At 37.9% G+C, this 288,358-nt stretch overlaps 4 protein-coding genes, 2 long non-coding RNA genes and 1 pseudogene across 20 annotated transcripts in view; 5 read left to right on the top strand and 2 right to left on the bottom strand.

Moving 5' to 3' along the window:
* The first annotated feature begins 13,233 nt into the window (after positions 1–13,233).
* On the top strand, positions 13,234–14,568 carry LOC131682635 (uncharacterized). 2 transcript variants are annotated; one of them, XR_009304115.1, is made up of 3 exons: positions 13,234–13,385; positions 13,450–13,857; positions 13,918–14,568. It is a non-coding gene; the product is annotated as an uncharacterized LOC131682635 (long non-coding RNA). The 2 variants fall into 2 exon arrangements; XR_009304114.1 differs by having other exon boundaries at positions 13,450–13,918.
* A 13,328-nt stretch (positions 14,569–27,896) lies between these two features.
* LOC131682624 (uncharacterized) lies at positions 27,897–98,431 on the top strand. 3 transcript variants are annotated; one of them, XM_058964263.1, is made up of 3 exons: positions 27,897–28,665; positions 73,092–73,673; positions 97,196–98,431. In XM_058964263.1, the coding sequence occupies exons 1-3, from the start codon at positions 28,572–28,574 to the stop codon at positions 98,185–98,187; spliced, it is 1,668 nt and encodes a 555-aa protein (XP_058820246.1). In that variant the 5' UTR covers positions 27,897–28,571; the 3' UTR covers positions 98,188–98,431. The 3 variants fall into 3 exon arrangements, with proteins under 3 accessions (XP_058820246.1, XP_058820247.1, XP_058820248.1); XM_058964264.1 differs by lacking the exon at positions 27,897–28,665 and adding an exon at positions 72,226–72,638; XM_058964265.1 differs by lacking the exon at positions 27,897–28,665 and adding an exon at positions 72,850–73,000.
* On the bottom strand, positions 34,197–46,609 carry LOC131682632 (F-box/WD repeat-containing protein 7-like; annotated as a pseudogene).
* LOC131682634 (uncharacterized) lies at positions 56,373–57,548 on the top strand. The gene is made up of 3 exons (XR_009304113.1): positions 56,373–56,629; positions 56,782–57,282; positions 57,347–57,548. It is a non-coding gene; the product is annotated as an uncharacterized LOC131682634 (long non-coding RNA).
* An 11,840-nt stretch (positions 98,432–110,271) lies between the features above and the next one.
* Positions 110,272–131,089, top strand: LOC131682626 (eukaryotic initiation factor 4A). 3 transcript variants are annotated; one of them, XM_058964274.1, is made up of 5 exons: positions 110,272–110,418; positions 112,195–112,426; positions 121,095–121,932; positions 122,272–122,670; positions 130,391–131,089. In XM_058964274.1, exons 2-4 carry the CDS (start codon positions 112,195–112,197, stop codon positions 122,414–122,416), a joined length of 1,215 nt encoding a protein of 404 aa, XP_058820257.1. In that variant the 5' UTR covers positions 110,272–110,418; the 3' UTR covers positions 122,417–122,670; positions 130,391–131,089. The 3 variants fall into 3 exon arrangements, with proteins under 3 accessions (XP_058820257.1, XP_058820258.1, XP_058820256.1); XM_058964275.1 differs by having other exon boundaries at positions 122,272–122,533; positions 130,358–131,089; XM_058964273.1 differs by having other exon boundaries at positions 122,272–122,533.
* A 29,207-nt stretch (positions 131,090–160,296) lies between these two features.
* On the top strand, positions 160,297–205,433 carry LOC131682631 (profilin). Of its 3 annotated transcripts, XM_058964284.1 has the most exons (5): positions 160,297–160,451; positions 160,889–161,067; positions 192,487–192,658; positions 204,125–204,227; positions 204,712–205,433. In XM_058964284.1, exons 2-4 carry the CDS (start codon positions 160,957–160,959, stop codon positions 204,220–204,222), a joined length of 381 nt encoding a protein of 126 aa, XP_058820267.1. In that variant the 5' UTR covers positions 160,297–160,451; positions 160,889–160,956; the 3' UTR covers positions 204,223–204,227; positions 204,712–205,433. The 3 variants fall into 3 exon arrangements, with proteins under 3 accessions (XP_058820267.1, XP_058820265.1, XP_058820266.1); XM_058964282.1 differs by having other exon boundaries at positions 204,125–205,433; XM_058964283.1 differs by lacking the exon at positions 160,297–160,451 and having other exon boundaries at positions 160,467–161,067; positions 204,125–205,433.
* A 26,747-nt stretch (positions 205,434–232,180) lies between these two features.
* Positions 232,181–288,358, bottom strand: part of LOC131682614 (probable serine/threonine-protein kinase nek3) — a 293,923-nt gene continuing 237,745 nt past the window's right edge. For 3 of the 8 annotated variants that reach the window (XM_058964235.1, XM_058964242.1, XM_058964240.1), the window contains 8 exons: positions 285,569–285,724; positions 285,356–285,495; positions 285,099–285,289; positions 284,819–285,037; positions 284,623–284,753; positions 284,096–284,389; positions 268,306–268,413; positions 232,181–233,656 (listed from right to left, as the gene is read on the bottom strand). In XM_058964235.1, the coding sequence (XP_058820218.1) occupies positions 233,514–233,656; positions 268,306–268,413; positions 284,096–284,389; positions 284,623–284,753; positions 284,819–285,037; positions 285,099–285,289; positions 285,356–285,495; positions 285,569–285,724 (1,382 nt within the window). In that variant the 3' untranslated portion in view covers positions 232,181–233,513. The remainder of the gene's footprint in view (positions 233,657–268,305; positions 268,414–284,095; positions 284,390–284,622; positions 284,754–284,818; positions 285,038–285,098; positions 285,290–285,355; positions 285,496–285,568; positions 285,725–288,358) is intronic. The other 5 variants (XM_058964238.1, XM_058964241.1, XM_058964236.1 and 2 more) reach the window with 5 other exon arrangements.

The raw sequence follows: 288,358 nt of genomic DNA on the forward strand, positions 1-288,358 counted from the left end.
CATCAGGTTAACGATCCTTTGTATTTCCCTTCAATGTTCGATATAATCGTTCGTATACATGTATTTCACAAACAATCCGATATTAGAAATAGGAAACACTTTCGCTGATTTATAACATCTAGAGCTATCATAACTCTTTGTCTGTATAACGTGTTATCACTCGATAGTTTGCAACCCAAAAAATATATCGTAGAGATACTCCCACGATCGGTTGTGTGGAGTTGAAATTGCTTTTGTTTAGAAAACATAGGATACTCTCGGTAGCCGGCTACCCAGATTTTAAAAGAACAAAAAAGTAAACAAGATCTTTTTCGAGCGATCGTGTTTTCGAAAACTAACTGAACTACAAACTAAGGGATCATCCATAAATGACGTAGCATTATATGGGAGAGGGGAGAGTTTTGCATTTTGTGATGATGTGTGACGACGGGAGGGTAGGGGGTCATGTCAGGCTATGTAGCTTTTTCAAAGGGGAATGACTAACATCGGTTTTTATTTTAAAAAAATCACGAAGACAGGGGGGGGAGAGTTACCGTCAAGCTACGTAATTACCAGGGAGTATTTAGAGGTTTGTGACGAAATGCTACGATGGTGGAGGGGGCTGGTAAAAATTGCTCAAAAAATGCTACGTCATTTATGGATGATCCCTAATAAACTATGCTTTACAGGTCGCATCGCTTGCTTGGAGCGAATCCTAGACCTTATTTCCTTCCAAACTACCAACTCCGCGACATCTATGGAAGAGTCTGATGAACCTTCGGTATAAGATTCCTCATTTTATTCAAACGATCGCCGGGTAAAATCAGCACCGACACGATAGAAACCACGAATAAATTCGTCGCGTGATTGAATATTATTAAAAAATATAAGCAGTGCTTCTTATAGCCGGCTATCCGGAGTTCAAGTTGCTTATTTTGCTAATCGTATTAATACAACAAATGATAAATTTCCCAAATTCTCGGCAGCCGGCTGCCCAGAGCAATTATTACATGATAACGCTATTGGCACACTCACTAACAACTCTCCCCTTCCCGTGATACATGTGGAGATGCAGAGGATTCCTCGGTCTCTAGTAGCAACATGTATCGAACTAACATTCCTTCCTTTCCCAGAAGATCTGCATTCGGACGTAGCCGGCGTTGGTATTGATCAGCATGCAGGGATCGGAATAGATTGTACAATGTGGCTCATCATGTTATTCCCAAGCATGTTGTTCCAATCAACATTTTGCAACCTAATTTGGTTCTGGTCAATAACGGAGTAGCAACTACGGGCGATCTCTTATGCTTATGCTTATGCTTATGCTTAATAGGGATCTTTAGGGGTGTGCGGGTTAAGGCATATTCTGATGCAGATTAGTACCGCGAGTTAATATCTCAGTCCTTTTTAAATTTTTATTGAATTTTTTTGTTTGTTTCCTTTTACACGCAGAAGAATCAGGCCTGTTTGAATCAACAAAACATTTAGTTAAATCAAAAACGTGGCGAATGACTGTTTCAAACTGAAATTGGCGTTTTTCGGAAGCATGTATTTGGTTTAGTTCAACAAATGCTTCTGTTTACATTTTAAATAGAAACATTGTTGAATCAAAATAAAATTTGTTAGATCTAACTGATCCCTTAGTTAAAGACCAACAGAATCTTTATATAATTTCAACTAAATTTGAGTTGTTCTCTCCTTTGGTTAATACAAACGATTTGTTTTTGTTTCTTCAAACTTGTTTATTCGGTTAAACTTATCATGATTTTGTTGTTTCAAACGAAATATTTGTTGAAACTACTGAAAAGCCAATAAATGAATTAATTGGTAATTTCAATCAACAGTATTGATTGAAGCAAACCTGAATCTTGTTTGTCACTATATCAAACGGAAAAATTATTATTTAAAACAGTAGATACAGAACACTAGATTAGGATTGTCGCTGGTGTTCCCATGTTTGTTTTGCTTTCGCTATATATCTGTCAAGGTATCGAAAGTCTCTCATAGTAAAAGTCTTTGGTCCGCATTTTTGGTACACGCAGAAAAATATGGCCTGCTTGTAACCACAAACCGTTTAGTTGAACTTCAAATTAGTAAAATGCAGAGTTTACCTTTTTCATTTCAGTCTCGTTTATTCTGCTGTGATTTTTATGCATTCAAAACCGAAAATGTCCAATGCATAAAATTTACGGCAGAATAAACAATAGGCAAACAGCAAAATGATGTGATATCTGCTATGAAACAAATTTCTATGTGGCATACTATTATAATTTCATTAGTTTTCACATGGTATCTATGCGTGACAGATGATTTTTATGTTCTACTACAAATTGCAAAAAATTATGTGTGAAATCAATATATTCAATATAACGAATTTTCTCGGTGTAAATTTTCGACTGTTATTGTTATGAAATGAAAGAGTTTGTATATACCGCACAAGGAAATGAAAATTCATCAAAATTCAGTACAGGTTTAGATAATTTGTGCATTCTAATTAGTGAAAATACATCAGCCAAGAATGGCCAATGTGTTGCTGGCTAAAAGGAACAAAAATGACTCGTCGCCAGAGCTTAAAAAAATTGACAACGCTGCATGAACTTGAAAGAAAACGAAATTCAATTCATGCCCGCTGCGATGAATGAAATTTTTGGTTCGTTTCCATCATTCGTTCTCCCGACGCAGCGCTTTCAGGTACGGACGTGTTCGGTTTCAGAAGCAAAGTGAATTTTATTTCTATGCTGGCTCTGGGAGGGATTATCGATCAAAAGTGCACCAGATATAGATTACGCAGTTCACTTATGCTCGAAAAAGTAGAAGATTCTAACTTCTGCCTTCAAACTGTCGACATAATAACAAATGAATGCTTTGGTTGGTGAATAAATGTATATTTCCTATGCACTCAAGCATTCGATTCTGCATGAAATTTCAGTCAGTTGGAAAGTGAATGAATGAGAGAGGCGTTGAATATGATTTTGAAATTTCGTAACACTGCTCGTCGCTATGAAACGACGATAGAGGATTATTTTTTTGCTTTTTTTATTTGGCCTATTTGACAGGTATATCCCGGAATCAAAACAATGATGTTTCTACCACTGATGACAGCGACAATCCTAATCTAGTGTTCTGTATCTACTTTTAAAACCAAAATTTGTTCATTTTTACTAAATTTTTTTCTGCGTGTAGGACAATAACACATCCAAACAAAAGAGATTATAACTACTAGAGGGAGCAAAGCGCTACTGTCTCCATGTATTCACGGACTGAAACATGAGGTCTCACTCTAGCATATTGTATCCCATTACTTTGACAGGTGTATACCCGGGGCAATACGTGTCAAACTAATGGGCCTAGCATATGTAAGAGCGAGATGATAAATTTTCAGTGTTAACAGCGACATGCGACCGCTAGTAGTTATAATTAGAGCACTCTAGTTAGAGTGTGGCCAAGAGGCCATGACGTATCCAAACGAACATGGAATTTGACGTATACACAATAGAAATACGTCAAATTTCATGTTCGTTTGGATACGTCATGGCTTCTTGGCCACACTCTAACTAGAGTGCTCTAGTTATAATCTCTTTTATCCAAACCCAAGACGGATACAGGTGTGCACATTTTTTTCTGTGTGTGAGTGCGGTTGTCATTTTTCTTTGATGAAGCCGAAACAACAAGAGGATATGAAGAAGAAAAGCACAAACAAATGACGTAGTGGCCCTTTCTGTTGCCATAAGTTTTCTTTCGGTTCGGTCATAGTTAATTTAATCGGTTTTTTGGAAGTAAAAAGTGTCCCTAAGTGTTCTAATAGTTAGATCCGAGGTGAAGCTCGGCCTTTTCTCACTTTTCATCGTGCGCCAAAGAATCAGGATGCTCGTTCGTTCACTTCAAGGGCCCCGGCCGCCATGCTTAATTTTGCAAGTATTAAACTAATACACTCAAAAGTGTCAAATGTTCCCACCTTTCTCCCATCTTGATCCAAACCCTAGGATAGGATCCGCCAGCTCTGTCTCTCATAACAATACACGTAGTTATATCGTCATTCAGGGTATTTATTCAATTTGCATGAAATGTTCATGTGCATGAAAAGTAGCCAAAATAAATTCAGCAGCACTGTTTTTCATCCCGTTTAAAAATATTATGAACGCTCTTGACTGGCAAAACGACCAATCAGACGCTGGTTCAATACTAGGATAGGATCCGCCAGCTCTGTCCCCTGTTTTTGAACCAATTCTGAACCAGCTCGTGATTGGATGAAAGTGACATAGGCAAACCTTCGGCTTGGAAACTAAAAGTACTAAAGCGCTGTCATATTGTGATATCAAACATAAAACGACGATTGTTAACTGTGTTGATTTTTTTGTTTTCTCGAGATACCGCTTTATGAAGTGCAGGCATTATTTGGCAGACGAAATCAAACATATTATCCAGAACTGAAGTTCCCGAGAGATCCGGTAGCGCGGTTATCGTGGATTCTGTTCTGTGTGCGGAATAATGCAAAAATGCCGCTTTTCGAAATCAACAGGCTGTGTAGCGTAAGTATGACAATATTTTGAACTTCATGTAAAAATTGTCTTTGTTCCAGTACCGAGTAAATTGGAAGTACTGAGCAACCAGGGAGAAAGTTATCCCGGAAGTCGCTTCTTGTTCTTCCTTTGCTATTATCGATACAGTTGAATTTTACAGTTTTCAACTGAATCGATCATCGGTGTAAATAGGAGCTTGTATTTTCTACTGCTGTTTTCTCCGAAACGATCACATGTAGTACTGGAACAAACCTATACATTGCTCCAAAACAAAAATTAAACCTTGCAGAAAAGTAGTTTTAGAATACTTAAAATAAATCCGAACAGAGAAGATTATTCTTGTGACAGAGGTTGCTTGACTCAGAAAGCAACTTACAAAAATGAAGAGGCATGAAGATATTTTTCGTAATGTCCAACAACGAATATATATATTATTTTGTTTTTCTGTATTCCGATGGAAAAAACGTTATGATCGTTTAAATGCGGATATAAAGACTAAATCTTTGATTTTTCCAGAAGCATGAAATTGGTACATAATATAGAATATTTTAATCAGAACAAATATACGACCGAAACAAAACAAATATTTTGGCAACATTGGTCGAGTGGGGTCCCACTGAGACGTCCAAAAATTTGTTTCAAAATCATTCAACACGGGTCCAACGATGGACGTTTGTTGAACGGTTATTTGGACGTTGTCCAAATTGGTCCAACGAACGTCCTTCATTGGAAGATTTTGAAACCAACCGTTCTTAGAGGGGTATGTCGTTTTCAACAGGGATTAGTAAAATATAAGAAGACGCCAGCTGGTGGATCCTATCCTAGTCCAAACCCATGCGACTTGCACTACTCTATTGAATATATACAGTTTGTTTTCCTCCACCTGTCATAGATGGAGGAAAACAAATCGAAAATAACTTTTCGGTCAGATTATTTTCATGGTGGAATCTTACCAACCGGAATTGTACGTCTCCCGAATAGGTTTTACAGCGACATAGAGCATTTCAACACCATTATACTTTCCGAGAGCTAATTCAAATGTTTAAATTGGCTGACAGTTTTATATATGACAGCTGGAGGAAAACAAACCCCCAAGTAGTGTGAGTGAAATCATTTGCATAGAACTCTATAGCCTTATCAGATCTAGTTTGGAGATGAAACTTGGGATGGCAGGCTTCTAGCGGATTTCAAAAGTACCAGATCATGCTGTGTGGGGTGCTGTCCCGGTTAACAATGAGGCGAAGGAGATATTTGCACATACGTCATTTAGTAGGACAACTGTAAGTTTGTTGGTTGACTTTAATTTGTTTTTTTTTTTAAATTTAAAAATCAGTAAAGAAGGTTTAAGAATGATATGAGTGTACTCATAAGGACACCCGCTATCAATATATATGAAAAACTGACACAATTTTTCCAAATTAAAGATCCCTATCGTGATCACGGAAAAACCATTTTTAGTAAAACGATATTTCGAGATAATCGAGTTTAAAATTTCAAATTACCACTGCTCTTGGTAGACGAAGCGCGGTTGGAAGCGCTGTAACTTTCGATCTATTTCTCGGCTCTTTATAAAAATTTGGGAAAACATTCTCAAGGAGTTGTACTTTCAGATAAAGTAATAAAAAAAATTCGATTTTATGAAAAAAGAAGAAGTAGTTAACCCCTAATAAAAATATGCTTAGTTGCTAAATTACACAATATCTTCTCACAAACTAAGTTTTATTGGATTCTGAGATGATTATGACTTTCATTGGTTTAGTTTTCGATAGAAATACACTGAAGAAAAAAAATTCTGTTTTGACAAGGAAAAGTTTATTTCAAATAACTTTTTTCCCTTAAAAGTGCCCAATTTGAATTTTTGACGGTAGGTAGGGAACCTAATTATCTATCTTGAAACCAAATTTCATCCAAATCAAAAATGGTTTTTTTTTGTAAATCGACTTTAAATTTTTAAAATCGATTTTTTTTTCTATGTAGGAGTCAATGAAGAATTTTTTCAATATTTTTATTCGAAAATTTGGCTAATTTTGTGAAAACTACGCCTACAACATATTTTTGTAGGATTTGTCATTTTTAGACTATAGCCATTTCAAAAAAATTGGCAAAAAAGTTTGACCCTTTTCAAAAGACAGTCTAGATTATTTTTGGAAAAAACAAAATATGCAAAGTGGCTTTTTGTGACAGTCTTCATGTACAGAAAGTTTCATTAGAATCTGAGAGGGAGCTGCCAACTCTGAATACGATTTGGCACGAAATTCGTCAAATGAAACGTTCCCCATGTTGATTATAGTTATTATATTCATAGTTAGTCGCTGTTGTGCTATCTTATGACAAACGCCATTTTGGGGTAAACTGAGTTAGATATGCCACATACCTTGTCTAAAAAATCTCTACAAAGTGGCGCTTTCACAATTTTGATATTCTGCTTGGTTACTGAGATATAGCGAGAAACGCGCTGAGATTTTTTTAATTTTTGCTTCAAATGACTGAGGATTGACTTAAGTTATCTTGATGCATAAGATGTTTTTATGTGTAAAACTATCTGAGAAACACAATGGCATAATCATTTTCAAAACAAAAATACACGAATTGTGAGAAAAATTCAGTTTTAGTTTTAAACTGGAAATATAGCATATTTGGCAACACTGTAACCAAAAATAACTATTTTTTTTTGATTCCCTGACTCATTTCCTTCAAAATGCATCTCACCGATTATTTATAACCAAATGAAGCCAAAGATATGAATAAAAGTTAATAATTGATGATTTTTTTCTATGGAAAATTTTCCATGCACGGTTATGACACGCCATACAAATTTTGTCATCAATACACACCTATGCCACGTGTGAGTGCGACTTTTGTTCACATTTATAGTAAAAACTCGCAACATATTCAAACGGACCAACGTAATATTTGAGATAATAATACAGAAGAGATAGACGCATCAATTGTCTTCTTTGTATTGTTTATGCCATTTATAAGTTTCAAGATATTCAATCTCAAACTTTAAAAATCGTTTTTCTCGAAATGTGCTAAATGGCGCTTGTCATAAGATAGCACAACAGCGACGAGTTAGGCAGAGATAGGGAGCGGAGCCAATTGAACATGTCAAATGCCGGAGCCATCCGAGCATGACGTTATATAATATGTTCTCTTTGGATGTATATGGAAAAGGTATTGTGAATATGGTGATAATTATTTTACTCCTTCCATGTGTTATCGAGCGTGAAGAAACAAAAACAAATAATTTTTTTTCTGTAACACCAAGAGATATTCGCCCATGTATGAAACAACATCATATCTTCGAATTCGTTTTGTAATTCGTACATGTAAAGTTCTTACTCACGACGTCAACAATGAACCTAGAGCTTGAACATTTGCATGGATGCCAATATTTTTCATGAAATAAGAGCTTCCAGTTTCCCGTCTTTTGTGTCCGCCTAACTATGAATATAGTAACTTTAATCGGTGATTTCTAGAGCTTTTTTCATTACATCCTAAGAGAAGAGACGACAACAGGCTTCTTGCTCTTTTTAATTTTATCTACCAGGCCCTGTCGTAATTCTAAAGACAACAAGCATCCATCGTTGCCAGATTCCATTTGCATGATTTTCACAATTGGGTCATTAAATGAGAAAAAAAAATGTCGTTTTTTATTACTTACATCGATAAAGCTGATTTTCGTGATTGCAACAATATTTTTTTCCAACTCAGGAAACGTGAAAATAATATTAAAATTTAAAATAAAGGAATATGTTGACAGTCTGGATTTGACACTATAGGAAGGGTTTGACATATCGAATTTCACGACAAATGATGCCCTGTCAGAAAAAAATAAGGCATGTTTTCTCGGTTTTTCCACAGGGTTATTTTTATTTGACATAAACACCATACATTGCATACAGTTTTTTTTTATTTTGGGTGTTGTCCTGATAGGCCAGATGTAAACAACCGCTGTTTTCCTATGTATGGTTGCCAAGTTTACATTAGATTTATTTTAAAAAACAAAAAAATCGTTTTTACGTATTACAACGAAATTTTTTTTGAAATCATGTTATATTATGTATATTGGACCTAAAATTTATCGAATGGAACGGAAAACTATATATAGCTTAATGACCCAATTGCTGTACCTCAAATATCGACCCTCAGTCAAGAATTCACAATACTAGCTGCATTTAAAAATTGAATTTTAAGTTTATTTGTGTCTCTCTTAACAATACACGTAAGTATATCGTCATTCAGGGTATTTATTCAATTTGCATGAAATGTTCATGTATATGAAATGTAGCCAAAATAAACTCAGCAGCACTGTTTTTCATCCCGTTTGAAAATATTATGAACGCTCTTGACTGGCAAAACGACCAATCAGAAGCTGGTTCAATATTGAGGTTAGGACTGGATCAAATTGGCTACGCGATTGTCTTCTCTTCTCTTAGATTACATATTATCTAACAGACACGTCAAACGGAGAAAATCGCGTGCAAAAATTTCCTTGTAACTTTAAAATTTATTTAACAACACAGAACACACAGAATAGTAGGGGAACTGTGCGAAAGACGGACAGGTGGGGTGTGACGGACACATGGCTATTTTAGGCATATAACTATTAAAGTTAAAACGCTTTATATGTGGACCTAATTATTATGAATAACTTTAAATTATGAAACACTCAGTATGGTTTGACAACTATCAAACGTGTATAATTTAAGCAAACATTGATTATCAGTAGTGCATCTTCCTGCGGATGTAATATTCAAGTCTTTGGTTTTAAGGTCTATTGTACAAAAATCAATCTTTTCACGGTTTTTTTCTATGAGGTACGAATCAAAGCATCGAGAATCAAAACAATATGGTAGAGCCAATAACAACAAAACAAACATGTGCTATTCGTTGGCAATCAAATCCAGTTTCAAATTTGCTTTTAATGTAATTAACAACTGTTTCTTTCAATTTAACCGTAGAAAAGACTCTTGTGTCATTCAAAAAGTTACCTAAGATCTATGACTGTTTAACTGAAAAAATATTCGGATCTGTTAATATTGATTGCGTTGCGTTTATTCCCTCTTTTTCAAAAGAAGGTTCTTTGTACACACAGGGGGATTGTTTCTTAGTTCAATTTCAACACATTTTGAACGTTTATAAACTGAAAGACATTGCATTAACGGTTGACGATAAGATACTGATTTTTGCCCAAAGATACAGTTCAGAAAAAATTGATAATCATTTACAGTCGTATAACTTAAAATTAAACGAAAATCCAATTGCTGTTTACGATATAGAACAACTGAAATCTCAAGTAATAGATCTCCACAACATCAATATATATTTAAGAATGTGCAATTACTATGATTGTAATGGTACTATTCCAAATTGAAAAATGTATCGCAACGGAAATATGTATCGCAACGGAACAAAAAAAATAAATAAAACTTTATTACTACATAGGTACAACTTTATTTCTGTTTTCAAATTGATCCTTTTATTAAATGTAATTATAGCGAACAATATCAATCATTTCCAATAATCAAATTGATTACGGCAGCCAAAATTTTGTTTGAAATAGCATTTTTATATTGAGATCAACACGATTTTTCGAATAACAGTATTCCATTTTAGAAATAACATTTTAGAATGTTCAATTTAGCTAGAAATATTTTAGTTGCAATACCAGATAACATTGTTTCATAAAAATCGTAAGATTAAATCAATCGAAATTCTGTTAAAAATAGCGTGCGAATATAACCAGCTCAAACAAAATCAATATTATTATTGAAAAATGTTCAATTGAAACAATGTGTGCCTCACATTTATATTAAGATTTTTCCAATTGAATTCAATATACATAAATGCTATTTCAAACAAAAATTTGGTTGCTCCAATCAATCTGATATTTGTTTTAACCCTTTCATGCCCAACTTTTTTCTAGTGTATTTAGAGTTTCAAAACTATTTTTCCTTGACAATGGTGGGGTCAAGAAATACGAAAAGCCTTTTTTCATGAAGATATGTGCTTCCCTCGCAGTGCTAGAAGCTGCTCATTTTTTACCTTCCAATGCTCAATACAACTTTCTTAGAATAATTACAATAGTCCACTTGCGTGGAAAACGTAGCCAAAGACAGTCTAAATTGATAGGTTTTATCAGTTAGCAATAATATTGCAACATAACGAAGATATATGAAAAATTCATTTTCCGTCGTCAAGGTAAACTGTCCCTGGCAGCACTGCTCCATCGGAATCAAATCAGACTAATTACAATAACTTCAGTTCTAGAACTGATCTTTAAAGGTGTTAATGATCAAATGAAAGGCAATAGACCTTTCTCGTCAAAAAAATTTATATGCAGAACAGCTTCTGTTTTCATCGCTGGATCGATTCTGAATACTGTCACGTTAATTTGGTGTCGCTAACTATTGAAAAAATCAAAAATTCCTCGAACTGCCCATTTTACTATGTATTCCCCTGTCCTATTTTACCTTGATTCTCCATACTTTTACACCATTTGGATGAACTTCGAGTGGGGAATATGAAATAAAGTTACGGCGGGTAGCCTGTAACAAAGTTCCAGTAGCCTACCGCTCGCCGGCATCTATTTTAATCAGGCTATTCGCCGTTTCGTGTACTGGGTATGAACTCCAAGAGTTCATTCCAATTTGCTAAAAACATTGTTTTGACGTTGATGAACCCCAAAACAGTGTTGCAGAATATACCGATTTATCGATATTTAAACCGATTTTTAATTTCAATGCCAATAAAGCTACTAAAAATACCGATTTCTTTTCTCTTACCAAAAAATAACGATTTTCATATAAGATCAATTAATATGGGCCTTTTTAGAAAATGTATTCACCTTTCCACATCAAATCATCCGGAAATTGATTCAGCAATCTGCCAGGTTACTATAAAAACTTCAAATGAAATTCAACAACCGATTCTGAAATTGATTGAGCTCAGTAGGTTTCATTACATAACATTAGAATGATCTATAAATTAAAAACCAATAATTTGCAGTTGCAGGTAACTTTTGGTTAGCATACATCTTCACACCGATAAATACCTTATTTTTATTTAGAACTATACCGATATTAGATTTGTCCCAGTACCAGTAGAAAGTGGAAGCACTCCGGAGCAAACAAAGAGAAAATCGTTCCTATGTTCTCTTCTCTTTTTTCTTCTTCCGTTAGCAAACTGCACACAGAAAAAAGATTTGTAGGTTCAATAAAATTATGCATTAAATTCAATAAATTAAATTATTAGTCGGGAGACAATAAAATTATTTATTGAATTCAATAAAATTTATTTATTGTTTCAATAAAACAAAATTATCGTTCCGTTTTTCAATAATTATTTTATTGAAATTAAAAGAAAATTATTGATACTAAAATGTATTTATTGAAAGCAAAAATTTGTTGTTGTTCTAATAAAAAAATATTTTCAACCCAATAAGTTTGTTTGTTAAAGTGATAAACAATAAATGATTGGATTCAATAACACATATTTTTGGTTTAAATATGCTAATTTTTTCTGCGTGTGGAGTAAAAAGCAAGTATTTTTTGCTTCTGTTTGCTCCGGAGCAACTTCTGTGTACTAGAACAAACCTATTATACAAAACCATCTGACAACGCTGCTCTAAAGTGAAAAGTGCTCTTCAAACATCGATGACATCTTTTTTTTCCTGTTTTCTCTACCTACCTAAACATCAGCTGTCTCCCGTTTCCCGAGAGTTCGCCGACCAGTTTTGCTTTCAAACTGAAAAAAACTACAGTTTAACTTCACCAGGCACAATCATCAGAATGAGATGCAGGAAAATATTAACCCAGAATGGTTTTACCGTCCAGTGTGAGAGACATTTTACAAATGATAAAAAAGGTATTTGTGCGGATCTGCGAATTCGGGTTTTGTGGAATAATTCGACCAAGGGCTATGATGTATACTATAGCATCGGTGGAGAGTAAGTCCAATCATACAGCTTCATCCCACCCCGGGAGCAGATGAGCGCTAGCGAATGTTCTCAGCCACCTGGAGGAGGAGGTTCAGCGCGGAAGAAATGTTACCAGACTTCGCCGATCTGGTGTCTGAACTTTTTTTTTGATAATCTCAGAGATTGGGTGTGCAGACGGACGGTTGGAGTTCTGGGAGGGAACGACTGGTAACTTTAAGGTAAATTGTTTGGAGTCATTTGTTTTTTATTACAACTATTGACGGACGTTTCATTGCAGGGTATATATGAAGCCGAAAACACCCACAACAATGGGGTAACTAACACATAGCTCGCCGGTGACAAAGTGATAGTCGCACGGTTGAGTGGAGGAATCGATTTTCTGAAACTGGAAACGTACACGCAAGGTTGTCAGATCGATTGGGGATTTACGTCTGCATAAGGGCGAAGTAAGTTCTATGTTTCAAGCAATTTTTTAAGCTCACCTAGGGCGCAGAACGGACAGATTTTACTTGTTCTTTTAAAACACTGTTCATTCTAAGTCATTTTATTTTCAGTCTGTAATGAGTATGTAATCAAGTGCCTTAATTCTTATTCTTTTTTAGCCCACGCACGTACCGGTTCGGCAGGAAGCATTAGTTAATTTCAGCAATCCGTCCACAGCGTTGCCAGCTCAACATCATGCATCCGAGAAGGAGCTTCGATGTGTCCTGGAGTTTCACCAGCAGCGTCACCGGTGACATGTTTGGAAGTGGCGAGCGGTACAGTCATGACTGGCAGCCAGGGCCACACTTTTAAAGTATTCCGGCTAGATAGCCACCTATTGCAGTTCCCCCTAAACGGCTATTGCGGTCCTATCACATGTATTTTCATAGACCAGTGGCAGGCCGAGATGGGCGCATCTGGTTACCAGGATGGTGTGCTATGTGTGTGGGACTTGATACGGGGTATGTCAGTCAAAATTACGGTATGGCCTAAATCTACATAATTAAATTGATTGGTTATTTTTAGGTGCCTGTATGTGCAAAATTGAAGCGACAAAATTGACGACTCAATCGTCGCACTTGCCTGTTCCCCGAGTTACGCAATATCGCTTGGACTGGACGAACGAATACGGATCTGGGATAGATTTCAGGGTCGTATGGGACGACAATACTGGAGATGTAGCTCGGGAAGTCAGGCTTGACTGTTCCAATTCACAGCTAAATCCGAAGATTATGCTACCTGCCAATGGTTAGGTAATTTGTGACTACGGAAATCGAATGAGAATCGTTCGTTTCCCACTTGTGGCGGCGGAAAAGTGGTTCGGTCCGGGGAATCGTAATCGGCCAGCTGTACAGCTGCAGCCTCCGAACGAAGCCATTGCTAGCACGAGTCTTTGATTTGGAAGGATAGTTGCTGAGGACCATTCTCACAATAGTATAAAAGTTCTAAGTTCTAACCTCAAAAACAGACAACAATAAAATGTATTTCTTTCAGAGTTGATAATATCCATTACATGATCAAATGCGCTGATGGGTATGAATATGCATGTGTACGGTTTGGTAACCAGTACAATTTACACCTTTCTATGCAGTGCACGGCCACCAATGATTCTTCCATAAATTTAGACATTGTGCCGAACAAGAGTAAATTCGCGTATATAAAATATATAGGAGGCCCTATTTTCACAGTCACGTCACTTAGTGACTAGAAGGAAATTTTCTTCTAGTCACTAGGTGACGTGACTGTGAGAATAGGGGCTTGGAGCATATCGCTGTCTGTGCACGGAACTGAACATGATTAAATTTTTGGCTCACGCGCATTTAAACGATCACTTAGCCTATGTGTCCGCATGTGACCGGTGGGGTAGCGTTGAGGGATTTTGTCGCCGCTCACGGTACATTTCTATTTCTTCTCACTAATGTGTAAGTACATTTGCTGCACCCGCTTCTAGTGAATACATTTGAGCAGATATCACAAATAGATCCGAAAAAGTTATTTCTTCGGGAGAAACGCTTCTCACATATCTCGAATTCCCGAAGTCCTGGTGAAATTATGGTTGATATAACAAATTCTGCCTGTTTCCCAGCATTCTGCTTGATATATTCCTGTCTATGATAGGCTACTAGTATATTCCGTCTGAAAATATCTAAATCGTTAGCCTTTGCTTGACACTTGACATTAGTGACGATAGTCACCCGTATGAACGTTTGCAGATAGGCTAAAATGTTGTAGATAAAAGCTTTGTCGCATACGGTGCATTTGCATGGAGCAATTTAAAAAAAAAGTTCTTGAAAAATGCTTTACCCTCTACATCACATCCCTATCTTTGAATTGAACAGTCTGATTCCGTCAGCAGCGCCGCGTTGATGAATTAGTGGATTTTTTATAATTCCATGGATGAAATATACAGACTAGCAAAATTAGATTATAAGCTATACGGTTACGTTACAATGTCTTAGTTAATATCTTCCGCTACCCGACATTGTGAGGATTTGGTGTGATTATTTGTTGAAAGGAAGATTCCTTCACCGGATTAATAGTCAAACCAACAGATTTCTGTGGGATTATTATGAAATTAATAAAAAATTACATAAAATTTAAAACTTTTTCTTGGTTTCATCTTGTTTCATTAATTTGCGCCGTTGAAGCAGTTTGGTAAAACGTTCCTTATCAAACTCGTGCTTATCGCATAGCGCGAATTTCAAAATGTCGAATCTTTAACACTATAGCCAGAGCATGTAGTTCAGCATGTTAAGTTTGTCGCCGTGTGACGTAAGCTAAACCTCGAGTGTTAAGTTATTTTTCAAAGATTTACAATCTGGTACCAAATTCGATTATGATACCGGTGGGAATACCGTGTTGGAATCGTAATTCGGTACTAGGGCGCAACTACCAAACCGTGGAATCTCAATCAGAATGCGATCCAACACTTTCCGGAACGGATCCGTTGGATAATTTTTGCTGGATCTCAGGGTGTGCTTCCTCGATGTAATCGGCTCAACTGATTCGTAAAGTGTTACATTATCCTTACTGGGCACCTGCAATGATGGCACCTAACCCATTAGGTTTACGTCGAAATATGTATAACTCGAATTTTCCACTCGCGTAAATATAGATGGTGCGATGGAATGTTTTCTTGGGGGGCATTACCGCATCGAGTTAGTTTTACAGATTTAAATAATTTTTTCAAGACCTTATAACAGTAATGGGACAATGCAAGATTGACAGTTTAGCGAGCTTGTTTACATGGTCTTAGAATATAAAAGCAATTCGAACCAAGCTTCGTTCTGGGTGAAATCAAAAATTTTCTAAGTCCATGTAAACAAACTCTCTGAACTGTCAGAAATGTGAGGTTATACATTTTCATGCAATGTTCTATAGCAAACTGTCAAAGATACGGCTGGATGTTGTTGGCTCGAATCAAAACTTGTCGAAAGTAAACAAAGTTCATTTCATATCGTCAACCTGGCGCCCAGGTGGTGAAATCAACGGGGTACTGGAGCGTTGCCAAAAAAAAATTATTTCCAGATTAAATTTTACTAAACTTCCCAGTTTAACTCAGCCGAAATGCTGGCTGGATCTAATTCGTATTCCGGCTCCTGTGACACAACCGATTCAAGTTAGAATGTTTAAGGGGTACCATTTCGATGCGGCTTAGCCGCATAACCGAGGCCCGGGCGAGGTGGCCACCGACCCGCCGTCGGAAGCAAGCGAACCTGTGATCCACTCGTTTGCCCGGCTTACTCAAACATAGGGGCTATCCCTAGTTTAAGTCCGACTGAGCGGTAGCGAAGTCGGACAGCACGCGCAAAAGCGATGTGGCGTAGCCACATTGGGTGCTGGACACAAAATAAAATTGGCAACGCTAGCAAAAGGTAAACACAAATGAACACTCCGGATGAACCTAGGGCCCATATTATTGGCTCGAATCAAAACTCGTCGAAATGTCAATTGACGATAGGTTCATCCGGAGTGTTCATTTGTGTTTACATTTTGCTAGCGTTGCCAATTTTATTTTGTGTCCAGCACCCAATGTGGCTACGCCACATCGCTTTTGCGCGTGCTGTCCGACTTCGCTACCGCTCAGTCGGACTTAAACTAGGGATAGCCCCTATGTTTGAGTAAGCCGGGCAAACGAGTGGATCACAGGTTCGCCTGCTTCCGACGGCGGGTCGGTGGCCACCTCGCCCGGCGGATCCCCAGCGGCTTTGCGCCGCTTCGGCTCCTAGGCCTCGGTTATGCGGCTAAGCCGCATCGAAATGGTACCCCTTAAACATTCTAACTTGAATCGGTTGTGTCATCGGAGCCGGAATACGAATTAGAACCAGCCAGCATTCCGGCTGAGTTAAACTGGGAAGTTTAGTAAAATTTAATCTGAAAATAAAATTTTTTTGGCAACGCTCCAGCACCCCGTTGATTTCACCACCTGGGCGCCAGGTTGACGATATAAAATGAACTTTGTTTACTTTCGACAAGTTTTGATTCGAGCCAACAACATCCAGCCATGAACCTATCGTCAATTGACATTTCGACGAGTTTTGATTCGAGCCAATAATATGGGCCCCAAAGATACACTCTCGAGTTCATTTGTGACGTCACAGTAAAGTAATGAACTTAGTATCGTGATTCACCACTTCATTTGCAGTGTTGCCGATAAAGCAAACTGAAATATGCAAAACAGTGCTGCCGAAACAAGTATTTCGAGTCTCACCATTCTTGATTTGGTGAAAATATTACTCAACATTCTTGCAATTTTCAATTTTCAAAAAATCATTAAAAAATCAGGGAATGTCACAAAAATTTCATTTTACCGTGAATGGTCTTAAAAATGTGATATCTTTGGATCAAAAATAAGAAAAACTGGGGTTAGGTCGGACAAGAAAGGTCTATAGTCATATTTATTAGCCTTACTTGTTTTTGAGAGCAAATCTTACCTCAATCAAAAGTTATAGCTGTTCAAAAACGTTGTTGTCCTCAAACAACATGGGCATGAATGGGTTAAACTGGTTATTTACCTGAATCAAAGCATGTATTGATTTGAGAGTAACAAAATTCAGATTAAACTGAGGATATATTTATGCGGTTTTAAACAAAAATATGGTTGACATAATCAATCGGATAGGTTGGGTTTATTAATAATATTGATTATAATTATAAAACCACACGTCAATCTAACGGTAGATGAAGGTTATTTTAATTAAAAGAAACTGTTGACACAATAAAAAGTGATGCTTGTTTCAAATATTTCTAAGAGTTTGTTCTGATTAATGAAATTGTTGTAATTAAATCCAAATTTGGTTAGCCCATAATTAACCTCAAAGTTTATTTACAATAATATAAAAAATGGTTGGATTCACAATATGTTTTTCTGCGTGTTATAGGAAAATGTCGAGTACGGAAACGAAAACGTTAAACGTGGAGAACTGTTCAGCTAGTTGAAGTGTGACATTCAGTAGACTGCAGGATGTACGCGAATGCGACAAACGCTATACAGTGATATAATCTCATATTCGTACACCTCTAGTGTATATGTTTAATATTGTTTCATAAATGTTTGCGCTTTTTAATATAGGTATTGTTTTGTAAATGTGGTAGTAGAATCATCATCTGTCATTGGAACTACAAAATAGGGTATTATATGTTGATAAAAACAAGCTTTTTCTATGTTATATTTGAGTATATCCTTAACATGCCCGTCTTACCCCCAGTTCCCCTATTTATTCAACCATCACCTCTGCATTTACTCATATCAGGATCGTATAAGCATATTACATGTTTTTCGCGAAGTTAATAGGGAGATAATTGATAACTATCATTTTATTACATTTTACCGATCACTTTTGCTATTATGCTCTTTTGCATATGTGGTTTTGGCAACACCGTTTGTAGATGGCACATTTTACTGTGACGTTTTGAGAGACGGGTTTGTAGTTGTGATATATTTCATGTGATGTATTGCAACCGAGAGTGTAGATATGAAGTTTGGTATTGGAAAAAGATGCTAACTACAGTCAACTTGGAAAAACATCACATCTACAAAATATTAGCAAAACAAACTTTGGTACACTATTCTGTTGGTCCATAGAATCTAATAGCAACACGGTGCGTGCTTCAGGTGGTGGATAGAAGCGAAGGGATACCCTGTCGACTGGCAGATTGAATTCTTTTTGCTATCAATTCAACTAGATCCAGTCCGATGCAGTATCCTATGGTTGTTGGTTCATTACATATAATCTAAATCAAATATCATTCAATTTAAACAATACTTTAAAACTTAAGTGAATTATCCAAAGTATTGGGATCATACCAATTCAAACCTAAATCTAAAGAAAACATCATTCAATTTCACAATGTATTAAATTTAAAATTTAAGTGAACTATCCAAAGTATTGGGACCATATCAATTCAAATGTTCAAAATCTGCCTAGTAATCTTGAAGAACCATCATCCACGCGAACCAAACCGTCAAATAAAGTGGCTATGTTCCCAAATATAAGCAACTTTAAATACGTCCCTCCCGTTCTTTTCCTCTACTTCATTGGTCTGTTTTTGTTTTATCTCTATTAGTTTGCTTTTCCACTACTCATATATACCAAAAAATATCAGTCAATTTATACGCTTGTACTTAATCTCTTTTCATAATTATTCTTGTAATTTGGCATGTTATTTTTCCTTCTACTACTATATTTTAAGTTAGATTCTAATGTTCGATGTGCTAATGTCTATTTGTCATGTGATGTATTTTACAGCACATAAAATCTTGTCTAACGTAAAATCTTGTCTAACCTAAACTCTTTTCATTTCTTAACACATGAGCCATCAACCCCCGACCAGCGGAGGATGACTAAATTCTATTAAAATGCAATTTGCATTAGTGATAAAATATATAATACCTCGATCAAGTTTTGTTGTGCTCTTCTGATCATGCCTTTACATCTAGACGAGCTCATGCAGTTGCATGTTACACGTGTTTCTTTATTGTACTCCATGGATTAGTTTAGTCCCGGTTTGGTCTCTTTCCATCTTTATTTTTATTTTGTGTGACGACAATTAATACTCAATAACTACTAACTCTTCTCTTTATTTCATTTTTTTTAACTTTCGGTCTCATGCATCCCATTCTTCTGATGACCCCTTCGAGCTGATACAACCAAGGAGGGTAACATTACTGCCAACAATGATTATTCACTGCCATCAGATATCGCCAGGTTTTAGAGAAATTGAGATGTATTTTCATACTCGATTGAATCAGATAAGTAGGAACGACCAAAAAAATGCATGTAGCATATAACACATTTCTTATCTTCACATATCATTTGTATTAACATATTATTTACAGGCACCACACATATCTCAACACCCAACACTTCCCATACACACTTAACACACACACAAATACACAAATGCTTGACAGGTGACTGGGCCAAGTGCATTCACTCGTAGGATCTATCATTTTGATGATCGCCTCGATTCTACGAAACCAGATAACATAAGCCAGTCTTGTCTGGTGAATGCATGTAATCTGGCGGACGAGACGAGACGGACAGATGACGGACTACATTCTTCAATGCACGGCTAGTGACCTCAAAAAAACCTTATGGAAAAACATATTATATTTATTTGTGAACAGCCAACAGTAGTACTGTTCAATGCACCTTTTCATCACATTCTGCAGCGAGAAGAAGGGTAGGGTCAAAAGTTGTGCGCCAAATTTCGAGGAGAAGGGTAGGGTCAAAAGTTGTGCGACATAGCATTAACATTTATGTGTCCAACAAAAACACCTTCAACAGGTCAACGAGGATACCCAGGTACCCACAAATTAAAATGCACATAACTATGGCTTCCTACAACCGATTTGGACACTTTAAGATGTTTTGGATTCAGGAACTCGTCCACTTTTTGATTTTGTAAAATTTAACCGGATGAATGGATCTGGTTCATGGTAATCCGAATTTTCCAGAGTAATGTTCCAGTACTAGGGCATGATTGGAAATTTTAATAATGGCATTTTGAAAAATGGAATTGGAATGCAATGGCCACTCACGGCCCCACGGGAGCCTGTTCCGGAATATTTCCAAAACCACGAGATATAGGCTACTGATGCAATTCCAAGAATTTTGATACCCATATTGCTAGTATTCCATTGAAATTCACAAATAGTATCCCAGCACTGTAACATGCTTCCGGAAATCCGGATTCCCGGAAATCGAATGAAGTAACCCGATTCATTTTTACTAAGTCCAAAAGTGGATGAGCTCCCGAATCCAAAACACCAAAAAGTATCAAAATCGGTTGGAAATTAGCTTAGTTCTTGGTATTTCAGTTGTGTGGATATCCGGGAACCCACGTCGGCCTGTTACGTCGTAAAAAAAATCAGGAGCCCCTCCTCACTCCCCCTTACTATATCAACAATATTATTAACCCAAAAAACCCTTGACTTAGTGAAGTTTTAAGATGTCACAAAGTTTCAATTTTCAGCTATGGATAAAACATGGGATTTTCATTGAAAGCTGAAAAGGTACCCGGGTACCGCGTCGGACACATAACGGTTAAGCTTAATTTATTTGGCTGGCATCATGGTTAGTTTTTTGATTTGGTATGCGGATTTAGCTTACTACATTAGCTAGCTAATCTTGCTCATTAGTAGACTTAGTTTGGTACCTGAATTAAACTTTCTCTTCGGATTCAACCAAACAAAATTTAGTAAATCAGTTGAACGTATGCTTCTTAGAACCATTGGCAGATGCAGAATTGTGAACTGAGAGAACTTATTTTCTGCTTCATGATAAATAAAATTCAAAACAAAACTATCAACACTGTATTTGTCATGAAATAGACATATTTGGTACGCAATTTGCTATTATATAGAAAATGTTGATAAAAGCCGTCAAACATTTTGTAGGGACATGTATTTAAAATAATTGTAAAACATATTTAATTGTTTTCATACCGGCCGCGTTGTGGGCTACATGCTACGAAGGAGGAGGGAAGGGACGAAAATCGCCGAAAAAATCCTACGTGGTTTATGTACGGCCCCCATAAAAAAACAATTATTTCGGGTAATTATTTCCTTTTTAAAAGTTATTCGCGTTTCCCCATAAGAACAACATTGTCAATAACCTAATATAGTACTTGACAATATCTGTAACAGTATTAGTGTGTTCAATGATTTGTTTTCCTCCACCTGTCATAATTTTTGATAGGTGGAGGAAAACAAATCGAAAAAAAGCTTTGCGGCCGGATTATTTGCATGGTGGATCCGACCCAACCGGTATTGTAGTCTCCAGAATAAGTTTCACAGTGACACAGAGCATTAAAACACCATTATAAATACTTTAGGAAAGCGATTTCAAACGTTTAAATTGACTGACAGTTTAACATATGACAGCTGGAGGAAAACAAATCCCCAAGTAATGTGAGTGAAATCATTTGCATAGAACTCTATGTTTATCGTAAAAGAAACTACTTTTTCAGTGTATGTGGATTATGGAGAAGCCTTGCATAAACAAGTTTTCCTTACAACAACCTTTGAAATATTTTTATAATTCATACTATTTGCAATATAAAATACAATTTTCTTTTTGAATATGTTTGTTAACGCCATTTCAAATCAAAATGTTCATATCAAGAAATTTCTGAAATGTAGTAACTCTCAAGATATTTTAATTTTTGTGTCAACTACAAAATCATTTGGTTTTACGACCTTTTTATAAGTTATTCGCGTTTCTCCATCAACAACAATAGATTTTTTCAAAGGGTCATTAAATTTCATGTAACTTTCCGTTTGACATCAAGGTGAGATAGTAAATCGTTTTAAAGCTACACGAAAACAACCAAATTAAGATTCAACCATAGAGTCTGATCATTAAACTATACAGAACATCTCAAAAGGTGATTGGCTGTCATATTTGGACAAATAAATCGTTCTACGCCTATCAAATCTCAACCGTTACAGTTATTGAACTTTTTGTGCAAAAAACTTATTTATCTCAAAATACCTCTAACTCGAAAAGTATGTTTCAATATCAATTCTTCAAAAGGGATAATAAGATTTCGGTAAACAAACTCATTTCGCTCATTAATCAGCTGTTGAGTTGAATTTCATGAAAGATACACATGAATCAACACCTTCACCCTTGGTAGAAACAAATTTCAAATGTCTTCTGTGTTGAAATTATAACAAATTAAGAGAAATCAGCAAAACAAAAGTTTGTTTACAAATCTTATATTGGTTATTTAGTTTAAATTATTTTTTCGTTTTAAAGTAGTTTTTGAGGTTTTTGATAATTTTCTCAAAATTATGAATAATGATTATAGCAATACCTATTATCCAAAAGTTGGGTTTTAGGTGAATCGTCGTTGTTCTTCAACATCATATTCGTATCTCTTCTCGTTTCTTTGTAATTCCATTACTGAACTTTTCCTGTAATCGACTTGCAGGTGCTTAAATGACTCTAATCTACAAAATATGCTAAGAGAAGAGACGACAACAGGCTTCTTGCTCTTCTTAATTTTATCTACCAGGCCCTGTCGTAATTCCAAAGACAACAAGCATCCATCGTTGCCAGATTCCATTTGCATGATTTTCACAATTGCTGTACCTCAAATATCGACCCTCAGTCAAGAATTCACAATACTAGCTGCATTTAAAAATTGAATTTTAAGTTTATTTGTGTCCCTCTTAACAATACACGTAGTTATATCGTCATTCAGGGTATTTATTCAATTTGCATGAAATGTTCATGTATATGAAATGTAGCCAAAATAAACTCAGCAGCACTGTTTTTCATCCCGTTTGAAAATATTATGAACGCTCTTGACTGGCAAAACGACCAATCAGAAGCTGGTTCAATATTGAGGTTAGGACTGGATCAAATTGGCTACGCGATTGTCTTCTCTTCTCTTAGAAAATATGCTTTATATCGTTATTTCCAATATTTCATTCGAAATCTGAGAAAAATTTCTTTCGATGTGTGTATATCTTTTAGTTAAATGTACTAAATGACATTTTACTAATAAAATAACTCAAAATTAGCGTTTTTGGAGAGTTTTGTAATTATTCTAATTATTATTCAACTAAATTTATCGTTACTATTGTTCATTTGGTGCCCCTTAACATTCTCTATAACTTGTTATTTCACACTTCATCCCTATCCATATAGTTAACACAGCATGACCTCACCACAAATGTAGTGGGTTCGAAATCGTTGTTTTTGCATATGGAATGAGTTGATGAAAATGATTTTGCGTCGAAACAGGAAGAAATAATTGAATGGAGTCAAAGAAAGAATGCTAGAATTTGCATTAATTCCATGATAATAATGATGATTTTTATTATTTACTATTTTAAGAAAATAACGAAAATGCTTATAACACTAACTTTAAAATAATTGACTTCTAAAAGAATACTAAATTCACTTAATTGATAGATATTAATAATTTTTCTCTGGCTTTCGAATGAAAAGAAAAGGTACAATAAGTGCCATACTTTATTAGAGCTAGTATTAGTGAAAATTAGATTGAAATATCCAAGTTTAATAACCCAAACACATGAAAACAAGAAAAGAAAGGTGGATCATGTCAAAGAACAAATCATGCAGCTCTGCAAGACTAACAATCTGAATTTAAAACGATGATGTTAACTATTAAGATTTTCGAGAAATGAACGAAAAATCGATCAAAATTGTTAAGTTTTAAATAAATTATTTTGAAAAGGTTACTTAACCTCATTAGCTGAAACATGTAAGGACATCACACAATGGTACATTTTCTTACCTATCCAATCTAAAAGATTTGAAATACAAAGTATACTTTTTGAGTTAAAGTTATTTTAAGATAACTAAGTTTTTAACACAAAAACTTCAATAACTTAGTAACGGTTGAAATTTGATGATATGTGAACGATTTTTTCTCCAGATAAGACAGTCAATCACACCTTGAGGTGTTCTTAACCATGAACCAAACATCCTGAAAATCATATTTTGGTTGTTTTCATGTAACTTTCGAATGGTTTACAATATCTCGGCAACTGTCGAATTTTCGAAAATTTTTGTTAAATGCATTTTGATTTGAAATAATACTTAGAATAATGTTCTGTAATGAAATTATAGTTTTGTATGTCAATTAGTATAAAATTTAAAAATGTGCATAGTTATCGTTAGAAACACTTTTTTTACCGATAAGTTATCTATCATGTAATCACATTCAGAATGTTTCTATGCCTTGGTAGACAATACTATATTTGACTATATCTCGACAAACATATGATTACGGCCTAAAAGCCAACTGTCACAATCCACTTTGAATGGAAATTCCGGACAAACCGTTACACGCCAATCACAGATGTTGGTAGTAAACGAAAGAGAAAAGTTTTCTCTTTCATAAACTGTTGTGAACTGTGTTCGACTAGTAACGGTTTGTCTGGAATTTCCATTCAAAGTGGATTTTGACAGTTGGCTTTTAGGCCGTAATCATATGTTTGTCGAGATATAGTCAAATATAGTATTGTCTACCAAGGCATACCTTTCAATCTTTTCCCTTCCTACTAACACTAATTCCTTTCCCGTGATACCCGTGGAGATGCAGAGGTAGTCTCGGTCTGTATCAACAGCGAGTGTCGAACTAACATTCCTTCCCGTTCTCGGTAGAACAGCATTGACCATTGGCCGGCGTCATTATTGACCCATTTTTATGAAAGTTTTGATTCAGTGAAACATGCACAGTGAGAATGATTCGCTCCTCCCATGCATCAATTTTTAGCTCATTGTGCATTTTCACTCATTCGGTCAATCACGAAGAGCAACCACGGGCAGTCTACCTAAGCTAAGCTAAGCTGTGAAAAATGCCAGAGAGGTGACACTCCCACTGTTTGTACTGGATATCGACCCATCAACTCATGGACCGGGGACCAACGGCTGTACTTCCCTTCCGAAGCAAGGCGTGACCTCAGATTTTTCTCACCTCAGAAAAATGTCATCGACCTCGACTGGGAGTGAACCTAGACCAACTGGGGTGGGTGGCATCGGCGCCGTCTTGCTAGACTCAGAAAGCAACTTACAAAAATGAAGAGGCTTGGAAATATTTATCGTAATGTCCAACATATATATATTATTTTGTTTTGGTGTAGGGCTGTATTCCGATGGAAGAAAACGTTACATCGGATATAAAGACTAAATCTTTGATTTTGCAAGAAACGTGAAAATGGTACATATAGATTGTTTACTATTTTGGCAACATTGGTCGCGAGGGGTGTGTCGTTTTCAACAGGGATTAGCAAAATATAAGAAGAAGCCGTAGCTGGCGGATCCTATCCTAGATTTTGCTGTTTACAGTAATCCAGCAAAAAAATTTGAAAGTAATGCAGGCCGAAAGGTCGGCTCTTTTGAAAAATTGCTCTTGAATCAAAATATTGCAATTGCCAGAGAAAATCATAGATATTCATAAACCGAACATAACTGCAAAGTTTCGTTCGAATCGACGATGCTCATATATTGCGGTCGACCGATTTCTTATGGAATCCCTCAGGTGGTTATCCCTCAGGCTTCGTCGGAACATTTTTTCATCTGCTGTAAACTTTATGCAGTAAGGACATGCTGAATAGTGTCACAAGGTGGCAGCTAAAATGGCTGCCGTCGTTTCTGCTTCTTCTTTTTATTTCATCGTTAAAATCAAAAAATTGCATTGACGCGCAAGACAAAATCTTTTGTAACTGGAATGTCTTATCTCAGATTACTTAGAAATTGTATCACTGTATGTAGGTATGTTCATTTGGGAAATTAGAACCTTTTTATTTTTCAAAACAAATGAAACACGTGGTGCAAAAATCAGTAAGCGGATTGCTGAACGATACGCTTGGGTGCGTGCCATCTCCTATTGACGATTCTACGTTGAAACCGCTCGCAGATAGCGCTGGAAGGAAAGTGTTGCTGATTTTATTCTGTTCTGTCATAGTGCATATATTTTATGTAAACATTGGTAAAAAATGGCTTTTAAACACCAAATTACCGATCAATTTGTTGATAATTGTTTATGAAAATGAAGGAAAACCATCATTTTATAAGATGATGAGTAAACATCTTGCGAAAAGAGTGTAAAACATAGTGGTTTCTAACATTATTCGCAGAGCTATATGCGCGCTGTTTCGAAATGTAATTTGTTGAGCACCGTAGCCGCCGCAACAGCATTTCCCGTTCGTCCTAAGTTAAGCTAAACCTTCATGAGATGGTGTAAATTCATGAAACTCTCCAGACCAGGCGAGGAAAGAATATATCCGGCTAATAGGAAAGTGTCAGCTTTGTATCATGCACAGCCGATCCTTCTCTCCGATAGTCTTCACTGAATCTCCTACATGGTTCAAAATATGAAGGAGTTCGACATTGGTACTGATTGGGTCTCGGTTTCGAGTTGGAACTTTATTTATGGAACGATTTTTCATAACCACAATAATACCCCGATTACATTTCGAAGAAATATATGAGTGAAATAGTTGCAAATGGCTGTAATTTCAGAATAATTGCAAATAAAACTAAATTTCTTACTCGTTTCATTCATATTTTGGCAGTGGTAAGCTTTTTCCGAGAAGATAATGAAGATTTTGTTATAAGCTACGACTCACTTACGGGTGAAAAAAAGCAAACTGTATCACTTTGCCAGTTCATGAGCTGAATCATAGGTGTCGCATGACTAATTTTGGCTTTGCCGCAAATCGCCAATCGGTATAATACGTTCTAGCCGCACACAGATGCTGAACGTAACCCGAACATAGCCGAAAATAACCGAACCTTCGTTGTGATTTTGGCCTTAAACATTTTCGGTTCGGTACTCATTGACACTGATTCCATACACCATTTGTCTAATGTTCATACCTTGACCGTGGTGCAGAAAGAGAATCGGTAGAATCTGCAAATCTCTAGAAATAGAAGTCCAAGTTCAGAAATAGAGTATAAAATGAATTCTTTCTTTTGAAAAAATTGTAGATAAACTTTCTACGAATTCCACTTAAACTTTTATTTTCTTGGTTGGTTTTGTGTTTCATGGTAACTAACTGAGCATCTTGTAGAACACATCAAAAAGATTAATCTGATTCAGCAATTACGGGTTTATTGTAAACACTTTTCTACTGAAAACCCTTTTGAAATACTCATTTCCTTCCCCTGTTTTTGTCTCCCGAGTTGTGATTATGTCTATTATACAACATTTAATATCTACCATCTAATCTATCAGATGTCCGAATATCTCTGAGCTATCGAATAATGGATTATATTGGAAAATCGTATATACATAAAGGAGTCAAAGATTATAACTTTGAAATCTAATACAAATCGCTCTATTGTTTTTCTTGTTATACCTCTTTTATTACGTTTGACGCTCTCGTGAGACAGTTACAGAGCAACAAGTGCTTTCAAAACAGGCTCCCTGTCACTCGTGATCGAACCACGTTTTGGACATGTAAATGAAGCAAACCGCAATTCAAAGACAATGTACATCGTAAGGTCTTATTTATCAATGGTGAACTGTGTGATTGAAGCAAGAGATTTCAAAAAAAAATTGCCAGGCAACTGCCTACTCGCGATTACGAGCATGGTTGTTGTAAAATCATTATCAGCTTTACTGAGTCGGGAAGCGTGTGTTTAGCCTAATCACTGTTTGATGTGTATAACTAATAAAATTCGTTTCTATCAAAAACAAATGCCACAATTGTTCGGTGTGTGATATGATACTTCTCTTTGTATGGGGAGATATTCTGATCTCGGATAGAAGAGCGTCTCGCTGCCCAACCAGACTAGAGCCAATTGGCACTTGGAAGAAGCAACGTCGTTGATTCATTCGTGGTGTCAAGCCTTCATCCACTTTGCTTTGGCGCAATATCTGTGCATCGTTATCACTATCACTAGAGTGATTTATATTGGCAAATGCTAGACAACAAGATGCACCCTTTCTTCGATTCGTGTTTATGGTGTTTGAAAAGTTAATATTTGTGTACTTCAGAATACTACGGCGAAACACCCAGTTTTCTTGCATGTTTTGCATATTACGACTAGGTGCTGTAAGTTTTTAAATAAGACGACCAAAATAACCACTGGACTAAATCGGCGAAGCACATGATCTAAAAGTGATAAAGTGTAAAACCAGGATTAACCATCAGCAACATGGGGAAAAATACGAGATCTAAGAATGCAGTACACGTAGACCATGTTGCATATTATCATACGTATAAGTACAACTCGCTTCAGAGGCTTAACAGTGAGTACGCACATTCATAGCATTCTAATTTAGAATTGAATTAAAGCAAATATTGTCGTTTGCGAAATTGCTCAATATACTATTGCAGAATACTTATTGTAATGTATTAGCTATTCTCATATAGCATATATTAGACAGGCAAAGTGTAAACCGACATTGTATCCGAGATCCGGAGGCCTTATAGACCGTTCGATGCAGTTTAACAAGTTTGGGAAACATATATGTAAATGTGCTTGTGTATGTATGTATGTATGTATGTATGTTCAAGTTATGTAATCATTTCATCAGTGTTATTCCAAATTGTATAAATTAGGTGTTAAAAATAAATAATGCCATAAAATTGCCTTTGAGAAGTAAAATTACTTAGAAAATGTGAGAATAAAGTTAATTTTGTTAGTTACCATCTGTAAATATTTGGAGATAGTAAACAATAAAAAATCGGAGATAGGAGCGATTGCCTAACGACTTTCTAGGATATTATGCCTATTATAGTAGTAGAGCCTGCTGTTATCATAACTATTTCGCTCCATTTGGTTTCGAATCAACCATTTGAGATAATAGCAATATCAATTTGTCCAAGAAAAGGTGTGAAATGATAAGAACAAGTTATTTTCTTCATTAAATTGAAAACATATTTGTTCAGAACTATCGGCTAACTCCGACTTATAGTTAAGATAAAGTTACCTTCTTCACATCATTCATACAGTGAACCGAAACTGGATGAAAGTGCATACGAGTGGTAAATTTTGCGTAATATTTCATTCAACTGCTGAAAATAGTAGAGGAATTATGGGTAAAACCGACACTGTGGGTAAAACGGACACCCCACAACTTTCTCTAGAAATCAAATTTTTGATCATTTCATGATGACACTTTATGATTAGGACGATTATGTAGAGCATTTGATTTACGTTAGTACGCCGATTGTCATAAAAATAAACAAAACATATGACAGCAGCGTTCGAAGGGCAAGCACTAAATCTTCAATACCATCACGCAGTGCCAAAAGTCTTACATAATTAATTACTTTAAGTACCATCAAATACCATAAAGTACATTAAGTACTGCAAAGATTTAAAAAAGTGCGCACCAAATACATTGTACTTTAATTACTGAAACGATTTTAAGTACAGCGCCTTCGTACTTTAAATACGCAAAATATTTTTATTACCGTCAAGATGTACTTTAAATACTTCAAGTGCGTACACATCGACATTAATTACATTAAGTACCTTAGATTTTTTCGGTTAGATTTTGTCGATTGATTTTAAGGTTTTTACGGAACAAAAGCTTTTTAAATCACCAGTTTTTTCAGTACCTATTATTATCGGCCTTTCCTATGATCAACTGGGAATTGAAGACGAGTTTGAGAAAATTCAATATTTTTTATTGCTTTTTAAAAAAAAATTCGCTGTTGGGGTAAAATCGAGACCCTTTGGTTAGGGTAAAACCGACACAGAAATACTTGTGTTTATTTCTTATAAGTCTGTTTAAAAATCAAAAATTGGAATTTTTACTTATCAGATTCTATCAAAGCTTTTGCTATTTCTGCAAAAAGCTCATCAAACTGATTTTCTAGTGTTCTTTTGGTTTGTCATAGAAGTACTTAATCACAGTGAGACAATGATCTTTTGTATACCCCGGTAGATCGTTGATGATCAGAGTCCCGAAAAATCTAAGTCTGAGGATGAAAAAAATCGTTGGGTCTAGTAATCATCTAGTATATAATACCGTCCACCTCATTGTTTGATATTTTCTTCTGTCACTATCGATGCGCTTGCTTAGCGATAGCAACGAATAAAAATCACAAGTAGGGTGAAGTGCCTATTTCAACCATACTAAGGAGGGCGCCTCACTGATTCATTAACAAGGAATGCGTACAAATTGGCATCAATAGCTTTGCTTCGTTGTTAAGTACCAAGATAATAACATACATGCGCTGAAAACAGTGAAATTCTCGTGTTAGAGCGCAACGAAAACACGAATCGAGTGCCCCTATTGTTGCGCTACCATTTGACTCAATGCGTTAAACAAAGATGGCAGACACTGCTCTAACCAACGGCTTCAAATGGATAGCGTGATAATAGAAACATATCGATAATGGGCTCATCACCCTATTTCGTAAAAGATGGGAAGCGAAAATTTCTCTTCGCGAAAAGTGATTATGTTTATAGAATGTAATGATTTTGTTCTTTATACCTTCGAAATTCGTACCATTGTCGATATGTATCAAATATGGTGGTACTTTTCAGGATGTAGCACAACGGGTTTCGGTATATCGTGACCTTATAGTCGTCTACCTTGAGGCTGGTTGTGTGGGCAGGGTTTTGTCGTGGCAATCATGGAAAACACGACAAACCACATCAGTAACTACAACTCTTTCCCCACAAGTCAAACTTCCTGTAATCAATCCCAGAAAAAAGCTATTCTCTTAGCTCTATCGGATGAACTGCTCTTGCCAATATTTCCTTAGTTTCGTGAGCTTCCTCCCACAAAAGACAGGTGCGATAGCGTTAACCAGCAGCCAATAGCACGGTAAATGTTCAATAATAGATTCCAATGTTGCGATGATTTGTAGAATCGTTACCTGTACTCTATGGTCCAGTATGTCATATGGTGGGGTGGCTAAAGTAACATCAAAGCCAACATTCCAAAATTCATGGCCATGAATCCCACCAATATTGCACGACACCACTGAAATTTAAGATCTTATGACACGCTTCTAGCTGTGACTAAGAGTGATTTGGGTAGTTTAAACTCTGCTGTACGATTTCCGATAAATTTTTACAGTGGCGGATCCAGGGGGAGGGTCTTGGGGGTCCGGACCCCCCCCAAAAATTTTAACTTCTCGAGAAATTTTAAAATAGTTTCTATTTTAAATTCATTCTAAGTTCAAAATCATTCCAAACCAGATTCGATTACCAAAACTTATTTTAATTAAATGAGGGTATTACATATTACGTATTGTACAATGAAAATTTTTAAAGTCAAAATTTTGGACCCCATCCGAAATTTTTTTCTGGATCCGCTCCTGAATTTTTACCATATGTAGAGCACCAGATGTGTTCCTCTATTCTCAGTGCTGAGAAGGAATTGCCTCTAAAAACAGCACCAAAAAGATTCCCTACAGTGAGTATACCCCAGAAGAGAGTTGTCCATGCCAAAATACGTCGATTTATTAGGTACTTAGCCTCGATCACAGTTGTGAACTGCTTTAGTAACATAGCGAGAAAAATCGAGAAATAACGACAGAGCTAATTGATAAGCTAATTCTGTTAACTTTAACGAATGCTCTGCTATGGAACCACCAAAATATGTTACCAATGAAAATGTCCTTGAGAATGTCCTTCGGAAATCCAACCTTTAACGAAAATAGTTTAGAAAAACCTTAGAGGAAGAGAACAGCGTAGTGGAAAATAGTACATTGGGTAGTGGTCCGAAAGTACGTCCAATTTCATCCCAATAGACAGCTGTTGTTTTGGCTTCGTTTTTTCTGGATCTAAATTATAAAAAATTAAGTCTCCTGTATTCTCCTTCTATGATTTTTATTTCAGTTTTAGCAGTGTCTGATACCGATCGGTGATAGTGAAAATGAACAATCTTTCTAGGCTTTCTTTCTGGCATCAGATCATAGTAACCGATTTTCTATCACTGTGTATTTATTGAAGTATCATTGGGGATGCAATATCAGTAAAGAGCTTCGATCGATTTTCAATTGAACGATTTTTTGCATCCTTGCTTATAAGTGAATGAATACTATTAGCACAGCTTGCAAATCTTCTCTTACGAAATAAAATGACACTTTAAGGGTGCCTATAAGAAGTCACTTTGTTTTCCGAGTTTTGCAACCAATCATTTTTAATTAAATCAATTTTTTGAAGCGCTGACAAAATTAAGCCTTGGTAAGAATTTTCTGAAGGAGAATTCTGCGTAGAAACATTAATTTTATTGGTTTTGTGGTAACCCAGAAAAATTGTTAAACTTAATGTGTCGGTGTTAACCATAATATTAAACTGAGATATACATTTATTTTGGCTGGAGAATCAAATTATGATTGATTCCCATTAAAATTATTTTTTCAACGTAATGAGATTGAATATTCGTATTGGCAAACTAAAACAAAACTTATGGTACAACAGTTTTATGTTGTTTTCGATTGAGAACCTAAACACTAACCCATGTTAGTTACTTCAAACAAACGTTTTTAATTGAACTGAGTTGGGTTCTCGCAAAACAGCGGTGGTGTGAGCAAACCCGAAATATTTTCCAGGTTGGAACCCAACTCGGTTTTCAGTTCAGTGGCGCGAAACTGGCTTCAAACAAACGGCTTGACAGCAGTTAGGTTCAAAACTGAGTTAGTTTTGCCTCAAGCAAAAACGACATTCGAAATAATGTGAATGCAGGGATTTTATTTTCGTCAGCCATAAAATTCAGATCGTGACAATTCAATGCTGGATGTGAAACTGGTAATCACCAGTAGTTAGCTCTTGACAAGATAATTTTCTACGAGCGAAATTCTGTGAGCTTATTTTCTAATAGCTTATGCGGCCCTTCCATGTGTGTGATGCTTCTTTGTTTTGATCGTTTTGATGGCGAAAGCAGAATGATTGGTTTAACAAATCACGCGAATGCGTCCATGCTCGATATAGTAAGACATTTTGGAACGAATAGGAACAAATAGATGGAAATGGAGATGTACTCTAGGCACAGAAATTATCCGTAAGCTTTGCTAAAGCCTTTTGGATATTATTTTGTTATTATTTCCTGCTTACCATCAGTTCTATACACAAGAACATTAATTTTCATTTCGCTGAATAGTACGCCGAAAAACTCACTGCTTGTGAAATCCACAAATAGTCAGTTCTTAAGTATTTGGAATTTGTTGACGGGTAAACATCATCGTTGATCATCAATCTCGAAACTTAATTTGGTATTCGCTGAAAAAAGGATGCAGCCAACAGGCGCTGTCTGGTAAATAGAACATGGAAGAGTACCTTATCTATAGTATTGTTGATCATTATTCCTCGATGGTTATTACACTCAAGTTGGCGGTCCTTCATGAGTTGAGGATAGGGTTTATGAGACCATTCAATTAATCCAAATGCATCTATTGTGACTTGCAGGATTATCGCTCGATATGCTATTATACGAAAGCTCGTGACAGCCGCCTATATCAATTCAAAAGGCAGTTTTTTCTTTGAAGCTTTTGAAAAGCACAAACCCAGTAAATTTTGTAGAGCTCAATCGGCCCGATTATCAGGCCGATGATCGGGCCGACTAAGCCCGATAACGGGCCGATCAGAGCAGGATATCGGGTTTATATCCTGCAATTTTGCACCCTTTGCATAAACCGCGTCAACCTTCGAATATGTCAAACGCATCGACGTAATCGGACCGACGTGAGCCCGATGTCGAACTATAGAAAATCGGGCGATCGTCGAGCTCCTTATTTTGGTCTTCTTCTTGTTTTATTCGTTTGGATTTTCTTTTTTTAAAATAAAAACAATAAGAGCAGTATTTTTTTGCTTCAAAACTTTTATTAGCGTCAGATTTTTTAAAGTACTAGTCCTTATCAATAAACAATTATATAAATTTTTGATGTATGCATGTAGGGTTAGTGTACGTGCAATGGCACCAGTCGTTTGTTCCTCAGAAAAGTACTAAGAATATACTTGTTCAAAATTATGAGCATTTCAAGCAGGCACTTTGCTTTGATATGTCGAGTACCATTAGTTTGGTTATTCTGTAACGTTGCGTGACCCTACGGCGTAAATTAGTTTAGTGTCGTTGGCTCTAATTCACCACACAACACCACCAGAACCGCCCGATTCTAGTGCAACCAGGTTACGAATGAACTCTCCAATTTTTACGTCGCACAGCTTGACGGTACCGTCGTCCGAGCTGGTGATTACGAAGCGGGAATTGAGCTGCAAACAGGTGACAGCCGATTGATGCTTGTTGGGGCTAGATAGCGTTTGCAAGTACTGACCAGTGATGATGTCACAAACCGTGACGGTCGAGGCAGCACTCCTCGATACCAGAAAATTTTGCCGAAGCTGCATCCAGATGTTAAACTCTGGTGATAACTTCCCGTTTCCGCGTTCCATACGCGAATCGACGTGTCCAGTGAGTACACATGATTAGTGTGGCCTTGAAGCGTATGGAGAAACTCTTATCGTTCAGGATTCCACACCCTAACTATGTAGTTGTAAGCTCCCGAAACTACTAGCCTACCATCGCACTGAACACAGCGAACAGCAGTCAAATGACCATAGCATATGTAGGCAAGTGCCCTCGGTAAAGTCCCAGACTCGTAGAGTTGCATCGCGGGAATCACTGCCGACTTTATTCCGTGTAAATACATACAACGAACATCCGAAGTGTGGCCATAGAGCGTATGTAACAGTTGGCCAGTTTCAGCGTTCCACACCTTCAACTTCCCATAAGTAATACCGAGAGGTAGTTCCTGGGAGGAATGATGGCGGAGCCCAATGGAGTTTAGTCGGTATTAATGGCTGGTCACCATTCGAGCCCGACACGCCCCCAGTGCACCCCGTGTGGTAGATTGGACCCTACCAATAGCACGTGTACTGGGCTAGGACGTAAAGGTCTTCTCCATTGTAAAAAAAACACCTTCAACGTGCGGTCAGTACTGCCGGAGTGATTATGTTGCTGGCCATTTGTGACGGCCAGACACTACCTGTGTGGCCAACCAATGTTCAAAGGCACTTTCCGGCGATGGCAGACCACACTTTGAGCGCATTGTTGTCGGAACCGGATACAATTCGGTTGCCGCAGAACTGAAGGCACGTGATAACGTGGTCGCCGTGACCTTTTAGTACCATAGCCGTACGAATCGGTCTCGAGCGCCACTTCATATTCATGATGTGTTGTCGCATGTACGCCGCTTTCCATTGAGACGAAATAGAAGGCATATTGCCGGCACGGCCCCGTTTCGGACGGTTACCTCCCATCCCTTTCATCATTTTGACAGCTTCCTTGCACTTTTCGGCTAGGAAACGCCTACTGCGACATGTTTGAGCCGCACGGAGATCTTTTGGTTCTAGGTAAGACAGCACTTGAAGTGCGACCTCCTTCGATAGAAGCGAAAAATCTCGCTAGAATTGGGGTTCGATAACCTTCATCATGTGCCGCACCTGGATCGGGTCGCAATGTTCAATCAGCAGATCTACTGCAACCAGCCGTTCGACGGGAGTCCATCGCTGGAATTTTTGCAACCAATCGTTTACCTCGGGAGGAGGATTATCTTTGGGATCTTTCGCTCTCCGATCGTTAAGGATGTTTGCGTTGTAGTAAGATTAGACGGACTGAGTAAAGTTCTCGGCGAACTGGTACTATCTAAAACTAACCGTTTACGACTACTAAAGTTGAGGGACTCCGAGCTTGTGTTGTCACAGTGATTCCCCAAACCTACGTGTTCCGCTTCCGAACAACGCCCGATTTTCAGTCAATTTGCGCTTCCGATGCAGTCTTGGCGTTTGTGCGTTATTCGCGGTAGTCGCCGTGCTTCCGGAGCCGGGTTCATGAGCAAGAATATCTTCCGCAGCATCCATGTGAGCAACGTCTCGTGAAGGCAGTTCGTCCTCGCTGCTTGCAAGGCCACTGAGGCCAGTGCCACCAGGTCCTGCATCATCAGTGTAATCTCGGAATGTGCAAATTTCCTCATTCGATCCTTCCTCACAATCGGCCCAGTTTTCTTCATCGCAGTCGTGCTCTTCTACAGCAGCAGCCAGCTCTAGCGATATGGACATAAGGTACTTCTGTGAAATTGATAAATAGAATCACATTAATTTCCTATAAAATGATATCGGTGATAAACGTAGTCCAATTTTGTACGTACCGAAATCTAAACTAGTCCACAGGAAAACCATACGTGAAGCAATGGGACTCGTCCAACTCGGACGAGTTTGCAATAGTAATTTTGCAGTAGCATGATGGCCGGATGATGGCAGCTTCTGGGAAGGTTAGTGTGTCTGGATTAGTATCCAGCGTGGACTATCGTGTAGATTTAAACAATTTTACCCAAGAAAGTCCTTCACAATTGTCAAGAAACCGAATAAACTACCAAATGACTCCGCTCAACACCTGAAAAAACGAAAAAACGTGATTAAATTTTAATACATTATATATTGGCTGGTTACGTCAGTTGGATTGACCTAGATTTTTCTTAGTGGTTGTCGTAGAACGAAGTACAACGATAGTAGGCAGGCACATGAAATATTCAGTCGAAAGCACATTTAGTAAGCCAAGTCGGCTAGGAGAGTAATGTCGGTTTCCGCATTGCTTTTTGTTATTCGGGTGCTGCGTGGTTGTAACCAGTCGGCTCCAGCTCATGCTCAACATATGCTGAAACCTCGGAAACGCCATCGTGGTATCGAAAGATTCGGTATGTTTTGAAAACTAGCGAATTTTTGTAGAACATGATCAGCAGCTTCGTAACGATGAGCATCCGGATGATTTTCCGTAGAAACGTAGCATGGCGGAGACATCCGTCAATCCGATCTCAGAAGTAATCGAAGAATGCTTGTTGTCGTCAGCCAATAGATTGTTTGTTTAGGCCCAATATTATGGCCGGTTCGTAGAAGAGGTACCTAGCAAATAGTGTTTTAGTTATGCAATCACCAGGAATAGTTTCTTGTGATCGTTTAATTTTGGTATGATTAATGGCACGAGCATTGGTTTGCTTCTCGATATAATACTGTCAGCCCACAAGAAACTTCAGCGGCGATGAGGTATGTTTGCGCCTTTTGATTGTCCGGAGACAGAGCATGTTTTGGGCTTCTTCTTTGTAAGGAAATTTCAATATCTGAGTTTTTCAGTTGCTGTGATTGATACTTCCCAAATATAGTACTGCGTGATTTTTATGCCAAGCTTTTTGATTGTATAACGACCGGATTCAGTACTCTGTACATCTGTCAGTGTGTACCATCGACTCAATTCAATGATTTATCGGATGATCTTTGCTGAGCTAAGCCACTGTACGTCGTAATTTACTGTACCATTTCGAGCGCAATGCAAATGGTACCTGGAACGTTTTCTTCTACAGTGGACGTTGCCGATCTAAGCTGGTCTTACATTTTTTTCAATCGCTTGAGTACTCCTTCGTTGCCAGGAATCAGATGTATTCTTCACAAAATCTCTTAATAAACTACTATCATCAGCGTACCTTGTATCAACGATGAGAGCTGTCTAAAGTAAAAAGCATAAATTGAATTCATGCAAAAAGTACACATCATGGGACTCACAATTAACAAATAATGGCAACCTTGGATACTAAAGGATTTCGTTTACAGTATTAGAAAGCTTAACGCAGTGTCCACTTTAGACCGGTGTCGATCCATCATTGACAAGATGGATAGCAAATTATATATATTTGGTATTTATGATTTCATAGCCTCCTTTGGTTTGGTAACGAATGGTGAGCAAGATGGTGGGTAATCGAGGCAGAATGCTAGGAATATTTGGAAGGGGAGTGTGCTGTATTGCCTATTATCGCAAATAAGTCCCATGTACATAGGGAATTCCGTAGAATATGGGACTGACTTGCGATTATGGGCAGTGTAGGGGTACTTGATTCAAATATGGGACTGACTTGCGATTATGGGCAGTGTAGGGGTACCACTATCTCAATCGAAAATTTGTTGGACGATGTCTGCGACCGATATGATAAATAACTAGCAATAAATAGGGCGAAGCGGCCCAGTTCGGGCCGCTGGCCAATTTGGACCCCCAGCTGTTTCTCAGTTATGGTAATATTATGAAAAGCGTTCATATCATTTTTCTGGCTATCATCATCACCTCTGTTCTATCTCACAAAATTTTGCGGTTCTCAGTTTACGTGTGCGTGCGCTAGAGGCGAATGTTGTTTTGGAGCGCTTGTTTTGAAAAATGTGTAAGCCGAAAAACAAGATTTTTTTTGGCAACAACAGTTAATTAAATCAAGTGCATTATCGTAATTTTGTATCTGCCGGATAATATCTTTTATTTAACATATTGTTTTGGGCGAAACTATCAATGTTTTTGTTTTTCGGTGTGTGAATAACAGAATATGGCTTGGTCCAATTCGGACCATTTTCCGGATATACAATCTGATACGGGACCGCGAAAAATCGTTTGAGATGAAAGTGTGCGCAGTCGGTCGAGCTTTCAGGAAATCATAAGTTTTTGCAAATCGGTTGATAGGTTTCAACTTTATAGCTCATAACCTGTTTGTGGGTAATTTGGCCTGAGCTCTAGAGGTGTGCGCCTGCATTTTTAATCGGCGACATATTTGGCCGGCGTAGGCGGCGTCACGCCGTTGGACCCCATTGGCGGCGGCGCGCCGGCGTGGCGAATATTGACGCCTATGTAACTAAAAACAATTCTTGGCAGTACAATTCCTTTCCCAAATTTTCGGTTTCTCTTGTAACAGACTTCGCAACACATACAAACAGATGTTACAGCTTGAAGAAAATTCTAAAAAAAATCATCGCTCACGATGTACTACCGACATCTGTTGAACACATTGCACAAAATGTAATTCTTGCAACCAGATCATTTTTTTTTTCAACTGAAGCTTGCTTGCCAAATGCAAGATAATAAACGAAAAGTGGAACTATTTTTACAGTTGTAAAATTTGAAGAACGAAATAGAATAATTGGGTCATTAAGCTATATATAGTTTTCCGTTCCATTCGATAAATTTTAGGTCCAATATACATAATATAACATGATTTCAAAAAAAATTTCGTTGTAATACGTAAAAACGATTTTTTTGTTTTTTAAAATAAATCTAATGTAAACTTGGCAACCATACATAGGAAAACAGCGGTTGTTTACATCTGGCCTATCAGGACAACACCCAAAATGAAAAAAAACTATATGCAATGTATGGTGTTTATGACAAATAAAAATAACCCTGTGGAAAAACCGAGAAAACATGCCTTATTTTTTCTGACAGGGCATCATTTGTCGTGAAATTCGATATGTCAAACCCTTCCTATAGTGTCAAATCCAGACTGTCAACATATTTCTTTATTTTAAATTTTAATATTATTTTCACGTTTCCTGAGTTGGAAAAAAAAAATATTGTTGCAATCACGAAAATCAGCTTTATCGATGTAAGTAATAAAAAACGACTTTTTTTTCTCATTTAATGACCCAATTGTCGATGTCGCATACTACGTCTTCGCATGAAATAATGATTGCAATGGACAAATTTAAAGAATGCAGAGTAACGACTGTATTTCAATGACCCACAATAATTATTTATTGTTCTATATTTGAAAAATTAAGCAACGGTAAAACTGTTTTTGTTTTGCTTGAGGAAATTAATTCTTGTTGTCGATTCATTGTTTTTTTTTGTTTCTATTTAGTCTTCTTTACCGTCTCTCTTTTAGAATCCCGCAGATATCAGGTACCCTAACACGAGGCGTTATAAATGGCATTACTGCGCAGTAATGATTGTGTACCTTTCAAGGTAGACACATTACTTTATTTCCAGGCTGACGTTTACTTTTACTTCTTGTAAGTACAAAATCGCCGCGATGGTAAGGTATGCGATTCCGTAGCACTACATTTTCTTTCAACGTATGATTTGCTTCTATCTTGAGTGCAAAGTATGCTCGAGGTATTGGAATCATACAGATCTACACCCTGACCAAACCTAAATATACAGTTACTATCATTCATAATAATTCCACGACTTGATGTTTTAGCTCCTGTTGGGTTGAAACTGATCACTAAACAAGCCTGATTGAAAATGGTCTGAGCGTATCTCTAGTTTTCGTAGCACCTGCACCCCACCAATTTCTCCAGCAGTTCCGGGGACCAACAAATTCTAATCCATTGCATACATCTAGTTAGATTCGATACACCGAATCAATTAAATTACTAGCATCCTATTATGTGCGTACTCACCGATCGGCATCGTGTTGTAACATAAGAAATGATTGTGAGCAACTCCCGCCTTGGGCATTTCGACAAGAATGAATTTCACATTTCCGGTAACGTTTTCGGGTGGGTGCGAAAACTAAGTAACGCGTTTAGCTCTGTGTCAAATTCTCTTCACTAACGCCACGCTCGCTGATATGGCGCATTTTTTGTAATTTAAATCGACCGTTTTTTCTACGAGTGATGAAAATTCATCTCGTGTTACTTCTTATTTGTCTGTGATACCGGACTGATGCAACTGACACTGAAAATCTTTCCTGAGTGGGGCTAGATCGCACGATGAATAATTTATTGCCCGTTTCATCTGTAGATTTTTTTAAGCAGCAAAATAATTCTCACGTTTAACTGCATGGGGACAGCAAATAAACAAACTGAACATCTTGTGCACAATTCTAGAGAGGGCGTTAAATGTTGTTTTTGTTAGCCACCGCAACAACCAGGCTATGGTAGATACGGTGTGAGCATATTTTCGTGTGACAAAATTATATTTCTGGGAGTATTTGGGGGTGAAATTCGCAATATGAGACCAGAAATCTTACCCTCTGCATCGCCACTTCAGTACACCAGTATCGCCAAAAGTCAAGATCACTCTGCCCAACTATTTCAAAATAGGTCACTAGTCAATCAATGATAAATAAACCTCGTATTGAAAATAATTTTTGTGTTTTCACAATACTAGTTCACGCAAAAAAAAGATGGCATTATACTCAAATGTTTAGTGGATGGTTGTGTCTGAATATGTTTAATATTTTTATGATTCTAGTTCATAACTTGATGATACATTGAATTGTATTAACTTTATTGACTAAAAAGTCAAGAATTGAACTATGCAACGATTTTCGTAAATTCTCGTCGTGTTATCGTGATATTTTAGTCTTGAGCTTCCTGTCGGATTTTTTACACAAAGTAACGTGTCTAATAATTTTCTTAATTATTTCACGGACATGAATTGTGGCTAGGTAAAGTATTTTTGGTGCTCAGCGCAGTTTCATTTAATTCCGAACATGACACTAAATCTTATCAAAAGAATAACAGAGTTACAGGTCCTAGTAGTTTCCTTGTATCTAATGCTCGCGCATATGAGACTTGTTGCTAGCAGTTGTATACAATAACTTTCAAAACCAAAGAGCAGAGCGAATAATCCATGAATAATAGTCTGCGTTCCTTGTAATTGTTTGCGTAAGTATATTAAGACTATGTGGAAAATTAATTACTTCATAAACTATAACATGAACAGTTTCACGAGCTCGACTGTCATGAATCGGTTAAAAAATCAATGAATAATAAACTACGTTCCAGTGAAATTGATTACGTGCAAAGATTAAAATCAGGCACATAATCGTAAATTTCATTAACTATATCTTGAAAGTGGAAGTGTTTTTTTTTAATTTGTAAACCATTCCACGCGCACGAATGGTGAATTGTAACTTATATGCTCGCAACTATAATCAGTTGACGAAGCAAGAATGGATCCATGAATTATATTCCGAGTGTCGTGTAATGATTTTCGAGAAAATATCAAGACTTTGTTAATTTTGTGATCTAATTCACAATCAGTAATGAATCAGTTAATGTCGTATATTTGGACCATAGACAATGTTCCTAGATTTGAGGATAAAATATGAGTCAACGATTTTCGAGTTCGCGAATTGTCGGCGTGAGAAAAAGGCGTCTGAGGCGCGCCGCCGGGCTAACTTTCGGCGTCGGCTTTTGTTAAAATTTTCCGGCGGCGGCTGCGTGTCGCGACGGCGCACAGGTCTACTGCTAAATGGCCCCTCCTTGCAGCGATCGTATCCTTTGGTGACTAAGTAATCAAACAAGGTCACTGATTCGATCACTGACTACACTGGAATTGCAGAAGTATCCTCCCGAAAATCGTTTCCTTCAAATTTTCAGTTTAACAGTTTAAAATGTGATGTTTTCGCATTATGTAAAACTTGGTTAATTTTCGATATAAATCTCAACTTCCACGACTTTAATATAATCCGTCTGGATCGAGAAAACCCTTATGGAGGAGTACTTTTGGGGATTAAAAAGGGCTATTCTTTCCACCGAACTAATTGCTTCCATCTGCATTCCTCCTTGAGACTCGGTAGGGCACCGAACGCTTCTTAATATTACGGAATCCTTACCGGAACCGCTCTAGTTCTAGGAGACTTTAACTCGCACGGTACGGTATAGGGGTTGTCTTGATGATGATAATAGATCAACATTAATCCAAGATCTTTGAAACAATCTTAACCACGGGAGAAATGACGCGGATTCCTACACCACCAGCACGCGCAGGCGCGTTGGATTTATCGCTGGACATCGCTCCAGTTAGATTGCATGTGGAAGGTGATCCCTGATCCCCACGGTAGCGATCATTTGCCTATCATAATTTCAATTGCTGACGGTTCAAAAACATCGGAAACAATCAATGTCTCGTATGACCTCACACGGAACATTGATTGGAAGAGTTACGCGACAGCGATATCCGCTAAAATGGAATCCACTCAAGAACTCTCCGGAGGTAGAGTACAGGTTTTTGGCTGGCTTGATCCTCGACAGCGCGAATCAAGACTTAACCAATACCCGGTGCGAACACCCACGGCCGGTCTCCTATCCCGTGGTGGGACAAAGAGTGCTCAGAGCTGTACGCGGAGAAGTCCACTGCATATAAGGCCTTCCGAGAAGACGAGTAACCCGTTAACTATCAACAGTACGCGTCGTTAGAAAGACGAATGAAGAGTCTAATGAAAGCCAAAAAACGCAGTTATTGGCGACGGTTCGTCGACGGGTTAACGAAAGAAACAGCGATGAGCACTCTTTGGAGTACGGCTTGACGTATGCGTAACCGAAACTGTACCAGCGAGAACGTAGAATATTCAAACAGCTGGATGTTCGCTTTCACCAAGAAGATTTGTCCGGACTCTGTCCCGGTACAGAAAACGTACCGCGCCGCGTCTCTTCGTGATACCGCGAACGAAACACCGTTTTCGATGGTGGTGTACTCACTTGCTCTCTTGTCATGCAACAATAACACCCCAGGGTTACACAGAATTAAATTCCACTTGCTGAAGAATCTGCCTGACACTGCAAAAAGGCGCTTGTTGATCTTATTTAGCAAGTTTTTAGAGGGCAACATTGTCCCTCATGACTTTAGGGAAGTGAAGATCATCGCCATCCAAAAACCAGATAAACCAGCCTCCGACCACAACTCGTATCGACCGATTGCGATGCTGTCCTGTATTCGGAAGTTGTTGGAGAAAATGATCTTGTTCCGCCTCGACAATTGGGTCGAAGTAAATGGGTTGCTGTCAGATGCACAATTTGGTTTTCGCAAAGGCAAATGGACGAACGATTGCCTTGAGTTTCTTTCTACAGAAATCCAAATGGCCTATGCTAACAAAAAGCAGATGGCATCAGTCTTCTTGGATATTAGGGGGGCTTTTGACTCAGTGTCCATCTATGTTCTTTCAGAAAAGCTGCATCAGCATGGTTTTTCGCCGATTTTAAATAACTTTTTGCTAAACCTGTTGTCTGAGAAGCACATGCATTTTTCGCATGGTGACTTAACAACGTCTTCCCCAGGGCTCATGTCTAAGTCCCCTATTTGACAATTTTTATGTTAATGATATTGACGATTGTTTTGCCAATTCATGCAAGGCAACTTGCAGATGACGGGATAGTCTCTGTTACAGCCCCCAAAACTGCCGATTTGCAAGGATCATTACAAGATACTTTGGGCAATTTGTCTGTTTGGGCTCTTCAGCTGGGTATCGAGTTCTCCACGGAGTAAACTGAATTGGTTGTCTTTTCTAGGAAGCGTGAGCTGGTGTAACTCCAGCTTCTATTAATGGGTGTAACGATCAATTAGGTCTTTACATTTAAATATCTCGGGGTCTGGTTCGACTTTAAAGGTAGGGGAAACCGAGGTGATTTGAAACAGAGGAGAGTTGAAACAGTTATTAGTGAAACAGTACCGTTAGGGATAAAACAATAATGCATTTGTTTTATTTATATCGTGCCCACAAATCCTCCAATACACGCCAACTACGTTATATAAGTGGTTGTGTATTTAGGGTAAACACTGTACAAAAAATGAGCAAAAGTAAGTTTTCGTTATTTTCTTAAAATTGGTATAAATAGGATATTAAGTGATTTTCGATCAAGAAAATATCACTATTATGTAGTCTAAGCGTTAACATTTATGAATTGTATGCGTTTCTTTCTATCTTTGCGATGTATAAATTGTAAATTCCAAAAATTCTAAAAATTTCAAAAATTCCAAAAATCCCAAAAATTTCAAAAATCCCAAAAATTCTAAAAATACCAAAAATTTCAAAAATCCCAAAAATTCTAAGATTCTAAAATCCTAAAATCCTAAATTTCTAACATTCTAAAATTCCAAAATTCCAAGATTCCAAAATTCTACAAGTCTACAATTCTACAATTCTACAATTCTACAATTTTAAAATTTTAAAATTCTAAAATTCTAAAATTCTAAAATTCTAAAATTCTTAAATTCTAAAATTCTAAAATTCTAAAATTCTAAAATTCTAAAATTCTAAAATTCTAAAATTCTAAAATTCTAAAATTCTAAAATTCTAAAATTCTAAAATTCTAAAATTCTAAAATTCTAAAATTCTAAAATTCTAAAATTCTAAAATTCTAAAATTCTAAAATTCTAAAATTCTAAAATTCTAAAATTCTAAAATTCTAAAATTCTAAAATTCTAAAATTCTAAAATTCTAAAATTCTAAAATTCTAAAATTCTAAAATTCTAAAATTCTAAAATTCTAAAATTCTAAAATTCTAAAATTCTAAAATTCTAAAATTCTAAAATTCTAAAATTCTAAAATTCTAAAATTCTAAAATTCTAAAATTCTAAAATTCTAAAATTCTAAAATTCTAAAATTCTAAAATTCTAAAATTCTAAAATTCTAAAATTTTAAAATTCTAAATTCTGAAATTCCAAAAATTCTAATATTCAAATTATCTAATATTCTAGTAATCTAAAATTCTAAGATTTAAAATACTCAACTTCCAAGATTTTAAAATTTTTATATTCTGGTATTCTAATATAAAATTCTAGAAATCTAAATTCTGAAATTCTTAAATTCCAAAAATTCTAATATTCCAATAATCCAAAATTATAAAATTTTTAAGTTCTAAAGTTCTAATATTATACAATTCTGAAATTCTATCATTCTCAAATACCAAAATTCTATAATTGCAATATTCTAAAATTCTGGAATTGTAAAATTCAAAGATTCAAAAGGTCAAAAATTCTGAGATTCTTAAATTCAAAATCCGAAATTTCAAAAATTTTGGAATTCTAAAAATTCTGCTGAAATTGGAGAATCTAGTATCCTAGAAATTTGGAATTCTATAATTTGGCAATTCTTAAAACCATAAAATTTCAAATGCTAAAATTTTAAAAAGTTCATTTTTTTTTGTTTTAGATTTTTAATATTCAAAAATTCTTTTGTTCTCGTGTGCGCTTTGAAATAGACGTATCTAACAATGAGAGACCCTTTGCTTACTTTCGCTTCTGTTAGTAACTCGGCCGATTTTACGTAGACCACTTTACCATTCTTGTCATTGAATAATGTTCTTGTAAAAACCGCTGTCTTTCGTACTGTACTGTAAATAGAGTGGAAAGTTTAATAGAGACCCCGTAATGATCGCAAGTGTAAGTAATCAAAGTCCCTCATTGTTAGATAGGTCTATTTGAAAAAGTGCTAGCGAATTCTAGTAATCTAAATTTGAATTTTTTTGCAATTTTATTATTTGCACTTACACTTGACCTGCACGACCGTAACGTGCACCGCGGTTGGATGAATAACATCAAGGGTGCAGACGTGGAAGCAGCTCTGGGAATGATCAATCGAAGGATGATATGCTCCTGTAACTGCCACATATCGGCAGCAGCTTCTGGTCCTGGATAATGCGTCACAGCTATTCCGTGTTGTCGGACAACGAAATTGATGCTTCTTGTTCTCCATGTCGGTGCTAATCGACGAAAAAATCTATCATATCGCATGTTGTATCCTTTAATGTCTGTTGCTTTGGTCGAATGGCAAGTTTTCTATCAGCCTCAATTTTTTACGAGTCATAGGATGTTTTTTCGTTCAAAATCTGGGACCGCTTCTGTTAAATGAAGACGAAAAATATTTGAGAAAAATGTATCCCAAATAAAAGAGCAACATCAACTAACTTTGGATCCGCCAACATTAACTACACCGGATCTCCTAGATCAGAGCCATTTCCTGGATCGCAACGAAAATAATGTACACTATTGTATTCCTGAGCGCTTCCACCAAGGCACCGGGCGGCACTATCGTACGCATAAACCATGGGCGGTTCGTTGACCTGCCATTGCAATCGGCAGGAAATGTTAAAAATGAACGAGCTTGGTAGAAAAACTTCCTTTTGATGGTATTCATGAACCGGCGCGGCTGTTTTTTTGTTTTGATTCACAGATATCCGCTTAAATCTGTATCAGTCACAGTGCTTCTGGTGAATTCTTTTTTTATAATTAAGCATTGACGTCGCATAAAATTTTCAATGATCGCCTGACCGAAATTATTAAAAAAAAAACAGAGGCCGCGACAAATGTACCACCAACTTGAAACAAATTATTTGATCCGCTCTCTGCACAATAAATTATTACCGAACTACCACCGGTAATCTGTTCCGGCATACCGAACTACTAAAAAAATGCACCCGCGTCGATCCAAGTTGAATTAAATCATGACACGACAGGAACGTTTTGTTAAAACGTCAATATTTCGCGATGGCGCGGATCCGCCATAATTATAGGTTTGTTCCAGTACCAGGAGAAACTGGAAGTACTCCGGAGCAAACAGGGAGAAAATCGTTCCTGTACTATCTTCTTCTCTTTTTTCTTCTTCTGGTGGCAAACCGGAGTGAAAAGGAGCAAGAATTTTTTGCTCCGGAGCAACAGGGAGTAACTTCCATGTACTGGAACAAACCTTATGTAGAAACAAAACGCACATTCGAAAGATTCATGAACGAGACGGAAAAGAAACTCATCGTGCTATCTTTTTCGTTCTCATGGAGTAGATAGAACCGTCAAAATTTTCGAGACCGATTCGCACGACAAAAATGGCACTGGGAAGCTGGCAGAAAAATAAACAAACATTGCAAGAGAAGATCATCTACATTCATTTGCAATAGAGACTGATTATCACTCCTATAGTTCGCTTATGTGCGACTGTCTCTCCCGCAGTGTTGGCAAAGAAAATGATTTTTGGTAATTTATTCGAACTATCGAACTTTGAACAGCTATAACTTGTTTTAAAGACATTATAACACCATGCATCCTTCGGCAAAGCTGTTCAGCATATACTGGACTACCCTTCTATCTAATTGTTGACATGCTGCAGAAAGAATTTTAGTCTGTAATATTGAAAATGCAAAAAAGTCGGTTTTCCCATACTAATTTACATACAAATTTCAAACGCAATGCGCTACACCGGGTCAAAACCAATCGACCCCAAATTTTGTACAGTTGTCTGGGCCCCAAAATGGAACCAAAAAATGCTGTGCTGAAAAAACGATCATTTTGCCCCACCCTAACCGGCACGTCTATTAACATTGAAACTATAGAAACTATATGATTGTATTGGCCACAAATCAATATTACAATGGTAGCCCTAAGTTTGCGCCGCTAAAACAACAAAAATGATCCATAAAAAATTGAAAAAGGATCCATAAAAAAGTTGTTCATGTTCCATAAAACAAAACTAAAAATCCCTAAAACAGTGTGAATGATCCATGAAAAAGGGTGATTTGCTCCATAGATTATGTAAAATTGAACCATTAAATGGTCGCAAAAGAGCACTAAAATAGTAATAAAAATATTGAAAATGTTCCATAAAATGATCATTTTGCGACATAAATTAATTGACATTGATCCATAAAATATTAACAATGTACATTAAAACACGTCGATATGTTCCATAATATCGACAAAAATGTTCCACGGTATTACAAAATGGAGCAACAAAATGTTAGAAACAGTTCCATAAATTTGATGAAAATGTATGCTAAATAATTTTTCTAGGTCCATAGAAGATGTAAAAATGAACATTAGAAATGCTATGTATTGATTCATATATCGAACGTTAAATTATGGTTCTTGGATATTTACAAAACGATCCATAAGAAAAGAAAATGTAAAACGATCCATTAATATGTGCTTATGCACCAGAAAAATTAAATTTAATCAATTCATGTGTAATTTTTGCTATTCGAACTAATAATAAAGTTTATTACATTTGGTTGTAATGTCAAACTACAACAAATAATGCAATGTGTGAAGGCTATTGACTTTTTTGACGTCTAGGACACCAACACAGTTGCAATGTGTATAGACAACATACATATAACGCGATGTTTTCATTTCGCCATCTGATTTAACCTCATTTGGCAAAAATTATACCCGATTTAACCTCAATCTCGCACTAACACAACTGCACATGGATTAGTCAATTGAGTTTTTGTCGCCCGGTCTCACGAACACTTCTGCAGCTTCCTGGTTGAAAACAAACCTATTTGATTTTGCCGTCTTTGTTTATTATTTTCCACCAGCTAGTGATGTAGTGTTTGTGTCATGTGACGTGTACGTACATGAGCCTCAAGAAAGTCTATGACGTCGACCCGTTGCTGCCAGATTATTTTTTGAAAATCTGAATCCTCGTTACAAAACATCTGTTTTTGTCTGTATTGAATGAAGAAAAGAATTTTGATAATTGATTCCCATTTATAATCCTGAAGTATTGTCTGTGTTAGCACCACTGTGCATATCGATGGCCCCTGGCGGAAAGTGAACCTACGGCAAAAACTGATGGTACACATGGTCGGTGTTAAGTCAGACCGGACTAAGTGACAAAATATTGATTTCGAGAAAAACGAGTTTAAAGTTTTAATCTGTAAGTTGGGGTTTGCCCACTACTCGGGTTCTTAATTGCCCGGCGGACCCTTCCTTTCAGGGCGGCCTAGGTGCTCCTACCAGAATTTCGGATTTTCGTATAATAACAAACAAAAAAGAGAAAAAAACAAATAAACTAAATTTACCGACTTTTATTCTCCTCTCCTCTGTGCTGCACTCTGCCAGTGAAACAAATCAGCTACTTTTGGCGATGGCGGAAGGCGAAGGTTTATCCGACCGGCCGGGACTCCGACGGCCGTGTTCTCCCGCAGGTACCGTTGGCTGCTATCGTAGCGGTCCTTTACAATTAGCCAGGGAGGTGAGCAAGGCTCTTTTGTTGGAACCTCCCTAGCGACGGGGCGGTTAATCGCCGGGTCCACTCACTCCCCGTGAATGGCCCAGGTAGATACCGCAGTAAACTACCTCAGGTGGATCCGTTGTCCTACCTGCTTCGCCCTCCTTTGCGATTAACTGTGGAGGAGAGCTATGCTCGTTCGGCTGATCCTCCACAGTGAGGGCGGCGTGGTGTCACTGGGTCCTTGGTAATTAGCCGGGGAAGCGAGTGGCTCCTTTGCGTTTAGCTTCTGATATCCGGCGACCCAACACCACAAAACACTATGGTAACCGAACCACGACCGACACTTTTCGACGGGATTACTTGCCGTCGCACGCGCGCACTTAACTCTCGGTCCAGTGGCGGGAAACTGTCCAGGGAAAACACTAGTTACGGACGTCTGTTCTACGCCGTGGTTCGTCACTTTCTCTAAAAAAAACTCGATGGCCGCCTTCCTCACTCGACCCAAAACAAGCACCAAAAAAACGCACCGCCGCATAGCTGTCATCGCTATAGCACAGCATAGTCAGACCACTTTTGCAGCGAAAGGAGAGCGGTAACCTAACTAAACCCTATGCTATTAATTTACAAATACACAACAAAAATTACTACACCTATCTGGACTAATAACAACGTTCATGGACTATTATTTAAACGAAATTTACATCAAAAACATGAACGAGCATAATGAGCAGCGGTGAGTTATGTTGCAATAACAATACACTCTACGGAGAGAGTACGCACAAATAGGTATATTTCCACCCAGTGCTAAATTGTTACCCTGACGGGTTACAAATCGTAGCATCCTTTACATTATAATTGAAAATTATTTTTTGTCATAATTCTTGATTATTGTTACATATTCCAAATCTGGCAAAAGTCGAATGTAGCTGACGAAATTTCCTATCCAGTGACATCATTATCTCATTTTTATATGTTTTGCGACTTAGTCCGGTCTGACTTAACACCGACCACATCTGGGACGGGACATGCGGATAGATGTTTTCTTATCCCTTTTCATTCTTCGTTTCTGAAGTATTGTCTGTGTTAGCACCACTGGGCATATCGATGGTCCCTGGCGGAAAGTGAACCTACGGCAAAAACTGATGGTACACATCTGGGACGGGACATGCGGATAGATGTTTTCTTTCCCTTTTCATTCTTCGTTTCTAACTTTGCTCACATACGCTCTCATTCTGGTTCACATATTGCTCACAAGCTTTCTCATTCTAGCTCACACTGGTTCAAAGTGACGTTTGATAGCTGGATCAATTTGACACTCGTTTTTTTCCTATCTGCATGTCCCATCCCAGGTACACATGAATGGCAACACGGTATACTAAGTGTCAGTGAAGAAGAGGGAAAAACAAAATAATATAAAAACGAAGTGGATCGAGCTCTAGATCGAGCTACATGTGCCGCATGAAAAAGTTTAATTAAAACTAATTAGATCATTTCGGATTATTGATTGTATTAACGAGTCATGAGTAGTAATTAACTAAAGTAAAAATTTAATTATAAACATTTGATGATGTGGTACTTTTAGGTGAAGGATACTTGGGAAATTTATTGTTCGGATCGGACATCGGAAAGGAAGAAAATTATTGAATGTAGGAGAGGTAAATCATACATTAATTGAACTAAATCTAATAAAAATAAATAAATTACAGTTTTGAGCTGTGCGTAAAATATCTGCTTCAAGAATATTTCTTCAATTTCGATCAGAACAAAACTCAAAAATTTCATAATGCGTGCCGGTGATGAAGAACATAACCTTGTGTCGCGATGGCGAGGGAATGGTGTTCTGCGAGATGTGTAAGCCCTAGTACCACTTTAAGTGTGTAGGAGTAACCGAGGAGATAAAAGACCGGTCCTGGAGTTGTGGAGACTGTACTCAGTCGGAATCCAGGGACAACGAACCTACGCCAATTATTTCGGAATCGGATCAGGCGAAATTGTCCCATAAGCAGGAACTAGAGAAGTTCCGGGAAGAACAACGACGGATTCTCCGGTCCCAGTTGGACATGGCACGTAAAAGCGCATGATACAGCTGGAGTTGGAACGAGAAATGTTGGAAATGAGGAAAGTGGTTGAAGAGGAATTTCGAGAGAAGCGAAGTCTAATGTTGAAGGAATATAAAAATGATTCAGAGGAAGGTGCAGTTTGTGGAACAAGTATCGATAAGGGCCAAATGCAAAGCGAGGTACGCATAGACAAGTGGAAGGGCCAAGCTCAAATCACCAGTGACCAAAAGCAGGACAGAAGGGATTCAGCGGATCGCCGGGGTGTTTCCCAGAAGCTCCACACCCAAAGCTACTGAGCAGCAGGGCACCACAGAAAAGGTACACCAACGACAAGTTGACGAGATAAATCGTAATCAAAACCATTCAGTAGGAAAATCAATTATTCGTACTTCGGGAAGCCACCAAAATTCATCTCGACACGAGGAGTCCGAGCAGTCTGGTGATTCAGACTACGACGAATACCGGATGCACATGCAGCAACCAGGACGAGACTTGTCAAAGGCACAATTAACTGCACGGGAAGGGCCTTTTCAAAAACTTTCTGTATTCACGGGGAAACCTGAAGAGTGGCCTTTGTTTTTGAGCAGCTTTCACAACGGCAATAGGGCCTGTAACTACTTGAACCTCGACAATCTCGGCAGATTACAAGAATGCTTGAAGGGCCCAGCGCTAGAGGCTGTTAGAAGTCGACTGTTACTTCCCGAAACGCCAACGAATGTGCCGGAAGAACTGAAAGCTATCCATTTATTCCACGAAATTATTTTCCAGGAACCGCTAATTGACACAAGTCGGTTTTCTCGATGGAACATACTGGTGCGATGTATAGCATGCGTCTATCGCTTCCTGTCGAACTGCCGAAGAAAGATCAAAGGACTTCCAATAGAAACGGTTCCCGCATCAGCCAAATTAGAGAAGCTATCGAAAATTCGTGTATCATATATTGTAATACCACTGAAACTCGAAGAGTATCGTCGAGTGGAAAATTACTTGAGGCGAGTTGCACAACGTGAAGGGTTCAGAGATCAAGTTAAAATTTTACTCAAAAATCGTGAACTTCCACGTGAAAAATGGCATCCTATCGACCACGGCAGTTCCCACTACAAGAGATCACCACTACTGGATGAAGATGGGGTGATACGGATGGAAGGAAGAGCGGCTTATGCTGATTTCGTACCCTTTGAGCTACGTTTTCCAGTCGTGCTGCCGAAGGCATATAACATTACTACAAAATTGCTACAACATTACCATCAGAAATTTGGTCATGCGAACCGAGACTGTTGTGAATGAAGTTCGTCAGCGGTTTTTCATTCCGAAGCTAAGGGCTGCCGTGTGGCATGCAGAGAAGGAGTGCTATTGGTGCAATGTTCGGAAGTGTCGCCTTTCTATCCCTAGAATGGCACCTTTACCCGAGCAGCGTCTAACGCCACACCGGAGACCATTCAGCCATGTTGGTCTGGACTACTTTGGACCGCTTGTCGTTACAGTAGGACGTAGATCGGAAAAACATTGGGTAGCTTTGTTTACTTGCCTGTCGAAGAGGGCTATACACTTGGAAGTCGCGCACAGCCTCACCAGCCAAGCGTGTATGATGGCAATATGACGATTCATCTGTCGCCGAGGTGCGCCTAATTTTCTAGCTGCTAATAAAGAGCTCAAAATGGAAGCTAAGCGTATCGACGTGTAATGTGCAAACGCCTTTACGGATGCTAGAACACGCTGGAATTTTAATCCACCAGCGGCACCACACATGGGTGGCAGTTGGGAGCGCATGGTTAGATCTGCAAAGAATGCTCTCAAGGTAATTCACGATAGACGGAAATTAAACGACGAGATGTTGCTGATTGTACTGGCGGAAACGAAGGACATGCTGAACTCCCGCCCGTTGACGTATCTTCCCCAGGAATCGGCCGAGAACGAATCTTTGACGCCAAACTACTTCCTGCGAGGCTATCCATCGGGCGAGCATGAGGAAGCTAACATCCTGACGGATTCGGCGGAAGCGTTAAGGGATGATTACAAGAGATCACAAAGGTTAGCTGATATACTATGGCAGAGGTGGCTAAAGGAGTATGTTCCGCTGATTAATCATCGTACTAAGTGGTTCGAGGATAAGGAACCCATTAACGAAGGGGAGCTTGTGTTCATCGTTGTTGGCGACAACAGACGGACCTGGGTTCGAGGTATTGTGGAGCGTATCATCCGTGGCCAAGATGGAAGAGTGTGTCAAACGATGGTCAGAACTTCTAGGGGCATCTTTGGACGACCTGTTGCCAAGCTGGCTGTAATGGAGATTTAAGGTAAATCTGGTGAAGGCTATGGCCGTGGATCAGAGTTACGGTCGGGGGAATTGTTAGCACCACTGGGCATATCGATGGCCCCTGGCGGAAAGTGAACCTACGAAAAAAACTGATGGTACACATGAATGGCAACACGGTATACTAAGTTTCAATGAAGAAGAGGGAAAAACAAAATAAAATAAAAACGAAGTGGATCGAGCTATATGTGCCATATGAAAAAGTTTAATTAAAACTAATTAGATCATTTCGGATTATTGATTGTATTAACGAGTCGTGAGTAGTAATCAACTAAAGTAAAACTTTAATTATAAACATTTGATGATGTGGTACATTTAGGTGAAGGATACTTGGTAAATTTATTGTTCGGATCGGACATCGGAAGGGAAGAAAATTATTAAATGTAGGAGAGGTAAATTATATATTAATAATTGAACTAAACCTAATTAAAAAATAAATTACAGTTTTGAGCTGTGCGTAAAACGTCTACTTCAAGAATATTTCTTCAATTTCGATCAGAACAGTCTGCTATAAATTCAAGTATTAAACAGGAATTTAAATTGCGTATTTTAAAATAATCTGTACATGTCTCGACTCAAGTTTTTAATTTTATTGAATATAAAAAGTGTTCTGGTTCATTTGACAATTATTGAAGAAATAGGTTTAGTACTTTATCATCTTTGGAAATAGCCATAGTTCCTGAAAATGGTTTCAGAAAGGGTCCGCCAAAAACGTTGTCAATAGACCTTTCTCGTCAAAAAATTTTATATGCAGAACAGCTTCCGTTTTCATCGCTGGATCGATTCTGAATACTGTCACGTTAATTTGGTGTCTCTAACTATTGAAAAAATCAAAAATTCTTCGAACTGCCCATTTTACACCATTTGGATGAACTTCCAGTGGGGAATATGAAATAAAGTTACGGCGGGTAGCCTATAACAAAGTTCCAATAGCCTACCGCTCGCCGGCATCTATTTTAATGTGGCTATTCGCCGTTTCGTTTACTGGGTATGAACTCCAAGAGTTCATTCGAATTTGTCAAAAACTTTGTTTTGACGTAGATGAACCCCAAAACAGTGTTGAAGAATATACCGATTTATCGATATTTAAACCGATTTTTAATTTCAATGCCAATAAAGTTACTAAAAATACCGATTTTTTTTTCTTACCATAAAATAACGATTTTCATATAATAAGATCAATTAATATTACGTATGGGCCTTTTTAGAAAATGTATTCACCTTTCCACATCAAATCATCCGGAAATTGATTCAGCAATCTGCCAGGTTACTATCAAAACTTCAAATGAAGCTCAACAACCGATTCTGAAATCGATTGAGCTCAGTAGATTTGATTACATAACATTAGAATGATTTATAATTTAAAACCAATAATTTGCAGTTGCAGGTAACTTTTGGTTAGCATACATCTTCACACCGATGTATACCTTATTTTTATTTAGAACTATTCCGATATTAGATTTGTTCCAGTACCAGTAGAAAGTGGAAGTACTCCGAAGCAAACAGAGAGAAAATCGTTCCTATGTTCGCTTTTTTCTTCTTCCGTTAGCAAACTGGAGTAAAAAGCAAGTTTTTTTTTGCTTCTGTTTGCTCCGGAGCAGCTTCTGTGTACTAGAACAAACCTATTATACAAAACCATCTGACAACGCTGCTTTAAAGTGAAAAGTGCTCTTCAAACATCGATGACATCTTTTTTGTTTTTTCCTGTTTTCTCTACCTATCTGATAATGTATTTCCACGGCTTACATATACTTTCTGTGAGCCGTGATGTATTTCATCCTGCCAAGGAATCCAAAAACATCAGCTGTCTCCCGTTTCCTGAGAGTTCGCCGACCAGTTTTGCTTTCAAGCTGAAGAAAAAACTACAGTTTAACTTCACCAGGCACAATCATCAGAATGAGATGCAGGAAAATATTAACCCAGAATGGTTTCGTGTTACCGTCCAGTGTGAGAAACATTTCACAAATGATAATCGTGTATGCCTAAAAGGTTTGTATTTGTGCGGATCTGCAAATTCGGTTTTTGTGGAATAATTCGACCAAGGGCTATGATGTAGCAGCGGTGGAGAGTAAGTCCAATCATACGGCTTCATCCCACCCCGGGAGCAGATGAGCGCTAGCGAATGTTCTCAGGCGGTTGGAGTTCTGGAAGGGAACGACTGGTAACTTTATAGTAAATTGTTTGGAGTCATTTGTTTTTTATTACAACTATTGACGGACGTTTCATTGCAGGGTATATATGAAGCCGAAAACACCCACAACAATGGGGTAACTAACATAAAGCTCGCCGGTGACAAAGTGATAGTCGCACGGTTGAGTGGAAGAATCGATTTTCTGAGACTGGAAACGTACACGCAAGGTTGTCAGATCGATTGGGGATTTACGTCTGCATATGGGCGAAGTAAGTTCTATGTTTCAAGCAATTTTTTTAGCTCACCTAGGGCGCAGAACAGAAAGATTTTACTTCTTTTAAATACTGCATATTCTAAGTCATTTAATTTTCAGTCTGTAATGAGTATTTCATCAAGTGCCTTAATTCTTATTCTTTTTTAGCCCACGAACGCACCGGTTCGGCAGGAAGCATTAGTTTATTTCCGCTATCCGCCGGCTCAAATCCGTCCACAGCGTTGCCAGCTCAACATCACGTATCCGAGGAGTATCATGGAGTTTCACAGCAGGGTCACCGTCGACATGTTTGGAAGTGGCGGGCGGTACAGTCATGACTGGCAGCCAGGGCCACACTGTTAAAGTGTTCCGGCTCGATAGCGATAGGTTTACGTCGAAATATGTATAATTCGAATTTTCCACTCACGTAAATATAGATGGTGCGATGGAATGTTTTCTTGGGGGCATTACCGCATCGAGTTAGTTTTACAGATTTAAATATTTTTTTCAAGACCTTATAATAGTTCCGGCTCGATAGCCACCTATTGCAGTTCACCCTAAACGGCCATTGCGGTCCTATCACATGTATTTTCATAGGCCAGTGGCAGGCCGATATGGGCGCATCTGGTTACCAGGATGGTGTGCTATGTGTGTGGGACTTGATACGGGGTATGTCAGCCAAATTTACGGTATGGCCTAAATCTACATAATTAAATTAATTGGTTATCTATAGGTGCCTGTATGTACAAAATTGAAGCCCATGACGACTCAATCGTCGCACTTGCCTGTTCCCCGAGTTACGCAATATCGGTCGGACTGGACGAACGAATACGGGTCTGGGATAGATTTCAGGGTCAGCCGCTCAACACCATGACCGTCAGTTATGCATATTCATCGCATGTGATGCTGACGCGGTCCCTTCTCGTGACTGGAAAGCCTGGTTAGTCGAAGATAACTTTCGTAGAAAAATATTCAATCTAATCTCATCACATTTAGGTTCACTTGTCGTATATATAGGAGCATATCGCTGTCTGTGCAAATTTTTGGCCCACGCGCATTTAAACGATCGCTTATCCTATTTATCCGCATGTGATCGGTGGGGTAGCGTTGAGGGATTTTGTCGCCGCTCACGGTACATTTCTATTTCTAAATACATTTGCTGCACCCGCTTCTAGTGAATACATTTGAGCAGATATCACAAATAGATCCGAAAAAGTTATTTCTTCGGGAGAAACGCTGCTCACATATCTCGAATTCCCGAAGTCCTGGTGAAATTATGGTTGATATAACAAATTCTGCCTGTTTCCCATCATTCTGCTTGATATATTCCTGTCTATGATAGGCTACTAGTATATTCCGTCTGAAAATATCTAAATCGTTAGCAAAGAAACACTTGACACTAGTGACGACAGTCACCCGTATGAACGTTTGCAGATAGGCTAAAATGTTGTGGATAAAATCTTTGTCGCATACGGTGCATTTGCATGGAGCAATTTAAAAAAAAAGTTCTTGAAAAATGCTGTACCCTCTACATCACATCCCTATCTTTGAATTAAACAGTCTGATTCCGTCAGCAGCGCCGCGTTGATGAATTAGTCGATTTTTTATAGTTCCATGGATGAATTATACAGACTAATGTTAATACTGAGCAAAATTAGATTAGAAGCTATACGGTTACGTTTCAATGTCTTAGTTAATATCTTCCTTGGGAATTTGGTGTGATTCTTTGTTGAAAGGAAGATTCCTTTACCGGATTAATATTCAAACCAATAGATTTCATTGGGATTATGAAATTATTCAATTACATAAAATTAAAAACTTTTTCTTGGTTTCATCTTGTTTCACTAATTTGAGCCGTTGAAGCAGTTTGTTAAAACGTCCCTTATCAAACTCGTGCTTATCGCATAGCACGAATTTCAAAATGTCGAACACTATAGCCAGAGCAAGTAGTTCAGCATGTTAAGTTGGTCGCCGTGTCACGTAAGCAAAACCTCGAGTCCTAAGTTATTTTTCAAAGATTTACAATCTGGTACCAAATTCGATTATGATACCGGTGGGAATACCGTGTTGGAATCGTAATTCGGTACTAGGGTGCAACTACCAAAACGTGGAATCTTTCAATCAGAACGCGATCCAACGCTTTCCGGAACGAATCCGTTGGATAGTTTTTGCTGGATGAGTGCTTCCTCGATGTAATCGGCTACTACTGATTCGTAGTGTTACATTACCCTTACTGGGCACCTGCAATGATGGCACCTAACCCATTAGGTTTACGTCGAAATATGTATAACACGAATTTTCCACTCACGTAAATATAGATGGTGCGATGGAATATTTTCTTGGGGGGCATTACCGCATCGAGTTAGTTTTACAGATTTAAATAATTTTTTCAAGACCTTATAATAGTAATGGGACATTGCAAGATTGACAGTTTAGCGAGCTTGTTTACATGGTCTTAGAATATAAAAGCAATTCGAACCAAGCTTTGTTCTGGGTGAAATCAAAAATTTTCTGAGTCCATGTATTGTTTACTCTCTGAACTGTCAGAAATGTGAGGTTATACATTTTCATGCAATGTTCTATAGCAAACTGTCAAAGATACACTCTTGAGTTCATTTGTGACGTCACCGTAAAGTAATGAACTTAGTATCGCGATTCGCCACTTCATTTGCAGTGTTGCCGATAAAGCAAACTGAAATTGCAAAACAGTGCTGCCGAAACAGGTATTTCGAGTCTCACCATTCTTGATTTGGTGAAAATATTACTCAACATTCTTGCAATTTTCAATTTTCAAAAAATCATTAAAAAATCAGGGAAGGTCCCAAAAATCTCATTTTACCGTGAATGGTCTTAAAAATATGATATCTTTCGATCAAAAATAAGAAAAATAGGGGTTAGGTCGGACAAGAAAGGTCTATTGAAAATTCTTAAAATCTGTTAATCTGTATTGTGTGTGGTAACTAACCTCGGATGCTACTGAGCGACACGCACAACGCACTATGCACGATGACGAACCGAGTAAGACTGACTGTCGCCTCTCTTAAGAGTATAGGGTGAACCCTCTCGAGCTTCACGCATACATTCATAGACGCTCTATAAGCACAGTATCACATCCCCTTTTCCTTCGAATCATTTATTTTATGGTATGAACGATAACATTCTTTTCATATGTTAGTACATTAGTATAATAGAAAATTAGCAAAGATACTTAGCTTCATGGGCTGTATATTTCCTTGAGTTTGGGTGTCCGCTTTGAACGTCGTAGTTTTGACGTCTGTAGTAACAGTTTGCTGCTATCTGGAGCTACATCTGGTACCGCAGTACTCTCCACTGGATCGCCATCCCCAATTGAATCGCCAGATGCTGGTGTTGAACGGATATCTAAATCTACAGTATGGTCACCAAGGTCAGCGGGTGTAGGATCAACAATAGTTTTCAGATGCGATGTGTTGCGATCGTATGTTTTTCCGGTTTCCTGAGATTGAACGGTTATGTTCGAACCTTGCCTGTCCACAACTGTGAACTTCTCCTTATGGAAGTTGGTGGAAAGCTTGTTCGTCGGACAGAGATTCTTCATGAGGACTGTGTCGCCAACCGAGATAGTACTCGGTTTCGATCTACGCTTCACATCCTCCGATTGTTTCCCAACATACTTTTTTTCTTGGTCCTGATCTCTAAAATCGGTACTAGGAGGAATTGTCTGAAGATCTTCAACACAAGGTAATTTGGTACGTAGCTTCCGGTTTTGCAAAAGCTCACTAGGGGCCTTACCAGTGACTGTATGGGGAGTGTTGTTGTACAGATCTAAATAACTATTAAGCTCAACTTTCCAGTCATCATACAAAGCGTTCGCAATTTTCATTCAGTAACGATCTGTTCTGGCGTTCAACCTCCCCATTCGCCTGAGGCCAGTAGGGTGTCGTGTGATTTAGGTAAATGCCATTCTTTTTGCAAAACTCTTCAAATTCGCAAGATACGAACTGCTTAGCATTGTCTAGCGTGATCGTTTTAGGTGGCCCCCAGTGGCGGAAAATGCGTTTTAATCGTTTTATTGTCCCTGCTGCGGTAATTTTACTCATCACTTCTAATTCCATGTACCGACTGTAATAGTCGATAACCACCAAAACATATTCAGTAGATGGCATCGGTCCGAGTAAATCTATCGCTATATCAACCCATGGGCGATCGGGTAGTTGTCGTCGAATCATTGGCTCGGACGGATCGGGGAGCTGAACCAAACGACATCCTTCGCAGGCCTCACACGTGTCTACTGCTGCTTGATCGATACCGGGCCACCAGCACCTTTCACGCAGACGTCGTTTCATTAAGGACTGTCCCGGGTGTCCTTCGTGAGCTAAATAGAGCATCCTTAAACGCAAGCTTTTTGGTATGACGAGTTTGGATCCTCGAAGGATGAGCGAGTTCACATATGTATACTGATGACGGAATGGAATGTATTGCTTCAAAGATTCATTATTCCAGTTGTCGGCTACGATGCATTCTCTCAACTGCTGCATCTCTCGATCAGAAGCGGTAGCCTGGATAACTTCCTCGATATCAATGGCGGCGCATTCTTGGATGGTCCGAATGACAATTTCGGTTTCGGGATCAAAATCTTTTTGATTCGCATCAGTTACCAGCGTCGACAACGATTCTACTGAAACACGTCGAATAAATACTTCACATTCCTCCGTCCACTGAGTATCTTGAATGTGTGCTCCGAGTCTAGATAAAGTGTCAGCTAAGTTAGCTGAACCTTTACGATAAACAACTCTAAACTTGAATACTTGAATCCTTAGCATCCACCGTTCGATTCTTGCAGTAGGTCGCGATGTTGCCGTGAACAATGTTTCTAAAGGCCTATGATCTGTCTCTAGTTCAAAATGTATTCCTAACAGATAGATTCTGAAACGCTCTACCCCCAAACAATTCCAAGAGCTTCCTTCTCGATAGGAGGGTACTTTTTCTCAGTTTCAGAGAGACTTTTTGAGGCGTATCCGATAACTCTGGGATGATTATTTTTAAACTGTGCTAAAACAGCGCCCAAGCCGACTCCAGACGCATCTGTAATTAGTAGAGTGCGATCTTTGGGATCATAATACCCCAGGTGATCAATGGATCCTATCATATGTTTGAGTCTATCAAATGATTCCTGGTGCTCCGGTTTCCAATCAAACGGAGCTGCCATTTTAAGCAATTCTCGCAGAGGATAATTCACAGTTGCGAGATTCGGGATAAATCGTGACACATTGGTTACTAAACCGAGAAAGCTTCTTAACTCCTCTTCCGATTGCGGTGCTCTGAACTGTCTAATCGATCTGACTTTTTTTTTTCAGCTGGTGCCACTCCGTCTGGGGAAAGCATGTGACCCAAGAACGATATCTCTGATTGCCTGAATTTACATTTGTGAATGTTCAATAAAACGCCACAACGATTCAAAACACCCAACGTATGTTTTACTGCCATGTCGTGTTCTTCCTCAGTGGATCCGAAAATCATTATGTCGTCGATAAAAACAGCTGTGTTTTTACATTCCGCGAGAATGCTTTCCATAAGATTTTGGAAAAGTTCCGGAGCGCGATTCACCCCAAAGAGAAGTCGTTTATAACGGCACAATCCCCAATTCGTAATGAATGTAGTCACATCGCGGCATTCTTCCGACAGTTCGACCTGGTGAAACGCTTGTTTTATGTCCAACGTCGTGAACAATTTGGCATTTCGAAACCTTGGTAGCATGTCGTCAAATACTGGTAAGGGGTGATTGAGTCTTTGGATGGCCTGATTTGCTCTTCGCATATCTATACACAGTCGTAGTTCGCCGTTGTCCTTCAAAATTGGAACCAGCGGGGAGACCCAAGACGTAGGTTGTGTGACTCTTTCGATTATATCTAACTGCAATAGTTCGTTCAGTTTGGCCTCAACTTGTTTCAGGAGTGGGATAGGGCATCGGCGAAGTGGTTGGATGACTGGGGCAACCGATCTGTCAATTGGCAAACTTAGTGTTATCCCCTTCATTTTGGGAAAAGGATCTTTTATTGTTTCGACTCTACAGACCAAGGCCTTTTTCGAACTAGGTAAACCAAGCTGTGCGGTTATTTTTCCCAACAAGGGTTGCTGACCTTTCTCAATCACATAGAAGGAGGCACTGGTTTTCAGTAGTATTCCTCCGTCGTTTATTTCCAGTTCTGCGTCAAAAACCGTAACTAGTTTTAGGGGAACCCGACCATATGCCAAAAACTGTTTACCATGATCGAATCTTTGGTTCCGTATTTGTACATCTTGCAGCTTCATGATCTCCCATGTCGTGTCATCGATTATACAACACGTTATCAAATCATCAGACTCTCCCACATTATATACCGAAAATTCTTCATAATTTGGTTCTTCATCATCATCGATTCTATAAACCGGTCGAAACGAGGGACGGGAATATTTTGTGGGACGAGAAGGACCTTGATTGTTGACGATAAGCGCTTTCCGTTTTCGATCAAATGTTCCCTAATAAATGTTCAAGAATATGAAAACATATATAACCTCAACCAATTAAACAAAATTGCTTACCGTGCTGGACGAGTTCTTAGTTTTGCAAACAGATTGGAAATGACCAACATTTCTGCAGCGAAGACACATCTTGTTTAAAGCCGGACAATGGTCTGCTTCACGATGTCTACTATACCCGCAACGCAAGCACCGTGTTTTCGTAAAGTCGATTGACACTGCTATTGATTTGCTCGTAAGGGCGATTGCTTGAACCTCCATTTGGTTTTGGGTTCATCTTCGATGACTGATATCTTGCCGATTGATATGCATTAATTATTTTTATTGCTTCATCGAGGGTTAGATGTTCTTTTTCAAGTAGTTTTTGGCGTAGGTCTTCGGATGCATATTGAATTATTTGATCAATCACCGCTATATGACTGCTTTCGGTTTCCGTTCTAATGAAAGAACATTTTTCGGCCCTCTGTTGTACCCTGAGAGTAAATTTTTCGATGGATTCACTTTCACTGGGTGTCATTGACCAAAAAAGAAATCGTTCGAAGCTATCGTGGTGCTTCGGTGAGAAATATTCTGACAATTTATTTTTCGTAGAAAGATATGGATCGATCATCGGATCCTCTTCTTCATCGCAACCAGTGATCCCATAAAAAGCACTTTGTAATTCTAGGCCACCCATAGCAAGCAATTGCATTTTGCGAGTAGAGCCATCCATAATATTCGAAGCTGCCATGACGGTTTCAAACCATCGAATCCACGAACCCCACGCATTACGTATTTCTGATTGTGGCAGATGTTTATATTTGAAATGGGGAAGGTTGTACGAAGCCGGGCTGAATAATGATAAATGCTGTTGGATTATAGACGCGTTAGTACCATTCGCGGTATCTCTCTCTCTGTTTGGTTGAGGTCGTCCATGTTGACGGTAACTGTTAACATTTGTATAAACATACTTCATTATCTTGCATTTTTGTTTCAAGAAATAAATCGTGTCACATGGCAGAATCTTACAAAACAAATTGATCACAGAATTTCATTCCAACAATCTATTTCTGTCCGCAACATCCAAGAGCGGTAAAACATGTATATTGCCTCACGAGATTCCATATTAGAATCACACATGAATCTCGGTAATGTTTACTTCAATTAGATCTTTCGAAAATGCACGCTGTTTTTCGCATCATCCAAGAGCACACTCTTCATCAATTACCATAGACTTATCCAGCTGCATTGGTATTGTGCCGTTTTGACGTTTAAGTTGGGAGGAAAACAAATCATTTGCATTGCGAATTGGGAGGAAAACAAACCGCTTGCTGGCTTAAGGGGAGGGCGGTAGTATAAAAATGCGAGATCTCAGTGTGCGTATTTTAAACGTCAGATATCTCAATACACATCATCCAAGAGCGCTAAACATTTTCAATTCGATTTACGCAACGTCAAAATATTCTTATAAGAATTTCCCAAACGTAACTTCAACTCACTTGAGTTGCAACTACCTCTTTTTTTGTATAGCACATTTCATCTCGTTTTTATTTCACACGGTTCGGGTGGTTTCAGTATCATTTGACACGAATACAAACTTGATCACCGTTATGCGATAATGAACTTTTGGCACAACATACCCATGGCTTTTCTTCTCACTCTCCCAGTTGAAGTTGGATCAGCCCACAAACACATACGTAGTCTGTTTTGTCCCTACATAGTGCTCATTTTCTTATATCAGTTTATTTTTCTTAATTCTACATACCTTGGACGTGCGGGCTGATATTTTCTAACATTACTCTCTCGCTGGTGAAATATCCATATCCAGCATAACAGATCCCCCACCACCAACTGGCGGCGCTTTCGCTTCAACACACTGTCCACTATTTGTCTTCACTCGCACCATGTACATTGGCTAATGTTAGAAATATTCCGCAACACAGGAGGCACACCACAGCCACTAAGACAGAGTTGCTCCATTTCATACACGACCATCATCACGTAGTCGGCGTCCTATACATTCATCGAAGCACCAGAAGAGCGGATCTCTGTTTGAATATCACACCATTTCTCCGACTCAATACATCTGCACTACGATCACTGCTAAAACGAAGGCCATTCGCTTCTATTTCAACATGGCCGACACGGCGTCATTTGATTTTCGAATCAATTCAATAATTGCATTCACTTTGTGAACAATTCTGCCAACTATGCGCACCTCTCTTTTCCTTTTTTTATAAGCTATGCATTATTATTATTCTACGGCACAAATTTTTTTTTATTTTAAATCACGTCAACTTTCATGTCCAATCCATGCTTTATCCAGATTCTGCCTTGATAACACTTATCCACTCTTTATATTATTACCTGATTATTCTCCGCCTTATGAGATGAGGTAAATCACGCAATAAAATTTGATACCTTCTATAGAAAAAAATATTTTCGACACTGCACTATATCGGATTGATCATCCTCGTCGCCATCTTGTGGTAACTAACCTCGGATGCTACTGAGTGACACAGTAGCATACGCACAACGCACTATGCACGATGACGAACCGAGTAAGACTGACTGTCGCCTCTCTTACAGGGTTGCCACATTGAAATCTGTATTTTTTTCGAGAAAAAATCTGGAAATCTGCATCACGGGAGAAAAATTCTTTATCGAAAATCTGTATTCGAAAATTAACTAGAAGCTTCCCAAAAAATAATATTTTGACAATGAAAAATTAGTTAATCTTTATCTGAAGAACAAATGATATCAAAATTTGGCACTTTTGTTCCACGGCTTAGTAGTTTCTTAAGATCTGAACTATATGGGGTGCCTTTTAAGTGTTATCCGAACTTCTGATAGGCTGGGTACTACATATCTACACTGAAAATCTGTAAAATCTGTATTTTAGCCAAAAATCTGTAATCTGTACATACAGAATCTTGGTCGTAAATTATCGAGAAAAATCTGTAAAATACAGAATAATCTGTATATGTGGTAACCCTGCTCTCTTAAGAGTATAGGGTGAACCTTCTCGAGCTTCACGCATACATTCATAGACGCTCTATAAGCACAGTATCACATTGTGTATTGAAAATCTGTATTAAATCTGTATTCTGAATCAAGTCTGTACCTGTGCTTAAAAATCTGTATAATACAGATAAATCTGTATAAATGGCAAATAAATACTTATTTTTGGATTCATTATCTACTCACATAAACTTATCACTACACTAGGTAATCATAACCAAACTATCCAGCTTTTTACGTACCATAATGGCGGCCTAATTTGTTCAGTTCGTAATACGTTTAAATCCTTTTTTTGACAATAATCGTTTACGCCAGCTTGACAGCAACGCCCAGTTGAAGATGTCGGGCGTTCATTGAATAAACATCCAACGCATTGGACTAACGTAGGATGACTTAATCTCACTGGGCGGTTTGACGTAAACGATTATTGTCAAAAAGGGCCATTAAACGTATTACGAACTGAACAATTTGGACCGCCATTATGGCACGTGAAAAGCTGGATAGAAAGAATCAATGGTGAAGGGGGATGGGCGTAGCGTAGTTGGTAAATCGATTGCCTTGTACGCAGCGCACCTGAGTTCGAGTCCCGACCCCGCACATAGGGTTAGAAATTTTTCATAAGAGATTTTTCTAACCCGAAGAGGCGAATGACCTTAAGGTTAAAACCTCTATAATCGAAATAAAAAAAATCAATGGTGAAATTGGTATTGCACACCAAAATTTACCACAATCTGACTTTTATTAAGATTTTAGGTCAGAGATCTTGTTCCACTATATTTACACACGATTCCACAATTTCCCACATTAGTTGGCTAAATGAAGTGCACTAGACAAACAAAATACTATTTCCCACATTAGTTGGGTAAATGAAATGCACTAGACAAACAAAATACTAGCGCAAGAACAACCAAGTCCTTTTCAGCCGCCAGAAAATTTGTTTAAGTGTTGAAATTGCCTTTAAATCGCATTCTCAAATAGCATTTGTTCCCAGGGGCAATTTGCACAGACAAGTTCAGTGAAACGTCAAACTGTTACAATCGCCTGACCCAAAGAGAATAGGGAAAGAGACGAAGAGTGAAAATCAGTCAAAACGGCAACACGCCCTTTATGATGATTTCAACACTAGAATTTTGGCAACCGCTTCTATAGGCAGCACTTTAAATGACTCCTATTATATTTTGAAAACAAACCGTATGTCGATCGATGGATTTGTTTATCAAATGATGTGCATTTCGAAACAAAGAGATGAAATAATTCTAAAGCTTATTTTTACTCATACATATACTCTAGAATGCACCTTACAATCACGATTGAACTAAATTCTGATGAAAATTCAAATTTCTTTTTTGATAGAAGTACAATACTTATCTCCTCCAACTCAGGCATGAGTAATGTTTATTTACATTGCACGATTGGTCTGCTCAATAAGGTATTTTTGGCTTCACACTATTCGTCTCTTTCCCTATTCTCTTTGGCCTGACCATGTTCGTCCGCATTTTTTTTGATCGGGTGTTTTTGATACACCTACACTGAGCAAAAAGCATCTGAGAATTTCATAAGTCTCGGCATATGAACCAACCTTATGACGATGTCATTGAACACTTTAGAATGTCATAGGCAGGCTTATGAATTCATTGATCTTTATTCATGCACTCCATAGACGTACAAATAATGTATTTCATAAAACAGTCTTATGACTTCGCTCCAATATATGCCTTTAAGAATTTCATAAGTTTTTCTCATGAAACCCATATGAGATCTATTATTGATTCTATAAAATTGTATTTTGTTTTTCATAAACGTCACTTTTGTGAAAAGTTCATAATTGTTTCTTATGAATTCAGTACTGGCCTGGACGGCAAACCAGGAGTTAATAGTTTCAGCACTTTTTGATTAACGCTGTTTGGAACAAAAGAAGTGAGATTTTCAGTCAAATTGCAACAATTTTAAATTGTTTTTATGTTATTGAATAAATTACTGTGAGCATTAAATCTGTTTACATGGTTATGATTTTTACAGAAGATATCCGATTATTTGAAATGAAATAAGTTGAGCATATAATTAGTGTCTGACGTGTATTTTATAATTATCAAAATCATTGGAGAAGTAACAATCATTATCATTCAGTTGTCAAGTCCAGTTTCCCAGTTGTCTAAGCCCAGTTTCCCAAGAAATATTGACGAAGCGTTGCTCATTATGTACAAATTTTAATATTTAATGAGAGTTTTCTCTTCAATCTTCCTAAGGGATCTATACTTGGCGGTTAACTTGTCCCGAATTGAGTTCTACAAGATGACCACACGAATGAACTCATGAGGAATGACGTTCATATTTGACAATTCTCAGTGATTTGTTTACTTTGTCAGTTGCGTGAGTTGGAGTGCAACGGGTGCCCATCTGCTACATTCAAACTCACGTAACTCCCATGTAAAAAAACCACCGAGAATTGTTAAACGAAGTTCATCCGGCTCATTTTGTGGGGTTATGTCGGTTGGTGTAAAACCTAATATCCTCTCAAGGTTGATTTTTACTTTTGTTTTTTTGTCTACTAAAAATGCTCGAGAAATGTTAGCCATGTTCTTTTTTATATAAATGCACAATAATATCCATAAATAAAAAAAAAACTTATGGCATTCATTCGAACATTGTAATGAATTTCATAAGACTGTTCTATGGAAATCATTATTTCTACTATGTTTTCTACTTATAAATGTCAGCAATTTTCATAAATGGGCACCTATGGCGTTCATTCGGACATTTTCATAAATTTCATAAGACTGTCTTATGAAAATAATAAGTGATGGATTTGGAAAATTTCCCCTCCAAATCATAAGACAGATTTATAAAATCCATTAAAAATCCTTATGTCTGAAAGTCATAAGACGTTTTTATGGAAATTCAATGTAAATTTTGCTGGGTGTACACCGAGCAAAATTTACATTGAATTTCCATAAAAACGTCTTATGACTTTCAGACATAAGGATTTTAAATGGATTTTATAAATCTGTCTTATGATTTGGAGGGGAAATTTTCCAAATCTATCTCTTATTATTTTCAAAAGACAGTCTTATGAAATTTATGAAAATGTCCGAATGAATGCCATAGGTGCCCATTTATGAAAATTGCTGACATCTATAGGTAGAAAACATAGTAGAAATAACGATTTCCATAGAACAGTCTTATGAAATTCATTACAATGTTCGAATGAATGCCATAATTTTTTTATTTATGGATATTATTGTGCATTTATATAAGGAAAAGAACATGGCTGACATTTCTCGAGCATTTTTAGTAGACAAAAAATCAACAGTAAAAATCAACCTTAAGAGGTTTTACTCCAACCGACATAACCCCACAAAATGAGCCGGATGAACTTCGTTTAACAATTCTCGGTGGTTGGTTTACATGGGAGTTATGTGAGTTTGAATGTAACATATGGGCACCCGTTGCACTCCAACTCACGCAACTGCCAAAGTAAACAAATCACTGAGAATTGTCAAACATGAACGTCATTCCTCATGAGTTCATTTGTGTGGTCATCTTGTAGAACTCAATTCGGGACAAATTAACCGCCAAGTATAGATCCAGAGACTAATTGAGACGGCGGACTCGCGAGTTTTTCATGGCTCAAGAGGTACTAGTTCATGTAGTACTAGAAGTCCCTCGAAATGTCAAACAGAAAACGCCTCGATAATCAAGCATGCCTTGCTTTTCTGGCTTTTAATCATTGAGTGTTTATTTGCTGACGACGATTCTAAAGAGAAAATTTTTTATGACAATCAATTATTTTAGCAGACGGATAGAGCTGAGGAATGTGTATTTTCCAGATTTCGACCTTTGATAGAGTGTAAATCTTAAAAAGGATTAAATCTAAATATTTGGAGCCCCCGAACTTTATTTCATCGATGACCCTAAAGGTGCCGTGGCATTTTCTATCCTAGAGGCACCAGGGCGAAAAGTAGTACTTTAATCAGTGCGGGTTAGACAACTATTTGTACTCCATACAATAGTGACATTTTTAACTAAATTTGTCAGATATTTCTATGTAGCGAACAGTTGATAAAACCGACAGGCACGTGAGAAGTTCCATTAGCATGGTTCTTTAAATATAGAACAACAATGTCACATTGTGCACTCTTACAATTACGAATATTAATTACATTGTGATATATATATATACCACTCTAGGTCCCATAGTAGATAACTGTGCTGTAAACAACAAGTGGAAGACGAAATTTCAAACTGAACCTTGCTCGAAATTATGAGACAACCTTGTGATAATATATTAGGAAGCTAGAAGGAAGTTGTTTTGTTTTATGTGTTACGCCAGCAACATACGATTCTAGGCTCATCATTGCTAATCCTCGATGTTTGATGGAGAAATATGTATATTAGAATTTATTCCAGAGCGTGAAAGCACGGGTGCACATTTTTCTACAAATACATGACATTTATTTTGTTTGACATACATCTTCTTTTTATTCATTACACCAATAACAATACTGCAATTAAATATTTGTATAACGGGATATATCTCATTAAAAAGCATTGCTTTTGTCTCGAGTTGTTCAACTCAGTTTCAAATTTTATTATTCTTGAAGCCTTGAATATTTGATTGAACTGGCTAACATTATCAACATTGATATCATCTATAGTTCCATAATTCATTGTTTTATGAGTGACAATCATTCAAATTTTAAATTTACTTCCGATTCGTTTGATAATTTTCCAATTCCATCATAAAGATCATATGGCATTTTTTTCAACCTGGATTATATTATTATATTGTCAGAATATAATAAAATTTTATAAATTTACCCTCTGGATGGATCAAAAGCGTCCTGAAAACAAGATTCCTCATAATTAATTGAACATATTCGTCGATGAGCTCGCCTCGCAAGGTTGTGACTTCAAGCTCACCGGAGTAGCATTCGATCAATCTGGAAAAGAAAATGCGTTACAGACGTGATTTTTTTTCAGACCTATTCCAATGAAATTGGGACTTACAGTTCCCTGGGAACTTGTAAAGTAACATTTTATTTGTATTTCCCCAACCCGAACAATTCCTCACCTGGTTGTTTTTGCTAAAATTGCACTGATGGGTAAACAACATTCAAAAAAGGTTGCTAAGCAATTCAAATGCATGTAGCAACGACCATATATAATAAGTACTACTACCCACTTGAACAAACAAAAAAAGAGCAGATAACTTGATTATTTCTTCAATGTTGGCAAAACTGAAGGGACCGTACCCCCTCTGCTACTTCAAAAAATCTAGTACACAACGTGCCATAGAATGTTGAGTGTTTCTTCGTGAGTCGGTAGTCTCGATTAGTCTCTGATAGATCCCTTCAGAAGATTGAAGAGAAAACTCATTAAATATTAAAATTTGTACATAATGAGCAACGCTTCGTCAATATTTCTTGGGAAACTGGGCTAAGACAACTAGGAAACTGGACTTGACAACTGAATGCTAATGATTGTTACTTCTCAAATGATTTTGATAATTATAAAATACGCGTCAGACACTAATTATATGCACAACTTATTTCATTTCAAATAATCGGATATCTTCTGTAAAAATCATAACCATGTAAACAGATTTAATGCTCACAGTAATTTATTCAATAACATAAAAACAATGTAAAATTGTTGCAATTTGACTGAAAATCTCACTTCTTTTGTTTCAAACAGCGGTAATCAAAAAGTGCTGAAACTATTAACTCCTGGTTGGCCGTCCAGGCCAGTACTGAATTCATAAGAAACAATTATGAACTTTTCACAAAAGTGACGTTTATGAAAAACAAAATACAATTTTATAGAATCAATAACAGATCTCATATGGGTTTCATGAGAAAAACTTATGAAATTCTTAAAGGCATATATTGGAGCGAAGTCATAAGACGGTTTTATGAAATACATTATTTGTACGTCTATGGAGTGCATGAATAAAGATCAATGAATTCATAAGCCTGCCTATGACATTCTAAAGCGTTCAATGACATCGTCAGAAGGTTGGTTCATATGCCGAGACTTATGAAATTCTCAGATGCTTTTTGCTCAGTGTATATATATATGGCATTGAGACCCAGGCACATCGATGCATAAAAGTGCATTATGCAAGGCATGGTTTTGTTTCTGTGTTTACCAATACCCGCAAACTGCCTAAGAAAGAGGCATTTTGTATTACAATTTTGTTTATTTCTTTTAAATGCCTACCTACCGTTCACGTTTTACTATATTTATATTGTGAAGTTTAATGCAAGAGAAGAGTCAATCATCGTGTGAAAATAAAATTAGATGAGTGACCAGATCGACGGCAACGACTTCTGTTCTCTCATGTTCATTAAGCTTTCAGAGTAGTATAGATCACGTTGGAACGCAGATCTGGCATTGTTGCGATAGAGAAAAAAACCTCGCATATAAGCGAAAGAATTTAATATTATGATAAGGCAATCGTCAATAATTGTTTCATCGTCGCTGTTGATATCGCCGTGGTTAGAAGTGAATTCTCATTCAAAAAACAGGTAAGATTGCAGCTTTAGTTCAGTGGCGGTGATCCCATGTCTAAAAGCCATACGACAGGCGGTGATCAGCTGATGGGTAAAATTGCACCATGCGAGAAATGCAACCAGGCGCTTAAATTGTGTTGTGGTTTTCACTCTGTGCAACTTTGTATCTTAAATCTCGAGTCAAGTTCAAAGCAAATGTTGCGCAATTACATGTTATTCTATAACTTGCGTTGTTCGCTGAATAAAAGGAATCAGTCTAGTTTTTATACAAAGTCATTTTCTAAAAATAATCATTTTTATATCATTCCAATCTGGAACATGTGCGACAAAACTGAAATAAACCGGATAATCTGGTCTTGCCACTTTGACAATTTGCTGTAAGGGAATATTAAATATCCGCTTATGTAAATTGAGCGTTTATTGATGTATCAAGTTGAATTAACGAATGTACGTTTTATTTTATTGCAGAATCCAAAAGCATGCATGGTGTCAAACGCGTCGTAGCATTTTGTATACTCACAGCGGTTCTACCTGCTTCTCTAATAATACTTCCACTGTATCTTCGACATACGGTCTTCGCTGACGTCGTATATCCTATTGCCGAATCTGATATCATTGAAATTAGAGATGGCATTTCTTCTGTTTTTTGCCAAAGACACATACTCCAGATGAACACGAGTTTTAATGCGTTCCAACTGAAGCAGAAACCAGAGATCTCTCAGAACCGCAAACACATTCGCTTAAAGAAATCTATGTCACTACCAGACGACACTTTAGAATACTGGGGATTCTATTTGCTCAAAGGCGCAACTGTAGCACTGAAAGTTTGCTCACGATACGACGGGTCACGCATCCTGGTAGTAAAAGGGGAACGCAATTTAAGAACATGTGGGTTACTAGACCACAACAAGAACAAAATTGGCACCCACTTCAATAAGGAACATGGCCAAGTGCTGGTAACTTTTGAATCCGCTGCTGAAATTGTTGATTCATCGGGACCTTACGATAATAATTCCAATCGATACGTTCCGCCGGATGCTGGTAATCACGGTAAATGAAACAATTAGTTCGTACACTGTCATAGGATTATTAATTTGCATGTACATATCTTACATTTCATACTAAGAACAAAGCATGATGTTGATATAGAATTCGTATATACACATTTTCTTGAAAAGCGTAATACTCGCAGTGACACCATCCTATATATAAGAATTAACATCAACTGTGACTATATCCGGATTTGGTCTTAATATGGCTACTATTATACGCACATTCACCCAATGTTCAATAAGTTAAGTGTTATGCACAGATTGGTAGTACATGAGGAACAAACAGTTCCATTTTCTTCGATGGTTTAAAAATTTATAAAACGGAAACTACTTTGAGAAATTAAACTTGTATAAAGCGATTTGGATTTGCTTCAAATCGTTCCATTCAGTACAACGGAAGTTTGGATATTAACAGGTTTGATGTAGATGACATCAAACCTTTTCTTATAAGAGCTCCTACCAGTAGACACTAGAGTATCTCTAAATTGGTTGGAATATACGGACTGACAAAATTTCTCTAATCCAGTACAGCATATCACGTTCCTCACCCCTCCTCCTCACCTTACACCACACCCTTACTGTTTACTATGGTCCTATGGTAGATCTGCATAGGAATTACGTATGTAATCAGAGACATCTATTGGCCTTCTACAAACTTGATTGCCTGAATATGCGCTAATGATCCTAGCTAGGACATGATCCGCCAGCTGGTTTATTTTTTTCCAATCAATAAAACCTCTTATTATTTTGACCCCTGTTATAAGTAACACAACACTGTTGCCGGTATGTTGGTTTTATACTGCACTTAATTTGTTTAGATTAACCACTTCATGCTAATGTTTATAAACAACAAATTTTTAAATAGCTATAACTTTTAGGTCACAAGTAAGGCTAGTAATTGGGACGATTACCTTTCATCTGAGTGCTTGCAGTTATAAGTATTATCCTTAGAACTGAAGTTATTGCAATTAGTCTGGTTAGTGGTCTTCGATTATCTTTTCTATACATTTGGAATATTGTAATTTATTTTGGGGAAATTGTATTGAGCATCAGAAGGTAAAAAGCTTCTGCAAGGGAAGCATCTATTTTGATCAAAACAGGATTTTCGTATTTCCTGACCCTAACAGGTTTTTTAGTGGGCTGATGGGACTGCAGCTTTTAGCTTAGGGGATCTCGGTCCGTCTCGCGAGGCAAAATTTTCAAAATCGGACGAATTAGCAACTGTCTAGTCCAATGTATCAAGCTCCTAACAACGCGTGTTAAATCGTCAGTGATGCAATTAAAACTTTGCATTGATTCCGCTTCTATCTTGTTATTATTCCTGTTCTAGTGAGCATTGATGATTGTTTTGTTTGATAATCAGAAATAATTTAAGATTTTAATTATTACAACTAAGTCACAGAGAACCAGGAGGGTGTCACTCCTGTCATCCGCTATGGAGATATACGGACTTTGACAGTAGTCAACATATGATGGGCCTAGCTGCATCTAGGCCCACGTCGCCCGTGCAATAGCATTGGGTTGTTTTGATTTTAACAAAGGCAGATGTTGGCTAGGACAAAATGGCTGCCTAGCAGGGGGCTGCAGAGAACAGACATCCAATTTCGAACAAACAAGTTCAAAATACTTGTTTTGTCATTTGAACAAATATTTGCTAGACCATTTCGACCATCATACTGATGGCATATCCCATAATTATAACGATCACTTGGATATTAATTCATCAAAACTCACGCACTAATCGGAATGACGACAGAACCACCTTTGGTGGCAACATCTCAATTACCTTTGGATGTACCTTTTACTCAACTTTTACGCTTGAGATGGAAGTCTTCTCTGTGCAAAAATTGATGTTGCTTCTCAGTTTTGCACGACCCAGGGGGAACTTGACCTTGATCCTAATGCTCTGTCATCGATGTTACGTGATATTCGTTATGGAAAATTGTTTGTTTGGGGTCCATTCATAAACAATATCTCGCAGAAAAAAAATTCTAGAAATTATTGATTTTATTAACCCCGCACCACTAGTACTAGTATGGCTTTTCGCCAACTGTCAATACGCGACATCATGAAAGGCCCTTGGTAATATCTTTAGAGCAGACAATCCAATGAAAAACAGAATTCACAGGATTTTTGTGCGTTTATGTTTGTTATACATACTAAGAATACCAAATCATGTGATGTGATGGCCGGAAGATTAGAGAAGCAATCCTCCCTCCACTTTTGTGAAGTTCAAAATTTTAAGCAAAAATTTATTTCAAAGAATTGAAAATTTTTGGATGAAAAAGAAACCACTCAAGTACACAAGAGGGCAAATAAAAATAATTAAATATATATATATATATATATATATATATATATATATATATATATATATATATATATATATATATATATATATATATATATATATATATATATATATATATATATATATATATATATATATATATATATATATATATATATATATATATATATATATATATATATATATATATATATATATATATATATATATATATATATATATATATATATATATATATATATATATATATATATATATATATATATATATATATCCATCTAGTAATATCGGAGTTATAAGCGTGCAAACCTTACATAGTTTCGTTACATGGGAGATAGTTTAGATTTTAGAATGACACCTAGCCCCAGATAGTGGAGTAAGACATTTTTAATGTCAAAATAAGTCTGTCGTACTTCTTTGTCGCTTTCCTTTGAAATTAAGTTTATATTATGACACTTTCATTGATTTCTACGAAATTAAAATATTATCACCTTCTCCGGTGAGAAGGAAAAAATCAAATACACTTTATCCGGAAAATTTATTCTCACGCTATTTGTGGAGACGGAGAATATTGCGACTCATCTTATCTCGGAGAAGTTGGACATCGGATAAGCCTCTTCTCGCGTGAGTGAGAGAGAATTACAATGCCTGGTGTTAATTCAAATGGCTAACAAGTATTTTAAAATTGCTTGTGTGAACTTGGATGTCTGTTCTCTGCGATTTAGTTGTACCATATTAAAATTTTAAAATTGAATAAGCAGGTAGTATAGCCGAGGGGAGACACAGCCACGATATTCCCAGATTTCTCAAGATAGGCGATGAAATCGATCAACATCCTTATGGCAGTTACGGACGACCAAGCACGTATTTCACTCACCGTGGATTGCTCCTATGAGATCTGCTATAGAGATATCTATACAAGCCTAGCAGGCAGTGATATCAGAGGAACGACAGCGCTGAGGGGGCACGATGTCAATCAGTTCTTTCTTTTTCCTCTTTTCTCTTTGCTTTCTTCAATAAACAGGAAACACAGGAAATATTGATACGAGTTGAATGAGACATTAATAGAAGATATGAAATAAGGTAGAAAACTGAAAGTAATGTTAAAATCCAATTGATAGCAACATTAAATTGAGGCGGGCTGGTTGATGGAACGATGACCTCGGAACATGTCTGGCGCTGTATACAAAATGGGTAATCGGAAAATCAATTGAGCTAACGCCTACCCATGAACAAAGTTATTTGCAACCAAACTTTCGTTGACAACATTGACCACCATAAACGATTCCGGAAGTGCCCGGGAAAAACCGCCATCTTTCAAAATTAACGAACTCACATCAGTTTTCCGGGAATGGTTGGGCTGATTTCCACAAACACCCAAATGATAGCTATAATATCCCCACAGATGTCTATAAAATTTTGTACGGATCGCTTATATGGTTCCGGAAATATAGACTAAACCGTCCGGTCACATATGAAAGCCGGATCTCAAATTTTTTTCAAGGGGGGACCCCATGAAATTTCAGAAATCGAATTCGTATTTTTGATGCCAAACATCTTTAAACTGCATGAAACGTCGAGATTTTATGTTAACTCGAAATTTTTTTTTACAAAAATCAACGGAGCGATCCTTTTTTCAATTCAATATTACCGTGGCTGGTTTTTCTTTTGCAAAATTTTAGAACTCGAATAATGATTCCTTTTCTTGTGTACAGTTATCAAGTCACGTATAATAAAATTGTAATGTATACATTTGAAAGCTTTTAATAAATATAAGCAACTAATAAATTCTCGTGCACATGATTGAGAAAGGCACAATTGCACCGCTAGGTGGATTAAAACAGGTTTTGCCTATTTGGAAATACTGTGCGCCGTGAATTTATTTGAGAACGCCACACATAATTGAAAAAGCAAGAGAGCACGGTCTCTCGCACCCAACTACCCCACCGCTAGCGAACACTTGAAATTCGTTTATTTAGCTCCGAAAGAAAAAGCATTCTGTTTTTTCTGTGATCATTGTATGCATAAAACAGGCGTGCCTGGACATCATTGAAATGATACCTGACGGCAGTCATGGAATATATTGCTTCGAGCTGACGGAACGTAGACACTACTACGAGGTCAGAAAGCAAACTGACGATTTTTTTCTTATGTGCTGCTTTTATACGTGAGTCGTGGTTCATTCGACGCAAAAAGGCGGTCCTAGCAACGCCAGCTGCTTGGTTGAATTGTTCGAACCAATCAGCGCTGATAATTACCACTTTCATAAAATACATTATTTTGTTATTTATAATCGTTTATAATAATAGTACATTTTACGGAATCAAATACAATATACGTGCAATGCAAAAATGTAGCGATTTCGATCAGTACAATAGAAGTTATTCGCATTTGAAAACTGGGAACATATCTCAGCAGAAACTTTGAAATTATATTGAAACGTTAGAAGTATTCTACTTCAAAAATAAAAATCTAAGAAATGTAAAAATGGATATTCTCCAAGTACATACTTTTGAAAATATCTGCGCAAAATTTCATCCAGATCGGACCACTAAGTTTTAAATTAAAGCCGTTGGCAACGTGCTGATTCCTCCAAGAATGAAGTTAACATAAAACTTTAAACGCAATTATCTCGGAATGAATTTTTTTCAAAAGTACCGTTGCGTTGAACTCTCATATATATATATATATATATATATATATATATATATATATATATATATATATATATATATATATATATATATATATATATATATATATATATATATATATATATATATATATATATATATATATATATATATATATATATATATATATATATATATATATATATATATATATATATATATATATATATATATATATATATATATATATATATATATATATATATATATATATATATATATATATATATATATATATATATATATATATATATATATATATATATATATATATATATATATATATATATATATATATATATATATATATATATATATATATATATGTATATATATATATATATATATATATATATATATATATATATATATATATATATATATATATATATATATATATATATATATATATATATATATATATATATATATATATATATATATATATATATATATATATATATATATATATTTAATTATTTTTATTTGGAATCAAGCGTGTAGAGAGAAGGAAAGAACGAGGAAATAAAAAAAATGCGGGTAGATAAACACGGTAAAAAAACTTTACACATTTTATGAGCTGTCAAAAAATGGGTATTTTATTGCTTATAACCATTGGTGCTTTTTATTCATTTCACAACTACTCGATGAGATAATGTCAATGGATATACTGATCTTAATAATGAGTTAAAAGTCATTAAGAATTATTTTAAGCGAGTTAACCTGCAAACTAAGGTTCGTAGCGGAAGCTGCAAATTACCGGCCTGCATGTTTAAACTACTGAGGATGTTGCAAATATGCGTTTGGCATTTTTAGAGCAGCCAAAGGATCCAGCCATTAAAAATATATCCAGTTGGCGGTTTTATTTTGTTAAGTAGTTAAGGAGACAATAATGTGAAATGAATGTTATTTTATGTTTTGACGTAGGACTACGTCTTTGTTTTCGATATGGGGGTGCACTCTGCAAATTCTACAAAAATGGTATGTAACGAAAAGTGGTCCAATTTTAAACGCATATAATTCAGCCATCTCACGATGAATTTTCAAATTTTTTGCGCAAATCGCCCCGAAATACTTCTAAGAATAGATTCCAATAGATAAACCCAAAGATTTTTGATATCATAGCATTAAAAAATTAAATAATATACAACCTTGTCAAAATATCGCGCATTAACTCACAGAAGATAGCGCTTCCCAAGCCCTGTACGACGGTTTGGTGTACCTAGCGCGCAACGCTTCTATGAATGACGTCATCATCGACTATTTAAAGAACGGACTTGGTCAGACACGCTCAGTTCCCCGTTGAACGGCTGGCGAAGCAGATCACTGCGCTGTGTTTTTTACAGCCAGTGTAGCTGAGTTAGAAGTCCGTTACACTGGCTGTGGAGGGACGTTACCCTGTGTCGTCCAACAGGCGACCGCTCCAACTGCTTAATTGCGCTTGAAATGAAGTAATGTAGTGGTAGTAATAAGCTTCCCATTTTGGTTTAAACGCAAGGACAGTTTTTAAAACAGGATTTGATTAATTAGTTTAGCTCATCTAAGCAATTTTATCAATTCTGCAATTTAAAAGGAATTTTACGGAACTTGGTGAATTTGGCCCCACTTGCAACTGCTATAATCAACCTGCACAAAGTGTTGCATAACGCAGGGCTGTTTTTGGAACAAAATCATTCAGCCCTTCGCTATGCAAAATCACGACATTATAACAGATGGGCTAAGCGCGGCCGTTTCTTTCAATCGGGAAAGGCCGCGTGGAATTTTGGTGAAACGCGCTAATAGTGTCGTGGTGGTACTAGTTGTCTCTTTCGCTCTACCCATCATCATCAGCGTTGACTCATTTTGCATTGTGCGCTTGGGTTCAATGTTTGGAGCGAATGTGCAAAGCAATGTCATTATTTTCTAACTAATAAGTGAATGAGATATTACAATCACCTTATATGTTTCTTGTTAGACATGTTTTGTACATATCTGGTAAAAATAATTCGTCATAAACACATTTTTTCAAACATGATTCTTGATTTCTAAACATGTCCAAAAATAAGACATGTTTATAGCAAGTGGGTAAAATGAACAGCTTCTGGTGACCTGCAAAATTCCAATGCGCAGCGTTGGAAAGCATTTTCCGATCAATGCTAATACCCAATAAATCATGAGCTTTGCATACACACAGGGCATTTTGCAGGCAAAAAAAATGGTCACGGAAGAATTGAATTTTCATGACGTAATATTTACCATTTTACAATCCTGTGGCATCGAAAACACATCTACAAACTTGGGGTTATCCATGGGTGTTTGAACTTTTAGGATCTGTTTGAGAGCAACTAGAAAGCTTGTCCTATACATGAGATGTGATTATATTGTCTAAAATTTGATTTTTCTTCACCGGTCCGGGTGTTTTTTCCCACACACTAAATATTTTACATTAAGTAGTATAGTCCTACGTCTACAGTTCGTGCAACCCCATAAGGCTGCCCCTTGTAGTTTTTTTTTTTTAATTCAGAAATAATTCTATTGAAAGAATTTTTCATTCTGGCGCGATTTTCATGAATGGATATTTTTCACGCGATTTGTTGTAACAGGTCTGCGAAAAATAAAGGGTAAAACATACCCAGGTTGACGTACAAAAGCTGTATTCATTTATTGCGTTGCGTTGCGTTGCGTTGTGACGATGATTTTGGCGGATTGCACACTGACTTCATCATGTTTGACTGCTGATTATCTAATAAGAGTTGCTTAGGAAGTGGTAAGTAGGAATTCATACCAATCCGACCCATATTAAAACCTCAACAGCATGATAGCCATCATTGCCGGCCGCCCCCATCTCCATCGTTCACGGGGAAGGATAAAGGATAAGGTAGACAGGAAGTGTTGATGCTCCACCTACTTAACGGAAGGACGACGATTCATCAGACTCTTCCATAGGTGTCGCGGAGTTGGTGGTTTGGAAGGGTATCAGGTCTAGGATTCGCTCCAAGCAAACGATGCGACCTGTAAAGCATATTTTATTAGGTAGTTGTTTAGTTAGTCTTCGAGTGCACGATCACTCGAAAAAGAGATGATCTTGTTTAGTTTTTGGTTATTTTTAAACTCTGGGCAGCCGGCTACCGAGAGTATACTATGTTCCCTAAACAAAAACAATTTGAACTCCACACAGCCGATCGTGGGAGTATTGCCTGGAAAAGCCAATCTTATCTGCGTAATGGGCCGGATCACTATTTATTGCAACAGTATTTGGACAGAACTCGCTACTTCTTCTCTACGATATATTTATTGGCTTGAAAACTACCAAGTGACAGCATATTATACTGGCAAAAATAGCGCGAGATGTTATAAATCAAGGAAAGTATTTCTTATTTTCCATATCGGATTGTTTGTGGAATACAAGTATACGAGCGATAATACCGAACACTGAAGGGAAATATAAAGGATTGTTAATCTGATGCACGGGCTTGTTAGCAATAACGGAGCTTTAAATTAGGTTCATAAAAACAGACGCGGCGAATTTTCAATACGTATTGAGCCGTGTTCATAGATACTAGTCAGATTAGTCGTATTGGGGCTAATTTCCGATCAACTATTCATTTTTACGGCAATGTTTTCTCGACTAGATCTGTTCGCACTCTCTCAATCTGTTCGCACCCTCTCATTCTGCGGTCTAAGGACCAAATGTCATCAATAGACTTAGAATCGCGTGGAGGTATGAGATAGGAAACTTGTAAGAATTTTGCTATCCCACCGTTTGACTACCAGAATGGATGGGAGAACAGTAATACTAGCAAATACCGACTACCATAAGAGCGGTGCAAATTTGAACGAGTGACGTAGAGTACTGCACTGAAAAAAGGACCAGGAGTGCGATTTTACGAAGTTTTAGCTTCCGATGGCCCTACATTTTCTGACAAAGTGAAGTTCTTGAATGTTGAGATTTTTATTACTGTTTAGAAAAGCAAAAGTATCATAAAGCTAGTGTCAGGCCTTCATGAGACCTCAAGAAGTCACTTTTGGAGGTATTCGTAAATGTAGATTTGTCGGTAGACGGTTCCAAATATAATAGAAAAATACCTAATTTAACACAACTACAGATCACTTGCAACATAAAAAGCTTTTTGTGAAATTCGACAGCTCCATCTTAGGCCAATTCAATAAATTTCCTGCATGAAAGTTTCCATTTTTTAAAAACGGTTTTTAAGCCAAAGCTTTGGAAGTTAAACCTTGGCGTGGAAGTGCCGGTATATTAATATATTCTGTTACTTAGTGTAGAATTAGATTTCGTCATTTACGGCTAATATACAACCGCCAGAAGAAACTTAAAACGTTGGTACACAATCAAGAAAGGCGAATCAGAAAAGGTATATGTCAGTGATTCACTAAATACAGACTGGAAAGAGGGTAATATGGAAAACCTTAAGGTCCGCCCAGATTAAGTCTTCGGTACGGAACAAAACCTCGGCCTAGGAACTCCTAGCATGTTGTTAGTCGCCTCTTACGACATGGGAGCAGTTCCCAGAGGTTCTATTCTTGGTTGAAATAGTGCAAAAAGATTTCAGCCCGCCGGACACCACACGGCTTGACGTACAAAAGCTGTATTCATTTATGGATACGAACTCTTTACCCACTAAATGGGTTATTCCACTTTTATTGAAAATGCGTAGTTTTCTACGCATTAATTGGTATTTTATTTTATTAGTGTAGTTCGACAGTGCTTGTCTTTCCTACCTGATAAACTGGCTTATTTATTGTCATCTTTATTGCGAGCAAAGAAAGCCATATTTATCCAGAAGAAAGCCGAAGAGAGGATTGAAAATAACGAAATGTATGCAAGAGAAGCATGACAATTTTTTGCATATTTTTGTCTTCTTCCGGTAACATGATGCTGCGTTCTGATTAGCAATACACGGCTATGTTAAAAAACTGTACAATAAAGTTAATTTAAAATTCACTGTTTATGCTATTTAATAGTCTGATTATTTCGAGAATTTTTGACATTAAAAATGTCTTACTCCACTATCTGGGGCTAGGTGTCATTCTAAAATCTAAACTATCTCCCATGTAACGAAACTATGTAAGGTTTGCACGCTTATAACTCCGATATTACTAGATGGATTTTAATCATTCATACACCAACCGATTCAGAAACACCTAACTTAACTATTGGTAATAATTTAATATCTCCCCAATAAAAGTAGACTTTTGGAAATTGGTAAAATTAAAAAGTTCACGAAAAACGGGAAAATTTCCATTCGTGAGGCAGATTTCTCAGACACAGCCGTCAAGAGAGGGCAGCTTAGTTGCTCAATGAAACACGAAAAGTCATAAATAGAAGCAACGCATGTCCGTTTAAATCAGTTGTTGCTCTTATCCCATATGAGCAACATCGTCTCCGGGGGATGCAATAAGCGCTATCGATTTTCGGTAACGTTGGCATTTGCACACTCGCACCTAAGTGACTAAACCATATACGGTTAGTTTATAAATAGAGGTGACGCGTACCCGTTTGAATCAGTTTTTGTTCTTATGTCGAACGGGTAAGATCATGGCTGCAGCGTCTGGGCACTACAATAAGCGGTAGACGCAATGCATTTTCGGCAGCGGTGGCCGTGTGCGGATTTTTCGGGTACCAGCACGGTGTCACAGAATGATTTGCAAAGTGGGTGGGTGGGGTCGTTTGGATTTAATTCAATACTGTGTGTGCTGCTTAAAGGTCTATCCGCACTAGACCGATCCGATCCGATCCGACCCGACTTTTTCATCTTCGGATTCGCTCGGGTTGTTGATGTGATGGTGTTGGTAGCATGTCGGGCGTCCGACGCAAAAAAGAATCGTTGCCAACGATATTCCTCGAACAGACTCTCCGACTTTTTTCTGCTTCTCCACCGACCGTCTCGAACAGAGAGAGAGAGAGAACGTGTGAGCCAACCAAAGCAGGTAAAATGATTCTTCTGCTGGTGTGGGACAGCATGTTCGTCCACTCAGAAGGCAATAATATTAAATTTTCGTCAATCACTTTTGCTTCTACCCATGCTTGAACGGCTTGACCAGAGGCGCATATGAGATAGCGGACAGATTTGTTTTCCAACCGGTGCGGAATTGATTCTATGCCGGGATAGCTAGGATTTCTTCCGATTTTACTTTCAGGTTGTTTTTGTTGCCGAGCTGGATGTTCAAATTTGTTTATGAACACCGTAACGTAGGATATTTGTGCTATTTGCGGGTCCCGGTTGTATTTTGTACATCGGTAGGAAGAATGTTCTCGATTTGTTGACAAATATATCATTTTTGCTTGAAGCGAAACTGAGGCATGTTCTAACCCCGACTGCTGTTAAAATGCATGAAATGATAGCGTTTGGGTTTACAACCAGACTCAGTTTCGCGGTCAAGCAAAAACGGTCGAGAAAGGAGGCTGACAAAATCGGGTCAAAAAGCTGATAAAATCGGGGGCTGATCAAATCGGGTCTCCACCGTACCAACTTTTGAACAAAGTTTTCCTATTTAAGATTTGAAGATTGCGAAGTTTGTAGATGGCGCAAGATAATAATTGACTCTTCTTTGAAATCCAAGAGGGCGACTTCCTGTTACCTCAAAACGCTGGAGACAGTCATCAAAATTTAAAAACCCAAGATTAGAAAAATTTAAAAATTTTGAAGCCAAGAAATTTATAATTTCAACGATTCCAAGCATTTTCAAATCAGAAAGACTGAGAATTCGAAAATCTAAAAATCAGAAATAAAAAATTCAAAATATTCAAATTTAATAATTTAGAAATCCAAAAAATTTAATATCTTAAGATTAAAAATTTAAATACAGTGAAGACCCGTTTTTATCAGACCCTTGGTCAATTTTAGGCTGATAAAATGGGGACATTGATGGAATCGGGACATATATTTTTCTTTCTTTTTAAGACACCGAAGCTCTTAAAATATTCTTCTTTGGTCCCCAAATATAGCCTCATAACCTTTCCTGATTATTTAGCCTAAACTTCGCTTCGACGGTCTGACAGAGCAAAAGTTAAAAAAAATATTTTTTTTTGCATATTTCGGATCTTTAAGATGAGAAAATATGCTCAAGAAAGGATTTACTCGAATTCAACTTGGCTCGTCTGCTAGAACCCATCAAACTACCAAGTATCATTTTTCATATGAAGCTGATAAAATCGGGCAAAAAAAGCTGATAAAATCGTGTGCTGATAAAATCGGGTCTTCACTGTATTTAAAAATTTAAGACTTACAGATTTTTAAACATAAAAATTTTAAAATTCAAGAATATAAAATTTTCAAAAATTGAAATATATGAAAATTCATTAATTTAAATTTTGGATTTTAAGAAATTTAAAAATTTGGATCTTTACATTTTTAAGAAATTAAAAATAAACTGATCCTTTCGTTGGAATAAAACGGAATCAAAAATACTCATACTCGTCATTCTCTCATTAGATTGCCAAAATTTCGCGGTCTGTGTAGGTGAGTGGTTTTTTAGGAAAATCACGATGTTGCTATTGAAGAATTGCAGATGGGGATGTTCAAAGATGACGGAAGTTAATAATTTGCCTTAGCTGGAATTTAGTGCTTCTAGAAAACAGCAATGTTAAAACTTTATCCGTATGAATTTAAATCAAATAAAATTTGGAATTTTTAATTTATTATCCAATTCATGAACTTCAAAATTTAAGCATTTAAAAACTAAACAATTAAAAAATAGGATGTAACATTTTTAGAAACGTTAAGATTTTAAAAGTTCAAATCCAAAATAAAAATTTGGAAATAAAACAATTCGAAAATTTAAAAAGTTAGAGCGCTTAAAATTTTAAAATTAAAGATTTAAAATATTAAAAAATTAAAAAGTTAAAACTTTAAATATAAAAAATATGAAAATTTAGAAATAGGGAAATTCAAAAATTTAAGAATTTAAAAGACCAAAAATTAAAAAATAAAAGAATTAGAAATTTATAAATTGCAATATTTGCAAATATAACAATTTTAAAATTTAATATTTAAGAATTCAAAAATATTAAAATTTAAAGATTCAAAAATTTGAAAATTTATGAATCTAAAGATCCAAAAATTTAAAAATCCAAATATTTAAAAACTTAAAGATACAAAAATTTAAGAATTTAAAAATCTAAGAATTTAAAAATTTAAGAATATGAGAATTTAAAAATTCGATGATCCAAGAATTAAAAAATTTTGAAAGATTAAAAATTTAAAGATCTAAATATTAAAAATTCAAGATTGAAAAATTTAAGAATTCAGTTATTAAAGAACATTTAAAAATCAAAAATTTGAAAATTAAGGAATTCAAAAGTTGAAGAATTGAAAATCTAAAAAATTGTAAATTTGAAGATTTAAAAATGTGTAAATTTAAAAATGCAAAGATCGTAGAATTTGAAAATTTTATGATTTAGAAATATTAAAATTGAAAAGTTCAAAAATTTGGAAATTTAAGAATCTAAAGATCTAAAAATTTAAATATTCAAAAATTCTAAAATTTAAAGATTTAAAAACTTAAGAATTTAAAAATTCAGGAATTTGAAAATTTAAGAATTTGAAAATCTGGTGATTTAAAAATTCTAAAAGTTTAAAAATTTTAAGAAATATAAATTTAAAAATTCAAGATTCCAAAATTTTAAAATTTAAGAATTTGAAAATCCAAAAAATTAAAAATGTGCAGATTTAAAAATCTAAGAATCTAAACGCTTTAAATTTTAATATTTTAGGATATGAAAATTCAAAAATTTTAATATTTAAGCATCTAAAAATTTAAAAATTGTGAAATTTAAAGATCTAAAAATTCAAAAATTTTAAAACTTAATTTTTTAAAAATTTTAAAATCTAAGAATTTAAAAATCTAAAAATTTATGAATTAAAAAATATAATGATTTAAAAATATAAAAAAAATTCAAAGATATTTAAAAATTCAAAGATTTTAAATTTTTAAATTGTTTGAATTTTCGGATTTTAAATTTTTTTATACTTTGAAATTTTTAAATTCTTAAATATTTAAATTTTAGTATTTTTAAATATTTAAATTCCCAAATTTTTAAAAATTTAGAAATTTCAAAATTCAAGAATTTAAAAATTTAAGAATTTAAAAATTCAAAAATTTAAGAGCTTAAAAATTTGAAAATTTAAGGATTTAAAAATTTAAAGATTTAACAGTTTAAAAATGTAAAAATTCAAAGAAATTAAAAAATTTAGAATTTAAAGATTCAAAAATTTAAAAATTCGGTTATTAAAGAACATTTAAAAATTTAGGAATTCAAAAATTTATGAATTTAAAGATTTAAAAATTTGTAAATTTAAAAAATCAAAGATCTTGGAATTTGAAAATTTTATAATTTAAGAATTCAGAAATTCAAAAAGTTTAAAAATTTAAGAAGTTAAGAGTTTAAAAATTTAAAGATCTAAAATCCAAGAATTAAAAATTCAGAAATTTAGAAAGTTTAAAAATCAAAAAAATTAAATTGCTTATATATTAAAAAATCCAAAAAAAATATGAATCTAAAAGTTTAGAATTCTTAAAATTTGAAAATTCAAGGATTCAAAAATTTGAATATTTTGAAATTTGGACTTTTAAATCAAGAAATAAAAAAATTTGCATATAAAATTTAATAAACCAAAAAATTGTACATTCAAGTGCATCAATGTCCAATTTTTTTAAATGTTGTGCTTTTGATTGTTTAACCTTCCACATGTAAAGCCTCTTGCGTTCGTATGTTGAATGGCAACCTAAAAGGTTCCCTGTTCCTAATTAAATTTATTTCCATCTAACCGCAATTAAAGGAACAACATGCAAAGCAAGGAGGAAAAGTGGATTAACCCAAAGCGGTCCAGGGGCCAAGCGCACAAAGCCGTACATTCCTAAACTTTTACTGTCGCCAACTTGTTTCTCAAACCATCCGACTATTTACTAACGTTCAAAATCTCACTCCTAATTTTCCGATCTCCAAGCTTTGTGAACCCATTTTTTCTTTATGACGGAGGCTTCTTCATCTTCAAGTGCTACTGCCATTATCAATAGTTCTTCTTCTGTAAACTTTTCCTTTTTCTGTTTACTAGCTATAGTATTATAGGTTATTCTTTCAATTTATCACTAAGCTTTTCTCCAAAATGATTTGTTTCTTTGTTTTTACAACACTACTTTATGACTAAACGATCGACAACGGCCAACGCGAAAACGCCATCCGATTCAGTTTAACTACCATTTCTTCGACTCGAGCTTTCCAAGACACTCTCACATCAAGGATCTCGTAGTCATCATGGATTCGGCACTAACACGCAAACCACACACCACGTACACTGGTTAAAATCACTATTGCGCACAGGCTCGCTCAACGCTAGAATATTGTTCTGTTGTTTGGAATCCGTACTATATACCAGAACGGCGTTGTCACAATCGAGGCCGGCCTACGCCGGTTCATACGCTTTGCACTCCGACATCTTCCTTGGCAAGACAGATTTCAGGGTGGATTATCCTATAATCCTCGGACGCCTGGATCTTCAAGCCCGCGTTTGAGCTGTACGCAATAACTCTCTTTTGCGATTACCGTTCAGGAGAACCAACTATGATCGCCAGAGCGCTGTTACCGAAGTACAGTGTATTGTCAACAGTGCAGTGTGGCGACGGCTTTTGAATCCAACCTGACGAGGAATTCGATAAAAGCTAAAATAGGGGTGGGCGTAGTGTAGATGGTAAATCGATTGCCTTGTACGCAGCGCACCAGGGTTCGAGTCCCGACCCCGGAAATAGGGTTTGAAAATTTTTCATAAGAGATTTTTCTAGCCCGAAGAGGCGAATGACCTTAAGGTTAAAACCTCTATAATCGAAAAAAGCTAAAATATTTGCTATCCTGAAATGTAATTAGTTTAAGCAACCACCATTGAGGCCAAAGGGTCTGTTAGTGAAGATACAACAAATAAGGGACCATCAATATACCACGTCGACAATTAAGGGGAGGGTAGGGGTAACGAGAAAGCTCACGCTTGTCCATGGGGAACGGGTGGGGGTATTGAAAATGCCCACGTGGACTTATCATTATAATTTTGTCTTTTAAAAGAAAATGAAATAAATTTGCAATGTCATTCATGTGTGCGCTTACCTTCAAAGTTTTTCATGATTTTGAAATAGTCAAAGTGCCTATAACAGCATAGTATGTAATAGCAAATCATTAAAAAAATCAGAGGAAATCGTGCGAAACAAAATCAGATTTTTTTCTGTCTGAATCATTTGATTCAATCTTCTGTAACTCGGTCAAATACCTCTAGTTTTGGATTTGAAAGCGTGTGGTTGAAATTACGAGGCCAATTCAAGAATCCATACGTTACTTCAATTTTATGTTATTATGATGAATCTTTAATACATAAATATAAAAGATTATAATTTCGTTCAGAAATGAGATATTTCCATGAAAATTTTGCAAAAGACGGAAGCAGTGGAGGATATTCTGTGGTTGAAGTTTGAACGATTTTCATTGACCTTCTTCGTCATAGTAGTCTAACACAAACGAAAACTTTTTGAAAACTCCTTTTTTATTAAATTGCCCAAAATATGGGAAACTCCACGTAGACATAGTATGGCGGGCGGGGGGCAGATAGGGGTAAAGAATCGTCCACGGAGGGGAGGAGGAGGGTAGAATGACGGTTTTTTTGTCCACGTGGTATATGAACGGTCCCTAACAAATGAATGGCTGGCGTCCAAAAGGGGCCAACCCACATTTTTCCGAAATCGACATTTTTTGGTAGTTCTAAGTAATCCATGTGCTGCTATTTAAGAATTTTGAAAATAATTTTTAAATTTTTTGCTATTAGCAGTCAAAGTTGACCATGAAGGTAACCCCAGTACTAGGTACCCCCGGGGTTAGCCCCCCGAATTACGAAAATGCTCGTGAATTGAAAAGTAGTGCATGTAATGATCTTATTTTTTTAGGCAACATGGGTCAATAAACTACTAATAAACTAATGTATTTTTACAATAAAATCAATGTTAATTTGGAAATGCGGAAGTTTTTTTCATTTCCTGTAAAAAATTCAAAATGTGGGGTAGCCCCTTTCGGACGCCAACCATTCAAATAACAAAATTCATTGTAAGGTGCACGCTCCACAACGCCTTGATATACAATATATATATATATATATATATATATATATATATATATATATATATATATATATATATATATATATATATATATATATATATATATATATATATATATATATATATATATATATATATATATATATATATATATATATATATATATATATATATATATATATATATATATATATATATATATATATATATATATATATATATATATATATATATATATATATATATATATATATATATATATATATATATATATATATATATATATATATATATATATATATATATATATATATATATATATATATATATATATATATATATATATATATATATATATATATATATATATATATATATATATATATATATATATATATATATATATATATATATATATATATATATATATATATATATATATATATAATATAATATGTATCAATATATTATACATATCGAAAACATATGACGGCTTAAAATGTTAAATGCGCCGCCCACACCTCTGCACGAATGGTGACATATCACCCTATTTCGTCGTGTTTTCTTCTACAAACAATTTATTTTACGTTATTAAAACATCTAGAAGTTTGTAATTTAAAATTATATAGGATCACATAGGTTTCTACGACGTACCGATTTTGCTGTACTGGTTCACGAAACTTCTATAGTAAAATATATTGCGTAAGAGGCCTAAATGAAATTGCAAAATAAATACTAAAATAAGTCTTGTCTACAAACTTCGCAATCTGCAAATCTTAAATAGGAAACATTGTTCGAATGTTGGTATTTCCAACTTAAGTTTTCTAATATCCGCTCCGCATTCGGCGACTTTTCCTGAAAATTCCACATTATTCATTTTAAAAAAGATTCTGTTATATTTCAAGAAAAGGATTAGTTAACAAATTTTGTTTTGTTGGATTGGAAGAATTCTTTAACACACATCATTTTCGTGTTTTGTTTTATTGCTTTGAACTGGTCTATTTTTTTTACATAAATATTGTTGATACGATCAATGCAAACAAAGAAGTTCGTTGTTTCAATAATAAAATAAGACCATTATTAGAATCAATAAAACGCTCGGTCGAATTAAGAAATATTAGGGTTCGACCATCATAGTATGCCCCGATAAAAACAATTAATGTTTAGTTGAATTGAAATATGCGCTGTTTGACCGCGAAACTGAGTCTGGTTGTAAACCCAAACGCTATCATTTCATGCATTTTAACAGCAGTCGGGGTTAGAACATGCCTCAGTTTCGCTTCAAGCAAAAATGATATATTTGTCAACAAATCGAGAACATTCTTCCTACCGATGTACAAAATACAACCGGGACCCGCAAATAGCACAAATATCCTACGTTACGGTGTTCATAAACAAATTTGAACATCCAGCTCGGCAACAAAAACAACCTGAAAGTAAAATCGGAAGAAATCCTAGCTATCCCGGCATAGAATCAATTCCGCACCGGTTGGAAAACAAATCTGTCCGCTATCTCATATGCGCCTCTGGTCAAGCCGTTCAAGCATGGGTAGAAGCAAAAGTGATTGACGAAAATTTAATATTATTGCCTTCTGAGTGGACGAACATGCTGTCCCACACCAGCAGAAGAATCATTTTACCTGCTTTGGTTGGCTCACACGTTCTCTCTCTCTCTCTGTTCGAGACGGTCGGTGGAGAAGCAGAAAAAAGTCGGAGAGTCTGTTCGAGGAATATCGTTGGCAACGATTCTTTTTTGCGTCGGACGCCCGACATGCTACCAACACCATCACATCAACAACCCGAGCGAATCCGAAGATGAAAAAGTCGGGTCGGATCGGATCGGATCGGTCTAGTGCGGATAGACCTTAAGAGTGTTGCGTTTGAAAAAAAATATATTTATTTTTATGCATGCGTGTGCGTTGTAACTTGTTAATCCATGTTTACGGCGCTTTGTAGCTGCGTAGGGTAAAGAGCCTATTGGTTTTCATGTTTCATATTTCGGTTATATGTTTTTTATCAGTAAGGCATCTGACAACGTTCTTCTGTAGTTATTGCACTGTTCAGCAGCGTAGTATTTTATATAGAAGAGTACACTCAGGTTTTTTTTACGCGGATTTTGAAATTTACGCGGTTTTCATTAACGCGTTTTTTTAAATTTGCGCGGTTTTCATTTACACGGCCTGTATCCCCTGCGTGAAAAATCTGAGTGTGATTGCATCAGTAACAATCACATTCCCAGCAGAACTTTTTGTTTTCTAATTTCAAACACTTTTGTTTCGTACTGCGCACAACGGAAAATTTTAAAACAGAACGTACCGTCTCAGCAGCAGTTGAAGCGGGTGTTCTTTTTCGATTCAAATTCAAGCCATGTCTTAAGCGTTACTGGACTTAAAATTGTTTTCCCAGTTTATCCAGTCAGAATATCTGTCCTACCCTATGTATTTAAAACACAGTTCTAATTGCGTTTTAAAGTATACAACAAATAGAACGGTTGGGTATACTAATTTAAATTTTAAGATAAATCTGTTTTAAATTATGAAACAAACCGCTGTACTGAAGATATAATTATGTCAGTCCTATTACCACATAAAACACCTATATAACATAAAACGCTGCAGAATTGGTTTAATAATACAATGTTTACACTACAGAGTTATAACACGTTTTAATAATTAGCAACAAGAAAAATGTCACCAAGATAGCATAAAAACCCGTTTTAACTGGTAGTGCGAACGTTGCATAACAATGTAATTTATCAAATAATTTCATTTTTTCCACCACTAATCGATCAAGAAATACTTAAACTTAAGATTGTTTACTTAAGTTCATTAGTACATTATTGAAAATTTAAATGGAAAATGAAATTTCATATTTCATGGAGAATCTGTATATTTCCGTTGGCGGGCGTGGGCTTCCTCATCACAGCTCTCAATATGGAACTTTTCTTTTGAATATATTTTCTGGACAGACCAGCCTATTTTTACTAGATGGATCAGCCAAATAATGCCAATCACCTAGTGAGATACTTGATTAATTATTAGATTACCGTTAAAAGACCTTCAATAAATTATGTTTTGATGGGGAGGGTATATAGCAAATTGTAACATATGAAAACAGGCGAGTGAACAAGAACGTGAGTCGATATGTGTGATAGATAAAATTCATTTGCACGCTCTTGAAAAAAGCTACATTTTTAATGTCACCGTGGTCGTGTCCTGTACACAACCCTTTAATTTTTCGTGTTTCGGAATTGCGGCAGCAAGACAGCGAGCTTAAAAAGGATACTATGATAAACTCATTCTCCGGCGGTTTTCTTCATCCGGAGAAATAACACGTTGCATTTATCCGGAGAAGTTGTGTGAGTGTCGACTTTTCGTGTGAAAATGTGAGTTTTTATTGTCGCAGTTACAAATTATCCGGACTCATTTACTCATATGAGCGATAAATGCAATGCCCGATTAACACTATAGCCGCTAGAACACTACGGCCACCATACTGGCATATCCCAATATAAGTATGACGGTCACATGAACATCAATTGTGTGGTCCACTGCAAATTCAGTAAAACTCGCGCACTAAACGGAATGACGACAGAACCACCTCTGGGGGTAACATCAAAATTATCTTTGGATGTGCCGTAACTTTTTACTCAACTTGTACGCTTGAGATGGACGTCTGTACTCTGTGCCTAAATTGGTGTTGCTATTCAGTTTTGCACGATCCTTGGCGGGAACTTGGCCTTAATCCCACTTCTCTGTCATCGATGTTACGTAATATTCGTTATGGAATACTTTTTGTTTGGGGCCATTCATAAACCATGTCTCGCATAAATGAAAAAAAGTCCAAAATAGTGACGCAGAATGTCCAACATAAATTAGAAACACTAGTTACAAAATAAATCCATAATCGTAAATAGTGACATTTTCTTTTTCTTTTTGTGAAACTCAGAAAATGACAACCAAAATAAACGAAAAATGAAAACAAAGAAGAGGAAGAGTAAAGCGGTTCTTTAGCGGTTGTGGTCTCTCTGGCTGCTAGAAGTATAGCAGACGGCTGCCAGCCATGCCTCCCTCAAAACCGAATGTCTGCCAGCCATTTTTCGCCCGCTGGCAGCCGGCAGGCAGCCGTCTGGCAGCCAGCGCTGAGCGGGTAGTACTTCTCAAATACATTCCGCACTGATCCACTCGTTTTTCACTCTACATCATCCCTTTTCATGCACTGCAAGTAGCTTTCTCGCATCGTAATGTCAGTCTCAGCTCCAGCGCAGATTCTCGCGACCACTCTGTTTGCGGCCTAAGGGACCATTAATAAATTACGTAACGCAAAAATTGCCCAAAATTGACTCCCCCCTGCCCCTATGTAACAAATTGTCACAAATTTTTCCATCCCCCCTCCCCTGTTACGTAACAAATTCCAAGAAATTTTTTTTTTCTTCGATGAAAACATGTTACGTAACGATCTGGTTAACACCCCATCCCCCCTATGTCACAACTTGTCGTACCCCCTCCCCCCCCTAAAAGCGTTACGTAATTTATGAATGGTCCCTAAGTTTATAACTGATTCGTTCTAGAATATCTTTCCGTCTAAATTTTCACTTCGTTTCTCTTACTAAAAATAAGAAGAAAAAAAGAATTTGCTAAAAATAACCAACCTAATTCATACAGTAGAACCAAATACAAATATGTAATTTGTATTTGGTAGAACTGTGCGGCAATTAAAACATAGTAACATACAAAATTTATAATTAAGCCGTACTGCTAGCGGCAAAATATTCATGTACAATCCCGGAAATCTCTGAAACGACGACATATTAAAAGCTTGCTGTTCTGCATAGAATCTTTGAATGCACGAGGTTGTGGAGTACTAAAAACCTTTCGCGTATCATTTGAAATAAATCAGAATTAGGTCGCATAGCGGTATGAGTGAGAAAAATAATCCAAGATAAAAACTAACTTTGAGATGGAAATAGATGAAGTATTTTGATCTTACTCGGGGTAATTTAGTACGTGAAGAATGTTCGCACCCGCTTCAAAAATTGTGAATTGAAACACAAGGTAGCCCCAATGGTACAACATTCATGTATTATGTAACCATTTATATGTACGGTAGACTGTTCTTTCAAAAAGGTTTACATATCCAATAAAATTGCAGTGACTTTCAGCATTGTCACACAAATTGGCTATTTCTCAGTTGATTTTAGCATAAGAAAATGAACAATGAAAATATGACCCCTTAAAATCTCTATTTTTCATTTGTCATACATTGATTAGTCGTAAATACTTTGTTTGCAGTAGGTACTGTTAGAGTTTTGTAAGGCACATATTTTTGCTGAAGTAACGAAGTTATTAGCTCGCCTATTTCAAAAGTTATGAACGATTTTTGTTGAAAAATGCACCATTTTTAAAAATTAATTTTTTTACAGAAATAACGCTCTTGCAAAAAAAAAATCCGATCTTTCAAATGAAATTAACAGATTGAAACCATTTGTCTTGAAAATCGCCTGTAACTATTCTAATAAAAGAAATAAAAACTTCATTCCTTCGGCAAAAATGCACAATAACAAAAGTTCTAAAAACTTCTAAAACAAAGTATTTGTGAGAAATTAACACATAAAAAGATATTAACCTTCCTTAGGTGTTGGGGTCAATATAACTCCAAATGAACTTTCAAAATGCGATAACTTTTTAAGTTTTGCACCTAGAAGTTTAGAATTTCTTGACTTTTCCTCTTTTAAGGAGAGCAACGATTTCCAATAGAGTTCAAAATTTTCGCTCATTCCTCAAGGGCTGCACCAAAAAAGTTACGAATAAGGTGTTAGCGGGTCATATTTACCCCGATTTCGAACTCATGTGTCTTAAAACTGGGTTCCAAATCGGGGTCAATATGACCCGCAAACACCTTATTCGTTACAATAAGTTAACACCTAAAGAAGGTTAATAAACAATCACTTTTTCAAGAACCACCCTATCTTAAATATTTCAAAAATGACAACACATGAACCATTAGAGATAGCCATATAGTTTCTTCAGAAAAGTTGCTTCAATTTGTTTAATTTATAATTTTGTGGAACATTATGTAGCTGATTTTTACATACCCAAAAAGTTGATACTTTGTACACCCTAACCACAAGGACCACCCCAATTAAACTAATATTAAAAAAGGCAAGAAAATTCTAAGAAAGTTTGCCGGAGATACACTATATATCTAAAACCAACGATTTAGGCGCAAACAGTTTTGTCTACCTAAATACAGCTTTGGGACCATAGTGCAATGACAGTGATACCTGGTCTCGTAATTTAATTTAAAAATTTAGTCTAAGATTTGTTTTCAAAATGGATCTAGAATGTATATAAATACACCAATCGCATCTTTATTAATATTGCTAAAATTATGTTTAATGCGAAAATTTTTGCTTGTTTTTAGGAGGAGAAGATCTTACCGATGAAGACATGACTGTAGAAGAAAGCGCCAACCAAATAGAAAAATTGAAGCACTTTGCACACCACAACAAAACCAAATATGCGGAAGAGTCGAATGATACAGTTACTATAAGCAGTGTGAATGATAAAAATGTATCTGTTCGATCAGAAAACCTCCCACCCGTTGAACGAGGTTCCTCAGTGGTACCATACTCTATACAACCCAAAGAGACTGAGGCTAGTCGTAAACGTTATCACAGTTTTAAACGCGAACCGGAAAGCAATAGCGCAAAAAGTCTGGAAAGCAATGGAAACCAGCTGCAGGAAAGTCAACGTAAAAGACGTCATCACGGCAGACACGGACATCGTGATAAGCTAGGTAAAGACACAGTTCATGCAGACAATACGCTAGGAAAAAAATTACCGTCAGAAACAGCTGACACGAGAGCCAAACGTGATACTGTTTATGATCGCCGAATAAACCATGGTGGCAATGCATTCAACTTTTCCAACAATACTTCAGATTCGGTTTCAAGCTTTGAGAACAGTTTGCTCACGTGTTACGATGGTGATATCCTGTTGGCACAAAGCTTTCCACCTAGTCATCTATGCAAAGACGTCCAATATCTTGAAAATGGAATTCACATGGTGACAAAGCACGAGGTAGCTTCTGATGGTTACTACTATTATATTTTCTACAGCGATAACGATTACGTACAGAACGACATTCATGCCGTTTTTGACATTTATAAACCAACCTTTCAATATTCCAACATCTCGGAGTCGAAAGGATGCGTCAACAGTACAAATTGCTCATTTCCAATTCTCTTCTGGTCTGACGAGCGTGTGATAGTCGAGGTACCCACCAGGGATGGCATCGAACACGAAGAAGACGATATTACTTTCTTGATATCGACGTGTCAGCCTCGAATGGCCATATACGTTGTATTTCCCATATCCGTCCTATTTCTTGTTTTAACTTGTGCTTTTTTATAGCTTTTAACCCTATGGAGAAAGACTTGACGCATTTGTTACAATTTTATTTAAAGCACGTATTTAATTTGTAAGCGATTCAACCGATATGTTAAAATGTAATGACTCCAATTGTAGCTATATTTAAGTGTAATATTACTAGCACAATGTGAAATAGTGTAATCAATATAAAGAGATAATTAAAGTAGACAATTCATTTTATTGTGATAAAAAACTAGAATAATGCATCACACTAGAATTTTACAAATCTTGTTTTATTTTCTTAAACCTCCCCTCCGATTGACCCCTTTAAACTTGAATGTCAATAATTTAACAAAAAGTTTTGCACGGCCAAAGTTCTACATAGGGATTGTGGTACCTGTTGTACCCAAGATTTGTTGTTAGATAAACATTAGCTCGGGTGCTGCAAATCAAGGAATACAAAATCTAATAAATATAAATGCCCCCATTTTCATTTTGCAGCGTTTGGTGGGACAATGAGAGCCCAAGTCAGTCCAAGGTCAATGATAGGAGAGGTAATGGCAGAATGGTCCATGCAGACCACAAAAACGCCATGGGAGAGGACCAGGGTGTCGGTTAGGGTACGCGGTTAATGAATTTATGTGGTGGTTGAGTGGTAAGCGTGACCGCCACTCATTCCAGTTCAATTCCAGCCGAGGTCGTTGAGATTTTTCTGAGGTGAACAATCTATGGTCATGTCTTCCTTCGGAAGGGAAGTAAAGCCGTTGGTCCCTGGTCCATGAGTTGTGATGGATCGATAATCTAGTCCAGATAGTCTGGCGTCGGTAAAGAAGAAGTAGAATCCAACTTCTATACTGGCCTGGCCGACGCCGGTATTGATCAATAAACACTTTAGGATTACCAGGAGTTGCACATTGAAAGATATTTCGCTACTCCCAGGCATAATTATCTACTGATTCCCTGTGCAACTTCAGCTAGTCCAGATCGATAACGGAGTAGCAGCTAGGGGTGGTCGCACAAGCTCAAAGCTCAAGCTTGATGAATAATAATAGCACTGCAGAATGTGATGAAAACGTGCGTGGAACAGTATTTACTATTGGCTGCTCAGAAATAAATATATGTTTCTGCAATCTAAGGTTTGATATCAAATGTATGTATTTTGTGATTATGTGATGCTGCCAATTTAAAAAGTTCCCTTTATCCCAAGGTTTTATCAAGTTTGCGAGATCGCGAGCGTAGGTGTGCGCGGAAGATCACGAAGGGATCAAGCGTTTGTATGTTCACGTGAATGTTACGTATAAATTCGATTTTGTAACAGTGTGGCCATTTGCATATTCGCGTGTGTTGTTGAATGGGCGCGCGGACCGTGCATCTGATGCATATTGTGCCTTGCAGGATAATCGCTCGATATGCGTTTATATGAAAGCTCAATTGAGATAGGCGCGAGACAGCCGCCTATATAAAGTTATAGGCAGCTTTTTCCTTGAAGCTTTCGAAAAGCACACAGCTGGCAGAAAAATGAAGCTCCACTGAAATCTGCTTGCGGAGCAACTGCGGCTATATTTGATGCGCCTTTCAAACGCCCGCAATGTGAGATTTTATTATAAGCGCGACAATAGTTTTAGTGTGCGGTTCAGGCACTAAAAGAGCTTCTTCATAACACTAGAGTTCCCGGTCACGTTTCCATGGAACGTGTTGTCTTGTGGATATGAGCATCATTTTTATTGGTCCAACTGAAGGCACGAATCTAGGTTGTAAAGAACGAGAGCAGGGACTGCCGGACGTGACCGATTCATGATCGCGCGAGCGGTGGGTTAATGCTTGAGATCGCGTTTGTAAAATTATAAGTGCTAAAACATTCATTTAATTACCGGGGTGTTTTAATGTTGGCGAGATCGCGGGTGTATGTGTGGATGATTACAATTGCTTGTTTGCATTTGTGACCCGGGTTGTGTTATCGCGAAGATGTTTGTACATTCTGAATGAGAGATATTGTGAGTGTATATGAGAGAATATGGTTGTGTTAGTGAGCGTTATTGTGAATTAACTATATAGTAATAAAAGTAGTAATAAAGTAATAGTAATAAAAGGAAAAATAACATGGCGAATTAAAAGAAAAAATATGAAAAGAGATTTACTAGAAACGTATAAATTGGCTGATATTATTTGGTATACAGGAGTAGTGGAAAAGCAAACTAATAGAAGTAAAACAAAAACAGACAAATGAAGTATAAGAAAAGAATGGGAGGGACGTATTCAAAGTTGCTTATATTTGGGAACATAGCCACTTTATTTGACAATTTGGTTCGCGTGGATGATGGTTCTTCAAGATTATTGTGGTGGGTAGAACCCACTGGTTGGAAAAAAACGAAACAAAAACAGGGAATAAAGTTTTTTTTCTCGTTTTTTCTTTCAAGGTCTTCCTGTCGCATGCGCCGTTTGATTTTTTTTTTGCAGTATAGCGTACGTTCCAGGCTCGGAACTTCTGCCTTTAGAAGATTTGGAAGTTACTTTGCTCCAGCGCGCTTGACGTTTGATCCATTTGGGAGTTGGCTAATCTTACTGATATTTGGAGTTCTTAAATTAAGAGATTTCTGTTGTGATTATACTTATAATTGGGTGCAAGGTTTTGATCATATTTTTTAAACTATCATCAGATGTATACTAAATTGAAACAAATCATCGCAATGTACCATATCATTTTATGGCTCGAAGGTTTTGTGCCCTTTAATTTGTTTACGACGACATGCCCAAACGTCGGAAGCTGATAAGGTTTTCTATGCTTACAATGTGGCTCATATAATATTTGTCTTGATTTGGAATTTATTATTTAGAGTAATGGAAATGTCAACTATAACAGGCATTAAAATGGCATCGGTGACAACCGTATCTGGCTTATAGCTATAAGGTTTATAAGCTTTACAATAGAGCCTCATATACCCACCCAAGTAACCACTAAGCACTAAAGCAAGCATTATATTCTCCTTATAACAGCTTTTCGATGCTCATAGGTTCTATACAAGCTTTGCAAATGTCTATAAGCTTTATACAAGCTTTGCTAATGCCTATAAGCACTACGAATTTTAAGCATTAAAACAGGTCGTATATGGGTATATGAGGCTCTATTGTAAAGCTTATAAACCTTATAGCTATAAGCCAGATACGGATGTCACCGATGCCATTTTAATGCCTGTTATAGTTGACATTTCCATTACTCTAAATAATAAATTCCAAATCAAAACAAATATGATATGAGACACATTGTAAGCATAGAAAACCTTATCAGCTTCCGACGTTTGGGCATGTCGTCGTAAACAAATTAAAGGGCACAAAACCTTCGAGCCATAAAATGATATGGTACATTGCGATGATTTGTTTCAATTTAGTATACATCTGATGATAGTTTAAAAAATATGATCAAAACCTTGCACCCAATTATAACCCAAGTAACCACTAAGCCATGAAAATGGCATCAATTCGGTTCTATAGTCGCTTATAGATCAATGGTAGCAGAGCTTATAGGTTCAATATCGTACTTTAGTGCTGCTTAAAGGCCACTTTTGGCGAAATATTCGGCTGATATACTGCCTACTCCTACTTTTCCACCGCGCCTATGGAGATATGTCAAAACAATTTGTGGTGGGTAGAACCCACTGGTTGGAAAAAAACGAAACAAAAACAGGGAATATAGTTTTTTTCTCGTTTTTTCTTTCAAGGTTTTACTGTCGCATGCGCCGTTTGATTTTTTTTGCAGTATAGCGTACGTTCCAGGCTCGAACTTCTGCCTTTAGAAGATTTGGAAGTTACTTTGCTCCAGCGCGCTTGACGTTTGATCCATTTGGGAGTTGGCTAATCTTACTGATATTTGGCGTTCTTAAATTGAGAGATTTCTGTTGTGATTATACTTATAATTGGGTGCAAGGTTTTGAACATCCCAAGTAACCACTAAGCACTAAAGCAAGCATTATATTCTCCTTATAACAGCTTTTCGATGCTCATAGGTTCTATACAAGCTTTGCAAATGTCTATAAGCTTTATACAAGCTTTGCTAATGCTTATAAGCACTACGAATTTTAAGCATTAAAACAGGTCGTATATGGGTATATGAGGCTCTATTGTAAAGCTTATAAACCTTATAGCTATAAGCCAGATACGGATGTCACCGATGCCATTTTAATGCCTGTTATAGTTGACATTTCCATTACTCTAAATAATAAATTCCAAATCAAAACAAATATGATATGAGACACATTGTAGGCATAGAAAACCTTATCAGCTTCCGACGTTTGGGCATGTCGTCGTAAACAAATTAAAGGGCACAAAACCTTCGAGCCATAAAATGATATGGTACATTGCGATGATTTGTTTCAATTTAGTATACATCTGATGATAGTTTAAAAAATATGTTCAAAACCTTGCACCCAATTATAAGTATAATCACAACAGAAATCTCTCAATTTAAGAACGCCAAATATCAGTAAGATTAGCCAACTCCCAAATGGATCAAACGTCAAGCGCGCTGGAGCAAAGTAACTTCCAAATCTTCTAAAGGCAGAAGTTCGAGCCTGGAACGTACGCTATACTGCAAAAAAAATCAAACGGCGCATGCGACAGAAAAACCTTGAAAGAAAAAACGAGAAAAAAACTATATTCCCTGTTTTTGTTTCGTTTTTTTCCAACCAGTGGGTTCTACCCACCACAAATTGTTTTGACATATCTCCATAGGCGCGGTGGAAAAGTAGGAGTAGGCAGTATATCAGCCGAATATTTCGCCAAAAGTGGCCTTTAAGCAGCACTAAAGTACGATATTGAACCTATAAGCTCTGCTACCATTGATCTATAAGCGACTATAGAACCGAATTGATGCCATTTTCATGGCTTAGTGGTTACTTGGGATATTTTTTAAACTATCATCAGATGTATACTAAATTGAAACAAATCATCGCAATGTACCATATCATTTTATGGCTCGAAGGTTTTGTGCCCTTTAATTTGTTTACGACGACATGCCCAAACGTCGGAAGCTGATAAGGTTTTCTATGCTTACAATGTGTCTCATATCATATTTGTTTTGATTTGGAATTTATTATTTAGAGTAATGGAAATGTCAACTATAACAGGCATTAAAATGGCATCGGTGACATCCGTATCTGGCTTATAGCTATAAGGTTTATAAGCTTTACAATAGAGCCTCATATACCCATATACGACCTGTTTTAATGCTTAAAATTCGTAGTGCTTATAAGCATTAGCAAAGCTTGTATAAAGCTTATAGCCATTGGCAAAGCTTGTATAGAACCTATGAGCATCGAAAAGCTGTTATAAGGAGAATATAATGCTTGCTTTAGTGCTTAGTGGTTACTTGGGTGGGTATATGAGGCTCTATTGCAAAGCTTATAAACCTTATAGCTATAAGCCAGATACGGTTGTCACCGATGCCATTTTAATGCCTGTTATAGTTGACATTTCCATTACTCTAAATAATAAATTCCAAATCAAGACAAATATTATATGAGCCACATTGTAAGCATAGAAAACCTAATCAGCTTCCGACGTTTGGGCATGTCGTCGTAAACAAATTAAAGGGCACAAAACCTTCGAGCCATAAAATGATATGGTACATTGCGATGATTTGTTTCAATTTAGTATACATCTGATGATAGTTTAAAAAATATGATCAAAACCTTGCACCCAATTATAAGTATAATCACAACAGAAATCTCTCAATTTAAGAACTCCAAATATCAGTAAGATTAGCCAACTCCCAAATGGATCAAACGTCAAGCGCGCTGGAGCAAAGTAACTTCCAAATCTTCTAAAGGCAGAAGTTCGAGCCTGGAACGTACGCTATACTGCAAAAAAAAATCAAACGGCGCATGCGACAGAAAGACCTTGAAAGAAAAAACGAGAAAAAAAACTTTATTCCCTGTTTTTGTTTCGTTTTTTTTTCCAACCAGTGGGTTCTACCCACCACAAATTGTTTTGACATATCTCCATAGGCGCGGTGGAAAAGTAGGAGTAGGCAGTATATCAGCCGAATATTTCGCCAAAAGTGGCCTTTAAGCAGCACTAAAGTACGATATTGAACCTATAAGCTCTGCTACCATTGATCTATAAGCGACTATAGAACCGAATTGATGCCATTTTCATGGCTTAGTGGTTACTTGGGCATATACGACCTGTTTTAATGCTTAAAATTCGTAGTGCTTATAAGCATTAGCAAAGCTTGTATAAAGCTTATAGATATTTGCAAAGCTTGTATAGAACCTATGAGCATCGAAAAGCTGTTATAAGGTGAATATAATGCTTGCTTTAGTGCTTAGTGGTTACTTGGGTATATTTTCTAAGTGTTTCGGTATATTTCAATCAAGATGTTTTCGTATATTATGGTTTAGAAGCAATAACAACAGCAAATTTATTTTGTTGTTTTATATCTACTGAGTTTTCAGCATGTGAAACCAACGATTTACAGTTTTCAATGTAAAAGCTTGCCAAATCATACGCGCCCTTGTTTACGTAAATTTACCTTTTAATTCAAAATGGTATGTTTAATTATTGAACACAAGAGAATATTTTTGTTCGAACGATGCTGTAAATTTTTGACACCCCAGAATTGTTTCCATGGACCATTTGCCAAATAGTATGGCAAATAAATCAAGGAGATTGCCACCTTAAAATTACAAATGGCTTCAATCCATCATTCAGTTACCACCACTTTCATATGACACTCATGTTTACTTGTCTAAAAGTTGTGATATCCGTAAGTCCTCATCTTGGATACAAAAACGTCTACAATCATTAGTTTTTGAAATTAGTAAATTTAAAATTTCCGAATGTTCTAAAAATTATCGCATAAAAAAATTATCGTAGGTTGGGATTCGAACCCAAGCCAACTAGATTCACTCAAATCTATAAAAGGCTAGTGTAGTCTTTGTACAGACTCTATTCAGCAGCCTAGACTTTTCGGTACATCGGTGAAATCTTAAGCATTCGATGTATGCAAGATTGTTGCAGACAGTAAGGTAAGTGCTTAGTATTCAACAGGTTGCTGGTTCTCGGATCCAGGTACGTGATATGACCTTACCAACAAGGTAATACAATTTTTCTCTAATTGTAACTTAACACTAATAAAAGTATATGAATTCCAAAGAGATTATTGATAGCGTGTGTAACTTGAAATAAATGTCTTTTTCAATAATTTTTCTATGATAATTTTCTCAGCTGAATAGCGGTAACGAAAAGGTTTATTGATGAAGCTGAACTGTGGCTTTCTTCAGGCTGTAATTCATGCTGAAGAATTGTGCTTTAATGTGTCTTAATCAGACAAGCTGAATAAATTCTCCTAATCCCGGATGTTTAAGGGTTAAAACGTTTAAAAAACCACGAAATGCTTGTTGGGGTGCCCATCTTTACCGTGACAACTTATTACTTATGCTAATATCATTTTTAAACCAGAGCCACTCTAGGTTTGCTTTAAATTGTCTTTTTATATGAATTTTGTATACTTCTAGTGAAGTGACCAGACGTTTTAGCACGAATGTGAGACGGCCTCAAGAAATTCCTTAAAGACAGGCATTGCATTTATCGCTCATATGAGTAAATGCGCCCGGATAGCTTGCTACTGCGACAATAAAAACTCACATTTTCACACGAAAAGTTATTGGCACTCACACAACTTCTCCGGATAAATTCAACGTGTTATTTCTCCGGATAAATAAAACAGCCGGAGAATGAGTGAATGAGTTTATCACGGTATCCTTTTGGCGTTCCCTGCTTTGCTGTCGCTATTCCAAAACACGATAAAACAAGTCCATCATACGTCTTTGCCGCTTTTCTTTGTAATTAAGTGTATTTTTTGAAGTTTTTTATTGATTTCCACGAAATTAAAATTTTATCACCTTCTCCGGTGAGAAGGAAAAAGTCAAATAAATTTTATCCGGAAAATCATTCTCACGCTATTTGTGGAGACGGAGAATTTTGCGACTCATCTTATCTCGGAAAAGTTGGACATCGGATAAGCTACTTCTCGCGTGAGTGAGAGAGAATTACAATCCCTGCTTAAAGATGTTTTTCAAATATTTGCACAACTTGTGTAAGACGTGGCTCATATAAGAAGCCGAAAAGGGACCAGTGAGAATCAGAATAAATCGGCGACATTTTTCACATTCCCCACGTAGTTCGGAAATTAGGCAGCTCGATCCAAAACTTTTATAAGTTTTGAATAATATGAATGTTTCCTACTTCTGAAAAATATCTAGATGATACATTTCTTGTTACACCACTAAGAATTCGTTCTTCCGGTTTCAGTTTATTCTGATTGCAGTTGAAAACTGAAAAATCCAACCAGCGACAATCGTACTTTTTCTTGTTTTAAGCAATAGAATCACTTCGGAAGCAGTGCGCTGTTTTCGCAAAATGATGCGGTATCCAGCGCACTACTTGCGACATCATGGATTAGCACTAAACAGGAGTAAAACCGATTGTCGCTAGATGGATTTTCCAGCTTTCAACTGCAAACAGACCATACTAAAATGAAATTCAGATATTGAAATCTCGATAAAAACACGATAGTGGGTGAAAATCACTGGATTAAAGAATGCAGTTAGCGGATAACCTCGACTCCACTGATAAATCCAATTTCTAGGTAACCATTTTCCGTATTTAAAACAATCAACCTAACCTCAACAACACAAAAATAATTCCGAGTTCCAAAGCCTCTCAATAAAATATCGAGGTCGAGTGAATTATTTGATGTCAAACAAAAGAACGAGTGTTTTCTTATCACCTGTAATTGAACTTTTTGTGAAACTATGTAATGTTTATCTTAAAACAATTAAAATATAACAACCATCCTATATCATCAATGTAAGAAAATACCAACGTTGTTGCCGTTGAAAATACATTCGTCCAAAGTCCTTATTCTGGTTGCAGTTGAAAACTGGAAAATCCATCCAGTGACAATCGGTTTTTCTCCTGTTTAGTGTTAATCCATGATTTCGGAAGTAGTTCGCTGGATAGCGCATCATTGTACGAAAACAGCGCACCACTTCCGACGTGATTCTATTGTTTAGAACCAGAGAAAATACGATTTTCGCTGGTTGGATTTTCCAGCTTTTAACTGCAACCAGAATATATAGGATGGTCCTAGCATGCGAAAACTACCCCGGTGCTCGAATGTGTGACAGTTTCTAAGAGCGAATGGTAGTGTCTACGTCATCAATACAACGTTTTATAGGCTGTCTCTGTTCACTACCACTAACAGTTTTGACGCATGCTAAGACCAAATACAAATATGTATTTACTAAGAACTTATTTAGAGAAACTTTTACTTTCGTCATCATTTGACTGGTAGCAATAATGAAGTCTAGTTGGCGCGTCGAGCGAATAAGTGTCACATTTGAGATGATTCTGGGATTTTTGTACCGAATCTATTGTTTTTTTTACATTACCGTTTTTTATATATTTTCACATACAATTTAAAAATTCTTGTAAGTAAACAAGAAGCGAACGCTCAAGCTCATATTTGGTATCCGACGTATGGACACCTTTTGATTGAGCGGTGTCCCGAAAAGTCAATCATTGTGCCGGTCTAATAATCACATTTGGCGAAATATATTGAGAGATTCGCTGAAACGTACACTGAGAAACAAAAATCTGCACGCAGAATTTTATTTATGCATCGATAGCATACTTTTCTATCTGCCTCTCGTTTCTTCTGCTGTAAATTTTATGCATTGGACATATTCGGTCTATCCACTCATTGAATGCTTACTAGAAGTATATGCATGAAAATGCATAAAAATCCCCAAGTAACCACTAAGCCATGAAAATGGCATCAATTCGGTTCTATAGTCGCTTATAGATCAATGGTAGCAGAGCTTATAGGTTCAATATCGTACTTTAGTGCTGCTTAAAGGCCACTTTTGGCGAAATATTCGGCTGATATACTGCCTACTCCTACTTTTCCACCGCGCCTATGGAGATATGTCAAAACAATTTGTGGTGGGTAGAACCCACTGGTTGGAAAAAAACGAAACAAAAACAGGGAATATAGTTTTTTTCTCGTTTTTTCTTTCAAGGTTTTTCTGTCGCATGCGCCGTTTGATTTTTTTTGCAGTATAGCGTACGTTCCAGGCTCGAACTTCTGCCTTTAGAAGATTTGGAAGTTACTTTGCTCCAGCGCGCTTGACGTTTGATCCATTTGGGAGTTGGCTAATCTTACTGATATTTGGCGTTCTTAAATTGAGAGATTTCTGTTGTGATTATACTTATAATTGGGTGCAAGGTTTTGAACATATTTTTTAAACTATCATCAGATGTATACTAAATTGAAACAAATCATCGCAATGTACCATATCATTTTATGGCTCGAAGGTTTTGTGCCCTTTAATTTGTTTACGACGACATGCCCAAACGTCGGAAGCTGATAAGGTTTTCTATGCCTACAATGTGTCTCATATCATATTTGTTTTGATTTGGAATTTATTATTTAGAGTAATGGAAATGTCAACTATAACAGGCATTAAAATGGCATCGGTGACATCCGTATCTGGCTTATAGCTATAAGGTTTATAAGCTTTACAATAGAGCCTCATATACCCATATACGACCTGTTTTAATGCTTAAAATTCGTAGTGCTTATAAGCATTAGCAAAGCTTGTATAAAGCTTATAGACATTTGCAAAGCTTGTATAGAACCTATGAGCATCGAAAAGCTGTTATAAGGAGAATATAATGCTTGCTTTAGTGCTTAGTGGTTACTTGGGTCACAGCAGAAGAAAAGAGGCGGGAATAGAGCTAACTATGCATATTTTTGTTTCTCAGTGTGCATGGTTAGCATACTTTCTATTTCCGTCTCTTTTCTTCTACTGTGATTTTTATGCATTTTCATGCATATACCCCTCAATGAGTGGATAGACCGAATATGTCCAATGCATAAAATTTACAGCAGAAGAAACGAGAGGCGGATAGAAAAGTATGCTGTCGATGCATAAATAAAATTCTGCGTGTACACGCCGCACCAACTGCTGCCTAAATGCCGCAGTAAGGTTGCCAGTAAGTTTTTGGTGTAACTTGCACTTGTATTTGCTGTTCGCGCTTGAAATTAAATATGTAGCAGTAGTAATAAGCCTCCCATTTTGGTTTAAACGCAAGGACAGTTTTTAAAACAGAATTTGATTTAACCAATTTGATCAATTCTGTAATCTAAAAAGAACTTTGAATTATACTGAACGTGGTGAATTGGCACCACTTGCACCTGGTATAATCGTATAATCAACCTGCACAACACGTTGCATAACACAGGGCTGTTTTTTGCAACAGCATGTGCCCAGTAAAGCTCAGCCGGAATTGAACTGGAATTCTGGCATGTACACGGGCTCCAGTGACAACCGATTCTAACTAGAATCGGTTGTGTCACTGAGCCGGAATACGAACTGGAACCAGCCAGAATTCCGGTTCATTTCCGGCTGAGCTTAACTGGGTGTTTTAATTCAGCCCTTCGTTATGCAAAACCGCGATATTATGACAAATGGGCTAAGCGCGGTGTTTCATGGAGCGCGGCCGTTCCTTTCAATCGGGAAAGGCCGCGTAGAATTTCGGGGAAATGCGCTAATATTTTTTTCTCTTAGGCAATCCATTAGACGTTTGACAATCCAGCGGTGGGTTCTGTCAACAAGTCTACTCCTGCGAACAGAAAAACTCGTCGGACAAACATCTTTTGTTAATCCGATTCGTTTGATGTTGGATCGAATCAACGATATTGTCAGACGTCGCACTCCTCGGAGTAACGTCAGAAGAAGTAAAAAAGAAATAATCAGAAACGTCTCATGGCTTGCCTAATTATAGGAACGAGAACATTGTTACGTTAAGCATATTAGTTTTATTTCTGAAAACTGGTATTGTTTTAAAGTGTTTTAATGTATTGTTGAATCCGATATGTAAACATCGGTAAAATTGGATTTAATTTCCTGAATTGAACTTTCAATTATGTTTTTGTCGATTCGATGTTAGTGCGGTGGAGCCCTTTAGTCGGTTCACGATCGATCAATACTTTCCGTCACGTTGGCTCTTCCGAGTGTCAAAATTCGGCATTGAAAGTAATCTAAAAACTCAGCTGCGCTCGCTCTGCTGTTCCGCGGAATGCCTCTCAGCCCTATCAATTGAACGTCGAAACTTCTTGCTCTGAAACTGACAATATGGCGACCTTTCGCTTGGTTTACAAAAATCAAATTCAGCACGTGTGTAAAGGTGCCAAACTACAATCGTGAAAATGTACGTGAAAAAGTTATCAAATCGCTGTTAATGTGCAGTAAAAGCAAGTTTATTGAATGAACAATTCGGTGGTGCTGAAATTGGGAGACGATATTCTGTATTTTCGTGTATTTTTGCAGAAAATAGTACCGTACAAAGTGGTAGTTGAAAATCGCTCGGTCTAGAGGTTGTGTCCATCTTTTTCCTCTTATTTTGCCAGCGAGTCGAGTACATACTCAGTGTGAACTATTAGATTGCTGTTTATTTCGTTTAATTTAAATAATGGTGTTTCAATTTGCATCATCTTTGAGAATAAATGGCTATTTCCAATTTCCAAACGTCAATCCAGCTACCTAGTCAAGTCCTGGTTTACGTATTGAGAGTACTATTCGTGCAAAATGTGTCAATGTTATCGCTCAAGGCAGACCGGTGGTCATTTTCATCGCAAATATAGCATGATTCACATTCTCATGATTGATACTATTTTCAATGAGTTTTGTATCCTGAAGTAATTGTCTGAAGTGCATAAAATGTGTAATCTGGAAAATATTTCGCTCGTCGAATTTTAATTTAGTAAGGTGTGAGACTAGATTTGGAATGAGAAGTGTACGTTCATGACGTCTACATAGGGATGAGAAAGAAAACTTCAATCATAAAAGATGGGTAGTGCTTACTAGTATTGGTTAGAACAATCGTATAGTGTTGCCAAAGAATGCTAGCAGTATAGTGTTCTAGGTCCATCCTACCGAATCCCGCATTCTCGAAATTTAAATACCCGTTTATTACGTGGCTTAAAATGCAAGGTTTATTTCTCTAGTTTTACTTTAGCGAGGTTCGTTGTCAAATTTATTAGAAAATTCCAAACTAAATGTTGCTTATCCAATACAGATCACATAAATAGAAGTACACGACGTCAACATGTTTGAAAAAAAGTTTGTCTGATATTTGATCAATGGGAGCTTTCAATGTGGATTAAAAAACGTAAAATTGTGTTGCATTGACCAGGCTTCTTAATGCTACGCCACATTCCACACAAAAGCTATTATTAATTTGAAATGTTTTGGTTCTTTTTTTAAATCAACACACTTTCTATCATGAATCCTTTTCGAAGAGTTGTTTGTGCATAATTTATGCGCTTGAACCATTTTGTAACAGTAAAGCGGTAATAGACTATAAACTGTTAATGTTTAAATGAATCTGAAAGGTAAATTAAGTAATTTTGCTTATACGACTTCAAAAATCTCGTCGATTTTTAATGCGTTGCAGATGTATTTGCAAGTAACGGTTTGTCTAAAATTTCCTCATTGTAGAAATGTAGAAAGAAACAGTCTAAAACAAATAAAATAAATTTACAGGTGGAATGATCAATTTTTGCTATGATTATGATAACATTCATCATAATAAAAATTGTGCTTTAAAGCAATGCAAACCTGGCAACTGGCATGCGTAACTGTTTCGCCGTAAAGTTTCTTTCACTGTAGTGGTGTGTATTCATTGACTAAAAATTCGCACAGAAGTACGGTACAGTTCTAATGCAATGAGAAATATTGAGCACAGGGAGCTGTCGATTTTGAGAGAACACCTAACAGGACAATATGTGCACCACCGACGATCACAAATAAACAGCTCACTCAGTACCGATTGAGACTCTTTAAACTTGCTTTACGCTGCATGATTAATCGCCATTTCCAATCGCACGACGTAGAAAAGTGCGGATAGGATTTTCAGTTCCCATCAAGCAAAATAGCAGACGTCTTCTAATAGATATATCTTTTTTCCGAATATTGACGCGTACAGATGGGTGACAACAGACAGGAGCAGACTTACGATGGCCCCGCCGGTATGCAGCCGGATGGAGTGATCGAGTCTAACTGGAACGAGACCGTCGACAACTTCGACGACATGGGTCTGAAGGAGCAACTGCTTCGCGGTATCTATGCGTACGGTTTTGAGAAACCGTCTGCCATCCAGCAGCGTGCTATTATGCCGTGCATCAAGGGCCACGATGTCATCGCCCAGGCCCAATCTGGTGAGTGGTAAAATATTGTAGACGTTGCTTTTTTTTTCTTTCTGTTTTGGTGGTGTACAATAGTAATCTTCCTCCTGTCCAAATGGACAATCAGTATTTGTAATACCAGCAAGATATAGTTATTGATTTTTTTCTGCCAGTGGATGACTGGTTTGAGTGGCTTCCCGAGCAGGGTCTGACAACAAATAGAAAAATAAAGTTGATGTTGTGATGTTCGGCAAATGAAGTAATCATGTTGTTGTTCTTTTTTTTATAGATTTAAGATGTCGTTTTGGTCGTTTTAACGGTTAAAAGATCAAAATGGAGAGCAGCAAAATTGTCTTATGGCATCAAACAGAAAACTAATTCTGCTATCAGTGAGAGTAAATTGAAAGCTCATTGGGATGTTGAATTTTTTTTGATAACGAAATATGTATTCACTTTGATGTTTCATTAAAGAAATATAAACATAGAAAATTCTTCTAAGAAACAAGGATAGCAAAATGCGATCAAAATTTGATGTCATGTGTAAAAAATCTAAAACTGATAACAGAATTAGATTTCAATTTGATGCTATTATCAAAATATGATTTCTATCAGTTGTAATTTTGATGTTCGACTTTGCTCGGGTAATGGGTTGTACCTCAACATAAAATTGGTTAATTGTGAATTGATTTAATCACTCAAAAAGGAGAAAGAATGTAAGATATTATTGAGGTAGAACTTAATAAACGCCATTGTATTTTATCGGACATAATATCGGTAAATTTTTATCTCCGTAATCTTAAAGCAGTCCACATTTTCACGATAGCTATATATCTTTTATTTGAAATATAAAGATAAACAAAGATATCAAAATCAAACTTAATTTAAGTTGCATGCAGCGCACCGCCGAATGCGGCAATGTTAAATATAGCATTCCTATAGCTGTAGAAGTTCGTGTCCATGATTTGGCTACGCGTACCCCTGACAGCGTGATTAAAAAATGCTTGCAAAAATACGGAGAAGTAGACTTCGTTACACATGATACATGGAGGAATTTTTTTGCCGGGCATCCCTAACTACCGAACATAGCTCCTCTAGGTGTGAATAGCTGAAACTGGTGGTCGATTATTTGTAGTGCGATTTAATATCAAAAAAGAATGCTGATTCAAATGAGACCTTTAAAATTGAAAGGACATATGCGTGAAATATTTCAAAACCTCTGCAACTGTTCATAGGCGCCACGCAAAAACGACGCAAGATTCATTTTATTCTATGTTTTTCCCACTGCACGTAGGTACCTAGTAAAAACGTTCTAAGCATCAAAATAAAAGAAATTATTTTCTTCTGATCATGCGACTTATTTTCGAAGTTGAATCTAGAAAGTATAATAAATGATAATTGGAAAGCTTAGTTATTCTAAGGTAACAAAAAAGACCTATGTAAAAGGTCCTATAATTTCCAAAAGGACGCATCATTCCATAGCGCTTAAAACTACATTAGCACTAAACATTTAATGTTTTTAATGTTTGTACGTCATTTCCCGGAATACCATTCCCCGGAAAACTATTTCCCGGAATGTACCATATCCCGGAATATCGTTTCCCGGAATGTACCATTTCCCGGAAAACCATTTTCCGAAATGTATCATTTTCCGGAAAACTATTTCCCGGAATGTATCATTTCCCGGAAAAACCATTTCGCGGAATACCATTTCCCGAAAAATAAAAAAAAAACTCGTACCTCACCGACCAAACTTATTTTTAGAAGAACTGCTATGCAGCTAATTGTGTTCTAGGAGATTTTACCTACTTTAGAACATGAAAAGTTGTTTGAAAATATTTTTAATTTTTTTTTTTGATCGAGTGGTTATTGCGGTAAAAAAATAAGATAGCGATAAGCTTGCAAAACTGTCATTTTAAAGATTTAATCTTTTCGATTCCGCGATGTTAAGAAAAATTATTTTAATTAATCATTATATGAACAGCTTACGGACGGCTTTTGGTTTTGAACCAAGAAGAAACTTGGGAGGATTTAAAAAAAATCATGTGGAGAATAAAAAGCACCCCAATGGATGGGATATCAATGAGTTAAATGGGTACCACAATAGTTATAAATACTTTCCAATTTTCCCACCGCTGGTGGTGAAGGGGTGAATAAATTCATTACCGTCTAATTCCTGACTAACAGGCCCTATATTTTGCCTGATATCAGGGGTGCCAACCTTCCAGATTTATCTGGATTCTTCCAGATTTTCAAGCCTCGTCCAGACATACAGATTTATGTTTGTCCTACCCAGATTTCAGGGAATTTGTCCAGATTTATCCAGACAATTTAAAAAATAACAAAATAAGTTTCAAGAACTCTTCCTTGATTCATAAATCAAAGCTGGAAACACAACATACTACAGTTTTTTCGCTGAAAGTCAACAAAATTGTTGCCGAATTATATCAGCTAGAAGTTCCAGCAGTCCAAGATTCTGAAAACTCTGAGATTAAAATTTAATCAGTGTGCTCTATGCTGAAAATCGAGCATTTGACATTTCCAGATTAGCAGCCCAATCATCGAATTTTTAGTAAGCCGATATATTTATTAATATACAAACAAGTTTAATTAGTAAAATGTAACAAATATAGCGCACCGGTGAGGAATGCACTTTTTCCAAAAGAATTTGGGTCATCCAGACAATTTCAGACCTTTTAAAAAAATATTACAGATTTTTTGGAAAAACACTTGGCATCCCTGCCTGATATTTGTTCCAAATTTTGCGGATTTAGTTAAAATGGTATATTTTCAATTCTTTTACTATTTTGAATCGATTCCGTCGCGTGGTAATCTTCGGTGAAAAGCATAATACACCACTGTAGAATTTTTAAGATTTGAAAATTTTGTTATTGAAATAAAATGATATAACAGAAAATGGAAGGCGAACAGAATATCTAATTGTATATATTATCAATTCTGTCCTATCGTTTTTAGGTAAACTCCAAGCGGACTAAAAACTTCAAACGCGTTTTTTTTTAAATCCACATCAAACCACGAGCTTTGAAATATTCACAGCATATTCTAAATTAATTTCTCCAGCAACGTACGAAGGATTTTAGTTAATAAATTATGTCTGTATCGATTTTTTTGGCTATTTTCGGTAAATTTAAGACTAATAGAAACGAAAGCAATGACATTGATTGTTGATTTTAATGATATTTTTAGCGTTTCGCGTAAAATTAAAATAGCGAAAAAATCCTACGTAAGTCACTTTCTATCGTTCTAAGGAATCGAAAAAAAATTTAGTTTTTGACACTAGGTCAAACATTACAGAAGATTGATTTCGGGCTCGGATTAAAAAAACGTGCTGGCGGGAAAATGCTGAACAAATTACTGAAAATTAATATTTTTGTGCGGCATAAGTTGTATTATGAATCCCATTTTGGGATCTTGATTCATCTCCTTATTACGCAAAGAAAAATATGCTTATACCGTACTCTATAATGGTTTAAATTCGTAACGATCAATTTAGAACGCCTTGAAATGCAGCCATCTTTGAAATTGAAAAAAAACAGTGTTTTCCACAACGTTGGCAACATTTTTATGATAACTAATCATTAGTACTCTAAAAATGCCCTGAATATGTTGATTGATTTTCATGAAGATTAGGTAAAAGGTAACGAAAAAATATAAATATTTCCTAAAATTCAGTTATAATTTTTTTTTGGAACCTTTGAAATTTTATAGATTGTGAATGTATCTGTCTGAGATGCTGCCTTCTTAAAAATATGCAATCTTTGAATTTTTATGTAGAATGTTATTTTTATCTATATAAAAGTTTCTCTGAAAATACAATTGGACTTTTATTGATTTTTATTCGCACTAATATTTGTTTACAGTAACAGTGCATTGAAAACGCCTTCAGTTATTTTAATTTTCACTTCGTATTAAAAATTTCTATGTGAATTAGCCTTTTTTGGAACAATAGCAAATCAATGAAAATAATTTTAGAATTTTATTGATTTCAATACAATAAATACATTAGCTTTCTTTACAATTTTCGTAATATATTTTTGAAATGCTATTCATTTTAAATTAAATTACGACTTTGATATCGCCTTCTTTTAGCATAAGCTATTTTCTGGACCTTCGATTGATTGATAATAATTTCAAATGAAATTACATATGCATGAGAATTAGTTTTTTTTTTAAAATTCCCTAACATGATCAGCGAGCAAAGACAAGGGAACCAAACAAATATTTGAGTAGCAACATAGTTCTAAATGCAAATGTTTTCAAAGTACTTCAGATTTCAATAGTATAACAAATTGCCGAGAAAAAGTACGTTCCGGGAAGTGGTATTCCGGGAATTGGTACATTCCGGAAAATAGTATTCCGGGAAATGGTACATTCCGGGAAACGATATTCCGGGAAATGGGACACTCCGGGAAATGATATTCCGCGAAATAGTACATTCCGGGAAATAGTTTTCCGGGAAATGGCATTCCGGAAAATGGTTTTCCGGGAAATGGTATTCCGGGAAACGACATACAATCGCTTTTAATATTATTTACCTAAAGAGCATAGTCCTTAGACTATATTGGCATTATTGTTCCATCAAAACCAGCCCGGGGACAACTTGACAGATAGTGCTTGTTTCATATATGTACCACCGATTTGATGGTGGCGCTAGTATGCCTTTTCTGTACGACTACCACGAACAACGACACGAAAAAGTTTCAAGAGAAAAGCGTGTTTCGTTACGTGTGTTATGAACGCCGTCAATGCGGCTAGAACAACATTTAGAAAAAGCGTATTCCAAAATGTGGATAAAGAAAAATATTATTAGAGAATAAATTTATCCCTGATTGGAAACCGTCAGCAAAGTTACATAAATCTTATTATAGATTTAGCTGGAAGGTGTTGTTTTTAGCAACCGGCTCTCTTCCTTCCTAAAAATGTTTTGGTTTTCTTGTTGTGTGAAGTTTGTAATCGGTAAATCATTGGTGTTATAAATGAAACATAAATGAAAAACTTTTTGGCCAATGAAAGTAAATCACCAAGCTTAACAATTCGTGAACCTGCGACATCTTGTTTCAAGTTCATTAAGAACGTCAAGAATTCTAGCATTTTGATTGGGAGAATAAACAATATATGTAGGATTTTCTACACATTTAGCAAAATTGGTTTTGAATAAAATTTGTGTGTTTTTATCAGAATTCTGGCATCAAACCAGTAGTGCTCGGTTTCAGCAAGAATGCTGCCAGGGATGTACAATTTTGTTCGACTTCGGCCAGAGTTTTGTTCGACTTTTGCAATAATACTGCCCGGAAGATGTTGCGATGGTTTTGGTATGGATCCCTTCAGAATTATTCTGGCATTTTCCTCGGCTCTACCGGAGGATTTCATGCCTTAGGAGATGTTGATTAGTTTCGGAAGATTTTCGGAAATTCCAATATAAGTGGTAGTGGCTTGATTTTGAAAGTCATCTTCTTGTATTTCCGAAAATCCATTTATTTTCTTTCGGATTTTTAAAATTCCAAATGGAATCTATGTTTCTGTTTAAGTATGGGGGAATGAGGACAGTTTCTAATGTGAACAGCGAAATAAATTTGATGAAAGAAATGCTTAAATTGATTATTTTTTAGATATGGAAAATAGTAAATGGGATGCGCCTTTTTCAAATTTTGCTCCATTCGAGCCGCCATGACATCACCAAATCGCCACAAAATTTGCTTATGAGTTCAATATATGGGAGCTGTCAAGTTGTCCCCGGGCTGATCAAAACACATATTTGTTCTCTAATAGGGATTTGTTTTAGGTCTCTGAAACTTCAGCCTCGTTTTTCTCAGTTCGAGCTCAATGCCACTTAGGACCTTTTGAATAAGTACTCTTGAATTATACCTTATTTAAAATCTAATTCTTGACATTTTCCGTAGCATTTTCAATCTATTTAAATGGAAATGTACAATTTTCGAGCGTTTTATCATAAGCAAGCTTATTCAACAAAGCTCACTCAAGACGACATAATGTATCAGAAAAAGAAGTAGGGGAGAGAGGGTAACAGTGGATCAGCAGGAACTATGAAACACTCGCAATAAAATAATAATGCATGGTCAGAATCGTCTCATTCCCTCATATTTTACAATTTCTAATTCTTTACACGTGTTGCTGAATTTTGAGAGAGATCTGATAACTGCATCTCATTTAATGAATATTTGTTTGTTTTGTTATAGCCAGAGTAAATTTGCATTGAAAAACATTATTCCATCTTTATGAGTTACCATCCATTGAATAAATATTTAGTCCATTGTTATTTATATCAAATTTTATGATCAACATTTGCCGCGATCGAAGTTTTTTGGTAACTTGTCATGGTTCTGTGTAATTTCACAATTTTCGTGAATAGACCCATTGGGTAACTGTGAAACGATGACGTATGGGGAGCAGTGGAATTTTCTTGCTTTTGTGGTCTGGCTCAAAATGTGAATGGGTTCCGATTTTCCACAGTCAATACTACTCATATAGTGCAAAATTGGTAAAGTTGGACAAATTTTGTAGAAATTGTCGCTACTTTCAGGATTGCAGCTAATATGCATATATGGTAGTCCTATGTTACGCGATGATATAGTGATTTCTTTCGTAAGCAAGTGATTTTCGCCTCAATATAACTTTAATGCGAAGTGTAAGGATAATTTTTCGTCAAAACAAAAGAACAGAAATTACAAATAGAATATTTCACTATAGACGTCATGTTTCATAGTTCCTACCTATGGGGCACAATGATACATTTTACCACCGACTGTTTATTACCCGCAAAAAGTTATTTTCCGTGAGTTTAACCAGTTGGAAAAAATATATGTATTACTTAATAACACAGTGGTACTATGTACCACTTTTGGCTACCCAAATATCATGTATTATCATCAAATTTAAATCGTACAAAAAATGTGTTTCACTGTTACCCCCTCTCCCCTAATTTTGCTTCGGAAAATTTGATGCGTTATAAATATTTCTAGCTATATGTAAACATGAAAGATTGATCAAAATATGTTAAATTTTGCAGCATATGATGATTTTGGCGCATTACTTCATTTTAATATATCGTGTCGCATATTTTTCAAATAGTCCCAATCTTGATCAGTTTTTCTATAGTCCCACTTAACATCATTTAACCTATGTGAAATTAATAAACAATTGAAATATTATTGTCCATTCTATATATTCCAACATTCAAAGTTGATTTTTTTGTTATTAGCATGTCATCAGTGTCCTGCCAATCATCTTCGTCATTGGATGAACAAGGTATTAATACAACCGAGTATTCTAAGCAACGAAATACCTTGTTCATCCTATGACAAATAAGATGATTGGCAGGACACTGATGAATTATGAGCATGTTAATAACATAAAAAAAACTTTGATTGTTGGAATATATGGAACGGACTATAATATTTCAAATTTTTATTAATTTTGCATAATGGTTTATTTTTTATGCTTCATAATACAACTAATTTATTGAAACGCTAATCTATTTACCTCACATTATTCCAAGGGTCCTTTTAGATCGCCCTATGATTAATATTAATAAGAAATACCTTATTGATACATAATAAGGTATTTCTTGCTGAACTATTTTTTTCTGTGTAAATACACCCTTAAATCAAAATTTTACAACATTATATTAAACTATTTAAAAAATAAAGAAACCTTCCCGAAGACATAAAAGTGCCTTAACCGATAGTTTCGTTGTAAATATTAATGTCCGGTTTTCATTGATTCCGTCACACTGTGTGCCATTTCAAATCAAAATGCCTTATCAAAAATTATCTGAAATGTAGTATACAGTGAAGACCCGCTTTTATCAGCACCCGATTTTATCAGTCCCCGATTTTATCAGCTTTTTGACCTGATTTTATCAGCTTCATATGAAAATTGATAGTTGGTAGTTTGATGGGGTCTAGAAGATGAGCCAAGTTGAATTCGAGTAAATCCTTTCTTAAGCTTATTTTTCTTATCCTAGAAATCCGAAACATGATTTTTTTTAAATTTTGCGCTGTCAGACCCCTTTAAGGGAAATTTAAGCTAAATAATCAGGAAATGTTATGGTGCTATATCTAGGCACTAAAGAAGAATTTCTAAAAGTTTATTAAAAAGAATGAAAAATATATGTTCCGATTTTGTCATTGTCCCCGTTTTGTCAGCGAAAAATTCACCAAGGGATTGATAAAAACTGGTCTTCACCGTATTTTAAATTTTGTTGTAGCCAAAAACAAGAGGTAGTCGTCATTGCATGCTGTATTGCGCATTCCTCTATACGGGATTCGATAATACACAGACTCTAGCAAGCGGCAACTTGAACTCTAGTCTTTACTTGGTGGACTGCGGCTACTTGGTCCGATTTGGTTCGCAACACGCATTGACGGATATTTTTCTCAATCCGTTCATAGTATTGACCTTTTTGGTTCTAAAAGCTTCGTGAGAATGTGAAAATGAGTTGTGCAAATCAAACGGGATATTTTTATCGTCGCGCTCAGAAAGCAAACCAAATTCATTTTCTTTTTCCAACGCATCGATAAAATATCTCATTCGACGAAAACAAAACTAAGTAGAAACATTGAAAGTCAGCTAATGGTTTTCAATGTCAGTCTCGTTTTGTGTTCTTCTTGATGGCTTTGTTTTATGTTTTGTTAATTATTAACCATTTTTGTTTTACTTACAGGTACTGGTAAAACTGCTACGTTTTCCATCGCAATCTTGCAAAAGATTGACACCACCATTCCAGAATGCCAAGCGCTGATTCTGGCTCCCACTCGAGAGCTGGCGACCCAAATCCAGAAGGTCGTAATCGCCCTCGGTGATTACCTTAGCGCTCAATGTCATGCCTGTATTGGCGGTACGAACGTGCGTGACGATATGCGTAAGCTGGAGATGGGATGCCACATTGTGGTGGGAACACCGGGACGTGTGCATGACATGATTAATCGTAAATTCTTGCGCACTAGTCACATCAAACTGTTCGTTCTGGACGAAGCTGATGAGATGTTGTCCCGTGGTTTTAAAGATCAGATTCAGGATGTTTTCCAGTTGCTACCAACTGATGTCCAGGTCATTCTGCTGTCAGCTACCATGCCGTCTGAGGTGTTAGAGGTCTCGACTCACTTCATGCGTGACCCAATTAAGATTTTGGTCAAGAAGGAGGAATTGACATTGGAAGGTATTAAGCAGTTCTACATTGATGTGAAACAGGAAGGATGGAAACTCGGTACGCTGTGCGACCTGTACGATACGCTGTCCATCACTCAGGCTGTAATATTCTGCAACACCCGCCGCAAGGTCGATCAGTTGACTGCTGACATGGCCGCTGAAAGTTTTACCGTTTCGTCTATGCATGGTGATATGGACCAGCGTGACCGTGATTTAATTATGAAGCAGTTCCGTACTGGATCATCGCGTGTTCTCATCACCACTGATCTTCTCGCTCGTGGTATTGACGTACAGCAAGTTTCGCTAGTTATTAATTATGATCTACCAACGCTACGGGAAAACTACATCCACAGGTGAGGCGTTCTAGGTATTTTTTCAGCTTGCAAAGCATGAATAATTCAGTATTGGTGCATAAAAGAGGTTTTGTGACTGGTAAAAATCTGAGCTATTCTGAAACAGCAAGCAATATATGTATAAATCATTAATTCACTTGCAGTGTTATTAACAATTATACTAAGTAAATGAAGGAAATCGATAATACATAATTGAAAATACATAGATGCAAACAAGTTGCAGTGTGACTATAGCTTGATTTAAAATTGTAGGATGAACCATTTGTTTATGATGCACCATTTGTTTATGACTTGACCGGCGATTGCTAAAATTTCCTTTACGCTTCGTTTTTCTTCCAGAATTGGTCGAGGTGGACGTTTCGGTCGAAAGGGAGTTGCTATTAACTTTGTTACTGACGCTGACAAACGAGTGCTGACTGACATTGAAAAACATTACAACACAACAATTGAGGAAATGCCAGCAAATCTGGCTGATATGCTGTAATTCCTACCAAGCGCTCAGCAATCAACAACAACTACTCCAGCAACAGCAGCATAAACAGTATCAAAGTCAACATCAGCAACAACAAAGTTACAAACAACAACGACCGAATACGACCAGGCAAGTACCAGACATCCCCAGCAAGGACGAACGACAGCGACCGATTAACAAGCACTACTTACAAACTATATTTCACTATCAGACGTGTGTCGTAATTAAGATCAAGTTCCGAAGCAAAATTCTTCATCGAAAACCAGGTGAAAAGTTTGAAATTATTTAATTTATTTTAATAATTTAGCGAGCCTACCATTTGATTAAATTGTATAAATAAAATCTTTGTTACCTCCCCTAGCTTGTTGGGATTGACGGTATAGCAAACATTATCAAGCCCCAGTTGGTAGTTCCAATAATTCGAGTTAACTAAATCCACCGATTCCCTGCATATTTCCCTAATTATTTTTTATTCCATTTTCATTAGCCACAGCGATTATTAAGCTGAGAGCAGAGAATAAAATGCCGAAAAATGAATAGGTAGTTAATTATTTAGACTAGTTACATTTAAGAATCTTTTTGATTGTACATATTCCTCGTCCAGTGGAAGTCGAATGCGGCAGAAACTCGGGTAAAACTCGCTCAAGTCCGGTAACAGCGATGTGGCGACCGAATTTGGCTCTCCTTAAAAGTTGTACGAGAGGAGAGTTATAACGCAGAGCTCCAATGCAAGCTTGATCATCTAGGCGTTCGAGAATTCTAGAGCAATCCACTTTGCAGACAGTAAGTCCCAGACGAATATAGCTCGAGAGCAGTCCCTTCGGATGCGGAGAGCATCGAGGTCTATCAACTGACAACGATTTTCATAACTTAGCAGTTGGAATCTGTTTTACCATGGGAGATGTCGAAACAAATAGGATCTAAAAAAGCCAGCTCGAAGTGTTTTAATACAGCTCTTAATGTTTCAGTGTGAAAAAAACATTTTTTGCGATTTTTTTAGAACTTTGCGTGAAACGAATTGATCGAAACTTTTGTACATTATAGTATACCATTTCAACAACATGCTGTAATTTTTCTATGCAAAAAAATCGACAAATGACTCGGTGACGCAGCTTTTCGTACAGCGTCTCTGAAAAAAAAACATGATTTGCGATGTTACCTGTCATTCAAAAACTACTTAACCAATTTCTTTCAAACTTTGCATACACATTCTATATTAAAAATACCTGACCCCTACGTCACCGAGTCGTTTGTCAATATTTTTGCATAAAAAATTACAGCATGTTTGTAAAGACTATACCCGTTGGTGTCATCAACTCACAACTCAATACGCACGGTTAGGCTGTCAGAAACATTCTGACTTCGAGTCCGCTGCAAGCGGTATTTATTATATCTATCTCATGGTATCTCACACGAACGATCTCTCTCGGTTTCTCTCAATATCCCAACACATCGATAATGTGCGGTTTATTTAAGCTTGGCCTTTTCTGATACACCACATTGTTGAAATGATACACTACAATGTACAAAAGTTTTGAAAAACTTGAATTCGCAAAAAAAGTATTTTTTTTCACGCTGAAACCTTTATTCCCCCCCCCCCCCCCCTTAAACACGAGATTTCTTGATAATTATTATCGATGTTTGATTTGTTTGCCTTTTTTGTGAATTAGAAATTTTCCAACGCAAAGGAAATATTCCAGCGCAAGAAATAGTTTGACGTGGCTCAAGAAATCAATTGATGCACAGTTTGACAACTAGTCCCAGGGAATTACGATAAAGTACCTGATTTGGCCCTATTAGGGGAGGTGCATCACAATTTCATTATTTATTTAACCTACAATAGATGGAATGCGTATAAATTGGCATCAACAGCTTTGCTTTGTCATTAAAAACCAGTATAACAACATAGATAGTCTGAAAACTGTTAAATGCTCGTGTTTGAACACAACGACAACTCGAATCCAGTGCCCCAATTATCGCTCTACTATTTGAGCCAATGCGTACAAAGTTGGCAGACGCTGATTTAACCAACGGATTCAAATGGGCAGGGTGATAAGAGCATCATCAAAAGAACAAAAGATTCAAATGGGCAGGGTGATAATACAAACAGGGCGAAAATAGGCTCATTACTCCATATGCCATCAGCTTGGGTTTTGATGCGTGAATAGCGGTATTTTCGATGCAAATTCGGATGATTGAGTGAGATGCACAGTAGCAGCGTTTTGGTGTGATGTAAGGCGCGCTTGAAAATTAGTCGGAGAACAGTTGGCAAATTTCCTTAGTGTCGTTGCTTCAAACTCAAATTAATAGGGGAGTGGGCGTAGCGTATTGGTAAATCGATTGCCTTGTACGCAGCGCACCTGGGTTCGAGTCCCGACCGCGCACATAGGGTTAGAAATTTTTCCTAAGAGATTTTTCTAACCCGAAGAGGCGAATGACCTTAAGGTTAAAACCTCTATAATCGAAATAAAAAAAACGCAAATTGATGATGTATATAAAGATGATGGACCCGGATTTTTCAGCTGCTCAAGATTTAGGCTTAGATTTCAGTTGACGTTCGACGCTTCGAAGTGTCTGAAGAAAACCCGTCTTCTTTGCTTTTTGTTTTTTGATTGCGTTAAAAGTACTGTTTTCGTGATGCTGGCGACTAGAGAATTTTTTATGTGCAACTCGTTTGGCATTTTTTAATCGTCTTAGAACAGTTGAGTATATCACTTGGTTCTGAGTACTATTAATTTATGTGTTTCAGTCATTTAGTATTTCTTCAGGGTTCACTGGGGTCATTTGATGTAAACAAAACTACAACATACACAAAAAAGAATTTATTCCCAGCTCGGTGCCCGGAATATGGGAATATATTTTAAAAGAAATTATAGGGGGACGGGCACAGCGAAGTTGGTAAATCGATTGCCTTGTACGCAGCTCATCTGGGTTTGATTCCCAACCTCGCACATAGGGTTAGAGATTTTCCCAAAACAGATTTCTTTAGCCTGAAAAGAGGCGAATGACTCCGGTTAAAACCTCTATAACCAAAAAAAAAGAAATTCTATCGTCTTTATTATTTGTAACAACTTCAGGCGCATTTTTCCTTGTTTTGAACAGCTTCTTTTGATTCTTAACAGTCTTGCTAATCAATCTCTTATTCGCCAGACTGTTCGGCATTCTCAAACATCTGGTTTAGTTCGACTGAGCTGAGTTTGGGAAAAGTTCGAACAGCACACGAATAATAGTAATATTACACAGTTGCATTTGGTCTACAGACAGTTTGTTTATGTATTTATAGTGCCAATAGCTACTAAGCTCGGTAGCAACATTAATCGATTGGTCTGTTAAAATGGTTAAAGTAGCAGATCTTCCCATCCCATAAAGTCGCTGCGATTTTCACGAAGTTTTGAGCAGTAAATATAAAAATCACTCGTCGATCCACATAGAAAAGTCGAAATGCGACACAGCAGTAGGAGTTGGGATCATCTATAACAACGAGGAAATTTTCTACAAACTACGAAATTTTCTTTATCTAGTACCTGCACTGTCTTTTCAGCTGAAGCAATAGCCATCCACACAGCTATTGCACGACGAACGACAAACCCAAACAAATCGATAGTGGTCTTTACAAACTCAGCTAGCGTTCTCAGTGGCTAAACTCAGCTAGCGTTCTCAGTGGCTAAACCGAGTACACTTTTCCATACAGCAGTAAAATACATTTTTGTTCGCTCCGCAATCTACCACCTAAATCCTTGAATACATTGCAGTATATGTAGAGAAACGCAAACAAGCTTCAATTCATCAAATTTGTTGTATGTAGTACACATAACGGTTGCGTGATTTTTTGTAATGTTTTTACTGGTTGTATACCATTCCCCCGAAAGCCATTTCCCAGAAAGCCATTCCCCAGAATTCCCTTCCCCAGAATGTACCATTCCCCAGAAAGACATTTCCCAGAATGTACCAATCCCTAGAAAACCATTATCCAGAATGCTCCATTCCCCAGAAAGTCATTCCCCAGAATGCCCCATTCCCCAGAATGGCCCATTCCCCAGAAAAGTTAATGTTTCTATTCTTGTGGTTAAGCCAAAGGTTTGCGCATACCTAATTCAAGGAACTTATGCGGTGTTAAACTGCTGAGGATGTGCCGTCGAAAGCAGCGGCCTCTCGCAAGCAAACTTGTTATCCTCCCGTATAACCGGTTTACTCGAACATAGGACTTGGTTCCTTCTTTCAAACATGAGCAGTTCTTTGAATTTGTACGCCAAGTAACTTGCACGCAAACTTGTGATCTTTTCGTCTGCCTGGTTTATTCAAACATATATCTTGATTCCTTCCTTGGAGCTTTGGTTGAATCCATATTAAAATCGAAATGAATGCATATTTTGACAAATGGTTTCGTGAGTTTTTAGAGCATTTATCTTTCTTTTGTATTGGGAATGTTTCGTACGCAAATGTACGATCCACCCGATTGCTCGGTTTACTCAAACAGCACTAAATACATTCGAAAGTATTTTCATACCTTACACCAAATGGTACTTATACCACAGAGTTACAGACATAATACTCGACAACAATTATTCGTCAATGTTAGCGATCATTTTGAATTGAATATATTTTTAGATGGGACTGTTATCGTATTTGCGATTATGGCGCCACTGACATATGCGCAAGTATACGGGGGATATACTAATTGTTCCTGGGCCTGAGGGTTAACTGCGCCTTTCGTTTTTCCCTATTTGCAGAGTGGGCATCTTGTGTACATGACAGAGAATCAACTTGCGCATCATATATACCAGTTGCGCTTTAGTTCCGCATGCTGAAAATAGGAGAAAAATCGAAAGGCGCAAGTTTCCTATTTCGATTTTCAAATGCAACTACAATAATTTGTAAATGAGTGGTTGGAACCGGCCGAATTGGTACAACGATATTTTTGCAAGGAGCCTCCGCTTTCGACGGCTTATCCTTATCAGCTTAACATCATGCATCAGTTCCTTGACTTAGGTAATGTACAAAGTTTTAGTTTCGCCCCATAACCTTACTGCCCATAAACGCATAAGAGTCCCATGTGGATTTTTGTCGAAAATGAGTTATCCGTTGGATTGTATTCTGTATCACCACTAAATCACACTGCACAAATAAGATTACCGGGTTTGTTCAGAAAATATAAAAAAAATACCAAAACATGGTTGTCCCATCCATTTGGCTCAATGGATGGGACAATCTTGAACAGCGTTTTTCTCGGATTGCTGTTTTTCAACATGGGACTCTTATGCTGTTATGGGCAGCTTACTTACATAACACTGTTTCATTCTTTTGGATCCTAAGAAGGGGGCTACCGCTTTCTATGGTTGTTACCAAATGGCACTGCAAAACACACCTGTGCTGAATTTTGCAATTGTCGTATATGTATGTTTATATTATCAAAAGAAAAGTAAAAATATTGCTAATGTATAATGCTGCTACCAGTGCACTCTTCGAGGGGAGCAATATGGCCAAGGCCAACATACTAAAAAAATGTTTTGATTTTCATCAAAAAAATTTCTCACTTCAAAAAAATGTGTGGGAAATGGTTATAACTATGGAATGAACTTATGAGCCAATGCTCATTCTGGATATGGTTTTCTGGAGAATAGTTCTTTCTGGGGAAAACACTTCGATATTTTAGTTTCTGTGGAATGGGTTTTGGGGGAAAGTCAGGCATTCTTTATTTTAATTCGGAATAAATAATCTGATCCTAACTTCCGGTTTCAACACAATGCAAACCATTTCAAATGTGACCGAATCGAAGAATGCCTTACGTTTGACAAGATCAAATCAATTAAAAAAAGGTTAACTTTTCTGGGGAATGATTTTCTGGGAGATAGTGCATTCTGGGGTATGGAATTCTGGGGAATGGTACATTCTGGGAAATGACTTTCTGGGGAATAGTATATTCTGGGGGATGATATTCTGGGGAGTGAAATTCTGGGGAATGGCTTTCTGGGAAATGATTTTCGGGGGAATAGTATACAATCGTTTTTACTTGGTAATTTAATAGTACAGGAACTTGATTTTTAATCGTAGGGAGCTACGCGAATTTTCTCAGTGAAACCATTACATTCATTTCGTGCAGCATTTTTTAGTCCGGATAGTTTGTATTTAACCAGGAGCATTGTCTAGCATTTGTTGGGAAGGATTTAGTACCAAACGTTGTTTGCATTTCAGAGCAGAAGGGGCTTGGGGCGGTGCTGACATTAAACAATGATAGTACCGCTTGACTGTTGATGGCAGTGCATCGAGGAGGCCGGGAGGGTCCATTGAGCCTTTTTATGTTGCATACTTTTTCCTACTTTCCCCAGCCCAAACCAAAATTCGACCATTAGTTAGTGTGTGTACTACTTCATGGTGTTCCAACTACTAATATTCTTTTTTCATGTGCTGTATGTTTTTGCCTTTTTTATCTTTTATTTCAATTATTTTTTGTTCTATTGTCACGTATGTGTTGTAATTACATATTGTATTGTTTCTCCCTTTGATGTTTCTCGGCTGGCGACCACACGGCACATACTAAATTACAAACGTTCTAGCATACGCGGCGATAAACTCGCCTTTTGCGATAACCGGTCTTAAACGCGATCAATCGCGCATACCTATGCCCATTAGAGTGGCTCGCGGATGTATGTGAAAGCTTCGAAATGATGTAAACTAGCGGGCACAGCACTTTTTTAGTTCCTTTTGTGGTCCCAAATGCCTGTGCAAATTTTGCGAGCGGTCGGTTGCTTCCTGGGTTTGCGCATTGCGTTCAAAGTTTGTATGGGATTTTATATGGGGAAATCAATTATGTTGCATTTACGTTAATAAAGATCGTTATCTCACTCAATATGAAAAACCAGCTTTATAAAACTATAGTTCAAACATTGTTTAACAACTTTGTCGTACTGCCGAAGAAATAATGAATTTCTGTATTTGCATTGAACTATAAGTTTTAAAATCGTTATAACTATTTTTTGAAAACTCGTAGCTAGTTACCATCTTCGATAAAGTTGTTAACCAAGGTTTGAAGTATAGTTTTATATAGCTGGTTTTTTCATATTGAATGAAATTGCGATCTTTATTACAGCAAATGTAAAATAATTGATTTCCCCATATAAAATCCCGTACAAGCTTTGAACGCAATGCGCAAACCCGGGAAGCAACCGATCGCTCCCAAACTTTGCACAGGCATTTGGGACCACGAAAGGAACTTAAAAATTGCTGTGCTGAAAAATGTCTTTCGAGCCACTCTAATACCCATGATCTCGCAATCATGAAATCCTCCCGTTGATTAAGTCAACGTGGTAGTATTTGCGAACTTATAAACGGGATCTCAAGAGCCAATATAAATCGAAAGCGAAATCAAAAATCGGACTCGTCTGGGAGCTCTCACTCTAAAATACGGAATTTATATACTGCTACGCCCGTGCTCGTGCGATCATCAATCGGTCGCGTCCGGAAGTCTATCCTCGGTCCTAGCAGCCATACCTTCAGTTGGAGCAATAAAAAAGGACGCTTATATCCACTAGATAAACACGTTCAAAAAAGATACCTTCACCGAAGCTTCCTCCCCAGAACGAACCATTTCCTCGAAAGAACGAGTTACTTGAAAATAATTTCCCGGAATTTGCCAATATTCCAAAAATCAATTCTCAGAAATAACCAGTATCTAAAAATTAAGACATGTTAGAAAATAATGCAGATAAATCATTTGGTTATATTTGTTAGGGTTGTCGAGATGAGATGGAACTAATTTTATCGAAATAACATTTAAGAAATTATTGTATTTAAAATAAATAAGACATCCCACGATTTATTTGTTGATCTATTCAAATTAAACAAAAGGGTCAAATCGATGAAAAACCTTTACATTCTTACATACACGTCACATCAACTTGACTATTACAAACTTAAATCAACGAAAATAAACTGATGGTATTTATTTCGTTCCAGTTATACATATTCTTAATTTTTTTTTCTTTCCAGGTGTGCAAACAAATCTGTTGTCAATCCCCACAAAATCTGTTTGAGAAGATAAAACAATTACATGTGTACTAAAAAGCAAATCAACAATCATCATCAAGTTGAATAAAAAACGAAACGGCTACAAAACTATTTAGACACAAAGTAAAACAACCAACACCTTTATCAACTCTAAAGAAACATCCTATTTTTCTATTCTTTTTTCATATTCCTAATCCTTACATAAATGTAAAACTCGTTTAGTGCTAGTTAGTGTCAGTTAACGCAGGTACAATTATTGAGAATATCGGCGGTCGTGAACACTGTTGCGGGGCCTCATCTCGGGAAATTACACATTGGCGTGCACCTCAACGGTGGAGGTCAGGGTGTTCTCCGAGATGAGGGCCCGAAACAGTGTAACCAAGTGCGTATGCGATCTAGGGAGCCACGAAGTGAACTAGCATTAGTGAAACTACTTTTAAGATTAAACTCCCAAACGCTAGCAGTCAAAACATTAGTAAAAGAATGAGCAAGGTTAGCGGAGCGGATAAATGGATAACATTGTCAAAGTTGCTTGGTAATTCTTGGATAAAGCATCGCGTTTTGTCCGCTGTGCCGCTCTAACAAGTCTTTTTTTGAATTTAAGCTATTTCGGTTGTATATTTTTGTTCATAAACATGCGAAATATGAAAACATCTGCTTAAAATAAATCAATACAGCCTATTCGTTCGTTTTGCTAGTCTGTTTAATACATTTTGTAGGTACTTCGGATTGAGAGTAAAGAGAAAATACCTCCGTATACTTTTGTGACTACGTTTATTTTGCTCATCTTATATTTCATATTTCGCAAAACTCGCTTGTTTACATCTATCATCAATCTCTTTATGTTTCGTTTTTATATAATCACTTATAACTAAATCTTCTGTGCCCGAGAGAATAGGGAGAGAGACGAAGAGTGAAAATCAGTCCAAACGGCAACACTCCCTTTAAGATGATTTGAACATTAGGTTTTTGGCAACCGCTTCCACAGGCTGCACTTTAAATGACTTATTATGTTTTGGTAACAAACCGTATGGTGATCGTTGGATTTATTTAGCAAATGATGTGCATTTCGAAACAAAGAGATGAAATAATTTTAAAGCTTGTTTTTATTAATACATATACTCTAGAATGCACTTTACAATCACGATTCAACTGAATTCTGACGATAATTTAAATTTCGCTTTTGATGGATGGACAATACTTATGTCCTTTAACTCAACCATGAGTAATGTTTATTTACACACGATTGCTCTACTCGATAAGGTATTTTCGGCTTCACACTATTCGTTTCTTTCCCTATTCTCTCTAGTCTGTGCCATAAAGGGAGTATCGTTATCCTGATTACGCTTCTGGCTATTAATTCAAATCTAATGATAATTGACGGAATTATGTTTGGATAGTTATTTTACAAATTATTCTTTATGACAATTATGGTGGTTCTGGAAAGAACCTTTGTTGACGGCAGTGGTGTTGGGGGATAATTCACTGCATTCGAAAATCAGTAGACACTGCTGACATCTGTCTTCTATGTTCAAACTCATGTGTTGTTCATGAATTCTGAAATTGGTGTAGGTCAACATGATATGGTCGGTGTTAAGTCAGACCGGACTAAGTCGCAAAACATAAAAAAATGAGATAATTATAGCACTGGATACAGAATTTCGTCAGCTACATTCGACTCTTGCCAGATTTGAAATATGTAACAATAAACATGAATTACGGCAAAAATTAATTTCCAATCATAATGTAAAGGATGCTGTGATTCAAACTTTAAACTCGTTTTTCTCGAAATCAATATTTTGTCACTTAGTCCGGTCTGTCTTAACACCGACCATATGATTTTAACATATGTTGTACCATGCAGAGCCCAACCACCGACCGGGTTCCATTCACCGATCATTTTGACGCAACAATCGTCCTCCCGAAATTTTTCAAAAATTAATTTTGAAAAACGTTTTTAATCCAACTTGGGGAACGTTCCGGTTGGTAGATAGCTTAATCACTTGAAAATTGGCTGGGTCTCTAATTGTCAAGTGGATGCTTCATTCTGGATCGTAATGAGCAATCGCCGTAGAGAAATATAATTTAGTTCTTGTGGTCCTGAAAAGGATCCTTTTCGCGATGCTCGCATCTGGCAGGTTGGTGGTGTAATAAAGACTAGAATGCTTATACTGCTAACGGTTTATTTTCTGAGGATGCTTAAAGGTGGAAATTAGCCTGAACTTAAGCTTGCTAGGGGTTTTCCTTTTATAGCGTTGGAAGTGATAAGTGGTACCAGTTTTTTTGTTTGTGGAATTACCTTTCGGTGATACCGAACATCCTCCCCCCAGTTGAGCTCAATCAGCAGACGATACAGATTTCGGTTCATTATCTTCAATAGGAAGAATGGAGATTTTGTTGATAGGGCAGCGATAGGTTGAACCATCGACGAACACATCGACCGATCTCACTAGCCCGTCTTCGCTTGGATAAACAGCTGTTATTTTCCCCAACTTTCAATGGAGTGGAGGCTCGATGCGATCATGAAGCAGAACTATTATGCCGTTGTAGATATTTGGCATGGTTCGTAAGTTATTTTTCCGAGGCTGTAGCGTGTTAAGGTAATCTCGGCTCCAGGTACGCCAGAAGTGCTCACACATGAGCTGCAGATGTTGCCATCGGTCCAAACGATTAACATTCAGGTTTTCCAATGATGGTTCGGCCAAGGCTGTGAGAGAACGTTCAATCAAGTAGTGCGTCGGTGTAATCACCAACGGGTCAGCAGGATCGTTAGACACGGCGAACTGGGGCCGCGAATTTAGCACAGCTTCAATTTCGACGAGAACAGCTGAAAACTCCTCGAAATTGAGCTTGACGTTCCTTACGATACGTTTCAGGTGTGTTTTGGCGGACTTGACTGCCGCTTCCCAAAGTCCGCCAAACTCGGGGGCGTCCAGCGGGATAAAGTGCCACTCGATTTCTCATGTGTGACAAAACTACGCGATGCGTTCACGAAACTGGTTGTAGAGCTCGCGCATCTCGTCGTTTCCTCCTTTAAAATTCGTGGCGTTGTCGGAATGCAATACTTGAATACATCCTCTGCGACTGATGAAGCTTCTCAAGGATGCCAGAAAAGCGTCAGCGCTGATAGTGCTTCCAAATGGACGGTCTTGGTAGCCATACGGACATATATGGCTATATATGCCTTTACGAGAGTGGTACGGTGACTGCGAAGGGCGGTGACGGAACAACTCTCGCGGAGGGCAGGATGCTCATCAATTGGTTCGTGTCGGTTGGATTGCATTGAAAGCATCTCAAGCAACGCCGCGTGATTTCCCTGATAGTGGATCAAGCCTTTAGCAGCCAGTATCGTTGCCGCATGGCGTCCATCAACCCACTTTGACCGATGTGAAGTAGCTCAACGTGCATTTCACGGATCACCATACGCACCATAGGGTCCTTGTCCGGCAGTATGATAGGATGTCGGTTTTCGAAAGGGAGTTGTGAGCGGTCTAAGCGACCACCTATTCGAAGCAGTCCGTCATGGAAGATAGGTCGGAGGCTGCCAATCATTTTGCAGGGTTGTTTGTGTATAACTTGTAGAATTTCATCCCTCAGGTGGACGATCTGGATCACTTTGACTATAGCCTCCTTCGATTTGCGCAGTTCACGGACAGTCAAATTTCGACGAGTTTCGCGTTCGACAGATTTCTTACGACAGTTCTTGACGAACAGGATGGAACCGATGACTTGTTGCAGTTTGCGAAAGCTACTGTATCGAGAAAAAATTGGAAGTGGTTAGATTTTCACGGTGGGTGCGGCTAGGACTTCTTTCATTTCTGGCAAATCTATCTGGAACGGCTGCAGGCTGTTGAATCTGATAGACTACGTAGGCGAGGAATTTAGGACCGTGCCACTAAAGGTTGTTTCTACTGAGGATCTCGGGGCGCAAAACGGCGTGATGTAACAGGTAAATTGCCATGAAGTGATCGAATCAGATGGCCCGGCAGGTCAATGACATTGCATGACAATGACCGAGAGTCTCGTTTTCTTGTATGAACTCAATATACTGGGTCTGGAGCTCGGTGTTACGTAACAGCATCAGAAATCGCTTCAATCGGCAATCGTCCAGCTTGGCAATGGTTTCTTTGAATGGTTGTTGTACCACAAACCTCCCTGTCGGATCTCGTTTATATGTGGACAGGAAGTGGGATTCGCAGGCTACTTCTTCTCTGGAGAACTTGAGGATGTCCGGCAATTGCTTGACTTGCCAGAACCGCCGCATCATGGTTTCGACCTCATCGATAAAGACCAGATTGGACTGCTGTACTGGAACATCTGCGACCTACGACTCTATAGACACCGGCCACGACCCTAGGTGAGTTTCTCGCAGCTGTGGCAGCTTGTCTGACAGGCTTCTATTCCTAGTAATTTATTATAGGAAACGAATCGCGCGCGGAAGGATACCCGAGCAAAGTCGAACATTTAAATTACATAAGGTAGAAATCATATTTTGATAATAGGATCAAATTTTTTAATATGACGTCAAATTTTGATCTCATTTTGCTATCCTTGTTTCTTAGAAGAATTTTGTATGTTTATATTTCTTTTGTGAAACATCAAAGTGAATACGTATTTTGTTATAAAAAAAATCAACATCCCAATGAGCTTTCAATTTACTCTCACTCCAAGGTTACTCTTGACCCCAGGAGGGAACTTCAGTCTCAGAACCCCGTCATACATGAGGTTCCATAGCACCGGGCCTAGGATCGAGCCCTGCGGGACTCCGGCGGTAATCGGAACCCTTTTCTGATCGGCATCGGTCTCGTATAGCAGTACGCGGTTCTGGAAGTAGCTTTCCAGGATCCGGTACAGACCCACCGGTAGGCTAAGCCGGTGTAACGAGAGCGCGATGGCATCCCAGCTTGCGCTGTTGAATGCGTTCTTCACGTCAAGTGTCACTAACGCACAGTATCGAATGCCTCGCCTCTTTCGTTGGATCGCTATCTCGGCAGTCTTTATCACTGAGTTGATAGCGTCCACTGTGGACTTACCCTTTCGAAAGCCAAACTGGTTGCTTGACAGGCCGTCCGTACCTTCTGCGTACGGGGTTAGCCTGTTGAGGATGATCCTCTCAAGCAATTTGCCATCCGTGTCGATCAGACAGATTGGTCTGAACGCCGATGGGTCGCCTGGCGGCTTCCCGGGCTTTGGCAACAACACCAATTTCTGCCTTTTCCATCTATCGGGGAAACGGCACTCGTCAAGGCATCTCTGCATAGCTAGCCTGAACATGTTCGGGTTCGCTATGATCGCTGCCTTGAGAGCGCTGTTTGGAAGTTCATTGCTAGGGATTTAGCCACTGCGAGTAGTTCTTCATTCGTCATCGGAGCCACCATTTCGGCCGTGCCCGCACTGTCTCGTAGTGCAGGTGGCAAAGGCTTGTGGCTCGAGACGAGAAGAGTACTTCGATAATCGTCGCCAACCGGTCCGGAGACCGTTCTGGGGGTGAAGAGCCCCCTTTGGTCTTGGTCATCACGATCCTGTAGGCGTCACCCCACGGATTCGCGTTGGCACTCACACAGGTTGTCGAAACACGCTCTCTTACTGCTTTTAATGGCCTTATTAAGGGCCAATTTCGCAGCTCGAAACACTTCACGCCGGTTCTCTCTTGCATCCTCGGTGCGGGCTCTTTGCATCCTACGTCTAGCTCTGAGGCAGGCTGATCGTAGAGCTGCAATCTCGGCACTCCACCACTATACCGGGCATCTGCCGTTTCTTGGCAGGGTTTTTCTCGGCATAGTGGCGTCGCACGCGCGTGATAGAACAGCTACCAGCGCATCCCCGCTTAGACTGTCGGTGTTGGCCTCCAATCTCAGGGCCGCGGTGAAAGCTTCGCTGTGATTGGACTTCCACCCGCGTACCTGACAGGGATCCCCCGCCCTCGGATGCTGCACACCATAGTTGATCCTAAAGCGGATTGCTAAATGATCGCTATGGGTGTAGCCTTCGTCTACCCTCCGTTCCATGCCTGGAGCCAGACTCGGGCTGGCAAATGTTACGTCAATCCATGCCTCCACCCCGTTTCTACGGAATGTGCTAGCGGAGCCATTGTTAGCTAGCGCAGTATCGAGTTTCGCAAGCGCCTCCATTAGCGCTCGGCCGCTGCTATTTGTACAGCGGCTGCCCCACTACTGCCCAAGCGTTAAAGTCTCCCGCTATAATTACCGGTTTCCGGCCCACTAGGTCTGATGAGAGCCTGTCGATCAGCTGGTTGAACTGTTCTATGGGCCACCTTGGTGGAGCGTAGCAGCTACAATAGAACACACCATTGATCTTGGCAATCGCAACACCCTCGGCGGAGGAGTGTATTACCTCTTGAACCGGGAACCGTCCCGTTGTACAGATTGCCACCATCCCAGGCCCGTCCGACACCGAGTTGCCGTTGCTGGCAGGGATGTTGTACGGGTCTGATAGGAGGGGGACATCTGTCCTCGACTCCGAGACCGACTGCCACAGCAGCTGTTGGGCTGCTGCAAAATGGTTAAGATTTAGCTGTGTAACGTTCACGGCTTCTTATTTGCCTCACCGAAGGGACACGAAGGTCCACCCATAACATGATTACGGGCTTGCTTCTTAGCGGTGCAGATAAGGCATTTATGCGTCTTAGTGCAGCCCCGCTCCTTATGCCCCTCCTCGCCGCAGCGACGACATAGTTTGCTCCTGTCTGTGCCCTTACATTCGTAAGATTTATGGCCGGACTCGAGGCACCGATAGCACCTATCCACTGAAGGCGGCGGGGATTTGCTTATTGGGCATAGCGACCAGCCGATCTTCAGTTTACCTTTCACGGTAACCTTTTTGGCCTTCAGTAGCCTGAGGTAGGCTACTTGGGGGCCGGAGGGTTCCCCTCTCAAACGCACAGAGGCCCGCTCGATTGTTACGTCGCATTGCTCCTTGACGGCTGCGACGACATCGTCTGCGGTCGTGAACTCGTCCAGATGCTTGCACCGGAGAGTCATTTCCGCCCCTAACGACCTGACCTGGGCGCCTTCACCCAGGACCTCTTGGGCCAAGGCCTTACACACTGCACTAGATTGTGCGCCTCGCTTCAGCACCAGAAGCATTTCGCCTGTGTTGGTGCGTCTCACGCTGCGCATGTCTTGCCCGAGGGCCGAGAGGCTTTCGGCCGCCCTCATCGACTTTAGGACGTCGGCATATTTGTCCTTGTCGGTTTTTAACCACAAGGCCTCGCCTCTGTCCTTGGCCTTCTTCGCGGGCCGCGGTACATCCGGTGTCGGTGCCGGCTTCTTCTTGGTAACCAGCATCCAGGGGTTTACGCCCCCAGCCCCGGTTGCACCGAGTTGCTGGTACCTTCTCTCTGCCCAGCGGGGTCATTCTCGCCCCGGTTTACCTCGACCAAACGGCGTTTGGCCGTGACGGTTACACGCCGTGTGGTGTTGGTTTTTTCACCCTCGCCTGGTGACCTCCTAGGGCGCTTCGCGTTCGACGCCGTCTTACGCTTGCCCTTGCCCTTCGAGGGGAACTCAGCCGCCGCTTCGAGCGACATGGCTGCTCCATAGAAGGGGAAGGGGAGGGCCCCTGTGTGGGTACCTATGTCGGCTTTCACTCTTCCCTCCCTCTTGGAGACCACTGTCTGGGTTCCTCTGTCGGACTTCTCCCGACATTCCACCCTCTTTGCGTAAGCCTGCTGTTCCTGTCTTGCGACACGAACAGCCTTCCGGAGCATCAGCAGGCTCTGTTTCAGCTCCTTGCTGATATTTTGTTTCGCGCTAGTGAACTCGATTATTGCATCGAGCTGCTCCACCACTTTGCGCATCGCGGATAGTGGCCCGTCCAGCGCGTAGGGCTATTTTCTACCACTGCTGGGGGGTCACTGTGCTGTCAAATACAGCACTCGTCGCTCCACTACTCTCCCCACTGGGGGGAGACCTCGTCAAACCACCTCTAGCAAAGGGGTTCGGCACCTCCGTTTTTTGGGTTTTGTATACTTCACTCATATTGATTCCCACGAGTTGCGCGAGAAAGAAAGGTCCGCCACGCCAGAGCTCCGCAGTAACGTGGTAAGGGACGCCCAGGTACCCCACAGGCTCCGTTAGCGATCGAGCATCTTTTTCACCCCCTCGATCACTCATCCCTCGGCACGGGTCGCTTCACGCCTTGGAATTGTGGTTATGACCTATTTTGCTTTACGTGGTGATCGCGGCCCAGATCATCACAACCATCCTCCTTTACCAGGGCTTTGGACCTGTAACTCTGGTTCTCAATAGTTCCAGGTACGTATGTTATTACAGACATGCTACTATTGAGATCCGTCATTCGCTAGCAAAGTTAGTTGTCGGGAGTGTGGAAGGCTGGATCAGCTAGGACTATTCCTTCCGGAAGGCGCAATCCACTGACATCAATCTTGGTGGTGGGGATTTTTCCAGTCACTTTGGCTGTGACCACACTCGAGATTGCAGAAGAACTCACTCACTCTGGATCGGAATTTGACCATCACCTTGTCACAAGCGTGCCTTCGCAGCTCGTTGATTCCGCTAAAGGGAACGTTGGCTCGCTGCTTTTTGACACCCAAACGATTGGCCATGACCTCCGTAATAAAGTTTACTTGGGAGCCGCTATCGAGGAGGACGCAACAGGGATGAGGTTGGCCGTGTTTCTCAATGGTTTGTCAACCACTGCGGTGAGCAGCAGTGCGGTTTTCGCGCTGGTGGCGAAATAACTATCGCAGGATGTATACACTTGCCTTGGGTTGGACGTCACGCTCTGGAACTGGCGCCATATCTTCATACATTAAAGTGTCTCACACTTGCGACAAGACTTGGTGGAAGAACAACTTCTGGTGAGGTGTACTTTCCGTAGGCAGTTGTAGCAAAGCCCAGCGATTCGCACCTTCTCTCTCTTATCTGGGATGTGGACAAAGAGATGAACCGCCGCAAAAGTCACAAGCTGGTTAGGGGCCCGTACACGAGGCGTTAATGTCACTTTTAATGAACGTGTAAGGCGATTAATGATGGAATTCCCATGCAATTCCAGTAATGTCATTACTTAGTAATGACACTTTTATTGCGCGTGTAAGGGGCCCTGTTCGGTCTTCATTGGATTTGCTGATGCTGCATGACTTTGCTGGGATGGTTTCGGCCATAAGGCTGTTGGTTTTGGATTAATCGCTGCTGGAACTTGTATCTGGTACGTGGCTTTACAGTTCTCCACAATTTCGGCTCTGGATGTCTGGAACTTGATTGGAAGAGCTCCCTTGCGTTGTGCGGACACCCAAGCCTTTCGTGTCGACTTGTCGAGGGCGTTCACAACCAAGAACACGGTCATGTGCTCCGACACGCCGGACATTTCTTGCTTAAGGTAGCGTAGGCTCTCTACATGGCGGGTAACCTCGTTCGCCAGTGATCGCAGCTCTTTGTGAGATTCGGACGACATCTTCTTGAGCAAACCTCGGAGGTGTGATTCCACAATTATACGCACATTCTCGAATCGCTCGGTGAGAATGGCCCGGGTTTGTTGATAACTACTGCTAAGCGCCTTGGCGTCTAGTATTCCGGCTGCTTGACCGACGAGGGCCTTGTCGAGATGATACATTTTCATGGCTTATCACTCGTGTTGGCCATCAGATCCAAAAAGTTGGCCTTGAATTTCGGCCAGCTGGGGGAACTGCCGTCAAACATGAGAATTGGCGCTTTTAGAGGCTGCTCGGTTTTTGCAACCGGCAACAGTTCTTCTACATTCGTTGAGCCCAGGTCAAAAAGGTCTTCGAAATCCTGGTAAATTTCTGCCATCACCTTGCTGTGAAATCCATTGTACTGCTGATATGCTGCAGACAATTTGTGTTGCATCAGCAGCGCTAGAGACGGTTGTCCTTGATGCAAAATGTTCCGCTGGATGCTCATGATTCGCTGTTTAACTTGCTATCGCTGACGAGAGGCACCAGTTCCTTCGGTTCTGCAGTTGCTTCTTGTTCGTCGTCTTTGGATTGGATCCTCATCGAGATTATCATTTTTATTCCCGCCGACATTAATCAAAAATGAATGATCGACCGGCATTGTTTTGCGAATACGTCACTTTTTTCGTAGAAAGCCTTTAACGGCAAGCGATGTTGTGCCCAGGAAAGAACACGTTCGAGCACGTCAGCAAAATGCAAAGCTTCTCTCCGCACGCTCGGTGTACAAAAACAAACACGTTCTGACAAGCCAGAACAGGAACAGCAGTCGTCAATACCCAGGAAAGAACACGTTCGAACAAGACTGCAAAGCCCAAAGCTTCTTTTCGCACACACGGTATGCACAGAAACGAACACGTTCTGACACCTCAGCGCAGTGGGCGTCTTCTCGCACGATACAGGAACGAACGAGTCTGCACATGGACAGCAGTCGTTGATCCGGTTCGAAGGACCAATTTATGTTCCAACTTGGGGAAGTTTCCCAGTCAAAAAGGGCAAGTTGCTGACTAACGGGGGGCTATTTGCCAACTAGAATGCGCTAATTGCCCTTCAATTTGCCAGCAAATTGCTGGCAATTAGGGACCTATTTCATATGCAATTCATAATGTGGAACATTTAATGAAGATGTAAATGGAGGTTACCCGAATAGAAATGCACAACAGTATTACAGCATTTTTTATTGTTACATTACAACGAAAAACAATGTTATTCTGGAAAATTTTCAATGGAAATATAATCACATTTGTTGTTTCTACATCTAATTTCATTATAAACCCGACTTTTACATGGAAAAAGGGGGGTCGTTAAGGGATGTAAGAATGAAAAAATTGATCTTTTCCCATACATTCTGAAATCAAAAACATCGATTTACATTGTTTTTCCGTTGTAGATTTTGGAGGCATGAAGGACTGCATCATAAGTATATTGATGTTACAACAAAAGTTGTTGTAAACAAATGAAACTACTGTAAATTCAACGTTTCTACGAACAATTTCGATATTACTTTCTGTTCGGGTAGACTTTCAGTAGCCGTCTTTACCGAGTTCTACCCTGTAAAACATTCAGCGCTCATCAAATTAGCCCAGCCGAAATCACCTATTTCGACCAACTTAAAATACATGTTTGTGTGTGATAATGCAACAATTATCCTTCTATATATGGACCATGAGAAAATCAATGTTCCGCTACAAGATCGTATACCGCTTACCTTCAGATTCATGTCACATTTGGGAGAAACGGAATCCATTTGGAAGGGCAGGTGTAGGAACTACTTCCCGGTATTTCAAATAGTGATTATGTGGTGAGAATGTCGGTGGACCGATCTATTTCCTCCTACCTGACCCTGCAGAACAAAAAAATAATGCGATAGTACCGTTACACAGAGAATTTTTTACGTTCCAGCTCTATGAAAAACGGCACATTACGGTCTACCCTGCTTAGAAATCGCTAAATATAAACAATTGGGTCATTAGATGAGAAAAAAATCTTTTTATTACATACATCGATAAAGATGATTTTTGTGATTACAGTTACACGACATTTCATTTCATTAGGGCTTAAATCGTAAATGTAAACAAACTGCGTTTTCGCTATTATGACATTACGCGACAAAAATACTACAAGATTGAGGTGAAAATTAGTTACCTTGGTTTTTAGTTCGATTTATAATTTAATAAAACAAAACGGCGAAACAAGCATTTTCTTCGAGATTTCGACTTAGGCCCTTCTTCTCGTATGGAATATAAAAGCTAAACCTATATTTTTAGACAGAACCGGGGCGTTTATTCTTCAATAAAAAAAACGTCAATGAATATTAGAAAAGGGGCCCTGGTCAGCCGTACGACCCAACTAGGGAGCCAAAAAACCCAAATGGGATGGTACTGGGGCAAGTTAGTCGGGTTTCTTCCTTTCGGCACGTACGGTATCTTTTTCTGCTCAGCGTCTTCTTGGCGTAATGGGAAGACGTATTGTCCGGCCAGAAGACGTACTTCTCAACCGCATGATGCTCCTTTAATAACGGCAGAAGAATTTTCTCAAGACACTCTTCCTGGTACACTTGTTGATTGATGGCCAGACCGCTCGGCTTGAACCATGGTTTTGAAATCCCTCTGTCCGATATGGCGATGTACAGCATAACATTTCTTTTAAATTTATGCTTAAACTTATATTTTACTTCGGGGTGTGTGGCCGATTTGTCGCTGGAATAGTAGCTGTCATTTCCTAGAATGTCGGTGTTCGAGAGCAGCACGAACGACGTCTCGCGCGCGGTAGCTGTTGGTCATCCACCGGCACTGCGATTCCACGATCGCTATATGCTCATCCGTGTCGTCGGTGGACTGAGTCTTCTTCCGACAAATGATGTCCTCCATCTTTAGGACTCGGTGAATCAAGGCCGGCATCACACAAACTCGTTTCGTCCTTGTTGTCGAACAGCTTTTTCGACGCTTCCTTCTTCTTCTTCTTCGTCATTATCTTCGCCGGCGGCCGCTACCGGCCTTCCGCTCCACGCTCAGGGATGCCAGGATCTGGTAAAAGTGTTCTCACGGGCACGTTTTCGTCTCGAAAGTGGTCTACCGTAAATTTTTTCCACAATGGCCACGTGTTTCGTAAAACCGCACAACACGCTGGAGTACTTGCTGTTTCGACGCCATCTTCGATTGAACTGACAGAAACCGAGCGAAATGAAACATGTCTCCCATTTATAGGCAGTTCAGGGAGCAATTGTCTTGGAGAGAAAATAATTTAAGCTCTTTTCTTTAATTACAGAAAGGTATTGAAATCATTCTCATTTTTTATTGAACACCCGTTATATTTCTAATTATTGAGTTTTCGCTTTATTCACTCTGCTCCAGAGTACGACAAACAAAACTTAATACACTCGAATCTCTCAATTGTACCATCCGATGCCTTTTTTAATCTCGACAGTACCTCGTTATTTCTTTTTCCAACTTACTTTTTTACATGGAAATTGAAAAGAGAAAGAGGCGTTCGTATGTCGTACCATATGAATGAGCTGTAGTCTGTTTGCAACATTTTCAATCGAACAAATCGAACCGATTCCAGTAGTGAACCAAACACTGGCCGCTATCAATGTGGATGAAACAATGATTCCGGGATCCGAAAAATTTCCTTTAGTAACTACCTCTAACAAGACACATCGAAGTTTTGACGACCCTGCTTCTTCTAGAGTTCTCTTGCAAGTGGCAGTTTTTCGTTTTACTGGAAATCCATTTCATAAAAAGGAAAATGGCGAAACAACAATAACTGTCGTGGAATAACCTTATTTATTTATTCTTATTTTTCATCTGACCTATGTTGGTCTACATGAAATGTAGTTGAATGGGAAAAGCCCATTTCAGGATATACTTCAGAAGCAATCCTCAAATGGGCGTAAAAACCCATTATCTTTTCATATATCCACACCTGATTACAATGGATTCACACTACAATATAATATAACATAGTACACAGCATAACTGTGGAATACTGATTACCCTACACGTGAGATGCTAGCCGACATTAGGTCAAATGCACTTCGGCACAAGAAGTACCACAGTAGATGGACACGACAGAGTGATCGCATCGGGCTCTGCCTCTTTCGTTCGCAGACCATCACCAAGGCTAGACGCATAGGTAAGTTACTCCGTACAGGCCAAGTGCCTTTCCGGCTAGCGAACGGTCGGTTAAGCCGAAGCATTTGGCAGAACCCCACAATGGCGATCCTGCCAGGTTTGCCATTAGCACAATGGTAAATAAAATTTAGAACCGAAAAAAACAGAAGCTTATTAGTTTGAAAATCTTGCGGATCGTGACGACCGCCATTTTGAGAATCATTTTCAGCGTCACTTCTGCCAAAACGAAGTGTCGTTAACTGGAGTGGAAAGTGACATCCACTACAAACTAAATCTGGTTACTTCCGGGAACGAGTTGGGACAACCGTTCACACGAAAAGCTTTCTCAGGAAAGTTGTTTTTACGAGCTGGGAAAGCGCCCAACATTGAAATAAATCGTAAAGTAAAAACAACTTTACTTGCGTGCTAAGACTGGCGTTGAAAAATCCGCCTGCAATTGACGAGTTGGGATAACCGTCCAGAATTGAAAAAGAGTAAAGTAGACGCGACTATAAAATTACCAAACGATGAACAGTATGTGTGACAGAAAAGTGAAATGGGACATTCACTAGTTTAAAAGCGACAAGTGTCGAGATGCGATGCCTAACACACAAATGTTAAACATTTGCATAAAACGGTAGACTCCGTTGCAAACCTATATTGTTACCATCATTTGTTACGAACAGTATGATGGGACGTCTACTGATAATTCGTTTTTATGGTAGACTAATTGTAGTTGTTTTTATTGCATTCATAGATTTCTCTAACCGAAATGTCCGTACACGGAAAATACGTGCGAGCACCGGCTAACGACATGCAAACGGGAGTGAATCTCGATGATTCGATTTATTCCGACGAACTGCTTTCTTCTGAGCTAGGAGCTGTTGAGGAAACTGAGTCGGATGGGTTGGAACACATCGAAAGGTTGAAAGTCGTCACAACGGTCGACGAAGTAAATCCGACAGAAAGTGAAGTTGAAGCACAACCACCTCCACTTTCGACTAATACCAGTCTGTACGAAAGGATCGCTCACCTTGAAAAAGTAATCGTCCAGCTTACCAAGTCGCTGGAACCTTCTCAAAGAGACAGGCAGCCTATCAACGAAGACGGCAATGTTTCTGAGCGTGCCCCGTTGGGCGAAAAGGGCTGGGCGAATCCTGACGAAAACTGCTCATCGAATCGAACTAGCACTACTATCCGGTGGGAACACATTCTCCCATTCCCAAAAGACGTACCTGCCAATAAGCTTTGGGAAGCATGGCAGCGCTTCCTTGAAAACTTCGAGATAGCAGTGTCGCTATCCAATGTATACGATCCTGTTTGCTGTGCCAAGTTACTTTTCTTATCAATGGGTACAGAATTACAAGGAATCGTCCGGGCTGCTAAACTGCGGCCGAATCTTGACGACTTAAGTTGCTACTCTAAGTTTGTGAGTAATGTGGATGCACACTTGAAGTCTATGACAGACATATCATCGGAACACGAAGCATTCACCGGAATGCAACAAGGAAGAAGCGAATCGGTTGTTGCATTTCACTCTAGGCTCACGGAGAAAGTGAGGTTATGTGGATATAGCCCGGATGACCAGGAGCGATTCGTCCGCACGCAACTACTTAAGGGCATGCTGAACAAAGAGTTAGCAAAAACCGCTCGTATTACATCGTACAATCAGCCACCAGAGACGAAGCTTATGAAGCAGAAACCAGGTAAAACGATAACCATACTCAGGTAGCAAACGCAGTCAGCCAGCGGAGCAACAGAGAAAGGTTTAAGAACCTTACTAAACCAACGGAACCGCATTATGGGTCAGGCAGACACGGCCTGGGTAGGCGTTCAAGATGTTCCAAGTGCAATCGTTTGTCCCACACGGGAAAACCATGCCCTGCCGCCAACAAAAAATGTAACAGCTGTGGTAAAGTTGGCCATTTTGCAGCCGCTTGCCGTAAAAGGCGTGTCAACCTCGTTCAGCAGAACCTGAAAGAAAAACGAAAGCGAAAAGATTCATCGCACTGGACGGAGGACGAGAATCCTCAACAGGTACGATGAATTATTGAAAATGCTAGATAAATAAAACGAAATCATAATATGCAACACAGATAGAAAATAAATCAACTTATCCGAAATTGTCATACATTCATTGCAGGGTATAAACGCAATTTCAATCAAGGATGTCCTAGTAGACTGTCGTCTAGGATCATCAAGCCCCATATCCTTCATGATTGACTCTGGATCCGATGCGAATATCATCGGTGGTTCTGATTGGGTGAATCTAAAGGAACAGCTACGGAAGAAATTGGTCGACCTGAGGCCAATAAGTCAGAACCAAGAGCTTCACGCATACGGGGTCAAGAAACCTATGCCTATCTGCCACGCGTTCAGAGCTCAAGTGGAAGTAATGGGGATGACGAAACCAACGACATTGGCTGAATTCCTGGTAGTCGATGAAGGTCGCCGATCCTTGCTCGGTAGGTCAACAGCGAGTGAGTTGAGGCTATTGGAAGTGGGTATAGCAGTAAATAATTGCGAAAATTCCACCACAATGGAGGTATTCCCAAAAATGCCGGGAGTTAGAGTTAAATTTAGCGTGGACAAGACAGTCGTTCCCGAAAAGAACGCTTACTTTAATGTTCCGGCCGCTTACCGTGGAGGAGCAAGGCAACGCTTAGAAGAAATGGAGGCTCGTGGCATTATAGAGCGAGTCCATGGAGCACCAGAGTGGATAAGCGGAATGTCGGCTGTGGCGAAAGGCAAGAATGATTTCCGTCTGATGGTGAACATGCGCTCACCTAATAAAGCGATAAAACGAGAATATTTTCGCCTTCCCCTATTGGATGAGATGAAGATTAAGTTGCACGGATCTCGATTTTTTACGAAACTGGACCTCAGTAACGCCTTCTACCATCTCGAACTTGCGAAAGAATCGAGGGATTTGACTACGTTCCTCACTGAAAGCGGGATGTATCGGTTCACCCGACTGATGTTCGGAGTGAACTGCGCGCCCGAAATTTTCCAGCGGGAAATGTGCCGATTATTAGAAGGTGTAGATAGACGATATTCTTATTTTCGCCGATTCTTTGGAAGCGCTTCGCTCGACAACCGGGAACGTGTTGAAAATACTTCGAGAGAATAATCTGACTTTGAACACGGCAAAATGCGAATACGAGAAAACGCACATAAAATGCCTCGGTCACGAGCTAAATGACAAAGGTTTTCATGTAGACGAAGCAAAAATCGAATGTCTTTGATTCCGTAAATTCCGGCAGCCCAATACAGTATCCGAGCTACGCAGCTTCTTGGGATTGGCTTCGTTCCTTAGTTCCTACATCAAAAACTTTGCCGACCTCACAAGTCCTCTTTGGGCCGTATCCACAGCAAAATCCTGGTTTTGGGGAGAAAATCAAGACAAAGCGTTTAAGGCGGTAAAAGAAGCAATTACCAACTGTACAACTGCCTTGGGATATTTTTCCGAGCACGACGAAACCATATTATACACTGACGCCTCGCCAAACGCGCTTGGCGCTGTTCTCGTACAGGAAAATAAATCCCACCCACCGCGGATCATAAGCTTCGCATCAAAAGCATTGACACCTACGGAGCAAAAATATGCACAGAATCAGCGCGAGGCGCTAAGCGCAGTTTGGGCGGTTGAGCATTTCGCATTCTTTCTTCTTGGTAGGCATTTTACGTTGAGAACAGATGCAGAAGGCATAACGTTTATCCTAAATCGAACTCGTGAAAACTCAAAGCGTGTCCTTACTAGAGCAGACGGCTGGGCCCTTCGATTAAGCCCATATGACTACGTTGTCGAATTCGTACGTGGTCGGGACAACATCGCGGACCCTTCCTCCAGATTGTACATTGGCAACGATGCCCCGTTTGACGACCATCTCGTCTACATAGACGATATTCTTATTTTCGCCGATTCTTTGGAAGCGCTTCGCTCGACAACCGGGAACGTGTTGAAAATACTTCGAGAGAATAATCTGACTTTGAACACGGCAAAATGCGAATACGAGAAAACGCACATAAAATTCCTCGGTCACGAGCTAAATGACAAAGGTTTTCATGTAGACGAAGCAAAAATCAAAGACATTCGTAAATTCCGGCAGCCCAATACAGTATCCGAGCTACGCAGCTTCTTGGGATTGGCTTCGTTCCTTAGTTCCTACATCAAAAACTTTGCCGACCTCACAAGTCCTCTTTGGGCCGTATCCACAGCAAAATCCTGGTTTTGGGGAGAAAATCAAAACAATGCGTTTAAGGCGGTAAAAGAAGCAATTACCAACTGTACAACTGCCTTGGGATATTTTTCCGAGCACGACGAAACCATATTATACACTGACGCCTCGCCAAACGCGCTTGGCGCTGTTCTCGTACAGGAAAATAAATCCCACCCACCGCGGATCATAAGCTTCGCATCAAAAGCATTGACACCTACAGAGCGAAAATATGCACAGAATCAGCGCGAGGCGCTAAGCGCAGTTTGGGCGGTTGAGCATTTCGCATTCTTTCTTCTTGGTAGGCATTTTACGTTGAGAACAGATGCAGAAGGCATAACGTTTATCCTAAATCGAACTCGTGAAAACTCAAAGCGTGTTCTTACTAGAGCAGACGGCTGGGCCCTTCGATTAAGCCCATATGACTACGTTGTCGAATTCGTACGTGGTCGGGACAACATCGCGGACCCTTCCTCCAGATTGTACATTGGCAACGATGCCCCGTTTGACGACCATCTCAGTCCGTGGGAAATAGCCAGCTTAGAGGTGAATACCGTAGGGTTCTTAACCGAAGAACAAATTAGAGAAGCTACAGCACAGGATCAAGAGTTACAACATGTGATCGACTCTTTGGACAGCAATGATTGGCCAACGGGTTTGAAAAAGTATCAAACCATTGCCGGCGACCTCTCCTTGAACAACGGGATTCTTGTGAAAAATGGTTGCGCTATAATCCCGTCCATACTTCGAGAAAAAACTCTGGAATTGGCACATGACGGTCACCCGATGGTAGCCAAACAGAAGAGCATACTTAGAGAGCGTGTGTGGTGGCCTGGTATGGCTGCAGCAGCCGAAAACTGGGTGAAGTCTTGCCAAATTTGTGCCACAAATGGCAGGCCAGAGAAGCCCACGCCGATGAAAAGAATATTCGCTCCACAAGCAGTATGGGAAACAATCGCCCTGGACTTTAACGGGCCATACATGAAATACGGCGGAGTTTCTGTGCTGGTGGTCGTAGATTACCGATCTAGGTATGTCATGGCACATCCCGTCAAATCGACGAGTTTCGAACATACGAAGAAGGTCTTAGAAGAAGTCTTCGAAAGGGAAGGTTTCCCCAAATTCATCCGATCCGATAACGGACCTCCTTTCAACGGTGAAGAATACGCAACTTATTGCGCGCAAAGGAGTATCCAAATCACTTTCTCGACACCTTTATTTCCACAACAAAACGGGATGGTGGAAAATTACATGAAACTCATAAATCGAGCGATGTCGGCAGCTGCCAGCTGTAACACGAGTTTCATGGACGAGTTACGAGCTGCGGTTAATGCTCACAATGCTGCTGCTCACAGAGTGACCGGTGTTCCACCTGAGGAAGTTTTCTTGGGAAGAAAAATCAAACGTCGATTACCATTATTGACACACATGAAAGCTGATTTCGATGATAATGTCCTTAACATGTAAGACAAGGAAGCAAAAATTCACGGCAAGCAACGAGAGGATGTTCGAAGAGGGGCTCGGAAATGTAACGTTAAACCAGGTGACACCGTAATCATTGAGCGATCAAACCGCACGATAGGTGATTCTAGATTCGCACCGCAGAGATACACGGTTATGGAGGAAGAAAACGGAAACTTAGTGCTCAGTAACGATGGAAGGATCGTGAAGCGGCATGTCACTCAGACGAAAAAAGTATCTGAATGGCGACATGAGAACGTCAATGATCATCCTCCAAATGGAATTCACTCACTAGAAGAATAAAGTTTAATCAACACACGACTGAACATACAACATTTTTCATTTCAACGAGAATGTTATCGAACGATGCTTAATAAACAAATTTCGCTGTAACATAATCGTGAAAGCTTACCTCAATATTAACAAAAAAGCAGCTAAATGTAATTTGATTTTCTATGCAATTGAAAGCAACAAGCAGCATAAGCTAACGTCATATTAGGTTTTACACCAACCGACATAACCCTACAAAATGAGCTGGATGAACCATCCTCCTGGCAACCCTATACCATCATATGGAGTTTGACAGCGACCGACATATATGGGGCGTTATAGCTATAAAGCCCCAAACAAAGAATTATGTTCGGCACTATGCTCGATATTCAAGCATTCCACACGACGTTTTGCATCTTGTGGGATGATTTAAAATCATATCATTCAGAAAATCGACATTTTGTAACTAATGTGGTTTTTGTTTGAGACGAAACTGAGTCAGTTCCTAACCCCAACTGCTGTCAAAACGTATGAACTGACAGCGGTTGGGGTTAGAACCTGACTCAGTTTCAGGTTCAAGCGAAATCGCCATAAATACAGCTTCTAATCATTCGGTGCAAAATCAATGTTTTGCCTTTCATGGCAGTGATGCTGGCTATACAGAGACGTCGTCCTTGACAGGAGGCTGGGATGAACTTCGTTTGACAACTCTCGGTGGTTTGTTTACATGGGAGTTACGTGAGTGCAAATGCAACAGATGAGCACCCGCTGCACTCGACTCACGCAACTGACAAAGTAAACAAACCACCGAGAATTGTCAAACATGAACTTCATTCATCATGAGTTCATTCGTGTCGTCATCTTGTAGAACTCAATTGAGTTCTATAAGATGACGACACGAATGAACTCATGATGAATGAAGTTCAGGTTTGACAATTCTCGGTGGTTTGTTTACTTCGTCATTTGCGTGAGTACGAGTGCAACGGGTACTCATCTGTTACACTCGAACTCACATAATTATCATGTAAACAAACCACCGACAATTGTCAAACGAAGTTCATCCGGCTCATTTTGCGGGGTTATGTCCGTTGGTGTAAAACCTAATTGTATTGTTCAACCGTGACAACCAGGGTGGCCAGATAGAATTCCTTAATATCGGTAGGGTCACAAAAAGTTTATCGGTACCCAAGTAACCACTAAGCACTAAAGCAAGCATTATATTCTCCTTATAACAGCTTTTCGATGCTCATAGGTTCTATACAAGCTTTGCAAATGTCTATAAGCTTTATACAAGCTTTGCTAATGCTTATAAGCACTACGAATTTTAAGCATTAAAACAGGTCGTATATGGGTATATGAGGCTCTATTGTAAAGCTTATAAACCTTATAGCTATAAGCCAGATACGGATGTCACCGATGCCATTTTAATGCCTGTTATAGTTGACATTTCCATTACTCTAAATAATAAATTCCAAATCAAAACAAATATGATATGAGACACATTGTAGGCATAGAAAACCTTATCAGCTTCCGACGTTTGGGCATGTCGTCGTAAACAAATTAAAGGGCACAAAACCTTCGAGCCATAAAATGATATGGTACATTGCGATGATTTGTTTCAATTTAGTATACATCTGATGATAGTTTAAAAAATATGTTCAAAACCTTGCACCCAATTATAAGTATAATCACAACAGAAATCTCTCAATTTAAGAACGCCAAATATCAGTAAGATTAGCCAACTCCCAAATGGATCAAACGTCAAGCGCGCTGGAGCAAAGTAACTTCCAAATCTTCTAAAGGCAGAAGTTCGAGCCTGGAACGTACGCTATACTGCAAAAAAAATCAAACGGCGCATGCGACAGAAAAACCTTGAAAGAAAAAACGAGAAAAAAACTATATTCCCTGTTTTTGTTTCGTTTTTTTCCAACCAGTGGGTTCTACCCACCACAAATTGTTTTGACATATCTCCATAGGCGCGGTGGAAAAGTAGGAGTAGGCAGTATATCAGCCGAATATTTCGCCAAAAGTGGCCTTTAAGCAGCACTAAAGTACGATATTGAACCTATAAGCTCTGCTACCATTGATCTATAAGCGACTATAGAACCGAATTGATGCCATTTTCATGGCTTAGTGGTTACTTGGGTAGTTATTGATGGCAGAGCTGGCACAAACCTCGAGGAATTCGGATTCACAGCGGAAAGAAATATGCACACGCGAGAAACACTACAACGGAAGATTTATTTGAAGTGCAATTAAACTGAACTGTATGCGGTAAACGGTTTTACAAGAATGGCGGTTCCCTCCAAATGCGCTCGGTGCCAGGGTTGCCAAGTTGCAAAGTGCAGTTACATCAGAGTTGAGTGAAGGGATTATTGTTGTAGTATTCCACAGTTATCGGTAGGCCAGGTTGTTGTCCCAAAAACGTAGTACAGCATACAATTGTAAAATACTGACTACACAGATCTCAGACCAAATCCAACCCAAAAAATGAATGTTGAGTAGGATGTGTCCAAAATCAATAAAAATCAGTAGTTTTCGGTAGGAATAACAAAATATCGGTAGTCTTGTCTTGGTCGTCTGTGAATCGGTAGGGAAGACCAAAATCGGTAGGACTACCGATAAATCGGTAGGTCTGGCCACCCTGGTGACAACTCATCTTGAACAAAAAGAATAGGGAAAGAGGCGAATAGTGTGAAGCCGAAAATACCTTATTGAGCAGACCAATCGTGCAATATAAATAAACATTACTCATGCCTGAGTTAGAAGAGATAAGTATTGTACATCTATCAAAAAAGAAATTTGAATTTTCGTCAGAATTTAGTTCAATCATGATTTTAAGGTGCATTCTAGAGTATATGTATTAGTAAAAACAAGCTTTAGAATTACTTCATCTCTTTGTTTCAAAATGCACATCATTTGATAAACAAATCCAACGATCGACATACGGTTTCTTTTCAAAATATATTAGGAGTCATTTAAAGTGCTCCCTGTGGAAGTGGTTGCCAAAATTCTAGTGTTGAAATCATCATAAAGGGAGTGTTGCCGTTTTGACTGATTTTCACTCTTCGTCTCTTTCCCTATTCTCTTTGATCTTGAAGACATTAATTGTTGTGAAGACTCGTTCTTCATTTCAAAGAAAATTGCTTTTAGGATGCCTGTCCGATTTCTGGCAGAATTCAAGCTCAAAATCAAAAACCGATTCAGAATCATGGTCGTTCAAGACAAATTAAGACATTTTTTCATGAAATAATGAACCTGGTGTCCCTGCTCATTGAAAACAAACAGGCAGCGATGCCAGATATGACATAAACATACAATGATGCCGCATGTCTTTATTTGAATTATTGCGAAGACATTTTTCATTCAATGTGAAGACACTTGCAAATAAGACCTGGTATTCCTGATCAGACCCAGTTAAACTCATTCCGGAACCGGTTCGGATTTCTGAATGGAGTCATTATGGATTCCAAATGAAATGCAACAACCGATTCTGACTCAGAATCGGTTGTTGCATTTGATTTGGAATCCATAATGACTCCATTCAGGATTCCGAATCAAATTCCGAATGGTTTGACCGGGGAGCAGCGCTGCTAAAACCCAGTAAACGAAAAGGCGACTAGGCGTATTTAAATACATACCAACGAGTGGTTGGCTTTTGAATCATTGTATCTACGATACTCTAGAATTAAGCTAAAATAACTCAATTTAGATAGTTTTTTCGCATGTGTGTATTCCCGTGGGAAAAAGATCTGATGCTGAATTATTTGAGATGAAAACAAAACATTTGGCACTGGGAAAACCGGTTGTTGAACTAGTGATATAAACAAATCAAACTTTTTCGGCATGAATTTGCATCTGTGATTGTAATTGAGCTGTCAGATATCTGAATGGTTGCCCAAGATTATAAAGCAGAAATGTGGAAACATTCGTTATTTTTTTAAGTGTGTTGATTTCTTGCAGACAAAATCAATAATGGGTCAGACGGTTTTGCTTGAATACAATATCACTGGAAGCCCAAGAACTCGTACAGCGTTCCAACGATAGAAAAATTGAAAAAATGAAAATTGGCGTCCTGAATAACCCGTGCGAGCAAAAATATATTTTTCTTTAAAGGGGAGGTGAAGGAGGATGTGGAATACTGATTACCCTACACGTGAGATGCTAGCCGACATTAGGTCAAATGCACTTCGGCACAAGAAGTACCACAGTAGATGGACACGACAGAGTGATCGCATCGGGCTCTGCCTCTTTCGTTCGCAGACCATCACCAAGGCTAGACGCATAGGTAAGTTACTCCGTACAGGCCAAGTGCCTTTCCGGCTAGCGAACGGTCGGTTAAGCCGAAGCATTTGGCAGAACCCCACAATTACATAAATAAAAAATACAAATATTACAAAAAATGAATCTTAAAATCTAAGTCAACCTTCTTAGTCTATTTTTGAAAACATCACAAGATACAGAAAAGTCAAAATGGCCATAAGCACTATTAAAAACATTACACATCGCCCTAATGGGTTCGTTTTGACCATACTCGGTGCCTTGAAACTCGAGTCTTAAAAAGTTATGCGATCTGAGACTTCTCGGGGGCACATTGACATTTATTTGTGAGAGAATATCTGGAGCATCTAATATCTATTGAGCGCTCTCTCGAGCTGGTAATTCGGAACCCCTTTAGGATCAATACCTGTTCCTATTCAGTCTACTTTTCCATCTCAATCGGATCGGAAGCTACAATCGCGCTGCTTGTTAACAGTGCAGTGAATCAAACGAACGTTTCTACATACAATCTGCTGTCTATATGTACCGCGCCAGCAAAGCAATCAAAAAATAACAGTTGTCCCAAGCCAGTATGGAAAATAATACACCGTTACTTTCAATGATGCGGTATCGATCGTTTATTTAAGAATGAATTTTTAAATTTTAAATTTGAAACTCAGCAGCAAAATTTGAACAATCTTCGATACAAGACAGTGGTGGTTTGTCCAATCCGCCCTTGTGCTCGCGAAGTAGAACAATTAATAAAGGCGCATATTCGTAATTCAGTACTGATAGCATTTAAAACTTTGGCCATGGCGAAAAGTTTGGCTATGGGAAACAACATGCAACACGTCGTTGGGCATGACAATGTTAGAATCAAGATATCCGTTTAGAGTGACGATGATAAGACTGGTGTGCATCTGCACAATCTATCCCCACGTACAACCAATAAATTTACTATTGATGTCGATGTACGTAACGGTGAAAGTTTGAAACCTGGAGAAACTTTTTTTTTCCAGGTATATCCAATGGTATTCGTATAGTGAGAAGCAAATCTCAAATCACGCTGTGCAGATCTCTACGTGCCAAACCATGTGTGAAAGCCTCTAATGAGACAACATCAACTGCGAGCAAACCCAACAACATTAACTAAATCACCAACAACCGAAGTTGCAACTCAGCCACCAACGAATGCTGGAACAATAGAATCTACACATAGCGTGTCCGATCATTGTGATGCTGCTTACCAATCAACTGCCAGCACCCCAGACAATAAAGTAAATAACAAAAAATACGGATACACGATCGTGACCCGTTGGTCCCACAAACGACTCAAACCAGGTAATAGTCAACATCAAGAGGACAGCATGGACGAAAACGATAAACCGAGTGAAAGCAGACTAAGTGATTTACATGGCTTCGTGAATGGGCATGGTTTCATGGCTGGACGAACAGCGACTAACAAAATCAAGTATATTACATAACAAGGAGTATGGAAAGTCGCGCTCAAACTGATACTACCAACAACAACCTATCCGCCGGTTTTTATATAGCAATCGATAAAATGGAGAAATTTGGAATCAACGGTAGGTTTTGCAACTGTTTCGATCTTAGCTCTCAGATCGAGAGAAAATGGTTGTTTTTCGAGATTGCTAGATATAGCGCAGGGAAGCTACTTGGGACCGTTGATGTTTATGTTTTCCTTCAACGACGTGTATTTAGTGCTCAAAACTCCTCGCCTGTTCCTGCACAGACGATCTCATAATAATTCGTCTCATTTGCTCAATTCAGGATTTCCGATTTCTCCAACAACAGCATGGAACATTCGCTGGTGGTGGTGTAGCAAGAACTTCGCGTGTAAATCCTGAAAAGCACAGTGATCGAATTCCCACGAAAAATTTTCTGGTAGAGCTCTTCCTCCCAGACACACAGAACTTCGTAACTGCCGAAAACCTGTGGAGAAGGCACAGTCGATTGATAGGTAACGGGGGGAAGCAGTCCCCTTTCGACTGTCCTGGTTTTTTACTCGCCTCATAAACCCTACATAAACACCATCCAATGTATATCTCGACAAACATATGATTACGGCTTAAAAGCCAACTGTCAAAATTCTCTTTGAAAGGAAATTCCGAGCAAACCGTAACTCGCCAATCACAGATGTTGGTAGCAAACAAAAGAGAAAAGTTTTCTCTTTCATTAATTGCCATGAAATGTGCTTAGCTAGTAACGGTTTGGCCGGAATTTTCTTTCAAAGAGAATTTTGACAGTTGGCGTTTAAGCCGTAATAATATGTTTGTCGAGATATAATTTTTTTCATTTTGGGTATTGTCTTGATAGGCCGGATGTAAACAACCGCAGTTTTCCTATATATGGTTGTCTATTTTTATGATTTATTTTAAAAAAAACAGAAAAATCGTTTTCACGTATTACAACGATTTTTCTTTGAAATAATGTTATATATATTGGACCTAAAATTTATCAAATGGAACGTAAAACTATATATAGCTTAATGACCCAATTGCAAGATTTGTAGGAGCTGCCCAGGTAATATTGACAACGGTAAAAGCTGCGTCAAGTACCTCAAAATCTACAACCAGTACCATCATTGAGAAAGTTCACACTCGCAAGGAAGAAATCAGAAATTCGCGAACATAAATTAGACGACACGAAAATGTACAATAGCGAGATAGAAATGAACAACGTAAACGACGTAAAAGTGACCTATTATTATTGACGGAAGAGAAAGTAAACACAGATTGTCAAAAACAAAGAGAGAGATTCGACTCAGTCGAAGCCTTCCATGGAATAAGGTACTTTTGAGTTGTTTGAGGCATACTCAAAAATAAGGTAGATTCAACTTAAATTTAGGCATATTTAAATCAAAGTTGAGTATAAAAAACCTTTCAATGAGTTGTGGTTTTTGCCGTGGTTAAAGGGAAACTACCTTCAACACGGCTTACTTAATTTTACCTTATTCCACGATACACCGAGATAGAGTCAAAAGAGCTCAACTTATGGTAGTTTTTCGTATCCGTGCAGAGTGTATGTAAGGAGAGTGAAGACAGCTGTCATGATTATCTGTCAGCGATATTCTAAACGAACAAACGACCTCTCAAAATACACGGATTTGACTCGATTGGAATGACACCGAAAAATAATCATTGTTCCAATTTTGACAGTGTCGTCACTCTCCTTACGTGCCGAAAATACCTTATTGAGCAAACCAATCGGGCAATGTAAATTAACATTACTCATGCCTGAGTTGGAGGAGATAAGTATTGTACATCTATCAAAAAAGAAATTTGAATTTTCGTCAGAATTTAGTTTAATCATGATTTTAAGGTGCATTCTAGAGTATATGTATTAGTAAAAACAAGCTTTAGAATTATTTCATCTGTTTGTTTTAAAATGCACATCATTTGATAAACAAATCCAACGATTGACATACACAGAAAACTTGCATTACCTAGCAGTAGGTAATTTTAAATCTTTGCATCCTACTTACTCCAACGAAAAACGAAAGAGAGGGAGTCCAAATTTACCCAAAAATAATGAGATATTCCCCAAAGCCGACTAAACTTCATCCCATTAATTTTGAGTAAAAAAATCATTCCCTCTCCCTTGTTGGCAGTGAAATAAGGACAGCAAATTAAAATTACCTACTGGTAGGTAATGGATTTTAAGTGTGTACGGTTTCTTTTCAAAATTTAATAGGAGTCATTTAAAGTGCTGCCTGTGGAAGCGGTTGCCAAAATTCTAGTGTTGAAATCATCATAAAGGGAGTGTTGCCGTTTTGCCTGATTTTCACTCTTCGTCTCTCTCCCTATTCTCTTTGGTATTGTAGCGATATTGGTCGGGAGGGGTGTGTCATTTTCGACAGGGATTATCAAAATATAAGAAGAGGTGAAAAAGAAGCCAGTTGGTGGATCCTACACTGAGAAACAAAAATATGTATAGTTACTTCTAGTAAGCATTCAATGAGTGGATAAACCGAATATGTCCAATTCATAAAATTTACAGCAGAAGAAACAAGAGGCAGATAGAAAAGTATGCTATCGATGCATAAATAAAATTCGGCGTGTAAAGTGAAAACTACAATATGTCATTTCAAGATGACGTCATATTAGTAAAAATGATCGAAAAAATGACAATGTACGTATACGTCACATGACACAATTACTACATCACTAACTAAATAAACAAAGACGGCAAAAATAAAGTGTTAGTGTCTAACTAGTGCTAGTTACTGACGAGGAGAATCCGAAACACTAAAATAAAAAAAACCATACTTCATGTAAGGCATGTGCCCTCATGCACAAAGAAATTGGTCTTGTCCAAAATTTTTCCCACTTGGGAATTTTGCATAATTCCAGGCGTTTGGTACTCATACCAAAAGACAGTTTCGGTTCATATTCCTCGTCGGCAAACAGAACCTCTGTGCTTACTATCGAGACATCACTCGGTATAAGCCAGTGGTTTAGTGTTCACGCAAGACGTGTGACTTTTTGGAATTTAGTGTCTAACTAGTGCTAATTTGGGTACTAGTTCAGATACATAGTCTAACTGGACACCCAGATGGTGCTAGTTACTGACGAGGAGAATCCGAAACACTAAAACAAAAAAAACCATACTTCATGTAAGGCATGTGCCCTCATTCACAAAGAAATTGGTCTTGTCCAAAATTTTTCCCACTTGGGAATTTTGCATAAAAATAAATGAGATTGTTTTCAACCAAGAAACTGCATTAGTGTCGTGAGACCGAAAGACAAGATCTCAATTATATGCTATTTTGTTTTGATCTTCTCTTAATGTGTAAATCATTTATCTATACTGTTTGGCCACTTCGCAGGAGTTTCGAGGGATAAATGGAGGCTGCTTTTGTACATAATAAGATAAAGTTAAAGATTTTGTATATAATTCGCCTGTCAGCAGCAGTGTTGCTATGAAAAGTGAAATTTTCATCAATCTTCAGGGCATCAATTGGCTTTTTCTTAATAACTTTTTCCACAAGCATCAGATCGTTTGGTGGTCTTGTACACTTTGTTTCCTTGACAATTTTCCTATAAAAATCAGTTTCTATTTATTTTTAGGCGACTCTTGAAAGAATTATTTTGCAAAAGTAGATTTCCCCATGCGAAATCCTATGTAAACTTTAAACCGTGGGCGCAAACATATAGTTTCACCGATCGAACTAAAAATTTGCAGTTGTTCTGGAAGCTAAATGGGACACAAAAAGTTACTCGGAGCGAAATTTTATTTTTTGCATATAACCATGTCCCACTCTAACGGGCATAGCGTAGTTGGTAAATCGATTGCCTTGTACGCAGCTCACCTGGTTTCGATTCCCAACCCCGCACATAGGGTTAGAGATTTTTCTAAAAAGAGATCTCTCAAACCGAAAAGAGGCGCAGAGATGCCAGGTACTTTTTTCAAATGTCTGCAACAATAATTTTAAATGTCTGGGAGGAACAAAAAATGTCAGGAAAGCTAGTGTAACCAAAAGCCTTTATATGCAAAAATCTGCAAATATCTGCAACAAAACTAAAAAATCTGCAAATATCTGCAACCAAACTAGAAAATCTGCAAATATCTGCATCATCGAAAAAATCTGCAGCTTATATTAAAAGTCTGCGAATTTGCAGACTTGTCTGCAAACCTGGCATCTCTGAAGAGGCGAATGATCCTAAAGTTAAAATGTCTATAATCAAAATAGAAAAAAACTGTTAGAAAAATGAGGTTATACATTTCCATGCCATGTTCTATTTTGACAAGACATTGTAGGTGGTCAAAATGGAGCACGAAATTCGCGATTACATTATTTTATAGATGTAACATTACTTTTTAAAAGCCCCTTGGCGATGGCCACGCGTCAATGCTCATTGCATGCAATAAAGCTTTTTTTATATTCACCAACCGCAGTGAAGTAGCAAACGATGTCGTCCATGTTTCGTAACTTTCAGATTACTCATTTCCGGTTCGGCTTGAAAAGAGAGCAAATATGATTTCTACGAGAGAGAACTGTCGGGTCCACAAAAATGTTGCACTTCCCAGTGTGAGCAAGAAAAGGATAGAAATATTCCAATCGTGCTCTTTAAGCTGTTCGATTGGAAGAGTGCCTCTCCCTATACAGAAACGAAACGGTTTTTGGACTTGGGCAGCTTTGCAACTCGTCGTTCGCCATCAATCGTTTGTGTTAATTCACCCCGTGTGCCATTGAAAAGCAAAAGCGAAGCACTCAGGTTCCAACATCTTTCCTCCCCTTTAACAATAAAGTGAGTTTTTCTTGCGAATCGGTTATTGTGACAAGTTCCTTGCTGGTTAAAGTATTGATAAAACGTCGCGAAGTAGCTTAGAATCGCTGTGTATTTTTCAGAGGACCTTACCAGAGGGCTGCTTTTTGTTCCGAGCCTTGGTTCGTCTGCGTTTATCACATACCAAGGCCCCCTTGCTGAGAGTGTAGTAGTTTTTTTTGTATGGTATTTTTTCGAGGTAGCGGCAGCAACTTTTTTTGCTCTTTATTCGCTAAAACAAGTCTGGCGACCGGTCTCAGTTCAGTCGACGCGAATTAGTGAAGGAATAAGAATTTCCAGATTTTATTTGTGTGCAGAAAAACTCGTGTGTGTCATTCGCATAAATTCGAAGGGATTTTTTTAAATCGAGTCTGCGGAAACCAGTTACTATAACAGCAAATTTTCCTTCGATTTTCCAGTTTAAGCAAATTCCTTGCAACACTAGTGTTACAAATTTCCATTCTAAGTAGCACCAGGAAGAAAAAAAATGAGCTGGCAGGATTATGTTGACAATCAGCTTCTGGCTTCCCAGTGCGTATCGAAAGCGGCCATCGCCGGTCACGACGGTGGCGTATGGGCTAAATCAGAGGGATTTGAAGTAAGTATTTTGTTTCATTATCTTTATTTAGCTTGCCGCGGGACGATGGCTATCGTAAATCGTGATTTTTTAAAGTATACTGTTACATACTGCAGACATACAATTTGTGACCCTTAAGAGACATTACCAACAAAGGTAATGTAGAGGGACAGTTCAAGGGTGTGACCAAGTCTCCACACCACGCTGACTCATTTGCTAAAGCCAAATGCTGTAATGACAAGAGACTAGCCATTAATCGTACGTAAATGCGACTGCAGAGAACGGAGCTTGATAAAAGCATTATTCCTTTATCTATTAATCCGCCTGGTTGATTTGTCTCTAATCGTGTGATGTGGAAATATTGGATAAAAAAATTCGCCGGCTCGCCTTGCTTTCAAAATGGCGCTCGGATGAAATTTCGTAGGATTTTTATTCCTTTTATTCTTTACGTTCGCATACGACTGAAACGAGCCAATACATAGTCAAAATGCGAACGAATGAATGGATGATTCCAAATGAATGCTTTTACTATCGGCACTACTACTACCGCTAACTACATGCATTTTTTTTATAACCACTACACATTCACGCCAGCATGAGACATCCGCACTCGTGCCACTGGGCTCTATACCTACATAACAACGGGTCGATCATCGATGAGTGTTTTGCAAATTTTGGAGTATTTCTAGCGCCACCCACCACCCCCTTCCTTATGTGTAGTGGTAATTGTTGCTGACTGGCAAGACATCACACAAACTTGCAAACGTGTAGATGCGGGCTATGAGCTTGTATGAGTAGAGTTGAAAATGCATACATCATACATCGGATAGTGGAAATCCGACAAAGGGTAAAGGTGAGTCATATGGTCAATTTTTCATGCATGAGATAAGCAGATTTTGCACCAAACTGTTTGACATTTAATTTGGTGCATTGTTGGGAAACGTCCTATCCTCATCTAAATATGTGATAATATTTCTGATATACTTTTTAAATATCAGAAAATCTTTGTTAGTTAACTTAAGTTTTGTTCAATTTAAATTAAAAAACGAAATGCTCCTCTTTATGGTAAACTTCTCAGGGAGGATCTCGCAATATATTACGAGAGAGGTCTCAGAGGCCCGTTGATTCTGATTTTCAAATTTCATTAAACTTTTTATTAGTAATAGGAACGATTTGTGTATTTTCGAGGGTGAACAATAATCTTACAGTTCAGTTGGGTTTGGAAAATTGTAGGTGTTCAGTGAGGACTCGTTTTATCAGCCCCAGCCCCTGGATATATATTTTTTAAAAGCCAAGGTTGTTAAAATAATCTGTAATATCTAGACGTAGCCTCATAATCCTTTCGTATTACTTAGCATATATTTTCCCAAAAAGGATCTTACAGTGTAACATTAAAAAGAAATGATACTTCATATTTTTGCATATTTTGCATCCATGAGATAAAAAAATATCCCCAAGAAAGAATTTATTCGGCTTTGTTCGTCTTGGGGCAAACTAAATCTGATCTTCACTGTACATACTAAGCGTATGTACTAAATTATCAGACTTCATATTTTCGGTACACGATCAATACAGCGCTGGCACCTTAATTTAATTATAAATATTGACGATTGTTTCTTCATTGTTTTATTACGACCTTGCTTTCTTCCACTAGGGGTCGATTTCTTCACCCACACTTAACTCTTGAACCAAATTGAACACTCCGTTAAACCTGGTTTAAAACTTTAGAGAGTGATGAAATTGGGCCTAACTGTTCATTGCTGAAAATAGTTCGCATCTGAATATTTTTGGCGACAGATTTGGATTGATTTATGGAGAACAAAATGAGTTGATATCTGCTGAGACACAATTAGCCAATAAAAAAGCATGATTGTTCAATGGAAAATCAGAAAGTCTAGCCTAGTGACAATTATATTTCTGCTATTGTAAATTTGTAGTCGAATTACCCTATTATACGGTGGTTGAAGTCTTCGAAGAAGTTAATTTTGCCTAATTTTCCCAGCATGTTTTTCAAACGATTCGAAAATCGACCATCACTCAGTCCTTGAAATGTTTTAGAAAATCATCCAATATAGTATTTCCGTTATGTTTTATGTAACCTTTAATTAATTATGATTTTCCAGCAAAAAAGTCGTATTCTACATAGAATATTATTTCTTAATTTTGTGCTGAACCTAATTTTGCAAAGTTGACTTTAGGACTCACTGTGTCGAGTGAACCGGTTTGTAACACGCTGTCACTTCTTTATTAAAGTGTGTGTGTCGGTCTTGTAGTGGTAACCGCCTGTACACAATAACGTTTTCGGTTGTATAGGAAACCGCTTTTGGGCACACTACAGCAACCAACAAGAAAGTTTTGTTTTCCCTTCATTCATATTCATTTTCGCTGTACATATTTCACAGATGGGCCTACTTTGCAGTGTGCTCATGGCAGTCTGATTGGTATCTACAGTTCGTCTGGGTGGCATCTTTTTCTTCATTTGATTTTTCTTTCGATGATTAGCTAAGGACGTCAAATTAACGATGTGTTGAAAGCTACTTCCATCAGAAAAAAATGGGGCGTGTGCACTATATCCTGTTTGTTATCGGATCTGTTCATCAAAAGCGAAATGTGACCCGAGCAAGTTTGCATGTTTTGAGCTATGATAAGATAACGGCAAACGCACAGCCACTTTTGTTAGAATATGTCATACATACATGGTCTAGTACTTACGTCCATTCCGAATAGTTGTAGTTTTCAAAGCGTGAGGTTTATTCTATACTGGTGATATAAGACTATTGCTCCCTTCTATTTGCAGTAAATTGTCATTTCAGTATACTTGGATTTTTCGGTTACGAATACACTAAAATATGACGTTTTTCCTTCCATAACTTTTTGTTGTCATGAATATTCAACTACTGAGCTGGCGTATTATTTTTTTTTTTTTGCGAAACAAAACGTCATTTTGCGCTTGCAGCGAGCATCATTCTTTTTTGATATCGTATTTTAAAGCATGATGTTTTTAACTCAAGGGATCTTCAAAGTAATGGCAAAATTTAATACAAGTAACTACAAAAATGAAAAAGTACGGTTGGTACAGCAACGCTGATAAATTCGGATCGATTAGGTTATTTATTTTGTATTCAAAGTATTTATATTATTTACCATGAGAATTTAGTCATGGATTTGGCATGGGATTTTTTAACCTGATGCTATTGGGATTGTTGTACTTGAAATGTTAGAATCATATGATAAAGCTATAGAAAGCAAGCTTCAATCCCATCGATAGTGCTTGGTGCACTGCTAATGATATAGAAAATTAATAAATTATGAATGTATCACATCCAGACGTCGATTCGAGAGGTTTTCCAATGTCGATAAACAGCAATAAACACTCCCTCACCTCACCTTGAACTTATAACAAGAATTTTTGTGCATGTTTGGTTTTAGTTATAGGTTTAAAACAACCTCTGACCTGGTTGGTTTTAAACCTACAACTAATTTAGTTATGAAATTTGCATTTTGAGCTCTTATCAGATTCCGACACTAGCTTAATGACAGGACTAAGCTAGCGCTAGATTGACGCTACCCCTGAAAATAAAAGCACTGTGTTTCTAAGCACTTTTGATTAGTTGAAATCATCCCGTGTATATACATGGAAACATTTCTCTATAATAAAGCTGAACAGTTTCCTAGTAACCGCAAACATTTTTGCCGATAAAGCCACAAAAAATAACGATTTCAGTTGTTTGATATATGATAGTTATTTTAGACTATTCCTCTCAAAAAAAGTTGTATTGTGAATCAACAAGAATTGTATTTTCGGTTTTTAGAGATACTCTGAAATTCAATAAAAACAAATTACATCAAAGATATTTGAAAAATGTTTGAGAAATCACGCAAAAAAGTCAATAATGTTTACCCCGTTCGACATTGCAGAAAATTCTTCATACTGAAATATTCCATGTAACTCGACAAACGCTCACTTATGGGATGAAGTTTTATATTTCAAAATCGGAAAATTGCGCTTTTTTTGAAAATTTTTCAATGACGATAATCTGTCCCATTCTGCTATTAACGGAATTTTCATACATTCAAAAACAAGTATACGATTAAGCGCGAAATATTAAAAAAAACTGACTCGACCCGCACCCGCAATAAATATTTTTTCTTACTGGTACGGGTTCGGGTCGGGTGTATGTGAGTGTAAGGTCACTAAGAGCCAAAATATACTCATCCCAAGTAACCTTTTGGCTCCCCAACCTTGACTTGCTGTATCCAATTGAAAGTGCTAATGTAAATACAGATCATCATTATGTCCATAACCATATGTCGGACATCCAAACTTATTGTTTTTTGTTGAACCCCGAAATAGAATCAAGTACCAACCCCAACCAGCAGTTGGGATTACAAAATGAATCAATTTCACCTGAAACAGGCAGCACGTACGTTTCCTCAACAAGTCATCAACTGAACTGTTTGGTAAAAAAGGAATAATGATCTGCAACCAATGTTTATTAAATATCGAATCGGACGAAAATTCTGTTACCTGTAAAGGCTTTTGCTCCGACGAATATCATGCTGAATGTGTTGCACTCACGATAGAAGAGGCACTTAGCTGTACACAACAGCGGAACATCTTATGGATGTGTACGCCTTGTACCGACATCATGATCGATGCTCGTCACTTTGAGGCATTTTCTAAGAAACGAAAGTTACTATCGGAGTCTGCCGGCTTTGTACCCGGGCGACCTGCTATTGCTGCTGTGCACACAGAATCGCAGACTGAAAACTGCATTGGATATATTTCAAGAGGTGTGTAAATTGAAGCAACAGGTCGCGGCTATCAACGAAACGATTGCTGGTAGATTGTATAAAGTAACCCAATCGTTTACTGGCTCAAGCTCTCCTTCAGACCAATCTTCTCCGTTCTCGTCAATCCAACTGCAGCATGGCTCCCGAAACGTTTCTGGTCTTGGTAATTTGTGTAACTCGTTACCGAGCTCCTCCGCAAACCTCTGCTGGCTATTCTTCACGAGAGTGAAAAATTCAGTTACTGAAAGGAACATCGCGGATATGGTAACAAAATCGCTCGGAAATAACCCTGCCGTTGTGAAAAAACTTGTGCCAGACTGGAAAGAAGTAGCTTCGATGCCTTTCATTTCATTCAAGGTTGGAGTAGATTTGAAATTGAGAAATGCTGCATTGTCGCCGTCGACTTGGCCGAGAGGGACTTGCTTTCGCGAATTTCACGAGAAATTTAACGCATGGGAACCGACAGAATAAGTGTTTTTGTGTATGTTAAGTTATGTAAATTTGATATGCTGTGTGTATTGTGATGAATAGTAGTTATGTAATTAGTTTTAATAGCAGTCTGTATGGCGCTTTGCGTCAAAGATGAAGTTGAAATAAATAAATAAAATAAATAAGATTCTGTAAAAGTGTAGGTAGCACATCATCAACAGGCAGTGTAGTTCCTAAGCTCTGCTTACTGCCGTTGTTGAGTATTTTGTGTGTGCACAGTTTGTGAGAGATATTAATATAAGTACTTCATGGCCTCGTGCTACATCCAAAATGAACTCGAAATGCACGTTGTCAAAAACACCTTAAATATCCAGGAAAACAACCCAACGAAACATTTTCTCCTTATTGGTAACGCAGTCATTTTTTGGGAATTATTTCCGGTGACGCTCTTGGAATGTAACCCATTGTGAAAATACAAGTAAGAACTTTTTTTCAAAGCACATTTGAGGTGTTCATATTGTTGAAATTTGTATTACTAAAACTCGTTATCAACGCCGATTTATTATTTCGGGCTTGACAATGCCAAATGAGAGGGAGGGAAAGAGAGAGAGAGACCGTACCGTTAATGTGACGTAATTTGGATAAAGGTTTACAATTAGTTATATTCAACTGGATTCCACAGACCGCGCTCGATATGAAACAACACCTCTTAAAACGATTTGGAAACGCCAACGTACCAAAGACGCTGTCTGAAACTCGTGTGACTACTTTCATCGTCAAATGCAGGATGGTTAAAGATTCGAGGCAACTTTCTATGAACCACCGTCGCACTCTGCTCAGTTAAAATGTCAATAGGTAGCAAACCGGGTACAAGCAAAGAGAAATGCCCGAGGGGAAAACATAAGCCGTACGTTTCATTAAATTATCGACGGGCCGGATAGAAAAAAGGACTAGTAGAGATGTAGACAAAATAAGGCGTTAGTAGAGTGTGACCAAATATCATTTCTTTTGTGGCGGTACACGTGGTATACTCTCTAGCTGTACATTTGTACCAGCGTACACATATGATATAGTCATAGTGATCTGGTCGCATTGAAGAGCGCTAATTCATACAATAGGGATGAGTGGCAATACCGTTACAAGTCGCATCAGTCGGTTTATTCGGTATTTCCTTGTCATTTCCCATTGTTAGTTCCAGCATATTCGATCGTTTTGTTTTAATGTAGTCGATTGTTGCCTTCGGTAAACCCCTATTAACGTAACTATTACCATGAGAACATTTGTGGTCACTTCATTTTCCTCTCGATGAATTGATATGGTGCCTCTATAACGCTAATTGATATGGTGCCCCTCTATAACGTTTAAAATTCGTTCGGGGTTTTATCTTTCCATGTAATGATGTAATATACCGGTATTTGCTATGTAAATAACTCAAAAGAACTTGTAGCAGTAGTCGTTAGTAAATTGTAGATTTGGCTAATAAATAAAATTACAAGTAATTCTAACTATTTCAAAATTTGCTTCATCAATTATTTGCAAAATAAATATAATTCGCCAGATAAGGTCAATATGTAAATATGAATACATATACATCATGGCTAAATGTTGAGATACAAACGAACGAGTGACTCTATACTAGGGGATCATATTGTTTTAGAGCTAACAGGTTCTCGATACTTTTCATTAGCCTTCTAGCTTGTTTTTTGTGTGTTACGATATCGATGCAACGATCTTGTTTATTATATTGTTTTTATATGTCCCTTGACACCAATGCAATGGTGGTTATTTAATTAGACTAGGTGTATTTAAAGATAGATAAAATCTGAACATATTCACTTCGATCACATCTATCATATAATCATCTGCCCATTTCACACACTCAGTATCGCCATGCGCGGGCATATACGAGAGCTGCCACCTTGACTTAAATACTCCTGTTTTCAGTCGCCGCTTACAACCTGGGAGCAGGAACCCAATGGATTCATTCTTGGCTGAGATACTCCAACCTGCGGGATCACTTCCTATAGGCTGGTTTTCTACAGAAAGACAATAGGCTGTTATCATCCTTCTAGTGGATCACAGCCGCCAAGGAGTTCCATCGGAACGAAAAAAAAATGAGTGGGTAATATAAAATTTTACTTCAGTTTATAATATACGTCCGATTTTGTCATCGTCCCCGTTTTATCAGCCAAACATTCAACAAGGGGATGATAAAAACGGGTCTTCACTGTATTCTGAATTTTGCAAGAATATTCTCTGATAATTTTAACGATGCAAGCAAAAATAAAAAATCGATTTTTGGAAGCTGGATGAGAAGACCCATTAGGGATCCGTCATTGAGGAAGTCTGACATCCAAAATGACATTGAAATTTGTGTTTTATACAAAATAATACTTGTCATGCTTTTTTGTTGAGAAACAAAATAGCAGGTCATTTTTGAAACTTTTTGATCATTGTTCTGAGCTGATTATAATAAACTTCTGATACTAAATGCAATAAACAAGAATTATATCGTTTTTCAATATATTTTATCGAATTAAATCATGTTCGATTCGCTGTATTTCTGAGAATCGCAATCTTGTCTAGCGACTTGTACAAATCATTTGGACGAATGAATATCACGACTCGATCAAAAAAATCGTCTCTTCAAAACGAATGACTGAACCGCGATTCTTTTTTAAAGAACTGCGATTCACTGAAAAAGTGACCAATTATTATGAGCCCAATGAGGTCCAACAAGAACCAAATGAGTTGATTTGACAGTTTTCCATGATTATGAATCTTTAGAGCGAATGAAACAATATGAATGACAAACATTGAACACTGTTTGTCTACACGGAATAATACATCAACAAAACAGCTGGATTGTATGTCGTTTCCCGGAATACCATTTCCCGGAAAACCATTTTCCGGAATGCCGTTTCCCGGAAAACCATTTCCCGGAATGTACTATTTCCCGGAATATCATTTCCCGGAATGTCCCATTTCCCGGAATATCATTTCCCTGAGTGTCCCATTTCTCGGAATATCGTTTCCCGGAATGTCCCATTTCCCGGAATATCATTTCCCGGAGTGTCTCATTTCCCGGAATATCGTTTCCCGGAATGTACCAATTCCCGGAATACCATTTCCCGGAACGTACTTTTTCTCGGCAATTTGTTACACTATTAAAATCTGAAGTACTTTGAGAACATTTGCATTTAGAACTATGTTGCTACTCAAATATTTGTTTGGTTCCCTTGTCTTTGCTCGCTGATCATGTTAGGGAGTTTAAAAAACTAATTCTCATGCATATGTAATTTTATTTGAAATCATTATCAATCAATCGAAGGTCCAGAAAATAGCTTATGCTAAAAGAAGGCGATATCAAAGTCGTAATTTAATTTAAAATGAATAGCATTTCAAAAATATATTACGAAAATTTTAAAGAAGGCTAATGTATTTATTGTATTGAAATCAATAAAATTCTAAAATTATTTCCATTGATTTGCTATTGTTCCAAAGAAGGCTAATTCACATAGAAATTTTTAATACGAAGTGAAATTTAAAATAACTGAAGGCGTTTTCAATGCACTGTTTGTTACTGTAAACAAATATTCTTGCGAATAAAAATCAATAAAAGTCCAAGAGTATTTTCAGAGAAACATATAGATAAAAATAACATTCTACATAAAAATCCAAAGAAGATTGCATATTTTTAAGAAGGCAGCATCTCAGACAAATACATTCACAATCTATAAAATTTCAAAGGTTCCAGAAATATTTATAACTGAATTTTAGGAAATATTTATATTTTTTCGTTACCTTTTACCTAATCTTCATGAAAATCAATCAACGTATTCAGGGCATTTTTGGAGTACTAATGATTGGTTATCATAAAAATGTTGCCAACGTTGTGGAAAACACTGCCTTTTCAATTTCAAAGATGGCTTCATTTCAAGGCGTTCTAAATTGATCGTTACGAATTTAAACCATTATAGAGTACGGTATAAGCATATTTTTCTTTGCGTAATAAGGAGATGAATCAAGATCCCAAAATGGGATTCATAATACGACTTATGCAGCACACAAATATTAATTTTATGTAATTTGTTCAGCATTTTCCCGCCAGCACGTTTTTTTAATCCGAGCCTGAAATCTATCTCCTGTAATGTTTGACCTAGCGTCAAAAACTAAAGTTTTTTTCGATTCCTTAGAACGATAGAAAGTGACTTACGTAGGATTTTTTTCGCTATTTTAATTTTACGCGAAGCGCTGAAAATATTAAAATCAACAATCAATTTCATTGCTTTCGTTCCTCTTAGTCTTAAATTTACCGAAAATATCCAAGATACAGACATAATTTATTAACTAAAATCCTTCGTACGTTGCTGGAGAAATTAAATTAGAATATGCTGTGAATATTTCAAAGCTCGTGGTTTGACGTGGATTTAAAAAAAACGCATTTGAAGTTTTTAGTCCGCTTAGAGTTTACCTAAAAACGATAGGACAGAATTGATAATATATACAATTAGGTATTCTGTTCGCCTTCCATTTTCTGTTATATCATTTTATTTCAATAACAAAATTTTCAAATCTTAAAAATTCTACAGTGGTGTATTATGCTTTTCACCGAAGATTACCACGCGACGGAATCGATTCAAAATAGTAAAAGAATTGAAAATATACCATTTTAACTAAATCCGCAAAATTTGGAACAAATATCAGGCAAAATATAGGGCCTGTTAGTCAGGAATTAGACGGTCATGAATTTATTCACCCCTTCACTACCAGCGGTGGGAAAAGTATTTGTTACTATTGTGGTACACATTTATTTCATTGATATCCCATGGGGTGCTTTTTATTCCCCACAAGATTTTTTTAAATCCTCCCAAGTTTCTTCTTGGTTCAAAACCAAAAGCCGTCCGTAAGCTGCTCATATAATGATTAATTAAAATAATTTTTCCTAACATCGCGGAATCGAAAAGATTAAATCTTTAAAATGACAGTTTTGCAAGCTTATCGCTATCTTTTTTTTATTCATTTCGTTTATTTGATAGGGACAAATGCGTTAGCTTGGCGCTGCCAAATTCTTTTGTTTTTACATTTTGGATGTTTTAAAACTAGGAGGTTACAATGTTGAAATATTTTTTTTAAAAAAGAAAAATTTTACAGCTATCTTAAGACTAGAAATAAGATTCTATATACAAGAGAGGGGGCAAAAGATTTTTTTTATGAAAAAAATTTAAAACAAGGAATTCAATAGTTATAATTTTTAGGAAATATTTACAGTTATCTTAAAACTAACAATATAGTTTGGTACACAAAAGGGGGAACAAATATTTATGAGAAAATTCGCAGGTGTTTTAAGACTAGGGGTACAATTCTATTTACAAGATGGGGGACAATAGTTTTAACAAAGAGGTAAAATTACAACTATCTTAAGACTAGGAATACAGAATACAAATTTGAACTTTTTTAGCGGAGACTTATGCTTGGTCAAGATATTCAGAGGGGGGCTGTAGAAGCAGTTGTATCAAGGACAGGGGAGAGAAAGCGTAGATGGTGACCGGGAGAGAAGAGCAAAACTTGCAACTTTCGGGCAAACGGGAGATCAGCGAAAGATTACCGCCTCAGTCTAGTAGGTCGGATTGGCGGATGGTATTCTTCGGACCCGCGGGGAATCCTTCAAAAGTCATCGGACCTTGAGTCGCTCTCGCTTCAGTGCGACGGCGGTTACATAGTTGCAGTCTGGAGCTGATCGGTCCCACAAGGCAGGAGAAAGCTTCTAAAACGAGAAATAAAAAGAGAGGGGCTAAATTGGGATATGTGTCGTTTTTATGAAAGTATAAATAAGGGACATATAGGGGAAATCACGATTTGCCAGTATATCTCGGACTGGGACATTGGGTGGTCTACCTCGGGCCCGAAGGGGCCCCCTTTAACTGAGACCTGGCGTCCAAGTACCCGGCGCATACCCAGACAACGTGCTCGATGTCGTGATAGCCCTCGTCACAAGCGCACAGACTACTCTCCGCAAGCCCAATACGCCGCAAATGCGCATCCAAGGTGTAGTGGTTGGACATAAGTCGGGACATTACACGAATAAAATCCCGACCCACATCCATCCCCCTGAACCAAGGCTTCGTTGATACCTTTGGGATAATGGAATGTAGCCATCGTCCAAGTTCACCATTGCTCCACGAGGTTTGCCAACTGTTGAGTGTCCTCTGACGACAAATACTAAAAAATTCGTTGAAGCAGATTGGTCTTTCGTATATGTCACCATTTAATGCGCCCACCTTTGCTATTGAGTCGGCCTTTTCATTGCCCGGGATAGAGCAATGAGAGGGGACCCAAACAAAGGTAATTTGATAAGATTTTTCAGATAACGTACACAAGGACTCCCGTATCTTCCCCAGGAAATATGGGAATTGCTTTTTGGGCTTCATCGAACGAAGAGCCTCGATAGAGTTGAGGCTGTCCGAAATGATGAAGTAGTGATCTGTAGGCAGAGTGTCGATGATCCCAAGGGTGTACTGAATTGCGGCTAACTCTGCGACGTAAACTGAAGCGGGATCATTGAGCTTGAATGAAGCGGTGATAGTATTGTTGAAGATACCGAAGCCAGTGGAACCATCGAGATTTGATCCGTCAGTGTACAACATTTTGTCACAGTCGACTTCTCGGAATTTATTATAAAATATATTGGGCATCACTTGCGGGCGTATATGGTCCGGGAGTCCACGAATCTCTTACTTCATGGATGTGTCGAAGAATACAGTAGAATCAGAAGTATCTAGGAAACGAACACGGTTGGGAGTAAACGAAGAAGGATTAATGCTCTGTGCCATGTAGTCGAAGTACAAGGACATAAATCGGGTTTGAGAACTAAGCTCGACGAGCCTCTCGAAGTTTTCAATCACCAATGGCCGCCAGCACTTCGAGACTCATCGTATGGGTCGAGTGCATGCAACCCAAGGCAATGTGCAAGCAACGATACTGGATTCTCTCCAGTTTGATGAAGTGTATGTTCGCAGCGGAGCGAAAACAGAAACACCCGTACTCCATCACCGACAATATCGTTGTTTGGTATAACCTGATCAGGTCTCCTGGGTGAGCACCCCACCATGTTCCAGTTATTGTTCGGAGAAAATTGATCCTTTGTTGGCATTTCTGTTTCAGATACCTAATGTGACATCCCCAGGTACCTTTAGAGTCGAACCAGACCCCGAGATATTTAAATGTGAAAACCTGGTTGATCGTTGCACCCATTAATAGAAGCTGGAGTTGCGTTGGCTCACGCTTCCTAGAGAAAACAACCAACTCAGTTCAAATTGTCCAAGGTATTTTGTAATGGTCCTTGCAAGTCGGCAGCTTTGGGCCCTGTAACAGAGACCACGCCGTCGTCTGCAAGTTGCCTTAGCGTGCATGAATTGGCAAGACAATCGTCAATGGCATTCACGTAGAAATTGTAGAGCAGGGGACTTAGACATGAGCCCTGGGGAAGACCCATGTAGCTAAATCGCGATGTTGTTAAATCGCCATGCGAAAAGTGCATGTGCTTTTCAGACAACAGGTTTAGCAAAAAGTTATTTAAAATTGGCGAAAGACCATGCTGGTGCAGCTTCTCTGACAGAATGTTGATAGAAACTGAGTCAAAAGCCCCCTTAAAATCCAAGAAGACTGATGCCATCTGCTCTTTGTTAGCATAGGCCATTTGGATTTCTGTAGAAAGCAACGCAAGGCAATCGTTCGTCCCTTTGCCTTTGCGGAAGCCAAATTGTGTATCTGACAGTAAGCCATTTGCTTCAACCCAATTGTCGAGGCGAAACAAGATCATTTTCTCGAACAACTTCCGAATACAGGACAGCATTGCAATCGGCCGATACGAGTTGTGGTCGGAGGCTGGTTTTCCTGGTTTTTGGATGGCGATGACCTTCACTTGCCTCCAGTCATGAGGAACAATGTTACCCTGATTCTGTCTAACCCTGGGGCGTTATTGTTGCATGATAAAAGAGCAAGTGAGAACTCCACCATCGAAAACGGTGTTTCGTTCGCGGTATCGTGAGGAGACGAGGCGCGGTACGTTTTCTGTACCGGGACAGAGTCCGGACAGATCTTCTTGGCGAAAGCGAATATCCAACGGTTTGAATATTCCACGTTCTCGTTGGTACTATTACGGTTACGCATACGTCGAGCCGCACCCCAAAGAGTGCTCATCGCTGTTTCTCTCGTTAACCCGTCGACGAACCGGCGCCAATAACTGCGTTTTTTGGCTTTCATTAGACTCTTCATTCGCCTTTCTAACGACGCGTAATGTAGATAGCTAGCGGGTAACCCGTCTTCCCGGAAGGCCTTATATGCAGTGGACTTTTCCGCGTACAGCTCTGAGCACTCTTTATCCCACCACAGGGTGGGAGACCGTCCATGGGTATTCGCGCTGGGTACTGGTTTAGTCTGAGCTTGATTCGCACTGTCGAGAATCAAGCCAGCCAAAAACCTGTACTCTTCCTCCGGAGGAAGTTCTTGAGTGGATTCGATTTTAACGGATATCGCGGTCGCGTAACTCTTCCAATCAATGTTCCGTGTGAGGTCATACGATACATTGATTGTTTCCGATGGTCTTGAACCGTTAGCAATTGAAATCACGATAGGCAAATGATCGCTACCGTGGGGATCAGGGATCACCTTCCACCTGCAATCTAACTGTAGCGATGTCGAGCATAGCGATAAATCCAACGCGCTTGCGCGTGCTGGTGGTGTAGGAGTCCGCGTCATTTCTCCCGTGTTTAAGATGGTCATGTTGAAATTGTCGCAAAGATCTTGGATTAATGCTGATCTATTATCATCATGAAGACAGCCCCATACCGTACCGTGCGAGTTAAAGTCTCCCAGAACTAGCCGCGGAGCCGGTAAGGATTCCGTGATATTACAAAGCGTTCGTTGCCCTAGGAATGTAGATGGAAGCAATGCAAAGGTCTTTACCTTTGATTAAAACTTGACAAGCGACAATTTCAATGCCTGGTGTCGAAGGGAGGTTAATTCGGTTGAAAGAATAGCACTTTTTGATCCCCAAAAGTACTCCTCCATAAGGGTTTTCTCGATCCAGACGGATTATATTAAAGTCGTGGAAGTTGAGATTTATATCAGAAGTTAACCAGGTTTCACATAATGCGAAAGCATCACATTTTAAACTGTTTAATAAGAATTTGAAGGAATCGATTTTCGGGAGGATACTTCTGCAATTCCACTGTAGGACAGTGATCGAATCAGTGACCTCGTTTGATGACTTAGCCATCGAAGGATACGATCGCTGCAAGGAGGGGCCATTTAGCAGTCAACTGTTTCAAAAATGTTTGCACCATAGGGAGAAAATGTATCAGAATGCTTTTAAGAGGATCAGTAACATTGAAAGCTGTGAAAATTAAGTCCACTATGTCAGAAAATTTCATTAGTCCGCTACTGGACTGAGTATCTGTTTGAAAAAAGGGAACACTTGGGGTTTTTGGTGTCCCTGGAAGTGGTGGATACTCCTTGTTAGAATTAAAATTTCCAAGTCCTGGAGCAACTTGCTTCGGCTTTAGTGCATCACTTCCATTGGATTTATTGATTGTAATTGGCGCACTCTGAGTGGACGACACCTTGGCACCCTTACGAGGCAATCTAGGGGAGGCTAGATTTTTCCTCTTCCTGGACTCCCCTGAGTTAACCAAAGATGTTCCCTCTTGTGGGTCGTCAGATTCTTGCTCAACGCCAGCCAAAAGAGCAAAGGAATTTTCGGAAGGGACAGATGGCGATGCATTCTTAAGAATTTCTGCATAAGAGCGCTTCGAGCGTTCCTTAAGGGAGCGCTTAATTTTATCCCCGCGCTGTTTGTACGCGGGGCATGATTTAAGATCATGCGGAAGGCCCCCGCAGTAAATACACTTTTCAGTTTCTCCACCGCAAGAGTCATCCTCATGTTCTCCCTCGCATTTGCCGCACCTTTTCTTATTGCCACAATAGGTGGCTGTGTGGCCCAGCTGCTTGCAATCGCTGCAGTTCATTACCCGCGGTACAAACAGGCGAACAGGTAGACGAACCTTATCCAGGAGGAAATAATTGGGGAGGGAAGACCCGGAGAAAGTCACCCGAAGCGAGTCTAACAATGAATAAGTTGTCTTATTATTCTCAGTTTTTGCGGAATACAATTGCTTGCATTCCAGAATCTTCACATGTTCAAGTGAGGGGTCCTTAAAACAACCAACTCCGTACTTCAACACGTCTTCGCACTTCAAACCCGGTTCGGCGACGACCCCGTCGATCTCCACTGCTAAACAAGGAATATACGCTTTAAATTGCTTTGTAAAACGTTCGCTGCGAGCAATCTGGTTTGCCTGGTCGAGGTCATTCACTAATATGCGTATCTTATTAGCTCTAACACGTGTTATCTGAGCTACGGCCGGGTAGTTAGCTGTCAGCTCCTGTGAGATTTCTAAAATATTAAGCGATTTCGTGATTGGCCGGAAATAGACCACCCAGGGTCCAGTCGAACTGGCTGGGTATGTTTTAATACGGGGAGGACTGGGGGAATCAGGGGAGGGAGTAATTTTGGGTTTATCCGGTATATCCATGGGAATATCATTTCCATCCAATGTTACTTCGCCCTCGGCCATTTAGGCACGAGGATAGCACGTGGTGTAAACGAGAGATGAAACTTATATTCAGGGGAAAGGGATCTAAGAAGTAGCGACCGATCGGGGGAAAGGGAAATGAAAAAAAAAGATACTTAGCTTATTTAGCGGTTTGTCCGGTTATTCCACTATTCACTTCACCAACCCAGGCACCGACGAACAAAGCCAGCCTCAAACAATGGTTGACCTTCACAATGTATATATAGTGATTTACTCTATGCACAGCACAAGAAAAACGATCTGCTTCGATCGAGAGCTCAGACGATTGTGATTATCGCTATCTTGTTTTTTACCGCAATAACCACTCAATAAAAAAAAATTTAAAAATATTTTCAAACAACTTTTCATGTTCTAAAGTAGGTAAAATCTCCTAGAACACAATTAGCTGCATAACAGTTCTCCTAAAAATAAGTTTGGTCGGTGAGGTACTAGTCTTTTTATTTTCCGCGAAATGGTTTTTCCGGGAAATGATACATTCCGGGAAATAGTTTTCCGGGAAATGATACATTCCGGAAAATGGTTTTCCGGGAAATGGTGCATTCCGGGAAACGATATTCCGGGATATGGTACATTCCGGGAAATAGTTTTCCGGGAAATGGAATTCCGGGGAATGGTATTCCGGGAAATGACGTACAACCAAACAGCTGCTATATCCGGCATAATGGTCAAATCGACAAGAACATTTAAAATGGGCACATAAACAAAACGTAAACAATTCCGTAAACGTAAACTTCAAATGGACACCTTAAATAAGCCGATTCTGAAGCCTGGCTGTTCGCGAAATAATAGATTATCGAAAAGGCACATAAGCAAAATGGCTTGTTTTATTTTTGTTTCTTTTCACTTCCCCTCAAAAATTAATGGTTCATATACACCAAAAAACGAAAGGAACAAATTGTCTATGGGCTCCTAATGAAAAGACTAGAAAAACTCTAGAAAGAGAACTGCGGAGAGAAAAACAGCATTTTTGGCAACGTATGCCCCGCCATTGTATGGCAACACGTCCAATGTTATAAGGATAGGCAATGTTCGATTGGATTCGTTTTTTGACAGCTAAACGCGAATCCAATCGATCCAAAATGGAGTCTCCGCAGTTCTCTTTCTAGAGTTTTTCTAGAAAAGACTATACTCGAAAAGGGTCCAAAAACAGCCCAACACCGAGAAAGGGATCAAAATAAACGTCACATATTCATTTCCTGTAAACAAAAGGGTTCACCCGCATGAACTATAAGCTAACGCCTCGCCGAAAAGGGCTTATGAGAGAGGTCACAAAACCAGTGTGATCTTTCAATAGAGACCAAAACATTTATCCGCAAAAATCGTTCAAAATACAATTCTTTAAATAAATCGGGTATTTTATTCGTAAAAAATGATTAATTTAATACGGCGTCGCACTATCTTTATATCCAGTTCCTGTTCATAAATGGAAATATAAAATACGAGATAATTTTTCAGACGTAATATTCTCAAGAGCATATTGTATTTAATGCCATATTAAATGTTAACGTCGAAATGTTTGCTTCAATCAACCGAAGGTGAAGCAAAGTCCTCTAATGGTTTCCGAATTGACACAGCTACTGCTAGATGGAGCATTTGAAAAGATTTTGATAACATCGCGTTTAAATTGGAAGTCTCGCCAAATCCAACGATTGCAGGTAAATTTGAGGTTGTCAAATCTCGCGTACTTTTTGAAATGGACCTATGTGCAAAAGAGAGCCTCTCTTTGTTTACTTTCTCATTCGATTATCACGGCTTCACCATTAATTTTTCCAAAAATGTTCCTGTACATATTGGTAAAGTGTGATTTCGACTAGCATATTATGCAAAGAGTTAAGCAGAAAACGCAAATGCGACCGTGTTATTAGCGGAAGAGAAAGTAAACAAAGAGAGGCTCTCATTTGCACATAGGACCTTTTCAATAAGTTTGCTTGAAATAATAGCAGAATCTTTTCTCACACTCACATGTGATCTAACTATTTGAAGAATTTACCAAGAAAGGTTCAAAACGTCCTTTTTCCCCTAAATACAACGTAATTTATAAATATCAAGTTTAAAATTTTTAAACGATGTATAACATAGTTTAAAATTCTTTTAAAAGATTACAAAAATGTCAATTTGGATTGCTGAATTACCCTACTGAATGATTCATATGTACGCAACATCAAGTGTACGATCGAAAGTCAAACGGCAATCCGATTTTTGGTTGCAAGTATAAATAACTTAAAAGTCGCATGCCGGTCGATCCGACAGAATCTATTTCCTGTTGTCTCGACAAATCTTATCGTTCGAGCTCGGCTGGTGGCATTTAAAAATTGTTACAAATTCTAACTAGCCGCAATTTCAAGAGTCAACGATGTGTACTTCGAATATCCGCGTGTTTTTCTCTTTCAATGTGATGAAGAATGGTAGCTGCGTGTATAAATGAAGTTGCTGTGTATTTGATAGTCGAACCCTCATGTAATGCAAGTGTTACGACTATACACATACGTAACTTAGCGAGTTTGTCCGCACAGTGCCGGCGAGGCGCACACCGAAACGTGTTTCGCCAGTGGAGGACAGTAACTTTTCTGTTGCTTTCCCGATATGTCCGCATTTGGAAACAAATCACATACAGTCAACTGAACATTACCAAATAAGTAACGCGAGTGACGCCGTTGGCTGCATGACGCATAGCCGGTTCCGTGACATTTTTTCAAATAGCTGTCTCTACCACACTGGAGTACATAAAGGCGCTTGTTTGAATTACGAACAACCTTGTGCGCATCTTTACTGCATGTTACCTTCCGAAAATATGTTCTAATGATGTATTGTAATCTTATATTTCTTACTCAGTACGTATGAGTCAGCTCATTAGATCAGATTAGCAGAATACTGTCAGTATATGTCGTTATAAAAACGATCAGATTCGAATGAAGATGTTAATAATTTTGCCCCAGCTGCCGCCACATTGCAGTGTCGCAAGTCGTGATTTGCGTATGATTACTTTCGTCTATAAACGAGTATGCAAATAAAAGTATAGCAGTTGAATGTCAAGGGTTTAGTTTGTATAAGGGACAGTCTAATGTGTTGTTTCTAATCGCGTGGCGCTGGCTTATCTTTTTCATCGGGACAGCGTGACCCCTTCTCTCATGCTATTACTCGTATTGTTTCAGGTCTTATATTTGTTTTTTACTTATTGCCCTATGAAAAATGCTGTATTATGTAACATAAATGTACCTTTCGAATATTTTTTTGAAAATTTATTACCTTTTTTTAATGTTAAAAAAGTTTGAAGTTTGGTATCTATTTAGAGTTCGAGTACATGATGGAAGGTTTAAAATAAGTCAAGAGAAATTTCTTTTAAAAAACCGCTGTGATTGTGCATTTTTACTCGGTATCGATTCTTTCATTTGAGTCGGAATTTTGATTGGAAACCGAATTCGGAATCAATATTCAGGTGAGTTTGGCTGTGATTTTTTTCGCGTTATGCATCAAGATGGATTGGAGAAGTGCGATAGGATGAACCAAAGAGATTTAAGAAGAACTTAGGAGCAGGGTACTCACAATTTTAAACTATTTTTGAGTGAGATTAGTACGGAAGTTTTAGTGTTGTCATTTGGAATTATTTGAAAAGTGTGTATGATTATACGTTTCCGTGAACGCGTTGTTAATGAGATAAATAAGGGGGAATCTACACAAAAAGTTTCTATTAAATGTAGACAATGTTCAAGTTGTAACTGGCATAATAAACGTGGTTTGTTTGCGTTCTTAGACATTTTGCGAAGAAATAGAAATATTGAATTGAGATTCAACGCTTTATCAGAATCAGAATTGATCTAGCACCAGATTAACGCAGAACCAAAACCCGAACACAAATTACAAATGTAGAAAATATACGTTGGATTGTCGTTCATATAATATACTGTCGTTATTAGCTTAATTGTCCCATATTCTATGGGATTCCCTATATACATGGGACAATTATGCATATAACGGCAGTATAGGAGTTATTGAATAATGTTACATATAATATAATTACTTGTAGTTGAATCATCAAACCATAATTTAGTCATATATTCATTGTTATCCGAAATGGAAAACGATGGAGTACGGTACGAGATTGTCGACAAATTCATATACCTTGGAACGCTAGTAACATGCGATAACGATTTTAGTCGCGGTGAAGGTAAAGGCATGTTGCGACTGCGAATAGAACTTTTTATGGTGTACTTAGTCAACTAAAGTCCCGCGCAAAAAACTTACTCTATACACATCGCCGATACTCCCTGTTGTGCTGTACGGCGATGGGGCATAATGTGCATAAAGTTAGCACTACCACTTAAGAAAAAGTGAACAATGACACTTGGATTAATTGTCGCTTAATTGTCGTAAATTAGTTGTGAAATCCAAAAATTTGTCGCATTCGTGTTTTAAAAAATTGGTATAGTAGTGCTAACTTTACAGTAAAGTACAGTAAAAAACAATGTCGCACTTGTTTTTTTTTAATTTGGTATAGTAGGGTAACGAGGGTATTTTGGACCAGTACCATATTTTGGACCACTTGACGATGAATGTACATTTTTCCATTTAAAGCTCATAACAAATTGAAATATTGCTATTGTAACACTGAAATTATTATGCTAGAAAGCAACTCCCGTTTTATTCTGAGTCAGATGGTTTAATAGTAACCATTGAATTGAAAATTTTTAATCGTGTTTTCACATTTCAGCTGAACTGGTCCAAAATCAGGTGGAGGTGGCATTGTTGTCACCAACATCGAAGAGTTATTATTTATAAAGTGTATACATTTCAATCATGCAAATATCATTATTATGCTTATAAAATACAAAAAAATCGATTTTAGGTTGAAAAACGCAATCAGATTATGAAAATTGTTATTTTGGGTATGTCCAAAATATGTTAGCTATTTCCAAAGGATAACATATTATCGCCATGCTCCCAATTAACTCCGACACCTCTTTGCATATCTACTCTGCATTAAAAAAAGTTCACTTTTTGTTCCCAGAAAAGCACTTCTTAGTCAATCATGTACAAATTCATCATACAAAGTAAGATACATTTAGATGGTCCAAAATCTGTTTCGAGATCGGTCCAAAATATGTTTACAGCAATGGTACAAAGGAAAATCGATGGTCCGAAATATGCTTTGTTTACGGACCAAAATAAAGTTAAGGGGTCCAAAATAAGAAAAATACGCTTTCACGATTTGTCATTTTCCCAATTATTAAGGTTTATTTGACTATTTAGAACACTACATATCCAAAAAAAATGATAATGCCGTACATATTAGCCTGTGAAATGATCCAGATTACGTAGCCAAACAATATTTTTTCAGATTTTTTTCTCATGACTTCCTAAAGCGGTCCAAAATACCCCTGTTACCCTAGTGGAAACTTTACAGTAGAGTTAGCACTACCACCGTAGAAAACTGCATTTTTCTAAAGTTTTAACACGTTAATCAGACGTAAACATTTGTCGTAATATAGTTGTGAAGTAAAAAAAACGGTTTTAATCCACCTAACAGTGTGATGAAACATTTCTTATAACTCTTATCACTATCTTCGGATATTATATCGATTGAGAACATTTAGAACTGTATGTCTATTTTTTTTATTACACATACTATATGCGACAGTGGACTTAGAAAACTAAGAACTGGAATTTCAGCTCTTGATATCACACTACCCCTGAAGTACAAGCGTGCATAGTAGTCGATATCGATCTCGATTTCTTTTGCACGATACTTTTCAATAACCTTCCGTCACTTGCGTCAGTGCACTGGGTGCACGGGGCTCTGAAAATCTAGCGAAATTGTCTTACGGCACCAGCGGGTCTCATTCAGAGCCATTTGCGCGATTTTCGGTGGTTTAAATCTGTAAAGAATACTAAAAACTATCTTCTATTCCATAATTTTCAGTTCAGCAATTCGAAAGATCGTGCTCACTACAAGCTATGAAAAATAAACTGCGTTGTGAAGCGACGGTCACTACTCCGTTTATTAAAAAAATAGGCTATTACAAATTTTCAAATGCTTTATAATTTTCACAACATTATTAGGGAAAGTTGTTTAATAAGGTTTTGTAATATTGTGTACATCCGTACATGTACATCAATCCGCAACATATACATTCTAAAGTATACCAGTTAATTTAAGAAAAACGTTTTAATATATACTATCGCACGAACGGGAATAGGTGTAGAATTCAATTTGTTGGGTTTAATGAAAATCGAAGTAACTGTCAAAATGGCATAATTCCGAATCTTTGAAGTTTCTTTGTTTCGTCATCTTTGAAGTTTCAAAATTATGGAGAATAATTTTTTTCAAAAAATAGTAACAGAGCTCGTGTCATTAGAGAATTTGTTGAGACCATAATTTAAAACAATTTTATTGCAGGCATGAATACTACGGGTAGGAAGCATATTGAGGTTTAAAATGAAATTTATGAAAAGTTTCTTAATTTTGTTTTTCTAGAATGACTTTCTATTGCGAGCTTCACAAGCTCAAGCTTTGGATGAAATGCAAATTTTATTTTTTATAAACAGTAGAAGAGATTTATCATAAATATTAAAATCATAATAATTTATTTTAAAGGTAAATACGAGCAGCCTAAAATATTTTGTTATCGTGAACACATGGAGCCTTCATGTCCTCAACAAAGTGGTTTGTAATAGCACTCCCTTAGAATTTGCTGAAGACATTAAGTCTCGAATCAAATTTTTTATAATTATTTGGATTATAGAGGGTTCACCCTTAGGGTCATTCGCCTCTTTTCGGGTTGGAGAAATCTCTTGGACAGATCTCTAAACCTATGTATGGGGCTGGGAATCGAACCCAGGCAATCGATTTATCAACTACTCTATGCCCGTTCCCCTAGAATAAATTTTTTTGAAAAGTAAATTCTCCATAAATACTTCTTGAAGGATATAACGCCAAAATTAATTTATCAGATGATGTGCTGTTTAACGTTTGTAAAATTCATTGAAGATACGAAACCTTCGAAATTGGCGGTTGCAAAATGATGTGATCTATCATAATGAGCACAATTTTGAAGGGATTATTGTAATATTGAATTAAACCGGTCGGCATCAATAAATTTCTCTTCAATCCATCACTAACATCTCGCGGTAGGTGCTCTCCAGTTTCCGAAGGTAACTGGTTACACCCAGTGCTCTCGCCCAGGACGGACCACCGTACCTAAGGATAGATACGGCAACGCCTGCCAGTAGCCTATGTCTACTGGCGCACACCTTAGAGCTGTTGGACATCATCCTCGATAATGCCGCAACAGCCGTCGAAGCCCTCTTGCGCGCATAGTCGACATGGCTACCGAAGGTCAGCTTGTCATCTATGATGACCGCAAGATTCTTCAGACTCCTCTTTGAAGTGATCACGACTTCTCCCACGTGAATAACTGCATGTTGTACCGACTTGCGATTGTTGACGATAACCACCTCCACCTCTTATGTTGAGCGAGCTCCAGGCCTCTCGCGCTCATCCATTCCGCCACAGTGCTGATCGTATGTGCTGCAATCAGTTCTACCTCGAGGATTAACTCCCCATAGACCTCCAAGGGTACATCATCGGCGAAGCCGAAGATCTTTACACCAGGACGGAACTTTAGCCTCAGAATCCCGTCATACATAAGGTTCCATAATACCGGACCCAGCATCGAGTCTTGCGGGACTCCTGCGGTAATAGGAACGCTTCTCTGACCGGCATCCGTCTCGTATAGTCACGGTTCTGGAAATAGTTTTCCAAGATCCGGTACAGCCCACCGGCAGGCTACGCCGGCGTAACGAGAGCGCAATGGCATCCCAGCTTGTGCTGTTGAATGCGTTCTTCACATCAAGTGTCACTAACGCACAGTATCGAATACCTCGCCTTTTCCGTTGGATCGCTATCTCGGCGGTCTTTACCACTGAGTTGATAGCGTCCACCGTGGACTTACCCTTTCGAAAACCAAACTGATTGCTTGACAGGCCGTCCGTACCTTCTGAGTACGGGGTTAGCCTGTTGAGGATGATCCTCTCAAGCAGTTTGCCCGTCGTGTCGATCGGGCAAATTGGTCTGTACGCCGATGGGTCGCCCGGCGGCTTCCCGGCCTTCGGCAACAGTACCAATTTTTGACTTTTCCATCTATCGGGAAAACGGCACTCGTCAAGGCATCTCTACATAGCTAGCCTGAGCATTTTCGGGTTCGCTATGATTGCTGCTTTGAGAGCGCTGTTTGGAACTCCATCAGGCTCTGGAGCTTTGTTCGTTGCTAGGGAATTATCCACTGCGTGTAACTCTTCATTTGTCACCGGATCCACTATTTCGGTCGTACCCACAATGCCTTGCGGCGCAGGAGGCCAGGGACTTTTGGCTCGAGACGGGAAGAGTACTTCCATAATCCTCGTTAACTGGTCCGGTGACCGTTAGGGGGTGAAGAGCCCCTTTGGTCTTAGTCATCACGATCATGTAGGCGTCATCCCACGGATTCCTGTTGGCACCCTCACGCAGGTTGTCGAAACACGCTCTCTTGCTGCTCTTAATGGCCTTATTAAGGGCTGATTTCACAGCTCGAAACACTTCACGGCTGTCCGCTCATAACCTCCTCGCTGCGGGCTCGTTGCGTCCTACGTCTAGCTTTGAGGCAGGCTTATCGTAGGGCTGGAATCTTGGCATTCCACCAATATACCGGGCGTCTGTCATTTCTTGACAGAGTTTTCCTCGGCATGGTGGCGTCGCACGCGCGTGATAGGACAGCTATCAGCGCATCCCCGGTTAGACTGTCGGTGTTGGTCTCCAGTCCCAGGGTCGCTGTGAAAACTGCTGTCGAAGTGATTGGTCTTACACCCGCGTACCTGGCAGGGATCACCCGCTCTCGGATGCTGCACACCATAGTTGATCCTAAAGCGTATTGCTAGGTGATCACTATTGGTGTTGTCCTCGTCTACCCTCCAGTCCATGTCTGGAACCAGACCCGGGCTGACAAACGTTACGTCAATCCATGACTCGACCCAATTCCTACGGAATGTGCTAGTGGAACCATAATTGACTAGCACTGCGTCGAGTTTCGCAAGCGCCTCCAGTAGCGCTTTTTTACAATGGAGAATACATTTACGTACTAGCCCAGTACACGTGCTGTTAGTAGATGCCATGCTACCACACGGGGTGTACTGGGGGCGTGTCGGGCTCGAATGGTGACGCTGCCATTAATACCGACTAAACTCCATTGGGCTCCGCCATCGTTCCCCCCAGGGACTACTTCTGGGTATTACTTCTGGGGGGATGGCTGTCCTTGATGTACTCATTCATTCTCGCTCACGCGTTCATACGTCCTGGCTTACTTGGGTGCTCTCTCTATCGCACCTTGATTCACTCTCTAACACTCCACATGAGGCTGACTTTTGCGCTCACCTTTTTCGTTCCTTGCGAGGCTGACTTGTGTGCACTCCTTTTTCATTCCTTGCTAGGCTTACTTTTGTGCTAGCCTCAAACATACCATGTGAGGCTGACTTGGGTGCTCACCCTATCACCTGGTTCACTCTCGATCGTACCACTCTATTATACCCCTGTCGCTCCCCCTGGCATCCCATGTGGGACATTTTTCTTAGGCCCCACTTCTGACATACCATGCGAGGTCCCTGTTATTTGTGCAGCGGCTGCCCCACTCCACTACCCAAGCGTTTAAATCTCCTCCTATGACGAACGGATTCCGACCCACTAGGTCGGACGATGTTCTATAGGCCACCTTGGTGGGGCATAGCAGCTACAATAGAACACACCATTGATCTTGGCAATCGCGACACCCTCCGCAGAGGAGTATACTACCTATTGGAACGGGAACCGTCCAGTTGTACAAATTGCCGCCATCCTAGACCCGTCCGCAACCCAATTGCCGTTATCAGCAGGGACGTTGTACGGGTCGGATAGGAGGGCAACATCTGTCCTCGACCCCGAGACCGACTGCCACAGCAGCTGCTGAGCAGATGCACAGTGGTTAAGATTCAGCTGTGTTACTTGCACGGTTTCTTCTTACTGGCCTTACCGAAGGGACACGAAGGTTCACCCATAACATGGTTACGGTCTTGCTTCTTACTGGCGCAGATAAGGCATTTTGGTACCCTATCGAATTTCTGCGCCTTGTGTCCCTCCTCACCACAGCGACGACACAACTTACTTCTGTCTGGACCCTTGCAGTCGTATATAAGACTAAAAGCCATCAATTTATGGGTAGATTTTCTAAGGAGTCTAAAAATTACAAGGTTTGAACGAAAAATGGGTTGTAAACCCAAGTAGCATTTAAAGTTTTATAGCACGCTTCAAGTGCAATCTAAGTTTTAAAAGGCTCTTCAAGATTGCTTCTAAACCTGATTTGTTGCTTTGCGGGAAAAAGTACCGAGTAAAAATATATTTCGAAAAAAGTTTTTGAAAAACGGTATTGATTTGAGTTTTTGTAAGTCTATGGAATTTTTACTTTAAAAAATCGCCAAATGCTATACAAAATTCTGTTAAAATTGGGCTGTTTCAGGGTTGTTACGGTCGCGCGGATTTCGCGGTTTTCGCGAATTTGACGCGTTATTTGTTCTCAATTTGACGCATCGCGGGGATTTGGCGCGAATTCATTTTTCAAAAGTGTTTTATTTTGTTAAAATTTCTCCTAACATGTTCATTAGAGTGGGACATGGTTATATGACAAAAATAAAATGTTGCTCCGAGTAACTTTTTGGGTCCCATTTAGCTCCCAGAACAACTCTGCAAATTTTTAGTTCGATCGGTGAAACTATATTTTTGCGCCCACGGTTTAAAGTTTACATAGGATTTCATATGGGGATATCGTCTTTTGCCAAATATTTCTTCCAAGAGTCGCCCGTTACCTCCTAAAAATAAATAGATGACTTATTTTTATAGGAAATTTATCAAGGAAACAAAGTCTAGAAGACCGCGAAACGATCAAAGGCTTGTGGAAAAAGTTATTAAGCAAAAACTGATTGATGCCCTGAAGATTGATGAAATGTCACTTTCTATAACATCACTGCTGCTGACGGTCAAATTATATACATTTTTTTTAATTTTCTCTTATTATGTGCAAAACAAGCCTCAATTTATCCCTCAAAGCCCTTTCGAAGTGGCCAAACAGTATAGAAATATAATTTAGACACATTAAGAGAAGATCAAAACAAAATTGCATATAGTTGGAAACCAACAGCAGTAGTGCTAGAAAAAATGAATATTTTATCAATCGTCAGAGCATCAATCGGTTTCTGCTTAATAACTTTTTTCTCAAGCGTCAGAGCGTTTCGTGGTTTTCGAGACTTCGTTTTTTTGTTAAATTTTCTATTAAAGCCACATAACGATTTATTTTTAGGAAGCAATGGGCGACTCTTGGAAGAATTATTTTGTGAAAGTTAATTTTCCCATGCAAAATCCCATGTAAACTCAGTGGGCGCAAAAATATAGTTTCAGGGATCGAGCTAAAAATGTGCACAGTTGTTCTAGGACCCAAATGGTACCTAAAAGTTACTCGGAGCTGGAATCTAATTTGTGTTCCACCCTAATGTTCATTTATCATTTTGTTTAAGATTAAAGAATTCTATTAACTTTCACTGCAATCACCGGGAACACTAATCCCTTAAAGAAACGAGTTATGGTTATGAAAATTAATCTGAGTTTCCGTTATGCCACATTGTAACTGTTTAGGGTGATTAAGAAAAAATTTGGACAAGGTTCTAGTTATGATTTTTGAAATTAAAATTCATTTAAAATATTTAAAAATGAATGGCAATATATTGGTGCATCCAACGCTCTGTGTTTTCTTTTCATCTGGATTCTACTACGAAGCTATTTAGAATCGGTGCAGTGTTTTTTTACCGATGAAGCTTTTGACAGTAGTCCGTTCGCAAAGCTTTTATCTTGAACTCCTGTGTACAACAATTTAACAAGGTTCGTGCCAGCCACCTGCACAGTGGCACGACGTGTTACAAAACCCCAAAAATGAATGTCCTGTGATTCTTTTGTAAATATTTATTTTATTTTTATCCCAGTTTAAATAAAAGTATCTCAACATTTTACCATAATTGGACGAAAACTGAATTTTTCACATGTCTTTGAAGCAGGTGATGTCGAGGATTTCTGTTCAATTCAGTTCATTAGAATTGTTCGTACCTTCGAACTTCAAATGGCGATATCTCAAGAACTACATGGCCGATCAGAGTAGTTTTGAGTTTTTTGGAAAGAAGAATGAATATGCTAAACTATAGATGTGAGCTTTTTGTGATGTGTCGCGGCAAATCAGGTCCTAATTCAATAGAGAGAGCAAAATGTGCAAAGCCAAGATCATTTTCGTGATGAGGAAGGTGAGCTCTGCGGACCAGGGATAGTAGACTATCTAGTAAGTTACTACTACTACTATACACCGTACTTTTACTTTAAACGCGTTTTCCCGAAAGTAGTGTTTTTTTAAGCGGTCAAATAAGACTTCATAGAAGTACTGGTCCGATTTCAATATTTTTTTCTCCAATTGTTCAGAAAATATACCGCCATGTTTGATCGAGAGGGATTTGCAAATGTCAATTTGTTCCATTGTTATGGCCCTTAATAGGCCAAAAAATAACGTAAATATTGGAAATTTTCACAAATCGTTACATAACTTTTACAAATTATAAAATAAAAGAAATTCCTCTCGTCTAAACATAGCCAACGTGACCATGATTATAAAAAAATATGAGTTTTCTGTTTACAGATTACCCAATTTGCCAAGACTTTACTTGAGCGGGACTCATGCAGTTTCAACATCAATGTCATCAATGAATTTTCAAGGCCGCGAGAGATTTTTATATTTCTTCAAATGTTAAATTGAAAAGTTAAAACATGTATCTTTAAAATAAAAAAAAATAAGAAATTTATTCTCAAAAAACCTTATTAATAATCGAATAATTTTCTAAGGATGAAATAAAGGTAATAAAATGTTATTTTGCGAAAACAACTGAAACAAATCATTCGTAGATATTTTGAAGGAATCCACGTACTTTCCTGTTGATGTCGCTCTTCATCCGGCGCACGTCTTGGTCTGTTGATTAACCAATTCTTTATTCGGCCGATCTCGCTGGAGACTCTTCATCTTCAGTTTCCGTTTCATTATCACCCAATAATTCGGTATTGGACGAAGCTGGGGACAATTTGGTGGCCTGTAGTTCTGCTCTAGTTTGACTCCATTGTCGTATCATTATACCTCGTCCTTGGTGTAAATGGAGCTGGATAAGTCTGTCCAAAACGTGAGGGACCATCAAGGTACGTAACGAAGGGTAACATTCCTTTGTTGAGGAACACCCTTTACTTAAGAATTCATAGTGTTACATGTCGCGAAAACGCTGGTTTCCTTGTCATAGGAACAGATTCCTTGCCAAATCATAATTTTTTCACGAACATATCTGCGAAAAAGACATCCATCGACTTTCATCAGCACCTGGTCGAACAGCTTACGGACGTAGATTCTGGCCACTGTTTGGTGCTCGAGGTTTCAGATGGGGTGTTCAAAAGAATCTCAATTCTTGACACACTGAAACAATACATAAAGCAAATAAACGATAGGAATGTTAGGATAACAAGTTAAAATTTGTCCCGCATAATTCACCTCCTACAATCGTCTAATTTATTCCTGGGGGTGAATTCACCTCCGGTTGAAAATCACAGCTCTAAACCATTCATAGGCGGAAGTTGGTTAAGGTTGAGTATGTGATCCAAGTGTATGGATTCCTGCGTAATCAAAGTAGCTGCTGTTCACAAGCATCATGAATTTGTTACAATACTGCAATCATTGCTAGTAACTTTTAGAGAATCTTATTTAAGTTTCGTCATGAGTTCATATTCTTGTGTCGTGACTACGATTTACCTTTCAATATAGAGCCGCTTTTAAAATTTTCGGACGAAATAGAAGGGAGTTTTTGAACGTTAGTAGCTTTAATTCTACTGAACGGAATTATATATTGCGCTAATCAGTTGGAAAAAATGTTGATCATTTTTGTATTAAAATTTCGAATTGTGTATGACTTTTATGCAAAGGACAAAAACTGGAAAATTGGAAAGTCCCGCATATGTTTTTGTGCTACGTTCTTCATTCATTGTTCGCTAGTCGAATGAGAAAAATGCACGGTTAGACGCTGCAGTAAGGAGAAAGCAATCAGAATTTCCATCGCCCATAGATTGTTACGCCTATTATTTTTCTGATTCAGCCTTATTCTGCATTATGGCGGATCGCTTTTTAGAACGAATGGGATTTACTTTCTAAAATTATGTTCGTTAATACAACAATTATAACGCTTTGTCGAAAATATTTTGGGTTGCAACATTTCAAAATAATTCTGAAAGTTTGCAATATTTTCAAGTAACAAGGCATGGTTTGTTTAGCTTATTAATAAAAGATGCAAGTGTACATGAGAAGTTTCCGAGAATATTCGAATAAATACCGCTGCAAGTTTTGAAGATGTGTAGGCAATATTTATTCGTTTTCGAGAACCACGCAAAATCTCGCGTGGATTTGGCGCGTTTTTATTTTGATATTTTCCGTAAAAGCTTGATATTTTGAAAACTGTGTTTGGTATTTTGAAAACCTTTTGCACCGTAAAGTACCGAACGTAACTAAACCTTGATATATGTCAGGTTTGGTATGAATAAGTGTATACCGAAAAATATACGCTGATTTAATTCATTATGCAATCGCAGCCATATGAATTTTCTTCGAAAGCAAACGACCTTGAATGACCTCATGAGACATACATTCGACTAGACTGGTGACTCGTGACGTGGGCTCGAGTGAAACGAGCGGTACTTTGCACACGGCGACGCTTCGGTGCAGAAAGTATGTCATTCCAATTTCACTGCGCAGCCTACGTGCGTGTCCAACTTGTGTGCAGGTATTTTTTAGGGTGTCATGCAATTTTTCACTACGAGTTTGAATACGTTGGCGATCTAAACCAAACGCAACAACAAAAATGAGAGTTTATTGATGTTCTATGCATCTGTTCTGATAGACATGTGTAAAATATACGAATAAACAACATCGATGGATATGGATGAAATCCTATCGACTAGCCAGACAGGTTTATTATTGCCACTTTTCACTTTCTACCAATATTATGTCGTCTCATTTGATAGATGAAATCCATTTGTTTATTTGCGCGTTTTTTGGTGTGAATTATTAACGTATACTTCGAATGAATGGGCTGTTGACATCTATTGAAACTAGCACACGAAGGGTATTTTCAACAAATACCGTTACGGCAAGGCCGACTGCGTGGTTGATTCTATTCTTGTGCGTTTTCTCCTTTATTTTCATTTCTTTCCTTAGAAAATAAGGTTATTAAATCTCACAAGATCACATATCGCGATGATTTTTCGTCTTTTAGAGTGGACGTTAGACTGTATCACATACTATGTGAGAATGCGTTGTTGTTCACGTATGAACAAGACGGAGCAAAATATGTGGGTCAATGTTACGAGAAGTCAATGCCACCATGTGTTTTACAAACCAACTATCAAACTAATTACAATCTCTTTTTGTTCTCATTCTCCCTGTAGGTATCAAAAGAGGAACTGGCGAAAATAGTGCAAGGTTTCGATAAAACCGAACTGCTCACCTCAGGCGGAGTGACACTGGCCGGCCAGCGTTACATCTATCTGTCCGGTACCGACCGAGTGATTCGGGCCAAGTTAGGCAAGATGGGAGTTCATTGTATGAAGACACAGCAGGGTGAGTACCAGAATTAACTATTCTTATTTTACCAAAACTTTTTTGCATTATCTGTGGAACTGACACGCTCAAATGATCTGATCGAGGCAATCCACCTATATGATGCAAGAGTAATCTAGAATCATTTCGAGATGTATTCTCCCAGCTTATGAGGATATGTCTGTACGTGATTCTTACATTTCATTTCGTTACAGCAGTGGAAGTGCCAAGTGTCGATTTTTCAATATAGGTGTTTATTGTTTGGGATCCTGTGAAATTTTTTTGAAGGGTTTACAGAGTTGCAAAAGTGGCCACTGTGGAACTCGAGCTGTCGGTTTTTCAATGAAGATATTTTAAATGACGATATTGATACTTTCCTTCACATATCAATCCACCAAAAAAAATTGTACCAATTCTGATGAGAATTACTATCCTTTCTTTATCCTACTGTGTCCGCTATCCCCTAATAGCAGTTATCGAATTGAGCGCGTAAATAGCATCAAAACCGATCACGTTTCACTGCTTCTACCGTCGCAAGTAAGTAGTAGGGGGCCATACACTAATTACGTAAGGGCATATGGGGGGAGGGGGAGTTTCAAAATATCTTACAAATTCTTATCTGAGGGGGAGGGAGGGTTTGTTCTTTCTTGCGTAATATCATAAAGAAGTATGAAAATGAAATCAATAAGAAAAATATTCTTTACACAAGAATTATTTATTATTTGTGCCATTAACATTTTCTATATCAAACAAAATTAGCACATATTGTACATCATGGCCAAGGAAGGGTGGACCTGGAATTGAAATGTTTTGCAACAGCAGGATATGATTGTTAAATTAATTATGTAATTTTGTTTATTGTTCCCATCGTGAGGAGCGTCTTAATTGTCGATGGTGTTAGAGCAGTTACATCGATTTCTTGACGATTTGTGGCACATTGTTTTATTCGGGAACTGGGGTCACAGTATGCCTTACAAGAAGTGCTGACACTCTTCGTGTTGATAGTCCAATATCCTTCTATTCATACTTTTCGTTCAAACCGCAAGGTATTCGGAAAATGTTCTGTCATCCGATTGTGACAGATCTTGTGGGCCGAATATTTCCAGAGTGTGAACTGTGTTTTACTTCAAGAAAATTCGAAAATGTCGGAGCTATGCGTACGATAATCGTCACAGTTGGAGCTCAGAATAAATTCATCCCAGAACAGGTTATAAATTCTTTTGAGCTCTTCATCACAAGAAAATAGATTCAAAGGAAGTGGAATATAGCGAAGCAGATTATATGGACCAGATTGGCTTTTCTAAATATCACCCAATAGTTGTTCTACTAGGATGCAAATAAAATTACTACAGATGAATGCAGTTAAATTTTGTCATGAATTTTCTTGAAATAATTCTATAAGTATCGTTTTCGCTATCTTATTCAATGAATTAACAATATGATTTTTTTATTACGAAAATCATGATAAGATCCTATGTAGGAGGAGTTCGTCAAAATCTTACGAATTCTTATCTGGGGGGAGCTTAAAATGTTCTAAAAATGTCTTACGTAATTAGTGTACGGTCCCTAGGTAAATATCGTCTTGGAGTTTATCAGTAGGTACAGCTGATATTCAGTAGATTTTAAACGTTCAAGTAGTCGGAAAGAATATGAAGACAATAGTTGATCAATAATTACCTGATTACTGTGCACTTCGTCACGACGAACAGCACATTCCAATGGCGAGTTTATTATGTAACATAATTCAATAATCATACACGTCCATTTAATAAAAAAATGTTTGCGCGTTGAGCAGAAATTTAAAAACAAGCAGTTGTGGAACAAAATTATGCAGTTAAGAAATTGTGGTACACACGTACACGATACGCGATTAACGACGGTAGTGATATTGATACAGGTACTGATTCCATTTGGAATTTTAAACTTTGTCATCATATCTCATCTTCATCATGTCTAGCGGTTCAGAGGGATAAACTTTTGTCCCATATGTTCGAGCCTCAGTCAGGAAGAATTTTTAGTGGTCAGTAGGATCGTAGCTCTCGCTCTGCAATTGTCCTTTACAGTAAGAATCGGCAGCGAAGTCGACGTTTACTGCCCATATATGCATAAGAGTCCCATATTGAAAAACAGCAAGCCGAGAAAAATGCTGTTCAAGATTTATATTTTTCATTGTGCCTTATGGATGGGACAACCATGTTTTGGTATTTTTTTTCGATATTTTCTGAACAAACCTGGTAATCTTATTTGTGCATTATGATTCAGTGGTGATGCAGAATACAATCCAACAGATATCTCATTTTCGACAAAAATCCATATGGGACTCTTATGCTCATATGGGCAGTTTAGGTCCGATTCAAAATGTGTCTAAGCATCCGCAACTGAAATTCCGATTAAAGCGGACGTTTGAAACACGTTTGATAAACGTGGTGCAGTAATCGATTAAATGCAATTGGAGTGCAACTGTAAAACACATGTAGCAAATAGGAGGATGCACCTCCTACATTATGGCTGATATGAAGTGTGTCCAGCGGCAGGCAGCGAATTCTTTTGTTGAAAAGCTGCAAAAGTCTTTTATGTTTCAGCTAAATAAAGAAGGTGTTATTCATATAATATAAGGCATTCTGCTGCGTTTGATCAAACGTAGTCGATTTTCGAAGATTTTGTTTGCTTATGAGAAAAATTTCTCGTCTGCGCAATTTGTTATCTCCCACAAAGATCGTGTTTACCTCACTGAGCGTACTTACGACAATTCGAGCATTTGGTTAGATATCAGGTGGCAATATCCAGCACAAGTAATAGTATGGGTACCAACGGTGTTCTATTTTTACTGAGTACTATAAAAACTAATACTGAAAAAACCACTTGATTTATTTTGCAGTTCAACAATTCTGATAGACCTTTTTGAAGATGTTTTCAATTGACTTTATAACATTCAGTGCAATATAAACAATAAAATAGGAATGATCCAGATTGGGATATCCAGAACTTTGACGGAAAATAATTTTTCGTGGACAATGTTGCTTTTAATTTAAAAGATCAAAAATTAAATGTTTATTTAGTTCAAAATGCAAAATGTATGAAAATAATCAAAAATTCAGAATCAATTCCCTTTTATTCGGTATGACTACCTTTTACTTTGACTATAGTCTTGCGACGGACAAACACGAATCGCAAGCTGCTCGAATATCACTTGCCGGTATTTTGGCCCATTCTCTGACAATGGTTTTCTTCAATGTCTCGAGCCTAGCGTATTTTTAACTTTGGAGTTTTGGGCCTTACTTTCCAAAATGGCCCAGAGAAAATAATCCACTACATTCCCGCCTGGTGAATATGAAAGTTACTGTGTGGTCGAAATGAAGTTCGGAACGTTGGTTTTCAGCCATTCTTCGTTCACTTGTGCTTTGTGATATGGTGCCGAGTCTTGTTATAACGACCATGGTCTGCGACCGAAATGTTTGTCTGTCCACTGCTTCAAAACAACCTGTGAAACACTTTCCCGATAATGTCACATTTTCTTTGACGCCAGGATCGATGAAAACGATTGGAGAGCGCCTATCTGTGGTTACAGTGGCCCAAACCATTATTTGTGGCGGGTGCTGCCTCTTGGTGGTAAACCAATGACAAATTCTCATATGAATAGTGGGCCAAGTAAACCCTATCGTTTTGAGAGTTTACTAAACTTGCTCAATTTGGAATTTGTTTTCTTCCGGAAAAATTCGGAATTTGACCGCTTTCGTTCAAGCAAGCTCAAGTGTAACTTGTTGCTGTTTCGGTGTGAGATAACGGATCTTTTGGAACTTGTAAGGCTTGATGTTGAGCTTATTTTCCAATTATGCATCGGATGCTGCCGTCGAATATTTTCAGTTCTTTCGACATTTGATTGGCACTTTGTCGTGGATTTCGCTCAAGTCGCTGCTTCACTACCGAACTATCTCACGTGATGGCTTTTGTAGTCCACCTCCATGGCGTTTTGCGATGCTACTAGTATTATTATAACGAGTTATATGCGCTATACGCATAACTGACCCATAAGCTATGGGATTCCCCATACACATGGGACAATTATGCGTAGAGCGGCAGTTATGGTACAATAAACAAAAACTTTTGTAACATTAAGGTGTTTGAGCTCACGAAAAATCGCTGGTAGTGATTATTCAGCGGTCAGACTATTTTTTAAAAATTCCATCGCTAAACACTTTTTTGCGTTCACTTTTGGTAAAATGCTTTTGTACTCTTGTAAAAAGTACTATAAACTGCCATTCAGCAAATTTATAGACAGCTGATGCCAGTGAGGCAGCTGAGCGAACAGCTTGGTTACACTTCGAGTGCCGCACCCTGTAACATATGTAAGTCGTTTCAACTACGGCGAGTCAAACTCGGGGAGATAGGAGTGATGGTCCGAGCAGCGAATCAAGAACCTGCCGGAAGGGGGGGGGGGGGAGGGTTGAAAGGTGCTGTAAAGAGTTTGTGCCTAGACGGACATGGCCGTCCTTATTAATGACCGTAGGGCGATCGAGATTTGTGAGGTTTCACACGTGAGGCTTGAGGGAGGGTGTTTGAGGACCATTCGGGGTCTAATTCGTATTTTTGATGCCAGATGTCGTGTGCGTGGGGCGTCGGGCGCCGCGGCCGTTTCGTTTTTTTGTGTTTGGGCTTTTTGGAGCTTGGATCATGGCTATGGAGGTGCAACAATTGTTTTTTTGCTCGGCAAGTGTGCAGTTTTGGATGTTGTGATACCGGCGCAAACTTTTCTCGGAGATTTCCTGATTTCTGGATGAGCTAATTTCATGGGAGTTCATTTGGCACGGACGTGCGTATTACATTTCTGGTGGTTTCTCGTGGGTGGGTATTTCTTGACAATGATTGCGGATCACGTGCGTCTGGAAGCCCCAAATCTCGGTGTATACCTTCAATTGCACCACCCTAAAAATAATAAATAAAAAATTAAATTTTAAAATCTCGGTCGCGTGAACATACTATATGTTCGCGCGATCATGAATCGGTCGCGTCCGGAAGTTCCTAGATGTCTAGGTCCATGCCTTTAATTGGATCAATAAAAAGATGGGTGGGTAATGTCTGCGACATAACCGGAGAGATGTAGAATACATAAGGAACACGTTCTTCAAATATGTTGATACTCATTAGGATTTTCGGACAAAAGCTGATTTGGGCGAGGAATATTTCAAATTATTCTTTACAAAAATGATGGTGGTCCTGAAAAGGACCGGTTTTGTTGGCGTTGTTGGCCTTGGTGAGGGAGATGGCTAACGATGAAATTAATTGTTAGCATGAGGAAGTCGCGTAGTACTGGTCAATGGAAGAACAGATAATAATTGATTCCTGAAAATCAATTTTTCTTTATTCATGTAAATTATACATACTTACAAATCTAACAGAAGATTCCTGATCATATTTCTGGATCATTAGTGCGAACATTGTGTAATTTGGTTAAGTACAATGAAAGTTACAAACTTTCCAAACTCGACCTTCTGTTCATTCAGAAATATTGAAATGGGGTGTCGTGGTCACAATAAAAAAAGATGGGTGGGTAATGTCTGTCACATAACCGGAGCGTCGTGATTTCAATTCGAGACGTTAATTTAAATCTAATAATATTCAACAGAATCACGTTTGAATGGGAAATTTTCAAATAATTCTCTATGGTAATAATGGTGGTTCTGAAAAGAACCTTTGGTATCGGCGTTGGTGTTGATGGTGATGCGCTGGATCGTTGGATATTTTTGGCATGATAGTTACGTGCCTGGCGAACTGTTTTGTAGCCTCGAACAAAACGACAAGACTGGCTTCTTCGGGTACCATTACGGCTGAACTTTATAAGCTTAGCTCGACTTTGAAATCCTGCACAATCTCACGAATCAGACACTGGTAGGGCCATTTTGTTTGCTACTAGCACGGAGCTGCACAAAAAATCATTTAATGCAGTTAGTTCACGGGGGCTGCCAAAAAGCTTGAATAGAAGCATGCGACTTCAACGTTTCTCTTAAACGCATGCAACAACACATTCGTTTTGGTAATACTGATAATAACAGTAGAAAGGAATGGAAAAGCAGTGCACGAAACGAGCGAGAGGATAATTTAAATTTTTGTTCCGTGTGCAAGCTACTTCTTTCCACCCAACGTATTATGTTGCTTGTTGAAAATTTGTTACACACCTTAAAATAAAAGTTTCAGTTTAACTCTCACTAGAACACAATTGATTGGTCCTGAAAAGAACCGTTGCTTTTATTGTAATTTACGCCCACTCCCACAAACCGACCAAGTAGGCATCACTGGCTTCATTACGGCTGAGTTTTGTAAGCGTAGCTCGACTTTGAAGTAATACACAACCTTACGAACCAGACGCTGGAATGTTAGCCAGCGGATTAGTTGCTCCGTTGCCCTTTAGTTGGGGCGAAATACTAGCATGGCGACAGTTCCTGATCGGTAGTTGGTTGCGATGGGCCACCAGTAGCTGGGGCACTTTTGCGGACCGTCATCATCGCCAACTGCTTTCCTCCGGTGGACTGGCTGCTTGCTAGTGCTTGAACGAATACGAATGATGAGAAAAACCGACCGACCAATATTCATATATGAAAACACGAGAAAGCACTACTATCGCTCTCCCGCTCGTTTTCGTGCCATTCCTGTGCCTTTCCTTTCCGTTCGGCTACCAATACTAGCATAACCAAAACAAATATTCTGTCTTTCCATCGCCTTCAATCTAGTGGCCAGTGCTAGCAAACTTGCATGTTCAGTTTTTCAATAACAACATTCCAACAATATTTTCAAAGAATGTTGCAGATTTGAAAAGAAGGAAGGAGAAGATTTTCACAAATTTAAATTCTTTTGTTTTATTTGTTAGCGCTGATAAAGGCTATTTAGTTTGCTACTAGCAAGGAGCTGCACAAACAAATCGATTTATGCAGTTAATCAACGGAGGCTGCCAAAAAGTTCGAATAAAAGCATGCGACTAGTGTACTTTGCATGTTCTATATTTTATCAATACTAGAGAGGATCAATAAAATAATTCAAATTGTTATAGCGACATGCAATTGTGGCAACACTGGCCATGAGATGGTGGTGGAACACGCACATTCGTTTTAGTTATGATGGTAGTAGCAGCAGAAAGGAATGGAAAAGCAGTGCACGAAAACGAGCGAGAGGATAATTTTAATTCTCTTTCTTTCTTTCCACACATCGTATTTCTTATATTGCTTTCTGAAAATTATTTGTTATACACCATAAAATGTAAATTTCAGTTTAACTCTTATTAGAACACAATTAATTGGTCCTGTAAAGAACCGTTTATTGTTTTATTGCGGGAACATAATTCAGACGCACTCCCCGCGGACACGGTGAGCTAGAAAGCACTATTTTGCATTCTCGAACAAACCGACCAAGTAGGCATCGTTGGCTTCTCGGGGCATCATTACGACTGAGCTTTGTAAGCGTAGCTCGACTTTGCAGTCCTGCACAATCTCACGACCCAGACGCTGGAACGATAGCCTACTCTGTTGCCCTTTAGTTGGGGCGAAATTCTTGCAGGGCGACAGTTCCGATGAGTCACCAGTAGCTGGGGCACTTTTTCCGTCCGTCGCTATTGCCAACTGCTTTCCTTCGGTGGACTGGCTGCTTGCTAGTGCTTGAACGAATACGAATGATGAGAAAAACCGAACGACCAATATTCATATACGAGAAAGCACTACTATCGCTCTCTCGCTCGTTTTCGTGCCATTCCTGCGCCTTTCCTTTCCGTTCGGCTACCAATACTAGCATAACCAAAACGAATATTCTGTCTTTCCATCGCCTTCAATCTAGTGGCCAGTGCTAGCAAACTTGCATGTTCAGTTTTTCAATAACAACATTCAAACAATATTTTCAAAGAATGTTGCAGATTTGAAAAGAAGGAAGGAAAAGATTTTCACAAATTTAAATTCTTTCGTGTTATTTGTTAGCGCTGATAAAGGCTATTTAGTTTGCTACTAGCAAGGAGCTGCACAAACAAATCGATTTATGCAGTTAATCAACGGAGGCTGCCAAAAAGTTCGAATAAAAGCATGCGACTAGTGTACTTTGCACGTTCTATATTTTATCAATACTAGAGAGGATCAATAAAATAATTCAAATTGTAATAGCGACATGCAATTGTGGCAACACTGGTCATGAGATGGTGGGCGAACACGCACATTCGTTTTAGTTATGATGGTAGTAGCAGCAGAAAGGAATGGAAAAGCAGTGCACGAAAACGAGCGAGAGGATAATTTTAATTCTCTTTCTTTCTTTCCACACATCGTATTTCTTATATTGCTTTCTGAAAATTATTTGTTATACACCATAAAATGTAAATTTCAGTTTAACTCTTATTAGAACACAATTAATTGGTCCTGTAAAGAACCGTTTATTGTTTTATTGCGGGAGCATAATTCAGACGCACTCCCCGCGGACACGGTGAGCTAGAAAGCACTATTTTGCATTCTCGAACAAACCGATCAAGTAGGCATCGTTGGCTTCTCGGGGCATCATTACGACTGAGCTTTGTAAGCGTAGCTCGACTTTGCAGTCCTGCACAATCTCACGACCCAGACGCTGGAACGATAGCCTACTCTGTTGCCCTTTAGTTGGGGCGAAATTCTTGCAGGGCGACAGTTCCTGATCGGGTTGCGATGAGTCACCAGTAGCTGGGGCACTTTTTCCGCCGTCGTCATCGCCGACTGCTTTTCTTCGGTGGACTGGCTGCTTGCTAGTGCTTGAACGAATACGAATGATGAGAAAAACCGACCGACAGATATTTATATAATCGCGCTAATATGCACTACTATCGCTTTCTCCCTCGTTCTCGTGCCGTGCATGAGCCTTTCCTTTCCGTCCGGCTTCTAATGGCCTAACCAAAGGAATATGCCGTCTTTCCCCCACCAAGTGCTCTCGTCAAGCAACCCAATGCGAATAACCATACGAACAAACATGTAATGGACCTATATATAAACTTTTCATTATTTTATTGTTCGGTTGGTCTACCATAACGACGGCTCTGTGCGGGATGGGCTGAAAATTTTCACTTTTCCGAGTCGTTTTCGAAAGATTTTTCAAAACACATTTTTTTGTTATTAGTACATGTTATACATACTTCAAATTTTAATACAGCATAGAGGAACATATTTGCAACAAATTGGCCTAAAAATCAAATCATTCTGTTAAGTATGATAAAAGTTATTAACGTTCAAAATCTGACGCGGCGCCGCAGCCGATATTTTGAAACGGGACCCCTATATTGAAACCTTAAATGTATTCTACATTAAAAAGTAACGCTCATGTCTATTAAACAACATGTTTCATAGCTACATAACGGGGAACTATTGATATGGGGGAACGCACTCTTCTACCATCTGAGCCGTACGCTGGAAAAGCATCAGTTTCACGGTCTGCGCGATTATTCAAGAACACACGCGAATATGTGAACACACGGTTTTAAAATCGAATTCATATACGCAAAGTTACAAACACGCGACGAATGCGTTAACGGAGCCTTTTGCGATTAGCCACGCACACCTACACCCACGATCTCGCAAACGTGGAAATACCTCGGTGAACTTTTTAACATTTATTAACTTATTACGCTGTCTCAAGCCTGAAGCTACAAACGCACGTATTCGTGCGATTATGAATCGGTCACGTCTGGAAGTTCATTCTCTCGATCCTAGTAGCCTAGGTCCATGCCTTCAGTTGGACCGATAAACACATGGTGCTAATATCCAATAGACAATACGTGCACTTAAAATTAAGTATCAGATGCACGCTTTGCGTAAGCATTCAACAACACACGCGAATATGCGAATGACCACATGGTTAGAAAATAGAATTTATTCACGCGAATTTATATACACGCTAGAACACGTGGCATATAAACGCCTACGCGATGGAAAACGTTAATATACAGACGCTCTAGTCCTTTGCGATAATACACAAAGCCGAACATGCAAACGCAATCATCCACGCACAACTACGTCTAAGATTTCGCCAACACAAATACGCCTCGATGATTTAATGAGCGCTATAGCACTTATAATCAGACCAACGCGCTCTCAAACGCGAACCCAAAAGCGCTCGTTCCCACGCGACCATGAAATTCCTACGCTTGCACTTCTGAACCGCACACTCAATATCACAATCAGAATCACGGCTCGCTGCAATTGACCTTAAGCAGTCTTTTAGTGGCTGACATTTCCCGTCTAATCTGCAGTTCAGGGATCCTAAGAGGGAGTCCGCGAAAAATTGTTAAGTGTGTCCCCATATTGAAAACAAAGACTTAGTCCAAGGTTGAATATTGTACCACTCCGATAATAAAATTTAATTATTTCGCATAAAAAATTATTACGCTCATCTACATAAAATGTTCACACTTATGCTAGTTCTCCGAATAAGACGAAATATTGTAAGGTCTGGAAACTTAAAAACGATTTCCTCTATTAATAAATGTTTCGGATTGGAAACAGAGCAACGAGTGTTGCGTGAACATCCGTTCATTCTAACACGAGATGTCATTCTTGATAGTTCGCTAGAAGCGACTACATTAATATCGAAAAAAATATTTATGTGGTGCTTCGATCGAACCAAAAAGTCTTTGTAGACAGTACCAGTGAACTGCCGAAAAAGAGGTTAACTGTATCGGTAAAAAAACTACTTATTGCAACTATTTATTTTTAAGGTAAATCTCATGGAGTATTTCACCGGCACAGTTACCCTCACTTTTTTACAGCACACTACTACCGTTACGCTAGAAGCGAATTGCGCTCTATTTGCACATCAACGTATGATCAGAATTGACTTGTATCATTATTTAGATTTTGGAAATGTGCATACTTTTTATAAACAAATTATATCTCTTGTGATTTTAAATAAAATAAATAATTGTTTGTAAGAGATGGTTTTCACGGATATATGATGTAGATCATTCTGTCCAATTAATTTTATATTCATATCACGTGTTTTTGCAAAACCTACGTACAAAATAACACAACATACTCATTTTTTGAAAGTCGAATTGTCAAATCTACCATGCAATATAATTACGGCCGCGAGAAAATATAAATATTGAAATTTTTGTTCAAATCGAAAAAGAATTGTTTTTGTTATTTTGAATCGAACTGTCCACTGTCGCGGAATCAATATGTTTATAAAAAATTGGGTGCTTCTCGATTCCAACTTTCGTTTATTTAGCGCAATAGTCACCTCACAGTTTGTTGCGTGATAAGTTGCAAAGCAAATTTCTGATTTTAGGGAAATCTCTTATCGCAAACAGAAATTAATGGTGTTGCCATGTAATAAACGGTTCTACTCGCGGTATAACTGCACGGGTATTTATTTTCTTCTTTCACATTTTCCACAAGGCACTTCCACGCCGTATCTTGATTCATTACACCAATCACCAATGAATCAATTGCGCACAAATTGATTAATATTTCTTTGTCTACTTCTCCATTTCATCCACAGCTGTTATAGTATCAATTTACGAAGAGCCAGTGCAGCCTCAGCAAGCGGCATCTATAGTCGAAAAGCTTGGAGATTATCTAATTACTTGTGGTTATTAGAAGAGGTAAACTTTCATACTGCTTTTTTATAATTTAAACTTTAGAAACACACTTGAATAAAAAATAAAAAAAAACGATAAAAATGAGAAACACATGATACAGTATAAGCTTACTGCTATAGGATTGAAGTGAACGAAGAAAACTAAAAACAGTGGCAAAATGCTAATTGTAAGAATGAGATCGAGAGAAAAGGAGATTCCGTTTTTCTTCCTTTGCAAAGTCAATATTTATAAGTTCCCTTGCTAGTTTTTTTGTTTTTCTTTTGTTTCCAGTAGATTGAAAATAATTTCGGCCTCTAGAGAAAGGACATTTTCTGCTCTGTACTTTTGTTGGATTAGTGATTCTTTTTTCCTTTTCGTCCTATAATAAGTAGCTGTTTGTATTTGATTTTGTTTTTCGCCTTGCGTATTGTTGAACGGACGGGGGAAAATACAAGAAATGTCACGGTTTGATTTTCTATTTTGTTTTTCTTCTCTCTTTTATGTGCAGCCCACGGCAGGCAGTGTGAACGTATATTTTGTATTTGTGTAAAATCGTTTCCGTATGATAAGAAAATGTAATTTGTATTAGCTCATAACAATTCGTAATACATCTCTCTTCGAATTGGTGATAGCATCGAAGAACAGAAAGAAGACATTGCAATGGATAGGGCGAAGAAAATAGACAAGTTCAAGAAGGAAACGTAATAACAAAATTGAACACTTGTATGTAACAGAGGAACTTCTTTCACACTCTTCGATGGCACGCGAGATGAAATAAAGTCATAGGATACGAGCATGAGGCATGTGGGTTGTAATGTCGAAACTAGACGGACAAGAAAATGTGTAAAACAAAATGTGAATGGTTTAAGGTTCAATCATAGACCATTTTGGTGGCAAAAAGGAAGAAATAAAACGCATAACTTACTCTACTATTATTATCATCCGTAATTGTATTCATTATTCAGAGGAAACCGCTGAGATACGAAACAGATTTCGATCATTGATTTGCTAAACAAAAACGTTTTCTTTGTCGGACAGCATAAACAAAAGCATAATATGAGATAAACAAGCAAAGCACTATGATAAGGATAATACAATGATAATAATAAAAAAACAGAAAAGGATAACAGCGAAATCATAAATGAAAAACAATGTGTGTGATTTACTACTAATTTAACGATAAGGGAAACAAATGAAAAATTAAAGAGTTTTACGTCTCTTTATTTTTTTTATAAATTATTGTAGATGTTTTGTGATTATAATTTATTCTTACTTTATAATCGAAAGAAACGTGCTGATGGTTTTGTATTTTCCCTAAAATTCTTCCAGTCTTCATAAAAAAACTCTAGCACTCCTATTTCGTTCATTTTCTGTCTACTCATTGAGCTACCTTTCATGAATGTCCTTTCCGTAAAAGAAAGAAATAAAGAAACAAAACAGAAAATCAAATAATTTTTATAATTTTATAAATACGAAAGAAAGCCTTGAGCAGGCGAATGGTACCGGTAAACTACATTTTTTCCGATTCATTTACATTTGCACAAGCCGTACAGCCCGCTACAGCGACGCATCACTACTGCTCTTGCCAGAACGGTAGCCGAACCTAGTACACTTTTCCGCAAAGCAATATACATTTTTGTTTTGCTGCTGTACTCAAACTGCTCGGTGAGAGTGTGGCGTGTTTAGTCCTTAAAAGACAAAAGGATGATCCCGAATAGGAGTTCCTGTCTTACCTTTAAAACCTCTCCTGATTTCCCCCAGCTATGGCGGACCTGGCCTATGACGGCAGAAAACACCAGGAACTCGGCGGAATACTGGTTTTCGGAAGAAGAAACACTACTTAAATATTTTACTTCAAGTCGACTCAGCTACTCAGACTAGACTGACTGCTAGCTGCTGATATTTATTTCAGATCGCTATCGAGTATTGATAGCGTTATGTATCGTTATGCTTCTTCTCTAGACAAGTAATTCTTACACTGAAAGAAAAGCTTTCTACTGAAACTGTTATACATTACAGCTCTTCCCTTTTTAATAGGAGTTAGTACTCTAACTAATCTATCAATTCAAAATTTAAAGACAACTTCAGATCGGCATTTGCCGGAAAAAGGAATAATTCATTGGTCTATTCTACTGACCTTTCCTATTCAAAACTTAAATTCAAATTCTATTTATAAATGAAATCTTGATCGGCCTTCGCCCTCCTCTTACGTTTTGATCGCCTTGGATCGACAATCGCCATCCTCCTACGTTTCGATTGCCTTGGACTGACAATCGCCGACTCCCCTGCATCTCCTTTTCGCTTTCTACTTTTCAAGTCGATTTCCGGGAATCCCAAAAATGGCTCATCGTCGTTTTCTTGGTCCATATTTACAGTCGGGATGCCAATCGAAACCTTAACATTTGGTCGCACGAACCTATCCGTGTCGACCGTCCTGAGTTGCGTTCGATGTGCCATAAAGGTTGCGCTTCCAACTGCAACCTGAAATGTATTAAGAGAGTACTTTTTAATAAAATTGGCTTTCAACCAACGGAACTGATTTTGGGGGTTGTGGTTCTTATACCAAACCACATCTCCCGCTATCAGTTTATCCAAAGGATCGTTTTTAGTATCATTCCACATTGAATTGTTAGCTTTAGCATCATTCGGGACTGTTTGTGTTAGTAAGTTTTGCTTATAATGCTTCCTTGGATGTAAAAGGTCCAATAAAGTTTTTGGTAAGTATGAGAAAATCTTCTCCGATGGAAATTTACCATCCTCCGTCATGCAGTTATTCCTATAATTAATTAAAAATATATTTATGAGGTATTCTAATTCCAATTTCGCAAACTCTGGCTCTAATAAAAACTTCTTTAAAACCTCCTTCACTGTCCTAACTAGTCTTTCCGCCTGCCCATTACTAGGGGGATTATAAGGTGGACTTTTCAAAACTTTTATTCCTTGTTTCTCAAGAAAATCAACAAAACTATATGAATTAAAAGGCGGACCACCATCCGATACCAGCACGTCTGGTAACCCAAAACGAGCAAAGAAGGTGGTCAACTTTCTTAATACCTTAGCACAATCCGTGCCCCTTTTCATCCATTCTACTTCCACCCACTTTGAGAAGCTATCCACAATCAATAAAAAGGTATGAGATGAAAAATGAAAAAAATCTATGTGTATTCTGCTGAAAGGCTTTATAGTAGGTGTCCATTTAGACTCGATCTTAGGTTTATGTACAATTGCCATACTGTTGCAAATATCACAACTCGCCACATATTTTTCTATGTCTGAATTTATCCCGAACCAATACACCAGTCTTCTAGCTAGTTGCTTCATTTTTACCATACCTGCATGGTTGGTATGTAAGAGTTTCAAAGTTCCGCCTTGCAATTGCTGTGGTATTACTACTCTGTCTTGGTATAATAAACACTCGTCAACTATTTCCAAATCATGCTGATTAGAAAATACGTTTACAAATCGTTTACCTAGTTTTTCTGGCCAACCATTCCGCATGTACTTGATTATTTCCTGTAGGAACTCGTCATTTTTTGTCATATTAGCAATTGTTACCGCATCAATCGGAATTTCTTTCCCAAAATTTATGCTTCTTATCAAATTTTCATCCAATTCTGCAGGGACCGCTTCTTCTAATGGGAAACGCGAACAGAAATCCGCATTGCCCATTTTGGAAGAAGGCCTGTATTGAATTTCAAAATCATAAATTGACAATTCCAAAATAAATCTTTGTAACCTTGTGACATAAATCGAGTTTTTACCCGCCTTTCCAAAAATTCCCACTAATGGTTTGTGATCCGTAAAAACCGTAAACTTTTTCCCATACAGGAACTTATGAAAATTCTTTATTGTGCACACTAAAGCAAGGGCTTCTAAATGGAGAATAGGATAGTTTTTCTGTGCTGAATTCAAAGAAAAGGAAGTAAAACATATAGGCTTTTCTTCACCATCGATGTTGTGGGCCATAACTCCCCCCAGTCCATATCCTGATGCGTCTGTTACAATTATAATGGGCTTGAAAGGGTCAAAAAATTCTAAAATTCTTGCATTTATTAGCAAATTTTTGCTCTCCTGGAACGCTCTCTCACAGTTTTCATTCCAATCAAATTTTATATTAGTTTTCAACAAATTGTATAAACGGTATAAACTAGAAGACAATCTGGGTAAAAATTTATTATAGTAGTTGATCAAACCTAAAAATGATTTGAGTTCTGTCACATTTCGCGGTACATTTGCTTTCTGTATTGTCAATATTTTATCTGGGCAAGGCGATAACCCTTTGTCGCTAATAATATGTCCCAAATAAGGTAATTTCGTAACGAAAAATTTGCATTTCTCCCAGTTAACTTTTATATTTACAGAGGACAACCTCTCCAATACCAATTCCAGTTTTTTCTTGCATTCCTCAAGGTTCTTACCCGCAATCAAAACATCGTCTAAATAGCAGCAAACATTTTCAATTCCATTAAGAACTTGGTCCATTACTTGTTGAAATATTGAAGCGCTAGATGAAGCTCCCTGTGGTAATCTGTTGTATGTATATAAACCCTTTAATGTGTTTATAACCATAAATTTTCTAGATCTATTTGAAAGTGATAGTTGGGTGTAGGCCCCTTCTAGATCTAAAGAGCAAAACACTTTGCATCCCGCCAGACCAGCGAACAAATCCTGAACAGTCGGCAAAGGATACGTATTAGGGATAATCAATTTATTTACGGATACTTTGCAGTCAATTACCAGTCGTATTTCGTTATTTTTCTTCATTACTATAACCACCGGAGAAGCCCATTCACTCGTTTTCACCGGTGTTATAACTTTTTCTTTTTCCAACTTGCTCAAATATTCGGAGACTTTATCCCTCAATCTGTAGGGTACATCGTAAGCTTTTCGAAAAATAGGATTTTCGTCCTTCATAACTAGATCTGCTTCAAAACCTTTGATTGGCTTTGAGAAGTCTTTGATAAACACATTCCTAAATTTTTCTCTTAAGGCTGCAGCAATTTCGCTGCCATGACTGTCAATAACATTGTGAATTTTTTCGTTACCCGAAAAATATTGTCTCCAATCAGAGAAAAAAATATCCAACCAAGTTCGACCAAACAAAGGAATAAAATTGTTATCGCAATCCAAAACCAACAGTTTGAGTTTAGCCTGTTTACCCTTGAATTTCACACAGACATGTGCCTCCCCTTCGATTTTCAGTTTATCCCCATTAACCACAATCAATGTTTTTAAACTTTTAGAAAGCGGATTATTAATGCTTGAATAATATTGGTTTTTGCTCATAACTGAAACAGAAGAGCCACTATCCATTTCCATTTGAATAATTCTTTGTTCGATTTCGACATTGACTATGCAAGGGTTATTTATGCTATTGATAGAAGAAAGTTGCATGCAAAAAATGTCACCTGTATCGCGATCTTCCTCATCGCTCTCCGAATTATCTGCTCGCATCCTGCTAAAAATCTCGCTCAAACCCGGGTCCTGGCTGGGTCCTGCTTGCTCCCCTTCATCCACAAATCTTACCGCACCGCGCTGAGTGTTCTTAAGCTTGAAGCATTTTCTCTTAATGTGCCCTTTGACACCACAAAAATCACAAATCATTTGCGAGTAATCGGGTCGCTTTCTGTCCTCTTTATCATGCCGCACCGCTGGATTGAATCGACTTTCCTTATTGTACGGATATTTATTTTTATAACTATATCCCAATCTACTCTTCACGTTACTTCTCGGAGCTTCGTACCGCTGTCCATTGGCAGGGTAATTGTACTTTCTTGCTGACTCGTAAACGTTTTGAAGTTTATTGAATTGAGACCCGTAACTGTTCGCAGTATTATGGGAAGCGATTCTATCCTGGTCATTCGGTACGTGTACCGCAAAGCTCTTGGCGTTCGTATCTGCCATCTCCCAGGTTGTCAAAAACCGTTCGGTTGCTTCGAGAGATGTCATATTTTCGTTTATTAATTTTTTACGCAATCCATTATCCCGTATACCCGAAATGATTCTATCTATAATAGCGGCCTCTTTGAAGCTACCAAAAGAGCAAAACTCAGCTTGTAGCTTCAAAGCTAATACGAAATCCTCCAAAGATTCATTCGTTTGCTGTGCTCTATTATTAAATTTCAAGCGTTGTATCAAATCAGATTCTGTTTTATCAAAACGAGCTCTCAATTTCGATATAATATCCGTAAAGGTTGTTGTATTTAAATTACCATTAGGATAGATTAACTTTAACTCAGTGTACACGGCTGGCCCAGACAAGGCAATGAAATGTGCCTTTTTGTCATTCTCCGGTACCTTATTCACGATAAAGAAATAATCTAAACGTTCCGCCCATTCCGTAAAAGAACATCCTTTACGGAAAGGTTCGATCGTTATGCTCATTTGAGCCATTGAAAATCAATAAATATAGTAAAATAAAAATCAAACGAAAAAGGAAACTAATAAAAATTTCAAAAAAAATTCAATAAAAATACAACGAAATAAGTGATTTGTAATTGTAAATAATATGCACTAAGTCAAAATTTAAGAAAATAATCACCGCTCACCTTTATTACTCCCTTTGCTTTATAATAGTACCATTAGCCAGTTAGCCGCAATGCTTTATCTGTAGAGCCCGTTCAATGTGCTTCTGGAACCAGTCTCGGAAAACTGTCTTTTTGTTCACCCTTTGGCGACTTCCTATTATTGCGCTGATTGTTGAACCTTTATTTTAAATAAAAGAAAAAAAACACTCTTAATAAAATGGGATATCACAAATATCGCTTTGTCTATAAAACAAAAGAATTGAGAAAACCACGCTTCTGCACAAAATGGCTTTCTTTGTTTTATTTTATGAAAAAAAAATTAAAATAACTTTTTTTTTTTTTTTAACCACCCTACTTACGACGTTTATCAATGCACTAGATTGTGCAATCACCGAGGAGTCTGTATAGAACACGCTTTATTTCTACACAAAAGAAATGAAACAAAAGAATGTCCCTCGTGGACAAAATTTGTAGTTTTAACGTTTTTTTCTTATTTGGCTATTAAGGCCATAGAATACTAACGCACTTCTTATCTTGTTTTTCTCGTCGCCACTGTTTAGTCCTTAAAAGACAAAAGGATGATCCCGAATAGGAGTTCCTGTCTTACCTTTAAAACCTCTCCTGATTTCCCCCAGCTATGGCGGACCTGGCCTATGACGGCAGAAAACACCAGGAACTCGGCGGAATACTGGTTTTCGGAAGAAGAAACACTACTTAAATATTTTACTTCAAGTCGACTCAGCTACTCAGACTAGACTGACTGCTAGCTGCTGATATTTATTTCAGATCGCTATCGAGTATTGATAGCGTTATGTATCGTTATGCTTCTTCTCTAGACAAGTAATTCTTACACTGAAAGAAAAGCTTTCTACTGAAACTGTTATACATTACATGGCGTAGTAAAGTTTGCTCTCTCGCGTTGTACATTTTTCTCTGCATAGTCGAAGGGAGAGGCCCGCGCACGAAAGCGTTGATGCCGATCGTGGTGTAAATGAACTGCATTTATTGTCTTCGTTTGTGAATAAAAATATTAAATAGATTAAGAATATTAAAAAGTGTAAAATAAGAAAAGAGAAGCTGTACCGCTCGCGTCTGGTGGCTGTACTGGGGACAGCATTTTTGTCATGATACTGCTTTGCACACATGCTGGCGTACAGCGCTGGGCGTCCTGCATTAGCGAACGACGGCAGCGTCATATGAGAAAGGAGAATGTAGGCAGAAATATTACAGCCGTACAAAAGGTAGGCATTTTACATCCTTGGCCTTGAGCAATGGACCTGTAAATTTATAAGTATTCTATTTCGATCATTGAGATACATAATCTATTTTTGCAGAACACCTCTTAATGACTGCTATCTGTGAAAATTAGCTACATTCATATTCTGACAGTGCACGGCATCCAAGTAGTTGTAAAATATTAAGCACTTCCATTCCAGTTTTCTAGTACCAGATTTGAACCCGAATATTTTGTTTGATGGTAATCCGAACTCGACATACATGTACTGAAAAGAAATCAATCGTACCACAACCCGCTCCCGGATTAAAATAACAATATTTAAACCCCATACTCGATCCGAATCCGATATGCCACAAATAAATATGTCACGGTCCTAAATCATCCCAGCATATGTTGAAATCTCACAATAAGTGAGCATTAAATACTACATATTGATTTCAGCGTAACTTTATTTGGTTTGTTAGAGAGAAGTTGTATTTCTAGTTTTCGAATCACATCGAGTAGCTTAGGGGCCGTTCATATATCACGGAGACATAAAAGCCCTTTTTTTCTCCTCTCCCTCCAAGTATGGATAATTGCTGTACCCCTGTCCTATCATTTCTGAACATTTCTTAAAAGCAAGATTAATATTTGTAGATAAAGCTTTGGGACGTTTTAATTAGTTGTTGTATTATGAAGGCACATATCTTTGCCTATAAGATCTTGAAACCTGGGCATTTTTGACGAAAATAGCATAAGTTTCAGTAATAACTTTTGAACTTTGGATTTAGAAGCGAAATTTTATTTGACTTTCGTTTTTTCTGGTATATTCATAGACAAGTGTTTTTCAACCGGGGTGAATTCACCCCCAGGGGTACGGCAGATGGTGAAATATGGCAGGTAAGTTTCAACTTGTTTTCCTAATATTTTCCTCGAATTATTAACTCTGTAATATAGAGACAATAATTAGATGAAAATATTAGAAAAAACACGTCGAAATTTACCAGGCATTATTCACCATCTGCCGTACCCTTTGGTATGAATTCACCTCCGGTTGAAAAACACTGTTATAGACGATTTGAATCAGCGGTCCACGCGATCATTCAAGAAAAAAGGGGAATATGTGAATTACTATGGTCACGGTCATACTATCGAATTTATACATACGAAGTTACATACACGCTAGCATACGCGACAAACACAACACGTTCACATGCAAACGTTTGAGCTCTTCGCAATCATCCACGCACATCTACGCCCGCGATTTCACAAACATAACGCTCCGGTGAACGTTTTGGCACTTACGGTCTCAAGGACGAACCTTCAAACGCCCCGTATTCGTGCGATCATGAGTCGGTCACGTCCGGAAGTCCCTACCCTTGAACCTAGCAGCCTACCTTAAGTTGGACCAATCTAAAAAAATATTCACGCTCATGTTCACTACATAACACGTTCAATGACGATAAGACCCAGGACTCTAATGGAATGCACTGTCTCGATGCTAGATCTGAATTCTTCACTGAGAATTGAGTATCAGATTTGCGGTCTGCTCGAGCTAAATCATTTAAGAAAATACGCTAATATGCGAATGGCCAAACGGTTATAAAACCATTCACGCAAAGTCTCATACAGGCTAGCCCACGCGATTGAACACGTTAACATACAAACGTTCAAGCGCTTCGCGATGATACTCAAAGGCAATTGCGATAAGCCATGCACAACTACTCCCATGTATTCACAAGCACAAAACACCCTAATGATTAAGTGAACGATAGCACTTACAATCTGATCCAGCCGGTCTCAAGCGCAAACAAATGAACGATCGCTCCCACGCGATCGTACAGTCTCTACGTCCGAACATCCATACCTCACACTCAATATCACACTCAGAAACTCTACCCGCTGCAATTGGCCATAAGCAGTGTTTTAGTGGGTGACATTTCCCGTCTCGCTTACAATTGTAGTGAGTGATTTTGACAACAAGTGCCACCCACAAACAAGCAATAACGTTAGAGATAAAGACTACGCCTTCAGCGAAGTTATGTCAAACGTATGATCTAGAATTATCGGACACAATACAGTGAAGACCTGATTTTATCAGCCCCCCATTTTTTCAGGTATTTACCCGATTTTGTCAGGCCTTATAAAGAAATTTATGAGCACTAGCGGATGAGCCACGTCAAATTCGAGTAAACACTTTTTGCAGCGTATATTTCTTGTCTTAAAGATGCAAAATATGCAAAAGTAAAAAATCAAGATAATCAATAAGGGAAATTTATACAAAATAATCAGAAAGGATTATAGAGTTACATCTAGGGGCTATAGAAGAATATTTTAGCAGCTTCGGTTAATTAAAAAGAAAGTAAAAAAAATGTGTACCGATTTTGTCGATATTGTCAGCCTAAAATAAACAAAAGGGGGAAATTCGAATCCTTTTTATGAAATTAAGCAACAAAACATCGGAAAAGTCCACTATAATGTCATGAGTAGGGGGCAGGGGTACATAAAAAATAAAAAAAATCCTTCCTTTCACGCTATCATAACAATTTCTCAATATTATGCGTTTGGTGGTTGCAACATAATAAATATATCCAAGTCAGAGGCGACGCGTCGGTACGTTCAACCTGTTCACTGAACAGGTAGGAACAATCAGACGACCCAAAACCAATTTTGCGTTAACATTACAGCAGTAGTATGTAAACAATTTTTAATGAAAGTAATAATCTCCGAAGCTTGAAGTTCGATAATTTGATCTGAACGATAAATCAACCTAGCGTCTCCAGCAGTGCTTTCCTATGACTGGTTCAACCAGAAACATGCACGCATCTCGTACTCTCACCGCATGATCTAGAGGGAGCAGTTGCATGAGCGACGGCTGGAATAGCAGCGTGAGTGTCACGGGCGAGGCTCTTTCTATTCTCTTTTGCTCCGGTTCAAATCAAATATTGAACCAGCGTGCATTGCTGCGATGTACATATGGGCGTTGGAGCTGTGTGCAAAACGAGAGCGCTTTATAATTTTCGAACAACTTGCGCCGTGCATTCATAGCTGTTGGTCGAACGCTTTTTTTTTCTTGGGTAGCCTAACAAGATGTTTCTGCTCCTGAGACATACTAGTTTCAAGCGCGTATGTATTTGGTTGGTTCAACTATAATAATGAACCGTCAACTTTTGCGTCAAAGAAATCGCTTGATCTTTGCATTCACATGCTAGAAATATATCTACTGAATGTGTAAAACAGATAAACTCAAATCAGGGGTTGTTCTAATCATGAACGCGTGGATGTTAAATGCCTGTTTGCTACGATAATTTACGAGGAGAATACAACATTCAAATTTCTATCAAATTTGAAGGAATTAAGGTATTTTCTTAAACCGGTTGACAAATGTTTCAATCTATCTTAAACAGAAGGACGAATAATTCTCGGTGCATAGACAATAAGATTCTACATTGCAAGTTAATTCAAATCATGTAACGATATATAAGCAGTGCTACGAAAATTCAAAATCAGCTACCTATTTCTGCTTGCATTTACTGAAACCGACATTCAGATTTAACGCCTCCCTCATTCATTCACTTTCCAACTGACTGAAATTTCATGCAGAATCGAACGCTTGAGTGCAGAGGAAATATAAATTCATTCACCAATCAAAGCATTCATTTGTTATTATGTCGACAGTTTGAAGGCAGAAGTTACCATCTTCTACATTTTCTAGCATAAGTGAACTGCGTAATCTATATCCGGTGCACTTTTGCTCAATAATCCCTCTCAGAGCTAGCATAGAAATAAAATTCACTTTGCTTCTGAAATCGAACATGTCCGTACCTGAAAGCGCTGCGTCGGGAGAACGAATGACGATGGAAACGAATAAAAAAATTCATTCATCGCAGCGGGCATGAATTGAATTTCGTTTTCTTTCAAGTTCATGCAGCGATGTCAATTTTTTTGAGCTCTGTATAGGGTAAATGTACTATAATTCGCCCCCCTAAAACATTTGTTTGCGGGAAAACTTTAAATTTCAACAATTTTGAATTGCTCTAACTAATTTTATTTTATCGTTCTCATCACGTATCATATAGTATCCAATAATCCTGAATAAAAGTGATTTAAAACATTAAATTAACGAAAAAATAACAATATTCTAAATCAAGATGTGTTTCAATTTTCGTCCCCCTAAATTTAATCTTCGCCCCCCTCTTGCTCTATTCTTCGCCCCCGTGCGCCCACGCACAATTTCACGACTTCTATCATGCTACAATATCACAGAATTGGTAATAGTGAAAAGATTAGACAAATCCAGATTATATTTTCAAAAACTAACTATCAAACAAATAATACGTTAACTTACAAGCTCTTGTATTTATAGTCTTGTTATGTTGTGTTGTGTTGCGAAACGAGCGAGAAGCACTCCAAGTCCGTTCGTTCGCGAGCGTGTACGAATAGCACTGCCCATGATCGCATATTTGTCCCTTCTTCTATGGGATTTCCTATCTTTATGGGACTGATTTGCGGTCATGTGCAGAGCATGCCTAGCGCTCTTCATCGTTCGCGACCGGGTGAAGCAAAATCTCGAGCGGGAATCCTCGCAAGAAACCCAAGCTTTCATCTAGTATGTAAGGCATATCCAGGAAGCTTTTCTCGCAAAGTCTCGTGTGCTTTGTTATCTCGCAAGCGAGAAATGCGTTGAAGAGCACACGCGAGTGTGGATGCACGAAGACCATGGACTACTAATGGCATATTCGTTTTGGACAGTGCACTACACCGGTGTAGTTGGTGTTACACCCATTCAAACTTGGGTGTAATCAGTCTATCTCTTTCTTTGCACTTCACCGGTGTAGCACCAAGAAAACACGAAAACGCCATAAGTGTTCTCGATATTTCGCGCGAACAAGGAAGGCGATGTACGCGCCAACGAACGAGAATAGCAAAAACGAACAAACCATTCGTTAACCAAATAGCATTACTAGAAAAATACTCTAAATGCTAGAAAAATCAAGACACCCAAGGCTTCTCACTACATTTTCGTAACTGCACAGGATTAAAAATTTATTTGCCTCCGGTTTTGCAGCAGATGCAATGGATACATAAATTAATATGTCAAGCATATGTTTTAAAAATCATTTTGGAATTATCAACTGATATTCTTTGTGTAAATCATGAATGAAACAGATATATTTTTTGGTAGTTGACTTGGAGCAACAATTCCATTTTCTTTCAAATATTTCGAATATGCCCAAAATGACTACAGATGCTTACTTAAATTAAAAGGATATATGTGTAGATACGAAACAATAACTATTCTTTAGTCTTTCTTATCGTTATACGCAAAACTACTCCATGTGCAATGGAATACCCAATACACATGAGACAATTATACGTAGAGTGGCAGTATAAGTTCTTAAGAATGTTTTTCCAAATTATTATAAATATCCAAGTAGTAGAACCAACATTATAGCGTATTTCATTATTCCGTAATGAGGTCTCGTGCATATACTAGAAACTTTGCACGTGATTATCTCGAAATCATGTTTTTCCAAAAAACGTCTTTGCTGTGACTACGATTGCCGAAAATGTTTTCAACCGATGTCTCTTAGACAAAACGCGCTTTTGTGGAAATGGTTATAACTTCGACAATTAGGGTGGATGTACCAATAGTCGCATACTCAAGGAAAACTTTTGCTAAAAATCGATGAATAGACCTATGGGCAATGTTAAAACATTAAACGAAAGCTTTTTAATCCCTACTTCATAGGAAAAATATAAAGATTGTTTAATAACCAATTTATGTATTCAAAACCGCTTGTACCACTATAGGAACACATGTACCAATAGCGGTGTAATCGCTAATTTCTGGTCCTATTGTTGCAAATCCCATTGATTTCTTATGGGACTTGCAACTATAGGTACACTATGTCAACTATAGGTGCAAGGAAGCACCTATTCAAAGAACATCAATTTTTTAAAAGTTTTTTTAGCAAATTTCAAGGATACCAGTTTTATTGTCGCATAATTTTAGTGCGATGAATCGATAAAAAATATTTGTTGATGATTGGTACCTTAGTTAGGCGTATAACCCACTACTGAAACTATTGGTGCACCTCAAATATAGGAGCACCCACCCTATTAATATTTATTCATGTTCACAAGTGGGTTTTGCAAAATAGACATTGTACTACGCTAGACGTATGATAAGTATTTGATATAAATAAGGCTACATACCTTCATAAAATTTCAATTTTTTCCCTTTCGTCCTGCACCTCAATATATAAAACCCCTTAATCACAGACAGAAACTCCGTTGTATTTGTTTTCATTAAGGCTTTCCAAACGAATTAATTTTTGGCTTGTTTCTCCATAAACTATTGAAAAATGAATGGAGTGGTTGTATTTTGATAGGTTTTGTCTTCCTTACAGAGAAAGCCTAGAAACCTGCTCGGTGCTGTTTAGAATCCGCATATCATGAATATACATTCATAAAACATCAAACATTACGTTTGTAAAAGGTTTTCTAATTATAATTGATATAGTTTAATTGAATTGTTAATAACATGTTTTAGAAATCTTAAACAACTGCGCTGGATTCAAAGATAGATTGCAGAATCTGATTATCTTCACTGCAACTGAATAGGCAGAGAGCAGTCTTGTGGCGCTCTTATTTTTCCAGTATATTGAAAAGGTACTTTCGTTTAGTTACCAAGTAGTTTATCCGTTTTTACTTTGGTTTAGAGAAGTGAAAGAGTGAATAGCTCTGTAAATAGCGAAAAGCGAAGCGAAAACAGGTTATGGTATTTTAGAAAATTGTCTATTTCAGCCGTCTATATTACTTTCGAGAACATCAGAAATCGCTTGAAGCTCCATAATAGAAGTTATGGTGAAAAAACTGTTTTTGAGGGGCCTTTCACAAATAACGCCCTGTATCTCGAAAACCAAGAGCTTCCGAAAGAAATCTTTCTGGTAAGTTTCTCTACAACTTAATTGAAGTGAGTATTTTTCTATCTGAATTATCGAAGAAAATAAATTTCGTAACTAACTATTAAGAGTATTAGTGAACGATCCGATGTGATTGAAAGAAAGAGCGTTTTATTTCAAGAAATTTCCTCAAAGACTTCACATAACTAAAATCAATAGTCTACTTTGTGACCACTGTGGAACGGGGCGAAGATAGAAACCCACACGAAGAAAAGAACGCTATATGGGATTTCGCCGGGGGCGAAGATTAGAATTGAGTTTCATCTTGCGTTAATTTTCGCCACTTTTTAAAATTGTTGAAACTTAATTAAAGAAAGGTAATAATCGTGGATGTGCATTGACATGTATTCCTGCAATGCTTAAAAACATTACTATTGAATATTCTAACGCTTACTCACAAAATTTATATAACTTTCCCCGCGATAAAAAATTGTCACCATTTTTAGCTTTCAGGAAAGTAAGTGCTCTACAGGTACTACTGTATTTACGATTAAAAATACGTTATGAAATATTTTTGTTGAAAATAGGGCAGTTTTCACATTTTATTCGACTTAGTTTGTTTTTCAGTAATAGTCGAAAGCGGAGTTCCAGATCGTAAAGCAGATAGAATTATTTATAATTGTTCTGCAAGGGGGGCGAAAATTAGGGAGGGGGCGAAGAATGATACTTTTACCCTATAAGTTTTAATCTCTTTATCCCTCCGGAAGTCGCACGAACGGCTCACTGAACGAGCAGCCGCAGCTGCTCTAAGACGATTTCGCTAGATTTTCAGAGCAGCGTGCACTCAGTGCTTTAGCGCGACTGTCGAAAGTTATACATGGTTGTATTGCTTATGTTTCTGTTAAGAAATCTTTTTCAATTCTAATTAAGTGGCAACCTTCTCGGATATGTTATATATTTTTTGCTCTTTTCTACGGTAAATTAAGCATTCTACAAGAAGTTTGTTGGACAATTCACTGGTGGGATTTGACAACAAATTTGTTTTGGTCAGCTCCAGCGAAATTTTCTGCCAAAGAACATTTTTCATTGGTCCTATTCGTTAGATATTCGATGAAATCGACGATGAAAGAATCAGCTGAACAGAAACGTCTCATAGAGACGATTGTGACGTTTTAAGGGTCTTGGTGGTATGTTGAACAGGTTGACGACGGAAACACGCGTCGCCTCTGATCCAAGTTAAAATTACGAAATCTAGCTATGTACTGTTGAAATACATAGTGATCCGATGAATTACGTAGATAAGACTAGCTTTTGTAGGTAATACTGCCACGGCCGACTGTTTGAAGTTCATATTACCCTTGTTTAGAAGACATAGGTTACTCTCTGTAGACAACTGCCCAGAGTTTTAAAAAATTCAACAATTTTTTTTCTTTTTCGATAACCGTGTAGAAGAATAACTAAACAACCAGATAAACTATGCTTCACGCATCGCTTGCTTAGGACTTACTCTAGAACTTAACTCTTTTAGATACCCAATTCTGCGACACCAATGGAAAACTGATGAATCGTCGTCCTTCCTTCAAGTTTGCGAAGCTTCAACACTTCCCGTCTACCCTATCCTTTATCTTCCCCCGTGAACGCTGGAGAAGAGGCCGCCGGTAATGTTGAGGTTTTAAAGGGTGTACCGAATCAAAATGCACTTTCGAATTGTTGTAATTTTTTGGATATTTTCTATTAAATTGTTGGATTAAATTAGATAAACAATACGCGTTTACATTGTGTAAGTTGCACTAGCAATTGTACCACCGCACAGTGGCTGGAGGATGGCCAAAACCTTAAAAATTTATTTTTGAAATATTGATATTTTATATTTTTCCTAAATTTCTCATGTATTGAATGATGTTTATTCAAAATTGTATGATCATTGGATAAGAACACGATTTTTAACATGAGTTTAAACGTAGCAAAGTCCGGACTTTTTAATGATTTTCATTTCCGAAACCACCATTGCTCTGTTCACTTCAAATGCATGTTGCTCTTTTGATTTTGATCCGATTTTAGCACAACTAGTTTCATTGTGTAGAAGAACGAAAGAACTTGGTTAGTGAATAAAATACATTTGGTAAATTTGCTTGGAACTATGACTTTTTAGTTTAACTATGTTTGAGGTGGTCAGATCAAAAATACTTTTTTCACTAATGTATTCTGTACAAATTTCGGAATCATTTCGGAACGGTCACATAGTATACATTCTATGGGAAATAACCTCTACTTTTCGAATATCATTGTCTCGTTCTGCGCCTAGGTGCGCAAATTTTTTTAAGGAGATTTTGAAGCTTTGTTGCTGATATGGAGGCGCATGGTGTTTTGTGTAAAAGAGTTAGACAATCTACAGTAAACCAACACGTTATACAATGGATTTAAAGCAGTGTTCTTCATTTTTTATGATATTGCTGACATTGGTGAACAGTAACAGAAAATCTATCATGAAAACGGGATCATAGTTATAAGAAAGGTTCAATGACACTGTATGGAAAAATGCATTTAATATTTTACGACTTTTGACATCAAAAATGAGCTCAGTACCTCAAAATTAGCTTAAATTGTGATTTTCAGCCAAATTAGGTAACATTTGAGGTTTTGTCCGACTTTTGTTTGAAGACCCGCCACTGTGCACCGTTGCGAAAAAAAATAGGAAAAATATTAACGCCATAAACAAATTTTGCGCACGTACCTAGCAAATCCGGATCTCTCTTGCCGTGCCATTAGCAAGAAGCTTGGAATGGTCTAATCTAATCGGTATGACATCTTTTGAAACGGTACAATGAACTTTTGACTGTTTATAGGAAGCCAACCTTAATTTTAGACTATCACTTTTTTACTCCACACGTGGGCTCAATCAATAAATCAATAAATGTGACTATTTGAGTATTAACAGTTACAAGGATCAGCTCTAGAGCTAAAGTTATTGCAATTAGTCTGATTGGATTCCGATGGAGCAGTGCTGCCAGGGACGTTGACGACGCAAAATTAATTTTTCATATACCTTCGTTGTTGAAATCTCATAAAACTATTGAAATCTCATAAAACTTATCAATTTTAGACTGTCTTAGGCTACGTTTTCCGCGCAATTGGACTATCGTAAATATTCTAGGAAAATTGCATTGAGCTTTGAAAGGTAAAAATTGAGCAGCTTCTAGCACTGCGAGGGAAGCACCTATCTCTATGAAAGGGTTATGAAGGCTTTTTCGGTTTCTTGACCCCACCGTTTTCAAGGAAAAATAGTTTTGAAACCCTACATGCACTAGAAAAAGGCGGGCATGAAAGGGTTAAGAAAACTACTTTTCATTAACTACACTTAGCTTCTTTCCGAGAAGCACAGCCAAGTTTAGCATCACTTTTGAGATATGGGAAAAGTTGGGATAAAACAGGTACACATGTTTCGTGCGGTCATTCAAACTATTTCAATCGATTTCCAAGAATATTTTGCATAGGAAATACTTTTTTTGATCAACCGCATGCAGCCTCTTTCTGAATTGGGGTAAAACGAGGACACAGGTTTTGGGCAGTCAGTCTAACTATATTTAAACGACTTATATATATATATATATATATATATATATATATATATATATATATATATATATATATATATATATATATATATATATATATATATATATATATATATATATATATATATATATATATATATATATATATATATATATATATATATATATATATATATATATATATATATATATATATATATATATATATATATATAAGAATTGCCACTTTTGATCAGCCGCATGTAGTTTGTTTCCGAAATATAAAGCCAGGGTTCATTTCAAACTATAGTTGTCCGGAGAATTGGGGTAAAATGGGTGCATACGTTTCGTGATATTAATCTAATTCTCTTCAATCGATTCTTTTACATAAGAAATACTATCTCTAGTCAACCGTATTTCTTCCGAGTTTTATGTTCAGTCTTGAACATAACGAAAGTGGGAATTGGGACAAAACGGGCATGATAGCGTACCATGTGTTCATTCTAAATACTAGCAATCAATTGTTCATACCTTTTTACATAAAAAACACCATTCCTGGTAAACATCATCCAGCCGTTTTGGGTCCATTTTTCCCACTGTATAATGAGTTGTTAAGCAGTCACCATATTAAAATATGAAGAAGACCCTTCGCTAGTTGGCGGCATTTTCAGTTTTTATCGCTTTGATTTAGATCTTGCAAAGTAGAACACGTTGCATGAAAGGGCAGACTGTTGGCAACATGTATGTGGCACCCCTATTCCGTTTTTATTAAACTGGCATAGGTCAACATCCCTGTGGGCACACAAATGTTTGTCCCCACTGACGGTTCAGATTGTTTGTTTTGCTGCAAGCTCGATGCGAACTAGATGGAAACTATTATACGGCATGTTTAGATGTTTGTCATCGAGCCAAAATATTGGACAATAAATGTAAGAAAAGTGTAGTTTTCGATATTTTTATGAATAATAAACACTTTACATAATAATGAGTCAATAATAAAACGTATTCGAACATCGCAAAGGTTGTCATATGAAATTGATTCCATCGATCGTGGATCGATCTTAACACGACGGTAAATCCTGGTTGGTAACATTTCGGAATCTTATCAGTGTTTGCTGCATTGTCTTTGTTTTTATAGACAAAAGTATGTGACGCGGAAACCCTGCCTACTTACCCCGGCCCCGGGGTATATGCTGTATTGTAAACAGCTTCAAAAACTGAAATTTTACTGAAGGCTACCATAACACATGTTTAACCTTTGCGTCCCCGTGATACTTATTATTATTATTATTATTATTTATTGGGCTTTAACCACACAGGGTCATTCGCCGCGCGTGATACTTTTCACTCATCAATTTAGGTGCTCAATTCGCTCTAGTTTTAACAATTGTCAACGGATTTCAATCAAACCACTTGCAAACGATCGGGAATTCATTCAAGTTTCTCAGACTGTATATGTTGGTCAGGTCAGATAACCGGTTCCGGATTTATACGGAAATTCCGTGGGGTCTGTCCGAGGGTCATTTTAGCAATGTTCTTTAACTTTTCAACATCTAGCTATAAATCTGGTATTATTATAGCCCGTACATGATCAAAACTTATATACAAACCCTTTGAAGTCATTTTGGGATGGTAATGGCCACATCCTGGCATGCTGGAACCGGTTCCGGGGGACCTAGTAAATCCGAAATGCGCTATCTTTACCAATAGGCATATCAAATATTACAAATTTTCATGAAAAATACACAACGATGCAAATTGCATGCTCATAGACTTTTCCTGGACCCTTTGAAAGCATCCGGGACATCCAAGAACCGATTCCGAGAGATTTCCTGGAACGGATTTCCGGAAACAGCAAGCCTTATCTATGAAAAAATTGAAAAAAAAAACATACCTGTCATGCGGCTCATCAAATTATGTCACCGTGATGATGTATGAACAATGTAATCTTGTTTTAGGTCATCTAGACATACAGGGATACTTTAGGACCGCATCCGGATATTCCGGAATCCGGTTCTTCGGAACAAACATTTTTTGGTAAATATGCGTGTCATGCGGCACATCAAATTACATCAGTTTGATGATGTATGCACTTTGCTATCACGTTGTATGTCATCCGGCCTCAAGGGGACACTTTTCGACCGGTTCCGGATGTTCCGGAATTCGGTTCCTCGGACCAAACATTTTTGGTGAATATGCCTGTCATGCGGCACATCAAATTACACCAGTTTGATGATGTATGCACTTTGCGATTACGTTGTATGTCATCCGGCCACAAGGGGACACTTTTCGACCGGTTTCGGATGTTCCGGAATCCGGTTCTTCGGACCAAACATTTTCGGTGAATATGCCTGTCATGCGGCACATCAAATTACACCAGTTTGATGATCTATGAACATTGCGATCACGTTGTTTGTCATCCGGCCACAAGGGGACACTTTACGACCGGTTCCGGATGTTCCAGAATCCGGTTCCTCGGACCGAACATTTTTGGTGAATATGCCTGTCATGCGGTACATCAAATTACATCAGTTTGATCATCTATGAACATTGCGATCACGTTGTATGTCATCCAGCCACAATTGGACACTTTACGGACCAAACATTTTTGGTGTCATGCGGCACATCAAATTACATCAGTTCGATCATCATCCAGCCACAAGGGGACATTTTTCGACCGGTTCCGGATGCTCCGGAATTCGGTTCTTCAGACCAAAAAAAGAGATGAGGGATTTAAGCCAGAAAAAAGACATCAAAACATAAGTCGTCTGTTGCAACTGCAATACACCTGTTTGCAAGAAGCACGACACAGTACATAACATGCATTCAATGTGATCACTTGTTACAACCAGTAGCACTGGTGAGAAACTTTTTTTAAGTCATCAGTTCACCAATTTTCGTAACTAACTACAAGAAAAATCAGTGTGTTTTTGAAATAATAAAACCAAATTTATGTTCTGCATATCAAGCTGATGTTATTTGATGCACCTCATGTCCAACATATTCACCAAAAATGTTTTATCCGCTGAACCAGATTCTGAAATAACCGGAACCGGTCGAAATGTATACTCGTAGGCCCAGATGAGCTAAATCGTGATTGTATTTCTCATAGATCATCAAGCTGATGTAATTTGATGTGCCGCATGACAGGTATATTCACCAAAAATATTTGGTCCAAAGAACCGGACCACGGAATAACCGGAACCGGTCATAAAATGTCGCAGCCTTGTGGCCAGATGACATACAACGTGATCGCAATGTTCATAAATCATCAAACTGGTGTAATTTGATGTGCCGCAACCGAACCGGATTCCGGAACATCCGGAACCGGTCGCAAAGTGTCCCCTTGTGGCCGGATGACAAACAACGTGATCGCAATGTTCATAGATCATCAAACTGGTGTAATTTGATGTGCCGCATGACAGGCATATTCGCCAAAAATGTTTGGTCCGAGGAACCGGATTCCGGAACATCCGGATGCGGTCGTAAAGTGTCCCCGTATGTCTAGATGACCTAAAACAAGATTACATTGTTCATACATCATCACGGTGATATAATTTGATGTGCCGCATGATAGGTATGTTTTTTCTCAATTTTTTCATAGATAAGGCTAGCTGTTTCCGGAATTCCGTTCAAGGAAATCTCTCGGAATCGGTTCTTGGATGTCGCGGATGCTTTCGAAAGGGTCCAGGAATAGTCTATGAGCATGCAATTTGCATCGTTGTGTATTTTTCATGAAATCTTGTAATATTTGATATGCCTTTTGGTAAAGATAGCGCATTTTGGATTTACTAGGTCCCCCGGAACCGGTTCCAGGATGCCAGGATGTGGCCAATACCATCCCAAAATGACTTCAAAGGGTTTGTATATAAGTTTTGATCATGTACGGGCCATAATATCACCAGATTTATAGCTAGACGTTGAAAAGTTAAAGAAAATAACTAAAATGACCCTCGGACAGACCCCACGGAATTTCCGTATATATCCGGAACCGGTTATCTGACCTGACCAACATATACAGCAACAGAAACATAACATAACAGAAACTTGAATGAATTCCCGATCGTTTGCAAGTGGTTTGATTGAAATCCGTTGACAATTGTTAAAACAAGAGCGAATTGAGCACCTAAATTGATGAGTGAAAATTATCACGGGGACGCAAAGGTTAAAAAACAAGCCAATCTTAAAAAAATTAAAATACTTTGAACAATTCAAATTGACACCTACTTAATAACGATTATCTTTTCAGAATTACATTAAACAAACATTAGAATGAAAAACATTGATATCATGAATTAAGTGTGGGTGAACGTACAGTACGAAGATAGATTTCAAACTTAAATTTTGCTTGGTAAAATTAGAGTAAGCGGACAATGTCAGGTAAAACCCTCTAATCTTGTAGCAAAAAATGTATTGCGTCTAAAAATATGTAGGGGAATTGTGGGAAAAACCGACACTGTGGGTAAAACCGACACCCCACAACTTTTCCTAGAAATCAAATTTTTATTCATTTCATAATGATACAATATTATTAGTACGTTTATTTAGAGCATTTGAAGAAAAATTGGATTTACGTTAGTGCGCCGAATGTCATAAAAATTAACAAAACATTCGACAGCAGCGTTCATACTCGTCTGGATGTAAAATTTCGTTGGTAGATTTTAAGGTTTTAACCGAACGAAAGCTTTTCAAATCACCCCATTTTTCAGTATCTATTATTATCGGCCTGTCCTATGATCAACTAGGTGCATTGAAGACGAGTTTGAAAAATTCAATATTTTTAATTGCTTTTATAAAAAAATGTGCGCTGTTGGGGTAAAACCGACACCCTGTTAAGATGGTTGTGTATAGTTGCGATTCATTTCAAAATACTGGGGATCTTTGTGACACTTCAATTAGCCTATTAGAACACTATAGTATTAGCAGAAATACACAGAAATACTTTTATTGTGTTTATTTCTTGTAAGTCTCTTTAAAAATCAAAAATTGGAATTTTTGCTTATCTGATTCTAACGAAGCTTTTGCTATTTCTGCAAAAAGGTCATCAAACCGAATTTCTAGTGTTCTCTTGGTTTGTCATAGACGAATTTTATCACAATGAGACAATGATATTATGTATACTCCAATAGATCGTTGATGATCAGAGTCCGAAAAATCAAATCTGAAAAAGATAGTTTTACTAAGAAGTGTGTGTGTGTGTGTCACTTATAAGTGAATGAATCCAATTAGCAGAACGTAGAACGCTTGAAAATCTTCTCTTATGAAATAAAATGACACTGGAGGTTGGAATGATGTGCGCAAGGATTATTTGGAAATACTCATATCAATAAATAATACTATAGCATAAAATACTCTTATTTATAGTACTACGCTTTCGAACTTTCTTCCCCTCACTACATGATGAAGCAATAAAAAGCACATATTTGCATCATACATACTCACACTTTATTAATCACGCATATATCTCATTTTTAATAAAGAAAGATTTTAATAAAGTGGAGAAAAATAAATTAAAGGGGGTGTCGATCTTACCCCTATGGGGTGTCAGTTTTACCCGCAGTGCTTACAAAAAGTCACTTTGTTTTCCAAGTTTTACAACCAATATTTTTAATGAAATTAATTTTTTGAAGCGCTGAAAAAATTAAGTCTTGTTAAGAATTTTCTGAAGAAGAATTCTGCATAAAAATTATAATTTTATTGGTTTTGTGGCAACTTAGAAAAAGTGTTAAGCTTAAGGTGTCGGTTTTAACCATAATTCCCCTAATGATTCGAAAAGTCATCAAAGTCATGCCGGGTTACGACACCTTAATAAGGCATATAACTCACTACTATATCTACTGGTACTTGACTGTTGAAGCACCCAAACTAGTTTTAACACCATTTGAATAATAATCAAACCGAGGTTTTTAAACAGCCACACAATATGACGCTTAAACTGATTTCACTGCGTATCTTGTTTCCTTTATCTTTGCCTTAATAAATACGTGCCCTATTATTGAAGGCAGAGGAACTAGACCGCGTCCATATTGATTGTGTCTGCCACATTCCTGTAATCGGTATTGGAAGCAGTATTTTAATTATCAGTCCAGTACACAGACGGGCAGTCAGACAAAGAACGACGGGACGGCATTCTGAACTGATGATGCATACCTGTCCACGGCCCAGTGATATGATGGCTTTTGTTCAACTGAATGTCAAATCACGTTTTCACTTGGATCATGGCAAGCGCAAATGACTGTTATCGCTTCGATAAGGCAAGTCTGCAGAAAACAGCAGTAGGTCACATCTGAACGTTGGTCGAAATAGTAAATAAGATCACACTTCTCAACAGAGTGCATGAATTTGGATGGATTTAGATTGTTTGGTTGTGACAAAAGAAATAATAAGAGTTTGATTACAATAATGATCATGGTTACATTGGAAATGCAGTAATTAAATTAAAAGAATACTTTGTTTTCAAGAAATATTTTTTTGCATTTTCGGACAGAGAATGTTTCTACGGAATAGAAGAGAAAAAATTGAAGTTAAAATCTTTTAAAATAACGAACTTACGGACCGCGTAATAGGGTAGCCAACCTAATTTGGACACCTACATATTTTGGACCCTGCACTACCAGGTTTCTCTGCATTTGTTTGATTTTATGCAACAATTACATTCCTTATGTTGTCTATTGAGTTTCAACATCATTAGTTCATCACTAATTGTTCAAAATTTAACAGAATCTACAGTTTTAATAAATATCACCGAAAACGTTTCATATTTCAGCGATAACCAAGAGGAACCGGGGGGAAATATTCAAATTGGATTTAAATATGCAATATTATGTAATATTTTTTTATTGATTCAATCAGTTTGTCTGATTTGGTATTATGCACGTTGCGTGTTTGAAAAAGTTTCCTTGTAATGTTTTATCTAAATTATTGTGGAAGGGTCCGAAATGTGAAAAATTCATGCTGTAAAGAAATGTCATTTACGAGTTTATGTCAATGTATAAAACATCCATTGACAGTTTTCTTTCAAGAATAGTAATTTTGGAGCAACTCGTGCATGCAATGCATTAAAAATATAGACAAGCAAATATTATTGACGTTAACGTAATTTCACTTCCTCTAGGGATCCAAAATTGGTTATGAGTAAGCTGACCAACTCTGACGAAAAAATCCGGACACCTTTCAGCAACGAAGCGTAATCGTTCACCACGCTCAGGTAGAGAGTTCGCGTAGTGTACGGATTTTTTCGACAGAGTTGGTCAGCTTAGTTATGAGTATTATTGAGAGAGAGAGAGAGTATATCAGTATTCTCTTCTCTCTTGAATAGTGGGCCCTTGTTGCTTGGTTGGTTATTTGGTAGATGTGGTTCACGAACATACAGGTTGTTGAATCATTCAGATTTATTGTGTAATACTGAATTTGAATATAAAATTCATCTGGCCATATTAGCGGTTTTCAGCGTCTTTCGCTACGTCAGTTATGGCTTGCGGAACGGACAATTTGATTCTGTTGAGAGGGAAAAAATTGTACTTGCGTTCACGATGTTAATAACTTTATGGAAATCGTATCGTGCGATGAGCCAGCAATTATCAAACATCGATATGCATTTTATCAGTTTTTTGGATGTTGGTCCCTCGCATGACTATGTAAACGCTCAGCCCAAAACATATAGGTTCAGGTTTTTTCTATCATTGTATCTCTAGCTTACGAATATTTGGAATTTTATAATCGTGAACCAAAACGAAGTGGTTATAAATAGGAATAGTACAATTAGACGGCCTTTCAGTCTTTGGGAAGAAATCAGTATCCCGTTTTAGTGCTTTAATGATCTGGACAGATTAGTACGCTGCAATTATTCCGAGCTTGGCAAATAAAGTTTTATTCGGAATATCCTTCAAATGAATCTCGACAGTTGGTTTCAATGCCTTTATTCTAAGTTAGCCCAGAGTTTTTTTTGCAACCAGACAACCAAAAATGTTTTCTGGTTGCTTCAAATTTTGTTAAATGGGAAAAATCACACAATATTTTTTCCTAAACCATCAACATTACTATTCTATCATTCAAAATTTGTCGACTGACACAGTTTAACAAATTACACTCATTGACATTTAAATTACACATGATTTACGAAATTGATCGTCATGTGAAATTAAAATTAAATTTAAAACATTTTTGATGCTCGTGTATGTCAGGAACAGAACACGAAAATTTATACGATTTTTTATAGTTCTGTGCAATACTAAAAAGCCTCCCTGAGTTGAGTGACCGAAAATAAAAGTCGCAATGACAGAACATGTTTTGTAAAACCCGCTTCAAATATATTAGAATATAAACGCCAGATATAAACTTCAAGCATAAACATCGGACTTGGACTTTCCTTTGCAAGTGTCGAATAAAAAAACCTAGAGTATAAAAACCGGAAAAAAATATATCCGACTCTTACAAAGTAGTTTTTGTTAGCCGACTTTAATTCTTGAACATCGCGATATACGGATGCTCCTGCGAGCGATTTATTTATTTTTAACCGATTTTTATACTGGAGTTTTATGGGTGAACATTTTTTAAGCGATTCTTATGCTGAAGGATCTCTCCGATTTTGACGCTTGAAGTTTATTTCCGATTTTTATATTAATATATTTGAAACGGGTTATATGAAGCATGTTCTGCCCTTGCGACTTTTATTTTCGAACGCTCAGTTGAACTTGAACAACGACAGGCTTATGTATATTTTAAAATATATTGTGTACCACAAGACAATTTTTTTTAATTTAATAATTAAATAAACAGGAAGCATGGTCTTCTAATGTCATAAACCACAATCTCCTTCAAATGTTGAGGATAGACTAACGATTGCCTGGTACATTATTAAACATGTCCATTATTTTTGCTACCGAAACGTCAAGATTTGATGTCATCTCGAAAAATGAGAATCGGCTTTCTTGGGCGAGAACCCAATCACTATTTTTTTACTTCACCTTCCGGAAGTCGCTCTGGAAATCTAGCGAAATCGTCTTAGCGCACCAGCGGCTGCCCGTTCAGTGGGCCATTTGCGCGACTTCCGGAGGGTTAAATAGGATTTCTGGAATTTGATCAATAGTGTAGCTAGGGGTGCGCGGTTAGAGATTAACACCTTCCCCATCTATCACATCTCCCTCTTCACATGCCTCCCTAACCCTACCAAAATAATTGTTTTTGATTCAAGTGTTCCAGTGCTGACACGTAGCTCATCAGGTCAGTGGCTGTCGAACGTTTATATATAGGTGCCAAGAGAAATAATACAATAGGAACAGACATTTTCATAATTATGTTGAACATAACCAGCCAGTTTTGATAATTTTAAAATCACATGCTGTTTCTCGCGAATGAATTAAAAAGAGATTGATATAAATTTATACGCTGCCCATTGTAGACCGAGTAATTAACAAAATATCGGGGCGGGCATAGCGTAGTTGGTAAATCGATTGCCTTGTATGCAGCTCATCTGGGTTCGATTCTCAACCCCGAGCATAGGGTTCTTAAGAAAGAGATTCTTCTAACCTGAAAAAAGAAATGAATGGCCTTAAGGTTGAAACCTCGATAATTAAAATAAAACAAGAATATTGCGACACGCTGCATATGAAAATTTTTACCGTTCTTATTCAAGAGTTTGAACAAATCCACCGAACCATGTATCGCTGTTAAATCATGCTATAGGACGACGGACAAGCGAAAGTGTCATGTGAATGAGGAAAGGGAACCACTGCATTGCTTCAATTTCTTTCCATAGTAAAAAGACCGTTGATTAAGTTGATTAAAATGTTTTTTTTTTTTTTTATTTTGGGCTAATGTGCTTCATAAATATTAGAATTTTGGAGATGCAAGAGTTGCATTTTCGAGAATTTGGTTAAAATAAGATAATCTCCTTGATGGCAAAGGTTAAAAACAAAACTTTTACAGTTGGCAAATCAGTTGAAACGAAAACAAATAGGATATACATAGGGCATAATGTCCTAAATTAACGTCAAACATAACAAATAACCACAGTATTATTAAAATAAAACATAAAAAATGATATTATACACGGTTCTTCAGTGACTGAACATAAAGTAAGACAACTAACATCTGTACACAACTCACTTCTATACACAGTATACTCAATCTACAGTACAACGTCACTCTCTCCTAACAACTTTTCTGCTTTTCAGCATGTCTATTATTTGCCTTTTGCTTCTGCAATATTCATCTATACTTCTACGGTTGTTTCTGCCTGGGCTACTGGGTTTGACTTTGCTTACACTCCTATGCATGAATCGAATAATGAATGAATGATCTAATAATTGAATTGAACGTTATTTGAGTTAACTTATTACTCGCTGACTCTTATTGCCCATCGGAGAAAAGTACTGTTTGTGTGATTTTTTTCTGTTTACGTGCATCGGACGAATGCTTATATAAATGGTGACGAAGCTGTATATTGAAACGTCACAATGAGAGGTTTTTTTCGGACCTTAAAGAGGAAGAATTCCGCCTTGTCGGTCGATGATAGACACTGCCCTCGCTAAAATGTTGCTACGAAGCAAAGCACAAGGGAAATCAATTTCACTTGACTTGTGATAAGCATATGTTTTACTCGAATTTTACGACTGGATTGGTTTCTGTGATGGGATGTGTAGTCTACGACGGTTTGCCCTGCTAGAAATGTTGGAAGTGTAACAATTACTGGATGTGTTGTTGTGTTGCCTTCTTGACATATGGTTGGAAAAGTTTCCCTTTGTTTTTCTTTTATTTGTGCGATAATAATCGTGTGTTGTTTCCGTTAAGAGTTATGACTATTTTTTGTTTCCTTTCTCATTTAGGCCAATAGATAGAGATTGCTGTTGTTAGAGTTTGGTTAAAGTACTTCCACCCGCGCGAATACATTGTTTATAAATATTTGTTTGTAATTCATTAAGCCGGTAGTAGACAGTTTGTCTATTCGCTCACAGTTAGGGAAATCATACGATACTTCGTCAAACGGCAGCCTATCTTTCCAGAAACTCGCTGGACAACCCACAAATGGTTAGCAAAATTTATTTCTTTGTCAAATATTTGACACATCATACTATCGGTTTTACCTTTCAGAGATTTACAGTTCTTTACTGTTTCTCTAGCGAATAGTGACGAGATTTTTTCCAAAAACTTTTGAAGAAACCTTTCTTTTTCTGGGTCGTTGGTGTCGTGTGATGCGACGAATGTTGTTGTTGATGTTGGTGATGAGGATAACTTCGCGAGTCGGTTACTGGAATAAAAAATATATGAAAAAAACATTAGAGCTTTGGGTTAGCAAGTCTTCTTTGTATTTTATTTTATTTGTATTTGTATAAAAAGTCCAACTGACAATTTGTCTAAATGAACTAAACTAAACTAAACTAGACTTAGGTAAACTTAACATAATTAAACTAGTGACAATACACGACGACGAAACTGCGAAGAATTCATGACGAAGTCGAAAATTTCAGCAAACTCGTTGAAGTGACGACTCATTGCCAAAATTGGACTGTTGGTAGCGTAGTTAGTGCTGTGCATTTCAGAATGCAGCTGGCTTTGTCGATCGTCGCTGAGACGTGATAAGTAGGGGAATTATGGTTAAAACCGACACCTTAAGCTTAACACTTTTTCTAAGTTGCCAGAAAACCAATAAAATTATAATTTTTATGCAGAATTCTTCTTCAGAAAATTCTTAACAAGACTTAATTTTTTCAGCGCTTCAAAAAATTAATTTCATTAAAAAATATTGGTTGTAAAACTTGGAAAACAAAGTGACTTTTTGTAAGCACTGCGGGTAAAACCGACACCCCATAGGGGTAAGATCGACACCCCCTTTAATTTATTTTCTCTCCACTTTATTAAAATCTTTATCTTTATTAAAAATGAGATATATGCGTGATTAATAAAGTGTGAGTATGTATGATGCAAATATGTGCTTTTTATTGCTTCATCATGTAGTGAGGGGAAGAAAGTTCGAAAGCGTAGTACTATAAATAAGAGTATTTTATGCCATAAGATTATTTATTGATATGAGTATTTCCAAATAATCCTTGCGCACATCATTGCAACCTCCAGTGTCATTTTATTTCATAAGAGAAGATTTTCAAGCGTTCTACGTTCTGCTAATTGGATTCATTCACTTATAAGTGACACACACACACTTCTTAGTAAAACTTTCTTTTTCAGATTTGATTTTTCGGACTCTGATCATCAACGATCTATTGGAGTATACATAATATCATTGTCTCATTGTGATAAAATTCGTCTATGACAAACCAAGAGAACACTAGAAATTCGGTTTGATGACCTTTTTGCAGAAATAGCAAAAGCTTCGTTAGAATCAGATAAGCAAAAATTCCAATTTTTGATTTTTAAAGAGACTTACAAGAAATAAACACAATAAAAGTATTTCTGAGTATTTCTGCTAATACTATAGTGTTCTAATAGGCTAATTGAAGTGTCACAAAGATCCCCAGTATTTTGAAATGAATCGCAACTATACACAACCATCTTAACAGGGTGTCGGTTTTACCCTAACCATAGGGTGTCGGTTTTACCCCAACAGCGCACATTTTTTTATAAAAGCAATTAAAAATATTGAATTTTTTAAACTCGTCTTCAATGCACCTAGTTGATCATAGGACAGGCCGATAATAATAGGTACTGAAAAATGGGGTGATTTGAAAAGCTTTCGTTCGGTTAAAACCTTAAAATCTACCAACGAAATTTTACATCCAGACGAGTATGAACGCTGCTGTCGAATGTTTTGTTAATTTTTATGACATTCGGCGCACTAACGTAAATCCAATTTTTCTTCAAATGCTCTAAATAAACGTACCAATAATATTGTATCATTATGAAATGAATAAAAAATTGATTTCTAGGAAAAGTTGTGGGGTGTCGGTTTTACCCACAGTGTCGGTTTTTCCCACAATTCCCCTATACGTTAGCTTTTCATCAAGAATGACTCCTAAATCCTTCACGTGGTCAACGCGTTGTAGCTGAGTTCCTGCGATGTTATAGTTGAAGGTAAGCATATTTCTCGTTCGATAATAGCTGATGACAAAACATTTTGCAACACTAAGGACCATTATGTTTCTTACACACCAGCTATAAAAGGTGTCGATAAGATGCTGTAGCTCACGACAATCGGTTTCATTCCGTATAACAAGAAACATTTTTAGATCGTCGGCAAAAACAGCTTTTCTCCACGCCTTAGAACGAAAACCGCATCGTTCACGAACAGTGAAAAAAGTAGTGGACCTAGCGTACTACCTTGAGGAACTCCGGAAGTGTTGATAAAGGATTCTGAAACAATATCGTCAATTTGAACGACTTCACGGTGTACAAGGTAGGATCGAAGCCAATGGCAGAATCTAGTAGAACACCCTAGCTTATCAAACTTTGTTATCAGTATCTCATGATTAACTCTGTCAAAAGCTGCCTTTAGATCAGTGTAAATAGTATCCACCTGCAATTTCTTAGACAATTGTTCTGTGCAAAATGACGTGAAGCAGACGAGATTCGTCTCGACCGAACGTCCGGGGAAAAATCCGTGCTAGGATGTACTGATGTAGTGTCGGCAATCAGAAAATAACGCTTCGTTGATGATTGATTCCAATCCTCAGGAAACGTTTGCTGCTGAAGCGACAGGTTAAAAATATATGCAAGTGGTGTTACAAGTAAGTCCGAACATTTTTTCAATACAGTTGAAGGTATAGCACTGAGGCCGGGTGCAAAAGATGACTTGGTTTTCAGGATTGCAGATATAACCAATTGTTCGGAGACAGTAAACACATCCATATCAACAGCACAAGCAGAAACGTCACGAGAAGCATTTTCGAGCTCGGTTGCGGTTGGCGAGTCAGTTGAAAAAACACTCGAGAAGAAACTGGCAAACAGTGTACAGTTCGCCACAGTTGTCGTAGCTTCTTCGCCGTCGTAAAGCATCCTTGATGGAAGTCCAGTTTCTTTTCGCTGCGTGTTGACAAATGACCAAAAGCCCTTCGGGTTTCGGCGTAGATTATTCTGGATGCGGTTTACATAGCGTTTGTACAGAAGCTTGTTGTTACAACGATACTCATTACTTGCTAAAGTGAACATGCACTTAGAAAGAGGCCACCGTCGATTTGTGTACGCACGTAGGGGTTTTGCTCGAGTACGTTTTAGCTTTCGAAGAGTGCTGTTTGACCAGGGCGGCTTGCTAGGAGGCTGACATTTAGGCACTGAGGTCTCAACACAGTTCAATAGTAGTCGCTTGTAGATGGCAATTGCAGCATTAACACTCACTTGGGCATACAGTACACCCCAATCAATTTGCGACAGAGAACTGCGCAGCTTTACAAAATCAGTTTTGCGAATGTTGAGACAGAAAGTCGACAGAAAGAGTTTCTACGTACTGAATTGATCGAATAGTGCCAATTGAGATTTCAAGCGCGGGATAAAAGTTGTTAAGTGGAACAATCACGCTGGATGCTTCATTGACGGAACATACAGGTATAATAGTCTCACTAACAAAGACGAGATCCAGAAAGCGTGACTGGTGGTTGGGAATCATTCTTACTTGACTTAGTCCGTTGAAAGCAAATCCGTCCAGTAGCATTCTTGCAACAAATGTATGAAACTGAAGCAAATTTAGTACTACAAAGTTTCAGATTGCAAATTAATGATTACCTATTTAAAAACTGGGGCGTGACCAAGGTTTACATTGATTTTTCTACACTTTTCATAATCGAGTAATGGACAAGCAGGCTAAGTATTTATTTCCATCTTGGTCTTAGTTGAAAAATACACCTCACCATTACACTTTTTTGTGTCTGTGGTTTCAGAACACGCTGCTAGACTCGGATGTAAGGCTCGAATCCTTATAAAGTAGAACGCAAATGATAATACCAAAATATCATGATAGTAAGAAAATATTATTTTCTTACTATCATGATTGAATGAGCTTGCTTAGACTATTTTTCCGTTGTAAATTTAATACTGATCAACTCTTGGATATCTACTCGTCTTTCAATTTCGTAGCCGAAATAAACGCAGATTCGTTGTCATTGGTTGTTGCTGTGTGCCCAAAGGTTTAGTTTACCGCATAAACCATGTCTTATTTCAGTTGACTATAAACATAAAGTTTAGCTTGGCTTAGTTGACCGCCCCACAGTGGCGGGTCTTTGAACAAAAGTCGGACAAAACCAAAAATGTTGCCCAATCTCACTAAAAATTACATGTTAAGGTAATTTTGGGGTGCTGAGTTCATTTGTGATGTGAAAAGTTATGAAAGATAACAAAGTATCCCATACAGTGTTATCGGACCTTTCTTATAAACATAATACCATTTTCAAGAAAAATATTTTTTACCGATCAGATATAACTGAAACTAGACATAACAACATAATAATTTGATTAAGCTACCTTCAATTTCTACAAAAAGTGTTTGTTTGCGTTTTATTCAGTTGTTATTTTGCACTTATCACCACGCTCCTCCATGTTAGCAAACATTTAAAAATGTCGATTTACACGCCTACGAGCAAAAATGCGCAAAACGAGACCTTGATATTCGAAAAGTAGAGATGATTTCGCGTAGAAAGTATAATAAGTGACCGTTCCGAACAGTTTCACCTGATTGTACGGAATACATTTGTGAAAAAAGAATTTGCTATCAACCCACTTAAGATATATTTGTAGTAATATTACACAGGTCAAATTAAATTTGGTGAACATGTTGAAATGATTAACAAAGTTCTTTAAATTCCCTTTAAACTGAAACTAGTTGTGCTCAAATCGGTTTAAAATTGAAAGAGCAATATGTTTTTGAAGTGAGGCTAGATACTGTGATTTCGAAAATGAATTTCATTAGAATTGTCTGACACAGCGATGTTTAAATTGCTATTAAAAATCTAATTTTCAATTGGTTGTTACAAAATTTGGAGAATATGTCATTCAATACATAAGAAATCTAGGAAAAATAAAAAAATATCAATATTTGAAACATAGGTTTTGTCCCGCGTTTCCCATGATTGATCAAAACCTGTTGAAATTGCATATTGAATCAACTGTATGATGCTTGGGAATAGTACATCATACTCAACGTGTAATCTACAGAAACTGAGCTTATAGTATGATCAATAATGTAAATGGCCAAGCCCATGCAGGTCAATTTTGGGATGGGGAGGAATGTTAGTTCAACACTTGTGACTACTATGACCGAGGAATTCTTTGCATCATCCACAAGTGTCGCAGGATAGGGTTGGTGTTAGTAGGCAGGGAAATGAATTAGGATATATCTTGGTAGATATTGTGATTTGGCAAAGTGCTCACGCGTTTTGTCTTTTCATTTAAGATTAAAATTTCAGGTGTGTGACCTCCAGTAGAATTTTGCAGCATTAACACTGGAAAATCGGAGAATTCTAATTGACTTGGAAAAACCTGGAATTTTCAGGGAATTTGAATTCAAATCGATATTTCTTCGAACATATAGGAGCTCCAGTTGAATCAGCTGACACCAGTTTTCATAACTAGGTAGTTGGGTAGGATTTCTCCACGGCAATCTACGAAGCGCGAAACGTAAAAAGCGACGCTGAACGGACTCTATTCTCTCATTGTCATTATTGTAGTTTGGGCTTCACACTTCACAGCAATATTCTAGAATCGATCGCGATAAAGCGCAGTAGAGCGATTTGAGACAATAGTTATCCGGCTATACTGAAGATGCATCCCAGTGCTCAAGACACTTTATGCAGTTTATAGGGTACGTGTTGTTTAAACGTAAGTGGAGAATTCAGAATCACTACCAGATCTTTAACGTGACTGACGCGTTCAATGTCTGTTTCTAGTAGACTGTAATTGACATAAATCGAACCCTTCTTCCGTGAAACTGAATACTGTTCGTCGGGTCTTGTTGACGCATCTTACTGCTGCGTGTTGAGATCCTCTTCCTTAGTGGTGAAATATTAGGTGCGTTGTCTGCCGCACCTTGGCACAGTGATGCAAATCTGGCCAAAATTAAAAATATGAATTTCAATTTTTGTCATCAAAAGTATTTTTCTTATGATCCAAAATAGTTGAATTAATAACCTGCGAAAAATTGTGGTGTTTGAAGAAGTATTTTTTGGGTTAACATCTGATCTGATCTGATTAGAAATGAGGTATTTTCAGGCTCATTTAACTCTTCTAACTCATAATTAAATTTAGAACATGTTCATCGTAAGTTAATTCCCAATACCTTTAAAATTCATGCATGCTACCTCAATATGCAACGAAAATTAACTTTGGATTAAGAAATACTTGGAAATTTGGAAATGTTAGCATTTTTGAATAAAGAATACCGCCTTAACATACAACCATGAGTGTTCATCATAACTTTTACTAAGGAAGGAAAATCAGAAAAGCACTCCATTAGTTGCATATTATAGGAAATTTCATCATCTCTCAGAATATCATAGTGGTGTATTGCGCCGTTTTGCGTCAAGCTTGATAGGTAACTGGATTGCAAGAATTTATTGCAATTACGCGTGTTTCCTATCGTATTAATTTTGCATAAACCAAGCTGGCGCTGCAATTAGCTGCTTCGATACATTCTAGGGTACAATATCCGACTGCGTCCACAAATTCATTATGCGCTTTACTGTTTAGCATGTTGACAAATCGTACTATAAATATGTTTAGAAATGTTTTCTATTTGAATAACAACAGAAGATGAAACGCATCTGTGACCTACAATTGTTTTTGAAACTAATCAATATTTCGAGGCTGTGGAGGTAATGTACGCGCATTTGAAAGTTACCCTTTGTTTGTTTACAGATTGAAAGAAACAACATTTGGAAGTGTGTTCAGATAGAAATTTACCGCGGAAGGCGTAAAACATGCTTTTAAATTTTCGCTACTGAAAGATTTCTGATTGGTGTGAGTTTTCATTTTTAAGGATGACTTCGAATAATAATGGTAAGAAATAATAAGACCTGATCTTTATTATAATCATTTGTTTACTTGATTATATAGAAATTTCCTTAAAAAGAAGAGATGTTTTTCAAGACGTATATAATATATCTAACATAGACGAAAAATTGAAGTGTTTAAACGATATATTTATAAACGGATAGAAAGTACAAACGATACTTACAAAGGTCAGGAAAATGCCTGAAATTGTAGCACTAAAATACCAGATTGTTACACTAAAGCCAAAACCAACCTTTTCTATGTTGGTAGGATATGTCTTATTTGTGTATTGGGACCACCCTAATCAATCCAAAACCATTTTTATGAAATGGTATATGTCGAAATGGAATCCAGAGTACTAAAATAACCTAGTTTAGTGATTTTGTCAGATTTAGAGATTTTGACCAACTTTTGTTCTAAGTGGCATCACTGTGCTTGGGGGTCATGCGGTCAGTCTTCTCTCGTGTGTTCGTTCATGTCCATGTCGTCATCGGTACTGCATTCATGTTTCTCACGGTCGAATGTTCTTATTTGTTGTTTGTGCGTACGGGTCGCTATTGTAAATCCTTCTTCAACGATATTTGATTTCTTATTGTTGTTGTTGGTTTGGAAACATTTGCTGTAATCGTTGTTACTTCGATGTTGGTAATGGCAGGTGGTTTAGTGATATTCGGCATGATCGTTATTGAGCTGGGGTTTGTGAATGCCCGGTCCGCTGTCGTTGGTTTACCAACCAGTTGTGGTTTAGCATACGTCGACTGTATATCGGCTTTGTTCGTATCACGTGGAATTTCATTAGCAGTCTCTGCGCAAGGTTTCCCGTGGTGTTGCGGGTGATCATCCCAAGTAACCAATAAGCATTATAACGTAGCTTTAGATCCACATATAAAGTAGTAGTAAAGATCCGTGAAGCCCTAAATACTGATATAATGCTGGTATTATGCCAGAAAATAAAAAATATAGTGCTATTACTGTGCAGAGATTGACAGCTCGTTTCTGCAGTACTAATGCTATTATATAGCACCATCATACAAATGTCAAATTTAAAAGCTTAATATTAATAATGCTATTAAAAAGCTTCAGTTAGCTGTCATTGTCCGCCATTGTTTTAAAACCATGTCTTATGTTTCCTTTCGATATTATGAGCAAAAAGGAAAAATTTTAAAATAAAATGTTCTGTTTAAAACCGTAATTGACTCTCTTCTAATGCATTGTAATGAATATCCTTAATGAGTTTTCGTTCTCACATGATATGAATGTTTACGAAAATTACCTTTAGGAAGTCTCGAACTGAGGTACCTTGCCTCGTCCTTCACGGTAAGTGCGCTGCGTTTACTGACGTTACCATATCGTTCCCTACTGTAATGTTTTTTATCGTCTCTCGTTCTTTGGCACTCAAGGTTTAACCAGCTAATCCGTTGATATCTTCGTGGTATTCAATACTTATATAGTTGGTATATTGATCGCATCATAGATCTGTCACTGTCAAAACATGCTCGTGTGTTCTCAATTTTTTTGTTTGCTTTCCATTAACTTAATGGCATTTTCGTTTTTGACATTATATCGGTATATAGAGCAAGCGATAATGCTATATTTTGGCTGTGCATTTATGCATTATTGATGCTAATATAGAGCTTTATTGCATTGTTAATGCTGTAATGGAGTTTCAATGCAATATTAGTGCAAATGTACAGCCAATATAGCGCAAGTACTTAATGCTTCTGGTTACTTGGGACAATATTAACATGTAGGAATCTGCCCTGGGTACGTGATTATTGTTCGTTGAGAATATTCAGCACCTTGAGGTGATGTGCATGTGAAAGTCAAGTAAGAGGGAATATGTTTTGTCGGACGCATTCTCACCACACGAACACCGTTGCGGAGTTCTGGGAAGAAGTTTTTCCAAGTATCTTCAGTAACACTATTCACTTCTCCGTATTTTGACATAATTTTTTTGATAGCGGAGGAACTAGTACGTGGTGTCAGGTCATGTATCTTTATTTCAATACTATCAACATCTATATACATTGCGATACTGTATAAAATGTTATTACATTCGACGACATGTTTCATGTTGTTCTGGGAAATTTATTGGTATTTCGAGTAGTCAACAGCAACGAGATATACTCTTGCTTTGTATTGTCATTCATTTTTTGTTCACGTTTCACACACTAGGTAGAAGGAATCAAATTTTTGATTACTTTCGCTGCTATAGCAGCGGAGCGATTTCTAGTGTCTGAATTGAGCGAGATGCGAAACCGAACTGGCGAGTTGAAAATGTTGAAAATCAATTTTTTTGCTAATTTGAGGCTTATTGGAATGTTTGTAAAGCAAAATATTATGTTTCGAAAATTGACTTTTTATGAGCATACGCGTCCTTTCCTCTCCCTTTTCTCCGATTTCCTGTAAGTTCTGACGTTACCATATCGTTCCCTATTCTAATGGTTTTTCTCGTCTTTCGTTCTTTGGCACTCAAGGTTGAACCAGCCAATCCGTAGATATCTTCGTGGTATTCAATACTTATATAGTTGGTATATTGATCGCATCATAGATCTGTCACCAGTGTGCGTACGCCGTACAGTTTATCCCTACTTCACCGTGCTTATGACGTCGGAGAAATGTTGACCGTTCATTAAAACATGCTCATGTGTTCTCAAATTTTTTGTTTGCTTTCCCATTAACTTAATTGCATTTTCGTTTTTGACGGTACAACACAACGATGTAAATACTTAGTCTACATTTGTTCAAATTTGGGCTCAAAAGATTCGTCTTTGACTCATCAGTATTGTGCAACCCACTTGATTGTACACAAAGACTAAATAGCGCCTGGCTTCCAAACACGAAATTATTGCGACACCGAAAATGTCATGCCAATTTTCTTATAATGTTTAAAATCAAACCAAAATTTTAGGGTAGTTTTATACATATATTTACTTCAAAAATCAAAAGAAAAGTTAATCGATGGAGCCTTGAGTGTAAAATTGAACGCATTTTTGCTTGATGTCCTCCATCAAAGTCTTTACAGTGTCATCCGGTTTCTCAGTTTTTTTTCCATTTTCTTAACATGTCCTTCTCGTCTTTGACTGTCTTCTTGCTCTTCCGAAGTTAACGCTTCATCATTGCCCAGTACTGCTCCACCGGGCGCAGCTCCGGACAGTTTGGCGGATTCATGTCCTTTGGAACAAAATGGACAGAATTGGCCTCATACCACTCCAGGACACTTTTAGAATAGTGGCATGATGCCAAATCTGGCCAAAATAGCGGAGCTTCGTCGTGCTGCTGCAAAAACGGCAAAAGGCGCTTCTCGAGGCACTCAGATTTGTAGATCTCGCCATTGCCTGTGCCCTTTGTCACGAAAAGCTCACTCCTCAGTCCGCAAGAGCAGATGGCCTGCCAAATGAGATATTTGGAGGCGAACTTCGACATTTTCTTCTTCTTAAATTTGTCGTCCACATAGAACTTGCTCTTGCCGGTGAAAAACTCCGGAATTTGCTTAAAATCGGCTTTTATATACGTTTCGTCGTCCATCACACAGCAGCCATATTTTGTCAGCATCTTCTCGTAGAGCTTCCGTGCCCGAGTTTTAGCCGTCGATTGTTGCCGCTCATCGTGGTTTGGGAAGTTCTGTATCTTGTATGTATGTAGTCCAGCGCTCTTCTTTGCATTCTGGACGTAGCTCTGCGACATGCCGATCTTTTTAGCCAAATCACGGCTTGAGATGTTGGGATTTGCTTTAATCATCCGCTTCACCTTTCCCTTCGTCTTTTTGTTCTCCGGTCCCGGTTCGGTTTTGCCGTGGTCCAACGTCAACCGCTCCTGGAACCGCTTCAACACTCTGGAGACGGTTGAATGGTAAATGTTCAACATTTTTCCCAACTGTCGGTGCGACAGGTCAGGAAATTCCAGGTGTTTGGAAAGAATTTATTCTCTCGACTCGCATTGGTTCACCTCCATTTTCGTTGAATCGAAAAACACGACTTCGAGTTTGACAGCATGTAAACAATACACATCAATGAGAAAGTTTGCAAAATTTGGTTGATTTTTACCCAATGGTAAAAAAGTTAGGCCCTGTTGAATGTGTCGCAATAATTTCGTGTTCGCCCTTTAATTAGACCAAAGATTTTTTTACTTTTCAGCCTGTGTTTTTGTGCATAAGGTTTGATGTTTTGGTTACGTTTTACATCATCTTATTCATTCGGAATAAGATCGAATCAATACGATGATTGCAACTTAAACTCGTTAAATGTAGTTTATTTTGTAGTGTTAACAGGCCTAAATGATAAAAGGGACGAATCTCGTTGTCTGAAACAATGTTTTCTCAGAAAAATAACATTGATGAAAATCTTTATTGTAGAAACTACTATTATTCTAACTTTTGCTGTACAGAGTTGATTCAATTCCCAAAATTTCTAAAACTCTCGGGTTTAGTCACCATCAACAATTTGGACCGAAACGACTCAATCATATTTTACAGATTTATAGTTGTATAGTTATAGCTTCATAATTATGTTATTTCTGGCATGTGTGTTGTCAAGTTAATCAAACTTCTAAAAATAATTTTTATTTATAAATTTACGCACAAATAAAAAAAACAAATCAACTACGCAACTTTAACGTTAGCTGCATCAAAAGAGATTCGCTCAGTTTGCTTGAGATGGACAATGGATTCATTAGTTTTCATCGTAGTGATGCCAATCCATTCTGTGGCAATGTGGCTTGGAGCTACGCGTGTTTCAAAAATTGGCTCTGACCCCAAATTGATGGTTCCCAGTGAGCAGCACAAATGAATAAGTGTGAATCAGTAATAAATCAAACAGGGTAATGAGCTTAATTTCTCCCTGTGTCTATGATCATCATACCCATTTGAAGACGTTGGTTAGAGCAGCGTCTGCCATCTTTGTTCAAGGCGCTCAAATGGTAGGGCGATAATTGGAGAACTCGATTTGAGTTTTCGGTGCGCTCAAATACGAGCATTTCTCGACAAACATATGATTACGGCTTAAAAGCCAACTGTCAAAATTCACCTTAAATGAAAATTCCGGGCAAACAGTCACTCGCCAGTCACAAATGTTGGTAGTAAACAAAAGAGAAAAAATTTCTCTAGCATTTAGTACTGTGAACTGTGTATGGGCAGTAACGGTTTGTTCGGAATTTCCCTTTAAAGAGAATTTTGACAGTTGGCTTTTAAGTCGTGATCATATGTTTGTCGAGATTTCACCATTTTCAGGTGTCACTATATTGGTTCTTAAAAAACGAAGCTGATGCCAATTTATAGGCATTGCATCGATTGTAGGTCGAGTAATGAATGAAATGGTGAGACATCCTCCCTAATAGTGCAAAAATAGGCTTTTTACCTTATGCTGAGCTGTTCTTATACATATGTATGGTATGCGAAGGCTGGTCATATCTCAAGCAAAGCCGAAGAAAAACGAGAAAAATGCAGCCTATAGGAAACGGATGGATGGGCGGCCAATTGCTTTCTTACGCCGGTCGGCAAAATAGCCGCTGAAGTGCCGATTGATGATTGTTCGGAATATGGTGTGAAAGGAATGTAGCGTATTTTGGCAGTAATCCGTTACACACTTTTCGATCCAATGTTTCATAATTCAGGCGCTGTAACTTTTTAGCGCACAAGTATAACTGAGGAATAATGATTTGGTGTTTGGAGATGGATAAATATTGACGAACGATGAGTGAAACGCTTTTTAGGGCTTGGTAGCAGGTGGGCACAATCGTGCATCTTTTATTGTAGTCTGTTGAACCCATGTGGGCGGACAGACTGAGAACTAGGTCGAATGTGTCTACTACATTCAAAGGAACGAATTTGTACAATGTGATGGTATCGCTGCAGCCTTGAATCGGAAATTTACCTTTGGAGTTTGGAGGATTAATTAGTAAGATCCGAAAAGTACGTCAATATCATTACTGATAAGGAAAATTTACAACTCGAATATGTGGAACTGTCTCACAACAATGAAGTAAAAGATTTTGCATAGATAATGTGAGGTTGATACTACGGTAGACACAGCTATGTGGATTAGTGTGTACATTTGAGATGTTAATAATTTAACATACACATGAAATCGCCCGTCCAACAATCCATAGACCTGACTCAGATATCAATTTGAGAGGCATTAAATTGATGGAATACTTAAGCAGTACAAATCAGCTTAAACTTGAAAATCTCCCAAAATTTGCATGCTTCTCCCTAGATATCGTTTCGTGTCGTAATCCCAAATCCCCAAACCGCGTCTTTTAAAAATTTCTAAATATTTTTGTCGTTTTTTTCATAATTTTTTTAGGTTACACCCTGTTTTCATGGGCTGTAAATCCATCGTTGAAATTCAATATCGTTTATAGATGGGTCATATTTCACGGAAAAGGCGTGTTAGAGTTGAAATGGCGAGGAAGATTGTGTTGAGATTCCCTGAAGGGTTGGACAATTTCTTCGATATGTTCCTTAAACCGATTTTATAATACCTCTCCAATATAAATTTTATCCCAATGCGAATACAACAATTTGTATTGTACCCACCTTTCCGACCTTTAACTCGCCATTGCATGGAAGCAAATCATTCCAAATTACAGGGGACTTTCTATGAAGAAACTAGGAGTACCTCTATGGGCATTCAGTCTATCCATTTTTTGTGAACTTTTCATGGCTAACTTAGAAGAATGTTTAAAGATAAACAAACCATTGCAATGCGAAACTCGAAAACGAAAAAAGCAGTTTTTTTCTCACTGTGCTGCCAATTCGCAAGAAAATCAATCAGCAGTATTTCAACAATATTCTACACAAGCTAATTTGGAAAACACGATTAGCGGTGTTAACTGTCATTCAAAAACTACTTAACCGATTTATTTCAAACTTTGCATATACGTTCTATGTATGAGATATCTAACCCCTACGTTGAGATAATTTTTCAATTGAGGGAGTTTTTTAATCATTTAAAATGAAAATTGCTATTTTTCACAAAAAACTCATTTTCAAGATTGGTTTCTCCCTCGAAAATACAACTATTTTTAAATTAAAATTAGTTATAAGTTGATATTTTATTCCGTGTAGACAAACAGAGCTCATGTGTTCATCGTGTTTGTTTATTTTAGAGTGATTCATAATTATGGCAAATTCATTCGGTTCTTTTTGGCTGTCGTTGAGTTTATAATAAATTGTCACTCCTTCAGTGAATCGCAACTCTTTAAAAAAGAATCGCGATTCATTCGCTTTTTCTGAAGAGTCGATTCTTTTGATCGATTCGCGATTCATTCGCCCATCTCTATCTGGAATATCTATCCGTCTTTCAATTCCATTGCTTTCGTTTCTCTTAGTCTCAAATTTGCCGAAAATAGCCAAGAAAATCGATACAGACATTGATGAATGTATCGACAATTCCTGCACGTTAAGACAACTTGCAGACGATGATGATGTGATTTCTGTTACAGCGCCCAAAGCTGTCGATTTACACGGATCATTACAGAATACCGAGCTCGAGCTAGTTGTATTTTCTAGGAAGCGTGAACCAGTACAAATACAGCTTCTAATAATTGGTCAAACTATCGCTCAGGTCTTCACAGTAAAATATCTAGGGGCCTGGTTCGACTTGGAAGGTACTTGGGGACGCCACATTAGGTAGCTGAAACAGACACGCCAACGAAGGATTAACTTTCTTCGTACAATAACCGGAACATGGTGGGGTGCTCGCCTAGGAGACCTAATTAGATTGTATCAAACAACGATACTGTCGGTAATGGAATACGGATGCCACGGTGTCTGTGTCGAACAACTTTATTCAAAAAAATTCGGCATCTGTAAAACTTCGGGATATGAAAGAATGGACTTTTCCCTTTCGTTTGAAAGTAAAATGAAAATATTTTGTCGGGGGTCTAGGACAACTTTTTATTTTCAAGTTTTTTGATTGAAAACTTAAGTTTTTTAATGAAATTACATCGCATTTTTGCTACTAATTGGTACTATAGACATTCAAAATATACTAAAAGTGAGAATCTGATGAACAATCCCATTGTCTACAACTTCGTAGAATGCTATGAATCGATATAAAATCACCCGAGAAAGTTATAAAAATTTTAATAGTTTTTTGGTGTGTGCGGGGCCCATAGATTAAGAAGTCGATTAACAAGGACTTTCAAAAAATGTTGGGTTTTGATGAACAGTAAATTCAGATAAATTTCAATGTATACAAAGTCCCATTATCAGCAGAAAAAAATATATTTTCAGATTTCTCCGGGTCTTGGGCGAAACTGACACTTTATGAACAAGGAGGTGTGGAAAGTTGTTGACCAAATTTATTCGATAATCTTACATCTTTTTATTATTTTTTTTTATTATTATGCGAATCTTACATCTTGTTGATTAATGTAGTAACGGATTTTATCATGGCTTTTTCATTCATTTTCTCGCTCTAGGGGATAGCTAATGTAAACTAGAATGACCCTTCTTCCTGATCCTATCCTTCCTGGTAAAATACAATTGGCTTAAATTCAAAGCTCTATATTTGAATGAACTAAAGTAGCCAGTTCGATTTATTGTAATAAACGACGGATTTTATTGTAATTTTGGGTTGAGAATCCTGTATATCAACATTAAAAGAAAGATGATTGAAAAAGAAAAAAAGCTCTTCGAGTTTTGGATCCATGTTTGTTATCTTTTGGAGTTTATTTCATCAGAATTTATCGATGCAGATTTTTGCTTGTCCTCAAATTTTATTTCCAAATCGTACACACTTCATATAATCTTAGGAAAAAGAACAAAACCAAGTTTCATAATTTCCTTTGAGAAGAAATTCCGGAGTCGTTACTCGTTGAACACGGATCACAACAGAAAACGAACAAGAAAATATCAGGCTGGACCATACATTCAGTAAATTCTCAAAGTAATACAAGTCTGTTTATGGGAGATTTCCCTCATAATATGGGATAAGAGCAATGACAACATATCAAGAAGACAGAGTCGCCAGTTCAGTTCAGAATCTGAAGACATTAACAGCAACACGTCTTTCGGGTAAAGGTGATACTTTCTATATCTACTTTTATATTGAGATCGCTATCTTCGTACAATAGACAAAACCTTTATTTCTCATTTACTATTGCGATTTCTGTTCAATGTACAGCCATTCCCAAAAGTTAACAAACTTGAACATAAATCTCATCGAATTATTTTTCTATCCTTTATGAAACTGTCAATCAGGATTCTCAATCGAAATCAAATCAAATGACTGAATAATCGAGTTTGATCAAATATAAAGTTAAAATTTAGGCCAAATATATCCCACAAGATAGTAACGAGCAAAAAGGTAGATTCAAGATTACATCAAGCATACTCCAGAATGAGTGAAGAAAAAAAAAGAAGAAATGTGACAGAAAAAAACAAACTGTTTCATTCTGCTGCATTACCCAGCATCTTTCAAAAGAGTCTTAATTTCGTTCAAATTTTATTTACTCTTCTCTATATCTCCATGCTCCTAAAATATCATTGGTGCGCATAAAACGGTGGAATCTGGAATTATGCTTTTTACGCTTAAAGGTGGGACTTTGCTAGCATTCAGGTTCTTTTGAGAACACTGTTAAAATAAGGCAATCCATTTTTTTTAACAAATAAAAATGTTTTTGGAATAAAGCTTCTTAACCGTTAGGCCCCGTACGAATCTAGAAACTTTGATAAAAATTTAATAGCTTTCTCTGGCGATTTTAGATCGCAATGTAGTTTTCTGTAAAGTTGTACACAATGAAATTTTCCATCAGATTCTCACTTTTGGTAATATTTGAATGTCTAAAGTACTACCTAGGGGCAAAAATGTGAACCAGTATCATTGAAAAACCTAAGTTTTCAAACAAAAAAACTTTAAAATAAAAAGTTGTTTTGCAGCCCCCGACAGAATATTTTAATTTTACTTTCAAATGAAAGGGAAAAGCCCTATTCTATCACATGTTGAAGTTTTAGCGATGCCGTTTTTTTCGAATAAAATTATTCTACCAAACACACCGTGATGCTTTTGCTTTCGCTCCGCTGCGAACATACATTTCATCAAACTCGAAAGAATTCAGTATCGTTGTTTGCGTATCGCCTTAGGGTGTATGAAGTCGACCCATACGGTGAGTCTCGAAGGCCTATCGGGCGTTCTCCTGCTCGATTTTGGTAACTCTTATATCGATTGCTCATTCGATGCGAAATCTTGATTGAAAATGGATGAGGGTGATTGGAAATTTCGAAAGGCTTGTCGAGCTCAATTCTCAGACCCGTTTCATGTTCCTGTACTTTGACTACATGGCGCAGGATATAAATCCTTTTTCTAACAAAAACCAATCATGTGCAATTCATAAATACTTCTGAATCTACTGTTTTCTTCGACACGTCCATGAAAGACGAGATTTGTGGAATTCCGGACCACATACGCCCACAAGTGGCTCCAAACATTTTTTATAATAAATTCCGAGAAGTTGACTGTTCTAAGATGTTTTATACTGACGGATCAAACCTCGAAGGGACCACTGGCTTCGGCATTTTCAATCAAAAGTATCAAAGGTATCGACAAAACCTTGGTTCAAGAGGACTTCATTCATGTGATGTCCCGACTCATAGCAAACCATTACACACTGGATGCACATCTCCGGCGTATTGGGCTCGTGGATAGTGGTATCTGCGTTTGTGGCGACGGCTATCACGATATCGAGCACATTGTCTGGGCATGCACCAAGTACAGTTCTGCAGGTTTCGGTTAATAGATACCCTCCGGGCCCGAGGAAGACCAGCCAACGTCCCGCTTCGAGATGTACTGGCAAGCCGCGATCTCCTCTATATGTCCCTCGTATAAACTTTCCTACAAACCATTAATATACAGATTTAATTGCCCCATTTATTTTTCTTATCATTCTCAGAAGTGCCCTCTCACGCCTATACCATACACTCACGAAGGTTTGATGCGACTCCAAGGCGACACAAAACATCTTTGTCAAATGAGTCAACAAACGCGGGACGTACAGCACAGACATCACGCGCGCTATTCGAAGTCTTTCCGATCTGAGCCTACGATGCGAGGAGCACCACTCGGCTTCCCAGTACATAATTCTTCCTGATGAAAGCCAACCGAGTTTGTAACCTATGCCGTTGTTCTCCCGATTGTATAATCTCGTTGAAAATGCCATAAAACTTGACTTTTAAAATAACATCCTTCTAAACAATGTAATTTCAATTGGTACAGCTACTTCTGACAATACTGCATGACAGCCTACATAGTTATGTTGTTCAGAGCATTCTGTCGATGTTTTTCAACATCCACCTTCATTTTTCTTGACCCATAAATAATGATCGTCTGCACATTGCACTAAAATGCAATCACTTTGTAAGCAATTTTCCATATCTAGTATATGCAATTGTCATTCCTCTTACTTAGTACGCATCGTTATCACTAAATTTTTAAACAGATATACGCCAGCACGGTTATCTTTCAAAACGGACAAAACAAGGAATGCGATTAGATTTGTTGCTTTAATAAAGTATTGCAAATTGCACGGTAGTTGTTTCTGTTTTCTAGTTCAACATGCGCACATTATGTCGTATGTGAAATTAGGTATTCCTTTTTTTGAAAACATTGAAAGAATACGCATACGCCGGCGATACTATAATTTTGCTGTGTGTGTTCAGTGTCTTAATAACCACTATGCAACGGGATATTTCGATAGTAAATATGAGGGAGAAATGTGCATCGGTGTGGCTGCTTGGGTTGATATTTAGTTATCATCCCTGATCCTTACGTTAAAATTGAAATATGTCGACTTTTCATCTAATTCAAATTATACGCTCCTTTGGACGTAAACATTATATATTATAATTATTCAAATAATTTAGTTGACATTGTGGGACCCTCCACTATTGACGATTTTTCTAATTGGTCCCGGTTACTGGCACGGAGCTGCACAAACTAAATAATGCAGTCTATATTATTCTGAATGTATTGCGGTATGAATAACGCGTTATAATTTAGATTAGTTCTGACATACATACATTGCCCAAAAAGAAAATGCTTTATATTAACAGCAGCATTTGCTGCTTCTAAATTGATTATCTCCCATATTATACAGTTCATTGCACTATTGGTTAGGTTATCACAGAAAAAACTACGAAAACTATCTAATCTTTGACTTCGGAATAGCTACTCACATCCTCGCGGGAACCTGCTCCGGAATGTCCGTTCCGGGGTCAAATCACCAAATGGTTCCAAAACCACGAGATACAGCCTGCTGAAGCAATTCCAAGAATTTTGATACTCATGCCAGTATTACAGAAATTCACAAATAGTATCCCAGCACTGTATTTGTATTTGTCATTTATACACCAACAGGCAATTCAAGGCCTCATGCATGTCTTAATGCTAAACTTATTGTTAATAGTCAAATCGTTAAAAATTTTGGTAAAAATGATAACAATACAGTGGAAAAAACAACTATGCAGGAATGAGCAGCGGGTCCGTTGAAGCGGGGTTAGCGGGTCCGTTGAAGGTTCTGTAAAATCGTAGGCGTAGAGTTGGGCGAGACAAATTAAAGTCGAAAGCTGATGCGACTCGGTTGAAGATCCTTTGAAGGCCAGTAATGGCCCCATGCATGCTATAATTAGTGCGTCGAAATGGCAATCGGAGCATGAGGTTGTTACGCATTGTTCGATGTGCGACATTTATGTTAATTTGCTCCAAGATGGCTGGGCAATCCAGATGACCTCACAAAGCATCAGCAACGAACAAAGCCCTTGCTGTATTCCTTTGAACAAGCAGGGGCTCCAAACTAATCAGCTGGCACCGGCTTTCGTAATGTGGCAGACGGACTGGATCTCTCCACGGCAACCTACGAAGCGCAAAACATAATAAGCGTCGCTGCACGGACTCAATTCTCTCAACACCGTTGTTATAGTTTGGGCTCCAAACTTCGCAGCAGTACTCCAAGATTGACCGCGACAAAGAGCAGTACAGCGCTTTGAGACAGTAAATGTCTGTAAAATTTTTCGCTATCCTGAAGGTGCATCCCAGCATTCGAGATGCTTTGCTAACTGCATAGGAGACGTGCTGTTTAAACGTAATTTGCGAGTCTAGTATCACTCCTAGATCCTTCACCTGACTAACGCGTTCAATTTCAGTATCCAGTAGTTAAAACAAACCGGGTCTTTTTTTCGGGAGAACGATATCACTGAGCACTTCTTTGGATTTACATACATACGGCTCGTGTTACATCAGTCAGCGAAGGTTTTAAACCGTCGTTGTAGTAATAATGCTTACGGAAATCCGGATTCCCGGGAACCGAATGATGTAACCCGATTCATTTTTATCAGGTTTAAAAGTGGATGAATTCAAAACACCCTTAAGCATCGGTTTACAAATTGCCTTAGTTATTGGCATTTCAGTTTTGTGGGTACCCTCGTCGGCCTGTTACGTAGTAAAAAAATTCAGAAACCCCTCCTCACACCTCTTTACTATATCAACAATATTATTAACCCAAAAGCTTGACTTAGTGAAGTTCTAAGATGTCACAAAGTTTCAATTTCCAGCTATGGATAAAACATTGGTATTTCATTTATTGAAACCTGAAAAGATACCCGGGTACCGCGGGACACATAACAGTTAAATAAAAATAAAAAAAAAATCTCATCCACGAAAAGATGGAAAAAAATCTACACTTGTGAATAAGTATTTTGCATGGTGTTTATTTTCATTTTTCAGGCTCCCGTTAAAGTTATACGAAGGTGTGTAATTGTATACAGCAAAGTAAAGAGAAAACGAGCGTAAAATTGAAATTTTTACAATAAAGAAAACCTTGCGATTTCTTTTTTTTATTTTCGTGAATTACGCCTATGTCCATTATGCCTAACGTACATTATGCCAATCGTCCATTATGCCTAGCGTATATTATGCCTAACGTTTATTATGCCTACCGTACTCATTCCTAACGCACTTATACCTTACGTCACGCACCCGTTGTGCTATCTTATGACAAGCGCCATTTAGCACATTTCGATAAAAACTAGTTTCAAAGTTTGAGATTATATATCTTGAAACTTTAAATAGGAAAAGAATCAGAGAACACAAGTGAGTTTATTCTGTATTAATTTCTTGATTATTGCGAGGGTCGGTTGACTATATTGAGACTTTTTGCTAAAAATGTAAACAAAAGTAGCAATATTTCAGGTTCAAACTAAAACTGAATTTTTCTAACAACACCAATATTTTTATTTTGCTATTATATTCGTCAGACATTTTACATGGAAAAAATATTCAAAATTTTGATATAATTCGAGTCAATCCTAGGATACGATGATTTGAACCAAGAAAATCAAAATTTCTTATTACCCCTTATTCTTATTTTGTTATATCTCAGTAATCAAGGAAAATATCGAAATTCCGAAAACGCCACTCTGAAGAGATCTTTCAGGCAAGTAACGTAGCATATCTAACTCAGTTTACCCCAAAATGGTGCTTGTCTTAAGATATCACAACAGCGACGATCAGTCTTCGTCAAACCGGGTTAGCCTAACCCAGTGGTGTAGCCAAGCGTAAAGTTATACAAAAGAAATTTATTTCATTTTTTATTAATGCAACTATACAAAGGAATAAAATATAATCAAAATATTCAATATTTAGTAATGTAGTTATTTAGCCGAATAAATAAAGCGTTCACGAACTAGCTACGATAGTAAGAAAGAACGTCTGAAAAAGTCAAAATTATTAGTTTTGTTAGGGGATGGTTAAAACCGACACCTTAAGCTTAACACTTTTTCTAAGTTGCCACAAAATCAATAAAATTATAATTTTTATGCAGAATTCTTCTTCAGAAAATTCCTAACAAGACTTAGTTTTTTCAGCGCATCAAAAGATTAATTTCGTTAAAAATTATTGGTTGTAAAACTTGGAAAACAAAGTGACTTTCTGTAGGCACTGCGGGTAAAACCGACACCCCTTAGGGGTAAGATCTACATCCCCTTTAATTTATTTTTCTCCACTTTATTAAAATCTTTATCTTTATTAAAAATGAAATATATGCGTGATTAATAAAGTGTGAGTATGTATGATGCAAATATGTGCTTTTTATTGCTTCATCATGTAGTGAGGGGAAGAAAGTTCGAAAACGTAGTACTATAAATAGGAGTATTTTATGCTATAGGATTATTTATTGATATGAGTATTTCCAAATAATCCTTGCGCACATCATTGCAACCTCCAGTGTCATTTTATTTCGTAAGAGAAGATTTGCAAGCGTTCTACGTTCTGCTAATTGGATTCATTCACTTATAAGTGACACATACACTTCTTAGTAAAGCTATCTTTTTCAGATTTGATTTTTCGGACTCTGATCATCAACGATCTATTGGGGTATATAAAAGATCTTTGTCTCATTGTGATAAAGTTCGTCTATGACAAACCAAGAGAACACTAGAAATTAGGTTTGATGAGCTTTTTGCAGAAATATCAAAAGCTTTGATAGAATCAGATAAGCAAAAATTCCAATTTTTGATTTTTAATGAGACTTACAAGAAATAAACACAATAAAAGTATTTCTGTGTATTTCTGCTAATACTATAGTGTTCTAATAGGCTAATTGAAGTGTCACAAAGATCCCCAATATTTTGAAATGAATCGCAAGTATACACAACCATCTTAACAGCGTGTCGGTTTTACCCTAACCATAGGGTGTCGGTTTTTCCCCAACAGTGCACATTTTTTTATAAAAGCAATTAAAAATATTGAATTTCTCAAACTCGTCTTCAATGCACCTAGTTGATCATAGGAAAGGCCGATAATAATAGGAATTGAAAAATGTGGTGATTTGAAAAGCTTTTGTTCGGTTAAAACCTTAAAATCTACCAACGAAATTTAACATCCAGACGATTATGAACGCTGCTGTCGTATGTTTTGTTTATTTTTATGACATTTGGCGCACTAACGTAAATCCAATTTTTCTTAAAATGCTCTAAATAAACGTACTAATAACAATGTATCATTATGAAATGAATAAAAATTTGATTTCTAGGAAAAGTTGTGGGTGTCGGTTTTACTCACAGTGTCGGTTTTTCCCACAATTCCCCTACATATTTTAAGCCGCTCTAGGAAAAAACAAAAAAAGATCGACAATTCCTGGTTTATATTGATGCTTTCTAGACGAACAATTTTAATAGTGATTTTGTGGATGACACACATAAAAAAGTACTGGGTCATTGATTTCCCGCCTTGCCTCCGTAGATGCAAGTATTTTATTTGTTGCTCCATACCAGCATTCGTCTTGTCCAAATTTATAATCACAACGTTATGCTTAAATGAACGCTGCTGCCAAAAACGACTTAATCACTTTATATGACTGGTGAAACTGTACTTTATGTCTCTCAATGACTACTGATAGAGAATCCATAAATAGAATTGAGTAAACCCCACGCGGTTCCAGATTTGCAGTTCAAGTGGAAACCGAATCGCCGGATTGAAAAAAAGTGAAATGAAGAGAGACTGAAGAAAAAAAAGTCTCAACCGACGCCAACGCATTTCTCATACCGATAGCGGAGTCGCTGGGGCAAGGAGTTATGAAAATGGGAAACGGGACAGCAGCTGCACTGCAGCGCACCCAGTGGATGTCAGGTGAAGCGCAACGACGGCTGACTGTCCTGGAGCGTATACAAGCAAGAAAGCAACCAGGCAAGCAAGGGCATTCGCATCTATTGATGCCTGTCTCGGTCCCACATGCGACAAAGTCACATGGTTTGCTGATGCTATATAACGGTGAAGACGAAATTTTGAAATTTTGTTCGGTCGATCATCAGTGATGCCCTCCATGTGGTTTTTGTAATTCACGAACATACGCATGTGTGTGTCTAGCGCACATATGTGCTTAATTTCATTCGAAAAAGTGTGTATGAATAATTAAATTCATCAATTTCATTCTGAAAATAAGAATTTGAAAAAGGTTTATCATTAATAATTCAATAAGAATTTGCTGATCGTTGTTTTATAAACTGGATTTTTTGAAGCGGTACATAAAATTAAAACATTTTGTTACATGGATTCCGTTCAGGAGATTTTAAGAAGTAATGACTTTGCTACTAAGATTACAAAGTTGAATATAAATTTTTAAATAGTCATGTTTCAGTAATCGTAAATCGATGGAATAGTGTACTTTCGCCAAAGATAAACTCAAGATTACTCGGTCCCACGCAAACCATTAACAAAATATGGATTAGTAACCGTGAACCGGTGAACTCAATAATAGTAAACATTTGCTGCCTCTCGTTAAAAGGCGTCGATAATTTTTAGAATGCGTCGAAGGTGTAAAAATGCTATAGTTACGAATCAAAACAAAGTTGTAAACAAACTTAATATAAAAGAAACATGTTGTCTAAATCGACGAGTAAAATGTTGTTCAGCTATGTTTACTACAAACGACCTATTTCTAGAACACTGATGGCCAGAATTATTGATGTGAGCTCGTTCGTTTCCTGAGCAGGTGAATCTGAGAATAAGAAAATTCGTAGAGTTCATCATCCACTTGATTCTTCTGTAAAATCTAATATCAAGGCTTGGTACTTCATTGCGAGATTAGAGTTTAAATATATCAGTCAGTTAGTAGACTAGTTTAATTATTAGTTATTCATATTAATATTAATAACAGAAACTTTACTTAGGTACATCAACTAATTACCGAACTATGAAAAGCTCACTATTTTTCTGTTGAAAGATATATTGTTTTTTATAATAACTGATAGTCATGGATACGACGCAAAGATCGACATTGAATTCTACAAGATGACGACACGAATGAACTCATGGTGAATGAAGTTCACGTTTGACAATTCTCGGTGGTTTGTTTACTTCGTCAGTTGCGTGAGTTCGAGTGCAACGGGTGTTCATCTATCACATTTGAACTCACGTAACTTCTATGTAAACAAACCACCGAGAATTGTCAAATGAAGTTCATTCGGCTCATTTTGTGGGGTTATGTCGGTTGGTGCAAAACCTAATAGTGTCCTTTTTCGCAAAGCTTTGCTTCAGTTTAGTATTGAGCTGTCACTCTGACGGTGAACCGAGTTCATCGAGGGGTCGCATTTAGATGGTATATGGGAAGCCTTTGACCACTCTATCTTGAGTTTATCTTTGCTTTCGCTATCTCCAAGCTAAGAGACGAACGTTTGAATTGGTCGACAAATTGCTATGGATGCGAATCATACATAGTTGCGAACGATTGTAGCAAAATTGTTCAATTCAAAATACTTTGCCAGTCAACCCAAGGAAAAAATCATAATCGAAGAAAAGCATTGAAGACTTCATGCCTAACTTTTCCACGGGGTATCGCTGTCAGACATCATCTTAGAAAATAAAAAAAAAACTAGTTTAGCATGCCGTTGGTGATTTCCTATCAGTATACAATCCGGCATTAGTGGTTTGTTAGAGCGCATGACTGTGTTCTCGGATGTGAATGCCCTCAACAAGTCGACGAGAAAGGCTTGTTAGTCCACATAACGAAAAGGATAGTTTCTAAGTTACGGATGAGCCATCAGATTGCTTACATCCAGAGCCCAAATTCTGGGGAACTGTGAAATCGTATAGTAGATTCCAATCCCAGTGACTGCAAGGTCGCCGGCATATCAAAATCAGGAAAACCAGCCTCCGACCACAACACTTACCGGCAAATTGCAATGCTTACCTATATTGGGAAGTTGTTCGAGAAAATGATCTTGATTCGCCTCTACAATTGAGTTGAAGCAAATGGCTTACTGTCAGATACACAATTTGGCTGTCGCAAAGGCAAAGGGACTAACGATTGTGTTTCGTTGTTCTTTACAGAAATCCAAATGGCCTGTGCTTGAGAAGAGCAGATAGCATTAGTTTTCTTGGATATTAAGGGAGCTTTAGACTTAGTTTCTATCATTGTTCTGTCAAAGAAGCTGCACTAACAAGGTCTTCCACCAAGTTTAAATAACTAAACTTGTTGTGCTTTTCAAAGCACATGTATTTTTCGCATGGCGATTTAACAACATGGCGATTTAGCTACATGGATCTTCCCCAGGGCTCATGTCTAAGTCCCCTACTCTACAAGGACCATTCCAATATACTTCGGGTAGTTGGTGTACTTGGGCTCTTCAGCTGCGTGTCGAGTTCTCTATGAAAAAACTGAGCTGGGCTGGTCTTTTCTACAAAGCGTTAGCGGACGTAACTTCAGCTTCTAGTAATGAGTGTAACGATCAATCAGGTATTCTCATTTAAATATCTCGGTTCGAATCTGGGAATGTCACATTATGTATCTGAAGCAGAAGTGCCAACAAAGGATCAATTTTCTCTGGACAATAACCGGAAAATGGTGGGGAGACCGGGAGACCAGGAGACCTGATCAGGTTATACCAATCTACGATATTCTCGGTGATGAAATACGGGTGTTTCTGTTTCCGCCCCGCTGCGTACATGCACTTCATGAAATTGGAGAGAATACAGTATCGTTGCTAGCGCATTGCCTTGGATTGCATCCGCTCGACCCATACGATGAGCCTCGAAGTGCTGGCGGGCGTTCTTCCGTTGACAAATCGATTTTTGGGACTCTCTTATCGATTGCTTATCCGAGCTGATATCTTGAACCCGTTGGTGATTGAAAACTTCGAGGGACTTGTCGAGCTTAATTCTCGATTTGTGTCCTTGTACTTCGACTACATGGCACAGAGCATCCTTTTTAATATAACCCCAACCGTATCCGTTTCTTTGATATTTCTGGTTCAACTGTGTTCTTCGACACATCTATGAAAGAATAGATTCATGGAATGCCGGATCATATACGCTCGCAAGTAATTCCCAATATGTTTTATAATCGACTGTGACAAAAGGTTCTACATTCATGGATCGAATCGCGATGGGTCCACTGATTTCGCTATCTTCAATGATAATGTCACCGCTTCAAGCTCAATGATCCTGCTTCAATTTACATGCTTTAATTTACATTGCAGAATTAGCTGCTATTCAGTATACCCTTGGGATCATCGACACTTTGCCCACAGATCACTACTTCATTATTTCGGACAGCTTCAGTTCTATCGAGATTTTTCGTGCGAAGAATGCGCTTCTTCACGCACGAAAAATCTGAACAATTCTTACCAGATAACCTTTGTTTTGGTTTCTTCTAATTGCTTCATCTAAGGTAATGAAACTTCCAACTCTTTAGCAAAAGTGGGCGCATTAGAAGGTGACATCTACGAAAGACTATTTTGATTCAATGAATTTTTCAGTATCTGTCGTCAGAAGACACTGAGTAGCTGGCTAACCTCGTGGAACAATTAGGAACTTAAAAGGTGGCGGCATTCTATTATTCCCTATTAAGTATCGACGAAGCCTTAGTTCAGGGGGATGGATTTGGGTCGGGATTTCATTCGTGTAATGTCCCGGCTTATGCCCAACCACTATACGTTAGATGCACGTTTGCGACGTTTTGGGCTTGCTGAGAGTAGTTTATTCGCTTGTGACGAGGGTTATCACGATATCAAGCACGTTGTCTGGGTATGCGCTCGGTATTGTGACGCTAGGTCACAGGTAATAGATTCCCTCCGGGCTCGAGGCAGACCATCCAATGTTCCAGTTCGGGATATCCTGGCAAATCGCGATCTTTCTTATATGTCCTCCCTCATCTACCTTTTTATTAAAACAATAAATACTCCTTTTTTCTATTTATCGATCTCAGAAGTCTCCTGCACTGCCTTTGTAGAGCCGATCTGTACCAGAGTGCTATCATGTGACAGTTTTTATCCTCTCCGCTAAGCCGGCACTATCTAAATTTAAAAGGAATGCGACCTGACGGTCTTGTTTGGAGGATCCCATGCGGGTCCGAAGAGTACCGCCTGTCGCCCGCTTCCTGACGTCAATACACCAACATTTTGAGATGAAAATTCAACAAAACAAAATGCTGAAAGCTAAGCAATTTTATTTCAACCATTTGACAGATTCATTTTGCTGAAAATTCTGCAATTGATTTGTCAAAATGACAGTACAGTGATCGAATATGATTAGTAATCTGGGCTGGATTACTGAAAAGTCGGTAATTGTGCTGTCGATTTGACAACTTGCAACAATAGTTATGGGTGGTGAAATTTATGTTAGGTGGCTTTATGTGCCCTATCAACAAGACAATCATTAAATTCGAATGTAATGACTATTGAAACATTCTCAATAACGCCTAAAACTACTCCCCTGTGTTCTGTGTTGGCCGTTGACTGAATCCATCGTCAGAAGCTATGGAAACGAAGTTTCGATAAGGACGATCAACTCCGAACCAGATATTTACTCTGCGATAAACAGTGAAACAGTTTTGGGGAACACATCTTGCGGTCATATCATATGTTTGTGGATTTCAAGACAGTGTACAATTCAGTGCAAAGAAACAATTTGTTGCATGTAATGTGACATATGAGGACAATGTTAGCTGCGAAATGTGTTCCGACTGCGAATAGCAGCTTCTGCGATTTACATGGTCAGCTAAACTAAATTGACAGGGACACAAAAATGAACCTGTGCGATTTTGGATCTAGGAGTTGATCATGTACTCGCTGGCTGTTTGCAAACAAGGAAGAAGGGCATGGAAGATTCGAATATTCGGTCATAATGATGAAGTTTTAATGATTATTCTTATTATTACTGAAATGTAGCATGTTCGTAAAAAATTTTCCATAACACCATGAAAATTAAACGCAAGATTTCGAGCAAAAAAGTAGACCTAACATGCATGAGAAACATATACATGAGAAACATAAGGGACATGCTGGTAGACTTGAGCGATTCGCAGTAATCCTGTCTAAACTCGATTCCCACATGCAGAAGACAAAAGATTAGTCCGTAAGATATCGAGCATGTTCTTAATGACCCTACCAACTGTAATTTTCGCTCTGTATATTTCATATCCACTCCCTCAGTTGAACACTATGGCTTCAAACGATTCATTCATTTTTCTGGTTAAATACTAGCTCAACCAGGCTATACTGATTCCTTTTAGGGACTGTGAAAATATCATATTTTTGGAAAGAATTTGACAGTGAACAACATCGTGGAAGATTGCGAAAATGTCAAAAATTATCGGGATGTGTTCCGTTTCTGAAGTCACGTCAAAAAAGAGGTTTCGCAGTCACAACTGAGCTCTACCATATTTCGCACAACTACTAAGGACCATTAAAAGAATCAGATGAGCGAGCGGCCATTAAAAGGTTGAACCATTTTACTATACGCCTTTTAGACACGAAAAAAAAGACATCAACGAAAGATCATTAGTTTTTCACTGATTCTAACAATTGGGATATATTGGGGTTTTTGACATGACAGTATATAATTCCTTAACAGATTTTTTATCTTTCGACGCCATAGCTGGAACAATAATGGCAGATGTAGATAGGATATACGAAACTAGTAGCAATTCGCATAAAACAAATTGTATCACATATAATAAATCGCTAGTTTCACTTGTGCGATATCTGCTTTGATGTTTCTATCGATTAGAACGTACATTTATACTCATAACATATCGCCCAATATGTTATTTATTCATTGTCCCATGCTCAGTGGGTAGAGCGTTCTGCATATTAGTTAAGTTAGGTTTTCATTTGAGTAATAGAGAAAAATAATAATGCTATATCCATGATAAAGCGTACAGAACGTTTCGGAAAACCATAGTAGAACAAATACAAAATTAAATCTTATACTGCGAACCCTTGAAACTAAGAACGATCAATATACTTAATAAGGGTTAATGATTTTTCCAAGTGAAATATAATTCTTAAATGCAACAGTCCCCAAGCAATTTTTCAGATTAAATTTGTGTTGGAATCCATACTGAGACCGATCTCGCAGAGGAAAAGCCATTCAGAGCTGGTCACGTGGGTTATTGCATTGCAGAGCATAGAATCCTGTTCGATATATCTATTTATACACTGCGTCAAAACCAAGTTGAAGAGAACGAACAAGAGCATAGTAGGTATCTATAACTACATAGTATACGCTATAAACCCGTCTATGTACTGCATAACAGTTCAATGCCAGTTTGCCGGCCGGCAGGTCGGTCGGTCTGCTAGCTTCCAGACGGTAAATACAGTTTGAGGCGCGATATGGGATGGAAGCGCACTCCACAGGACCTTGCTACTAACAGCAGCTCTAGTTGGCGGAGCTACCTCAAGTGCTACCTCACCCACGCACCTTGTCTATATACCCTAACATGTGTAAAAGCTTTCGATGAATACATAGTAAAGTACAGTTCGGTGTTACTGGATACATAGAGAGCAAAGTTTTTCACCCGTTGCTGAACATTGGTGCCTCACACCAGTATGCTGATGGTGCTCCAGTTGTACAGGATTATTATAGTGACGAGAAGAATAAAAGGAATCTCTCGAGCAGTATAGGAGTGATGAAATGACTTTGCCGACTGTTGCGGTGTTATTGGTTTTTTGGGTGGCTGGACTTTGGTTTTCGAAAGTGTCCTTTTGATTTAAAAATGATTGATTTTTTTTGATTCATGAAGATTGATGAACAATTATTCTATATCGTAAATATTCTGGTTTTCCTTCCGTCAATTTACATGCACTCTAAGACAATGAATTGCTCATTCAATGACGATCTGAATTTCAAGTGAAACTTTTTCCGGTTTTTGATAGGTTTTAATCAAATTTAGAGCGAACTATTTCGATAATGGAATTTACATTTCATCAGCATAATGATTCCTGCTCAACTAGAAACATATTTCTTTTGGTAATTAATTGAATTTGTGCTGAATTTTTTGGTATACCAGTCAGGTTCTGTTTCAGCGAAAATTCAGTCGAAAAGGAATTGAAGTCATTGAAATCGAGACTCTAGATGGGTGGAACCAACCAGAATTTAAATTTGAATTTGACAGAAAACTTTGTTTATGCGGTATACTGTTATGTTATAGCCGAAATTGATTGACTTGGTTCCTCATTCGAGACCTTATAATTTAATCGTATGCTGTATTGAAATTTACAAAATAGATTCCGTAGGTTGTATTCAACGTTTTGTCATAGGATAAACATTTAGCCTGTCGTTGTTGGTTCTTTTCGATAACTTCGCTTCGGTATTCGCGGACAAAAGATTCTGTCAACGAGTGCAGTCTGCTAAACAGAACATGGAATAGTATCTTGCAGGCAGGGATGCCAAAGGTACTGGTAAACTACATTTTTTTCGGTATATTTACATTTGCACAAGCCGTACAGCCCGCTCTAGCGACGCATCACTACAGCTCTTGCCAGAACGGTAGCCAAACCGAGTACATGTTACCGTAGAGCAGTAGAATACATTTTTGTTTTGCTGCTGTACTACGACTGCTCGGTGAGAGTGTGGCGTAGTAAAGTTTGTTCTCTCGCTTTGTACACTTTTCTCTGCGTAATTAAAGGGAGAGGCCCGCACACGAAAGCGATGGTGCCGGTCGTGGCGTAAACGAACCGCATTTATTGCCGTCGGTTGTGATTGAAAATATTGAGTAGATTAAAAATATAAAAAAGTGTGAATAAGGAAAGAGAAGCTGTACCGCTTGCGTCTGGTGGCTGTACTGGGGGCAGTATTTCTTTGTCATGTTATTGCTTTGCTTACAGACAGCCGTACAGCGCTGGACGTCCTGCAATGCGAACGACAGAAGCGTCAAAAGAGAAATGAGAATGTAGGCAGAAAAATTACAGCCGCAGAAAATGTAGGCATTTTGCATCCTTGCTTGCAGGTGGTATTGCAGATCGTTATGCTCTGATATTTGAATGGCTGGCGTCCAAAAGGTGCTAGCCCACATTTTACATTTTTTACGGAAAACTTCCGTATTTCCAAATTAACATTGTTTTTATTGTTAAATTACGCGATTTTATTAGTAGTTCATTGATCCATGTTGTCTAGAAAAAATAATATCATTACATGAACTACCTTTCAATTCACGAGCATTTTCATAGTTCGAGGGTTACCTAGCGTCCAAAAGGGGGTAACCCACAATTCACCCGTCATTTTCTTATCTTTCGTTTTAGAGTTAAAGTGTCTTTAGCAATGTTATTGCATGGCATTTGCCGCCTTATTTGATCGTTTCATATTAGTTCTGAATTCAGTCGCTAGGGCGGTGGTGTTATCAACTTTTTAATGGAACGAGATAGAAATGAAACTTCTACCATGTACTCTTGGAGTGTTTTTGACACTTAAACTATTAAATTCAATATTAATTTATTATTAAATGGAGTTGATATGTGCTATTTAACGAAAAATGTGATTTCAAGACCAATGTTTCTGAATTTTACCGATAATGAATCTACTTTCATTTTGTTTTTTTAGGATCTCCCACGTTCAACAAGGTACATTTGATAAAAAAATGAAGAATAATAGAGATGCATGTAAAAATGATAAAATTTGATATTGATGACAAAATGCTTTAGAACCCCAACTTTTCATCTTCTGACCAAGGCCACAAAGGTTCCATTTGAATCCTGAGAGTTTTTCACATTAGTAAAACTGCAAAAAATGTATGATTTGCACATATAGCAGAAATGTTATTAAAATTGATAATGTAATCTTCCTTTAAGTTAATGTAATCTTCCTTCATATTTTCCCACAATGATAAAAATTTCTGTTGAAGTGGGTGGAGGTCTAAAATTGCAATGATGTGATATTTGGCATCTGAGTTCACTTTGAAATTTGTCACAATATTGGAGGGAGGCTTTGAGAATTACAAAATGAGTGTTTTTGGCAATGTAGGGTAATTTGGGGAGAGATGCCGCACATTTCTAAAAATCGATCCTGCATCAAAGTAAACTATTTAACATTTGATGAAATCATTTTCATCAATTGTGACAAGTTTCTTAAACACTGTGAAATGGTTTTTGTCATGCAAAAAAATGATCAAATTTCCATGAACATTTTTAAAAAAGGTCATTGCGGGAGAGATGCCGCATGTGCGGGTGAGATGCCGCACCGTGGTCACAAACCGAAAAATGGTGAACAAAAGTATTTGTTAGCTCTCTTTGATGTTTTTGTGATTATGTGTTTTCAGCTGAGTTTCATGAAGTTTGATTACACATATAAATCGGCTAGCACCTTAATTTTTCTTAACGGGGTACTATCATTTCTAGAAACTTTTTTTTATTCAGAATCTTAAAAATATTTTTCGTTTGCAACCTTGCATAACGGTTAAGTTGGAGTAACGTAATTAATGGTACTTTTTATTCATATGTTTGTACGAGCTATATATATATATATATATATATATATATATATATATATATATATATATATATATATATATATATATATATATATATATATATATATATATATATATATATATATATATATATATATATATATATATATATATATATATATATATATATATATATATATATATATATATATATATATATATATATCAATGTGTTGGTATGGGTTCCTTAAAAGCAGTTTTTGGTTGTTTCCCCCCTCTAAAAGCAGTTCTTGGTTGTTCTTGAAAGATTCATTTTGAAAAAACATCGCCTCGTTGAAATTTTCGTTTTTATCCCAGTATTAACATCACTACAAATCAATGCGTTCACGAAAATTAGTGCCTGAAACTTTATAGTATAAACCGAAGTAAATAATACTTAGATACATATCGCCCGTTTAAATATATAGATCCGTTATACTACGTTCACACTACGAGTTAAAACGTGTTTTAACGCTATCTTGATGACGTTTTTCTTGTTGCCAATTATTGAAACATGTTTTAACTCTGTAGTGTGAACATACTATTAGTTTGTGGATATACCTTATTAGGAACCTATACCTGACGCAAATGATCATTTAATGACATTCTGAGGTGAAAAAAATACATTATAGCTATAGCTATAGCATTATAGCCATCGAATGCTGATTCTCACCTGCAATTTTGATGCAGCATCTCTCCCAATTGTATGGGAGAGATGCCGCACGACGACATTTTCCTCTGAAACTAAACCGTGCTCATGATCAGAATGTCTTCTAAAAGGTCCTAGCTATTCAACCGATACATGATTTACCAAAAAAATCAAATTCTTTGAAAGACCATCTCACAATATCATATTACCGTATAAAAGTGACCATATATACGAGATATGGAAAGTGCGGCATTTCACCTGACGCGGCATCTCTCTTTACCCTACTACCAGTACATATTGTGTGAAAAATAAAGTACCGTGACTTCAATTCTTGTAGTCGTTAAATTTGCTTCACTTGGATTCCGGGCACTTTATTGATTGTGTTTGGAAAATACACGTGTTTCAGTGGTGAAAGTTTTGTCTGGATGCAAATCAAGAAAAGATAATTGATCCAAACAAATCGCTGGTAAGACATTCCACAGGAGACCACTAGAAAGTAGAAGTGTCCGGGCTCTAAGTGAAGCAGACTTCAATCATTTGTGTCGTGATCTGGCTTACCAGGAAAAATATAATCACAATATATTTTGACAGATTTGGGGTCATGTCGAAGATTCATGTTTCTTTTTCCCATACTTGGTCAAGTTGCGGTCCTTTAAATTCAAAGTCTTTTGGTCGGGTTTCCCAAAACTAAAAGTCGAAGAAGAATTTCAAATTTTGAAAATTTCGCGGTTAGTGGTCGATATGCGGGTAGCTTGCGGTTTGCCAATTTCGTATTCTCAAATTTTAGATATTTCTAATTTCAAGTTTCCGGCATTAGGTTTTAAGAAATTCTCTCGGTGGTGAGATCGAAAAACACCCGATCGTCTCTATGTTGGCTCAATGGAATAAAGCTGCTATTGTCAATTTGGTAATATGCTTCTTACTGAAAAAGGATCGAGCATTACAGTAATATTTTGGTTTTGGTTTTAAGTAGACAATGAAACTACATGATCACTAAAGAAAAGCTCACTCTTTGAGTTTCATAGAGTTAAAATTCAAAAATGATTCAAAATGCCAAATTCAAAACAAACGTTTCCTAAAAATGTCATGCGTTCTTAGGTACTTACCATCCGATCCCGGTGAACGTTGCAGGTAAACAGACGATGACGAGAAGGCGTCCCGATCACTCCGATCCTTCTCCTTCCTGGATTCCTTTTCCTTGGTACCAGAATTTCCTGTAAAAACGAAAGCATATTCGATGGTTTAGTCGGTGATATGAATGCTCCTCCTAAGGGTGACCTTCTTTAGAATGCATTATCAGAGTGTGCGCAAGTAGGTGCTGATAGAATATGTTGATACCTACTAACAAGGGAAAGCAAAGAAGCAGACAAAAAAGTTATAAAAAAATACTCGCACTCGCAGTGATATATAGCGGAAGTAAAAGCGGGGTGGGCTGGAGCGGATGTTACAGGAATGGAAATAAAGGATTGCATTGTTAGCTCGGAATTGTCGCTCATAAGAATAACATTATAGGGTAATGAGCCTATTTTTGCCTTGTTTCTATTAGCGCCCTACCCATTTGAAGCCGTTGGAGGAGTCGGCCGCCTTTGTTCAACGCATTAGCTCATAATATTATGATAGTGCGACAATTGATGCGTTCGATTCGAAAGCATTCTCAGGCTATTTTGTTATTAAATTCTTGGGAACGAAACAAAAGTGCTAATGCCGCTTTCCATTGTACGCGAAATTCATGAAATATTGCAGCACCCGGGCCAAAATATGCTCTTTATCCTACATTGAAAACGGACTCCTGCCTCAGTAAATGTTTTTTTTCTTATCTATTCCGACTGTGCGAGAAAATAAGTAAGTTTGTTCCTTCAATATTCATTGCTGGACGTGTTATCAGTCGGTCCAACTGTTGGTCTGCTCCAATGCAATACATGCACTCACGCTTCGAACTTAGCTCTTGCGATAAGCGTACTTTGACGGGTTAAGCAGAAATCGTTCGAGATATCTTTTATCAGTGGGTTGCAATTTCTGTCGATAAAAGTCTCCAAAAAAAGTAATCACTAGGTGAGAATGCTAATAAAAAGGTATCTGTATTCACCAGTAGAAAGCGAAAACAATTCTCCGAAAGCAGGATTTGTTTGCAGTCTCGTTAATCTTGAAGTACAAGGTCAACTGTGCAGTCCAATCGTTTGAGATTAGATCAGTTTAGTGAACCTAAAAACAGCTGAGTAGCTAGGCTTAGCGTGCTCGAACTTTGTCAGTTTATTTGTTAAATATTTGAATAAATTTTTGAGTGACATGCCAATTGCTTATCTTATTTCAACGATTCTAAAGATTAAGGAGAATTTCACCGGGGAGCATCTGGTGTAAAGTACTCAAACTGAAAGTAATTTTGTTTTACGATTTAGAAAGGCAAGGCAAAAATGGATCCCTTTAAATAACGTTATGATATGTTTATTTATACATTTATTTTGTTCGAATTTTTTTTCAGTCACTCAGAGTCACACATGCGAGCGTTCAAAAAGTAGACGTCAAACCATTTCGCGCCTCGCAGACGCGAAACATCGTCCTACTTTGTCAAGTGCAGGACCTCTCGTAGTTAACTGAAAGGAGAAATGGATATAATTATTTAAGAAAGAAGGACATTCATATGATTTAACCCATTCATGCCCATGTTGTTTGTGGACAACAATGTTTTTAAACAGCTATAACTTTTGATTGAGGCAAGATTTGCTCACAAAAACGAGTAAGGCTAATGAATGTGACTATTTCCTTTCATTTGAGTTATAGCAGTTACATGGATCAGTTCTAGAAGCGAAGTTATTGCAATTAGTCCGATTGGATTCCGATGGAACAGTGCTGCCAGGGACAGTTTGCGTTGACATCGAAAAATGAATTTGTCATATATCTTCGTTGTGGTGCAATATTATCGAAAACTGATAAAACTTATCAATTGAGACTGTCTTTGGCTACGTTTTCCATGCAATTGAACTATTGTAAATATTCTTGGAGAATTGTATTGAGCATTGGAAGGTAAAAATTGAGCAGCTTCTAGCACTGCAAGGGAAGCACCTATCTTTATGACTTTTCGTGTTTCTTGATCTCACCGTTTTCAAGGAAAAATAGTTTTGAAACCCTACATGCATTAGAAAAAAGCTGGGCATGAAAGGGTTAAAGCTAATTTCAATAAATTTTGATGAGAAAAAACAATTTCATAGATGTTAAAAGACAAATTCCGCTTTTTAAACGCCTATAAAAGTGGTTTTGATTATCCAAATTTATTGAAATTAGCTATAAGTCATAGGAAATTTTATCTGTTTAATTTAATTTAATAAATGATATCCATTTCTCATTTCAGTTAACTACGACAGGTCCTGCACTTGAAAAAATAGGACGATGTTTCGCGCGCAAAGGCCGACGAGATCCGCCATTTTGAAGCCACAATTTTGAATTTTCGAAAGAAAAGATTTTTAATTATCGATAAATAACGAATGAAAGATCAAAAGCAAAAGTTCGTCTGTCCACAAAAAATTCTCAAATATTGCTTGATTTTCCGCCGAATCCAGGAAAAGGTCTCCTTAAGTCTCTTTTTTCTACTTTCCCATCAGGAAAAGGATGAGACCCCGGCAAGGCACAAATCTCCAAAGGAGTTTTCAAATGCGCTTGATGGCAGAATCAGATAATAGTCATTGCAAACATTGGAGGTGGGAGGGGTTGATTTTTAAATTGTTTTTCTTACCACTCAACTATGTCAACTTGTTGTGCAACATAACCACTGTAGAGTTGCAAAATAGTACATATCATCCTTTCTGTTTCGATATACGACATTGCGTCGTACCGACATTGATACAAACATCACATTGGAATCTGATTGAGCTTTTCCGATTAGTGTGATTTTGTACTCTTGACATGAGCAAGTAAGGTATAGTTGATAACAAAGTGGCTGAATAGGAAATTAATAATCAACTACAAATAATATATGCGTCATTAATTGATGAATTCATAAGTTGCCCAACCCCAAGATAAACACAATGGCGTTCGATGGTAACACGTGCCATCTCCAGTGCAAATTGCAAGCCTCTTGGGTGTAGGGAAAGAATCGCGCAGCGATAACTAGCGCACACTTCCGCAATGCTAATCATGATAACGACAAAACAAATGGGCGAGAGTGAACAAGTGCGCACAGTGGGGGATTCATGAGATGAATATTGATTTCCATCCACGGGTTGACGAGAGTTTATGGTTGATGTAAAACGAGCTTTTCGCCTTCACACTTTTTCCCAAGACTACCTCCCCCAACCTCCTTTTTAAGGACACTGGTAAGGCGGAGGAGCGCAGTCCGCGGGATGCTCGGTTCATGAACCAACTCTAGCGCAGTTCGCGAGGAACAAACGTCATTGTCCTTTGGAACACTGACTCTTCTGGTAGTTGTAGATAAATAGTGGAAGTATCGGTAGTGGTAGTAGATGTTGTAGGCGTTTGCCGGTTTGGAAGTATGTGTCCGTGGAATGTACGACGCACGTGTTTGAGCGTGTGTATGACGATTACTATACAGATGTGTGAGTTGATGTTATGCAGAGCAAAAAGTCCAATGACTAATACCTTGTGCATAATTCTTGTTTATTTTTTATTTGCAATCTCGTATGACATCATTCCATTTGATCGACAAGTTTTCGAATAATGTAGTCTGCTTATGCCGAAGTCGTTCGCTGGTAATTAAGAAAATTGGGTGACATCCTACCGCGTGAGCCTGGCAATAGGTAGATTGTGTTATCACACGTCGTTGCAGAGAAAGATTTGAGTCATAATGGGACTGGTGATACTGAATTGTTCTATAAAGATCCGACATCATATCTCAGACAAATAAAATTTTTCAGCTGCACTATTTTCTGCAGATTAGTGTGCATTGCAAAAAATAATGCAGAGATTAGTATGCTCTGTTAAAATATTAACTTAATTTATTTTTAATTTACGGTAGTCATTGTAAATACATTCCTTTCCGAATTAGTTGAGTTGATTTTTGCACAGAGCACAAACAACACTACTATTGGTTTTAAAAATATACAATTGATTTGCCAGAAAGTTGAAACATATCGGGTAGAAACCGAGTAGGGAAGAGTGGGGATAGATGAACCACGTGGATAGTTGAACCACTAAGTGTACTACGTCATATCCTGATGATTTTTACGCCCATATTATTTTTCTTGTTAGATCTATCGGTAACCGAACTTCATACGAATTTACGATAGCGTCAAACGATTGTTGACGTTTTCAAAAACAATCAAAGATTTTTGTCGCTAAAATGTTTTTCATTTTGTATGTCATACCACAGCATACAAATTAATTGATATTTCGTACTTTTGAAACCAAGGACAAAAGGATAGAAGATTATTTTTCCAGGTGTTTTTATATTTGCCGGATGAATAGTTCATCTTTTCTTCCTGGGGTGGTTCCGCGTGGATTCATGAACCATTTGACATACATTTGTAAAATACTAATTATTATATTTATGACGTAAATTTTCATTAGGGATGATCCATAAATGACGTAGCATTTTTTGAGTGATTTTTAACACCCCCCTCCCCCATCGTAGCATTTCGTCACAAACCTCTAAATACCCCCCCTGGTAATTACGTAGCTTGACGGTAACTCTGCCCCCCCTTTTCCCCGTAATTTTTTTTAAAAATTCTATTCTATTCCCCTTTAAAAAAGCTACGTAGCATGACATGACCCCCTACCCCCCTGTCGTCACACATCATCACAAAATACAAAACTCCCCCCTCCCCCATATCATGCTACGTCATTTATGGATGATCCCTTACCAGAAGTATTAAATATGGTAAAGCATTGCTTGTTCTTTCAAATTCATGCACAGAGAATACTGCATCTCAAAAGGCCTAACAATTATAGCAAGTAACAAAAAAGTGGCTCATGTATGCTAAGCAAATGAGAAAGCTTCAAAAAGCGGACATCTTAGAAAACGAAGAAAGTAACTTTTTGAACACCGTTGGCAATATCTTCACGAAAATCAATCATTCGTATTCTAATAATAGTTCGAATACATTGGTTGATTTTCTAGGATAATGTGTGAAGGGTAGTGAAAAAAACTGCTTTTTCATTTTCAAAGATGGCCGGTTTTCAGGCTTTCTCAATTGAAACTTAAGGCAATATAAAATAGATTCGAATAAAACATCCAAAATTGCAATAATTTTCAAAACTGATATGTATATTTTTTAAATTTGATAAGTCTTCTGATTGATAGCAATGGCATTAACACTTGATGAACTATACTTCGAGAATCATCTTATTTAGAAAGCGTTTTTGATCCTAACGAGCTTTTTCGTAATATATTTTCTTCTATGCCCTCATCAAGCTATTATAATACGAATGTGCACAGAAATCGGCACCATTCAATTGTAAAAAATACACATGCATACGACGTAATTCTGAGAAAGGTTTATTGTTATATTAGGTATTTTGAGGTGAACTTTTAATTTATTCTGAAAACGGAGTTACATCGTAGTAATTGAACCTATTGCAGTTTTTTCACATTATGACAAAATAGCTCAATCGGAGCGGTTGTTTCAAAATAAAATGTCTTTGGGGTAACAAGAACAGGTTGAGTGAGGGATCTTAACACTTCAAGTATCAAGCATCAAAATTAGTAGGAGCGATAGTTTCAATTTACTATATCTTCACTTCCCTGTTCTCGAAGACATCCTAAACGTTTTAACACCCACGGACAACCCCAAGTTTGTAGATGTAGATGCCACAAGATTAAAAATCCGTCAATAGTACGACATGGAAATTCAGCTTTCTCGTGACAAGTTATTTTACCCACAAAATGTAGAGGGACCCGGGGCTACTAAGAATTCGGAGTAATTCGGAGCTCCTCGATTTCTCAGAAAATCGTAAGACTTTCTCATTGTCGTATATATTCGTGGAATCGTCATTCTAAAACATTAATTTTGATAGCTGAATCATTTTTTGGTTTTTTTTAGAAAGGAGGTACAACGTGTTTCATTTTTTGCCATCCTCAAAACAAAAATCATTACGATGCTAAAACCGTGATTAAAGGAATAAATAAAAGTGATTTTTGTTTGAGAGAACACAGATACTTGCAAGACGCTCACCACGTGCGAAATGAGTGTACTGGACTATTCGGACCCCTCATTCCATCAAACACCGTTCAGCGGCTTGCGGCTACGTAAATGATTGCACACACCACAACAAAAACGATGAGGCGCCAATCGACGGCTGTGACTAACCAGATTGAGTTTTGATAAAAAAATACGAAAGGTAGGAAATAAAATGTGATCCGACTGACACTAAGAATTTATACTAGATTATCGCTCGCACATATAATACCTTGCTTATGGGACCATCTCGTTACCTCTGTATCAGACCACGTCTCATAATTGGGTCATTAAATGAAGAATAGTGCACCTTTTATTTCATCAATCGATAATATATGTGTTCAATCCGTAAAACTTCAGAATGATTTTTAATTGATTTTCTAAAAAAATAATTTACACGTCCTCGTTTGACACGATCGATCTTTCTTGACAGTGAATTTAGCCACATGGGTTAGAACTTTTGACAGTTATCCCAGCAAAAGGATAGGGATCAAGGTAGTTCAATGGAAGGTGTGGTCGTGATAATTCAATTTCGCAATTTTTTTAAAATTTTGCGAACAAAAAAGATCGATTATGTATCTGCATCGGAAAGAAAATTGAAAACAGCATATGGCATAGTGAAACTGATTGAATCTGGAATCAAGAGAGTAAAACGCCGTACAATGAAAGCATCACCATACGATTGGAATATTGTAAGTAGTGGGTCAGCGTACTAAATCGAATGTTGCTAATAAAATATTTTTTTCGCGATAACAGAACTATCAAATGGAACGAATTGTTTTGTTTTTGTATTTGCTAGCGAACATAGGTATATGTAGATTAGACCCGTATGATTTACGCGGCTAGCCCTTTGAAATAACATAGGAAATTAAGCGTGTAAAATATTGCACATTTCATACCGATTGGACTACCAACAAAAGTAAATACTCAGTGTGATAAAGGGGAACGAGTGCATCGAATCGTTCGGAAATCTACCATGCACCTTTTTAATTAATAAAATATGAGTGCACCGAATACTTTCAGTCGATTTGATGTTAACGTGTACGTTTTTCATACTCTTAAGGATTATGCACTATAGTGCCAATCCTTTTTCCAGAACAGAGCTTTTTGAGTTTCTTTTGTGGTCCCAGTAGACCTTGTAAATTTTTGTAGCAATGGTTGCTCCTTGAGTTTCCGCATCGTTTTCATCGGAATTAATTTGCGAAAAAATACGCTATTTTAATCAAATTAAAAAGCCAATGCAATGAAAGTGCAGTCCGGAATATGAACTTTACCCAAACCAAACTTGTTAGGATATTTTCTTTGAAAAGTTGTAATGGTCTTAAGTTAGAATGGATAAATTCATTGCATAAATTTATTGTTTCTGTCGGCACTGCAAATGTACAGCCAAAATTAGCCTCATCCATACTAATTTTCATACAACCTTAAACTCGATTAGGAAAGTCGGGTAGCTAATTGCAGTCATGTTCCATGCAACCACAGTGTACACAAACATGTGTGTGGTAGTTCAATTTAACATGATATATCTAATATTTGTGAACATGCATATGGAGATTAGGCTTACGAAAGTAGCCTATATTCAGTACAATCGCCTGCACAAATCAGTACTCATGTCATTTAATATGTTATACCAAGTAGAAAGTTTAGCTTTGCACAACCTGAAACACATGGTAGAAAAATGTGCTATTGCTATTGCTATTGCTGAGGGAGTCAATTTTGCATAATTTCAGCGTTACATAATTTATGAATAGTGTCAAAGTGGCAGTGTTGGAATTAGGATCCCTGTATATATAAGAAATAGCAAAATAGAGGTACGGTCACATGACCTAATACCGTGGACCCTCTTTGGGTGGCAATCATTTTTGCGATTTTGGAATTTTGTCCATCCTGCGTCGTAAAATTAATCACAATTGTTTTTGTGCAATATTTGAGCTAAATTGAATCAAATTAACACCTTAAAGCGATTACGCTGATTTCTGGTGGTTAAAACTTTTTTTAATCCTTTTAATTTTGCTTTTGGAAACCTTGATCATGTGTTCAAATTCTATCTAGTTTAGAAATTTTTCGAAACTTTTGAAAAAAGTTATGAACTTTGAACTTAAACATACGACAATATATATGGATCTTTCATATAAAATTTTCAGGCACTTATGTGCGCACGTGTTAGTAAGCTCCAATTTGATGTTATCACCAGAGATGGACAACATTCTAACAATCACTAATACGCTGATACCCCAGCGAGAAATTACATGTCACAATTCAGAGTATCCGCTGCACTTAATTCTTGGAGAAACATCTCGGGTATTCTCAACGACATTCTTGTAGTGAGAATGCGAACTTCAAGCGAATCCTCCGACCTTGTTTGCACTATTAAAAATCCATGGAAAGTTCGCGAAGTTATCCTAAGGTTAGTATTGTGTCTTTGGTTTCAGTTAAAAATATCCATTTAAAAATAGTCTGAAATTGTAAACCTCTAAATTTAGCAATTCTGAATGTAAAATCTAGAAAATTGGCATTTGGCAAGTAAACGTAATGTGCCGTTTCATATAAATGGACTGAAAAAAATCAATACTTTTTGTGCAAAAAAAAAACAATATTTTGCAAGCAAAAAAATAAGTTTTTTGAAGGTAATTTGCACTGCTTCGATCAAACCCTTAAAAAATTAATATATAAGATCTTCCGAGTTCGAATAACAATCTAGGAAATTTCAATCTACCCATCTCTATTAAATAAACAATTTTTGTTGTGCGCTTGGCCTACCGTGGTGAACATAACCAACACCCCATTCTCATACAGTGCGTTGGTATAACATATATTGCTGTACATACTTGGTGGGTTGAAAAGTGTTCCGGGAAATATGTGTGAGTGATGAGTTTTCCTCCTGGGGATGTTTGTCTACTGTTTACACAACATGCGGTGTTGTGTCAGGCGGAATTCCTTCTCTACCGAAACAAAAGGACATTTTCCCTTTCATAGTTTCTTTCAACTTGTGGATGAATGCGCGCGCACCAAATGTTCCGGAACTCACTGAATCGAATAATGGTGCAAAAATATAGATAGTCACTGGTTATTCCGACCACAGAATGTGTTGCTTCACCGGCATATGTTCATTTGACTGTGGTGTGAGGTTTTTAGCTCAATTGGCAGTTCCCTCTCAGAATATAATAAATTAACTTAACCTAGTTACTTGTTTTAGAATGGGTGGAAACTTGTACTGTTGATGAATTATGTACTGGTCAGCGAAGTCATTTTAAAGTAGTTTTCTTTCATAAATTTCAGTAATGTCAAGATCTTATAAATCTGATTTCCGTAAAAACTATATGTTCGAAAATTCTTGGTAAAGTGATCTTTTTTTTATTTACGTGACTTTAAATATATTTTCATTCGTTACGTATAAAATGATCTTTTGATCCCGTCCCGAATAAAATCGACGAAAATCAATCTCTCTGATGAACTCTCTAATTTCAGCTACTCTGTTTATGCTTCATTCAACCTATTAATTAATTATGGTCAAGATGAAAATGTGCCATAATTTTTATTCGAACGAATTGAAAGATATGAAAACTAAAACACGTGGTGCCTTACTTCGTTCTGATTGATTAGCTATGTATCTATTTACCTTTTGTGGGCCATATTTATTTACACCACGTGCTTGAAAATTTCGTTTCGATTTGCAAGCAAGAAACCAGCAGACTTAAAAATATCAAATGGCATCACCTTCCGTTTTTGTCATCTTGAGTTAAGGTAGCGTCTATATCTATACCTGTTGAACGTAGATATGGGCACTGAATCGTGAATTGATCAATAGAATCGCCTTTAGAAAAAGCGTGGATGAACCACAATTATTTTTTAAAAAGTTGCGATTTGCGAGCAATCCAAGTGGGTTTTGACTCTTAGGTTTTCACTCCTGGATTTGGCTCCTCCTGTCCACTCCGGTGTGTGATTATTGTTCTGTCGCCGCTTATAGACCAAATTTAATTTCAAACTCGCTAATGTCTTGTTGAAAATAGACGTTTTTCAGACCTTTTTTGCATTTGTGGACAAAGTGCGCCAAAATCCAACGGTAGCGTGCGTTGTCGATGGTCTCTACCTCTTTGAAAAAATCAGGACCGAATGATTGTTTTGGAGCAAAATCCGACCCAAACAGTTACTTTCTGTCCCCCAAATTCGACAATTTTGTTTGCTTACTCCGCCGGAAAGGCTGAAGTGAGCCTGCCATATTTTTTACGATAAGCACGCACAGTTTTCACTATTGAACGATCGTTTTCCATGTAATGCGCTACGATTTCAGCGCGTTCTTTTGGTGTAAATCGACTTATAGCTAAAATGGCACTAAATGATGTTTCAGAATTGTGTTTATCTGTCAAAATCGGCTGGAAAATGGCGGAGTTGTTCAATATTGAAATAGGATACATCCAGATGGCGCACCCTGTATATATTGAAGCAAATAATTTGTTTTCAATTTAATTTTCTTTAACAAATATATTATAACAATAATCACGGGCAAACATATCTCAAATCAGGCGTAAAAATGTTTCTGCTGAAGTGATGAAATCCGAAAGTTCAAATGCATAGTGAAAGGATGCAAAACAGGTGTACTATTTATTACTGTAATGGCCTAAGCCTAGCCTAGAAGCTTTCACCATGAAGTGTACCAAGGATCTGTTTTGCTTTTGTGCTTGATAAAATGAAAATTGAAAATCTAAATTGAGCTCGGGCTTTTAAACTGTATGCTGCAATTATAATCTAGTAACCTGTTTTCACTCCTTGGCGGTTTTCACTCCTCAGGATCCAAAAAAAACATGAGTGGTGAAATCATGGATTTTAATGATTTGTCAAACTATGGTTTCTTCAACGCATGCTGATTGGAGTGATTTTTGAAACACTGATTAGACCGAAATAGTGCTTGTAAAAATTGTAGCTGCAATTCACTGACGGAGTGATTGACCATTATCAGTGGTTCGAAATCTCAAAGTTGCCTATTTCTGCGTGCATTTACCAGAACCAGCATTCAGTTTCAATGCCTTTCAAGCTGACTGACGATTCATGCTGAATCAAATGCCTCCAGTTCAGAGGAAATATAAATATATTCACTAACAAAAGCGTCCATTTGTTATATGTGGACAAATTGAAGACAGATGGTGGTATCTTTAAGCTGCGTAATCTGTTTTTGGTGCATTTTTGTTCGATAACCCCACTCAGAGCAAGTATAGACACATAATTCAGGTTTCGACTGAGTTGAACCGAATATAACTAAACGAATGCGCTGCACCGTATTAATGAAAGATAAGACAATGGACTGGAAAATTCCATTCAGCGTGGCGGGCATGTTTCAAGTTTTCATGTTTCACCCGGGGATCTCAATATTTGTGAGCTCTGATCATTATAATCCTAACAAGATGCTAGAAAATGGAGTGAATGAGCTCAGAGCTGGGCGGGTTACTGTGTTCATGAATCACCTAACAATTAAAAAGCGAACGATAAACAAATGAGCACTTATTTGTATTATATGGAATCAAAAAATCTACTCCGAATCAAAGTCAAACAGATATTTTTTAATCTTCTCAAATGAATCACTGAATCGATTAATAGTCGATTCCTTTGTTGTTAGTGAATCGGACACGATTTTTCTCAAATGACAGTTTAGATAAATTTTGTGTAGTTTAAGTATGTAAGTTGCTTATCTAGAAAAAATGTTCAAGACAACAAATTTCCACTGAACTCCGAGAGAGTGCTGCCAATCATTGGTCGAGTTGACGCGGAACACGTCAATAGTATATTGGAGAAAGTTTAAGATTTCCTATTACCTGCTCCCTTATCTTCTGATGGAGAAGATTCTTCCTTTCCTAGCAGATAGAAGCAACACGGATGCCATGTATAATTTGATTACATACTGTTATGTATCTGTTTATATCGCGAACTTTGGGGAACACGAATGTAGTGTTAAAACAGGTATTTACAACCACATTTAAATTTTTCTATGCCAAACCTACTTGATAATACAATCAGCGCATAGCATATTGCTGGAAGTTTTTCCTAATGAAATCCTACCAATTGTAATTATCTATGTAGTTAAACGATTATGCAATTCGATTTTCTCCAAAAAAAGAAAGGAAGTCAGGGAATAACAGCTCAGCTTTAAATTCAAATCACACAGTGTAATGAGCCTATTCCTTGAGTGATACCTATTATCAGCATTTGGAACACGAGAATCTCACAATTTTCATGCCATTCTTAATATTGCACTGGGTTTTAGGAACGAGATTGAAATATTGATACAACTTATAGGCATTCCATCGAATGAACGTGGAGTAATTAAAGAAATGGTGCGATATTCCCCATAATAAGGCCAAAATAGGCTCTTCACGCTAGCATATATTATTTTTATAAGACATACTACCCTCAACCATCTATTTATATGTAAGTTGATAATTCTGCGTTTCTATCCGAAAATAAGTCAATAAAATTTAGTTGAGTCTGAAATATAGATTTTAACACTGTAAACAATTTAAGACCATTTTAGTTATTTCTTATGAGCGTGGAGGTTAGGGTTAGACGTGGTATCTAGTTATTCGATGCAAATACAACGATCTGAAATATAGTCGCTTCAGAAAAAAAGTAGTGTGAACCACCAGAGTTTTTCAAGCTATATTCCGCATCACTGTTCATTGCAAATATTAAAAAAAATCAATGAGAGAAAGGGAATAATCACAACAAACATTTGAAGCGAAGAGATTTTAAGCATTATTTAAAGCAAAGTGGAAAAATAAAGAAGACAAACTAGAAGACAGAAAAAAGCTAGTATAGTAAAGGGGACTAAGATGATCGCGAGCTAGTGTTATGTTGTGGCGATTTTTCACAAGTCTGATAAGAGAACAGGCATTGTCGGAACTTTACCGTTTTCTTCGAATCGGGTCTACACGATTATTATAATCGACCAACAAATCATATTACCTATAGGTATGGTGTAGTGTTTTGTTTGGTTTAGTTCGCTAGAGGAGCGCAAACAAGCGAATTCGCGTTCACTGTTCGATTGTATTTGTGTTGTGGACTCGCTTCCAGAGAGATAACCGGTAAATACAACAGGTTCGGTCTGCGCTGGGGTGTATGACGAATGGGCACATGCAACAGTCACGTGCTTCGCGCTTTATTTTTGTTCAGTATGGTCGCACATTCGAAGTTCGAAATTGTTTCTTTCGGATTGGGTTTTAGTATCGGCTGAGCTTTTGTAGCTTTGAAACTGTATCGTTTTGACCTAAAGCTTATGTATAGCGTTTCATATTGCGACGTAGGAAATATTGTGTTATACACCTCGCATGGTTTTGGTAAAATTTGAAATGTTTAAAATACATTTGGAGTGGAATAATAATATTTTATTAGGTTCAACTGATGGTTTTTTTTGGCGGACTTTTTCAGAATAAAAATAATGTTTGCGCTTAAGGCTTGGTATTTTAGGACAACCGTTAAACACCCAATATCGGTCGTATCATGTACAAAACTGACATGCACATTTTCAATATGTCCCGTTAACACTTTATTCATAACTTTTTTTGTATAGCCTTTCAGCAATGTTCGAAAATTCTGAACTCTATTGAAAATTGATACTCTTCATGAAAGAGAAAAAGTCAAGTAAATCAAAACTTTTAGGTGCAAAATTTAAAAAGTTATCGCTGTTTGAAAGTTTATTTTCGGACATATTGACCCTAACATCTAAAGAAAGTTAAGATCCCTGATTATCCTTTTCAAAACTTACGCAATATGAGCGACAGTGAACAAATATCTTTGAGTTTTAGGTTCAAATTTTTTTGGATAAATTCGAAGACTTCTCTGCTTCTGGGGGTAAAAAAACTAATGGATCTAAAACGAAAAGACTTACGTATAATCACAGGCCTACATACAGTGCACTGTCCTGCCAAGTCACCTGAAAAATTGGAGCAATTCAAGACGACACGATTGTGTTACTTCGAACCTGAGAGCTCGGAGCATATACTTTGCGATTGTGCAGCATCATTTTTTGAAATAGAACGATACTTCGGACGGCACCTTATGATGCGTGTTAAAAGGGTTATTATGCGGTCCAAACGAAAATCAGGAATATCCAGTTAGAATACTTCTGAAAAAGTTTGGTTAATCTTCAAGTTCTGGTCACAGTGTTTCAAAACCGTCTAATACTCGATTGTCAACAGTTACGAATAAAAGAAATGTAAAAACAATATTAAGCCATTTCCCAACCGTGATGTCATATGGCATCACCAGACATGACTTATGCAATTCGTAATAGCTTATCTGAACATATTCCAACTGGTTCTTGTACTTAAGGGGGGCGTCTGGTGTAGAGGGTAAAATAATCGAATTTTTTATCCGCTTAATTGTTAGTATTGAGCCTCTAGAAAAGGTATCCCGCCATCTTGGTGGCCACGCTGAACTTATTTTGTTTTAAACAGCCATTTGCTATAGCACACGAAGATTTCAATCTATCGGCAAGAATTTTCGAAAAAATTACAGCGATAAAAATACAGTGTGAACTCTAAACTACTTCTACCCAAATTTTCAATGGGTCATTTTCTACAGCGTTTTTTCCGTGAAAAATTACAACATGTTATTGAAATGATACACTATAATGTACAAAAGTTTTGATAAATTTGCTTCACGCAAAGTTCTAAAAAAATTCGCCAGAAAAGCATTCCCCCCCTTAAGCATTAAGAAATGAAGTCATTCAAGATAATGACGGCTCCGTACCACAATGATAGGCAGAATTTGGAGACTAAACCTTTGTTTGAAAAAAATTTTCGCGGATTTTCGACCGAATTTTCGTGCGTGGTAATGGATGAAAAATCTTAGGTCGTAGAAAACTTCAACAAGCTTCATGGCGTGTTTCTCTATACTGCTGTGCAACAAAATGAAGTAAGAAAGTATGTAATTCTGAACGACAGAGAAATCTAAATTTTTCAAGATATATTTGGTTTGGCAGGTCATCTGCAACTGTGGTGGAACCAGTAAAGCCTTCGGATCAATCGGAAGGTACCCCAGAGTATCTATGAGGAATATTGTTTACAGACACGATTTTAGTCACTTCTGTGCAGTCATTACTCTTTCTGTTTGGCTTCATTTCACTACGTTAAAGTTGTTTTGCATGTTGTGAAATATTGCATTTTTGGTTGAATATTTCAAGAAATTATGCATTTTTAGGTGTCCAGATTTTGTCGCGAACAAGCATTACTTCGGGTACAAAAATGGCAAATTTGTTCCGACCAGAAAACTCAATTTGTGCTGCTTAATATTGGAGATTTTGAAGCGTGACGAATGAAATTTCTTTGAAGTCACATTTATAAAAATTAAGAATGTTTATGTTTATGTTGGAATTTGAGCAACCACAATATCTCATAGAAAAGAGAATGGGCCAATATCAAACCTTTTGACTCTAGCAATGTTGAGAAATCTTTTAAATTGCTACAAAAATGTTAACTGGTATGGAAAGTTATTAAAATCATGTATTAGGTTCTCTTCGAACTTCGAATGTGCGTGCTGTTACTGGTAAACTAATCGGACGGATGGTTTTGTTTCGTGTAAGGAGATATTTAGCCGTTACAACTGAAAATAATATGTTAATAATCGATTAGCACAACATAGAGTTACACAAACAAAACGCGCGACTATCGTTTGTTACCCGCGTTGTATCGAACTAAAAATCAACAATTACTGATTATTGTTATTATTGTTATCGATCATTTTATCTTGATCCCGAGTGCGGTCCCGTTACGAATAGGCGTACCTTTTCGAATTAACAAACTAGTGACACGACGTAAAGCCTCTCGCGGTGACTTGTTGAAAAATTTAGGTGTGAGATTAGGTGGTAGGGTAAGCGGTTTTCTGCTACCCGTACCCGCTTCCCAGGCGCGCAGTGATCCCTGCGGATGCAGCCGGTCCAGATGCTCGGTCGAAGCTGGTCGCGCTTGCCGCTGCTTCGGATACCAGCCACGTGCCGGGCCACCTGCTAAGCGTAACATTTCACCGTTGGCGAAAGCTTGACTGATGCTGCGCTGCCGCCCGCCGATGGTAGAGGTACCTGGAGAATACAGTTGGGGGACGAATTACAGACAGAGACTATGGTTGTTTCAAGCAGTTTAGCCCTTCGTGGTGGCTTTTGTTTGTGTCAGTTGGAAAAGGATATCTTTGGACGTTTTTTTTTACAACCATAGGTATGTAGGGTAGGTACTAATGTTTTGCTGTTTGTTTGCTGGTAGTCACAAAAGCGTCTCAGTGAAGCCAGGTGTTAGTGGGCAGGTGTGTTCTACATACCAATTCCGACGACTGACGATCCAAGACTGTTGGTCGTGTTGGTACTGGTCCTTGGTGCAGTTCGGCTTCCACTGCCGTGCGGAGGAACCTCTGGTGCGCGACGATGTGGTGTTCGTGGAATATCACAGCTACTAAAATTGAACGAGCAATGTTAGATATACTTCATTTCATCTAAATCGCTCACAAAGAACAATACCCCCTGGCGAAGATGGGTGTCTCCGGTAGACTGCAGGATGTTTGCAAGCACCTTTCCTCGCGAGGACTTTGAGCGGTTCGCTTTTGATAGCCACCAGTGATGATTCTTCGTCGGGAATTGCAGCCGGGCAAGTCGGGAGGAAGCGTTCCGGGAGCGTGAGGCGACATTGAAGCATGTGAACCGCTGCGATACGATTTGCTAAATCCAGCATCCATTGACCTGAAAAGTTACAATTTTAGTGTAATCCGTGGCATTTTTTGTCTATAGGAGAAAAGCCAACCTAGTTTTAAGAGTATTTATCGATGGTCCACGGTGTGGTGGAACAGCCGGAGGATGCTCTTCTCGGTAGTGACCATCGTGTTTGATACTACTAGACCTATTGCGTGAGGTGATGCAAATGCCGTGCATCTGATGAATAACTTCGGGTTCTTCGAGAGGTGAAGGTGGTAGCGGAGGAAACTCGTCACTATCCTGCAACAACAACGACGAAAACTTTGGGTTAGTGCGGTGATTATTAAAGACTTTTTATAAAGGCACCTTTACCTGCTCCGGACTAGAAGACGGGGGCGACGGTGGCAAAGGCCCCAAACCTGCTTGTGATAACAGCATCTCTTTGGCACTTTCTGATTTATGAACACCTAGACGAAAGCCTAATGGACGTCTTGCGGGAGGTATGTCTGCAATGACAAATAGAGATTCATGGAGTACAACGAAGATTGTGATAGTTAATAAGTAACTTCAGATACTTACCGGCTACTCTAGCAACAGATATATCACCACGTAATAAAGCACTAATATTATCTTCTATTTTGCGTAATGGTACGCCACGTTGGTTGTCGCTGTCAACTTCTTCGTCTTCTTCGATTGGAGGGGCAAGCTCACGGCGCGGTGTGGAAAGACCATCGGCTGTAATAGAGAGATTGTTCAATTTTATTTTGTTTTCAATTATTGATTAAGATTGTATACAGCTTAGACGATTTTTAAAACTATAACGTAATGAATTGCAATTAGTGCATCTGGTCATATTTATATGGTCTCGCTGGACTATCAGAGGAATTAAATAGCACTTAATTACCGCGGGCCGCGGCATTGTTCAACTAAAGTAACTGTTATGCTTAAGTAGTACTTGTCAATCTAAGATTCTTTTATGTTTCAGTTGTAAACCAGATTAATAAATAAACATTTTAAACTTGTAATTTTCGTATTCTTAATATTATGCGGCATATCAATTGTAGTAAATTGTAATAAACCGTGTTCCAAAGCAATAGAAGTTTTATATGGAAAATACATATATTTTGCCACCAAGTTAATAGAGTGAAATGACTCCGCTTAAAATTGATGACACAATGAAACTCTACGTAAGACAAGTCCTAAATCAGCAATATTGTAAGGAAGTCAACCAACTCGATAAGAAATGCGACCGTTCAACAATAATAATAACCTGTCCAGGGTAGACGGTATACTACTGCTATTCGAATATCAGCTACGATTCGAGACATCCGATCTTGTGGACTCCTCATTCAGTTGTCACCGCGTTTATTTTTCATCTCAAGAACCATGAGCAAACTCATTGCGGTCGCTTGTACCAGCTCATCCGCTCATGGGCGGCTAGGCGAACCAGCACAGAACGACATCGTCGGAGGCGGTATGCGTCATTGCCTGAATGATTCCCATCTGCATCATACTGGCTGAGGACGTGGAATGCTATCAGCGGAGGAATACACGAATTGCAAGGAGACTGGTCCGAGAGGACTGGTTGGCTAATTGGAAGCTAGCGCAGGACACTGCGGATAAAGGAAGATGGACCCACCGACTCATCCCACATATGTCAGGGTGGGTGCGTAGGAAGCATAGCGAGGTGAACTTTCATTTGGCGTAGTTTTCGTCCGGACACGGATACTTCCGGATGTACCAGCATCGGTTTGGACATGCTTCGTCAACCCTTGCTCGGAGTGCGTGAACATGCAAGAGACTACGGAGCACGTGGTCTACGAATGCCATTGGTTCAAAGCAGTTCGAAAGGGTATGCCTGGTGTACTACGACGAGCATATCTGGAAGGCTACCGGCAGAGTGGTTACGAGTATACTCTCCGAGGCGAAGGGACCAACAAGGTAACGCCGTCGGCTAGAAAGCCACCGCGAAACCACAATTCGGGCTTCCGGAGAAATTCCGCTGCCGAGGAATTTTCCATCAGTATAGACTAGGTTCAGGACTAGGGACGTAGCACCGGGTTCGTGTCGTCAGGGTGCCAGGTCAGACGTCAGGCTTAACCGGAATCGTCGGACAGACCTCGACTCTCTTGTGGGTAGCTTGTGAGTATGCTAGATCCACCGCCGGGAATTAGAATGAGTAGATCGCGTCGAATAGTTAGCAGTGGGAAGCTACACTCCATTCGGAATCGCTGGACACATCTCAGCGCATACCGGCTGGTCCGTTGAGTAGGTTGGATCCACCGTTGGGGACTAGATCAAGTAGTACGAGACGAAGCGGGGAGCTAAATGGCTCATGGAAGCAAGCATTGGTATCGGGAGAAATAAACCGCCGGGGATTCACCAGCGTGGACAATCCGACTATATCGTGACAAAAATTGGAGCTAATTGGTTCACGAAACAGATATCGCTACCGCTACCGACTATATCGTGACAAAAATTGGAGCTAATTGGTTCACGAAACAGATATCGCTACCGAGAGGTAGCGAACGTGCCAGCGAAGTCGTCGCCGGATAATATCCGCGGAGATCTTGATAAAGCCGGTAGCTAAATGGCTCAAGAAAGCGGGTATCGATGTCGAGAGAAATTCCTCCGTCGGGAACTCTCAGTCGGAGTAGGGTGAGTTCACCCCCGGGGAATAACAGGACTGTTCACTGGGGCGACAGCTAAATGGCAACGGAATAGATTGCTTCCATCTAGAAGAAGAGGCCAGGAGTTTGAAGCTTTTTAAACCTTATCATAAAAAACAGACATTTGCGAATTGAATAGTATATGACACTTAGCCATCAGGGCCTTGGTTGAAAAGTTGATTTTTGAAGATGTTGCAGCCTTTCTTTGTATGAGAAAGGCAAAAATCCTATTTTTGGCGTAAAGCAACCCGATTATAAAAATCAATCAACGAATTCGGGGCATCGTCAGAGCACTTCCGATTGATTTTCATTAAAATTTTGCCAATAGTGTGGAACAATATGCTATTCTGTTACATAAATGTTCCATTTTCAAGCCTTTCTCAATGGAAGCTAAGCCTTAAACACCTTACTCAGCTAAAATATGGAAACAATAAAAATCATTCCTTCTTTATATTTTTTTATAAGACGAAGATCTCAAATTTTAGATTACCGACTAGTTAGTAAGTCCAGTAGGAAAATGAGCCAGAATTCTGAATGAATTCCAGCTCAAATGCAACAACCGTTTCAAATACAATAGGTTTCAGAATCGGTTGTTGCATTTCAGCTGGAATCCATACTGAATTCATTCAAGATTCCGAATAAATTTTCTGATTGGATTGACCAGGAATCCGAAACGGTATCGGAATCAATTTGACCGGAT

Source organism: Topomyia yanbarensis, chromosome 2 (assembly GCF_030247195.1).
Source record: "Topomyia yanbarensis strain Yona2022 chromosome 2, ASM3024719v1, whole genome shotgun sequence".
Lineage (NCBI taxonomy): Eukaryota > Metazoa > Arthropoda > Insecta > Diptera > Culicidae > Topomyia > Topomyia yanbarensis.

What these genes read in the sequence shown, in the direction of transcription:
- LOC131682631 (XM_058964282.1), top strand. Translation starts at nt 160,957, where the DNA reads ATGAGCTGGCAGGATTATGTTGACAATCAGCTTCTGGCTTCCCAGTGC. An exon ending in CTAAATCAGAGGGATTTGAA is followed by an intron (nt 161,068 to 192,486) that starts GTAAGTATTTTG and finishes TTCTCCCTGTAG; the next exon opens with GTATCAAAAGAGGAACTGGC. An exon ending in TTGTATGAAGACACAGCAGG is followed by an intron (nt 192,659 to 204,124) that starts GTGAGTACCAGA and finishes TTTCATCCACAG; the next exon opens with CTGTTATAGTATCAATTTAC.
- LOC131682624 (XM_058964263.1), top strand. Translation starts at nt 28,572, where the DNA reads ATGGGGAAAAATACGAGATCTAAGAATGCAGTACACGTAGACCATGTT. An exon ending in CTCGCTTCAGAGGCTTAACA is followed by an intron (nt 28,666 to 73,091) that starts GTGAGTACGCAC and finishes ATTTTATTGCAG; the next exon opens with AATCCAAAAGCATGCATGGT. An exon ending in GCCGGATGCTGGTAATCACG is followed by an intron (nt 73,674 to 97,195) that starts GTAAATGAAACA and finishes GCTTGTTTTTAG; the next exon opens with GAGGAGAAGATCTTACCGAT.
- LOC131682626 (XM_058964274.1), top strand. Translation starts at nt 112,195, where the DNA reads ATGGGTGACAACAGACAGGAGCAGACTTACGATGGCCCCGCCGGTATG. An exon ending in CATCGCCCAGGCCCAATCTG is followed by an intron (nt 112,427 to 121,094) that starts GTGAGTGGTAAA and finishes TTTTACTTACAG; the next exon opens with GTACTGGTAAAACTGCTACG. An exon ending in CGGGAAAACTACATCCACAG is followed by an intron (nt 121,933 to 122,271) that starts GTGAGGCGTTCT and finishes TTTTTCTTCCAG; the next exon opens with AATTGGTCGAGGTGGACGTT.